The 288,358-nt window shown below is 44.7% G+C and overlaps 5 protein-coding genes, 1 long non-coding RNA gene, 5 other non-coding genes and 1 pseudogene across 26 annotated transcripts; 6 read left to right on the forward strand and 6 right to left on the reverse strand.

Moving 5' to 3' along the window:
* The first annotated feature begins 18,600 nt into the window (after positions 1-18,600).
* Positions 18,601-60,892, forward strand: NDRG4 (NDRG family member 4). Of its 6 annotated transcripts, none has more exons than XM_060288371.1 (17): positions 18,601-18,711; positions 37,760-37,854; positions 43,693-43,737; positions 51,304-51,409; positions 51,662-51,782; positions 51,870-51,932; positions 52,095-52,155; positions 53,271-53,357; positions 53,458-53,514; positions 53,948-54,051; positions 54,922-54,978; positions 55,069-55,120; positions 56,110-56,157; positions 56,341-56,376; positions 56,491-56,542; positions 57,901-57,939; positions 58,735-60,892. In XM_060288371.1, the coding sequence occupies exons 2-17, from the start codon at positions 37,783-37,785 to the stop codon at positions 58,887-58,889; spliced, it is 1,155 nt and encodes a 384-aa protein (XP_060144354.1). In that variant the 5' UTR covers positions 18,601-18,711; positions 37,760-37,782; the 3' UTR covers positions 58,890-60,892. The 6 variants fall into 6 exon arrangements, with proteins under 6 accessions (XP_060144354.1, XP_030703926.1, XP_060144353.1 ...); XM_030848066.2 differs by lacking the exon at positions 18,601-18,711 and adding an exon at positions 18,951-19,066; XM_060288370.1 differs by lacking the exon at positions 18,601-18,711 and adding an exon at positions 19,540-19,685.
* TRNAV-CAC (transfer RNA valine (anticodon CAC)) lies at positions 39,685-39,757 on the reverse strand. Its single transcript has one exon. It is a non-coding gene; the product is annotated as a tRNA-Val (tRNA).
* Positions 60,893-61,745: 853 nt separating the features above from the next.
* SETD6 (SET domain containing 6, protein lysine methyltransferase) lies at positions 61,746-66,513 on the forward strand. Of its 4 annotated transcripts, none has more exons than XM_030848062.2 (9): positions 61,746-61,885; positions 62,111-62,200; positions 62,282-62,426; positions 62,506-62,647; positions 62,774-62,968; positions 63,099-63,219; positions 64,875-65,055; positions 65,201-65,343; positions 65,490-66,512. In XM_030848062.2, the coding sequence occupies exons 1-9, from the start codon at positions 61,859-61,861 to the stop codon at positions 65,793-65,795; spliced, it is 1,350 nt and encodes a 449-aa protein (XP_030703922.1). In that variant the 5' UTR covers positions 61,746-61,858; the 3' UTR covers positions 65,796-66,512. The 4 variants fall into 4 exon arrangements, with proteins under 4 accessions (XP_030703922.1, XP_060144351.1, XP_060144352.1 ...); XM_060288368.2 differs by having other exon boundaries at positions 61,751-62,200; positions 65,490-65,741; positions 65,817-66,513; XM_060288367.2 differs by having other exon boundaries at positions 61,753-62,200.
* Positions 65,501-167,940, reverse strand: CNOT1 (CCR4-NOT transcription complex subunit 1). Of its 6 annotated transcripts, none has more exons than XM_030848050.2 (49): positions 167,829-167,940; positions 140,697-140,969; positions 126,037-126,144; positions 125,365-125,463; positions 124,940-125,008; positions 124,797-124,851; positions 124,090-124,293; positions 122,986-123,154; positions 121,033-121,159; positions 120,774-120,884; positions 116,786-116,956; positions 116,234-116,361; positions 114,148-114,388; positions 111,252-111,371; positions 110,368-110,490; positions 110,048-110,199; positions 102,984-103,134; positions 101,553-101,754; positions 100,456-100,599; positions 99,054-99,178; positions 98,532-98,818; positions 97,534-97,612; positions 94,457-94,687; positions 93,991-94,131; positions 92,400-92,579; positions 90,538-90,654; positions 90,109-90,219; positions 89,690-89,767; positions 89,339-89,516; positions 88,382-88,512; positions 85,581-85,877; positions 84,698-84,838; positions 84,500-84,604; positions 83,785-83,904; positions 81,607-81,798; positions 80,902-81,044; positions 80,343-80,451; positions 80,074-80,243; positions 79,187-79,418; positions 76,955-77,203; positions 75,811-75,974; positions 75,477-75,594; positions 74,225-74,326; positions 72,913-73,086; positions 71,818-71,967; positions 70,967-71,147; positions 69,303-69,435; positions 68,028-68,162; positions 65,501-67,849 (listed from the first exon to the last, which is right to left on the reverse strand). In XM_030848050.2, exons 2-49 carry the CDS (start codon positions 140,796-140,798, stop codon positions 67,771-67,773), a joined length of 7,128 nt encoding a protein of 2,375 aa, XP_030703910.1. In that variant the 5' UTR covers positions 140,799-140,969; positions 167,829-167,940; the 3' UTR covers positions 65,501-67,770. The 6 variants fall into 6 exon arrangements, with proteins under 6 accessions (XP_030703910.1, XP_030703907.1, XP_030703911.1 ...); XM_030848047.2 differs by having other exon boundaries at positions 79,166-79,418; XM_030848051.2 differs by having other exon boundaries at positions 100,471-100,602.
* LOC115847878 (small nucleolar RNA SNORA46) lies at positions 91,447-91,585 on the reverse strand. The gene has a single exon (XR_004037510.1). It is a non-coding gene; the product is annotated as a small nucleolar RNA SNORA46 (small nucleolar RNA).
* LOC115847879 (small nucleolar RNA SNORA50) lies at positions 102,560-102,695 on the reverse strand. The gene has a single exon (XR_004037511.1). It is a non-coding gene; the product is annotated as a small nucleolar RNA SNORA50 (small nucleolar RNA).
* On the forward strand, positions 105,316-105,543 carry LOC138842456 (cytochrome c oxidase subunit 6C-like; annotated as a pseudogene).
* TRNAG-UCC (transfer RNA glycine (anticodon UCC)) lies at positions 143,834-143,906 on the forward strand. Its single transcript has one exon. It is a non-coding gene; the product is annotated as a tRNA-Gly (tRNA).
* A 737-nt stretch (positions 167,941-168,677) lies between the features above and the next one.
* Positions 168,678-223,597, forward strand: LOC115847861 (uncharacterized). The gene is made up of 4 exons (XR_004037503.2): positions 168,678-168,801; positions 177,718-177,755; positions 206,229-206,433; positions 223,044-223,597. It is a non-coding gene; the product is annotated as an uncharacterized lncRNA (long non-coding RNA).
* On the forward strand, positions 178,933-179,039 carry LOC115847876 (U6 spliceosomal RNA). The gene has a single exon (XR_004037508.1). It is a non-coding gene; the product is annotated as a U6 spliceosomal RNA (small nuclear RNA).
* On the reverse strand, positions 203,018-214,114 carry SLC38A7 (solute carrier family 38 member 7). Of its 3 annotated transcripts, XR_011377013.1 has the most exons (13): positions 214,051-214,114; positions 213,298-213,423; positions 211,770-212,191; positions 210,924-211,122; positions 210,558-210,702; positions 209,568-209,666; positions 208,865-208,922; positions 208,569-208,683; positions 207,087-207,234; positions 206,345-206,544; positions 205,448-205,502; positions 204,772-205,238; positions 203,122-203,255 (listed from the first exon to the last, which is right to left on the reverse strand). XR_011377013.1 is itself a non-coding variant. In XM_060289867.2 (12 exons), exons 3-12 carry the CDS (start codon positions 212,037-212,039, stop codon positions 203,153-203,155), a joined length of 1,392 nt encoding a protein of 463 aa, XP_060145850.1. In that variant the 5' UTR covers positions 212,040-212,191; positions 213,298-213,423; positions 214,051-214,114; the 3' UTR covers positions 203,018-203,152. The 3 variants fall into 3 exon arrangements, 2 of the variants coding, with proteins under 2 accessions (XP_060145850.1, XP_030703914.1); XM_060289867.2 differs by lacking the exon at positions 204,772-205,238 and having other exon boundaries at positions 203,018-203,255; XM_030848054.3 differs by lacking the exons at positions 204,772-205,238; positions 214,051-214,114 and having other exon boundaries at positions 203,018-203,255; positions 213,298-214,038.
* GOT2 (glutamic-oxaloacetic transaminase 2) lies at positions 218,572-236,874 on the reverse strand. Its single transcript, XM_030848079.3, has 10 exons — positions 236,660-236,874; positions 230,756-230,912; positions 228,499-228,627; positions 226,311-226,370; positions 225,611-225,772; positions 225,138-225,242; positions 223,869-224,019; positions 223,223-223,388; positions 220,397-220,547; positions 218,572-219,813 (listed from the first exon to the last, which is right to left on the reverse strand). The coding sequence occupies exons 1-10, from the start codon at positions 236,746-236,748 to the stop codon at positions 219,691-219,693; spliced, it is 1,293 nt and encodes a 430-aa protein (XP_030703939.2). The 5' UTR covers positions 236,749-236,874; the 3' UTR covers positions 218,572-219,690.
* Positions 236,875-288,358: the final 51,484 nt, after the last annotated feature.

A 288,358-nucleotide genomic window follows, 5' to 3' on the forward strand; every position in this document is an offset into this window, starting at 1 on the left:
AAAGACAGCCAGCACCGAGCAGAGACTTCCTCTTTGCGTACTCAGCACTGAAAGGAAAGACTTAACTTGATATTTACTGCTATTTAATTATATGTTAGGTTATTCACTCAAAATCATCATGTATATCTTCTATATCCCAGGAAATACCGGCGTAGCTCGAGGATGTTATGAATTCAGTTCCAAACCACTGCAATGAAGTGAATATCGCAATAAAGCGAGTCACAAGACTTCTTTTGTTTCCTAGTGCATGTAAAAGTTATGTTTACCCTATACAGTGGTGTGTTATTTATCGTAATGTTTAATTTAAATGTTTAAATTATTTAATGTTACAATATTGCAAGAATTACTGAAACATGACAGAAGCATGAGGCGAGCAAATGCTGTTAGAAAAATGGAACCTATAGACTTGCTCAATGCAGGGTTGCCACAAACCTTCAATCTGTATAAAATGCGATGTCTGCAAAGTGCAGTAAAACAACACACAATAAAACCAGGTATACCTGTATGTCCTGAGCTGCCGGGACACTCAGTACAAAACTGCAGGACACTGCCAATCAGTGGCCTGTGGTCTCAGGGCTGTGCCCTTGGCTGGTCTAGTGAACCATCCTGCCACCCCTCTGGATTACCTGTGGGGCTGCTCACTTTCTTTAGGTTGAGGTCCTGGGTTTTTCTCCTTGATTCACAGGAGGCCAGCTGGTGCTTGGATCCTAGACTGGGTTGTTCAGGACCCTCCTGTTGAGCTCCCCATCCTGCTACAGGCTTATTAACTATCATAATTTCAAAGTAGTGACGAACAAAAACAATGTTTCAAGTTATCTGTAACACTTACGGTGATATGAAAATATCTGTGAGGGACTTCTTGGTGGCGCAGTGGTTAAGAATCCGCCTGCCAAGGCAGAGGACACAGGTCCGAGCCTTGGTCCGAGAAGATCCTACTTGCTGCGGAGCAACTAAGCCCGTGCGCCACAATTACAGAGCCTGCACTCCAGAGCCCGCTAGCCACAACTACTGAAGCCTGTGAGCCACAACTACTGAGCCCGCGAGCCAGAACTACTGAAGCCGGCGTGCCTAGAGTCTGTGCTCCGCAACAAGAGAAGCCACCGCAATGAGAAGCCCGCGCACAGCAATGAAGAGTAGGCCCCGCTCACCGCAACTAGAGAAAGCCCGTGTGCAGCCAAAAATTTAAAAAATAAATAAATTTATAAAAAAATCTGTGATTTCTCGTGCAGCAAAGACACTAATACTGCTGAGATGACTATGGTTTGTTGCCTACAGCTATAATTAAGGGAAATGCTGAGTTGAGTTAGAGGTTAGTGAAAAGAAAGATAGAATCTTTTTTGCTCATTGTTTTAAAATGTAGATTTTATTATCATTCAGATATGGTAAGGCCAACAGATCAAGAGATGATTGCCATTGAAAAGATAATTTGTGACTCCCAGATCCCAAGAGGAGGGGTCACACTGTGCCATGCCACACGGGGCCACACGGGGAAGCACCAGGGAGGGAGAAGGAGCGGGAGGAAAGCGTGGGGAAGAGCCTTTACCGTGGTCTATGGGAAAGAGGCAGTGATGCAAGGTAAGCAGGCTTAGGATTGGCTAGTTTGAATCATTTCAACGGGCTCTGGGGTGTAGAGGCTATTCTGGTTGGTACCTGCCCCGGGGAGATTGATGTACAATGGTTCAAACCCACTTAGGAAGAGGGAAGAGTGTTATCTGATAGATCTAATTATACACCTACCCAATGACCCAGAAAGTCCTCTTAGCTCTTTAGCTAGGAGAAATGAAAGCATAATGCTCACCAAAAAAAAAAAAAAAATTGCAAAAAAATGTTCATAGCAGCTTTTTTTCATAATAACCAAAAACTAGAAATGGCCCCAATGTCCATCAACAGGAGAATGGATAAACAAACTGTGGTTTATAATGGAATACTACTTGCCAATAAAAAAGGAACAACTACTTGGCAATAAAAGGAACAAACAACGATACACAAGCTAACATGGATGAAAAAAAGAGTGGATATATGTATATGTATAACTGATTCACTTTGCTGTACACCTGAAGCTAACACAACATTGTAAATCAACTATACTCCAATAAAAATAAAAAAATAAAGATCATTGTAAGCCTCAAAAAAAAAAACACGATAATATGGATGAATCTCATAAACATGTTAAGTAGGAAAAGCCAAACGAAAAAGAGTATATTCCATTTATACGAAATTCTAGGACAGGCTAAGTCATGCACAGGACAGCCCCCAAGAACAAAGAATTATTTGGACCAAAATGTCAATGATGCTGAAAATGGTGGGGAAAAAATCAGAACAGTGGTTGTCTCTTGGAGGATGGAGGCAAGGATTGCCTGAGGAGGGCCATGAAGGAATTTTCTAGGGTAATGGTAAGGTCTCATATTTTGATTGTAGTTTGGGTTACACAGGTGTATTCATTTGTCAAAATTCAGCAAATGTGTACTTAGGATTTTCGCCTTTCATTGGATATAAATTTGATTAAAAACAAAAAAATTGAACATTAATGAATGACAAGTGTGCTGAAGTATTTAGGGGAGTGCAGTGATGCCTGTAATTTGCTTTGAAATACATTAAAAAATAAGGTGGATTGATGGATGGATAGAGGGATGGATAGATGGATAAATATATCTAGGTAATTATTTTTTCTTTTTTAAAATTTTATTCATTAAACTGTAGTTGAATTACAGTATTGTATTAGTTTTCAGGTGTATGGCTTTAGATTCTTTTCCATTATAGGTTATTACAAGATATTGACTATAGTTCCATGTGCTATGCAGTTGTCCTTGTTGTTTATTTTATATATAGTGGTGTGTATCTATTACTCCTAATTTATCCCTTCCCCTTTGGTAACCATAAATATGTTTTCTATGTCTGTGACTCTGTTTCTGTTTTGTAAGTGAGTTGATTTGTATTTTTTTAGATCCACATCTAAATGATATCATATTTGTCTTTCTCTGTCTGACTTACTTCACTTTGTATGATATTCTCTAGGCCCATCCATGTTGCTGCAAATGGCAATATTTCATTCTTTTTAATGGCTGAGTAGTATTCCATTGTGTGTATATATATATATACATATATATATATATATACCCCACATCTTCTTTATCCATTCATCTGTCAGTGGACATTTAGGTTGTTTCTATGTCTTGGAGATTGTGAATAGTGCTGCTTTGAACATTGGTGTACATGAATCTTTTTGAATTAGAGTTTTCATCTTTTCCAGATGTATGCCCAGGAGTGGGATTGCTGGATCATATGGTAACTCTATTTTTAGTTTTTTTGAGGAACCTCCATACTGTTCTCCATAGTGGTGGCACCGATGTACATTCCTACCCGCAGTGTAGGAGGGTCCCCTTTTCTCCACACCCTCTCCAGCATTTATTGTGTGTGGACTCTTTGATGATGGCCATTCTGACCTAGGTAATTATTTACATTAAATTTTCTCCATTCATATGGTTAACGTGGCTTCTGTTGCCCACGTGGACCTTCCTGGATACGTCCATTGAGCAGCCATTCTAAAAGGCAAATGTGATCATGCCACTTCCCTGTTCAAGACTTTTTAATAGCTCCCCATCGCCAACCAGATAAACTGCTTAGCCCATCATTCAAGGCTCTTCAACATACAACAAACACACACATTATATACTCTAAGTTGTAGTCACAGCCAGCAACTTGCTATTTCATGAACACAATTCTAGCCTTTCTACAACCACTACCCCCAGGAGAGTTTGTACCTCCTCTTCTCTTTGCCTGGAATGTCTTCCTTCTCCTCCTGGAATGTCACCTGCTCCTCCTGGTAACTTCAATGTGTCAGTTACCTCCTCTGAGAAGCCTTCCTTGATTTTTCTCAGGGAGAGAAAAGAATTGCCTCTTGCTGGGCTTCCCTTGTGTCCTCCCAGAGCACGTATCCAGCTGTGTGAGTGCTGGCACCACTGCCTTCTCCCAGAGCAGTGGCTGCTCAAGGCTGGGGATCCATCCCTGCCCCTTACTGAAGCCTGTGAACCTAGAACTGCCTGGCACTGGGCAAAACTCAATTCGTGTCTGTTAAGTGAAAACCTATAGAAACAGATCTACCCTTCAGTCGATTTGCAAATTTAAGTCAAATCATGCCCAAGGGTAAAGAAGAACAGTATCTAAGATTTAACAAACAATAAAGTTAACGTTTTAAAAACTCAGGTTCCATCCCATTTTTAAAATATTTATTTATTTATTTACTTATTTTGGGCTGCGTTGGGTCTCCATTGCTGCACGTGGGCTTTCTTTAGTTGCGGCGAACGGGGGCTTCCCTTCGTTACGGTGCACAGGCCTCTCATTGTGGTGGCTTCTCTTGTTGTGGAGCACGGGCTCTAGGTGCATGGGCTTCAGCAGTTGTGGCACGTGGGCTCAGTAGTTGTGGCTGGCAGGGGCTTCCCTTCGTTGCAGTGCACAGGCCTCTCATTGTGGTGGCTTCTTTTGTTGTGGAGCACGGGCTCTAGGTGTGTGGGCTTCAGCAGTTGTGGCACGTGGGCTCAGTAGTTGTGGCTCATGGGCTCCAGAGCACAGGCTCAGTAGTTGTGGCGCACAGGCCCCGTCGCTCAGTGGCATGTGGGATCCTCCCAGACCAGGGGTTGAACCCGTGTCCCCTGCATTGGCAGGCAGAAACACAAAAATTATTTTACAAACATAATTGTTAGCCTGGGTCTCGTTTTCCCTCTTTGCACAGAGTTCTACTCATTTTCAGAGAGAGGTCTGCTTCTCGGAGTGGCTTTAATAAATTCATAAAAGGTCATTTGACAAGTTTATAAAAGTTCATTTAACAAATTCATAAAAGCCAGACTTGCCTTGACACTTTGCCAGAAGGGTCAGTTTCCTCTTATTGCATGCATATTATTTTTAATTATATTTTATTATTAAAATTATACATGCTTTTGTAAATTAAAAACAATGAAAAGTAAAACAGATAAGAGATGGGTAAAGAAGAAACTAGAAACTTCCTTAAAATCCACTACCCAGAAATAACCATTTTAGCATTTGGTGGACAGAATGCGCCAGTAAGAACCCAAGCTGACTCTTTTAAAAATGATCCAGTACTTTAGATTTTTCATGATTTCAGACTGTCTTTCTGCCTGATTGCTGAGCCTGGGCACACAGACAGTCAGGGCCTTACCTGTGGGAAGGAGACACCCCAGTCACAAAACACAGGTCTCGGCTCTGAGATCCACAGGGCTGGTGTGAGCATGGGTTCAAAGAAAAAAACAACAATGGGAAGATATCTCTGGAGGGTAATGAAATGACAGTCCAGTGAACATGTTTCAAAAGCACACTCATTTTTGAAAGATAGAACTATTAAATTAGCAAAAAGGAACACATTAGACCCCACAGAGCTGAGTTTCCAAATGTCTTTTTGAAATAATTAACTCCAGGCATCAGGGATCAAGTATATTCACTGCAAGTGGGAAGTGGCTGCGGGACCTGAAGCTGGAAGGTGGCCCTGGAGAAGGGTGTGTGGAAGAGGGCTTGGGGAGGGGGCTGTGTCAGGAAAATAGGCATTTCCACCAACATGAGGAAGCTCTTGGGAAGAGGCGTGAAGAGCACAGGCTTGGAGATCTGGGCTAGAGTCTTTGTCCACCACTTACCAGCAGTAAGATTGCTAGTGAATTTCCCCAAGCTTTGATCTTCTCATCTATAAAATGGGGATAATCTCAGTTACTAGTTCATAGGATTATGGTGACAAATATATAGAACATTTCAGATGGATTAGCAGTCTGTGGTCAGCAGTTAATGCTTGCAGGTGATTCCTGTGGTTGCTCCTAGGATGAATGAGATGGAAGAGGTTCATAGCCAGTTCTGGAGTAGGAGGGGACAAAGCACCACCAGCGTCACCAAAATGACTTGGAACCTTAGAACCAGACTTGCTGATTCACTATAGGCAAGGAATCATACAGCAAGATTAAAGCAGGCAAAGTTAGCCTCAAGAGCCTCTGAGAAAAATAGATTGATCCTGGTGAACTAGTCAGCTATGGCTGCAATAATGCTGTGTAACAAGCCACCCACAAATTCAGGGGCTTACCACCACAAGTGTTTGCTTTTCTTGCTCAGGGGTCTGCATGCTGGCTGGGGCAGTTCTGCTCTAGTCCACAGGGCATTGTCAGGCCTGCTCCCTGCACCTCATTCTGTGGCCCAAGGTCTGTACGTGGCAGCTACCCAGTGTGTGTCCTTTTCAATTCAATAGGCAGGAGTTCAAGGGCAGGCTCTTCAAGTTGGGCTCCCAAGTCTGGGGAAGACTTTGCTGGGATCCAGCTTTGCTCACTCCCCTGTGCTTCCAGGGAGGGGCATCCACAGAACAAACGTCAGTTGTCCTGGGTCCAAGAATAGTTACGGTGATTAATTAAGCTACAGAATTAATTAATTAATTAATCAAGCTACAGATACCAGCAATGCTAAACTGGAGGAAGTGGGAGGTGGTGAGGTTTGGGGAAGCCCACTCGTTCCATTCTCAGGGTCCTAGGATGGAGGACAAGGAAACAGGACTCTGAAAGGACTCCTTCCATGGGCATCTGGAAAAATCCCCAGCCGGTGGATTGGTCTCTAATTTCTCACAGTGGGCCACCTGCTTTGGAATCATTGAGGAAGATTATTAAAGTCACAGATTCGTTGGTGCCTCTGGTCCCTCCTAACCAGGGTCCCGGAGTCAAGGCTTAGGGGCTGTGTGGGTCACAGAGTCTCCAGATGATTCTGAGAAACTTCAGCTAATCACTCAGGACCTGGGAGTTTTGAGTTTAAAATCGAGGAGGAGAAACAAATGCCTGCCCTCTGGTTTTATGTGCTAACATGTACCAAAAGCCTTAAATTCTGAGGAAAAGGGAAAATGTACAAGAAGTAATTTCCTGGAGTTTTCATTCTCATCTTCCAGAATTCCATGGTGCCAGCCATGATGTTAAGCAACTATTAACTTCAGCTATTGACCATTTTACGGACATGGAAACTGAGCTGAAGGTGACCCAGCTGCTGCCTAGACACCAACCAGTCGGGTCTGCAAGACTTTAGCTTCTGCTTCTCCTTCCCCGTCCCCAGGTGCCCTTCCTCCCAAGAGTTTGTGATCCAAATTAGTCCTTCCTTGCCTAGAGGAAGGCAGGATAGGGTGCCTGGTCAAAAGGTGTGTATCAGCGTTCGCTGTCCCTCAGGCCCTGCGCTAGTTGCTTCACAGGAATTCTCCTCTAATCCTCCACTCAGGGAAGTAAACAAGGAGGCAAATAAGGACAGAGAGATTAAGCAACTTGCTCAATGTCTCACAGCTCTAAGGCTGTGGGCTCCAGGGGCCTTGGGGATCCTGCTCCCAGCCTTAGCTCTTTTTTTAAATTTATTAAAAATTAAAAAAATTTTTTTTGGCTGCGTTGGGTGTTCGTTGCTGCACGTGGGCTTTCTCTAGTTACGGCGAGCAGGGGCTACTCTTCATTGCGCGTGGCTTCTCTTCTTGCAGAGCACAGGCTCTAGGCTTGGGGGCTTCAGTAGTTGTGGCACGCAGGCTCAGTAGTTGTGGCTCGCAGTCTGTAGAGTGCAGGCTCAGTAGTTGTGGCACACAGGCTTAGTTGCTCCGCGGCATGTGGGATCTTCCCGGACCAGGGCTTGAACCCGTGTCCCCTGCATTGGCAGGCGGATTCTTAACCACTTCACCACCAGGGAATCCCCCCAGCCTTAGCTCTTGACCTAAGCACCACTTCCCAGTTGCCACGGTGACTTAGCTTTTGGCTACAAGACCCAGAAGAGGCAACTCAAACGTGTTCAACTGTGAGCTCTTAAATCCATGCCCCTCTCCTGCTCCATATATAACATAAACACATGCCCTCCTCTCATGACACACATGCACACACATGCACATACACACACCATCCTCCCGTGCGCACACACACTGGTGATTCGAGCCAGGGCTGTGATAAGGGGATGGTGAGTTTGGACTGTGCAGCTGCCGCTGCTTTTCTCAGGAAGCCGGGAGCTCACTGGATGTGTTGACTGGCTTGGCAAAGAGGAAAGTGCTCACAAGTCAGCAGAGGGGACTGGCTGTGCCACACCCCAGGGGCCTGCCAAGACCCAGAGAGGCTTCGAGGGGGAGGGGAGAGAGGAGAGCGAGGTCCTTGGTCCTCGCCATGGGATGCAGCAAGGTCACAGCTCTAGCAGGCAGCATCTGGGTGCCTACAGGAGGTAAGTAATGGGCCATAAATAATGCATCAGGGTGAGGCAGGAGCTGGTGGAAGAGAGAGACTCTGGATTTGGAGCCAGGAGACCCAGGAAGGAATCCCACCCTTGCTTTGAATTGAGGAAGGCTGGGACCTCCGTCTCATGAGCTGTTTCCCAAAATGTAAGCCAGGGGTACTAATCATAATGACTGGCCACTGTGAGGATAACAAGAGAAAAGAGGATGCAAATGAGTGTGAACAGAAAGGTCTTATCCAAATGTGAGGTGGTCTTATTGCTCTTACAATCGTTATTCCATCTAGAGGCAGTAGAGCGCAGTGGGTAAGAACAGAGACCCTGGAGCCCCCCTGCCTTTGTTTAGGCCCAATTACTGGCAGTAACTTTACCTTTCTAGACCTCAGTTTCCTAATCTGTAAAATGGGAATAACGATGGCACCCATCACATGGAATCATTATGAGGGCCGAACCAGTTAAGGATGCTTGGTACAGTGCCCAGCACAGTGGAGAAAGACACAAGAGCTGGCTATTCTCTCCTCTGGTGGATTGGTATCATCATGGTACTTACACAGTAGGGCTTGTTATGGACGGAATGTTTGTGTCCCCCAAATTCATATATTGAAATCCTAATGCCCCCCTGCCAATGTGATGGTATTTGGAGTTGGGGGCCTTTGAGAGGTGATTAGGTTATGAGGGTGGGGTGTTCAGAAGTGGGATTAGTGCCCTTATAAAAGGATCCCAGAGGGCTCGCTCTGTTCCACCTCCTCCTGCCCCATGTGAGGACACAGTGAGAAAACAGCTGTCTGCAACCTGGGAGAGGGTCCTCCCCAGGACCTGACCATGCTGGCACCCTGATCGCAGACTTCCAGCCTCTAGAACTGTTTATAAGCCACCCAGTTATGGTATTTTGTTATAGCAGCCTGAGCCGACTAACAGCTGTTAGGACCTGCCAGCAGAGGTACAGACTCAGTGCATGGTGTCCCTTCTGCTTATGGAAGCAGCAGGCGTTCACCCAAAGATGGCATCCTCAGGCCTGAGGCCATGGGCAGTCCAGGATGCTGACTCAACCTGCCCAGCAGCACTGCTCACTCACACCCTGGGGCTCCCTTTCCCTAGAAGGCCCCTCATGTCATTCTCTGTGACCCCACTCAGCCCAGCCTGCCAAGCCAATGGCTAGGATCAAACTCTAACCCATCCTGAGACTTGAGACCTCCCGATTACGCCGCTGATGTAGTAAATCCAGAATATACAAAAATACTTTTTTCTCGTATGTCTTTCCTGATAGTAAGTGGGGTACATACAGTAATAATCTAATTCAGCTCAACAATCATTTAATAAGTGACCTAGGTGTGCTCCTCAGCGTCAGGCATTGGGCACCGTACTAGTTTTTATTGCTGATGTGAAAAATTACCACATTAGTGGCTTAAAACATACAAATAAATTTTCTTATAGATCTGGAGGCCCAGAGTCTGGAATGGGTCTCCCTGGGCTAAAATCAGGATGTTGGCAGGGCTGCATTCCTTTTGGAGGTTCTAGAGGAGAATCCATTTCCTTGCTTTTTCCAGCCTCTAGAGACCATCTGCTTTCCCTGGCATACGGCCCTTTCCTCCATCTTCAAAGCTAGCAGTGCCACCAAGCCAAGTCCTCATGCTGCCGTCTCTCTGGTTCTCTCCTGCCTCCCTCTCCCACTTTGAAGGCTCCATGTGATGACATCGGGCCCACCCAGATAATCCGGGATCATCTCCTTCCTTTCAAGTCAGCTGAGAAGCAACTTCATTTCATCTGCAGCCTTCATTCCCCTGTGCCCAGTAATGTAACATATTCACGGGTTCCAGGGATGAGGACACTGACGTATGTGACCACAGATCATTCACGGTGAGCCAAGTGCTGCATTGGTACTTTGCAGTCATTCACTCACTCACTCATTTATTCAACAGATATTGGTGGAGGGCTCCCACCTACTGAGCTCATCGTAAGTACCAGGCCCAGTGCTGGATGCTGAGGCTTAACAGCCAACAAGACACAGTCCCTGCTCTCAGGAAGCTCATAGTCCAGGGCGGAGATGGACCGGCACACAGACAACCACTGTACAGCTGAGCCAGTTACTTCACTTCTCTGAACCTGTTTCTTCATCTGTAAAATCAGAAAAATATAACTATAGCTCTCTCTCCAAATGTTGGGAGATTCAAATGAGATAACGTATGTAGGTAATGCTCTTAGCACTATGCCTGGCATATAGTAAGGGTTTCTTAAATGGCAGACTATTATTATTGGTATTATTATTGAGAATGTGGTATGATGGAAGCACAGAGGAAGGCAGTCAGGGAATCAGGGAGTCAGGTGAAGTCTAAATTGACACCCCCAGGGATGAGCAGGATTAGCCCAGGGAAGTGTAGGAAGTGGAAGGAAGGGGTCCCTGGGCAGAAAGAATGCACGTGCAAAGGCCCTGTGGTGAACAGGCCTCTCGATCCTCATGATACCCCAATAGCCCACCAGGTCTCTTCCTGCTGTGTACATGAGTTGTGCTCCCACTCCCAAAGTCCAGAGGCCAGAAAGACCTCCTGGCTTCTAAACACCCAGCTCCAAGGCAGTACTGCACCCACTGTACTCATCTCGAGGATCCCACCTGCCCCCACACTTTGTACCTGGAACCACAAAATTCATTGTCCTAACAGCCACTCAACAATGGCCCCCTACTAGGTGCTGGGCCCTGAGCTGAGGGCTCTTCAGTTAGCAACTCACTAACTCCTCACAGCTATATAATTAGACCTGTTGGAGAGAGGAGGAAATTCTGCAAGTGTGTGAAACTTATCCGAGGTCACCCAGGTAGTAGATGGTGAAACCCAAGGCTGTTCTGACTCCCCATCTCAAGGCCCGCTCAGGCCAACAGCCCAGGCCTTTGATGGCTCAGCTCCATGCATGGAGGCTGGACCATGAGGAAACGAGATGAAGTGGGACCTTAGAAGAACATCTGGTCTACCCTAGAGTTTGAACTAGGGGTGCCTGGAGCCTGAGGTAAGGGCCAGGGCAGGGGCCAGGGCATTTGTTAAAAAGAACAGGCTCGTCTCTTTCCCAGGATAAGCTGCAACAGCAGCAAGGCGCAAGAAAACAAAGGACAAACTGGCTTGGACACTTAAGGAGGGTCCCAGACTGAGCCCTCCCACCCTCAGCAAAGCCTGGTCCTACCCAAGAGCGGGGACACCCGACCCAGAGCTAACGCAGGAGCCAGAGGGAGCTTCTCAGCCTATCTGTTCCTTGACTGGGGACAAAGCTGTGTGGACAAACAAGAAAAGCATATATGTCAGAGTCTTGGTATACACTGGTGGCTCCTGGCCCCTTCCCTCATCTTCAAAGCCAACAATGTAGGGCCACCTGTTTTCTCTTGGGGAGCGCTAACCCCTATCGCATCATGATGTCCGGACTACCTTCTTGGAGCTAAACTTCTTTTCTTGTATGAAATCATGGTGATAATAGACGACAGTGTGCGTGTGCTTGTGGCAAAATAAATGATTGGTATCTGTGCAGCAAGGGGTTAGCTCAGCAGGCTTGGATTGCTCGAATCCTGGACTTTCCAAAGAAAGGACTAGTCCTTGGTGCTCCTGCTGCCTGGCGGGAGTGTTTGTGTGTGTTTCAGGCCTTGGGCCACACTGTATGGGTCTGACCAGATAGTTAACACTCACAGTGTGACCTCTGGGGAAAGCCTGTGTTGGAGGCCCGAGGCCCTGGGCCACACTGTGTCAGTTTGACTTCTGGGGGCCTGGAGACTGAGTAGCTTAGGTCAGTTGCGCAGGTGCTGCATGCCTATGTGACCGACTCTCAGTAAAAACCCTGCACTCCAAGGCTCAGGTGAGCGTTCCGCGGTTGGTACTCTGCTTGTGTTATCACACATCAGTGCTGGAAGCATTGACTGTGCCCCTGTGCGACTCCACTGGGAGGGGCACTGGAAGCTTGCGCCTGGTGTCTCCTGGACTCCACTCGTGCACCCTTCCTCTTTACTGATTTGATCCGTGTCCTTTCGCTGCAGTAAATGGTAACCATGAAGGAAATGGCTTTTCTGAGTTTTATGAGCCCTTCTAGCAAATCATCAAGCTTGAGGGTGGTCTTGGGGACCCTCAACACAGCATCCTCTGTCGGTTCCTCAGTTTCTATTGTCTGGAAACTTGGTTGGAACCTCTGATTCAACCCAATCCTGTCATTGTGGTGCTGAGGAACTGCAGCCCCCAGAGAGGGAGGTGTGCCCGGGGCAGCCTACCATAGGGTCCGCCCTAGGTCTGGGGCATGGCACCCCAACTCTGGGCATGGCTTTAGCTCAGGCCTGGGGTGGGACTGGGACAATCACCCTGTAGAAAGGGGGCCATTCTCTCCAGAACTGCAGGACAAAGGCTTCTCCAGACACGTGTGTCCGCTTTGGAAGGAGAATGGCTTAGCTCTCCTCCAAAGAGCAAATCTTAGCTTTTCGTCTGCTTTCTGCAAATTCACGTCTACGTAAGAGCTCCCTGGGGCCCAGGGAAAGCTGTGCCTCCTCCCTGACCTCTTGGTCCTCCCTTCCCGCTGCAAGTGGGGTTGATCAGGTCCCTCAGGCTCACGACTGGGGCCAGCAGCAGAGTTAGGATCAAGGAAAGCCTGGAGGGCCACCCAGCACCCGCCAGGAGAGCTGTCTTTCCCTGGAACACTTCCTGTCCTTCAGGGGAAACTGAGACAGGGAACTCTTAGCTCTGGACCTTGTGACAAAGTGTGGACTTAAAAACATTCCTGGGCTTCCCTGGTGGCGCAGTGGTTGAGAGTCCACCTGCCAATGCAGGGGACACAGGTTCGTGCCCCGGTCCAGGAAGATTCCACATGCTGTGGAGCGGCTGGGCCCGTGAGCCATGGCCGCTGAGCCTGTGCATCTGGAGCCTGTGCTCCGCAACAGGAGAGGCCACAGCAGTGAGAGGCCCGGTACTGCAAAAGAAAAAAAAAAAAAAACATTTCTGAATCTGGGGCCAAATAGTTCCCTTCAGGACTGCCTTGGGTGTGTTTGTTTTTTTAGCTTTTTATTTGAAATAATTATAGATTTACAGGAAGTTGCAAAATAATAGAGAGAGGTCCTGTGTACCCTTAACTAAGTTTCCTCCAGTGGTAACACCTTACACATACAAGATCAAAAAAACTCAGGCTTTAAAGTGAAATTAGCACAATTGGGAAGGTGGGGCTGGCAACCACTCCACTCCTTCTCCAAGATTCCCCCAAGAACCTGCATAGGTGCGAAGCCAATCGGGACACCACGCACAGGTCTCCTTTCAAGGATGGATGGGCTGGCATTGGCGGAGATCAGAGACCAAGCACCCAGGCAAAGGGAGGCTGCAGAGTGGCCTTAGGAGGTCATCCAAGAGATGTGGGCAAAGCAGCATCTTGGAGTAAATTGCTAGCAACACTGTTTCCAACAATGCAAAATTGGAAACATCCTAAATGCCCAACATGGGATCGGCTAAGAAAATAATGAAGCATCCACACAGTACAGTGCAGCTATTATTATTACATTGCGGAAGAATAGTTTTTATCAGGGTAAATGTTCACGATATACTGGCAAGTGAAAAAAGATTGAGTGGCAAAAGTATGTGCAGTATGATTCCTTGGGGGGAAACACACACACACACACACACACACACACACACACACACACACACACACACACACACACACACACACACACACAAGTGCTGAAGGACATACCCCTCCCCTCTGTCCCAATGTTAACATGTTAACACTGGTTATCTTTAGGCAATGGAATTATGAGTGATTTTAATTTTTCCTCTGCATTGAGTTTTCTGCATTGAGCATATATGACTATTGGAATTTTAAAAATATATTATCAGACCTACCCCTTGCCTGGACTCAGCACATACTGGGGCTCCATGTGTCGTAGAGCTTCCAGGGGAGGTGGAAGGGCATTCTCAAAGGGACGGGGAGGAGGTTCTGCTGTCCTCTTGCATCGGGGAGGACAGATTGGGGTGTCTGGAGTCTCCTGGAGAGCAAAGGGCAGGCACTGAAGGGGGAGGGTCTTAACAAGTTATGGGAGAAAGGGGGTGGCAGCATAGCCACTGTGTGGTCCAGGGTGGCCCAGGAGCGGGGAGCAGATAATCTGGTGGCTGGTGAAATTCCAGAGGCAGCCTGAGACCAGACACTCACCGCTGCCTACTTGCTCATTCCAGCTTCCTCAGCATCTGCTCACGCACACCCAGCCTTCTCCACCTAAACGCACGAGCTCCTGTCAGAGGGCAGGGCTGCAACGTGCTCAGCTCTGTGCCTCCCTGAGCTTAGCGTGGGGCCTAGCTGACCCACGGTAGGATGGAGGGATGCTCTCCCCCGAACACCCTCTCTTCTATCTCCATCTGCTGACCTTCTACCTCTCTGCAGGCTCAGATGCCCCTACCTCCATGAAGCCCTTGCTGACCGCTCCAGGCCCCCCGTGTACTGCACGGTAACCTCAATTGCACATGTTAGCAGAGTGCGCCCAGTACCCAGATTATGGCACTCTGAGGTGGTTTCCTCCATTGGGGCACAAACCTGAAAGGCAAGGTCAGTGCCTGGTCTGCTCTGGTTCTCCAGTGCACTCAGCACAGGGCTTGGCACCAAAGAGGCACTCAACCAAGCCTATAAAAGAAGAGAAAGGATCCTCTCTTCTCTCCCTGAGGCCATCTTACTCATCATTAGTGAGGGGAGTGTTTGTGGGGACAGGGGGACAGTTCCTGCTCAACCTCCCCCTGCTAACAGAGGGAGATTCAATGGCCCCAGGCTCCCCTGCACCCCTGACCCCACCTGCTGCTGCTTTTCACTTGCTCCCAGTCACGGTCACAAGGGGACTGGAGAGGAACGGTGACTCAGCCCAATTCATCACCACAGTGGAAAAACCCAGTCACCTGTCCTCCTGGCAAAGGGACCGGAGCTGCCTCTGCATCTGGAAGGGCAGCAAGCCATACTTTTCTCAAGGTCCTTTTGTCTTTCACCTGCTGAAAAATCAAAGAGTAAAGGATGTAGGAATATTATCACTTGACACTGTAGACTTGCAGTGTGATATGACTCTCAGTGACCCGGGATGGTGTGTTTCCTCCATGCCAGGCTCCGAGTTAAGTGCCCATGTGTGTCATCTCACAGCAGTTTCACAACAAGTCCATTATTATCTGAAGTGGGCACTGGCCACTCTTTTGGCCATCAGCATCTGACATGCCCTTCCTATGAGGCAGAGTCCACCTCCTACTAGAGGAACTGAAAACACATTTTTCCCAGCCTCCCTTGAAGCTTCGACAGAGTGCCTTTTACAGGCATCTCCAATCAGACATCACATTCCTGACTGTGAATTAGAAACTGGTGACACGAACAAGCCGAGACCATACCAAGTCCATTCTGGTGACAGTGTGGCAGTGGCAGCAGCAGCCCCTCTGGCTTCAGAGGCAGCCATGGTCCTGATGCCAGCACCCCGTGTCCCTGCCCAGGGGCGGTGCTGGCTGCAGCATCTGTTCCCGAGGATGGCAGCAGTGGTTTTGACCCCAGACCAATGCTACAGGGTTGGGCCTGGCTCCTGAGGTCCTGAGGGCTGCCCGTCATCCTTTTAACAAACCCTGTTTTGCTTAAATCAGACAGTAGGTTTCTGTTTCCTGCAGTCACCCAGACTGATTCGGTAGCCTGAGTTTCCGGATGGGGAAATGAAGGCCCAAAGAGATGTTCAGACAGGCTGGATCTCGTCTCTAGCTGAGGTACAGGCCAGTCTCCTCCCTGGTTTACAAATGGGAAAAGGGAAGTCCAGAGAGGGCCACAACTTTAGCAGCATCTTTCAGGTAGTGAGGAGCAAGGCTTGAGGGATGTGACTTGGAGCCCCCCCCCCGTCCCAGCCAACAGCTTGGCCATCTGCCACGCTTGGCTTTCCTCTGTTAAAAACCCTGCCACCCAGCCTGCCCCCAAACACCCTGCCTCCCTCAAAGGGATGAAGAAGAGCCCCGGAGGAGAAGGAACTGAGAGCGTGTGCTTCTGCTCACTCAGCTGGGACTCTTCTGCCCAGCATGACTGACTCCTCCAGAAGGGGTCAGGGCCTCCCTCCCTGCCTATCCCATGAGCACCTTTTCTTTCTTTTTTTTTTTAAATAAATTTATTTATTTTTGGCTGTGTTGGGTCTTCGTTGCTGCATGCAGGCTTTCTCTAGTTGTGGCAAGCAGGGGCTACTCTTCGTTGCGGTGCGTGGGCTTGTCATTGCGGTGGCTTCTCTTGTTGTGGAGCATGGGCTCTAGGCGTGCGGGCTTCAGTAGTTGTGGCACGCGGGCTCTAGAGTGCAGGCTGAGTAGTTGTGGCGCACAGGCTTAGTTGCTCCACAGCATGTGGGATCTTCCCGGGCCAGGGATCAAACCGTGTCCCCTGCATTGGCAGGCGGATTCTTAACCACTGCATCACCAGGGAAGTCCTAAGCACCTTTTTTTAAAAAATAAATTTATTTATTTATGGCCATGTCGGGTCTTGTTACTGCACGCGGGCTTTCTCTAGTTGCAGTGAGCGGGGCCTACTCTTTGTTGCGGTGCGAGGGCTTCTCATTGTGGTGGCTTCTCTTGTTGTGGAGCACGGGCTGTAGGCACAAGGGCTTCAGTAGTTGTGGCACATGGGCTTAGTTGCTCCGCGGCATGTGGGATATTCCCAGACCAGGGCTGGAACCCATGTCCCCTGCATTGGCAGGCGGATTCTTAACCACTGCGCCACCAGGGAAGTCCCCTAAGCACCTTTTCTTGATGCAATAGCTCCCTGGTAGGAGTGCTCCCTGGTAGTGTTCTCAGAATCACATTGCTTCATCATCTATTAAAGCTTTATTTTTTAGGGGTTTAAATCTTCAACCTAACCCCCCACACACAAATGCCCACTTGGGGTTCATGAATTATCTAAACCAGATGGATTTGTCTGCATTAGTTCAAGTCTATGGCAGACACCATTCCACACACAGATCTGTCTGTGTGCAGATGTGTCACAGTGTCAAAGCTCTCATTAGGCAGCCTTTTACATCCTCCTGGGGCCTGTATTCCAATTCAGAACAGGCTAGGCCTCATGAATTACGTTACTAGAACATCAACAGTTAGTTTTATTCAATAACCAGGCCTGAAATTATTGGAAAGGATAGAATTCAGAAAAGCCTGAAAGAATCTATAATGCAATAATAACAGTTTTATCCTCAGTAACCACAAGGACTGTTTATTGAGCACTTCATCCATGTGTCTGGCACTATGCTAAGCATTTTATGCCATCATTTAATTCTTAGGAGCCCTCTGAGGTCAGCATTATCCCAGTTTTACAGAGTATAACATGAAGCCTCAGAGAGAGTAAGTCATACGGCCGGGAAATTATAGAACCAGCCTGTACTCTTAAGGACCGGTTCCAGGCTTGCATATGTAGAACCAGTTTCCTGGACGTTTTGGATGTAGAGGTTTACTCTGTCACCACCTCCCCTCATCATCCCTTTACAAAGGAGGAAACTGAGAGGCAAGAATTTCCCCAAGGTGAGCCCCAGAGTTGTAAGGAGGACCCAAGCTTGCTGCCTTCTGTGCAGTTTATATACTGCACCCCAAGCAGGAATGTGCACCCCATCTGGGGCCACCAAATCTTACCAGCTTCCTAAACGTTGCAGAGTCGGTTAATTCAAAGTCATAGTAGCTTTCACGGAAGCCTGGAGCCGAGGGAAAGCTGGGACCTCATTACAAACCAGCCCACTTAAAGGTTCAGTGAAGGGGGAGACGCACTGAAGGATCCTTTGACGTCTCAGCTCGCACCATCCCGGACCTCCCAGATGACCTGGTCCAACACAGTCACTCTGCACCGGAAAGGCTGGAATCGGGAGGGGCAGAGCCCCGCCCAAGGTCAGTGGCAGAGCCTGAATAGAACCCCTGTCTCCAGGAGCCCTCCTCTTGAGCTGTCTTGCCCAAGTAAATTTTTTCAGGTCATCACATTTCCATTCACCCTACAGTAGGACTCCATCCAGGGACTTTGGTGTTCCCTCTTTTGGGGTAACAGGTGTGAGAGCAACGTCACTGGGCCTGACCAGAGTGAGCCTGAGCACAAAAGGGGTCCCCAGTTCCCTTTCCTGCTCGCTCAGATAATGGAGGGTGAATGGGGGAGAGCAGGGACCTCGCCACATTCGGGGGGAGGGGGCGGGGCAAGGGCCCAGAACACCTCTGGCTGGAATCACTCCCGCATGAGTTCCCCAAGGAAACCCTAGGGCTCTGAAAACGGGGGACGACGACCCAAATCCCCCTCAGCGCCTGGCTCTTCCCAACCCCCAAGGGCTTTTCCCCAGCAGCTCCCAGCCGGCGACAGGGACGGGGGAGGGGGTGCTGTCTCCTCCAGGCTCCTGGGGAATCTAAACAAAGACTGGGGCAGAGACCGCTCCCTCCCGCGGGAGCCCGACGCCACGCGGCTACCAGGGGACTGGCGGCGCGGGCGGGGCCTCCCACCGCCCCCGGCGCACTCCGAGCAGCGGGGGACCCTTCCTCCGGGCGCCTGTAGGAGGTGATTAGCAGGCCGATCGACCCGGGGTCTCCGCTAGGTTCGGGTGTCCGGGGGTCTAGCTCGCCAGCCCACTGGGCACTCCAGCCGCAGCGGGAGGCGGAAGCCGAGCGCGCAGAACCGCCTCCCGGGTTCAGACCCCAGGCCCGGCCCAGCACCCGGGCCGAGCGCCCACGCTCCCCGCGCCCTCTTGGGCACGCCCCCCGCGGCGCACCACCCCCGGCCCGGCCCCCGCCCCCAGCAGCGGCGGCTCTGCAGAGGGGCCGGGCGCTGCCTGCACCTGCACCCGCGCGTTGGCTGCAGCAGCGCAGAGGCCCGGCTCCCCGCCTGCGCGTCTGTCTTGCTCGCCTCACCCTAGGTGAGTCGGCGGCGCCCCGAGACCCATCTCCCCCCATTCCCCAGCCACTGCGGCCGCGGCCGGCCCCCCGCCCCGGCGCAGCCCCCGCGAGCGGGCCGCCTTGTCGCCGGGCCACACTTCGCCTACGAGGGCGGCCCCCCCCCCTCAGCCCACTCCGCCCCGCTCGGGCTCTTCCTCCTCGCCTTCCCGGCCAGAGGCGCGGACTCCCAGGGCCACGGCCCCGCGGCCGCCCGCGCCTCCCTGATCGCGACATCGGGGGCGGCCGGGCCTCTCTGTTCGGGCGGCGGCACAGGGGCCCACTCCCGCCGCCTCCCAGAGTGTCATCCGCACCCACCCCGCGCGCTCTCTCAGCCTCCCGGAGTTCACCCGGACCAGGTGGCGGCGGGCGCCTTTGAGGGGTGCGCGGCCGTGCAATTGGTGGATTTTTTTAAACCTGTTTGGAGGGGGGAGCGCGACGTGGGGGGCGGCGAGAGCTCTCCCGGCTCCCGGCTGCTCTTCCTGCTTCACTTCTCGCTCTCCTGCTGTTTCCCTCCTCGCCTCCCGCGCTCCTCTCCCCTGCTCGGCTGAGCGCGGGGCGCAGACATGAAGGTGCTGGGACACAAGATAGAGCTGCTGACAGGTACCGCCGGCCTCTCCCCGCCGCTGCCCCTCTGCGCGGCCCTCGCTGCCCGCTACTTGCCGAGTTGGAGCGGGACTTGGTGGCTGTGGCCACGGGTTTGGGGTGGCTCGGGTTCGAGCAGGAGGAGGGGGTGCAGATACCAGCGAAGTCCTAGCTTGTGCGCTGCGGGTTCCTGTGCGGAGCCTGGCCCCGGGAGAGGACTTGGGGCGGTGCCCTGCTCGGCTTTGCTCTCTGAGGGGCCCGGCGTTTGGGTGGGTAGAGCGCTTGCCGCAGGGGCGCGCGTTCGAGGACTGGCCCCCTGGAGTCTCCGACTAGTCAAGCTCTAGGTCCCCAAAAAGGGAAAGAGAGCTTAGAGCCCCTGCCCTTCAATCAGTGTCACTCAGTCCCCCCAAGAAAGGAGCTTCCTGGGCTCCCAACAGGACCTCTGCCGTGGGCCTCTGAGTTCCTGCTCCCCGTGAGAATCTGAGCACCTCTCCCTGGGAGGAGAAGTTACTTGCTTGGAGTAGAGGCCAAGTGGCCAGGAAAGTGGGAAGCCAGATTGGGCCCTGGTGACTGGGGAACTTCAGCCTTGGGGCCTCTGTGAAGAAATGGCCAGACACCCCACTGGAAGCCATATCCTGGGTGCTGTGGCTGGAGATAACAGAGGACACTGGGTCTGCCCAGAAGAGTAGGCGGGGCCAGGGGTCTGAAGGGTGGAGACGCTCTCCCAGGCATGAAGGGCAAACAGTACAGGTGGCTTCTGTGGTCTCCCCAAGGGAGAGGTGGGGAGAGACCTAGACAGGAGGATGGGGGCTAAGAAAGGGAAACAGTTGGGAAGTCCAGATCCCACCAGGTCCTGGGCTGTCGAAGTGCTCGATCAATGTGTACTGGATGGACATGTGGATTCCAGAAGTCGTCCCCTGGCGCCTGGGAGATTTGATCCCTGACTTGGAGGACCTTACCATCTAGTGCAAGGGGACAGCACAGGAGCCCTGTTACAAGAAAGGGAAGGGGGCAACAGTGTGAGGACACACTCAGGAAACAGGTTGGAGTCTGAGGGGGGGGCAGGAGGAGAGCAGATAGATTTGAGCACGTGGCAGCGTTTGAACTGGACCCTAAACGACAGAACTTCTATTAACCGAGTGGGAGGTGGCATTACAGGCTGAAGGATGGACGGACCAGCATACGCAGAGGCCCTGGGATGTGAGAGAGGCTTGAACTGGGAGTGATGTGACGTGAAGCAGAGGCCGGAGGGCCTGAAGTGTGTGGGATGGGGTGGGCTGGGGGTTGGGTGAAGTTTCGGGCTGTGAGTACGTGTTCAAGTAACAGTGGCCACTCCTTAGCTCATGCCAAGCTCAGAGGGAAGAGAAGGTGGGCGCTGTTCCTGGAGCGCTAGAAACACTGGCCAGGTGCTCAGAAGCGCGAGATCTGAGCCCAGTTAGCCGTGCGGCTGGCACCCCCCCCCCAATCCCTTGCCAGCTTGCCTTGTAGAGCTCACCTGAGGCAGGCCAGTCCTCCTGACTCCAAAGGGAACCACAGCAGCGGCTGAACTTGTTAATCCCGCCCCCCCCGCCCCGCCCCGCGAGGGAAAGTTTGCACCACCCCGTGGGTTTTTAGAGCCCTGCATGCAGGACAGAATTCCTAGATCCTTCCCCTTCTCCTCTTCCAGCCCCAGAAGGGCCTGGAGGAGGAGTGTTCGTGGGAGACATGCGTGAGGGCTGCAACGGGGGTCCAGGCTTTGGGGTCCCAATACAGTGTACCCTCGTCTTTTGGGTTCATGGGTCAGGGCCCCTCCTCCCTCATCAGACAGACGTGCCCGGTTCTCACAGGCTCTCTAGACCCCTGGCCAATCTGGAACAGGACTCCGTCGGTGACTATCATCAGTCTTGGACTCCCATTGCACCTCTCACCAGGCCCTGGGAGACAGGCATCCCTGCCAGCCGCGCCACAGTGGTTTTTCTAGCCTTCCCTCTTTCTCCAGCTGCCTCCCATCTTCTTCCTCGTCCCACTGATCTGGGTTCAAATCCCAGACCCGGTTCTGGCCAGCCGTGTGATTTCAGATAAGCTGCTTAACCTCCCTGACTTCAGTTTTCTCATCTTAGAGATGGAAATGTTGACCCCTCCCTCTGAGAGCTGGCGTGAGGCTCACTGAGATAGTAGAGGTGGCACACCCGGCTGGGGCCTGGCCCTGGTGGGCACCTCGTGGGCTTCATCTCCCCTCAGGTTCCTGGTCTTGGCTGTCCCTGTGATGGAGGGGTCCAGCTGCGCTGGCCGGTTGGCCACGAGGAAGTTTGGATGTATCTCCACCCACTTTATCCGTGTCACGTGCATCTGTGAGATTTTGACCCGTCTCCTCTGTTGGATGATGGGCAGGTCACAAGGTGGTGGCCGGTTTATTGTGGTGGCATACAGCAAGTGCTCAGTAGTTGTTGACTGAGTCCAGGCTCAGCAGCGTCTCCAGGATGATTTCTTAGAGGTCTCCAACTCCTTGCCCCACACCAGCATTAGGAAATTATTTCACTGAACCTTTTGTTAAACTCGTGTTTATTTAGCTGTTTATAGTTTTCACATTCTCCCATTTTATCATCATGATCATTTACCAATGAGGTCAGTCTCTGCCTCACGTCCTGTGGCTGAGAAGAGGTGGAGCTGGGTTTCAAACCTGAGTCCTGAGCCCTGAGCCATCCCATGCATTTCTTTTTTATTTTTTTTTAATCTTTCGTGTTCGCCTTCCCGCCTGCCTTCCTTCCTTCTCCACACAGCATGTGGGATTTTAGTTCCCTGACCCACACCCTGTGCACTGGAAGCACGGAATCTTAACCACTGGACCACCAGAAAAGTCCCCCCATGCGTTTCTAATTGCCTGGCTCCGGGCCAGTCTCATAGCTGCTCTACATTTCACTTTCCTCATCTGTGAAATAGGTTCATTGTGGTACCTCCCATACAGGTGTGAGACTGTATGTGTGTAAAACGTTGAGAGCAACATCTGGCAGGCAGGCAGCAAATGGCAGGTGTAGGGCTGTTGTCCCCGAGCTACCTTCTCTGGGTCCTGGAGTCTCCTCCCCTTCCCCCTGTGCTCCAGTCATCAGATTCCCTTCCTCAGGGAAGTTCCAGTTCCTCCTCTGGGTTCTCCACACAATCCAGGCCTCCCTGAGATGTGCCTCTGGGGGACCCTGCTTTGGCCTCAGGTTCCCGTCACCTGGGACAAGGTGAGGCACGACATCTGGGGTTGGGCCCTGCTGGCCGGACATCCACAGCTCTGACACCAGGTGGGCAAAGCCAGGTACCCCTCACTTGGCTGGAAGGATGCCCATGAGTTGTCACACGCAGCCCGAACATGTCTTTTTGTTCCAGAGGGAAGAAGGGGCTGTTCCTTCACAGGTGAGCGATGCTTAGGCGGCCGGCACTTAGAATTACAGACACCTTTACAGAGTTTTCCGGTGTAGGGAGGGCAGGGATTTGGGAATCAGGATGTGAATTTCAGGGTTTCCTCTCCACTTGTCAGCTCCCGAGCAAATTCTTAATTTCTCTCAGCCTCAGTCTCCTTATCAATAAATGGGAATAAAGGCCCTTCCTCGTTAGTGTGGTGAGAAGGAGCCCGGAACTCTGTCCTGCCCACACACAAGCTCCCTGTAGAGTCCCCAGAGGGCAGACTCTCGGTGTCTTTTTTTATTTCTTCGTGAGATGGGGAAAAGTGGGACATTCGTCTGTTTGCAGTAGAAAGGTGATGGTTTCTGTGCATTTATATTCCAATGGTCGGTCTCCAAGATGGTTCAGAGTCAGAGATCTAAAATGGCAGATTGAGGGCTCTGAAATAGTCCCTTGGGAGCCTCAGTATTAGACGTTGGAAACTTTAAAAAATATACTTGATGTGTGATTAGAAAGCAAGCCTTTTGCCAGTTCAGTCTGGAATTTTGGTATCATTTTAATGCATGGAATGTGTATTTAAATAGCGTTTGATTGTTGGCAGGTGTGTTGACCCATATATTTATATGTGGGGGAAACGGAGGCATTGATTTAACCCAGGAGGCTGAAAATAGGACCCTGAATCCTCATGTCCAGTTCATCCATTTTAGTAAACTTCACTGCTTCGCTGGGGTACTGCGAGAGGTAGGTGTGAGGGGACACGTGGCCTGCAGGAAGAGGGGAGAAGGGAGCAGTTCATTGAGCGGGGCGTGGGGAGATGGGCAAGCTGTTCCGCTGATGCAACTTCTGTGAAGGGCAAGTTGGCAATGATGTATCAAAAGCTTAAAAACATGTATCATCTGTGACTCAGCAGTTGAATTTTTAGGAAAAAATAAAGATGTGTTCAGAGGTGTTTGCTCAAGGATGTTATCCCATAGTTGTTTATAGAAGAGAAGAAAAAAACGGGAAACAACCTAAATGCCCAACAGTAGGGGAGGTTAAATAAATAGGAATGCATTCAAACCAGGGAACCCCAGGCAGCTGTGAATTATGCTACCAAAAGTTATTTACCCACCTGAACAGATGTCTCCTTATATACATGTAATAACGTGATGACAGCTCACAGCATGGCATTTGTCATGTGCCAGGCACAGCCCTAAGCACTTTCTGTATGTTAACTCATCATCATAACAACCCTATGAGGTATGTGCCGTTATTTCCTCCTTTTAACAGATGAGGAAACTGAAGCACAGGTTAAGTAACTTGCTTAAGGTCACACAGATGGCAAGTAACTGGCTGAAATTTGCACCAGGTTATCTGGCTCCAGAGTCCAAAATACGTTTCAGTTTAAAAAAACAAAAACCTTTTTTTCAGTGTATAGATTATTAGCACTGAAAATGAAAGGAGATAAGCAAAAATGTTAACAGTGTTTTCCTCTGGTTACTAGGATTGTATGTGATTTTTTATTTCTTTTTGCTCTTTTGCTTCTCTGACTTTTCTCAGTGAATGTGTATTGCGTGAAATTCAAGTTCTATTTTTAAAAATGAAAAATGAACAAATGTACAGGGGAGAGTGCTAAGTGCTAAGTGCTGGGGTTCGGGTGAAACCAGAATTCCTACAGGAATTCTGAAGGAGAGCTGAATTCCGGGGTTGTTGGGAGGGTGTGTTCTTGGAAAACTCGAGATAGGAAGAGTCATTCACCATGGGTATTGAAGTTGGCTTTCCATGTTTATAGGGAAGAGGATACAGACAAAGTGAGTAACGCAGATGGGGCTGCAAGGTCGTGGGGTGTGCGTGTGCGTGTGTCCAGGCGTGCTAGGCTGAATTATGGCCCCCAAACATACTCAGATCCTAATTCCTAGAACCTGTGAACGTTACTTTATATGACAACAGAGACTTTGCAGTTGTCCTTAAGTTAAGGATCTGGAGATGCGGAGATTATCCAGGTGAGCCCTAAATGCAACCACATGTGTTCCTGTAATGGGAGCCAGAGGGAGATGCAGCCGCAGACCACAGAAGAAGAAGGTAATGTGACGTCTGCAGCAAGGCGCTTCACTTGCTCCCACTGCTGGCCTTGTAGATGGAGGAAGGGGGCACAAGTCAAGGAATGCAAGGAACACAGCTCTAGAAGCTGGAAAAGGTGGGAGAACACATTCTCCCCCAGCACCTCCAGAGGGAGAGTGGTCCTGCCAATGCCTTGATTTCAGCTCAGGGCCACTGATTTGGGCTCCTGACCTCCGGAAGTGTAAGACAATAGACACGTCTTGTTTGAAGCCACCAAGGCTGTGGTGATTGGTTAGAGCAGCGCCAGGAAGCCAGTGCTGGGGTGCCTGCAGATCTGACCCGGTGCCTCAGCCACCGTAGAGGCTGGCCCTGTGGCCATGGGCTTGGGGTCTGGAAACCTGCTTCTGATCAGGCCCTGGCTGTTTGACCTTGGGCTGAGCCCACAGAGTAGTTCCGAGGATCAGCCGGGGAGATCATCATGACACTGTTTTGTAAGCACGAGAGCATCACCCACCCAAGCATCGGTAGGATGTGAGCTTCTGCTCGCCTGCCACAAACCTAGTCTCTGTGTCATAACAGAAAAGCTTTCATGGCACGCCCTTCCCCTTTCCTTAATCCTCAGGTACTGTAAACTCCAAACCACAGATGAAAGGTGTACTCCAACCAGAATGGCCATACGTCTTAAGCCCCGTAACCAATACCTTTGAGGACTGAGATGTTTTTTCAGTTCACGTGTTGGGGGCAGTGCATGGCAGGCACTGTGTGCCTGGAGATGCTCCAGTCCCGGGCAAGTGAGAATCCTGGCCTGTCCCACCTGAGCATACCCCTGTTCCTCGTCCATCAAGTGAGTGTTCTAAGCCCATTGCGCCCAAAGCCCTTGCCAGCTCCAGAGTTGTTTGCTTTGGAGACAGACATCATATGTGAACCCAGCATCCTGGGACAGGGCAGAGAGGGACAGTGGTCAGCGGTGGCCTGGAGGTCCCCTGCAATCTGAAGTGGTCATCCAGGAGGACCACAGGCCGCAGAATGTTCTGGGGCTCCTTTTTACCATTGCATCTTCGGATTCACCTGATGGAAGTGCCTGGGTTGGAAAAGGCCTGAACTGCCAGGGTGGACCGTGGTGTTGCCATTCAAGTGTGGTAGGGAAGCCCTGCCTCCAAGCCCATGAGCCCTCTGACCCCACGCCCAGGCCTGGCTACCCTGTGTGATTGCCAGACAGGTGGGTGCTGGGCTTCGCTTGGCCCCTCTGGACCATGCAGGTGAAAAGACCTTGCAAGTGACAGAAACTGAACTTAGCCTGACACAAAGAAGGGAGACTAGGGTGTCTGTGCAGCACAGTGGACCTATGGCCGCTGAAGGCCATCAGGCTCTGTTTCTCTCTCTCCCCCACTCCTATCAGTTCCATTCTTTGGGTTGGTTCGGCCCCAAGTCAGTCCCTTCCTCGTGGTGGCAAAATGGCTGCTGACTCACATACCATCCTCCTGATAACCCCAGCAAAGAGCTTCTCAAATATTCCAGCAAAGGCCTTGCCCTGATTGGAACCCACACCTCTCCCTGAACTGTCTCTGAAGCCAAATGTAGTGTGTCCACTTGGTTGCCGCACCCCGCTCCTACCTCTCCAGCTGTTCCTGCACACTCTCTACTGCTTTCTCCTCATCTCCTTTCTCTAGGGCTCATCCTGGGGCCGCTTCTCTGTCCTCACTCACTCCCTAACTGACCTCATCTAGTCTCATGCGTTCAGACATCGTCTGTGTGGTGACGTCTCCAGTCCCAGACTCTCCCCTGAAGTGCAGACTCTTATAACCACCTGCCATTTGCAGCCCCACCTGACTCAGGTCTAAGCCAGCCGCCTGGGCTTTCCCCCCACCTCTTTTTACCAAGGTCTTCCGGGCTCATAAATGGCAGCTCTCCCCCTCCAGTGGCCCAGGACAAAACCAAATCACCCTTGACTCTTCTCTCTCTCATACCCCACAGCTGATCCATCCGCAGCTCCCCCCTGGAGCTACCCTCAGAACATACCCAGAACCTGAGGACTTCTCACCACCTCCACAACGGCCGTCAGCATCTCTCTCCCGGATTAATACAGTGACTGGTCTCCCTGTTTCCACCCTCACCCCCTAGGTCTGTTCTACACATAGAACATGGAAGGAAACCCTGTCACATCATTCCACTGCTCCAAACCCTCCAAGGCATCTCACTCAGGAAAAGCCGGAGTTTTTCTAACAACCTTTTAGACGAAACGTGATCTGATGCCTCTGCTCTTCCCTCTTGGGCCGCATTCCTCCTTGTCTCCCCCAACTCACTCTGCTCCAGCCACGCTGGCTTCCTCACATCCACCTGAACACGCCAGGCAAACCCCTGCCTCACAGCCTTGGCGCTTGCTATTCCCTCTGCCCTGAGCGCTCTTCCAGGCATCCACAAGGGCCCCTCCCTCACCTCCTCCACGTCCTTGCTCTGGTCACCTTCTCAGTGAGGCCTGCTCTCACACCGTTTCAGATCGCAGCCCCCAGCCCCATGCTCTTTCCCCTTCTGTGACATTGCTTCCTTGTGCACCTGGCATGTCTGACACTGTATTTACTTAGATTTGTTGATTGTTTGCCTACCCCCTCCCCTGCAAGTTCCACAAAGGTAGGACTTTTTGTCTGTAATGATCAATCTTTTATCTCTGGTGCCTAGAATAGTGCTTGACACATAGTAGCTGCTCAATCAATATCTGGTGAGTGAATGAATGAATGAAAGAAGGAAGGAAGGAAGGACTTAGGCCTGGGGCACTTGGCCGCCCCTGGCCGCCCCTGGGGGTGTGGTCATCCCTGTACCGCATGGACTGAGGATGGGGCAAGGGTGCCATTTCCACAACCAGGTGCTGTTATGAGAAGAAATGGCCTGGGGTTGAGCAGGGCCCCCCTTCTGCAGACATCATATGTGAGGCAGGAAGACCCTGGGAGTTGCTTGGAGCGGGCGCTCCTCTGCCAGGTGGGTGTGCCGTTCTTCAGAACACGAGTGCGTGAGGCAATTCAGAGGGAAAGGGGGCTTTCCAGGAGAGAAATAGCCAGTGAGAAAGCTGCCCCTTTGGCCTCGCTCTCTCCTGCCGACCACGTTGCAGACCTCCGAGCTGGAGGAGGCTTGTTGCCTCGGCTTACCCCTTTGAATCTGGCGCAAAGATCCAGGACAAGCGTATCTTTGTTTCTGGAACATTTGCCAAATTAGGCAAAGATACAGGACTGAACTGAGGCACCTGTGTTAACGAAACTTGATAATTTGTGGCCGAAAGTGCCAAACTGAGCTTTTTAACTTTTGGATGTGGGTCCTAGTGACTCGTGTTGATGCAGTTACTGTGTGCTGGAAGGGGCTGGCGCACTCCCTGAAGCGAGGATGCTGTTCGATGCAGAGAGGAGGCTGTAGGCTCTGGATCAGCCCTAGAATTTCCCTGTGTCCCCTTGGGCAAGCCCCGTCCTGTTCCTTTTCTTTGAGTTCCTTTAGCATGTTATAGGCTGGGTCTCCAAGAAAATTGTCCCGAGTTTAGATTAGCTTCAATGACATGTGACAGAAAACCCACGACAATAATAGATTCAACAACAAAACAGAAACAGACTCACAGACATAGAAAACAAACTTATGGTTACCAAAGGGGGAAGTGGGGGGAGGGATAAAATAGGAGTTTGGGATACACAAAGTATAGATATGTGCTACTATATATAAAATAGATAAACAAGGACCTACTGTATAGCACAGGGTATTCTACTCAATACTCTGTAATGACCTATATGGGAAAAGAATCTGAAATATATATATATATATATATATATATATATATAAAAAACTGAATCACTTTGCTCAACACCTAAAACTAACACGACATTATAAATCAACTATACCTCAATTAAAAAATAGATTAAACAAGATAAAAGTGTGTTTCCCTCTTTCATAAGCAGAGTCTAGAGATAGGCCATCCAGAATTATGACTTCATGATTCTCAGGAACCTAGACTTCTATATTGCCACTCTGCCACCTTTAGTATCCAGCCTCAGGGTCCAAAATGGCTGTCAAGCTCCCACCATCACATCTATATTCCAGCCAGCAGGAGGAAGGAAAGGTTGAAGAATGACATGTCTCCTCCCTTTAAGAGCACTACCCCAAAGTCACATGCTTGCACTTACATCTAACTGGCTGATTGCTGTCACATGGTCATAAATAGGCTTTATTCCCATTGTCTACCTGCTTGTCTAAAATTTGGGAATCTATTAAGAAGAAGAAGAGAACAGGTATTGGGGGACAATTAACAGTCTCTGCCCCAGTAGGACTTTTTACTGGCTCCGTAGAGAAGCTGCTCACATGGAGTGTGTTGTTGGGATTCCAGTTCTGTCTGCCCTTGCCCTTGGTCTGGGGATTGGAGGCTTATTATGTCTGCATTTATAGCAATTTTTTTTTTCTCAACCACTGTGCCACCAGGGAAGCCCCTATGTCTGCATTTAATACCTGGAACCACGTGTGTACAGAAACAGAGTTCACACATTGCTGCTGTACCTCAACAGAAGAAAGTTTTATAAAAGAGCTATGTTGGGCTTCCCTGGTGGCGCAGTGGTTGAGAGTCCACCTGCCGATGCAGGGGACACGGGTTCGTGCCCCGGTCTGGGAAGATCCCACATGCCGCGGAGCGGCTGGGCCCGTGGGCCATGGCCGCTGAACCTGCGCGTCCGGAGCCTGTGCTCCGCAACGGGAGGGGCCACAAGAGTGAGAGGCCTGCATACGGCAAAAAAAAAAAAGAAAAAAAAAAGAGCTATGCTATGGCAACTCGAAGATGCACCTTTTTTTCATAACATCTCTAAAATACAGTCTCTGTTGGTAAGTTGGGCACCAGGACTACTGTCCTTGCCATCACATGTACACCAAAATTTGCTGCTTGGAGAGAAATCCTGGAATCAGTAGTAGAGCACTCTTGGGAAATGCTGCACCACAGATGATCTTAATGTCAGAGGAGCTGGGACTTCATGGAAAAGCATAGCCAGCAACAACTTCAAGATGGAGTGATTCAGAGGCACTGGACCCTGAATGTGAAGAAGTTTTAGGAAGACCCGACACAGTTTATTTCACTTGCATTTTCCTTTTTAAGAATTTACAAGTGTTGTAAGCAACTATACTTCAATTTAAAAAAAAAGAGAATTTACAAGAGTGCTAGATGCTTTTAAAAATTTGGGTCTGGGACTTCCCTGGTGATCCAGTGGCTAAGACTCCGCACTCCCGATGCAGGGGGCCCAGGTTCGATCCCTGGTCAGCAAACTAGATCCCACATGCCGCAACTAAAGACCCCACATGCTGCAACTAAAGACCCCGCATGCCGCAGCTAAAAGATGCCACATGCTGCAACTAAAAGATCCTGCACAGAGAGACGAGGATCCCGCGTCCCGCAACAAAGACCCAGCACAGCTAAATAAATAAATAAATATTTTTTTAAAATTTTGGGCCTAAGTCTAAAAGAATAAAATATTAAAAAAATAAAGTATGTCCCCAAAGTTCTGAATAGTAAGAACTCATTATGTGAGTAGCAGTTCTGAAATTACTTTGTGTGTATACTAGGAGTGAACAAATAAAAATATTGGGGATAATGAGAACCAGGTTTCTCATTGTGGAAGAAAAACAATTACAAATAAAGAAAGGGGGGAAGTTAGAATAAACTGAGAGGTGTTGAATTGGAATTAGAGGTATCAGTATAAATTCCAGACTTTTAATAGATATACAGATACATAGATATAGAATGTGTGTGTGTGTGTGTGAGTGATTGAGGCAGAAAAAATGCAAGGTGAGTTTGGAACATCATATAGGGCTAGAAAATTAGAAACGACTCAAAAAAATGATGGGCGCATGGTGAAAGGGCCCAAGAGCCAGCTTGAAGGAACTCCCAATGGCCAAATCTGGCACAATGAGAGCAATAAAGTAATAATAGAGATTGATTATAACCCATAGAATAAAATAAGTAATTGAATAAATAAGTAGATGGAGAAGAAAAGACAGCTCTTTTTCTTTGAGGAGAATTCCAGTTAATGTAGAAGAGATGATGGAAATAGAAAATTATCGTTAAGCAAATACCACAGTAATAACTGTAGGCAAGCATCATCCATGGTTGCTAAAATTAGTGCACGAAAGTATGATGAGAAACAGGATGTCTGCATAGTCTCAGAGTATCTTCCCACAAGATACGTACTAATTACAAAGGAAAAAATAGTAACTTTATACTGGAGAAGCGTGGCAGACACCACCTGAATCGGGTGATCAAGCTTAACATCCCCAATAATAAAACAGATTGACATCTTGTAACCCATAAAATGGTACAATGACAAGGGCACATCTCTTCTGCTGTATTCTTACTAAAAATGCATCACCTTGGTCTAATCATCAGAAAACAACAGACAAACCCAAACTGAGGGACATTCTACAGATTTAACTAATCAGTATTTTTCAAGTGTCAACATCATAAAAGACAGACTGAGGCACTGTCCCTGATTGGAAGAGACTGCATGACAACTCTGTGCAATGTGGCATCCTGGACTGGGAGACTATTGGGAAAACTGGTGAAATTCATCTCACGTCTGCAGATTACTTCACCATATTGTATCAGTATTTTCTTTCCTGGTTCCTCTTAATTGTATTAAGGTTCTGTAGCATGGTGACATTAGGGGAAGCTGAGTGAAAGGTATATGGGAAGTTTCTGTGCTTTGTTTTTTCTTTGATTTTTCTAAATTTGTAATTATTTCAAAATAAAAAGTTAAAAGGTAGAGGACAGTATTATGCCTTAATTTAATTGGCAGTGTTTTTTCTCTTCTTTTGGTACATAAAATGTTAGTGTCAGCTATGAGCGATGGTATCTTAGATTTGATAATATCTGCCGTGTAGAATAAAGTCTCCTTTTAGACCCTTCCAAACCCATATCCTTCTCCAGAGGTGAGCATTACTGTTACCCTGATTCATTTGAGGATTTAATTTGCAAATATATGTACCTGTTTGATGCATGTATTTTTTACATAAATGGGGCTTATTTATTTATACTTATTATTCTGCGGCATTCCTTTTTCTCTTAACTGCATATTTTAGAATGCTTTCCCTATCTGTTTGAGTGGAGCTGCCTTAATTTTTAAATAGCTGCATGGTGCTCTGGGGTGTAGATGTGCCATGGTTTATTTAACCATCCTCCTGACATTTGTTTGGGTTGTTTTCAGCTTTTTCCTGTTCCAAAGAGTGCTGCAGTGAGCATCCCTGTGCACAGCCTCTTAGTGTTTTTCTTTAGGATAAATATCTAGAGATATAATTGCAAAGTTGATAGATGTTTGCATTTTTGCAAACTACCAGCCCGCCCTCCAGATGAAGGTGAACCCACTGCAGTTGAGCCAACAGTGTATGAGAGTATGTGCTATTTCCCCACAAGCTCACCAACGCTGAATGTTACCAGTCGTTTAATACTTTGCAGTCTGGGTGAAGAAGCATTCCTTCACTCCATCTCATTCAACAAAAACATATCAAGTGTCAGAAAATATTAACAATCGTTTTCGTCATTATTGTTGTTGTTGTAGGGATGTGATAGGGAAAGGTATTTCAGGCAGAAGGAACGGCATGAACAAAGGCACGTGCTTCCTGTGGGTAGAATGGACCTACTGTGCTGTCCCAACCCTCTGAGGTAAGGGTCGGGACAGAGAGAATGATATGAGGGGCCAGCTACCCGGAGGCTCGAAACCCTCTACATAGCACAGTTGGAAGTTGAGTTTCTTGATTTCTGGGGTCCCTGAGTTCTGGGGCTTCTTTTCAAACCACAGGGCTGGCGTGGTGTGGGTGGAAGGACCTCAGGTGCTCAGGCTTGAACGTGAGTCGTCTGCCTGCCCTTAGCGACATCGTTCTTAATATGTGGCGCAGACCCCTCCCCCAGGGCAGAGCTGGCCAAGCCAGGTTGGCTCTGCTCCCTGTTCCATTTGCTTGCGGCTTTTCTTGTAATAACGGGACCTTATAATCAGGACTTTCAGGAGTGCACCATCCACAGGGCATCTTGGACCAAGACCTTGACCATGACCTGCCAAGAGGCCCCCTCACTCCTGTGGTTAAAAAAAAAAAAAGCCATTCCACAGCCCTTCCGCTTTTACAGTTTGGTTTCTCCCTGTCCCACAAGGTCTGGTTCGCCTGCATGTGCTAACTTTACCCTGTTGATGTCTGGCCTTCTTTCACCTTCAGCTCTTGCATTTCTTGGTGGGACAGGTCTGGGTGTTTTGGGGTGGGGAGCAATGCTTGGCTGGGCAGCACTGTCCTCACGCAACCTTCCACGCCTCTGGCTCCCGGGTACTAAATGCTGTAGGAGCCCCCAGTGGCTGAGACAACCCAAAATCCCCACGTGTGTTTCCAAACGCCCCCTACTACTGCTGCGCCGCGCTCCCACTCAGCAGTTGCTTTATTCCATAGGTTGTGTAACTGCCGCTGATCAATTGAATTGAAGCACTTATGGACAAGGCTCAGGAATGATCATAGTAATTGTTTATAGTTTTAACCCTAATAAGTGTGAGGGTTCACGTGGCCCAGGATAGAATCACATTTAAAGAAGCACGAATCAGCAACCAAAAGTAATTGAAAAGAAATGCAGTTCCCCATAAAGAATCCACCCACATTCACGCTGCTCGGGAGCTCCTTTCTGTCCCCCAGCCAAAGAGCCCGGGCTTTCTCTCCCTCATCCCTTTCCCGTCCATTTATTGAAATATCAGCGGAGCCTTCCTGCCAGCAGGTATGAACCCTTCCTTAAATAGGAGACAAGAGAAAAAGAAACTGCAGAGTTGTCTTAAGTAGGCAAAGGAAGGTTAGGAGGACCCCAGTCACTTACATTATTTTTGTCCCATCCAAATGGGTCCAGAAATCTTCCATTTAAAAAGCATGTTTCTATCTGTTGTCTCTGTTGTACCTCAAAGCTCTCTGAGGTGGGCAGAGGAAGGCTACTGCTCCCATTTTGCAGGTAAGCAATCCTCTTAGTGATCTGCCCAAAATAAAGCTAGGCAGTGAGTGATACAGAAGAGATTCCAGGGACTCTAGGCCGGACCACCGAGAAGCTGAGGGCTGGAATTCACCCCAGGCCCATTTGGTTCTAACACTCTGTGTTGCCCTTAGAGAATCTGGGATCAAGAGGGAAAAAAAGGCAAAGTGAAAAGGTCCCTTGCTATTGCTTCACAGACCCCTGGGATCTCGCACCCCATTTGCCTTTTGCTCCCTGATTCCTGACACACCTGACTCAGGCTTCCTTGTGGGCGGTTGATAGGAATCTCACGCTCTCTTTTATTTATTATTTTTGATTTTTCTGAACTTTATTTTATAGCAATTGTCATGATTAGAGAAGTAAATAACACATTTAAAAACCTTCTCAGGGGGCTTCCCTGGTGGCGCAGTGGTTGAGAGTCCGCCTGCCGATGTAGGGGACACAGTGTCGTGCCCTGGTCCAGGAAGATCCCACATGCCGCGGAGCGGCTGGGCCCGTGAGCCATGGCCGCTGAGCCTGTGCGTCCGGAGCCTGCGCTCCGCAACGGGAGAGGCCACAACAGTGAGAGGCCCGTGTACCGCAAAAAAAAAAACAAACAAAACAAAAAACACCTTCTCAGGGCCAAGGGATGCCAGAATATTTACAAACACATTCACGCTCTTTTTCTGAAAAATTTTTTCCGGCTTTATTGAGATACAGTTGACATATAACATTGTATAAGTTTCAGGCATACAATATACTGATCTGATGGGAATCTCATTTTCTTGTAACATCATCTAGCTGCTTTTTTTAAAATCATAACTTTCTTAGGAAGAAACTCGTCTGCCACCACCCTGTGGGAATGTCCCCTCTGGCCTCTGTTCCCGAGCCCCACATCACCTGCTGGGCCCTGGGCTGTCCCTGTTTTCCACAGGCTGACACATCCCCAGTTCTCTGGATTATGAGGTTTCTCTCTGCAGCCCCCTTCCCCGCCACCCCCTCATCACAGCCCATCTGTCCCTGCGCTGCCCACTCTCAGCCCTTTTAATAGAACCGTCCTTGGGGAGGATGGTCTCCACTGTGGTTTCATAACAGGCCTGGGAGAGGGCGGGGACACCCCAGTGCTGCCAAAGCTTTTAGTTGAATTCAGTATTCAGGGGGGTTGGCGGCTAAAAAGGCCCTAATGGGAGAAGAGTTTTCCAGGGTGGCCCTTCTTGCAGCTCCCCACCCGGATGGATGATGAGTGTGCACATGTCAGAAAGGGTGGAAGAGAAAATGGGGGAGAGGGGAGAGGACGCCTTTCTAAAAATACAGCCTGTCTGCGTTGTGTTAGCTGGTTTCCCCAGAAGCCGCTGGGAACTGAGAGCTCCAGCATGGCACTAAGGTGCAGGGACCTGGGTATCTGGGTGGGCAGGGGCCTCCCTGCCTGGCCTTTTCATGCTGGGGACAAGGCTTTCCCAGGGGGGCTGCACAGCTCTGGATTAATCTTCCAGGAGGCCTGAGTGGCTAGCGGCTCCCAGCCCAGCCCCAGCACATCTCAACCCAGACTAGACTCAGGAGGGGAACCCCATGCGATTACAAGGCGCCGTCTATGTTAGCATTCTGGAGGACTGGTGCTCCCTGCTTCTGACAGGATGGAAGGAAGCCCAGGCAGGGTCTGGAGCTACGACCTGGTCTCAGGACCTCCCTGCCACAGCAATGGGTTCCATCCAAGGCCATGTGCCCTTGGGTCCCAGGAAGCCACTGCGCTGACTCCCCAGTCACTAGGGCTTCCACGGGGAGAAGCCAAAGGAGCAGGGGTGGGCAGGGCGGGGGGGCATCTTCTGACCAACCAGCTAGTGGGACTGGCAGCCTTTCAGGGCAGAAGGGAAAGTCTGAGGGCTTCACTCTTGAGAAAGACTAAAAATAGAATTGGGAAGGAAGGGAAGAGGGGTGGGAGGGAGGATGGGAGGAAGGATAGGAAGTCATCCTTCCATCCTTCCAGGTCAGGCCGCACTTCCCATCAGGGTGAAATCTAATAGTACAGGAAAGTGTACCTTGGGAGATGTGAAGTGCTTTGCAAGAATAAAGAGTTGTTAGTGATCTACAAACGGTCTTTCCTAAATATTGTTTTTTCCTGATTTCAGACTGTAGACCCTAATTTTCAGTCCTTCACCCAGGGATAATGCCTGTTAACTTTGTGAAAAGCCTCCCAGGCTTTTTTATGGAACTATTCATATTTCTCATAATTTGGATAATACTGTATGTTTTATAACTGCTTTTTAAAAAAATCTATTACAACACAGGCATTTTACCGTGTTATTAAATAATCTTTTACAAGTTATTTACCCATAGTTTGTCTAGTGCCCTACGTATGGACATTTCGCTTTTTTAGCTTGTTTGGGATTTTTTTTTTTTTGGATTATAAATGGCACTGTGGTGAACATTCTTACAGATAAATCATTAGGTGCCGTCTCTGGTTTCCTTAGGAAATTTCTCCCAGGGAGAAGATTGCTGAGTCCAAGAGTAAGAACCTTTTAAATGATCTTAATTCATTCTGTAAAACTGCCCTCCAGAAAGACGTACCGATTTATACGCTCACAAGCAGCGTGCGAAAAGTGCCAGTTGGGGTGCATCTTTGCCAGCACTGCAAATGTTGCCAATTCCATTGGCAAAAAAAAAAAAGAAAGGATATCTTTGACTTCTGGTGAGCTTGAACATTGTCCCGTGTATTTACTGGCCAGTTGTAATTCTTCTGTGAATTTCCAGCTCATCTCCTTGCCTAGTGTTTCTCTTGGTGCACTATGATTTGTGCCATCCTGAAATCCAAGTGAGGAATGGCAGTGCCAAGCTAGACAGACAGATTGTGGGGTCCTGGCACCCTCTGTCTGCCTTCCCCCACCACTGGATCCTCCAAGCACACACGTGCACATATGACCCCTTCCTCTCCTGAGGTTCAGAGGCCTGGGGTCTCCCACGAACACGCAGCCATTAGGGTCTGGGCCCCTCTGCCTGGAGGCTGTGGGTTGAGTGGTCACTGTGTCATCCCTCCCTGCTGGTGGTACATCATGACCAGCACCTTCAATGTCACTCTGCCTGCCACACTGCCAGGCCCGCCCTTCTGCCCTCTCAGAGCCATCCTCACCCAGGCCTGTCCTTCTAGGCACTCAGGACAGCCCTCAGCTCTCTTCCTCTGTGTCCTCCCGGAGCCCACTGTCCACTTCTGACCACAGGGCGCTTCCGACCCTGTGTTTGGCTTCCCCACACTTGTCCCTCTGTTTCTTAATAAATGCAGTTTACTTGAACTTATTCAAGGGTCATCCTGTATTGTGTCGCCTTGCTTTTCTTTTCCTCTTTTTCTTTCTTCCTTCCCTCCATCCTTCCTCCCTCCCTCCCTTCCTTTCTTCCTCCCCCCGCCCTTGCTTCTTTCTTCCTTTTCTTTTGGGGGAGGCAGGGAACATGTTTTAACTTTTAAGACCAAATAATACAATGACCTTCCCTGAGCCAAGCAGGCGAGTCTTGCAGACGGAGCCTTGCTGCCCGGGTGAAGCGCCGCGCTGGGCCTGCGCTTGGGAACCGGGGGTCCGGGGATGGAGGGATCGGTGTGGTCCCCGGTGCCCCTGCCCCAGCCCGGGCTTGCGCTGTCCCCTCCGCCCGCCGAGAGAGTCCGAGCAGGGCCCAGGCGTGCCTGTCGCAGCAGGGCCCAACCCTCGTCCTCGCCTTCCCTCGCTAGGGCTCCTGCTCCACGACGGGACCATGGCCGGCCTGCAGGAGCTGCGATTCCCCGAGGAGAAGCCACTGCTCCGGGGCCAGGACGCCACTGAGCTGGTGAGTCGCCCCTTCGCGGTCCTGAGGGCGGAGGGCGCCACCTCGTGACCGAGAAGGAAACCGCGCGCCTTCCCTTTAGTCTATTTTCTTTTAATTTATTTTTTTTAACATCTTTATTGGAGTATAATTGTTTTACAATGGTGTGTTAGTTTCTGCTTTATAACAAAGTGAATCAGTTATACATATACATATGTTCCCATATCTCTTCCCTCTTGCGTCTCCCTCCCTCACACCCTCCCTATCCCAACCCTCTAGGTGGTCACAAAGCACGGAGCTGATCTCCCTGTGCTATGCGGCTGCTTCCCACTAGCTCTCTGTTTTATGTTTGGTAGTGTATATATGTCCATGCCACTCTCTCACTTTGTCCCAGCTTACCCTTCCCCCTCCCCGTGTCCTCAAGTCCATTCTCTAGTAGGTCTGTGTCTTTATTCCCGTCTTACCCCTAGGTTCTTCATGATCTTTTTTTTTTTTCTTAGACTCCATATATATGTGTTAGCATACGGTGTTTTTCTCTTTCTGACTTACTTGACTCTGTATGACAGACTCTAGGTCCATCCACCTCACTACAAATAGTCTTGCTGATGGCTAGGAGATGGCCCTCCATCCCGTGAGCCACCCTGAGAAGCCTTGTCCCCGCCTTGGGAGAGTTCCCGGTGGGCTGAACGCCCACGCAGCTAAAACCCAGCCAACCTCGCTGTGGCTTTGGCTGTCTTTGAGGCTGGGAGGCTCTGTAGAAGAGTTATTCCCATTTTAGTGATGAGAAAACCGAGGCACAGAAAGGTTAACTCACTTGGCCAGGGTCACACAGCTCTCGGGGAATGAGGCCCGTATTCAACCCCTGGTTGTGGGCGGCTGTTGAGCCCCAAGAGGGTCCCCGCTGGGCAGTGCTGCCTCCAGTAGGGTCACGATGCTTCCCCAACTACCTGGGCCTTTCATGTCTGCAGCCTCTCTTTTTTCCTCATAAGCCCCTGAGGTATGAGGGAAAGTATTACCAGCAGTGTTTCCAGGAGCAGTGGCATCAAGGCATCTGAGGTTGTTATTTTATCCCAAAGGGCCCTCGTCTGAACACCAGGCGTTAGATTTCAGAATTAGCTCTACCCACGTTTTCTTTTTTTTTTAATAGCATTTTTAAAAAATGTTCTTAATTTTATTTATTTGGCTCCGTTGGGTTTTCGTTAATGTGAGCAGGCTTTCTCTAGTTGCGGTGAGCAGGGGCTGCTCTTCATTGCGGTGCTCGGGCTTCTCATTGCGGTGGCCTCTCTTGTTGCGGAGCACGGGCTCTAGGCGCGAGAGCTTCAGTAGTTGTGGCTCGCGGGCTCTAGAGCGCAGGCTCAGTAGTTGCGGCGCACAGGCTTGGTTGCTCCGCAGCATGTGGGATCTTCCCGGACCAGGGCTCGAACCTGTGTCCCCTGCGTTGGCAGGCGGATTCTTACGTTTTCTTGTGGTAATACCCAGCACAGCTTCCCTTTCCCTCCTGCAGGGAAAAGCTATGGGTCCATTGCTCATAGAATTCTGGGGCATCACGGCTGTAGGTCCCTGCTGGTTATGCCGCCCAGCCCCCCTCGCTTTACAGGTGGGGAAGCCAGGAGCCCAGTCCCTGGATCCTCGGCACACCCTTCTTTGCTCTGCCCCAGCCTCCCAGATTCTCCCTCCAGAAGGAGATAAGCCCAAGAGCTGCTGAGTTCCACATGTTGGGACAGAGTGGCTGTCCAGGTGCCAGGGGCCCAACCACATGAGGCCAGCAGTCTTGTCCCCAAGAAGGGTACAGTCTTCTTTTTTTTCTTTTGCCCCGCCACTTGCGGGATCGTAGTTTCGCCCACCACCCCCCCCGCCCCTGACCAGGGATTGAACCTGGGCCCTCAGCAGTGTGAGCGCGGGGTCCTAACCACTGGACCACCAGGGAATTCCTAGGGTGCAGTTTTACTTTTAAAACAGAACCTCAAGTTAACTTATGAGACCTGATTACCTGAGGGCAACCCCCAGGAATGGTCGGGGAACAGCTGTTGAGCTGGTCACTTGGTAGACTTTTGATTCTAATTCTACTTCCTCCCTGTTCCAAGCCCCCATCATCTCTTGCTCAGGTGCTCCCCGCTGGTACGGGTGTGCATCTGTGGGCGGCACAGAAAGCTGAGGGCACCTTGGCCTCGCATGTTCTCTTCCACTCTTCGCCTCGGCACGGCAGCCCCACCCGCCTTCCTTCTGCTTCAAGGAGCCTCCCCACTGGTCTCCTTGCTCTGTACAACCTTGTAAACTACATCGTGTCATTCCTGGCTTTCTGACGTGTTCCGTTCACTTGTTCCAGCCCTTCCTGAGTCCTGCCCTTGGCTTGGTAAGGCACCCTTGTATCCTAATTATAGATTTCCCTTTTTTGCTTAGACTGACCAGATTTGATTTCTATTACTGGCCACCGTCCCTCCTGAGGCCTGTTTTTAACTATTGTTCTTGGCTTTGGTAAGGTACCCCCGTAATTTTATCCTTTTTGCGTAAACTAAAAATTCCACACATCATGTCACTTTTCTGCTTCCAGCTGGCCAGTGGCTGCCGTAGCACTCGGAGTTGCAGCCACAGTCCTTCCCGGGGCCCAGGGTGTGCTCTGCACCCCCTCCCCCTGCTGGCTCCTATCCTGTCTCCCAGGCTCACTGCTCTTCCTCGAACAGGCTGGTCATATTCCCGGCTGTTTCCTCTGCCTGGGACACGCGAGCCGCAGGACTCCTCAGGGCTGGCCCTTCGTTTTGTTCAGGCTCTGCTCAGATGCCCCCTCGTCAGGAAGGCCTTCTCCGACCACCGGCTCTAATATTGACACCCGCACACCCTCCGGGCCTGGCACTTAGGGCTCTCGGGCTCTGCCCCACAGGCTCCTGGAACAGAGACCCTGTCCGTTTGGTTCCCCGATCTCCCCAGTTCCTAGCACAGTGCCTGGTACACAGTAGGCTCTCAGTAAAGACTTGGGTCGGGTGGAAGCTATAGATTGTGATGCAGCTCAGAAGAAAGAAGTTTTTCAGAACTCTCTGAAAAGTCCCTCCTCCCCACAAACAGCCCATCTTTCGAGGCATGCGAGCAGACACCAGCCTTCTTGTGAGGGCGTGGTGGGCCGGATGGTGGCTCTCAGGGACCCCTGCACTCATCACCAGGGCTCAGGGGTAGGGGGCTGCCTGCTGGTATGGGGTGTGCAGCTGTGGGTGGCACAGAGCGCGCAGGGCACCTTGGCCTCACACGTTCCATGCCTGTCTCTTCCACCCCCCACCTTGGCAGGGCCCCTCGCACCCCTTCTCTGCCCAGCCTGGCCCAGCACCTTGCTGCCCCTCCCTCCCTGAGCCCCTTTGACCAGCCCCCGGGCTCTGCCTTCTTCCTGCTGCATTTGGTGTCTCTCACCTCATCCCACCTGGACCAGAGTTGGCTCCCCTGCACGATGGTCTGCGTCTCAGTCCTCCACGGAGGCTGCGAATCCCCAGCTGAGTTTCTCTCCTTTCTCGGGTCAGCACAAGCCCTGTAGACCTGGTCACTGGTCACATCTGCTTTTCCCAAGGCGTACTAATGGCCCCATCCTCAACCCCCCAAAATCCTCCTAGGTGCTCCCAGTGTGGCCTTTGCAGATTTCAGTGACAACTGGTGCAGTCCTGTCTTGAAGCTCTGCCTCGCTCTCTGCCTCTCTCTCCCAGGCGGTTACACCCACGGACAGATTCCCCTGTCCAGCTGCACGGGACAGAAGTGCCAGTCCTTTTCACTTTTTAAATCTTCCTCAACCTTCCAGGTGCAAATTCCCTGAATGCATTGAGGAGCAAATACTTCCACACGGTTACCCACCGTCCCTCCGCCATTGCAGACTCGCTTGCTTCTGAAGTCTTTGCCTGGTGTGTCCAGGGCTACGTGGAAGAATTGTTGATTCTCCCCATGCCTGCATCCCCACCTGGGTCTCCTTAGGCCGCTCCTGGGCCTGCTCCCCTCCTCTCAGCTGGGCCCTCTCTCCCACCGGTTTTCCTTGGAATGTTCATGTGGTTCCTCCCAGGCCTCCAGTGTCTCTGGATTGGCTTGTATTATGCCTGCTGTTTCTTGGTTTGGGGTCCTGCCCATCTGAAGCTTCCCATCCCCTTGAAAATCTCCTGCATCTCTTTACCTGGCCCCCCCTCGGGCAAGGTCTTCCAAGGTAAGAGGATTCATTGATAACCAGCCTCGACCTTTTCCCCCAGACCCCTGCCCCCTTCCTTGGAGGGTCCAGGAGTGGCCACCATGCTCTCCTCCCCTCCCCAGGCAGAGCCCCCAGGCCCTGGAGGAACCAGGAGGGGAGGAGAGCCATTGTTGATTTCATCTGAGAGCTGGCTTTCCTTTTTTGTGTGAGAGCCTCTAGTGCTGTCTGATTTTTTCCATCACCCCTCCCACTCCAACTGCCAGAATGCAGGTGGGTGAAAACATCAGGTTCGCTGCTTTTCAGTGTTTTCCTCCCTGCTCCTGTGACTTGGGTTCATTTTCTTCCTTGTTGCACCTAGTAGCCCTGCCCTTCGCTCGCTGTCCTCCCATAATATCCTGGTTCTCGTCTGTCTCATTTATCCACATATGTATCCAGTAGCATCTGTAGCACACAGAGTCCAGTGCAGCAGTGCCAAGGAGAGAGTGACTGCTCTCTGTGCCCCTTGTTTAATCCTCACAGACACTGAGGCTTGGAAGCTAAGTGATCTGCCCGCAGTGAGCAGAGGAGAGCAGAGAGGATTCTAGACAGACCCAGTAGAAGGCAGGACAGAGGCCCCAGATCTCTGCTCTTCCTGGATATGTGGGATCCCCCCATGAGGTTCCTTCCCCAGACAGAGACCCAGGGCGGGTGTAGGGTGTCTGAGGGCCGCCGGGCTGCATCGGGGAGAGCCTGGCGACGCAGACACATGGGGTTCAGGCCCCCATTCCTCCACTCTCCATTTTTGCCACCTTATAAACAGTGGGTATATGTAAGCCGTGCTCCCCTCACTCATGAAGTTAGACTTGTTCATCCAAATCTGTTTGTGTTTGAGGAGCCCGGTCCATGCCGGGCTTCATGCTGAGAGCTGAGCCAAACGTGGTCCATACCCTCCCGGTGCCTGCAGTCCAGTGGGAGGGATGGGCACCAATCAGAGACTCACACCAGTCACCATAAATGAGCCTAAAAGCAGGGGATTTTGGTGCTTTGAGAGCATGAAGCAGGCAGGTGTGGAAAGGTGAGAGCAGCTACTGCAGAGGCCCAGACAGCGCCTTTGTGCAGGTCAGAAAAGCCCCCTTCTCCCTCAGCTTCTCCATCCCTAAAGTGGGTGTGATAGGCCTGCCTCTGCGCTTGTGCCCTGATGGGCACCTCAAAAGTCATCTGTGGGGACAGCGGGCAAAGTGCTGAACAGCAAGAATTTGGGGTCAGAGATTATTCCATCACTTTCTAGCCATGTGCTTCCATCTCTCTGAGCCTCACCCTTCTCACCTGCAAAGTGGAAATCTTCACGTTTTCAATTAATAGGTAAAAAAAAATTAACAGGTAAAATCAATGTGTGTAGCTGCTCGTAGCCTCATCTGTCAGGTACTAAATGGCCTGATGCCCGGCGCTTGGGAAGCCCTCTGTCACTTTTGTTAACATTAAGATAGACTGGGGAGGGAATTCCCGGCGGTCCAGTGGTTAAGACTCCGTGCTTCCACTGCAGGGAGCCGGCTTTGATCCCTCTTCTGGGAACTAAGATCCCACATGTCGCATGGTGTGGCCAAAAAAAAAAAAGATAGCCTGGGGAACAGCAAGCGAGTCTGCTCAAGGCAGAGCCCCTGTGGCCGCCTGCCTTCCCTGCCTGGCCCAGCCTGGGGCCTAACGAGCCACCCCCTCTGTTTGCCTTGCTTTAGGAGAATTCCGACACCTTCCTCTTGGCTGTGGACACAGACTGGAAGGTAGGTCTCTGCTCAGCCTCCCCAGATGGGGACCAGCTGCTGGCTGGCCCCTCCCCCACCCAGCCTGTTTCAGAGGAGGCTCACAGCCCTTCCACGTGCCCCCAGCCTGAAGCCACAGGGACTGGGCAGTTGGAAGCCTCCAGGACCACCCCCACTGCTCACAGTGGCTTTGCCTCCCCTCTGTCCCGTGGAGAAATGCCCCCTCTCTCCTTGAACAGGACAGGGAAAGGAGGAGAGGTCTGGGGGAGTGAGGATGCTGTCATCTGAATCAGCACTTTCCTCCTATGAAAGCCAGGTTGATGCTCTGAAATAGCTCCCGTTTCCATGGCAACAGTTGCCCAGGACAACCATGTCCTCTTTAGTTTGATGCCAGATTCCCTGTGAAACTGAAATCATTCTTTGTTTTTATTTCTCTGCATGATGATTTCTGATTTTGCTCACTTGGCCAACCATTCCTCCCCTGTGAGTCCCATAGTGGCCGTTTATTTCCGGGTCTCAGAAAAGGCATGACAGCAGACACAATGGGAGCCTCACAGGGCTCCAGGGCCCCGCTGGCCATCATAACCTACCGAACAAAGTCAGGCTTTTCTGGGACCTTCCTCCTGGCTGGCAGGAGCTAGCCCCCAGGCCACCATCCAATTTGGGTCAGTCTCCCAGCCCCGTGACAGCCTCAGCCCTGTGGTCTGGACGCAGGGGTGACGTGGAAGGAGGGGTGGCCCGCCGGCTCCTCTCCCAGGCGCACGGAGCTGCAGCCAGGATCTGAGGATCTGGATACGAACTGTGCTTTTGACCCTGGGTCACCCGTCCTTCAAGGACGCAAGCAGAGGCATCAGAGTGGCCCTTGGGCACATGCTCTGGTCTCCTGGGAGCACCAGCTCCAAACACAAAGGCCTCTGGAGCTCGAGAAGACAGGATGAGGCCGGGGAGGTGTCCACAAGGTGGCCCAGGCCCAGCCAGAGTTCCCTTTGTCCTCCCTGCTCCAAATGAGGGCTGGAATGTGTGAACAAACAGACCCTCCTCCACAGGACGGGGCTGCTGAAATAAAGTCCAGAGCAATCAGCCCCTGCCCGACATTGAGTGGGACTCACTGGACGCCAACGGTGCTGACTGCCAGCCCCCAAAACACACGCACCCTGGGAGGCAGATTGGAGGGTGAAATAGGTGATGAGAATCCTGGGGTCCTCTGCACCCATCTGCCGGGCCCAGACTAGGGTGGTCACCCCATGTGTGTGGGACCTTGGTTCTCAAGATCCTTTGCTTGGTAAAGTGCAGCGTGTGTTGAAAGGTGCCTTACTGTGTACTCTGGGTACACCACACAGCGGCTGCTTTTTCTTTTAATTGTTTTTTCAGTAAAGCAGCTGCCAGGAGGGCCCTTGTCTGGGCCAAGGCCTGGCAGGGATTTTATCCTGCTCAGTCCCTTGCCTCAGTGGGCCCAGCCAGTGGGGGAGGCAGAAGGACAAACTAGAACTAGGAAGACCTGGGTCCAGGTCCTGGCCCTGCCACCTGACCTCCAGTACAGGTCACTACCTCATTTGTAGAGTGAGGCAGGCAGCTCAGCCCTCCCCGGGTGTTTGCAGGGTCAGGGTTGGTGCCCTTGGGCTGGGCACTCAGACCCTGGGCTGTGACTAGTGGCCACTAGAGCCAGACTGCCTGCGTGTGGTTCCTGGCTCTGTACCCACTGGCTGTGTGATGTTGGGCAGGTTGCAGAACATCTCTGTGCTTCATTTTCCTTGTTTGTAAAGTGGGTGTTCAGAGGATAAAATAAAGTAACATGTGCAAAGCATTTGGATGGAGTATGGCATGTGGGAGATACGGTACTAAGCATTTACTACTCTTAATGTGACCTCAGGCCCGGGGTGCTGAGCTCCACTGCTTACTAGCTGAGTGCTTCAGCACTTCATCCTTTCTCATAGGTTTGTGAAGATTATGTGTTACCCTTGCTCCCTAAGGCTACCTGTGCAAGCAGCTACACTGCTTTTCTACCATTTACAGATGTGGAGGCTCAGAGTTGTTGACTGACTTGCCTGAGGTCACACAGCAAAGACTAGCAGGGTTTGGCTAGCAGGACCTGAGCCTGCCTTATTCAGCCACAACTGTACAACCTCCAGGGAGGAGGCCAACAGGTTGGAGAGACACACAGATTATCCCATCTCTCCCCTGGGCAGGCCTGGGAGAGGCCTACATATAGGCCTGCATATAGGCCGCTACGTGTAGTGATGTATGAGGATTTTCTTCATCCTAGCAGCTCTGTGAGGAAGGCACAATTCCTATTTGACAGTTGAGACCAAGGCACAGAGGAGTTTAAAAATCTTGTCCAAGGTCACCCAGCTAGTGGGTGGGGAAGCTGGAATTTAAACTCAGGTCTGTGGATTTGAAACCACTGAGCTGAGCAGAATTGGGAGGCCGTGGCTTGGGGTGGGCAGTGTCTGAGATCTCCCAGGTCCAAGGGTGGGAAAGGCTACTCAGAGGTTCAGGTGGGCATAAGGTTGGATGGGGACCATGAAGGGGCAGGGTTTTAGTGGCAGAAAGGGTGGGAGGCCACCCCACCCTGCCCCTCTTCCAGAAGCATATGGGAGGATTTTGTGGGCCTGTCTGCAGACAGGGCTGTGCTTTTGCCCACCACCTGAATTGCCAGAGCCTCTGCCTGTGCCGAAGTGGCTGCAGGGAACAGGGAACATGGACAGAACAGGAGGGGCTGGGGGATAGCCCATTCCACACCCCAGCTGCCCTGGGAGACCACAGGCCCCCAGCACTCTGCACTAGGCCCGCAGTGCGAGAGGTCAGAGAGGGGCAAGGAAAGTTATTGATGCCCCCCAGGCAGAGTTCATGGCCAGGAATAGCATACGTGGCAGGTGCTGGCCAGGTCACTAGGCACCCAGAAATGGGGAGGTGACCACCTTCCCCCAGGGCAGCCAGCCAGCGTGCAGGGCTGTCGGCATAGGCTGGGACGAGTGGCGTGTTCCCTCACCAAAGAGACAGAATGGGGCCACAGGGGCCCACACCCCTCCCTCTCTCTGTTGCTCTTGCTTCTCTCAGCCCTTGGGCTCCCTCCTCTGCTCCCCTCCCTGGCCTATTTCCTCTCCTTCTCTGCTCTCCTTTCCCTGCCCCTTCTAATCTCTCTACTCTGCCTGCATGTCTCTGGCCAGCTCCACCTCCAAATCTTGAGCCACGTGACCTCCAGCACCTGTCCTGCTGCTCAGGACAGCGGGAGGCGGGAGGCGGCTCGAGCATCCTGCTCCCCAGAGACTCGAGAGCCAAGCCCCAGGCTGGGTGGCCCCAGGAAAGAGGGCTGGGTGTGTCTGCGGCAGGTGGGCATGCCCACATGGACAAGCTGCCTCCCGTCCCTCCTCCTGTCTCTAGTGGCCTCCAGCCCCTTTTGCAGGGTGGGGGTGGGGGAGGGCAGAGCTGGTGTGTGCCCACCATCTCCCTGGTCCTGCAATCTGCCCAGGCCCCCTGGCCCCATTTCCCCAGCATGAGCAGGCGCTGCGTATACATGTGGGCAAAGTGGGGGCTGCCCAAGGGGAGACCCTGGGGGTGGAGAAGGAGCAGTCCCCTGGAGTAGGGTCATGACCCAGGTTGCCCCAGGCAGCAGTGACTCCCCGTATCCCCTCAAGGTTAAGGGATCTAGGCCTTTCTGACGTGGAGGCTGGGCTTGGGGCGCTCTCGGGCCCTCCCTGCTCCCAGGGTATGGGTCAAGGGCTCTGCTGTCTAGGGCATGCCTGTGTGGTCCACCCTGCCCTGCTTCGGTGTGCTCGTCTTTGAGAGGCTCCTGTGTGCCTGTCACAGGGCACACCTGTACACGTGGCCTCTTGTCTTCCTAGGACCCGTGTGCAGCTGCTGCTGTGAGCCTCTGTGCTGGGGGTGGGCCGGCTGCAGGGGCTGGGGACCATCAAGACTGATGTCTTGCTGGGGGTGGGAGGAGCAGGAGATGGGGTGAGTGAGAACCTTGGAAGCCAATCAGAGCCAAGTTTGTCTCCTGAAAGCCAATCTGGGAGCAGGGGCTCCGGGTGAGCGAGTGGCTGCTCAGAAACCCCGCAGGGAGGAGGGGCCAGCCCAGGGCCCCCCCCCCCCCCCCCGCCACCCCCTGGCTCTACATATAAATGGCCCGGGAGCTGTGCCCCGTCATAGAGCCGCTGGTCTCCTACTTGCGTTGCCCCCTCTCTCTGGACTCTGGTGACTCAGGCCTTTGTTTGCCCTTCCTAGTCGAGGCGGGTCGCCTCCCTCAGCAAGATGCCGGAGTGCTGGGATGGGGTGAGTGCGGAGTCTGGCGGTGGCGAGGCGGGCGGGGAGGGAGGGGATCCCTCTACCTCTGTCTGGTGGTGGTTCTGCCTTCAGTCGCCTCACCTTGGGGGTCACTGGGCAAGGCCAGCAGGTTCCAGGCACCCTGGTCTGCTGCAGCGATTGTGGGTAGCTGCTGGTCAGGGTCCGCAGGGAAGGGCGGGGAAGGCTGAAATCTCTGCACAAACTGGAACGGGCTGTGACTTGTTTGTAAGCCTGTACGGATCGGTGTGTAGGCATGTGTATATTCCACTGACGGTGTGCCCTCCGCCTGGCATGTGCCCACCTGGCTCTGCCTGGCGCCTGTGACCACCTCAGCCCTGTGGAAGCTGTTCCCTGCGTGTCTGTGCCAGCAGACACCTCCTGACCCTGCGCGGGTTGTCTTGGTTGTTTGGGGGACTGCAGGGTGCTAGTCAGGCAGAAGTAGGGAAGTCTGGGTTATGGTGTTAACTGGTCCGTCAGGCTGGGGTCCCTGAAGGGAGAAGGGGGTCGCTGCGCCTTATTTTCTGGGCGTAGGAAGGCAATGCTGGAGGGATGAACCTGCAGGGCTAGGGGCCCCGGGGGTACCAGGGTGCCTCCTTCTTCTGCCTGGGGGCAGCAGGTGCCCAGGCTCGGTGCTGTTCTAACTCCAGGAGGGAGAGGCAGGGGCACACATACCCCTCTACCCCGTAGCCTGCCCTGCCGGGTCCGGAGGCCATGGGGCCGACCTCTACCCAGGCAACGACGTCAGCGCCTACCCGCCGCTGCAGACCCGGTCCTTGAATTATTGATGCGGTTGATGGGAGGAATCCAAGCAGCCCTGCGCGCACTCAGAAGGCCCCCCCCGCTCCCCCCCCCCCCCCGCAGCGCTCAAGGTCACAGATGAGGGGAGCCGGACAGGCAGAGAGAGAGGACATTAGAGCCCCCTCCCTTGCTGCCGCAGTGCCTCGAGCTGGCGCCCACCTGGAGGCGGGGACGGGCTCTGACGTCACCAAGAGCCAATGAGAGCCCTCGGCCCTGGGGATCGGGGGACTCAAAGCGCGTCTGGCTGCGGCCTTTGGGGCCCCCCTCTTGGGGACCTTTGGCCTCTATCAGGATTACCTGGATCTGCACTCCTGGGTCGAGAGGGTGCAGGGAGGTCGGTGGAGGGTTGAGCCAAGGTCAGTGGGCCACCGGGCTGGTGCTCCCGATGGCCTGTCCAGGCCCAGCCCAGCCCAGCCCATCCCCAGGGGCCTGAGCCTTAGTGGTGCAAGCGCTGCGACTTAGTCCCGTTGCCCCTGGTGGGGCATGGGGACCTGGGCGGCCACACCGGGACTGGGAGGGGCAGACACTGCCCTCACACACACACCCACGGGGCAGTGGAGATCTGGGAGGACCACGCCCTGGGCCCTGACTTGCGCTCTGCTGGCTAGAGCTGACCCCGCTCCGAGAACTATGCCGCAGGAAGCGCACTGCAGCTCTTGTGCTGTGGACGCCCTCTCCTGCCCCCAGCCCACCCTACATAACACCGTGTGCCCCTCCTGCCCCATCCCACCTTCCTTAGCACTGTGCACTCTTCCTGCCCTCCAGCGCCAACAGAGCCTGGGGGGTGGGGATGAGGCAGGGGCCCCAGCAGGGACACGCACCCTGTGGAGGGGCTGCTTGCTCAAAAGTCTCTTGCATGGAGCCTGAGGTCTTCCTCAGAAAAAAGCAGCCTGAGGCTGGCCCCTGGCAAGGTTCCCCTCTGCCTTCTCGGAACTTGGCCTTGGGCAAGTCAGTTCTTTCCTAGCCTCAGTTTCCTCCTCTGTGAGGATAAATAAGAAGATACATGAAAAGCATCTGATCAGTGGTCAGTGAGCAGGAATTGTTCCTTGTTTTGATAGCCCTGAGGGAGGACAGGCCTGGGCCGTGGGGAGGCTGTGGCGGGCTCCGGCCTGCCTGGAGGACTCCCAGAAGTGTGGCTCCCGGGGTGCAGCCTCGAGCCACAGGGTTGGCACTGCCTTGTCTCTCCCCACTGGAGACAGGCCTCGACAGTGGTCCTCTGAGCCCAGACCCAAGAAGGCCAGTCTCCAAGAAGATGTTCCCTGCCTGAGTCTCCACTTTCCTGTCGGAGGCAAGAACTTAGGTTGTCTCTGAATATGAGCATCCTAGTGTCCTCCACTTGAAAGATGGGGAAACGAGCTCCTTCTCTCTTGCATAACACCTGGCACACAGTAGGTGCTCAGTCACATCTGACTGTCCTTGACCCTAGCCCCACCTCCAACTCCTTGGGGCCACCCCCCTGTAGTTCCCAGGACTCCCCCTGGTGCCATCAGGGCTGTTTATTCAGCTTTGACAGACCCTCTTGGAGCCTCCCCATGAGTGGCCAAGAGGGAATAGTTTGCAGAAGGACCAGCCAGCAGGGCGCCTCCCCAGGGCTTAGAGATGCCCACCCACGGCAGCCCCCTTTCTGGGCCCCTTTCCAAGTGCTAAACACTCGGCAGATACCAGCTTGTTTAGTTCTCACAGAGTCCTGATGAGGTGGCTTAGGCAGCGGTGGCTGGGGCACAGAGAAGTGCATGCCCTGCTCAGAGTTACACAGTAGGGGCCGGAGCGGGTCTTGAACCTGCAGCATCCAGCTCCTGCTTCCTGGAGAACTGACGACCCTGAGCAGCGAAAGCAAAGGCGTGAACACGAGAGGACCTCAGAGTGGCCGCTGCAGAAGGCCTTTGGGGAGGGGGTGGGAGTCTAGCCTGAGGGAGGCCTTGGGGATCACGGAGGGGCAGGAGCAAGAGCCTGGAGGTGGAACCAGGGGCAGGTGTCGGGGTGGGAGGCTGGGCTGGCTAGCAAGGGGTCTTTGCCGTGGATTCTAGGTGAGCTGCTGAGGCCAGTCCCCTTCAGGAGCTGCGGCCCTTTTGAAGGCTTCTGAGTCGAGGGGGAACATGGTGGGGGCGGGACTCAGTGGGGATGGCAGAGCTGTCCTGGAGGGGCTGCAATGAGATGGGGAAAATGGGCTTCACTGGACCCTGCAGGCCTGAGTGCAGCAGGGCCTGAGCCTGGGCCTGGGCAGTGGCAGCTCGTCCCACTGGCTGGTTTGCAGAGGAGACCAGAACTTTCACATGCAGACCAGTTCACGTTGCCCCTGTGCTGAACAGCCTTGGGAAGGGGTGCTCCCTCTGGTCTGTCCTCTTTGGGGGTGGCTGGGGGTGGTGAGAAGGGGACGCCCCACCCTATGGGGGTGAAAGTCCCGCCAGAGGCCCAGCAGCCCCCAGGCTGCCCCACAGCATCATTTCCCGGAAGAGCCAGGACTGGGGGCTGCCCGGAGTGTCCAGCGCTGTCTCTCCCCTCCAGGAGCACGACATCGAGACGCCTTACGGCCTTCTGCACGTGGTGATCCGGGGCTCCCCCAAGGGGAACCGCCCAGCCATCCTCACCTACCATGACGTGGGTCTCAACCGTAAGTGCGCCTCAGCGTCCTTTGGCCCTCCACTGCCTCGAATCTCCTGGAACAGAGAGGCCCCCCTCCCTCTTCACAGAGCCCTGTAGATCCCCACTCACACTTAGCTCTGTGCCCCTAGCCATTTGGGTCTCGGTTTCCCCGCTGAACCATGAGGCTGATCACCTCTGCCTCGACCTCCCTTGCAGCATCCATGGGCCTCCCTGCCCGCCTCTCCCGGCTCAGCCACAGCTGAGAGCTTTGTCTTTGCAGACAAGCTGTGCTTCAATACCTTCTTCAACTTCGAGGACATGCAGGAGATCACCAAGCACTTTGTGGTGTGTCACGTGGATGCCCCCGGTCAGCAGGTGGGGGCCTCGCAGTTTCCTCAGGGGTAGGTACCTGGAGCGACCCACTCCCCAGCTTTCCCCAGCCCTGTACCCCCGGCTGCCCTGGGCCTGAACTGGTGCTCTGCCTGCAGGTACCAGTTCCCCTCCATGGAGCAGCTAGCCGCCATGCTCCCCAGTGTGGTGCAGCACTTTGGGTGAGTCCTCGCCCTGCCCTGCCCCTGTGCTGGGGGCCAGGGGGCGCCCACCATCTCCGCAGAGCCAGCAGGCTCCAGCTGAGCGCTGAGGGCTATGGGTGGGTCTGCTGTGGATGGCAATCATGGGAAACCCCTAGAGTGACCAGCCATGCTCTCTATCAGGTTCAAGTACGTGATTGGCATTGGCGTGGGAGCCGGAGCCTACGTGCTGGCCAAGTTTGCAGTGAGTCTCTCCACCCGCCCCTGTAACTAATCCCAGGACTGGTCTCTCCCAGGGGCCAGCCCCACAGGAACTTTCCTTCCTGTCTTCCTTTCCTCCTCCCCCTACTTCCTCTTCACTTAGGAAAAGTCCTTTTTTCTTTTTTTCCTCCAAGGAAATTAACTTTAAAAAAAAACAAGGTTACTTTTTCTATACAATTCCTTAAAACACTATGAGCCATAAGTTGCTTCAACCATTATCCAAAAGCAAACTTTCTCTTAGCAACAAACTATACAGCTAATTACTCCAGCCACTAAACAAGGATTATCCTAATCACTCATTCACTAATTAGGGTAATACTTAAACATGAATCATTTTTTAATCTAAAATTACACTTATGATAAGTTTGCGAGGTTTAAAGAAATTGAGGTTTCAGAAACATCATGTCGGGTAGGAGCTCACAAGCTTTCCATCTCTAAAAGCAAAAACTTAATTTTTAGGATTCAAAGTATTTCTTTCTTCAAAAAAAAAAAGAATAAAACAAAAAAACTGACCAAGAATTTTCAACTCCAATTTCCACTGCAGTACTTAACCACTTTGTTAACTGTCAACTATTCCCAGCCACCCCCAGACAACCTTGACATGACCTCAGTATTGTATATATATCACCATTTTCCCCTAACACAGGCAGACAGTCGAACAGAAAACTCGAATCTCTTTTACAGTGTCTAACACAAAACAGGCTTTGGGGAGGTCAGTTTCTTAATATCACTAGGGTTTTTTCTATGAAAGCAAAGAAAGAAAATATTGCATTGAAGATGTTTAATCCTTAGTGTTGCAATAGTAACCTCTTCAAAGGTATATTAAAGGGGCTGAAAAACAGCGAAATAGGCATAGATAGATTCCAAATAAAAGGGTTTTGAAAGGTTCCAGTTGGGGAGGAGGATGGGCAGGGGCTCCCAGCTGAAGGCACTTGGTTATCAGTGGTACCTTGAAGCCCTTGCCGAGCGCGGCCTTCTCTTCAGATCCTAGCAACCGCCTGTGAGACGGGCAGGGCCAGAATTTTACAGTCCGTTTTCCAGGTGGGAAGACTGGGCTCCCTGCCCCGCCCCCCAAGCCCTGTCTCCCTGTCCCGGCAGCTCATCTTCCCCGACCTGGTGGAGGGGCTGGTGCTGATAAACATCGACCCCAACGGCAAAGGCTGGATCGACTGGGCGGCCACCAAGGTGAGCGCGGTCCGCCTGGAATGGGTGGGGGGGCGGGTGGGGCGGGGAGGGGCGGGGCGTGGCGTCCCGTCCCTCACACTGGCTCCGCCTCGGCCCGCAGCTCTCCAGCCTGACCAGCACTTTACCCGACACGGTGCTCTCCCACCTCTTCAGGCAGGTAAGGGGGCGGAGCCGTCCTCACGCGGGAGCCGGAGCGGCGGGTTGGGACTCTCCCGAGGGCCTGGTTCTGCCCCCCGCTCCCGGCCGGGCAGGAGGAAGAGGGTGGCGGGGTGATGGGGCATCAGACATGCCTCACCCCTACCCCGGGATCAGCCGCGAGACTGCAGCACCCGTGACGGACTGGGGAGACGGATGGGGCGGGGTCCCCTCCCCTCCCAAGGCCGTGGGCTCCCGCCACACACCCTTCCCCCTCCCCCCACACACCCTTCCCCCTCCCCCCACACACCCTTCCCCCTCCCCCCCTCCCTCCACACCTCTGGGGCTGGGGCAGGGGCCGCTCCGGCCAGAGATGCCCCCTCTGAGCCAGTCCCGGTCTGTGGCTCCACACTGCCCTGCCGCCCGTGCGCTCATCCCCCGTCCCCGGGGCCCAGGAGGAGCTGGTGAGCAACACAGAGTTGGTGCAGAGCTACCGGCAGCAGATCGGGAATGTGGTGAACCAGGCCAACCTGCAGCTCTTCTGGAACATGTACAACAGGTGTGGGCGGCTCGGGTCCCAGCTGGCGGCACCAGGACGGGAGCGCTCACGCAGTTGGGGGACCCCCCTCCCCGGTACAGCTGCCCACGGCTGGCAACACACTCTCCCAGTTCGTAGATGAGTGGACCGATGAGCCTCCGAGAGGGGTGATCTCTTGCCCAGGGTCACACCCCGCGAGGGGCAGAGGGGGAGCAGAGCTCTTCCACTCCTCCCCCTCCCTTGGGTGTTGCCAGTGGGAGCAGCGGGGGATGTGGGCGCCACCTGCTGTCCCCACTGCCCTGAGCCTCAGTGCTGACATCCCTAAGTTGAGAGGAGGTTGGATTAAGTGCTCCTTGGAGCCCCTTAGGGGTTGCCCTGCAGGGGAGTGGCCGGCCCCCCCCCGCCCCGCTGGCCTGCCCCTCCTTCTCTTTCTCCTACAAATATTTATTGAACGCCTGCTGTGTGCATGGTGCTGGAGAAACACTGGAGAAGGAGGGAAGCCCTGGCCTGCCTGCCTCTAAGGCACGGGACTCCCAGCACAGGTGGTGGTGCACAGCCCGTAATGAGAGCCAAATGTGAGGGCCCACCTGGCATGGCTTGGGGGGTCCCGGAAGAAGTCACGTGAGGGGAGCCCTCAGGCCCCTACTTGTGCAGAACAGGTCTGTGTCTCCCCAGTTTACCAATGGCATGTGTGAGGCTTTGTCTCACCGTTGAGACGCTAGAGCGTAAGCCCCCAATCTGGGGCCAGCCCAGCACCTCCAGGGCTGTTGGGCCATAATTGCCATGTGGAGGGACGGGGTTGAAATACGGCAGCGTCAGGCTTGGGGACATTCCCCAAAGCCCCGCCCCGGGATGCAGTCCTGGGATACCCACCTCCGCCTCTCCCTGCAGCCGCAGAGACCTGGACATTAACCGGCCTGGAACAGTGCCCAACGCCAAGACGCTCCGGTGAGTGCCCTGCCCCCTCCAGCCTGCCAGGCCTATGTAACCCCCTCTCCGGTGCCCAGGCCAGACAGCCCTTCTCCTCTGTGTCTGCAGCTGCCCTGTGATGCTGGTGGTCGGGGATAACGCACCTGCCGAGGAGGGGGTGGTGAGTGAGGGATTGTGCCCTGGTGCCAGTGGGTGGCAGGGGCAAAGGGGTCACTGGCTCCTGGCCAATGGGGCCAATTCCTGACCCTGCCCCGGGAAGCCTCGGGGGGACGCCGGATGGTGGGCTTCTCATCCCACTTTCCCACCATCTTGCCAGGTACCAGTGCCTGAGACAGCCCCCATCCTTCAGGTGACGGAGGCCTGGAGACAGGAGGGGCCTGGGTCCAGGACCGGCCCACCTGATTGCCCCGCCCTACCCCTCCCTGCAGCACGGCAGCCTCTCCACACTCTCCACCCATTTTAGGCCCAGAGACTAAGATTTCTCTTTTCTCTAAAACTGGATTCACTTGTTATGAAATAAGCAATTCATGAGCACAGCAATGGTCCATCTTTGACCATCACATGCATCCATTATGTTTGGGGATCATTTGTCACCTCTCCTGTTGGAACTCTGAGGGCAGGCAGCCCGGGGTGTTCATGTCCCCCCAGAGGGTCAGGGGTCCAGGAGTGCCCAGAGAAGACCCCAGTGTGCACCCAAACTGCGACACCCTCCGTGTGCCTGAGGGCTTCGGGGAGCAGGGCTGTGGGCTGCGCCTGCCGTCTCGACCCCGGCAGGGTCAGGGCTTCAGAGTCTCCTGCTGACCCTCGGCCCTCCTTCACCTCTGACGCCCGACTTCTGGGGTGCCTTGCGCTTTCCCAGCCTCCCCCGCCAAGGTGGCCCTGGCTCGCTGTGAGGCCGCTGCCCAGCCCCTGCCCCCAGCCCAGCAGCAGTTGTGAGTGCAGTAGAGGGTCTCAGGCCTTCAGGGGGCTGCTTCCTGATCCCCAGGGCCTTGGCCTTGCCAAGGTGCCTGTGTCTGCCCCCTGCACTCCCTCCCTCACCTGTAGAGCCTCGCAACTCTGGGGATAGACCCTCCCTTAGCATCTGGGGCAGGGAGACGCCTGATAGCCCTCGGGCGCCTCACTCTGTTGAAGCCTGTTCCTTGTCCCCAGGTTGAGTGCAACTCCAAACTGGATCCAACCACCACGACCTTCCTGAAGGTGAGGCCCTCCTCCCCACCCTGCGCCCAGCCACAGGGAGGGGCCTGCCTGGGGGCCCAGCCAAGGCGGGAGCAGAGCAGGACGGTGTGTCTGGTCAGGGGAGCCTGTCCGGGTGTGCCAGGGACAGGCAGGGTGTGGTGTGAGGGGGCCCCTGCTCAGCTCACCCCCCTCTCTCCCCTGCAGATGGCAGATTCCGGGGGGCTCCCCCAGGTCACACAGGTGAGACTCTTGGCCCTCTCTCCGTCCCTTACCTGGCCAGGGGTTGGGGAAGCCTCCCCTCCCCCTGAATCCCAGGCAGGCAAACAAAGCACGTACCTGTCCCTCGCCCTGCAGCCCGGGAAGCTGACAGAAGCCTTCAAGTACTTCCTGCAAGGCATGGGCTACAGTAAGTATACCTCCACCCCACCCTGCCCTAGAGACTGGGGGGCAGGCAGCAAGTCGGGGCTGACGCTGTGCCTGGGGGCCTCTAGGGCATCTCCACCTAGGTTGTAATTTGATTGTCCCAGGCCAGCTTTGGGGCACTGTTCTCCTGACAGGGCTGGGCCTTTTGGGGTCGGGGACTCTTCTCCCAGCTCTGGGGCGGAGGGCCCGGGGCTGAGTCCTGCCGGGGAAGCCTGCCTAGGGGTGAGTCACTCACCCCACCCAGCGCCTGCTGGGCCTACAGCACCTGAGAAGGGCTGAGAAGATGCCGGATGGTACCAGGGGCATCAGAGGAGTGGACTTGGAGTCTGGGGACTGGGGAAGGCATGTGAGGCCATCTGGGTGTTAGGAGAGCTGAAGGCAGCCAAACTGGGGGTGGCATATCTGAAGACCCCGAGGAAAGAGGGGTGGAACTGGCTCCCTGCCCGCCCCCGACTTCCCCTCGTGCGGGGGTGAGACACTGCTCATGAGCACCACCAGCGCACATGCCCCCTTGTTGACACACGTGCATCTCCTCAGTTCCTTCCGTCTCCCCCTTGCGCCTGGCTCTCCTCCTGGAAGCAAACTTCCTCTGCCCGAATTTTTCTTCGCCCCAGACCTCAGCCTCTGGAGCTTGGGCCTTCTGGGGAGGACAGGCCTGTGGGGGAAGGCTGGGGGGCCAGCCAGGAACAGACCCCCACCCCCCCGCCCCCAGGGGACCGGGGCCCCCTGCCAGCTTGTCTGTGGAGAAGTAGGGCAGCAAGAGGCCAAGACCCACAGTGAGACCCAGCAGGGGCTCTGAGGCTGGGCGCTGAGCCCAGGAAGTGCCTGGCGGACGCTGCTGGGATGGGTGGGTGAGCGGTACTTGTCACGGGGCTGGGACCCATTCTCAGGGCCCCAGGACAAATACCACCAGGCAGCCCAAGAGCTGGGAAGGATTTGGGAGGTCATACGGGCCTCCCGCGTTCTGTCCACGGGGAGAGTGAGCCCCAGCAGAATGGAGAGGGTGCTGGCACTAGGTTATAGGCCTTAAAGGCGTTGTGGGCGTGAGCCCCCAGTGCTGCAGCCCAGGCTGGAGAATCGGGGGGTGAGACGAGCACCCCACCCTGCTCTCCCAACTCCTAGGGCCAGACTGACATCAGTCAGTGCTGTGGTTCCTTCTGTGGCCGCTGCTTCGGTGGGTGGGCAGGAGGGGGCTTCCTGAGGCTCTGGCCCTGCCCCCAGCCTGCTCTGTGCCTTCCTCTCCTCTCTGACCCATCTCGACGCCCTCATCTCACCGGACCTCCTCTTCACCCGTGTTCTGTCTCCCCAACCCTGCCCCTCTGGCTCTGTCTTCTCTCTTAGTTGCATACTTGAAGGACCGAAGGCTGAGTGGAGGAGCAGGTAGCCCCGCATCCCCTCCCCTAATGCATGGACCGCCCCCCAGCTCCCCCCCCGCCGCCACCCCAGGAGCCCCAGCTCCTTCCTCTGTGCAGTGCTGCAGCCAGGCCGCATCTTGCCATGGGAACTTCTTGTGTCCTGCTCTTCCGTGGGCTCTGTCCCATTTAGGGCTCCAGATTGGCTGGGTTTTAGATCAGCCTGCCTTCTAGGTTGCCATGGGCCCCGTGGCTTCCAACACTCTGGCAGTTGGAACCAGAACTTCTCAGAGGTGTCGGCCCTGGGGTCAGGGGCAAGCCATGCCTGAGCTGGACAGGTGGCTAGTTGAGGTCAGGAAGGTAGAATTTGCTTCCTGCAAGTCTCGCTTGTAAAACTCTGAATAAGGGCAGAAACAGGATTTAGGGCAGTCTGGGGCCATCACACCTCTTGCCCTTCTTTATAGAACTGGTCTCATTCCCCCTACCCCATCATCCTCTTGAGGGAGGCAGAGTTGAAAATAATGTCCCATCCTTGCTCCAGCTTAAGGACACCCCATTTTGGCCACAGCTCTGGCCAGCTCTTGTGAGGAGGGTCCTGCCGGCCTCCGTGGCCCCCCGCCCCTTTGGCTCACTCCCTGTCGCTGGCGTTGCATGCCTGGGGCTTGACAGAGCAAGTGTAGAGCCCTGGCTTGGGATGAGCCTCCATGCCTTCGTCGGAAGAACCGGTCTCGCTGGCCGCTTTGCTTGCGTAAATCCTTCTCCCGCCTGCCTGCGCCCGGCCCCGCCTGCTGGTCCTCACCCCCGGTGCCCTCTCTGTCTGCAGTGCCCTCGGCCAGCATGACCCGTCTCGCCCGCTCTCGAACCTCGTCCCTCACCAGTGCCAGCTCGGTGGACGGCAGCCGCCCGCAGGCCTGCACCCACTCAGAGAGCAGTGAGGGGCTGGGCCAGGTCAACCACACCATGGAGGTGTCCTGTTGAAGCCCTTGGTCCCACGAAGATGCTCACCTGCCCCCCAACCTGCATCGACGTCCCACTGCCATCCTTGTGCAGCTCATTTCCCCTTTAGTTTATTTTTGCGAGGGCGAAGGGGAGGAAATGGGGTTACTTTTCTTTTGTTTAAAAAGGTGAGGGGATCCGTCCTAGATGCTGCAGTGGAACAGTCTCCAGATGGTTTGAGGGGCTCACTCCTCCCCTCCCCCCCTCCCCCCTCACCTCATTAACTTGGCTGACTTAGACCCTCTCTTCCAGTTTTCCAAGGCCCAGGCACAGTCAGGGCAGGGCTCCAGGGAAGAAGGAGATTAGCTAAGGGAAGACTTTGAGTCCTTCTCTGGCCAGGATCCAGGATAATATGCTGGATTAAAGAAAGCATGGGTTGACCCCCTCAAGCAGGCAGGTTTGAAGGTGGGATGGGGTTTTGAGACGGTAGGTGCTGGGACAGCAGGAACAGGGTCCAGCTCAGGCACTGGCATGAGAACCAGGAGACAGCAGCAGGGAGCACTCAGAGGCAGGAGCCCTGGAGCTCTGCAGGCCCCTTTCCCACCCCCGAGCCCCACCATCAAGCACATCTGTTTCTGATTTTAGCACCCGTGACAATCATCTGAACAGTAGCCACAAGGGGGCGCTTCAACCAGACAGCAGTTTTCCTGGTGCTCTGTGGGTGGGCCTGGTGCTGTAGGGCCAGGCAGGTAGGGGCTGAAAGGGGTTTCTCTGCCCAAGGAAGACAGAACACAGAGGACCTTGAGGGCAGGGACCCCACAGACTGTCCCAGCCCACAGTCTGCCGCCTCCTGGCCCTGTCCCGTTTCTGAGCCAAGGCCCTGAGGCAGAAAGTCACCTGGTCCTCTGCCTCTAGGGAGCTGACTAGGGCTGAGGTTAAAGGCTGGGGTAGCCTTTGAGTGTTGGGTACGCCTCTGAGAACTTCGTGGTGACTGCCTTTGGAAGCCAGCAGGCAGTGGTGGCTCAGAGTTCCTATAGAGTTCCCCCAGAGACCCCCTTTTCACCCCTAGGTTCCATGGAGGACAACTTAATCAGCAGCAGCATGGCCAAGGCCACTGGAAGCATTTCTAGGGAGAGTTCTAGTCAAGCTATGCCAATGTTTCACGTAGGCATCACTGAGAGAGTTCATTTGGAGAAAACTGGCCCAAGATAGCAGGACTTGGCAGTCCCAAATCACCATCCTAGCCATTTGGAGTAGGCTCAGGCTGGGGCTTGCTGGGTCCTGGGGTGGGAGGTAACGTTTCCTGAAATGAACAAGGGCCAGGCAGAGGAGGAAGGCTCCCCACACACCCCAGCCCCTTCCAGCCAGCTGAAGCCCAGGGCTGTGCCATATACTTCCTGTTCATCCACCTTACTGGGTAGAATCTCCTGACCTAGGAACCAGAAGCCATTTGTCTCTGAGCCTAAATCAGTTGCCACAAGCCCTCAAATGAGTAAAACAGAGAAGAGGGGAGAGCAATGAAAAATGCAGGGCTGTGGAGGGTGGGTGGGTGTGTGTGGGGCTGAGGGGACACCTGCATCCACATTTCCTTGGCACACATCACCCCCTTCTGTCATCTTAAGCCATTATAGAGCCCAGTGGAGTGTCTGTTAGTTCTATTCACTCACGTGCTTCCTTTGAATATAGAATGTGACTGTTTGAAAAGCCGGTAGAATTAATCCCTTTTACTGTAGATAGCGCTGTGAATCTTGGATTTTTTTTCCCGTGTTCTTTCAGATGAGATCTATAAATATCTATACATTATATATATATGTATATTGGGTACTCCGGCGTGTGGCTTTCCATCGGAGGTTGTCTTCTTTGGTCAAAGTGAACTATTAATGGAATTTGTTATTTTCTTCTCTGTACAAAGTGAAGAGCCTACTTTTGTGTATTCTGGTGCCTGATGTCATGAGACTTTGAGATGACAAAATGTAAAACAAAAACCCTTGTCAACGTAGAAAGAGTTAACTGTGCTGAAAAACTAATAAAGAAACTAAGAAGAATTTGAGTATGGTGATGCCATGCCCATCATGAGAAGCTTTGGAAGAGACAATGTTTAAACTGGTGAGGCTGGTGCTTCTTGGGTTTAGGTGGGTTTGACCGTTCAGAGTGAAGACAGGCATTTCCATCTATCTCTGTATTTCCATATCTTGTCACATCATCTTACCAATCCTTACATTAATTCCATAGGGTAGATACTAATTATCTTAGTTTCACAGTTGAGGAAACTGAATTTGCCTTAATAAGAGGCCAAGCTGGGAGGTGGCCTTGACAGTATTTGACTTCAAAACCCAGACCTGTAACTTTTATATTCGTTGCCTCATTTTCTTAAATTTAACGGCATGCTATTTCCCCATGTTTAACCACCATTTCTGATTCATTTACTCAGCCATTTATCCAATAAATAGATACTGAGTTCTTGCTGTGTGTCAGCAACTAAAGCAGCAAGTAAATAAAAATAAGCCCCTCCATGTGCTACCAGACGATGAAAAACTGAGCGGGTGTATTGTATCAATAGTTCTGGGAGTCCTGACCACACAACTCCGAAACACCTGCACAAACTGCTCTAATTGCGCACCCAGCCGGCCTCCAGCGAGGCCTTCCCTTCTCATCCAGAAATGGGATTTTGCACTTCAACCGGACTTCTACCCCCAGGGGTTTCAGCTGTCACAGACCAAGACTGGGAAGGGTTGTGCCTGGCTCAGACCAGGCTCAAGGCGGCAAGGGGACACATCTTCCTGCACCCGGCGGTTTCTTAACCCAAGTGGGGACACCCGGCCTCAAGGATGTTTTCAGCAGGGGTTGTACGACCAGGTGCAAACCCTCACTCTTCTTCCGCGTGGAAGTCGAAACGAACATCACGTGGTTCCGGGGCGGGAACATAGGCCCCGCCCCTGAGAGTCCTGCCCCCAGACGCCGGAAGCGCCTGCGCGGGGCTGCGGAGTCGCGGGGCTCCGCGCCCTTGGACCATGGCGACCCAGGCGAAGCGCCGGCGGGTGAGTTGTGGCGGCAGACGCAGGAGTACCCCTCTCCGCCGCGCCTCGCCGCTTCCCCGTCCGCAGCGCCGTCCCGCACGCGGCTGCGCGGCCTGCCGCGGGTCATTTGCCGCACTCCACATCCCCTCCCCCAACCCCGGCCCTTCCTCCGCGCGCGCCGCCGTCTTCTCCGCCCCCAGCGAGCTCTTCCGGGCGGGGCAACGCCACTGCGCTTGCTTATCTCAGGTGGCAGGGCTTGCGGGCAGCGAGGACCCGGCCCCGGTGGCCAGCTTCCTGAGCTGGTGCCGGCGGGTAGGACTGGAGCTGAGTCCCAAGGTGAGTGGGGGGCGGGGTGGAGGCGGGCGCGGCGGGGAAGCGGGCGCGGTGTAGCTCTGACCGGCCGCTCTCCCTGCTCAGGTGGCGGTGAGCCGGCAGGGCACGGTGGCCGGCTACGGCATGGTGGCCCGGGAGAGCGTGCAGCCCGGGGAGCTGCTGTTCGCGGTGCCGCGGGCCGCACTTCTGTCGCAGCACACCTGCTCAATCAGCGGCCTGCTGGAGCGAGGTGGTTACGCCGGCGGGGGTGGGACGCCGAGGCGGGCCTGCGGGGCCGGCCGGGGCCCTAACCTCTTCGTCTCCCTCAGAGCGAGGCGCGCTGCAGAGCCAGTCGGGATGGGTGCCGCTGCTGCTGGCGCTGCTGCACGAGCTGCAGGCCCCGGCCTCGCCCTGGAGCCCCTACTTTGCGCTGTGGCCCGAGCTGGGCCGCTTGGAGCACCCCATGTTCTGGTGAGAGCCGTAGGAGGGGCAGCACCGTAGGTAGCCTGGCTCGAACCGCCCTGCCCTTGGGACACGGGTTCCAAGCGCTAGTCTCGGTAGGTGGTGTGAAGAACCTGGGTGGGGGTGTCACTGCAGGCCAGAGGAGGAGCGCCGGCGATTGCTGCAGGGCACCGGCGTACCCGAGGCTGTGGAGAAGGATTTGGCCAACATCCGCAGCGAGTATTATTCCATCGTGCTGCCCTTCATGGAAGCCCACCCCGATCTTTTCAGCCCCAGGGTTCGCTCTCTGGAACTCTACCGCCAGCTCGTGGCTCTTGTGATGGCCTACAGGTCAGTGAGCGGAGCCTTAAAAAGGACCCTTTTTTTTAGAACTCTATTGAGGGACTAGAAGGGAAAGAACAGTGAACCCCACTCGTCTCTCACCCTGCACTGGGCTTTAGCAAAGTTCTCTCTGTGGCAGCTTTCAGGAACCACTGGAGGAAGAGGATGATGAAAAGGAGCCAAACTCCCCTTTGATGGTGCCTGCTGCAGACGTACTAAACCACTTAGCCAATCACAATGCCAATCTAGAATACTCTCCAGTGAGTGGATCTGTCCCAGTTCTTGTTCTTATGTGCTTGGATGATTGGGCATGTGATTCAAACCGGTGTGTTATTTATGCTGGCCTGGCAGTTGAGCTAAACACTCCATTCTCCTCATACTAAAAATGTGTAGGTGGAATTATCTTCTCCTGTGTGTACTTCGCGTATTCCACTGAAATCGCCTGAACTGAAAACATCTCAAAACCTTACAAGAAGGCTGGGGTTAATCCTCTGATAAACCTTGCACCCTCACTGATTTGGTTCTATAGGTTGGTTGTTCTGTGCAGTGCTAGTGAGCCAAGATTGTTTCCGGGCCCTGTGGACAGCAATCTGGAACAGCCATAGTGTCAATACTTTTCACAAGAGGGGATGTTCATAAGACCGGTTTAAGATGATACCAAGGCTGTGTTTGTATCAATTCTATTTGCTAAGTGGAAAGTTGCAAAAAAAGATCTAAGTTTATGGGATTAAAAATTAGGAAATGGCTGTTTAAAATAAATTTATTTTTGGCTGTGTTGGGTCTGTTGCTGCATGCAGGCTTTCTCTAGTTGCAGCATGCGGGAGGCTACTGTTCGTTGTGGTGTGTGGGCGTCTCATTGCGGAAGATGGGCTCTAGGCACACGGGCTCAGTAGTTGTGGTGCACGGGCTTAGTTGCTCCGTGGCATGTAGGATCTTCCTGGACCAGGGATCGAACCCGTGTCCCCTGCATTGGCAGGCAGATTCTTAACCACTGTGCCACCAGGGAAGTCCCTGGCTATTACTTTTAAAAGCTTGTGTCCATTTGCTGTTCCTACTTTGATCTTGGTTTTTTGCGTTTTGTTTCTGATTTTTTGCCACACTGCACAGAGCCTAGTTCCCCCCGCCCAGGGATTGAACCTGGGCCCCAGCAGTCTTAACCACTGGACTGCAAGGGAAGTGCCTAATTCTTCATTTTTGTAAAGCTAGCAACTTTTTGGGGGGGCTGTGTCGGGTCTTAGTTGTGTCACGCACGCTCTTTGTTGCTATGCACAGGCTTCTCTCTAGTTGTGGTGTGCGGGCTTTGTTGCCCCGTGGCATGTGGGATCTTAGTTCCCTCACCAGGGATTGAACCTGCGTCCCCTGCATTGGAAGGCGGATTCTTAACCACTGGACCACCAGAGAAGTCTCCAAAGCTAGCAACTTTTTTTTCTTTTTTGCGGTACGCGGGCCTCTCACTGTTGTGGCCTCTCACTGCTGTGGCCTCTCCCGCCGCGGAGCACAGGCTCCGGATGCGCAGGCTCAGCGGCCATGGCTCACGAGCCCAGCCGCTCCGCGGCACACGGGATCCTCCCGGACCAGGGCACGAAACCCGTGTCCCCTGCATTGGTAGGCAGACTCTCAACCACTGTGCCACCAGGGAAGCCAGCTAGCAACTTTTTAAGTGTTTGTGAGATGACTGAGCAAAGATTACCTACTAAACCATGGGGATGACCTTTGACCTTTAAGTCTCACCACTTTTATTCTACAGTACAGGATCTTAACAAGAACTAAAGGTAGAATGTTGGTAGGTATAGTGTCAGTCCCACCATCACTGAACTATACCTGCTGGAGGGAACTGTACCCTCCTAGGAGGGAAGTAATCTTCATGAGGCTGGCCTGGGAAGGGCCTGGCCCCAGCTTCTCCCTTCCACCCCAGAATTGTCTTCGGATGGTGGCCACTCAGCCCATTCCTAAAGGCCATGAGATTTTCAACACTTATGGGCAAATGGCTAACTGGCAGTTGATTCACATGTATGGCTTTACTGAACCGTATCCTGACAACACGGATGACACGGCTGACATTCAGATGGTGACGGTTCGTGAAGCAGCGTTACAGGGTGAGTGATTAAACCTTGGACACTGGTGTATGTCTCCATCCCTGCCCCAGGTGCTCTGCCAATAGTAGTTGTTCCCTTTTTGTAGACTAAGGAGAAATGAGCTCTTGGGTATACTGACTTTCACACCAGTACTTTCTGTCTACAGGAACAAAAGTTGAAGCTGAAAGGCTCCTACTGTATGAACGCTGGGATTTCTTATGCAAACTGGAGATGGTAGGGGAAGAGGGAGCCTTTGTGATTGGGCGGGAAGAAGTGCTGACAGAAGAGGAACTGGCCATGACACTCAAGGTAAATGCTCAAAATAAGTATTTTAGATCTAGGTGCGAGGAAAGGTGGCATGGATGGAGAGGACACTTAAATGCTGTCACGGCAGGTTGGCTTCTCTAAATCAATTTCGGAAATACCCAAGTAAAGGGCCCCATGGTTGCTTCTAGGTACTGTGCATGCCTGCTGAGGAGTTCAGAGAATTTAAAGACCAGGATGGATGGGGAGATGATAAAAGGGAAGAGGACAGCCTGACAATCACAAATATCCCCAAACTCAAAGCATCATGGAGACAGCTTCTTCGGGACAGTGTTTTATTGACCCTGCAAACTTATGCCACAGACTTAAAAACTGAGCAAGATTTACTCAGTAGTAAGGAGGTCTACGCCACACTCAGCTGGAGGGAACAGCAAGCCTTACAGGTTCGTTATGGTCAGAAGATGATCTTACACCAATTGTTGGAACTGACTAACTAGCAGGTTCCCTTTTTCCTGAAGGAATGTCCAGGAGAAGAACTTTCTGCTAAGCTGGTACACATTGATGCTTGAAAAGAAGGATAATTTGGACCTTTTGTTTTGCATTTCATACTAAATACCAAAAGGAAAAGTAACAAAACTGTTGTCTAGGATGAATTCCAAGGTAAGAGTGACATGCTGAAGGATTTGGGAACAGTAGATGTGGGAACTGCTGCTTATTGTTATGAACACTAATAAATTTTGTAGCTGTTTGGTTCTCAGCTTGATCCAAAGTTAGCAGAAATGTGATAGTGATTAACATTTTGTTGTAGTCTGGCATTTAATAACATGGACTTTGAAAGTAGACCTGGTTCAAATCCAGGTCTATTTTGAACAAGTCACTTTCCCTTAGTTAACAACTGTTTCCTGTTGGAAGATTTAATAAGCTGTGTCACTGGGACTCTGAGCAATTGTTTAAATTCCTTAAGCAGCCTAGATGGCACAACTCACCCTTAAGAGACACCAATGACATTCAAGTCCCCATGTAAGATTTCTATTTAATCTTGAACCTTTTTGTCCTCTCTGGGCATAAAACTTGACAGTCATGAAAGGTAAGGTATATATTAGGTAAGTTTTAAATACATACCTACTCCTTTTCTTTTAGAAATTATATCTAACGTTGTAAAGCAATTATACTCCAATAAAGATGTTAATACTGAAACACCATGAGGGTAAAGGACGTTTTTAAATGGGCATTTTGAAACTGTTTAATCATAGAAACCTGCTCCAATAATTTTTCACTGTTGGAAAGGAAAAGGCAAACAACACTACACAAAAATCACTTCCTTGTTTAAAGATGCCAGATTGGTAGTGGGAAAACCTACCATTCAGCAAAAGTTGGTGTTCCCCAGTGGCCCCAATGGGAAGGCTGCGTGGTCCACTTTCCTCCTCACCACCAGCACTGGCCGCTACTGAGAAAGGCACAGTGGACTCGTGTGTGTGTCATGACTTTAATGTTCGACTACAGTATGCATACACATACAAGAAGTAGGGAAGCTAAAGCCCAGGAACTAGGAAGGCTACAAAATACAACACATGGACCAATACATTTACAAAACATTCAAAATCCTTACAAAAGGGGCTGTATTGGTCCTTTTGACTTTGTTGTTCAGCTTAGTCTGTATGGCCATTCATTGGGATAATGGGGAAGGGCAATTCATAATATTTGGTTCCTTTCCGCACAGTTTACAAGTTACCAGGAGAGAGATGGGGGAACTTTAGGCCTGGTTTGGCTTCCCTTTATAAAAAGAAGTGTCTCACAGGGCCCAAGGGGATGTGTTCTCCAGCAGAAAAGAGAAAATGGTGCTCTGCCAACAGCCAGCTTTAGATTTGGGGAAGAGGCAAAATAAAAATCCACGGGATCTCGATTGTGAACTCTTCCCATGTTTCCTGGCATACCAAATTCTACACATCCACATTTTTTAACAACTTTGTGATTTTCAAGGTCCCCATCCGTATTTTAAAAAAATAAGTCACATAGTATTTAAACTGGCTTTCCTGCTATTCTTTGGGACACCAGGAATGTCAGATGACATGGAGCTATGCCCAACCCCCGCCCCAACAAGTGCACGGCATCAGCAGCCTCTTCAATTTATAAGCTGGGAAGTAGGTACCACCAGTTTATCTACTTGCCTTGGACACATTTTGCACAAACCCAAGAAGTTCCAGACAAAGGTTTTCTCTTTCATATATTTACACAAGTTCAAAATGATATTCACAGCATCTTCTAAATGTTGGCCAGGAGTCCAAAAAATGCATTTAAATTTGGAACGTGTCCAAGTAGACAGGAAGCTGACCCAAACAGTAATTGGGGCAGATACCCGAGACCAAAGGGCCGGAAAAGTCAGGAAAAGCTGAAAGGATCTTCAGCCAGTTTATGAACTTGGTACAGTGGGACCTCCAGGCTGACAAATTTACAACAGAGATGTGGTTCCATCTAACTGGCACCTGTCCCTTCCATTACTTGCTGAGCCTGCTTTTGTCCCATGCAGCACTGTGCGACAGACTGGAATAACCTGAAGAATGGAGACAGTTAACAAGTTTGTGAGAAAACTTCAGGCCTGACTAAAACCTTGTGTCTTATTAATTTTGGTTACTATGACCTTCTTAATCACCCACCCAAGCTGGAGCCATCAAATGATTCTCATTCTTCTGTCTTAAGAATGTAACAATTTAAAAATTACTTTAACTCACTTTTCAATTTCTGGGGCACAGTGTACAAACTCGTGGTTCCAGAACTTAAACGCTGGATTTTTAATCAGCTCAATGAAGGTAATAAGAAGACCCCAAGGATGTGGCCTATTTACAATCAACCGTTCCAAAAGAACCCTGGAGAAGGGAAGAAAAAGTTAGTCAATGCACAGAAACATACAAATTCACGACCACTTCTCCATTTGTCTTTTTTCCTAACACTTTTTCCCTGATTATTACACTACATGCAAAAATGGTTAGCTTTACAAAAGGCAGGTGGATTAAGTCTTTTCTATAGAATGGTTAAATGGATTCTAGAATTACATAACAAACGTGGGTCTGAATCCCTCCTCTTCCCATTACTGAGCCTACAAGACTAAGTTAAGGTAAAGGATAGATAATAGATTACATGACACAGAGAAGATAATCGCTTAAAGAATACATACTCAATGAAAGTAAATAGGAAATAAGAATTTTACTATTAGTAGTACATATGTAAATTGGGTGGGATAATTCTTCACATCCCCTGATCTAACCAATTTTACTTCTAAATTTACCCTAAGGATGTAATAAAGCACAAGAACAAAGATTTAAGTCCGAGGAAGTTCACTAAAGCTTTATATAGTCCACAAAATAGGACTTTTACCGTCTAAACGTCTAATAATAAAACGCTAGTTAATTTTTAGTATATAAACCTAAGGAATACTAATGCTCAGAAACTACTATTAGGTGAAGGGGCAAGTTTAACAAGTCTGGTCCAGTTTTTTAAGTTTGTGTATATCTCTCTCACTAGGATGTACCCATTTCCTGATCTCCAATGCTGTACATAGTCCAAGCAATCTGCAACAGATTCCTAACTATTGTTAGTAGAACACACATATGATCCTGTTATTTCTCCTGCTTAAAACCTTCCAACCCAGAGGTAATGACAAGTCTAAGTTCTTTAACATGGCCTTTAAAAGGCCTGGGTGTTTCAGGACTGGTTAAATATGCTAACCCCACCACCTGAGAAAAACTCCTGATCTATCAAAATGCTGTGCCTTTTGTCGAAAACTTTTTGTTTCAGCAGTGATTAATAATTCTCTACTTGTGATTTTTTTTGCATCCATCAGACTAATTATCAGGAGGGCAGAACCATGCCCATTTCGTTCACAACTATTTAACACATTTAAGATGCTCAGTGAACATGGAATGCATAGGGAAAAAAACACTCAGAATTCGTAATAAAGGGGAAGAGGCTCCATTCAGAACCCTCTGAAAAACAGACCTCTCTCTTACCTTGTGATCTGTTCTTGGATAGCTTCAGTGTTGGCCTCTGCAAAAAGGTAGAGCATGGTGCAGCTGAAGTAGTGAGTGTGGCTATTTGGGTACCGCAGCTGATTTGCAATTGCATTCAAGAAGAGATACCGACCTAGATATTAAGAAAACCCAGCTTAGCGAGAATTTGCTCTGAAAGGCCAATGTGAGAAGACAAATCACATTCTGACTGGATGGATTTGCATTTCTGATATAGGTTCTCAAATTATCCTTTGGTTTCAGCCAGCGGTGCTCAGGGCCCTAGAGTTCATTTCTGTGGGTTTTATTTCACTATTTTTCACATTAAAAAAATTGTAGTTAAATTAGTCTATTTAAAAATAAGAGACTTACTGCATATTAATATAACCTGTTAATAAAAAATTTAAGTATTTCCTCCCAAGAAACTTAAGAGAAGAATGTCACTGTTTCACATTCTGCTGGATTCTCATTTCTGCCCTTATGTTCAATCTGTTCCAGTATGGTTATTTCATGTGGCCTCTGGAAACAGTCACTGTACACTTGTGACAACATGAGTGTGAAAAAAAGCAAATGTCTTTTTATTATTAAAATAGTTTTAACCACACAGCCCTTTTTCTTTTTTAAAAAATATTTATTATATATTTATTTTGGCTGCACTGGGCCTTAGTTGCGGCATGCATGCGGGATCTAGTTCCCCAACCCAGGATCAAACCAGGGCCCCCTGCATTGGAAGCGTGGAGTCTTACCCACTGGACCACCAAGGAAGTCCCTCACGACCCTTCTGTAAGGGTCTTGGGGATAATCCACTAAGGGTTCCCAGACTATACTTGGAGAAATGCTAGTTTAAACTTTATTGGAATAAGTATTAATTGGATTTGGTTGTCTCCCTCTGCTTGATATTACTGAGGTTTGTAAGGCCATCACAGTGAGCTTTAACACTAAAAGGCTATCCACTTTTTTTGTTGGGCTCTGGACATAATGGAATTCATTTGTGTTAAATCTTGATTTTAAGCTGCCTCAAACCCCCTCCTACAAATAGGCAAGTAGTATATACTCAAAATTAGCCTCTCAAAAATCCATAGTGAAGTTAAAAAAAGTAGGCATCCTCCTAAAGTGTATGCGTGTTAGGCTGAGCAGCACTATATCGTTGGTCACCATCTACTATACAGAACACCAAAATTGGTAGTTCAACCGAGCAAGATGCAAACCTACAACAGGATTATACTGTGAACTTTTTTGCAGAGCAGGTAGGGGAAGTTCTATTCATTAATCTTTACACATTTAATATTTAACATATTGCCTGGCAAAGAGCATCAGTAAATGTTGGGATAAAAGGCAGGCTAACAAAAAAAGTAACATAAGCCTATTTTTAAAGAGAGGCTAGTAAAAAGAACATGTTTATTTTCACACTAAAAAAGAAAAATGCTACAATCATACATACTGAAATATTAACTGATGTGGTAAGGATTCTGGATGATTTTTTTCCTTTATGCTTTGCTGTGTCTTCTGCATTGAGCAAATACTATCGAATTCAAGATAAAATAACCAGCCAGACCCATAACCATATTGACAGAACATTCTCTATTGTGGCTTAAAGTATTTTTGGGACCAGACTGTGACAAAAAGTGCACAAATCTTGACTCTGAGAACTAGCTGGCTTCACTCACCTTCAGTGTCCAAGTCCACAGCCAGGTTCTGGAAGATGTCCATGTGAGCAGAGTGGGTGATCGTGCTCATTGAAGGTGTGCTGCCCTTGTTGTGGATGTGTGCAATTGCCTGAGTCCCTACATAGAGCACCAGTGCATTAATGAGCTGGAGGTTGTAGCGATTACCAGGCTCATTGGATACCTAAATGAACAAAACAGAAAGCTCCTGACTTACTGTCACAGAGGACTTAGGCATCGGATTTAGGCACCAATATTTCTAAGAACCCTTTTTATGCCTTTCATAGAAAAGCTGAACTGTTCCCAATATCCTCTGTGACTTAAATTTTAGAAATCTGCTTGAATTTGTGAGGTTATTTAACAAATACACACTTGCACAAGGGTAGTTGTGTCAACAGAAATGGGATTTCCCTTGGGAAACCAAAGCTTTGACAGTTACCAGCACAAAAATAAAGTTTATAAAGTCAAAATTTGCACTATCTCACTTATAAAAAAGATTTGGAGAGGGGAAAAACGTGGTTTCTTGGTATGGAAAAATAATACAGCCTCAATCAATTTGTATACAGCAAATTGAACCAGAATCCATTTACTTAGAAGAGTCTTGGAGCAGGGGATGGTTATCAGCAATCTTTTCTTACAGAAAACCAGTCCATTCCCTGGCTGCCTCTTCCAAGGCTATATAGCTTGTCACTGGTAAAATGTATAATCCAGTTAATCTCATCCAACCATTAAAAATGACAATGTGCTTTAAAACCTTTAAAGCAGGTTGAAAAGACTAACTTACAAGAGACCATGCATAGGACTGTGTGTACAAAGTGAAAGACACAACCAAGAGTTTAAGTCAAACCACTAACCTGTAGGTTGCTCCGCAGATCAGACAGAAAAGTGACAGGTGATCGAGTTTTAAGATAGGAATCCAAATCCTTTTTGAACTGGGGTGGCATCACCCCAGTAAAATTGGTGAGAATCCGGGGTGCAATGTTAATTTCACTCAACATATCCACCTGCCACAAACAAATACAAGAATCATAATCAGAAGCATCTGTAGGCCTTAACAGCAAACTGTATCTATGCTAGAAAGTAGCTGGATTGTTTTTCTAAAGTTATACACTTTACATCTTGAAGAGTAATCAATATTTTAAGAAATTTTTATTGAAGTACAGCACAATGTTGTGTTAATTTCTGCTGTACAGCAAAGTGTTATTACTCATCTTTAATTAGAAGAAATAGATTCTTCTAATTAAAGGTACCCATATACAAAATGATAGTAATCTCTCATTCTATACTATTTTCTCATTCTTAAAATAAGGCATGATAGGTACCTTTTGTAGAGAAGTCTAGTTGATACCACTAATTGTGTTTTTCCTGGAATTCGATTTCAAAACAAGAGTACAGAATGAGATTCCTTGCTCACCAAGAGCCCTAGTCTTTGAAAAGATGCCCCAAGCTGAACAAGACATTGTACTTGCTACTTTAAAAAAAAATGCATGTGAAAAGATTAAAAAAACATACATAAAAATTACAATAGCCATGTCAGGGTGGTATGATTTTTAAAACAGTCCCTTCTCTCCTGATAATTTAAACAAAACACAAGTACACAAATCCAAAACACCTGTGAAATATGACATTACAAGTGTCTATTCTGCAGTTCGGTGCCACTGGGGCCACCCAGCAAATGACTGGCCCAATACCTAGGTTGAGGTTCTGTAAATATAGCTAAATTTAATATCAAAACTGAAAACAGCAACTAGACAAATACTGTGAATCAATATTCAGCAGCAGTATCATACTTTATCAGGCTTAATAACATGACAGCTTCCCCCAAAGAGCATCCTTACCCAACAACTTGTAGGTGTGTGTGCTGGGGACAGCAAATACCCCACTTACTAGAGAAAGGACTAAAATACTAAGATGTAACTTGCTTTTCCTTGAACTGTTTAGAACTTTACCTTCAGATTAGGAGTGAATGGGTCTGGGAGCCTCATGTTTCTTGGAAAGGCACTCAGAATCAGATTTCTTAGCTGGATACAATTAGGTGGGATCACGTCACAGAATCCATAATGGTAATCACAAAGGAACTCAGGGAAATCATGCAAAAGAACCAGCAGCACTCTTAAAGTGCCCTATATTTTAAAAACAAGAAAAACATTGGCTGTTTCTACATTAAGTAAGAAAATGGGAGTAGCATTTTTACTATTATGAATTTGAAGTAAAAAAAAAAAAGTTTTCTTTTTAAGTGTAAATGTAAAAGCCAGAATTAATGGCTTCTTGGGCAGGAGGCAGGCACGTGCAAAACAGAATGCAATTTGAGATGGGCAAAGATTTCTTACCCAAGACACAAAAAGCAACATATAATAAAAGAAGAAAACTGGTAATTTTGACTACATTAAATTTAAAGCTTCTATCCCTCAAAAGACACATTACTTTTAAAGGAGTGAAAAGGCAAGCCACAAGAGTAGATGTTTGAATATACATCAACAAAGGGCTTACATCCAGAATACATAAAGAATCCCTGTTAAAATAAATAAGAAAAACCCAGATAATCCAATAGGAATATGAGCTGGAAGAACATCACAAAAGGAGGATACCCAAATGGCCACAAAAATCTCATTAAGAACTGAAGGAAGTGCAAATTAAATCCACAATGAGATCCTACTGCACAACTGACAAAATGACTAAAACGGAAAACAATTTCAAGTATGGTAAGGATGGGAAGAAATAGTAATTCTAATGTGCTTCTGGAAGAGTTAACTGGTATACACATATATGAACGTATGAATGCCTTATGATCAAGTACTGGTTATGCAAATATGTTTGATTTTTGTACTTTTCTGAATATATGTTATACTTTAAAAGCTTAATGATAGAGACATCCCTGGTGGTGCAGTGGTTAAGAATCCGCCTGCCAATGCAGGGGACCCGGGTTTGAACCCTGGTCTGGGAAGATCCCACATGCCGCAGATCAACTAAGCCCATGTGCCATAACCATGGAGCCTGCGCTCTACAGCCCACAAGCCACAACTACTGAAGCCCGTGCACCGCAACGAAGAGTAGCCCCTGCTTGACACAACTAGGGAAAGCCCATGCAGCAATGGAGATCCAACACAGCCAAAAATAAATATATATATATATATATATATATATATAGCTTAATGATAAAAACAAACGTTAGACCTCATATTCCCAGCTGAAGTGTTTGTTTTTAACTGCTTTAAGTGTTAAGTTTTAATTATTTTAATTTTAGAACTCCAAATTAATTACCTTGTAAAGGATTTGCATAGGTTTGGTGAGTTCCACATTTCTAAGGAAAGGCGCTAAATATTTGAATAAATCAATCAGTAGCTGTGCATACATAGGCCATCCCTGAAAGAAAGAAATGTATGAGTCATAATTATCCTCAGTCAGCTGTCGTCCTGCCACCAAAACCGTTGCCCAAGCAGCTACACTGTGACTTTATTATCTTTTCATATAGCTAGAGAATATGGACATTAGCACCTCTCTTAAAGACTGACTGGCCCGAGAAAGGAATAAGCAAAATTATGGAGATAATGGGAAATGATATTTGAAACAAACTGGCTCCAGAAACTCCAGGATATATAGGTCCTTGCGCCTGTAGCAACATTTTAAATAGGGGGAGGAACTTTCAGACAGAACACAAAACACGTAGCCAACTGAGAAACTTGGGTCTGTTTTCTTAATTTCTTTTAAGTCCTGGATCTCAATCATTTATTTTCCCACTCCCAATTCCTCAACTCCTGGCAAATAACCTCATCCAATTTACAACATGAATCCTCTATTTTCACCCAAACTTGGCCTCCTCACCATATCCCAATTATAACAATTATGTTCATTTTGAAGTAGTTTTTATTCAATATATTTTCCCTCCTCCTGGAATGCACTTATTTGTCAAACAAAATGAAATCCGTTCAAGGATTATTTCACTTTCTTTTTTACTAAACACACAGTATAGTTACAGTCTCCTGATCTGAAGGGTCAATCAAGGGTACTTCCTGGAGTACTCATTTGCCATTTAATTGCAAGATGGGAGAGAAACTTCTCATCACAGTTAAGACTAAAAACTCTTTACTCAAATTTGATCTGAATTTTTCAGATACAGTAGAGACGAGTGGTCCTCAACCCTGAATGTGAGAGCCTTTAGTATTTAGAGAACCTGTAAAACTGGCAGGTTTCTGAGTTCCATTACTCGGAGTTTTACATAGCTGTCTACAGAGGTGCTCTAAGGTTTCAACTTTTTTTGAAAATCCCTTAAGAGATTGACATAAGGAGACTCACAACAACTTGGAGAAGCAGTACCCTAATCATTGAGGAATGGCTTTCAGGCAGAGGCAGTCAAGTACTTGTTAGAGCCTTTCTCCACGACTTGACTCCACATTAAATATAAGAACTCCCAACTAAGCCTGAAAGAAGTACAATGACTACTGAATGACTAAGAGTGCTAATAAGTCCCAGGTAGTTACAGTCGTCATCTGTAGGAGATAAACTGCAGCCACACCTTCTGCTGTGGCGTATGTGCCAGCATTCTTGCAATAAATATCCGATGAGAGATCAGTTCAAGCCAAGCATACACAAAGCCAGGAGCTTTGGTAGGCCTCAAGATGTGGAATGTGTTGCTGAAAGAAGAAAACCTTAGTCAGAAGCACAAGCTTAGATATGGTTAAAACAAAACAAAACAAAACACATGAATATAATTAAGTGGACAACATGTAAGCTGCATTATGAATCAACATGCCTCAAATCCACGAAGTTCTACTTCTCAAATTTTACTACACTACAACAGCAATCCTTAACAGGAAATCCTTAACAGTATTATATTCAACAATACTCACCAGAAAGCTGTAAGTGTCTGGAAATTAATGGTTTCCAATACATGCTCAGGTGCATTGAGTTCCAAGAGCAGCATGATAAAAATTCGATGGTAGGGAAGCTGCTGAAATTCACTCTGCCGAACATCATGATCCTGCAGGAGAACTCCCACTACTATACCAAGGACCTATAGAGCACACAGATTATAGAGCTTGTAAATCACGAAGATAATTCATTTACCACTGTCTAGCCATGCTTTTTTACCTTGCATCGTTATGCCCCACATGAAAGGAAATATAAAATTACATACTGGTAGCCAAAGGGACCATGCATTGGGGTTTGATTTGCCCTACAGAATTTTGCATGGTTTCTTTGAATCTCCATACCCCTGTATATGGAAGTATGCTAGACATATATACTTTCCACAAGTTTTTCTAAAGCTCTAGAAATCAGCATGGTACATCATATTTTATCATGTTAACACAATCAACCTAATTTTTCTGGTCTGACATAAAGGTGACAAGAGGCAAATGATTTATCCTTCTCTTGGCATTTAGTAGATGGAAGGTCAGGTATGCTATTAGGTTGCAGAAATATTTAAGAACTATCCTGCATTCCACTTGATTTTATCACTGAAGAGTGGGGGATGTATGTGAACCCATTTGTAATTATCCGAGACCAAGCTCTAAGTTCATTTTTGCACTATCTTAACATTCAAATTTCCAGCAATTCCACTGCATAAATCAAACAGAAATTCTGCTTTGTTCCTTTTCAGAAAAATCAAGAAAACTGCAATGTCACTCATGGTATTTGAGTTACCAATTTTTGTTTAGCAATGGACATGTCTAGCCATCTCACTCACAGTGATTCTGTACATGGGGGCAAATCTCATACTACCTAAATACTTTCTAGTGTACTCATTACTAAACATTAACATACTGAAAATACGTTATATGTTTTTGTTTTGTTTTAGGGGAGGGGTGTCTTTCAGTTAAGGCACCATACTCTTCCTCTAAAATTCGGTGATTATATTTACATATTATCTATGAATTTAATATCTGGACAGAAAAGGGGATATTACAAAATGTTTTGAGGGCCCTGTAGGGTTAAGAGCCATTGATACAGACTTCAAGTGTGCAAAGACTAAGGCAAGAAAGGATTTCAGACCTTATTCAGCAGATTAATCTTTGTGACAGTGTTGGTGGCCTCCCCTGAGTGCTTTACTAGCAGTGCAATGAGTCGGACAAAGGCATCCAGGTTGTGATAGCACTTGGCTCGGATCATGGTGGGATTAGCAGCAGGATTGTGCTGCTGCTCTGCCTGAGCACGGTAACTGATTTCAACACACATTTCAGTACACAGACGAAAGAACCTTGTTATGAGGTCATCAGTCTTCAGGATTCCTTGCTGGTGCATCTACCAAGGGAACAAAAACATTACAAGGCACAATGAGATAATACACACGAATAAAATTTTAATTTTCATGTCAGAAGTATTCTTTCATTCAATCCTATTGTCACATTTCTGATTCTTACTTTGTAAAAAAAAAAAGGGGGGGGGGTCATGAAAATGACTTTAACATTAAGGATCCATGACACATTTCCTTCAGTTTTAAGTTTGATGGGAGTTGAGAGATAATAACATGGCAATTTTTAACAGCAGTCCATAGCCAATAATTTCAAAAGTTAATTATGCAAATTAAACCAACTTTTAATAAACCATTAAGTCATATTAAGACTTTCTGGTCAATGTGTATTTCTCCCAAGTAAGAGATTAAGTTACATATATTTTAGTTTCTCACATAATTTCTTCTAATAACAACAAAGTTCTTGAAACTCCAACTAGCTGCACTAGGAAAATCAAATAATTTATACAGTAAGTAAGTACCAAAGCAAAATGCTCACAGATCATACCTGGCTATTTTAATGTAAATTAAGATAAAGTAGAAAGGGCAAGTTTACTTAAAAGAAAGGATAAAATACAAATTTTATGACATATGATTTGGAAGTGGAGCAGAGAAGTTATTTCGCTAGTATGAAAGAAGAAAAAGAAAGAGTAACAAGCGTTAAGGCTGCAGAGGGAGGAGGTCAGTGCTGAAACCAAGCCCAGAATGAAAACTTGACCATTATCTTGGAAACTTTAAAACAATTTAAATGTCCCTTGATAAGCAATAAATAACACAGCTGAATTGACAATAATATACCCTAGGAAAAACAGAAGGCCAGCAAAGGGACGTTTGTACAATGAAATCTGAAAAACTAAGCAGGGGGAGAAGAAATGAGGATGGACTGCTATGATCAAGAAGGAGCAGAAAAGGAAAAAAGGAATTCTCAAAAGGATTCAAAAGAGAATAGAAAAGTATAATACATTATCTTTTTCAAATGGAGAGAACAAGAGCAAATAAGCCAACAAGAGAGCTGAGACAGGTGCCACATCCATACCCATGAAATATCAATGACCACAAAAACCAATTGATTTGAAATTCCTCTATCCAAATCAGAAATCAAACTGTAAGTATACAGTAACAGCTTTTCAATAGGGTATGTTTTTATAATTCCCTCGATTCTTTTAAGGGAGAAACTTACTTAGTATGATTTACTAAGAAATTAGTCATCTTGAAAAGTAAATCCAATTCCTGACAACTTCTAAAATTCAAATCAGCTCTTCCACATTCAATTGTCATTTATCTGATAATAGATCTAATTTGCATCTTTCTTTGGTGGCACACCTAAGCTTTGGTCTCAGTTTGAAGAAATACAATGGTCGAACTGCAGAAATAAGCTATTTTAGGTAGATAAGGTACTTAATTTAGAAAATAAAATAAAAATCTCCACCATTTAAATACTTAAGGTTTTTTGGTTGTGTTTTATTTTACTTCTAAATTAAAAAAAAAATTTTTTTTTTTTTGGCTGTATCTCAGGGCTTGCAGGATTCTTAGTTCCCTCAACCAGGGACTGAACCCAGGCCACTGCAGTGAAAGCACCAAATCCTAACCACTAGACCACCAGGGTACTCATTATTTTACTTTTTAAACATGGGCTATTATAAGAACTGTACAGATTAGCCCGTATCCCATCACTGCTGATTATCAAACTGGTAAAATTACTATATACATTTGGCAGTTTCATTATTCATTACCTGACCCATTGTACTTTGTAGCTGTGACAACTGAAATCGGACAAAAAGAACTAAAGGGGATGGGAAATGTTGACTTTACTGCTTAGTGACCAATGATGGGAAAATAAATAGTATCAATTTAACAGTAATGATGGTGACATTTTTGGTTTACATGAGTATGGAGGTAACTGACCACAGGTACATAATACTGAGCTTTAATATTGGAGGCATCACACCCTACTTATGTTGAATAAAAAGCACCTTTCTTTCCAAAAGCTCTACCTGTCCAACAAACGCAGAGAAAGCTTTGGTACTGTCACGACCAGCTGCTGCTGAATGGTAGAGATTCACCCATTCCCTCAGAAGATACTCTGCCTTCTCCCTCAGGCCTGGAGGATCATCATACTCTGAGGCTTGAGAGATCCCAGAATGCATCATAAAGTTAGGGCCTCCATGAGCACGATCAATCATTGCTTCATAGTTGGATCGCACTACTTCCATCAGCTGGGGCAATCTAGTACAATAAATCCAGAATGAAAATCAGTCTATTCATGGCTGTGATTTCACAGACATACAAGTTGGACAATTTGTTTATTTAAGAGAGACCACAAGAGTGATGATAATTTTACCATTCCCATATTTAAACAAAACTATCCTCGGTTTCTTCATATCTGTTTACTCATGAGGACATAATGTGCAAATGACTGACTTAAGTCACTTCTTGACAACAAAACGATGCCCAATGAAATGGAGCTGATGTTCGTGGTCAAAAAATTATTCACTGCATGCCCACTATGTGCCATGCTTTGTGTTATTCATCTTAATTCTCAACAGTTCTTCAAGATATTATTTCCATTTTATATAAGAAACAGGCTTAGGGAGGGTAAGTCGACTTGCCTAAAATCAGATTTTAAGCAGCAGAGCCAGGCCTTAAACAGAGGACTCTTGACACCAAATCTAGTGCTGTATGTACTGCTCTACAGCAAGAAGGCTTGGCAGCTAGTCAAGCTTTCATATCTCAAGGGACAATATTAGGCCTCACCAAAGCTTACCATATGTGGTAGGTAAAGCAGTTATATAACAGGTAACGTTACTAAGTCTATACAGTCATTTCTTAAGCTCTTAAAGACTGCTGAATACACAAGAATCCCAAAGCATTTCCTTCTCACCCTTCAGGAGCATTGCCTCTGGAGTGAGCATTAATCCTCATGAGGGTTTCAATGGTGTGGAACAGATCTGCCTCAGTAACATGGGCAACACTCCTTTCATCCACCAGCAGGATTTTTACCAATTGCATAGCAAATGCCACAGCCATGTAGTTTAAACCATTCTCCATTGACTGGAAACACAGAAAGCACAACGTAAGAAAGACAGCACTTACAGCAAACACACTTCTGAACTACCAGAGGTCACTTTTCCTGTTTAATTCCTTCCATACCTGAGCTAGGTGAAGATCATACTGTTGCATATTGACCAAATGATTGCGAATTAGCAACTCCACTGCCTCCACATTATATTTATATTCATCCCGACACTCAATTAGGCACCTAGAAAAGTCAGTATTTCTTTATTCATAAAGTCTTAACCATACTATATATCAGGTAAAATAAAGAGCCCATTTTATTAAATGGTAACTTGTTCCAAATTAAGGATGCCTTGAGAACCAACTAAAAATCAGTTTTCAAGATTCAAAATAACCAGTAAAGAAGCAGAACAGACGACCCAGTGTTAAAACACAAGTTTTGTTCTCGAAGTCTAGAAAACAAAGCATTCCATTTAAAACATTATTTATTTATGAACATCACTTCTATGAAATCACTGAAACCTTTTAAAATCCACGATCTATCATTTATTCCCCAAAACAAGGTACTGGTTTTCTGTATCCATCATGGGCACCAGACAGAAAAAGAACAAACATTCAACAATTCTCAGTATTTAGGGTCATGTATGTGAGAAAGCAGTTCACTAAATATTACTCTTCTAAGATGGCTACTGACCTTGTGATCTGTTTGTTACACCATGGAGACCCATACGCCCGGCCATCTTGAAGAGCTTTTAAGACCAAGAGGTGGCACTCTCTGTAGCGAAGCAGGAGGTCAGCATCAGCACCACTGGTGGCATCTAGTAAGCCCTCTACAGCCTATGGAAGAAAAAAAGTGTTCAGATCCATGGAAAATACAGTATTCAGCCCAATTATCAAAGTCAATAACCAAACCTTAATGCAAAGTACAACATACCTTCTAAAGCCACAAGTTAACAATCTCTCCATTCACTAAAATCCCTTTCACTTGCCTAACACACACACTCTCTGAGTTCTTTGTAGTCCATGCTTAGTGCTCTTCCCTGTCAAGAAAGGTGACACTGTCCCTACACAGTAATAACCTAATGCTGCCCCATACCCTACCCCTTACCCAAGTACTTGGATCAACTGTCCCTCAAAATCTAAAGGGCTATCTTTCAAAGTTTCTTAAATAATAATTCCAGAAAATCTTACCTTTATGGAAAAAAGAGAAGATTTCACACTTTACTGTTGTAACTATTTACAACACTCTACTCTGGAGAAAATCATCTGCTTATTACAGAACACAACTTGCTTTATATTAATTTTTAAAATTTTAAGCATAACTTAAGTAGATAATGGTGCAGGTCACTAGATATTTACAAACCTAGTTTCTTCTAAAATTAACAGTTTAAGAACTAACCTTCTGGAGCAATCCAAGAGCAGCTATGGCATCCCGAGAGTTTCGAGATAATACTACAACCTCCAAAAGACTTCTAAGAGCCTGAGCTTGGGGGTTCATGGCCAAAGTTGGTGGGATGGCGTGAAGGTGCTGCTCCAGTTCTGTAATGCACTTATCATAAATCTGAGCTACGTCATCCGTTGCCCAAGCTTGCTGTTTTGGAGGAAATAACCAAAAAAGGAGAGGGGAGAAAGAAAAAAAAAAAAGAGAGAGGAAAAAAATTAAAGATTTTCCACTGGCACAGGTAGCAATTTAAATGTCTATTGGGGGGCTTCCCTGGTGGTGCAGTGGTTAAGAATCCGTCTGCCAACGCAGGGGATACGCGTTCCAGCCCTGGCCCAGGAAGATCCCACATGCCGCGGAGCAACTAAGCCCATGCGCCACAACTACTGAAGCCCGTGCGCCTAGAGCCCATGCTCTGCAACGAGAAGCCACTGCAATGAGAAGCCCGCACACCGCAACGAAGAGCAGCCCCCGCTCGCCGCAACCAGAGAAAAGCCCACGTGCAGCAACGAAGACCCAACGCAGCCAAAAATAAAATAAATAAAAATTAAAAAAAAAAAAAGTCTACTGGGGGACTTCCCTGGTGGTCCAGTGATAAAGAATCCGCCTTCCAATGCAGGGGGAAAGGGTTCGATCCCTGGTCAGGGAAATAAGATCCCTCATGCCATGGAGCAACTAAGCCTGCATGCCACAACTACTGAGCCCACGAGCCTTAACGAGAGAGCCCGTGTGCTGCAACTACAGAGCCCACGTGCCCCGGAGCATGTGCACCACAACTAGAGAGAGTATCCACACGCCACAACGAAGAGCCCGTGCCGCAATTAAAGATCCCGCGTGCCGCAACTAAGACCTGACGCAGCCAAAAAAAATAAATATATTTTTTAAAAAGTCTATTGGTATATTAACTACCCTTATTTTTTTTTCTCTCTCTCCTTTTTCATCAAAACATGGAGGGGCTCTTCCATTCCCCTTCCTGAACTGTTTGGTCTTGATGCCACTAAGTGGTGCAGTGCAAAGCAAGCACTGGTGGGGGTGTGTTTTGTTTACTTGATAGTGGAAAGCCTTGCAGACACCAATACAATCAAGTGATGAAAGAGCATGATAAATAATGGGAAAGGCTGAGAGCAGCACCACTTGTAGCATCTAATCTGCAGCCTATGAAAGTATATAATCCAAACCATGGAAAATATAGTATTCGGGCCAACTGTCAAAACCTAATAGGACAGAATAAGAACACAGAATCATTTCTGTGGTATTACTATCAAAGATGTACTACCTGAATCTATTCCTGAGAACATATTGTACAAACCCAAATCAGGTTATTCTATAAAATCACTGGCCTGTAATCAAAGTGGAAGGCCATGGGAAGATGAGAAAAGGAGCTGGAGTAGACTGACCTGTGGGAAAAATTTTAAATATAACAACTAAATGAAATGTGTGGTTCTTTTTTTTGGGGGGGGGGGGGGTGCGCCACACAGCTTTCGGGATCTTAGTTCCCTGACCAGGGATTGAACCCAGGCCCCCGCAGTACAAGTACAGAGTCCTATCCACTGGACCGCCAGGGAATTCCCTGAAATGCGTGATTCTGATTTAGGTCCTTTTACTACAAAAAAAGAATACTGGGACACTTGGTAAAACGTGAATTAGGTCTAAGGATTAGATGATACTAAGGTATCAGTGTTAACTTCCTGATTTCAATGGTTATACAATGGTCACACAGAAAAACGTCTTTGTAGGAAACACAGACCAAAGAATTCAAGAGACTGGGCCATCAAGATCAGCACCTATGTTCAAATGGTTCAAAAGGAAAATGTTTCCCCTTACATTTTCAACTTTTGTTTAAATACCATTTCAAATTTTTAGGAAACGTTTTTACAAAGAACAGGGGAAGCCATGAGGTCACCACGTAAATTCCTTTAGTTAGGCCAAACATGAAAGTTAAATCAACTTCATGGAGTTAAAAAAATTCCCGAATGCCATGCTGATGTGATACAAAGAATATCTATACAACTCAACAACCGTGGGTAATCTTCTTCCCTATAACTTAAGCTCCCGGGAACCAGTGATAGATTAACTGACAAAAAACATTCAAATTAAACTGTAAATTACTCAATTTAATCCAAGACGAGTATTTACCTTCATGGGCTGAGCTAAAAATCCTGTGGGCTGACTTAAATCATTTGTAGGCAAGAAGCCAGGCACGTTGCGCGCAAACTCTTCATAAACAGCCAGCTGCTTTGGGTCCACACCACCAACCTTGGAAGAAGAAAACTTACTTTAACAAGATCCTCTTCACAATCAAGGGAAACCTTTTTATCAAAGTGGAAATTTTGCATGGGAGTAAGCACAGGGGTTCTGAGAAGGGACACAGGAGTCATTACAACATTTAATAGCATGACTGAATATGCATGCATGTGCGTGCACACAGTTCAGTGTTTCCTATTTCCCTGAGACCTGTTAGAGTCACCCTTATTTATAGATTAAGAGCTTTTCCACTGGGAAATGACTCAAGTAGGACCATGCTGCCAGTGCAATTCTCCAGTGCAGCTGGTAAAAATGATAAAATTTCTCAACATCGTCTTCTCACCAACAACCAACTAGCAATAAAAACTCAAGTATCAGAAGGGAAGACCAAGTTGGGAAACAAAAACTAAAAGGCACTTCAATAATGGGGGGGGGCCACATCTAAGCTATTTCTATGTCTTCTCCACAGGTAACCTTTAAGTGAAATGAAATGCTTTCTCAGAAACAGCATTTAAACCCCCTATCCTAGTCCTGGTGAGGAGTTAAGCAACAAGAACAGAAAGAAAACAAAGATGGGGCAGGGAGAGACAGAGCCCCCAATTCTCACTTTCAGCCTGATTTGCTCTGGCATCCGCTCAGCTTGGTATGTTAACACAACAGGATCACAGTACCTGCGTCCTTCTTGCCTAGCATGTTTTCTCAGCTCAAATTCCTGCAAACAAAAATAGTCACTGAGGTTCTTGTTATGAGGCACTTTCTTAAATGGAAAAACAAAATACTTAAAAGGCAAATGCTAAACACTTACAGTTGCTAATCTCTTGTCCATCTCAGGGCCTGCTTTTTCTACTGCAGTCTTCTGAATAAAACAGCAAGCTAATTCACAATTGTCCTGAGCTAACTGAGCAGCTGCCTGATCCATCATTTCCCTTTGTTGTGGGGATGCAGTCTATTGGGAGGGGGAGAGACAGAAAAAAATTTAAAGTTTTCTGTGAATAGATGAAACAGATAGATGGGATAATAGAAAATGCAGTGCTTAGACAAATTAATTTTAGAAGTTTCAACTCTACGTATGACTCATTAGCTGTGACCATGAAATAGTCTAACAATCTTCATCTACAAGATGAAAATACTACTCAACTGGAACATCTTACCAGGTTTCTGTGAAGATGGTGAACACTATGAAAGCAGTAAAGCAGTAAACAAAGGCATTATTAACCATGACATATGAGACCCCAAATTAATAACTGAGTTACCTGAAGAGAGTGTGTGTGTGTGTGTGTGTGTGTGTGTGTGTGTGTGTCTGTGTGGTGTGTGTGCTCACACAGACATACAGAGTCACTTTAAAGTGTTTTGTACTGTTCTACTCCAAAGTACTTTAAATTCTTCATGGTAAACAGAATCAAGACTGTTAACTTAGGCAGTTTTAAAAAAAAATCCTTAGTTTCTTTAAACCAGTAAATATCTGGAGTATCTACTATCTGCCAAACACTATTAAGGATATAATAGTGAGCAAAAACAGACACAATGCTTCATCTCACAGAACTTACAGTCTAAAGGGGAGGACATCAAACACATATGGTAACTATTATAATAAGTGGAAATGCTCACTGTTACTAGCAAAGGAAAAGAAACATTTTCAGATAAGCAATAATGAGTTTTATAAAACAACAAGAAAATAATCAACTTACACGAAGGGCTGAGGCAAAACTGTTTTTCAGGTTGGTGGATATGCTCATGAGTAAAGGTTCCCTGCAAGTAATCATAGCCATTCCAGCTGTCAAGTTCCTCATCATGTGATGAGCTGCTATTCGCATTCGAGATTCCTCAGAATCCAGGGCAAAATCTTTCCTGACTATTTGCTCACAAGTAGTCATGGCAATCTTAATTGATCGATCCACTACAGGATGGACCAGCTCCTGGACGGCCCGTTCAATTGCTTGGCGCACACACTGCTTCAACTGTGGATGGGCCTGAAACAAGGGAATCTAGGGAGGAAAAAACAAGTCAACAGCTTGTTTAACTAAGACAATCCAATTTCTATCAGTAATCACACCCATGTTTTTGTCATTATTTCAAGGTTAACCATGAACTACCAATTTCTACTTTAAATTAACCAATGAAAAGCTAAGGAAACAACCTGGGCTCCAAAGAAGGCGTAGTAGTCAGTATATCTTGTGATAGATACATGATTATAGATAAAATTTAATGGGCAAACTGTTCATTACAAGATGCTTAAAGACACTACCTGCTTAGTCAAAATTTGTGGCCCAAGTACTCCTAAAGAAAGTAACTTCTTGGGACTTCCCTGGTGGTCCAGTGGTTAAAAATCCACCTTCCAATGCAGAGGACGCAGGTTCGATCCCTGTTTGGGGGACTAAGATACCACATGCCATGCCAAGGGGCAGCTAAGCCCGTGTGATGCCAACTACTGATCCCACGTGCTCTGGAGCCCGCATGCCACAACTAGAAAGAAGCCTGTGTGTGACAACTAAGACCCGACGCAGCCATAAATAAATGTTTAAGAAAGAAAAGAAACTTCTTTAGTAGCATGCGGAAATGCAAGAAGAATCAAGTTTACAGAGAAAAGGCTTTAAAAAAAAAATCACATATTCAGTTTTAATAGGTTATGCCATATTTTTTTCCCCAAAATGATTATATTATACCCCCCACCAGCAATGCATAACCGTTTCTATTGTACCAACAGCTGGTATGATCATACTTTCAATTTTTGCCTAGTTGGGGGATTTTAAATTTTATATTGTGGTTTTAATTTGCACTTTCCTGACAGCTAATGAGGTTTAGCATTTTCCATATGCTGGATGACTTTTAATATTTCTTCTACAAAATATATCTTTAGTTTTTCTGTTGGGTTCTTTTCTTGGTTTGCAGGTTTATTTATATGCATTAAATACTAATCCTTTGTGGTTATATCTATTGGGACTATCATTTCTCTGTGGCTTGTCTGCTCACTTTCTGCATGGTACTTTTGTCTTTTAAATTAAAAAAACTTTATTGAAGTATAGTTGACTTAAAATATTACATTAGTTTCAGGTGTACAGCGTAGTAATCAGTATTTTTATAGATTACATTCCATTAAGTTATTACAAGATAATGGCTATAAGAGAAAAGGCTTTCTACAAAAACTATTATTTTCAAGATAGCAAGCGTTTTATAAAAATTTACCATACACTGAAACCTGCTTCATTGAAAGACTGCTTCCAGGTATTCACTGAATTTTTAAGAAACTTAAAAAAATATTCATGATGAACTTATAAAAATATTCAATTATTGGGAGTATTGTAAAAGAGAATCATAATTTCTAGACCTAGTTTTCCCCCAAAAAACCAAGTGCCACATCTACAGAAGCAAAAACAAACAAAAAACAGGTTAAAAATGATCTCTTTAAAACCCTTTCAAAGTCCTTTAAATACAAAACTTCAATGTATTTACGTTACGACTGTTTCAATTTCTAAAAAGCAAAGACCATGAAATCTGATTTTGAACTAAACAACTGTGTTAAGCAGAATAAGAGAATGAGGATAAACAAGTAATCATCACCCTCAATATACAGAGTAGAATACTACCTTTAAGTATAGGAAAAAGGGACTGATGGGAAGTTAAGAACAGACAATCTCACAGAATCAGGCCACAGAAACATAACTGAGCGTACTAAGTCCACTTCCAGACCTTGGCCTGGAGACTTTACACACATACACATGCACACACCAGCTCAGTTCCAGCTATCTTCCAAAAGATATGGCTTAATGCAAGACTAAGGTGACACGATAATAAAGAAGAAAAACCTGGAGATTTCCCTGGTGGCACAGTGGTTAAGAATCCGCCTGCCAATGCAGGGGACATGGGTTCAAGCCCTGGTCCGGGAAGATCCCACATGCCGCGGGGCAACTAAGCCCGTGTGCCACGACTACTGAGCCTGCCCTCTAGAGTCCGCAAGCCGTAACTCCTGAGCCCACGTGCTGCAACTACTGAAGCTTACGCACCTAGAGCCTGTGCTGCAAAACAAGAGAAGCCACCGCAATGAGAAGCCCGTGCACAGCAGCGAAGAGTAGCCCCCGCTCGCCACAACTAGAGAAAGCCTGTGCACAGCAATGAAGACCCAACACAGCCAAAAATAAATAAATAATAATGATAAAATACAATAATAATAAAAAGAAAGAACAAAAACCTATGGTATACACTAAGCATCTTCTGACTATATAAGGAATACTTGGAGACTGATTATATTGGCAGCTTACTTAATTATCATGGGTTTGGACATGAGGGGCCAATATAAGTGATGTCTGATCACGACTTACTTTCAGAGTAGAAAAAAGATCTCAGCTATACTACACAGCAACTCATGATCCCTACTCTCTGCCACAAAAGCCTACAACCTAGGAATCCAGAAGGAAGGGGAAGAGGGATGGGAAAGTAACCAGTTTACCTTGTCACAAAGTAGGAATTTAGGAATAGGGTGGTGTTTACTTACTGTTGGGTTTAGAGTAATGTGTGGTGCCAGGCCCGCAAGGGAATAGACATTGATGTCATGGTAACTGTACTGTGGCTGTGGTGGAACCGTGGCTGTACAGGTGGTACTGGTAGCTGGTGTTGTAGAAGTTGCTAAATGTAGAGAGATAAAATAAGAGCTAATAAAAGGAGCACACTTCTTGACTTTACTATAAAATTAGCAGGGCATCATGTGGTCTTTATCTAATTAAACTAACTGAATGGCGGGGAGGGGTGGCACAGGTCACATTCTTCCACCTTTAATTATTATAAGGGAAATTGTTATTTTAATAGAGATTTGAACAAAGCATGTAAAACTGTACCGGTGCATGGTGGGCACAGAAAGCAATCGAGGGGTCATGCCACATTAGCAGGCCCAAGCCTTGTTCGATTATTCTATATTATAGATGTCAGTTTTCAACCTAGGCTGTTCCCTTGATTTACCTGCGGATTCTTAAACTGAGAGCTGAGAAAAAGAAGAAAAGCTGGTTCATTCTAACCACAACTCCCAATCATTCTACACTCCTACAGCCCCCGCACTTCCAGTCCTCCTGGACCCAGGTCAAATAATCCAGTCCCCTAACAGGTCGAGCTGGTCTGGCCACCCCCAGATTTGAGGAATAACACAGGTCATCATGCCAATGCAATTCTTTCTCGGAGACCTCAAACAATGTAAAAGATAACCTGGCTTAGTTGGGATATGAGAAATAACTGATTAATAATATTAGTTATGAATACCACATGAACTACCCAGATAGATTCTAATATAGTAAGACAATGCCTAAACATAACTAACTTTTCCTTAATAATTTAGAAGGCTCACCAGAAAGTACACAGTTTCAGCACCCCATTACACAGAATAATTATAATTTGTTATACGCATGGGAATGTACCATTAAAGAGAACATCTGATAAACAGAGGGCTAATTATCACACTTACTTGTGGTTGTGATTGGAGGGAGCTCTTCTGGCTGCTTGACATCTTTCTTTGGAGCAGAGAGTTGCTCATCTAAGTTCTTTAGGCGATCTTTATCCTTTAGGAGGTTTCCAGGTTTCAGCTCATTTATGTCTAATGCAAGGTTCTTGCAGAGGACCTCAATCTCAAACTTCAAGTTTAACTGCATAATTCCAGTATTCAATTAGAATATTAAAAATGAAAATTTAGCTTCATAATATACAGTATTCTCACCCATTTGTCATAGTGCTTCCCCCCAAATACCCTCTTTTTCCTGTAAATCTTAATAATGTAAAGCCAGAGAGTGTTCTTAGGGATAAGGAGCAACAAATTTACCTTTAAGTCATGTTCCTGATGTAGCTCAGCTAATACATTCATAATTGCCATTGTCCAGGGGTTGGGTGGCCTAAAAACCTAAAGAAAACCGTTATGTTAAATAAGCTTGCCCCAAAATTACTCTTTAATTTGTATTATCTAAAAGTTAAGCACTTACACCTATGTGGCCATAATAAAACTCCTAGCCTTCCCATTTACAATACTGTATTTCAGAAAAACACCAGAACCCAAAACCACCCATTAAAATCAGTCCTATAATACTACTTGGCCTCTCAATTTGGAAACCCGAGTTTCCCTGAGGAAAATTAACTGAACTAGCTCTATGTCCATAAGAACTAAGGTTATAGCCTCTAAACCTTGTGCTAAAACAAACTAACTCTTACAAATTAGCCATCAATAAAATATTAAAATTTACTCACCACACTACGAATGCTAGATTCTAAGACTTTGGCAACAAAGGGGACTACATAAAGCAACTCTTGCTGTCCTTTAACATAAGCCTCTAGCAGCAAAGATTTTACATCCAAGTCCTAGAATAAAAAACGTATTTTTAAAAGCTAGTAATATACTAGAAAATCCCTCACAAACACCCCCAATTATACCTTGCCAAACTCACCCCTGAAATTGGAATCAATAACCTGACCCTCGCCTTATGAAAAGGAAGGGGTAGCAATCACACCTTATTGGTTTTTGTTTATCCTGCTAAACAATGTAAGGCCATGAGCATGCAATTAGGGATTCAAAACATGGGCCAAACTTTTACAGCCCCAAATAAAGTCAAGACTTTTAAACAGAATATGCTGTATGAACATTCTCAAGTTTTACATGAGCTTTTAGTTGAAACTCACAGTGTGTAAGATGGGTTTATTTTTAGCTAGTGTGATCATTCCTAGCCAATGTCCCAAATTCTTCAGCAAAGAACGATCAGAGAAATTGGCTGCAGCTTTATCAGAGGTCAGGAGCACCTGAAATAGTGCAGGATTAAGGAAGGTATGACAATGAGCTTATAAAAAAAATATTCTCAACTAAATGTTTAAGAATTCCATTATTCTACATTAAAAACAAGCTGTCAATAGAGAACATGCCCCCAAAGTAGATCTCGTCCATGTATCATTGTGATATTTTGTGTGTTCAGTGACATTTTAACCTTCAAATGCCTTTCCATTTAAAACAAACAAAAAAAAGGTAATACAAGTATATTGTATAAAGTAACACAAGGTTAAAAGTATCATGTATGGTCCCACAACTAAAAATTTTAGCTAGGTTTGAAGCAGAGACCCAACTGCAAATCTATCTGGAAGAGCTAAATTCAATTCAAATGAAGACTATAGCTATACTTTTTAAGTCCTTCCCAGACAGCAGGCATACTGAGGAACATAACAAGATTGCAGTAAATGTTGTGATCTTTAGCATTATCTCTGGAGACCACTAAGATAACTTTCTAGAATACAGTGTAATATTGCTTACACACTTATCACATTTCTAGGATACCTAATCCATTTCTTCAATTCTTTACTTCTTTCTTAAGGGGGACAGAACCAACACATGAGAGTGCCTCGGGTACACATGAAGAGTGTCTTGGGTACACACATATATCCACTTACTATATGATACCTTTTAATTTATGACTTTAAGTTTAAATCTGTAATTTAAACTTTTGTTTAAAAGAAAGGATCTTGAAATTCTGCTCCAGATTATGGGGAAATTTTTATATATCCCAATCATCCTTGCTATCAAATAACAAAGGCTGAATATAGTTATGTTCCTTAACTCCATACAGCAACAGCAGAATGGCACAAAGTCAGCTGTGCAACAGAAAGGAGACAGGAATTCTTTTGCACTACAGCGTAACCAAGAATAGGGAAAATTCCTATCCACAGGTTTAAATATAGTGCTGGTTCCTAAGCCAATATTCCAAGTTATTCAGCAAAGAATGTTTTCAGCTACATGCTGGTTCACACTGTTTTCTTGAAAAGTTATTCCTCCTAAGAAAAATACTTGGATTTTATAGAACAAGTATTAGCTCATTAGGAAGAGTTTGAACTTAAACTTCTGAGAATGCTAAACAACACCTATTCCACAATAGGTCTAGAGTCTTGAGATATCTGGCACTTAAGACATAAGGGAAAATACTCACTGCAGCACTGTTTCTGTAATAGTGAAAGATATTATCAACCAATATAATGGATTTCTATAAGACTATTAAAAAGAGAGGGATTAAAGCTAAGAGTATATAATCAAATAATATGCGGAGGGAGAAAAAAGAACTGAAACATCTACTGTCACTTTAAACTTTAAAATTACAAAATATGTAGTCCCTCAACCCCATCTTACTTACTCTCCACTTGACCAAAAGAGGATAAATTACTAATCTACAACCTGCTATTAACAGACCTGACACCAGAACTATTGTTTTCCTAAAAACATGCACAAAGGGTAAAGATTTCAAAACCATGCATAGAATGATGAAAACAAATTCACGAGTGGTTACTTTCAAAGTAAATAGTGCATAGAATATGTCTGTGAGACTAAATTCTTCAGGAAAATTTAGTTCTATATTTGAAACAAACCCTAGAGCAACTTTCATAAATACTTTAACATATACACATACAGGGGAAAACAGCAATACCCCTCCCCCTCCAATTACACCTGTACAATCAAGTATTCCCAAACTCAAAACATTAATAAAAAGAAATACAAGAACACTTACTTTGATGTTTCTATAGGTCTCATTCAGAACCATCTTATTAAATTCAGGATTCTTCAGTGTGTCAAGGAAGTTTGAATATAGGCTGTGAAAGTTTGGCTCAATACTGACTCTCTTCATAACCAGGTATTGTGAAACCCAAGGCATAAATTCTTCCTTCACAGTTTCCTTTAGTTCTTCAACCTAGAAAACCATTATGACATGGGAAGTATACAATTAAAAGATGATAAAGTAACAGTTTTGTGTTTTCTTTCTGTGAACAATACTACAGCACGTGCTCCTTGCAAAATTAGAAGCTAAAGTACATGCTAGGGCTTCCCTGGTGGCTCAGTGGTTAAGAATCCGCTTGCCAATGCAGGGGACATGGGTTCTGAGCCCTGGTCGGGAAAGATCCCACATGCCACGGAGCAACTAAGCCCATGCGCCACAACTACTGAGGCCACGTGCCACAACTACTGAAGCCCATGCGCCTAGAGCCCATGCTCCATAACGACAGGCCACTGCATTGAGAAGCTCGCGCACCACACAAGGAAGAATAGCCCCTGCTCGCCACAACTAGAGAAAGCCTGCGCACAGCAACGAAGATCCAACACAGACAAAAATAAATTAATTAATAAAAATAAATAAAGTACCATGCTACATCTCTCCCAATTTCAGACAGATGCTATCCAAGTACAGTATGTTCAATTCCATCTAAGTATAGAGTCAATCATCTCTAACTGGGTGATTAGAACTGAAACATCTACTGTCACTTTAAACTTTAAAATTACAAAATATGTAGTCCCTCAACCCCATCTTACTTACTCTCCATTTGACCAAAAGAGGATATATTACTAATCTACAAACCTGCTATTAACAGACCTGACACCAGAACTATTGTTTTCCTAAATTTATATCTCCAGAAATTATCGGTAAAGTTTGAAACTTCTCTTCCAAAAGGGATGCTGAGTGCTTCAAAATTCTCCCCCAATCAATTATGGTGGGATTTTCAAAGGCAGCACTTGCATTATAAATTACATCTCAAAACCCACTTGTTAAGGCTAATCTTGTTGACTAAAACGGACATTTCCAAGTATTGTCTTAGCACATAATCTTGTGCATCATTACCTTTCAGAAGCTCTACCTCACTTACTAGGTGCCTAATGGTTTCTGGGAGGGCATGAATTGTGATTAGAAAGACAAATGAAATTTCCATCATCATGAAATCATTTTCAAGTTTACTTCAAAAAGGCTATAACTCACTGCAAAACAATGTTATTTGGGACTTCCCTGGAGGTCCAGTGGTTAAGACACCGCACTTCCACTGCAGGGGGTGTGGGTTCAATACCTGGTAGGGGAACTAAGATCCCACACGCCACAAGGTGCAGCCAAAATAGAAAAAAATAAAAAATAAAAAATAATACCAGTGCTATTTAATGTCTACAAAATCCACAACCAGTAGATGTATATCCACGTTCCCTTCATTTTCATTCTATTATCTCTACCTTTAAAAGTATTAAAAGGGTGCAGAATGTCATATATAAATCCCCCAACCCATCAAGGAAAAGAATAGAGAGCATTTGTAGTGATATATAAACTATTATTTCAGACTCACCTTTTGTGTCATATTTGACTGGGAGAGGTTGTTGAAGATAAAAGCAATTTTCTCTTGGATATTTTCTGGGGGCTCTACGATTCTCTCTGTTTGATCTGTGGCCACAAGTAATGTATCTATATTTGTAGTATTAATAGAAGGCTAAAGAAATAAAATACATAAAATAAACAAACTGAAATCCTTCCTAGACAAATCCCGGGGCGGGAATGTATACAGATTTCTTTAGTATACAAAATATACATGGTGTGTATGACTGTGTACTGGAAGTGCTGGAAAGACTATGTATTGAACTATTATTAATAGTGGCTGTGTGTGGGAAATCGGGGTGGGAAGGCAGAGAGACAAAGGGAGAAATGCTTTTTTTTAGTCGGCATGTGTTGTTTATAATAAAATTAAAATACATGTTCACTACTGGATATATTACAACATATCAAATCCAACAAAGAAAAAAGACAGACCTACTTACTGGCACATCTTTCTTAAAGCTGACTCCAGTTGGCCTGGTGACTGTAACTGTTTTAGCAACAGTGGTGGTTGTTGAGGTGGTTACCATAGTGCTAACCTGACCAGCAAGGGGAGCTTTCGCTGGAACCTGGGCCTGGGCCTGGGCTTGAGCCAGTGCAATACTTCCAGGGGTTGTGATAGAGCCCTGCATTTTCACAGGAGGATCTCTAGATTGCTGTCCATACTCGATATACTATGGGGGTAGTGAGAGAGAAACACATTAAAAGAGTTCTTAACAGAAACTGAAATTTTTGAATTACACCTCGCTCACTACTGAGAGAATAGAAATTATTTCAGAGCATTCTTTTGGTTCATCTATCTCCCTTACGTCTCACCCCATTCTGGTCCATATTCCTATATCTATAATATATAATTAGATATAATATATATATAATATATATATATTATATATATATAATATATAGTGGATACCATGAACTCCTTAAGGAGTAAAGGTAAAATATTAATATGTTTCTAAAGTATTTATCAGAGAACTAGTCTAACAAAACAAGTTCCAAAAGAGTAGCCACAAATGCCTGCATATAAATTTCCTTAAATCCCTTAATACGTGTAAAGTTTTAAAAATTATATAGTAAACTGATTTCTTTTTCTTAAATTTTATTTATTTATTTTTGGCTGTGTTGGGTCTTTGTTGCTGCATGCGGGCTTTCTCTAGTTGCTGCAAGTAGGGGCTACTCTTCCTTGTGGTGTGTGGGCTTCTCGTTGTGGTGGCTTCTCTTGTTGCAGAGCACAGGATCTAGGCGCACGGGCTTCAGTAGTTGTGGCACGCAGGCTCAGTAGTTGTGGCTTAGTTGCTCTGCGGCATGTGGGATCTTCCTGGACCAGGGCTCGAACCCGTGCCCCCTGCATTGGCAGGCGGATTCTTAACCACTGCGCCACCAGGGAAGCCCAAACTAATTTCTTTTCTATTGGATGCTGATGAGAAAACCGTGGCCTAAAAAACACACTGCAATATGAGTCCGCTCTCAATAAAGCTATTACCACAAAACAGTGTATACCACACCACCTAGCCAACTGGAGGTAAGCATTATACTGGATGTTCTAGGACAAGGTTTTCTTTCCATTTCACAGACCAATAAAAGTCCTTCTCACACACAAATCAGAAGACTGACACACCCTTTGTGATACTATTTCACACAGCTTGTACCTATAACAAAACAAACTATTATCTATATATACAATAACTTTATTCAAAAAAGGGGACGGGGCTTCCCTGCTGGCACAGTGGTTGAGAGTCTGCCGGCCGGTGCAGGGGACACGGGTTCGTGCCCCGGTCCGGGAAGATCCCACATGCCGCGGAGCGGCTGGGCCCGTGAGCCATGGCCGCTGAGCCTGCGCATCCGGAGCCTGTGCTCCGCAACGGGAGAGGCCACAACAGTGAGAGGCCCGCGTACAGGAAAAAAAAAGGGGGAGGGGGGGACATTTTCAAGGAAGGACAATCTCTGAAGAAAGTACAGCCCTTTAAATTGACTATAGAAATATAAACAATGACCTCCCTTCTCTTCTCTGGGTATCTTGTTACAGTGGGAACTAGGATCACTGCTTTGTGTGATCACTTTCATACCACCTCCCTTGTTCTCTCTAGTCTTCCAAGGCCCATATTTCCAGCTCTCAATTCCAAAAACACTTGATTGTAGTAAGCCTCTGACCTCCCATCCTAGCTTTTCAAACTCTGCTTTCCTGTCTAGTTTTCAGTGCTATAGTTTTGGCACAGTCCTCCACCCCCTCAAGAGGCATGAATACACTCCTGCCCCCCATGCTATGGTTTCCTACGCTAAACCATCATAATGACCCTACCCTCCTACAAACAAACCCAGTGGGATGAGGTAGAAAGCGCTGGACTAAACTATAATAGAATTAAAAGTAAGTTCAAATTCTGATCTTTCTGATTTCTTAAAAATATGATCTTATAAAGCAGTTCATCTTTTATTTTAATAAAGTAAAATAAAGTCAATAGAGATTAATCAACTTTCTTTGTTCTCTATAAGCTGACTTTGACCAAAGGTAAGGCAAAAGTGTGAATGTTTAGTAATCACCTAAAAATCAATCATTAAAGTAATAGTTTACAAATTTCAAGAATAATCACAAAATGTGGCTTAAAATATATATTCTCTAGGTCCATTTCCTCAGGGACTGTCTCCTTTTTAACCTCAAAGGAATCTAAGCAGGTAGTTTAAGAAGGCTATATTTTGGGCTTCCCTGGTGGCGCAGTGGTTGGGAGTCCCCCTGCCGATGCAGGGGACACGGGTTCGTGCCCCGGTCCAGGAAGATCCCACATGCCGCGGAGTGGCTAGGCCGGTGAGCCATGGCCACTGAGCCTGCGCACCCGGAGACTGTGCTCCGCAATGGGAGAGGCCACAACAGTGAGAGGCCCGCGTACCGCACAAAAAAAAAAAAAAAAAAAAAAAAAAGGAAGGCTGTATTTTTAAGAAACAGCTGGTCTGAAAGTTTTATATGAAACAGCTCTGGGAATTCCCTGGTGGTCCAGTGGTTAGGACTCGGCGCTTTCACTGCCGTGGCCCTGGTTCAATCCATGGTTGGGGAACTAAGATTCTACAAGCCGCGTGGAGCAGCACACCCCCCGCCCAAAACCACAGAAACAAAAAAACAAACCAAACCACCACCACCACCGAAACAACAAAAAGAAACAGCTCTGATTCATGTTAACATTTAAATCAGAGGGACAACTTTACTTATTTTAATCAAAGAGTCCCACTCCAAATCCTTTTTAGACTCAGGCAAGGGATTCTTGGTAACAGCGAAAGATGTCTACCTCAATAGCATTATTAGGCTAAAAGAACTAGCAAAAGCCTTTTATTAAATCAAGCAAAACCACTGCTTACAAAAGGTAACCCAAAATCTGTATTTTTTCATGATTAACCTGCAAAACAAGCAACAAATAATATGTATACTTGTATCATGCCAATCATTAAGAAATCTTAATGCCATTGCCAGTAAATCCAAATTCAAATTAAAATAGATAAACCATCCAACTACGTAGGTACTGAAGACACTTACCTCCTGTAAATGATGTGGAAATTGCATAAAGTGACTAATAGAAGCCAAGTGCTGACAATACTGGGGATAGTCCTTCAATCTGCCAACAAAAACATTCATTCTTTACCATTTCATGTAAGAACAGAGGCAGCACAATTTAAAATTTTTCAAAAGCTAGTCTAGGCCATTTCCCCCCTTTCTCCCTCTGAAATACCTTATTTGAAGAGAATGCCAAAAGGAAGAACAAAGAAGTAAGGGGGTGGATATTTATGAACTTCACCCCTTTTACATCAAAAAAGTTATTACTGATTGTTTTTTAAAGGTCTTATTCCACTTAATATTAGATTACAATGAGCCACTAAAACTACTGTCTGGAAACGACTCCAAATGTTCATCAACAGGTGAATAGAAAAACAATTTGCTAATGAACCCACAGAATGGAATACTACTCAGCAGTAAAAAGAAACAGACTACTGAAACATGCAGTAACATGGATAAATCTCAAAAGCATCATGCTATGTGCAAGTCAGACTCATACACATTGTGTATGATTCCATTTAAATAATACTCTGGAAAAACTAGACAAATCAGATCAGTGATTGCCAGGGGTTACATGTCAGGGAAAGTTAACTACAAAGGGGGAATAAGAAAACTTCTTGGGGGTGACGAAAATATTCTGTATCTTGATTGTGGTGTTGGTGGCAGTGGTTATACAACTGTTAGAATTTGTCAAACTTCAAAGAGCTGTTCACCTGAAATACTGACTTTTACGTATATAAAGTATACCTCAATAAACAAACCAAAAAAATTGCTATTTCATTTTATACTTTTCCTACCACATATTTGTCAACTGTAACGAATTTAATTGTTTTCACTTCTTCCTCTTTTACTTCATACAGTCATGAAGATTAGTTAATATACATATCATGATAAGGCATGGCAAGAATTAGTTGAAAAGTAAGCTACTGTTTCTCCTTATATTAAAAAAGAGAAGCTTCACAGGAAACCTATCCACTCACCTATTTTTAAATCTATCTAGTGCAGCAATCCCAAAATAATACATTTTGGATCCAAAAGGCTTGCGTAAGGCTTCAAGAACATATCGTAGGGCCAAACCTAATGCCATGTAAGTGACCAGTCCTTTTTCGATTATACCACCGAACAGGCAGGCTGTTATATGTAACTCTTTATCAGGGTACTGGGGGAAGAACCGATATTCTTCGAACAAGTTCCTTAGCATACAGTTAAATACTTCTCGTTCTCTCTTTATGGTAGAATCTTTAAACCTCTGTAGCATTTCTAATACCTGGAGAAAGCAAGAAAAAATAATATACACATAAAGGAAACCATTATTAAGAGCATTCCTCAAATATTCTTTATTGTTAAGCAGAATATTTAAGAATAAACTGAGCTTGAGACAAATATTAAGGTTTCCAAAGATGCACAAACATATCAAAACACTTTGTGTTGGGATTTCACTTTGAAAAGGGCATTTAAGATTTACCTAAACCATAAAGAATTCGATCGTCCTAGACACTCACCTCATCAACAGACATGGTTGGATGTGGTGGGTGATTATATATTCTCTGGAAATAGCTGTTTGCTTCATCATCTATCTCTTTACTAAAGTGCTGATTTGCCTCTGGCCACACCTGAGACAAGTCCGCTGTTAGAAACAGAAAAGCAACCAGTGGGCATTTAGGCTCTTCCTTCACTCCCCCACATAAAGCATCACTCCCCCACATAAAGCAGAGCCAGAGAGACCAATACAGTTTGAATTTTAAGGAAAAAATAAAGTGTTTTAAGTGGTCAAGTTTCAATATTCAAGTGCTCTAGGGACACAAAAGATTCTCACAAAACTGCCTTACAACCATAGTCCTACCCTAGTACTTTCTTCATAAGGATTTATCACACCATGGAAGTTCACTAGGTTCAAATTCATAATGCACTTACCCTCAATACAACCTCACTTGAGGTTAACAAATCTTTACTACTTTATTAAAAAAAAAAAATCACCTTTTACATGTAAGAATTCTCAATGCATGTGCATGACACTTGATATAAACACAACGCATGCTACAAAACATAACATTCAGACAAGTCTTTCACACTAACATTTTAAAGTCACTGTCACTTGGTATACTTTCAAACCTTGTATGATGAATGTTTAGACCCAATGACAAGGATGTTTATAAGCCAATGATACCTATGTATTTACAAAGAGGACGTCTCTGATTTTGAAATAACCTACTAAAGGAGATTAAAACTTAAAAAATTGGTTTTTGTAGCATCATATATATGGCAATATTTATGTGTACTATAAGGCTATATATATCATAAAGCTATTATATTAAAATAAACATTAAAGTAAATATAGTTATTTACTTTATAAACTGCCAAGCTGAAACAGAAATCTGAAATTCTCCTGGCTGCTCCTGATTTGTTAAAAAAAAAAAAAAAGGAAAGAAAAGAAAAAAAACACTAAAAAATCTTTAGGATAAGTATAAGACTTACATACATAGACTTAAACTGATGAAAGTCTTTTCTCTTTACTTCTTACTTTTAGGATAACACCTCAAAGGATGCTACCTCTTATTAACAGTCACCTTGTTCTGGCAATCCAGGATCAAAGGTGGAATGATACCTCAAATTTTTGTTTTAATAATTTAAATGTATGAATTTACTCCCACTGACCTAGGAGGCGTATCAACGGCCCTGGCAATCCAGGATCAAAGGTGGAATGATACCTCAAATTTTTGTTTTAATAATTTAAATGTATGAATTTACTCCCACTGACCTAGGAGGCGTATCAACGGCCCTACTAACAATATATTAAGATAAGTCAATGTCTTTGTCCATGTATCTCTAGGGACAACAAATTGGACATGCAAGTTTTATATGCATCAGTCACACTTCACAATCACAGACAACACTACCACTTACAAGGTTTCATCTTACTCTGCTGGAATGTAGGCTGGTTCAGTCCAGAGGTGCCCAGTTTCCTCTGCACAAAAGGATCGTTATTCACTGCAGGGAGTCCAAGAGCCCCAGTTCCTATACCAGTCAGGCTGCCTGTGCCAAGACCACCTACTAGAAAGAACGAAGGCAGCCAGAAGTTTTATCGTTACTCATATTTTTGACTTTATTCACATCAAAAAATAAGTTTTTAATTAAAAAATTATATTAATTAAAAAATTAGGGTCTTTTGTTAACTCAGTGGTAACTAGGTTACAGAGTTATTACAACATTTCACTCCTTAGGTTTTAGTACTCTAAACTTATACTCTGGCAATAAAAGGTTCAGATAGCTTAGGAGAAACATGTGGTTACTAGAGGGGAAAAAAATGTAACCTTTACTTCAACATTAAGTTAAAAGCCAAAATATGTGGGGCTTCCCTGGTGGCGCAGTGGTTGAGAGTCCGCCTGCTGATGCAGGGGACACAGGTTCGTGTCCCGGTCCGGGAGGATCCCACATGGCGCGGAGCGGCTGGGCCCGTGAACCATGGCCGCTGAGCCTGTGTGTCCGGAGCCTGTGCTCCGCAACGGGAGAGGCCAAAACAGTGAGAGGCCCGTGTACCGCAAAAAAAAAAAAAAAAAAAAGCCAAATTATGTGGAAAAGTTTTAGGGATTTACTATCATTTCCAAGGTAGGTGCAAAAAGGCAGAACATATACCTGAATCTGGTGTGTGAAATATTCTACCTTTATTATACCAACCTTGAGTAATTCATAAAGCTATGAGTTTTGATCTAAGCCTAAGTTCTTCAGAATGTGGTTAACACACTTTTAATATTTGTACTATCATCTGATAATACAATCCTTACTGAATAATTCAACTAACTTTACAAGTACAAATATCCTCACTGCAATTTGACTAAATTAATGTAATGTTTTTCTCTTCCCAACTTTGGATATGAGCGCAATTTTTCACGATTTAGTTCAAGCAGCTTTCCTTTATCATAGTGACTCCAAAACACCTTATATACACTAAGGCACGATGAGGCTTACAAATAATCTGCACCCCTACCCACCAACCCCCTTACCTGGAAGCTGTGATGAAAGTCCTCCAATACCACTGAATGCAGTTGTCTGATTTGGGGTTGAAAGGGGTGGAAATGCTTTTGCTGGTGACTGTGGGGTACTGAATGCAGAACCCAAATTTGGAGGAAAGCCCTGCATACTCTGGGTGTGAGGGGCAGCTGAACCACCTATACTAAGAGATGCCATTCCAGCAAGAGGGTCAATCTAAAGAAAAACATTATAAAAACGTATTAAACATACTTCAAGCAAAGGCAGACAAACGACACAGGTAAAGCAATCTTTAGCAACAGCTCTTCAAATGCTTTATATAAACTGCAAAACCACACACAATCTTGATGATGCTTAAATCCCCAAATCAAGAGTACCAGTCATTTTTCTTATTATATCATAGATGGACTAGGTTTAAAGAGTTAGCCCCTGCCAAAGAACCAGAGCCACAATATGAGAGCTATAAAACTTCAAGAATAACATTTCATACGAATTTCTCTGAAGCTGTACTACTAAACATTTAGTAGTGACATGGGGCAGTCCGTAAAATTTCCCGTAAGCCCCTTTAAAAGAATTCTCTCAATGCAAGTTATTTAACTTTCAACACAATAAAAGCATTAGAAATTAGAAATCTAGTCAAAACAAATATATCTAGTCAAAATTTGAGAATCTTGGGGTTGGAGGAGATCAGCTCTGATTAAAAAAAAAAAAAAATCAAAACCAAAAAAAACCCCAAAACAAAAACAGAAACAAAAAACAAGGTATACTATTCACCAAAAGATTTTATAAAATATCTAATAACTGCACTTCTAAGCTTCTTAGTTTGTGGCATTATTTCAGACCTTTGTGACTATAGAAAATAATACACAAAATGCCTTTTATAAAGTGGTCACTGAAGAATCACTAAATGCTCTTTCTTTTCTTAAAATAAACCCCAATCTGCCATTCAATGCAGCTGAAAATAGAAGCGGAATATGTTGCTCCCAGAGAGAAGGGGGTGGTTGGTGTCAGGGAGTAACTTAAATGTACCTTGTTTTTAAAAGAGCAGTTCAGTTGAGAGCTGAAGAGCCCCAGTTATAACAAGTCCTTATGCTCTAGCACTGTTGCTTGGCCCGTGAAGCTACAAACAAGACACATCAGGTTCAAAGGCAGTGCTTATTTCTCAAGTCTAAGTTATTCTTATCTTAAAAAGAAGCCCTAAATAAGTTGTTTTGTATCTTTCCTCTCATAGTCATGTTCTTTCTACTTAATGATTAAAATCTATTCTCAACCACAATGCCTATTTACGGATCTCCTTTAAGTGGATACTAGACATGCAGTTATCTAAAATATAATAAATTCAGACAAAAATTTCCTTTGAGTAGATTATTAATGATGATGTACAAGTTTATTCTATTCCAAGTCTATGAACAAATGGAGATGTACCAAGTGTAGTGTTCATTTACCTGAACAGGAGAAATGGCATCTAAGCTGCTAGCACTAGGAGGGCGTCCTTTTGGCATAACTCCAGGTGGTGGCTGTCTGGCCTTGTTCATAACATTACTGCAGTTGGCTACCATGGTGAGGATGGTTTCTGATAACTCCTGAGAAACACTCCTTAAGAGAAATGAAAAGTGAAAAACGTCACTTATTATTTCCTAGAACACCTAAATAAACAAATTTAGGTTTCTAATAAAGAAAACTTGCTAGAACCTATGGCCAAATTTCCACCATATCCCATGTTTTTGCACCTGTCATTAATCACCAGGATTTTCTGAGCACTGGCTTTCTCTTGAAAATATTTTTTACACCTCTGAAATTAAGCCTTGTGTATAGTGTTGCCTATGTATTTTGAAATACTATGCTGTAAGAAACATTCCATATCCTCAACTACTTCATCAAAAATTATGCCCAAATCTGGACATATCAAAGTAAACAGGTAAGCATTTTTTAGACTAGGTTCTCATAGTCAAAAATAAGACTTTTATTTAAGTATAGATAAAAATGCCATACCCATAGTCACTAACTATATTTGGCAAGCACATACAGAATTGACTGACTTCTAAAATGTCAAATAGGATGCGCGGGTTTGATCCTTGGTTGGAGAACTAAGATCCTGCATGCTGTGCAGCGTGGCCAACAAAAACAGCACTACATCAAAATCTACAATTTTTTTATTTTTGCCAACATGAAAAAAATGAGTGGTTCAAATACGGACTAGAGGGAGGGGGCAATGTAGGGGCAGGGGATTAAGAGGTACAAACTATTATGTATAAAATAAGCTACAAGGTTATATTGTACAATACAAGAAATACAGCCAGTATTTTATAATAACCATAAATGAAGTATAACCTTTAAAAATTATGAATTAGTACACCTGTGACATATAATATTGTAAATCAAGGATATTCAATAAAAATAAAAAATATGGGCTACAAATGAAAATGAACAATGAGTTATTTTTACATCCACTGAAGCAAGGGAGAAAAACATTACAGACCATGGAAAAGAAAAGAGAGATGTCAACTCCTAACGGTGTGGACCTACTTATTTAAGTTAGTAGTAAGTAGTAAAACCATTAATTTCCAAAAGATATTTCAAATAGAAGAACATGAGTAGCTGTCTCTAGCCTCTATGTACCTGGGTTAAAAATACCCACCTCCCCTGCAATTAAAACTTCATGTTAAAAAAACTTCATGGAGATAGCCATATTTCAACTTTCAGATTAGCTACAAGACAACGGGGAAATAGACCAACTGCCTCTGGTTATACTAAAAGGAGAACTTGCTATAGAGAAAACTTTTGCACCTAACAAAATTACACATGCATTTCCCTTTAACGTAACAATTACTTCTGGTGGGCCCAAATATACACTGGCAAAAATGATGTATGCAAAATGCTATTCGTTGCAACATTATTTGTGACACAGAGTGGAATAAACAGAATATCTACCAATGGGTAGATTTATTAAGGCACAAAACATCTATTCAGTGGAGTACAACAGATTAATTACAAGGAATAAGGAAACTATAATTTCATGGCATGGACTCTGGGATATATGATCAAATGAAAGAAGCATAGTGCAATAAGTATATAATATACTACCTTTTCTACCGGAAAGAGGAAAATATATACTTTTCTAACACAGAGATAACCAACAAAAAAACAAAAATGGTTAACTACAGGCGAATAAAAGAACAAGGTGTTAAAGTTCAGTGGGTTTAACAGTATTAAAGTTAGTGTTAAAGATGTGCCTAAAAATGCATACAGAATCACAGGGTAAAGAATAGCTTATTGATTCTTATTGATAAGAAAATCTCCAATCTTAGCTGAACACAAGGCTTACCCAAACAGAGATTTCAGGGACCAAAGATGACAAAGAATACAGACATTACTGAATTCGTTCAGAAAAGAGCAATAACAAAACAAAAAACGCTTGTGTGGGGGTAAAATCTGATTTCAAGAATTGCCACATTATTTAAACTTTCCAGTTTTCGACCACAAATTATAAGACATGCAACACATGCACACACACACACACACACACACACACACACACACACACACACACACACACACACACACACACAAAGAAGGCATGGCCCATACGTAGGGAAAAAATGCTATCAAGAGAAACTGTCCCTCAGGAAGAACGGATGTTGGACTTAACCAGACAAAGACTTTAAATCAGCCATTTTAACTATGTTCAAAGAAAAAAAAAGTCAAAAGAACTACAGGGCCATTTCTCCACCTGTCTGGAAGGACATCGTTGTTGAGCTGTCAAGGAGAAAAACTACCATGGCTTCCAGTTCTTTAACAAAACCTCAGATGCGTGGCCTTCTGGCCAAGCGTCTGTGATTTCATATTGCTGGAGCATTCATTATCTCCTTGGGAATTGCAGCTTTCTGTAAGTTTGCTGTGGCTGAACCAAGAAAGAAGGCCTATGCAGACTTCTACAGAAATTATGATTCCATACAAGATTTTGAGGAGATGAGGAAGGCTGGTATCTTTCAGAGTGTGAAGTGATTTTGGAATATAAAGAATTTCTTTGCATTTAGTTCCATGCAAGTTTGTCACTTACCTGTGTTCCTGAACTATGAAACTATGAACTACTAATATCTGGGCTAAGGAACAGCTTCTCTTGATAAATAAACGATTAACAAAAACAACAAAAAAAGAACTACAGGAAGTTTGAAAAAGATGTCTCAAAAAACAGAGTGTATCAATACAAATTTAAAAAGAAGAAAGTAAAATAACTGAAATGAGAACTTCACTACGGGTTCCCAACAGCAGATTCAAGCACGTAAAAAGCATCCAAGAACTTGAATATAGTCCAATAAAGATTGAAAAACTGAAAGGGAAAAAAATAAACACAGACTGAGACATGTGCAACACTACCAAAGGTACCAACAAAACATAATGAGAGGAGATAGAAAGGGGTAGAAAGAGTATTTGTTGATAAAATGGCTGAAAACTTTCCGAATTTGATGAAAATTAATTTACACATCCAAGAAGCTCAACGAATTCCAAGTAATATAAGCTCAAAGAAATCCATGCCTAGAAACAACATAATCAAGCTGTTGAAAGAAATAAATCTTAGCAGCAGCAAGAGGGGCAACTTATATACAAGGGACCCTTTAAAAAAATTAATAGCTATGGAAGCCAGAAAGTAGTGGGACGGCATATTCAAAGTGTTGAAGAAAAAGTAATGTCAATCAGAAATCCTTTATTTGACAAAACTATCCTTCAAATATAAAGGAAAAATTAAGATATTCTCAGATAAACAAAAGCTGAGGTAATTCATCGTTAACAGACCTGCCCTAATAGGAAATAATAGAGTGACTTTCCTGGTGGCACAGTGGTTAAGACTCTGCCGCGCTACCAATGCAGGGGACCTGGGTTTGATCCCTGGTCAGGGAACTAGATCCCACATGCATGCTGCAACTAAGAGTTTGCATGCCACAACTAAGGAGACCACGAGCCGCAACTAATACCCAGCACAACCAAATAAACAAATACATAAATACTTTTAAAAAAAGGGGAAAGAAATAATAGAAACCCTTTGGGCTGAAATGAAGACACTATACAGTAACTCGAATCTGTATGAAAAAACAGAGCACCCGTAAAGGGACATAAGGAAATATAAAACACATTATGACTGTATTTCTCACTTATATATAATCCTTTTATCTCCTACTTGGCTTAAAGGACAATGATTACATTAAACAATAACATCAAATCTTTTGATGGGCACACAACGTATAAAGATACTATTTGACAATAGAAGCACTTTGTTTTTGTTTTTTTATTCTTTGTGGTACGCGGGCCCCTCATCGCTGCGGCCGTGGAGCACAGGCTCCGGATGGGCAGGCTCAGCAGCCACGGCTCACGGGCCCAGCCGCTCCGCGGCACGTGGCACCCTCCTGGACTGGGGCACGAACCCGCGTCCCCTGCATCGGCAGGCGGACTCCCAACCACTGCGCCACCAGGGAAGCCCAAGAGCACCACTTTGAAGGAGGAAAGGAACAGAACCGTTTAGAGGAAATTTTTGCATCTTACTGAAATTCAGTTGGTGTTAATTGGAACTACATTGTTTTGAGTTAAAAATGTTAATTTTAATACCCAAAGGAAAAAAGAAACTCAAAAACATGTCAAAGTTAACAGCAAGGAAATTAAGGTGATACGCTAGAAAGATCTATTTAATATTAAAGGAAGAGACTTCCCTGGTGGTCCAGTGGTTAAGAATCCACTTGCCAATGCAGGGGACATGGGTTCGAGCCCTGGTCCGGGAAGATCGCACATGCTGCAGAGCAACTAAGCCCGTGCGCCACAACTACTGAGCCTGCACTCTAGAGCCCGCGAGCCACAACTACTAAGCCCACACGCCACAACTACCAAAGCCTGCGTGCCTAGAGCCCATGCCCCGCAACAAGAGAAGCCACCGCAATGAGAAGCCCACGCACCACAACGAAGAGCAGCCCCCTGCTTGCCGCAACTAGAGAAAGCCTGCACACAGCAACAAAGATCCAATGCAGCCAAAACTAAATAAATAAATAAATAAATTAAAGACAAAACGAAACAAAAAAAAACACTAAAGGAGGCAGTAATGGAGGAATGGAGATGCAAAACAGACATACGACATATAGAAAAACTAAGCAAAAGAGCATGGGTAAATCCTACCTTAGCAGTAATTATGTCAAATGTAAATAAATTAAATACTCCAATTAAAAGGCAGAAATGGTCAAAATGGATTTTTAAAAAATAATCCAATTATATGCTGTCTAAAGGAGACACTTTAGATTTTTAAAAAACACATATAACTTGAAAGTAAAAAATGAAAAAAGGTATGCCTTGCAAACCTTAACCAAAAGAGAACTACAATGACTATACTAATTTCAGACAAGATCGCCTTTAAGGAAAAATTAATAGACAAAGATACTTTATAATAATAAAAAGGCCAATCCAACAGAAAGACATACATACTTACAGAGTCCCAAAACATATGAAGGGAGAATTAAAGGGAGAAATAGATAATTCAAAAATATAGCTGGAGGCTTCTATACCTCACTTTCAGTAATGTGTAGAGTCAACACTACTTTATTATAAACTTCAAAGTTGCTGAGAGCCTAGATCTTAATTGTTCTCACCACAAAACATAAATGATAATTATATAACATGACAGAGATGTTAGCATAAAAAAGCCTAACCTTCCAATTAATAAATTTTTTAAAAGCTCAAACTAAACCCAAAATAAGCAGAAGGAAGGAAATAATAAAGTTTAGAGCTGCAATAAACTAAATGGAAGACCTGAATTACTAAAACCAGAAATTCAAAGAGAGGACATTACTACCAACATTACAGAACCAAGAAAGATTATGGGGTATCGTATAAAACAATTGTATGCTAACAAATTAAATAAGCTAGATGAAATAGACAAATTCCTAGAAAGACACAAACTACTGAATCTAACTCCAGAAGAAACAGAAAATCTCAACACAGCAATAACAAGTAGAGATACTGAATTAGTAAACAACATCCACCCACAAGAAAAAGCCCAAGACCAGAGGGATTCACTGAATTCTATGGAACATTTAAAGAATTAACACCAAACCTTCTCACAACAATTAGAAGACTGGACACTTATCAACTCATTTTATGAGGCCAATATTATCCTGATACCAAAACCAAAGACAACACAAGAAAACTACAGAACAATATCCCTTAGGAATACAGACACAAAAATGCTCACCAAATACTAGCAAACTGAATTCAGCAGCATATAAAAAGGAAGTGTATACAAAGACCAAGTGAGATTTATCCCAGGAAGGCAAGGTTTTCTAACATCCAAAAAATCAATTAACATAACATACCACACCAACAGAATAAAAAACAAAAACCACATGATCATCTCAATAGATGCAGACAGAAACATTTGACAAAATGCTTTAATGAAAAAACACCAAACAGGGACTTCCCTGGCAGTCCAGTGGTTAAGACTCTGAACTTCCACTGCAGGGGGCATAGGTTCCATCCCTGGGTCAGGGATCTAGGATCCCGTGTGCCTTGAGGCGCAACCAAAGCCAAACCAAACCAAACTCATCTCTCTCTCTCTCTCTCACACACACACACACACAAACTAGGAAACCCCCCTCAATGTGAAATATAACTATAAAAAACCCACAGCTAACATCAAAGTTAATTCTGAAACACTGGATACTTTTCTCCTAAATCAGGAACAAGATAAGGCTGTCTGCTCTCACCACTTCTATCCAACTTTAGACTGGAGGTTCATGACTTGTACAAAATACCTATCAATAAGCATAACAAAAGAAGTGCAAACATACTGAAAGAAATCAGAGCCCTAAAGAAATGGGTAAATATCTCAGATTCATGAATTGGAAGGCTTAATACTGTTAAAATGGCACTATCCCCCCAAATGATCTAAAGATTCTACATAATCCTTATCAAAATCTCACTGGGCTATGTAATTTATTTGCAGAAATTGACAAGATGACCCTAAAATTCTTATGAAAATTCAAGGGACGCAGAATGACCAAAACAATCTTGAAAAAGTAGAGCAAAGTTGGAGAACTCACACTTCCCAATTTTAAAAGTTACTAAAAAGCGATAGTAATCAAGACAGTGTGGTACTGGCATAAGGATAGACAAGATCAATGGAATAGAACTAAGAGCCCCAAAATAAACTCATGTATTATGTGTAACTGATCTTTTAGAAGACAATTCCACAGGGACAGACCAGTCTCTTCAACAAATGGTGTTAGGACAAATGAATATTCACATGCAAAACTATGCATCTGGGACCCTGTCTCACACCACATACAAAAAAATTAACTCAAACAGATCTCATACATATTTTATGTAGTATATATAGTACTTTGGACTTAAAAACCACTGGATTACCTTAGATGTTGTCACTTTTAATCATTCAACCCCTTTTCCTCAAATCAACAGTTATCCATTCAATCCAATTCCAATATTAAACAGTCATTTTCAAGCATGCTATTCTTACCCTGCACAAGCTTGTAAACAGGCCAACATTGTCGCCAGAGTTTCTGGAGGAAGTTGAGCACTTTTGGGCTGATCTTTCTCTGGTGCAAGTCCACCCAAAATAGAAGGACACCGTCTCTTTAAAAAAGTCATACAAGCCTGGATAAAAGGTTCCTGGAAAAGAGAAAGTCTCTCTGTATTTGAAATTCATCATTAATTGCTTTCAGATAAGACTAAGCACTATGACTAAAATCCAGAATACAATAACATCTTCATTGCCACTTTCTTAAGCTATCTTGACCATCAAAAATTAAAAGCAGTAATAAACAGACAAATCCTTACTCCATGCTCTCGAATTTTATCTGTGAGCCACTTGTCAAGTTTGAGGTATTCACGACGTGAAGCAAGTGCAGCAAGGTCAATAACAAAGGCAAATGGAGTACCATTTAGCAGCATTGACAAGGCCTAAAGAAAAAGGATATTAGAAACTACGAGTCAAGCAACTGAGTGACTTTTCTGTCCTATTTTCTGTTTCCAGTTTTTATTTTCACAAACAAGTCTAAATAAAACATACTGCTAATATTTTCTTAGTCATAATTTTTTAAACAGCTTAGTAGAAATCAATGGTAACACTTGTCCCTACTTAAAATAAGATCACATTTCAAAGACAAACACATGACTTTACCTTCAAAATAAACTTTACCCTGTGTTTTTTCAAATAATTTAACCTAAAGCAAAGCAAAACACAAAAGCGTGAAAAATTATCCTTACCCATTTAAAAAAATCTAAACTCAGGCTTACTCTAACCTAAGTACAACTACAACACCATTACCAGTGATCAAAGACATCAAGAATCACACTATTTATCAAAAGACCCTGTTAATGCTAATGAAATCTGCAAAAGGGTTGAAAGCCAACCAGTTTCTCCAAAAATTGTATCTCACAGATTACATCTGAGGTCAATTATCACTTGCTTTAAAACAGCCTTACAAATATCACAGAAGACCAAACAAAATTCAGTGAAATGTAAATGAAAACATTTTTACATTTCTAAAACCACTCTTCTTCCAATCTCTTTCTACAATACAAGGAAAAATTCTAAATCTCAACCATTCTAGCTAAGAGCTAGTTACATGTGAATTATTCCTAAAGCACCTATGTTACATAAAAATGTTATTTTTTATCATTAATAAAGAAAAACCGTTAATCTGTCCCTCCAAGCTCACCTTCAAGTCCTGGGCCACATCAAGTATTCGAGACAATTTGGCCTGGTCATACTGTTCCCCTCGCATGTACCATTCTGCCATCGCATGCATGATAAGTTGGCGGATTGAGGGAGACTGTCCCTAAGAAAAGAAAAAGGAGGGTTAAATAGCAATACTACTGACCATTTTGATAGGCTGTTGCAAATGCTGATTTTACTTGTATTTATGTAAAACTGAGGTGTATCAGTGCAGACAACAAAGCTCAAGCCTCAAGCATTGATTACAGTGACGTTTATTTTGTGGGAAAGCAGTTTTGTCCATATTTCCCAAATGAGGCCTACCCCAAAACCCTGGGGTCATGTAGTCACATACAACAAATTTATTTGTCCTATAAAAGTCTGCCTATACATTTTCAAAGCCGAAGTATGATGAGAATATGACGATGCATCAAGTTTATATGATCCCTTAAATTAAATCACAAATCACTGGCCTATAAAAACAAAACAGTTTACGGTAATCATCTCTCATGCTGCACAGGGTAGTGTTTTATCAGTATTTCTGGGACTAGAGTTTGTACATTCTAAATCTAGCTATTTTCACAAATGATCATGCTCATTTTTTGTAATTATTCAATTTCTTTTTTTTGCGGAAAACAGCCTGTCTTTGAAGACTGATCTAAAGGTGTACAGTTGAATGGTAATTTAGAAAATGTTTCTCACAGAAGCAACAGCAAGGCAATTACTATCACTGTCTAAATCACTTTCCAGTAACTGTCTTAGACTGACAGAAAGTCCTAGCAAAACAAGTATCTAACCAGGAGTGGAGATACAAGTCCTTCCACTCTGCCCTTTCCACCTCACAGATGTGGTGAGAAAAGCCTAAGAATGTCTGGGCTACAAACTTCTGGTTAAATGTCTGATAAACATTACTGTCATGTGATTTGAGTCTCTAGAAATGGAGTTGGTCTGACTGAAAGGCATGCAACCAAGGCTAATGTTTTTCATTTATAAAGTCTTATCTGAATTTTTAAAAGCACTTGTTTACAACAAACTACAGCAAGAATATCTTAAAAAGGGAAGGGGCACATTGATATAAAGGGGAAGATGACTGCTTTTTCTTAAAGCTTCTACATATATCTTTATTTAAAATGTAGGCTATGCGGGGGGGAAATCAATGGACAAGAGAGTATTTGTCAAATATATTCTACAAAATTGGCAAGGGGTGGGGGGTGCAGGAGCACAAGGGCTTGAAATCTCAGCAGGAACCAAAATAAAATTTAAATGCTGGATCTGGATAAAACAAAATTATGTCAATTAAACTGTTTTTGTTTTTGTTTTCTGCGGTACACGGGCCTCTCCCGCTGCGGAGCACAGGCTCCAGACGCGCAGGCTCAGCGGCCATGGCTCACGGGCCCAGCCGCTCCGCAGCATGTGGGATCTTCCCGGACTGGGGCACGAACCCATGTCCCCTGCATCGGCAGGCGGACTCTCAACCACTGAGCCACCAGGGAAGCCCTCAATTAAACTGTTTTATGATCTTCTTCCATTTACTGTTAAAAAGTGAAATGAGAACCTTCTAGTTCTATGATAAATGATTAAGCTCTTTACTGCTATCGAAAGGATACTGGTACACTAGCAATACAGACCTTTCATAATACTGATTTTTTTAAAATTGTCTTGCCTCCTTGATCTTTCAAGTTTTATACTTTAATGCCCACATGATGCTAAAAGATAAAATAAGTTTTATAGAAGTGTGACTTTTTCAGTGTCAAAATTCCATGATTAACAATTTCTCTAGGTAAACATCATCAAAAGAATGTCAATTATGCAGAAACAGAATCACAGATGTAGAAAACAAACTTGCAGTTACCAAGGGGGGAAGGGGAGGGTGGGCTGGAATGAACTGGGAGATTGGGATTCACATATACACACTACTAGTATAAAACAGATAACTAATGAGAACCTACTGTACAAAAACTCTACTCAATGCTCTGTGGTGACCTAAATGGGAAGGAAATCTAAAAAAGAGTGGATAGGGCTTCCCTTGTGGCGCAGTGGTTGAGAATCCGCCTGCCAATGCAGGGGACACGGGTTCGAGCCTTGGTCCAGGAAGATCCCACATGCCGCGGAGCAACTAAGCCTGTGTGCCACAACTACTGAGCCTGTGCTCTGGAGCCCGTGAGCCACAACTACTGAGCCCGCGTGCTGCAACTAATGAAGCCCGCGCACCTAGAGCCCGTGCTCCGCAGGAAGAGAAGCCACAGCAATGAGAAGCCAACGCACCGCAACGAAGAGTAGCCGCCCACGCGCAGCAACGAAGACCCAATGCAGCCAAAAATTAAAATAAATTTTAAAAAATAAAAAAGTGGATATATGTATACATATAACTGAATGACTTTGCTGCACAACAGAAACTAACACACCATTGTAAAGCAGCTATACTCCAATAAAAATTAATAAAAAAAGAAATGTCAGGACTTCCCTGGTGGTCCAGTGGTTAGGACTCCATGCTCCCAATGTAGGGAGCCTGGGTTTGATCCCTGGTCAGGGAACTAGATCCCCCAATGCCACAACCAAGACCCTGCATGTCACAACTAAAGATCCCACATGCCGCACAGCCAAATTAAAAAAAAGAAAGAATGTCCATTATGGGGTGGGGGGAGATAAACTGGAAGATTGGGATTCACATATACACACTACTATATATAAAACAGATAACTAATAAGGACCTAATGTATAGCACAGGAAACTCTACTCAATACTCTGAAAAAGAGTGGATACATGTATATGTAATAACAGATTCACTTTGCTATACACCTGAAACTAACACAACATTGTAAATTAACTATATTCCAATAAAAATTAAAAAAAAAAAAAGAATGTCCGTTTATTAAGACAAAGAAATGGTCATATCTTACCTGCCCATGCCATGCATAGTGCAAAATTATAGCTGAGTTAGGGTGGTTTCCAAGGAAAATTGGCATCAGAGTGGAGATGAGTTCATGGCGCAAGGTGTGCCAGGAGGTGTTGATTTGTAGTAAGGCCAATACCAGCATGTCTGGACAGTGTTTGATAGGGAAGCTGAAGAGTTGTTTGACTTGCTCATATTGCCCTACCTCTGCGAGCCTCAGCAGAGATTCAATCAAATCCAAGCTCTTCCTAACAAGAATGGAAGTAAGATACTCTATCAATGAAAACCTAAGTACACAAAATTCATTTTCCAAGTAAGTGATACCAGCTATCAAGACAAAACCAAGTTGTCATCTTTTAATATTTGAAAAATATTTAAATTGGTGTTCATCTCAAATATATAATGCTGGTATGCTTTCAAACTAATTTCAAAGGCAGTCCAAATTAAGAGAATACATGATGAAGGACAGCAGACATGACTGACCATGTGCATAACCATGGACCGCCTTACCAAAGAGTTACCATCAAAAACTTTTGTGATTAGAGTGCAAAATAAAAACAAATAGTAGTTTAGAAACAGTCAAAAATCCAACACAAATATAGATATAATTATACACAAGAAAAATTCTACATAAAAATACAGCCTGACACAACACTGTAAATCAACTATACTTCCATTAAAAAAAAAAAAAAAAGCCCAAACACTTAGTTCGGTAACACCAAGTTTTTACTTAGGTGCACAATGCCCCCTATGAATTATTCTTGCCCCAAGAAGCTAAATGTGGTTGACTTCAATCTAGCCTCAAGGTTTTGCTACCCTTAGTCCATGAAAACTATGGGGATAGGGATCAAATTAAACACCATGAGGAAACAGATACCCCATACCACAGGGTAGACTATAGGATAACTGATCCTACTTCTCCATTAAATCGATGGCCAAGAATTATATTTAAGAAAAAAAAAAAGGGAGAAGAAAGACTTACAGCATAAAAGAAACTATGTGGACCTTGTTTGGACTCTCAATCATACAAACTGTTAAAAAGCATTCTTGAGACAGTTAGGGAAATCTGAATATATAGCTACATTAAGGAATTATTAAATGTATATGACATTTCAATTTTATAAAATGGAAAGAGGCCTTTATCTGTTAAAATAAAATGAAGACATACTGCCGTACACATTAGACTTAAAAGGAGAAAAAAAAAAAAACTATCCTGTACATCCAATGTTGGCTAGCACCTGGGGAAAAGGACACACTTCAGAAAAAACCACTGCTTTGGTCAATCTTTCAGAACAGGGATCAGCAAACTACATCCACAAGCCAAATCTCACCCACTGCCTATTTTTGTAAATACTGTTTTGTTGGAACAGAGCCACACCCATATTTACATTGTGCTACAATTAAAGAGTTAAGTAGTTGCTACAGAGACCATCTGGCTTGTAAAGCCCTTTACAGGAAGTTTACCATCCTTTGTTTATAAGATGTGTCCCAGGGGAGTATGGTTGGGAAAAATGGAAGAAACATTATAAAGTAGATGTCTTTGGGGACCAATCCAGTCCATGCCCACTCTGCACAGCTGTGGGTTTATTATAACAGTGATGGAAGTACTTTTACCATCTTTATCTCACATCCCCAGAGAGGAGTTAGTTCCAGAAGAAACCAACTGAGCCAGTCAGATTCTCCAGCAGAGATTTTGAATTGAAACTCAGAGAAATAGATAATTCAGCTTAAAGTTTTAGATTTCATCCACTGGCCATTTTGAGCCACTTAAAAAGAAAGCAAGCAAGCAAATCTACAGAGAGAAGAAAGGGATTTAACATTAAGGGAGAAGTAAAAACCTTCTAACATTTGATTGTTACAGAAAATATACAATGGCAGACATTACAAGAGGAAAGATGTATCTAGTGATAAGGAGACTAAATATAGATTTTCATCCACCAACACCCTACTTTATAAAAATTTAGGGTAAGTAGGCTTACTAAAAATACTGTTTCGTTTAAATCTTTTAACTACGTAGTTGGCTCACTATTAATCTTGTAATTCAAAAAAGTATAAGTGACCCTTTCAAGAAAAGCTAGATGAAGAGTGTTTACCATGTGGCAATTTCTCGATTGTCATCCTCTGGTGGTGCTTTCAGAATATCAGTGGCAACAGTATGACATGGGTAGTCGGCAAAACAGAAGATCTCTGGATTTATAAGGGAATGCTGAATGAAGGAGAGCTGGAACAAGAGAAAAAAGTCCTTACTACCATAAATGAGTGTGAATGTTATAAAAATGTGAAACATTTTCACTAGGCTAATCTCAATCTTAATTCTCATTCATCAGAATGAAATTTCCCTTTAAAATCTTAATTATGCGATCTTTCAAAACCACAGACAAGTCAGACAAATGAAAGGTGCATGGTGAGGTGACCCTGGAGACAAACATCATTAAACTATTGGGAAAACAGTTTGATTGCTACACTTCAGCTGAGTCTGACTGGTACTAAACTATAATAATGTTCCTTCAAAATTTATCAGTCTCTGCTTTTCTGAGCAATGCCAAACAAATTCTACATTAAAAGAATATTTTAATCAATGGATAGACGGCACTATCTAAGCCATGATTCTTTGCCTCTTCTATAGCTAAACATCATTCACTTACCTGGCCTTCTGCATGTTTCCAAGGTCTGTATATGAGGTCTACAGGGAACACTTCCATACCCAGACCCCTCTGAATGCCATACACTACATTATGAAGTCCTTTACTGTCACGAATTTGAAATCCAGGATGGTCCAGTTCGTAAGTTACTTCCTTGAAATTCAAACTTGGGTTCTAAAAAAGAAAAGCATTTCAAAGTTTAATGAAAAGGGACTTCCCTGGTGATGCAGTGGTTAAGAACCCGCCTGCCAATGCAGGTGACACAGGTTCGATCTCTGGTCCAGGAAGATCCCACATGCTGTGGAGCAACTAAGCCCATACACCACAATTACTGAGCCCACGTGCAGCAACTACTGAAGCCTGCGCGGCTAGAGCCTGTGCTCCGCAACAAGAGAAGCCACCGTGAACGAGAAGCCCGCGCACCACAACAAAGAGTAGCCCCCACTCTCTGAAACTAGAGAAAGCCCACGCACAGCAACGAAGAACCAACGTAGCCAAAAAAAAGTTTAATGAACAAAAGTGTTTGATTGCTTTATCCAAAGAGCCATATTAAATCTGAAGTTCAATCAAGATGGTCTAATTATAGACTCAAAGTCATCTAAATCTTTCTGGCATTTCCAAAGAGACTTGGAAAGGTAAATTCTTAATATTCAAAATAAACTGGCTCTACCAGCAAGCTACTCCAAGTTACCTTTCAGTTCACAACATACTCGTGAATACGTGAGTACATAAAGGGGAAATCTCTTCCCCTACTTTAGTCCAACGAACACTCCCATCCCAATATGGCAAACAGATAACACTTCACTTAGTGCCTCATCTTTATAGTAAGATTCCACTACCTTGGAACAAAGCTGCAAAGATAAATCAATTATCCCAAATATCAATCTTAATTAACAAGGACTTCCCAGGTGGTGCAGTGGTTAAGAATCCTCCGGCCAATGCAGGGGACATGGGGGTTTGATCCCTGGTCCGGGGATCCCACATGCCGCGGAGCAACTAAGCCCGTGCGCCACAACTACTGAGCCTGTGCTCTAGAGCCCACGAGCCACAACTACTGAGCCCACGTGCCACAACTACTGAAGCTCGCGCCTAGAGCCTGTGCTCCACAACAAGAGAAGACACCGCAATGAGAAGCCCGTGCACCGCAATGAAGAGTAGCCCCTGCTTGCCGCAACTAGAGAAAGCCCGTGCGCAGCAATGAAGACCCAATGCAGCCAAAAATAAATAAATAAATTTATTTTTTTAAAAAAATCTTAATTAACTAAAGATCTCCCCTAAAAGCATCCCAATGTATGCATCAGGAAAAGTGGTCTAGATTCTTTATGTCAAAATGACTAAAAATTCCATTCAAAAATGTTTTATGAAAAGGTATTCATAAAAGCAGTATGAGATTCCTTAAAGAAACACAAAGCAAAGGAAACACATTTAGAGAAGATAATTTACCAAACACTCTGCACCAAGCAATAAGAATATTTTGTGCTTGGGACTTCCCGGGCGGTCCAGTGGTTAAGACCCTGTGCTCCCGATGCCGGGGGCACAAGTTCGATCCCTGGTCGGGGAACTAAAACCCCGCATGCTGCACAGCGTGGCCAAAAAGAAAAGGGGGAAAGAAAAAACAGAAGAATATTTTGTGCTTGAAAGAAGAAAAGGCTGCGCACACTTCATAATTAAATCTCCAACCAAAGCGTTATGTCCAGTTTAGTTTTGCTCTAAGGTGACACCTTTCAATCCATAAAGACTTTAATGCTTGCTTTGTATATGGTACAAAGAATAAACGTCAGTTGGGGTATTCACTCTAAGACAACAATGGCATTCAGAGGTAACATTTTTTTCTTTCTAAAATTTGTTTCAAGGATTGGCTGTGACAGAATAAAACCATAAATATACTATTAAACAGCATTATCCTAGAGAGAGTTAAGTTTGGTAAATCCACAGGCGTGCCCCTATGGTTTCCTCCTCCCATCCTTGGAAGTAAATCAGAAAAATTATTAACCCAATGTGTATCTGAAATTGTCCTCTGTTCCCTTTCTACAAAAAATTGTACAGAAACTCAAATATACGAGAAAAAGGAAGAAGAAAAGAGATTACTAATTCAACTATTCAAATCCACAGTGAAGGCGTTCAATTTATAGCCTTTGCACTCTCTGAAATCAAAACATAGGTTCAGATAACATGGAAAACTGTCCTTGTCTGCAATTTTTTTAAAAAAGAGTTTTTCAATAGTGCAATAAAGTACAAAGATGAAACTGAGGGAAAAGCATGTTTTCGTATTTGCAAGACAACCACACGTTAAAAACAAATCAGTAGGGCTTCCCTGGTGGCGCAGTGGTTGACAGTCCACCTGCCGATGCAGGGGACACAGGTTCGCGCCCCGGTCCGGGAAGATCCCACGTGCCGCGGAGTGGCTGGGCCCGTGAGCCATGGCCACTGAGCCTGCGCGTCCAGAGCCTGTGTTCTGCAACGGGAGAGGCCACAACAGTGAGAGGCCCACGTACCGCAAAAAAAGAAAAAAGAGTCCGCCTGCCAATGCAGGGGACACGGGTTTGAGCCCTGGTCCGGGAAGATCCCACATGCCACAGAGCAACTAAGCCCATGCGCCACAACTACTGAAGCCCGCACGCCTAGAGTTCGTGCTCTGCAACAAGAGAAGCCACAGCAGTGCGAAGCCTGTGCACCGCAACGAAGAGTAGCCCCTGCTTGCTGCAACTAGAGAAAGCCCGTGCGAAGCAACGAAGACAAAAATAAATTACTTTTTTAAAAATTAAAAAAGAAAAAAACCAAACCAATTAGTAACTGGTTATCCTTAAGTGCTAAAACTGTGGTTTTATTTTGCTTTTCTTCCTTTTCACTCTCTAAGTTTTCTGCCATGATCACGTGTTATTTTTTCCCCTCCTCTATTACTAAAGAGTAGGTCTGAACACCATAAACCCATCTACTATTAAGAAAAATAAAAAGAAAACCCACTGATGCTGTTAGTAATAAGGTCACACAGAGAACAGTATGATTCCCTGTTACTCAATTTTACTTACAAGTTACAAATGTAGGCAACTAAAAATGAGAAATAGGATAGACAAATGACCTGACACCTTATCAAGAATGTTAGGGAAGTATTTATTTGTAGTCTTTAGTGTTACATTTTGTTCCTTGACATTTTATGAACAAGACTGAAAACATTACATCTTGATCTTGACTCCACTGTTCTCTCACTGACTAAATTTCATCACTCCCTTTTAATAACTAGAAGTTTCACTTTTTTATATTTTATTTTAACAGTTCAATATTTTAGGAGAGGTACGTTGTTTATTTGGGTACCAATTATTTAGTCTATGGATATTTCAGAAGTGGAAGTAGTAAGGTAAGTATGGCTTTTTTTATCCCTATAATAATATCCCATAAAGAAGGTTGGCAGGGTTTTTGTTGCACCTTCCAGAAAAATTTCAGAAGACTTTCTTTCTCCTCAGTAATTCCTCATACAATCATTACTTTGTAACATATTCATCCTCCCCAAAAAACCACACACTAACAACCTACCAAACCACCTCAGCAGTGCTACTCAGAATTGCATAGCAACAATTCATTATGAACAAAGCTAGAGTTTGATTGCATACTATTTCCAGTACATAATTATCTCGGACCCTTCATTACTTTTTTTTTTTTTTTTTCCGGTACGCAGGCCTGTCACTGTTGTGGCCTCTCCCGCTGCGGAGCACAGGCTCCGGACGCGCAGGCTCAGTGGCCATGGCTCACAGGCCCAGCCGCTCCGCGGCATGTGGGATCTTCCCGGACCGGGGCACGAACCCGTGTCCCCTGCATCGGCAGGCGGACTCTCAACCACTGCGCCACCAGGGAAGCCTGCTTCATTACTTTTGAAGTCAGAAATTATAAAACACTGCAGTTCTCATTCAGCTAGGCATTTTATTCATTAAAATTTTCTTTCTTTGGGCTATATCATACTAACATCATAAATATATAACATTACATGTGTACTCACCAGTTCTTTGAGAACATCAATCAAGACTTCTACATTCCACGTGTGTGCCTGTGCTCCATCACTTTTATCTTTTCCATCACTCCAGATCCCACTGCCAGGAGCAGAGATACTCTGTAGAATTAAAATCTGAATTAAACAAAGCCAACTACTCAATGTGTTCAGCTCTGGTTGGTAGAACAATCATACTGTAATTTAATAAATAAAATAAAGAGGGCAGGACATTAATTCACTTTGTAAAATAGTTTATTTCCACACCTACCTGTAATGGAATTCCATCTGTTAATCCTGAATGAGTTCGAGCCATCATTCCCAAAACCCTTGCAACCTGGGCAGCTGTGACCTCCCGAACACCAAACTGCATGATTATATTGCGACATTCTTCAATACTGAAACAGAAATTTAACTTCAAAAAATGGTACCCTCACTCTTGCACTGCTGGTGGGAATGTGAATTGGTTCAGCCACTATGGAGAACAGTATGGAGGTTCCCTAAAAAACTACAAATAGAACTACCATATGACCCAGCAATCCCACTACTGGGCATATACCCTGAGAAAACCGAAATTCAAAAAGAGTCATGTACCAAAATGTTCATTGCAGCTCTATTTACAATAGCCCGGAGATGGAAACAACCTAAGTGCCCATCATCGGATGAATGGATAAAGAAGATGTGGCACATATATACAATGGAATATTACTCAGCCATAAAAAGAAACGAAATTGAGCTATTTGTAATGAGGTGGATAGACCTAGAGTCTGTCATACAGAGTGAACTAAGTCAGAAAGAAAAAGACAAATACCGTATGCTAACACATATATACGGAATTTAAGAAAAAAAAAATGTCATGAAGAACCTAGGGGTAAGGCAGGAATAAAGACGCAGACCTCCTAGAGAACGGACTTGAGGTTATGGGGGGGGGGAGGGTGAGCTTTGACAGGGCGAGAGAGAGTCATGGACATATACACACTAACAAACGTAGTAAGGTAGATAGCTAGTGGGAAGCAGCCACATGGCACAGGGATATTGGCTCGGTGCTTTGTGACAGCCTGGAGGGGTGGGATAGGGAGGGTGGGAGGGAGGGAGACGCAAGAGGGAAGACATATGGGAACATAAGTTTATGTATGACTGATTCACTTTGTTATAAAGCAGAAACTAACACACCATTGTAAAGCAATTATACCCCAATAAAGATGTTAAAAAAAAAATGGTACCCTCAATACCAAGGTTAAGAAACACTCATATAAAACACTCATATAAAACGAGTGAAGTCGCTAGAGTTTTACTAACATAGAGAGTAATAAGCTTCATTTCTTGTTACTTTCACATAGCTAGGAGTGTAAAATCCACCTACTTAAGGAAACAGAAAACGTTTAAAATACCGATGGAAGAAGGAAATATGAGTTAACAGTAGTATCTACAAAGAGACATAAAATTATGTCAATATTCGGTATAAATCAAGTTATTCTTTAAAATACTGGTAACTCAAGAGTTATTCTGATATGTACAAAGTCCTGAAAATGTATTTTAACTTTTTCACTTTGCATCAACAAAAGTTTTATGCCAGGCACATTTATACACACACGAGAAATACACTTTCAAACATAAGCGGAAATGTGGTTTGTATGAGTTTTAAAAACATTAAATGTTACACTTAAAGTCAAAGCAAAGCACATTAATGCCCTTAATAACATATTCTCAGAAAAATATTAACAATCCACTATATCACAGTCCTATGTGCTACCATTAGGGTGGAACAATTTCCTTTTATGCCCCTGGCAGGTGAGGAAAATAAGTGAGAGGCAGGGTATGAAAAAGGCAGAAAAGGAAGACTGTAGAAATCAAGGTACAGCAAGGAAATTGAGGGTGCGGGCAGGGAAGAGCATATTAGACATGATGGATGGGAAATGATGCAAGTTCCATGAACACTTGCCTCAATGCCCTCCCTCTCAAAAGCTAAAACTGCCTACCATGGCGACTAGGCTAGGAACCTCTGATCCTTAAATTTGAGAAACTAGGGAGGATGGAGAGATGGAAATTTAGCCATGAGAACATTTATAGCTGCCACCAAAACTAATATGTGGAAGATTAAATTTAGAAGCAAAATTCTTGAGGCAAAGATAATACATTAAGGAATCTTTAGGAACTTGCTTTAAAGAATTACATTGTGCTTTTCACAAGAGTAATCAGAAGTTTAAAATGTCTGACTACCAACCTTGCACAAAAGCCATAGCCCACTTCTTGCATGAAGTCAGCCAAAGAGCTCTCCATCATGGTTTTAGCTACCCCTCCAGAATCAGGCAGGATTCTGTCCATTAGGATGTCCCGTTTTTCAGGGTATAAAAGTGGTGCAAGCACCACGGGACAGCGTTCCTGGGGAAAATCTGAAGAAGGAAAAAGATAATTATAACTGCTATATTGATTAATAACAAACTATCCTCTTTTACTCTTTAAAAGCCTCTCAAACCTGAGTTTTCACAAGTCCATATTCAAACCAAAGTTATTCAGTTTTTCCAATCCAGCTAGCCTAGCCCAAGTTATGACTTCAACCCCAATTCTAAAATTTGAATGTTCTTATGTCACAAAAAATGGTCATAAGTATATTTTTAGTTTTTTTATTAGGATCCCATTATCTATTGCACCCTAAATATTACTTTAAAATTTCATAAAAGGGCTATCAATTCCCATGCAAGGAAGACATCAGAAATAATTGGTACATCAGTCTCTCTCTATTTCACTGACAAGTGGAAAACGTCCTATTACTGAGAAAGTTAATGAAGTTTAAATTAAACTATATCAATGTTAAGAAGTAAACAATAATAAGAGTGAAACTGGATAGTGGTTAGTCCACTATAAAAGATTTGTTTTAAACACTATCTCTAAAAAAAGGATCAGAGGAAGGAGGATGGCAACAACAGAACCAGGAGTTATCTTAGCATAACAATGCCAACAGCCAAGAGGTAAAGTGGATATATGATTGACAGTGATTGACATTTTAAACTAAAGAGAGCATGTCACAAATACTGTAGTCTCTGTCTCCCTAAAAGGGAAAAATCTGACCACGTGGAAATATACCAAGTCTGAAATGAGATTGTACTTAGATAACAATATTGCTGGTAAGTGCTCTTCATTTTATACCTTGTCTATAATGAGGCTTTTATCATTTTCATATTTTAAATTATAAAATACTCTCTTCCTTGAAAGATTACGAAGTTAACAGAAAAGTAAATCACTGCCTTCATTTGTATTCTACAATCCTTTGTAATGTGTGTTCATCCAAAGAAATCATCTTTTGTAGGCTACAGACACTCCTTTTTACCTCTGCGCAGCGTCTTAAGAAAAGCGTCTATCTGTTCCTGTCCAACTCCAAAGGCTCCCTTCTGCCCAAAGAGGAGATGGGAGAGGAGGAGGTGTAGGACTTCTATTGCTATATCCTGGAAGCCACCTTCTTGATTTCCACTGACGTCTGCGTCAATGTAAGAACGCAGAAGATCTGGAAGCTTCTGTTTGATAAACTGGGCAGCTAGAAATGAGATAAATAAAAAACCACAAGTTATTTTTGCACCACGATGGGTAAGAAGTCACATATCATCAAAATACAGGTGATCATCATTCTCACTCACCAACTCACCCTTCACCCTCTAATGTTTTTACAGCTCTAGCTGGTAGGCATAAAAATAAAAGACCAGTTACCAGGGACTTGGCGGTGGGGGGCAGGGGCAGGAGGAGGAGAGGGAATGGAGAATTTTTGGATGGGTACAGAGTTTCAGTTTTGCAAGACAAAGAAGTTCCAGACATCCATTATACAACAATGTGAATATAGTTAACACTACTGAATTATACACTTGAAAATGGTTACGAAGGTAAATTTTATGTTTTTACCATACGTACATATACATACATACATAAAAGAGACCAAAAGAAAATAATCTTACTCTCTAAACTATGGAGGCTCAAGACTCAGAAGCCCACGGGTTTTAAAGACTCTAACTTCACTATAGGATCTTTAGGGAAAAGGAAACTTACCAAAACCTCTGAGATCTGAGCTGGAAGAATTCAAGAGGGCAAGGCCAAAAATTACCTGAAACAAGAAGGGTTAGATTGACCAAAGAGTCAAATAGTTGTTTTATTTCTAATTTTGCCTACATCTCTTTTCTTAAATCACTTACCTCTTGTACTTTGCTTAACTTGAGAACTTTACTCAGCTGGGCAAATAAGTGGGGTGCAGGCTTTAAACTCTGAAACAAACCAAACTTTATTTTAAAATAAGAACATACAATTTTCAAAAAGTTTATAAAAGCATCTGTTTACCCAATTATGGTGCTACATAGGAGTGACAATTCTGTAGTGCTGCTACCAACAGCTGTGAAACTGTGTTCTGACAAGCTTAAGCCTTCACATGATCTGGTTTTATTAAGATTCTAATTATTATCAAACCACCTTGACTTTGTTAGAAAGCTACAAAAACTCCAAAGAAAGTATCTGAAATTTTTATTTACAATATGATATTATGAGGCCAAGGATTAAGGCCTTTTTAGAAAACCTAATAAAAGATCACATTCTTAGGACCACTAAAGATAAAAGGAATACCAACCTTCTGATAGTGCAATGGATTATCAATGGCATAGGACAGCGTGGAGATAAAATTTGGCTTCGTAATCAGTGACGCACACTCCTGAATCAGAAACTGAGTCTTTAAAAATAACAAATGAATTTTCATTAGCACTAACAGTCATCTTCTTGCACAAATAGAAGCAGCATTGCTCAGAACATTAAAGGGTAATCTGATACTGTACACTGTTTCTACATCAGCTCTTTAAAAATCCTATTGAAACTACCAAAGTCTATTAGCAACAGGTGTTAAACCAAAACCTCTACAGAAGAAAGTCCACTGACAAGATAACTATAAGGAGTAATATCATGACAAACTGTTCCCAGATTGAGAATCAAACCATAGAAACTCAAACTAGGTGAAGAGATCCTCTCTCTGCCTTACTTACTTGTCAAGCTGGACTTCCCCACAGTCCTGCTTCCTTCAGGCAGGTCTGATTCCCAGCTCTCTAAACCTGAACTAAGTAGCTGTAATGGTCTGCAGTCAGGCAGGAGAAGAGAAGGACAAGAAAAGGAAAAGTCCCACTGCCTTTTAGCCATTCAGCTAAGATTATTTTTGGATCCTTTATGTGTCTGCTACACAGCTATGCCCAAAATGCAATTCATGGAACAATTAGATCTAAGTGAATATATATACTATGTAAGCCCCAAATACCTGATGAAAATCTTTGCCACTGCTTTTACCATCGCCACTGAAATCCACATGCGAAAATAGGCAGCGTAATAAATGCCTGTCTGCCTCAGGACCGTGCCGATTCACAATCTAAAAAGACCAAAAATATGAGTTTGCTGAGAGTGACTTTTCTTTTTTAAAAAAAATTCATCTCTAGGACAACATCTCAAATTACATTAATTGTTCATTTTGGAACAAGAGTTCTAGGAATTATTGAGATGGAGGTGCCAACATTTTATAATTAAATATTTTTTAAAGTGTTTCCTACAGGCACTAGCAGGAAAGAGAGAAGAAGAAAAACTACCAGTAATTAGCCCCATGTAACAGTGTGCTCTGACCAACCTCTACACCAAAAACACCAAACAACAGCACAAATGACATGTTTAAGTTGTAAGGCGACAATTTTATAACTGGACTCATGAGAGCATCACTTTTCTATCCATTGTTGTTTTTAACCCCTAAAAAGTATAACCTGAAATCTAACATAACTGTGACTCTCTGTAATAGCCTATAGGGCAAGGCCCTAAAGGAACTGGTCTGATATCAGTACTGGCCCTGAGCTTCTTGCTGTTCCTCAAATTTACCAATGTTTGTACTTGCTATTCCCTCTAACTAGAAAACTCTAGATATCTACATGCGGTTTGTTCTCTCACTTCCTTTAGGTTTCTGCTCTAAAGCCACCTCATCAGTCAGAGGTTTCCTAACTACCATCCCTAAAATAGCAACATGAACTGCCCCACCATCACCGCTCATCCTGCTTTACTTTTCTCCACAGTACTTAGCACCACCCGATAATTTCTGTTTATTGTCTATGTCTCACTCGACTGTAAGTTGCATGAGAAAAGGGAATTTATGTAGTTGTGTTCACTTCACATTTAGGTCAGGAAAAGAGCTTATTTAGCACAATGTATGTGCAGAGTAATCATTTGCTTATTAAATGCCACATTAAAATTTTATAATAGTAAATATTTAACTACCTACTTTGGCCTAAAAATGTGACTGGGCTTCCTTGGTTTAATCTTTAACAACTCTGCCAAAAATTACTCCCGTTTTATAGATGAGAAAGTGGACACTTCAAACAAACTCCATGAGCCTAAAATCCAATAGTCTATGAGTTAGGAGTCTGGTATTCATAGTCCAACTCCAAAGTCTATACTCTTTCTACTGTATCATAATTATGTCACAGCCAGCTAAGTTAACTTATTTCAGTTTCAGTTTTCCCCATCCAGAACATGTGAGAGTTAAGTAAGACCAAGCTTTACACTGCCTCAGACATCTTAAAGTTAAAATCTATATAATCATAGGTTATTTTTTCCTATCCCCTGGAACCCTGAAGACATTATCTTAAAGAGCCAATTCAAATTAATTAAGAAGAATTACCTATGCTCCAACCAACCAGACCTCTCCCTTGAAAGAACAAGAATAACTGGCTTAACAAACATTTGTTGAGTACATGCTAGATACCATTCAAGGTATAGCAAATATAACAGCAGAGGAGACCAATGTGTTCCACAGCTCTCATGAAGTAGAAAAGTACAGGCAAACAATTTCTGATAATATTAACTCATGAAGAAAACAGGGTTATATGATATTGACAGGACGGTGGGGGGGGTATACCTCAGAGAGGCCATCCCTAAAGATGTAACATGTAAACTGAGACTTAAAATATTTAGGCGACAACCAAAGATACAATGAAGGAAGAGCATTTGAGACAGAAGGTAAACAATACATAAAGGATTTTAGTAACAGAAAAAAGGCCAGCAGGAGTCAGGGAACCAGATCATGGTTAATTAGCGTACTGACTTAATTGGTACTTTTTTTTTTTAAAGAAGATGTTGGGGGTAGGAGTTTATTAATTTATTTATTTATTTTTGCTGTGTTGAGTCTTCGTTTCTGTGCGAGGGCTTTCTCTAGTTGTGGCAAGCGGGGGCCACTCGTCATCACGGTGCACGGGCCTCTCACTATCGCAGCCTCTCTTTTTGCGGAGCACAGGCTCCAGACGTGCAAGCTCAGTAGTTGTGGCTCACGGGCCTAGTTGCTCTGCAGCATGTGGGATCCTCCCAGACCAGGGCTCGAACCCGTGTCCCCTGCATTAGCAGGCAGATTCTCAACCACTGCGCCACCAGGGAAGCCCTTAACTGGTACTCTTACACCAACCTAAAAGATGGAAAGACAGGGCTTTCCTGGTGGCGCAGTGTTTGAGAGTCCGCCTGCCAATGCAGGGGACACGAGTTCATGCCCCGGTCCGGGAAGATCCCACATGCCACAGAGCGGCTGGGCCCGAGCCATGGCCGCTGAGACTGCGCTCCGCAACGGGAGAGGCCACAGCAGTGAGAGGCCCACGTACCACAAAAAAAAAAAAAAAAAAAAAAAAAAGGAAAGACATTCCAAGAGACTGTCAATGGCCACTGAAACCCCAGAAATTTTTGTTTTAATTAGGATCACCGAATTTAATGAATATCCCTTATCCTTAGCATTTATTTCTGTAACATTTTATAATTTTAAAATTGCTTTTACAACAACTCAATCTTCACAACAACCCTAAGAAGTATATACATATAATACATACAATACACCATGTTATTACAGACAAGGTTTGTTTTGTTTTCTTTTTTTAATCAAGATTGCAAAGACTAAAGACAAATGTCATATAATTTTCTGGATAAGTGGTAGAATCAGAAAGTGTGTTTTATGGCTGCTAAGTGAATGAAATAGTCCTCCTGTGATACCATGCTACCCTTCTCTAGGAGCAACTGTTTTCTTTTAAAACTAAAGTGGTATTTTAAAAACATGATCTTGGGTTGCAAAGATGCTGAAATAAGATTTCATTGATCCCATAAGATTAAGCCTTATACATTTTCCCTTAGGTTCAAACCATTACACCCACTGGGCAGGGGAGACTAGCAAAATCAACAACCTTTTAGTGAAGTTAACTACACCTTACAATTTGATAGCAAAATCTTTGGCTATTAAAAATAAAGTAACTTTATCAAAGGCATTCATTCTACAATACTTTTGTAATAATCTGATTTGTGGCTAGAGTAACATATTCTCATCTAAGAGTCACATATTAAGAGGAACACTAAAAAATAGTGCATCCACGATGGATGGTAGAGATTCAGAAAATCATGCAGAATGGTTGGGGAAATGGGGCACTATTTGGCCTAGAGAGCACACATAAGGGAAGAATAAAGACTTAATTATGTGAAGGGTACTTGAATATTAAATCCTCACAAAAAGAGTCCCAAACAGTTTATTTTAGCTTGTTATAAAGATACTCCTAATAAGGTTGTCCACAAATGGTAATGAGTAAATGAAGTAGTCAACTAACTTCCACAGTCAGAAACATCAAAAATCCCTACCTCTATTAATACTTTAAAAGTCATTCTTTGGGTAGAATACTGATAAAGCAGCAATTATCTGAGGAATTGTAATATCAACCCCAGCTCCTAAAACAGCTTAGAAAAAAACCCACATTGGGACTTCCCTGGTGGTGCAGTAGTTAAGACTTGGCTTCCAGTTCAGGCGGCACGGGTTCAATCCCTGGTTGGGGAACTAAGATCCTGGTGCAGCCAAAAAACCCCCGAACAAACAGGAGAAAACAAACCACATCTATAGAGATTTTCACATAAAAACAAGATTTATATAAAGAAAACTACTAAATCTAGCCTAACAGATGACCTCAGAGGCCCAAGATTCTATATAATTACAAAGTACCAGATTTTTAAAACTTAAATTGAAGACAGTAACTCACTACATTACAATGATTATAGGAATTGGAATAATTGGATTGTACGTAAACATACATATACTCCACCACACAAATAATGTAGGATCTTCATATTTCTTAAACTTGTTATACATATTCTAACCATTAAAAATAGTCATTCCAGGGCTTCCCTGTTGGCGCAGTGGTTGAGAGTCCGCCTGCCGATGCAGGGGACACGGGTTCGTGCCCTGGTCCGGGAAGATCCCACATGCCGCGGAGCGGCTGGGCCCATGAGCCATGGCTGCTGAGCCTGTGCGTCCGGAGCTCCGCAACGGGAGAGGCCACAACAGTGAGAGGCCCGCGTACAGCAAAAAAAAAAGGCATTCCAGGTTTTTACTGTATTATCTGTATGAATGCTTTGGGTTACTTTATAAAAAATAGTGTACCTATTCAAAACAGTTTAACATACTGAAAAGACCATGAAAAATTTTTGCAGTAAACATAAAGGGTTACTTTTAACACAAAAGGCACAGAACTGTCAAACTCCTAAGTAAAAGATGGTGGAACTAAGAGCCCTTTTTTCCTATTCTAGCCTCTCATATATTATTTTTCTTCTAGCCTCTCATATGAAAAAACAAAAATCCATTTTCAACAAAACATTCACATAAGAAGTGGTCCAGAGAGATATGTCAGATAGCTTATTCTCAGTACCTCAAATGACGGGCTAAATGCAGCTTTCTATTTGGGACTGATAAATCCAGAAATAAAAATGTTTAGGACTGATGAATGTCCCAAAACACACATAGTTATCCTTTGTTCAAGTGATGAATCTGGAGCACAGATGAGCCATGAAAGAAGACTGTCCATTTAGAGACCCAGATCTATATATGGAAATTAGAAAATGGCAAAGGAGACAGAGCTGAGGGAACCAAGCTCAAGATGCTACTTTTAATGTCTGTAAGCAAACCATCGAGTTAAAGGAGAATCCTGGAGAAGCAGAATAACAAAGAAGAAGAGGTAACAATTACCAAACCTGGATACAGAACATGGCAGACTACCCCAACACACTTCCCCACCCTCAAGCATCCCCAAGATGGTTTATATGTGAGTAAATAATGTGTTGATTCAAAGACAAGCAAAAATTCAAAGACTCAGCCTGGAACCTATTTGAAGAAACTGTAAAACAGAGCAAAGCAACAAACAAGACAGGTGAAGAACATACTTTCAAAAGACTTACCCCCCACCCAGAAAAAAAAAATTTTTTAATTTAAAAGAAACAAAAGACTTACACAAACAAACAGAAGAGTTCAGACAAATAGTATTCCATATCCTTGAAGAGATTATAGGAGCTGTTTTTGTTTTTTAAAAGAAAAGTCCTCAAAAAGGTAAAACAAAACATTAGGTTCAAGTACAACATAACAGAAGGAAATGAAAGCAAACTTTTGGCACTTAAGAAAGCAAAACTCTTACAGAAAAGATAACTTAATAATCAATATATAATATCTCAATCCACAAGAAATGAAAAGAAAAACATTCAAAGAAAACAACAAAAATATCCCTGAAATAAACATTTGAGTTGGAAGAATGAAAGGTATACCATAGCACAAGAAAGGCTGATGCAGAATAATCAATACTACAGCATACACTCGAAGTTAATAAACTCTAATGAAAAGGAAATTCAGGGACTTCCCTGGTGGCGCAGTGGTTAAGAATCCGCCTGCCAATGCAGGGGACACAGGTTCGAGCCCTGGTCCAGGAAGATCGCACATGCCACGGAGCAACTAAGCCCATGCGCCACAACTACTGAAGCTCGCGCGCCTAGAGCCTGTGCTCCACAACAAGAGAAGCCATCGCAATGAAAACCCTGTGCACCGTAATGAAGAGTAGCCTCCACTCTCCACAACTAGAGAAAGCCCGTGCGCAGCAACAAAGACCCAACACAGCCAAATAAATAATTCTCTTTTTTTAAAAAAAGGAAATTCATAGGGATATTGAGGTTAGGAATAGATGCTGGCAGGAAAAGTTAGTCACCTAAAATGCATGAGGGAGGAGAGAGACAAAGGAAGATAGGCAGCTTTTGGTAACTGATGCTGTTGAAAGAATAATGGGGAACAATATTTGCAAAACTAGGGGGAATATATATATCTACTGATAACTGGACTTCCAATAAAAACAAGAAAGATATTCTCAAGCATGAAAGAACTCAGGTAACGGCACCTGAGTTCCAAATGAAACAAATCTTCTGACAATGATCTATGGTCAAAAAAATGTATGAAAATAAAAGATATTTTCAGGAATATAAAAACTGCAGTAAAAGAACAGGCTGCAAGTACTCAATCCATTTCAATATATAATACATTTTTAACAAGACTAAGCAACTCTTTAAAAAAATTTTTTTAAACTGAAGTATAGTTAATTTACAATGTTGTGTTAGTTTCAAGTGTACAGCAAAGTGATTCAGTTACATATGTTTATCTTTTTCAGATTCTTTTTTATTATAGGTTATCATAAGATATTGAGTATAGTTCCCTGTGCTATACAGGTCCTTGTTATTTACCTATTTTATATAATAGTAGGGTGTATTTATTAATCCCGAACTCCTAATTTATCTCCCCCTTCCCTCCACTATCCCCTTTGGTAACCGTGAGTTTGTTTTCGATCTCTGTGAATCTCTTTCTGTTTCGTAAATTAGTTCATTTGTATCATTTTTGTAGATTCCACAAATAAGTGATTTCATATATTTGTCTTTCTCTTATTAATATATCTCTAAGTCCATCCATGTTCCTGCAAATGTCATTTTTTCATTCTTTCATTCTTTTTTATGGCTAATATTCCACTGTGTGTACACACACACACACACACACACACACACACACACACACACACACACATCTTCTTTATCCATTCATCTCTCAATGGACATTTAGGTTGCTTCCATGTATTGGGTATTGTAATAGTGCTGCTATGAACACTGGGCGTGCATGTATCTTTTCTAATTAAGAGTTTTCTGCCAATATATGCCCTGGAGTGGGATTGCAGGATCATATGGTAACTCTATTTTTAGCTTTTCAAGTAACCTCCATAGTGTTCTCCATAGTGGCTGCACCAATTTACATTCCCACCAGCAGTGTAGGAGGGTTCCTTTTTCTCCACACCCTCTCCAGCATTTAGTATTTGTAGACTTATTTTTAATAATGGCCATTCTGACTGGTGTGAGGTGATACCTCATTGCATAAACTACTCTTTTAATAAAAGTCATTTTATAGATTTGACTTGGGAAATAAACGTTTTACATGGTATCAAGCAAAATTAGATTACTATTAAAAGTACTTTGTAAATATTGAAAATAATATGAAAACAATGAACCCAAACTCCATATCCAGTTGGTGGTGTGGCATAACTATTCCAAGAAGAACCATTTTAAATGACTTTAAAACAGTAACTTGATTTTACATCTCTAGTGAGATATACCTTAAAAGCTCCCCCACCAACCCCACCAAAAAATGGTAAACTACTTTCCATAATCACAGTGCTGTTAAGTAGAGTCACAGATAATCTGAGACTCTTGACTGTGGAGTGTGGAATAAAACAAATGACTTTTCATTACTGAAAACAGGAATTTTCTGCACTGGAAGTAAGGAGAGACAGATTTTAGGTAATGAATTGAAATAAAAATCCCTTGGTCCTGAAATTAAACTGGAAGTATTAGTATGAAATCATGGTGTATTTTCTCCTTAGCTTTGTCCACTGAAAGGCCTAATAATGGCCAACTGAGTATCAGTAAACAATATAAGTGTTGAAATAACTTTCTAGGCCCAAAATGGAGTGTTCCTGCCCTTGGTGTAACATCAGCAAACCAAAACTTAGATAACTCTGGAGCCCCCGTAAATGTTTCGCTTGACCAGAAACACAGTATATTCAGTCAGCCAATTCCCAAACACCAAGCCGATTCTGGGTGCTCTAACCGCTATCTAACCCCTAACAAGGTTGACTATGTGGTCCCAGCCAATCATATATTTTCTATTTGTCTTTTCTTTATTCTTTTTTTTTTGGCCGTGCCAGGCAGCATGTGGAATCTTAGTTTCCTGACCAGGGCTCAAACCCGTGCCCCTTGCGTTGGGAGCATGGAGTTTTAACTACTGGACCACCAGCAAAGTCTCTGTTCTTTATTCTTTACCCTATAAAAGGTTCTTGTCTTCTGCCCATTTTGCAGTTCTCTGAAGTAAGACTGTCCATTTCATGAAATGTTAAATAAAGTTTGTTTGTATAACCTAAATGGTCTTAATCATTTATTTACACAAGAGTCGGTAATCTCTAAATACCATTTCCCAGTAAAATAAAACCAAGACCTCTTAGAGAAATTGCTAATTTTCCAGGTCTGAAGCAAGAAACATACGAGTCTGGAATATTTCAGTTTCCAAGTTTCTGGAATCACAACAAAGACAACAAATAAGAATACAGTCAAAAGGACTCAGAAGCCAACATGAATAAGTTTACACTGGCCAAAGAGGATAATGCATGAATATCAATAATACTTTCAGTGAATTCAAACACATCAAATATGTTAAAAATACATGAGTTCCTAATATTAAAAAACTCATTTATTGGTCATATTTGGAGGATGCTAGGAAACAAGTCATTTTGAAAACCGGCAAATAGAGAGAGAGAATCAAGCCCTTCCTATATAAACTGTACTTCGGGCAACCAGATAGTTACAGTTGGTAAGGGCAAGTTTCCCTTTACAGAACTATTTCAACTAATAAAAAACGTCTAACAACTAGAATGTCACCACTTTCCAATCCCTAACAAATCAATGAATCCAGGCAATGAACAAAGCCTGCTAAAAATAACAAAAATAGAGATGACTAGACATTATGAACCTCCTAATAAAAGTATACACCACCACCTGTAAAACTGTCCTAAGGGAGAAAAAACCTTAATCTGATTAAGCTCCCAAATTTAATTACCAATTTACAGGAAATACAACAGTCAGAAGAACATGTAAAATACCATGCTGGGAATGTAATCAGCAATATTCAGACTGTGGGTAACTACAGGACAACCTGATTTCTTTAACAAAATAACTGCAAGAAAAATAGAGGGAGAGAAAACCCAGATTTTAAAAGAGATTTAGTAAGGGCCAATGCAACAAACAGACTGGGGAAAGGGCTGGGGGGGTGGTTCTAACTCAAGTTAACTTTAAAATTTTTTTTATGAAGCAAACTGAGGAAATGTGAATGTTAACTAGATATTTGATGTTTAAGAATTATTTTGCTGGGGGATGGGGTGTGGGGGAGGATTGGGAGTTTGGGATTAGCAGGTGCAAACTATTATACAGAATGGATAAACAGCAACATCCTCCTGTATAGTACAGGGAACTATATTCAGTGTCCTGTAATAAACCATAATGGAAAAGAATATGAAAAATATACATATGTATAACTGAATCACTCTGCTGTACACCAGAAACACATTGTAAATCAAATATACTTCAATACAATTTTTTTTAAAAGAATTACTGTGCTTTTTTTACAAAAAGATGTGACAGGGCTTCCCTGGCGGCGCAGTGGTTGAGAGTCTGCCTGCTAATGCAGGGGACACGGGTTCGAGCCCTGGTCTGGGAGGATCCCACATGCCGCAGAGCGGCTGGGCCTGTGAGCCACGACTGCTGAGCCTGCGCGTCTGGAGCCTGTGCTCCGCGGCAGGAGAGGCCCGCGCACCGCGATGAAGAGTGGCCCCCCGCTTGCCACAACTAGGGAAAGCCCTCGCACAGAAATGAAGACCCAACACAGCCAAAAGTAAATAAATAAATTTAAAAAAAAAAGATGTAATAACAGTATTGAGGTTAGGTTTATATAAATAGATGAAATTATAACTGGGATCTGCTTTAAAACAACCGAGAACAATGGGTTAGATGAAACAAGATTGGTCATGACTTCAAATGAAGGTAGATGATAGATTCATGGGGGCTATATTATACTACTCGTGTGAGTAGCATAAATAAATTTTACTTACTTAATTTTAATATAAATTTTACTTATTTAATAAATTTTAATTTTTAACTTTTACATATGAAATAAATTTGAAATTTTAATAAAATGTTTTAACATTATATTTACAGAGACTATCATTTAAAGAACAGTATAAAATATTTTTATAAGCTCCTTTTTTTTTTTTTTTTTCCGGTACACGGGCCTCTCACTGTTGTGGCCTCTCCCATTGCGGAGCACAGGCTCCGGACGACGCGCAGGCTCAGCGGCCATGGCTCATGGGCCCACCCGCTCCGCGGCATGTGGGATCTTCCCAGACCGGGGCACGAACCTGTGTCCCCTGCATCGGCAGGCGGACTCTCAACCACTGCGCCACCAGGGAAGCCCTATAAGCTACTTTTAATGCAAAGACAAAAAATACTCAGAAGTGTTAAAAAGCTGAGTAGAAAAACCAGAGTTGATTTTATTTTTTTCTATATTTTACTTACATAATTTCTGTAATAATGACAACAAATATTTTTAAAGAAAAGAACAACTATAGGAGTTACTCTCTAAAGCAGGGGTCCCCAAGCCCTAGGCCTCAAACAAGCAGCCGCACAGCGGGAGGTGAGCGGTGGTGAGCAGTGGGCAAGGAGCAAAGCTTCATCTGCACTCCCCATCGCTCGCATTACAAGCCTGAACCATCACCATCTCCCTCCCGCATCCCCGCCCATTTTTTCCAGGAAACTGATCACTGGTGCTAAAAAGGTTGGGGACGCTGCTCTAAAGAACATCATAAAATCCTGACTGAGGGGGCAAATTAAATTTTAAACTTGTTTTTTCACCTATAAAATGGTAATATTAACTAGCTCATTGTTCATGTTTAGGGAACTCATACATCTAATAAATAAACATTCCTTCTTCCTACTAGTCAGTAGGAGAAATAACAAAGGGAACACAATCCTAGCCAACCTATTAGTCTAAGCCCCAAAAAGTATGGCACTAAAATATATCAGGCATCTAAGAAGTGCAATAAGCCTTTACATATCACCAAAGGAAATCAAGACAGTCAAGAACTAGAACCCTGCTCCCATCCCAGTTCTAAATTCCTAATCATTCTAAAAGTAAAAGAGAGGCGACTATCTGCAAGGGTAGCACTGAGGACACACTTGTCTAAAGAATATCTGTAACACTGAAAACCTCAGCCATAGGCTGAAACCAAGCATTGTAACATTTACCTTCAAAATTAATTACTTACTCATTTATTCCTTCTTTCATTCCAATTGCATTTGAACACTTACTAAATGTTAGGTTTAAGAGACATAAACTAAAGGATAGTCCCACACCATGAGGTCTTGGGAGTAGTCTTGGGATCAAACCAATTAAAATATAGTATTAAATTGACCAGATCACGCAGAGCCTTGCTGGGGTAAATTCAGACAGTGCCACCATATTTCCCACTTCAAGTTAAAGTTCCAGGTGCCCCAGCAATCAGCTCCTTCAGTGTCTGTCTAAGCTGCAATCATACTACCCAAGGGAACAAGCCCTCCTGAGGGAGCCCTCACACAATAACAACAGGGATATGAAGGCCTAGCCATTTGGGCCCCCTATGGGACAACTCTGATACCCATCCCAGAATTCCCCATGGAGTTGATGAAGATTTCCACTGTAGTTCTCCTCCTGTCCAATTCTGTTTCCAACCAGTCCTCCTTCTCCTACAGGTGTTGAAACCTTATAAATAACCTGCATTCCAAAATGTTTCATATCTGCTTCCAAAAGAACAGCAATAGAGGCCCAGCTTAGGAGTATGAGCTTTAAATTGAGTGGGACAGAGACACACAAAAGATTTTAAAGTGGCAAAGAGACTATTAGATATACATTTTAGAAAGGCCACTCTGACAAAAAGTGGAAGATGTTTTAGAGTAGGGGCTGTCAGGGCATCAAACTTGGGACTAGATGACCTTCCAATCCAGAGTCTCTAATTTCCTTCTACTTCTGTCTTCCGTGAACAATTACAAAGAGATTCAACATAGGAATGTTGTGGGTTCCAATCTCACATCTGCCACTTTCAGGCAGAGTACCAGTGGGCAAAAATATTTAATGTCTTTGAACCTTAGTGTAAAATGGAACAATACTACCCACCACCCATCCTGCATGACTGCGACAACAATGTGAGAACTGACATAAAATCACATTAACAATACTGGAACACTGTAAATGCTTGAATGGTTGCTATGACGAGAGAACTGACCGTACACAGAATTACTGAACTGACAGAATGTTTAGCATTTTTCATTCAACACTGTAAGATCAATCCATGTTGTTCCACAAAATAGTCTCACTGCTTCTTAGTATACCTTGTTAATGGACACTCAGTTGTTTCCAACTTTGGGCTATCACAATACATGTTTTTTTGATCAATGTATATATGCATTTCTGTTCGTTACACACAGAGAAACAGAACTGCTGGGTCATAAGTGATATGTTCAACAACTAAAACAGCTTCTGAGATGCTAGTATCAATTTTCTTAATCTGCATGGTTATTAATAGCTATGTTCACTTTAGGAAAATTCATCTGCACACTTACGATTTATGAATTGTTTGGTATATACATTTTAATTCAATAAAAAGTTGATTAGGAGTTACTCAGTTTTCCTCAGTCTCTCCCATGTATACGTTATTAAATCTTTGAAAAAAAAGCTCACACACACACAAAAAGAGTATGTGACACACAGCAGATGTTTAAATAGTAGCTGCATGAAACTGTTAGGTCACATTCAGACCAACACAGCTTTCAGAATGAGCCTAAGGAATTAATCCAAATAAAGGAAAAGGAGGGTAAGTCTTCACTGGCAAGGTGGTATTGGATTTGGTTCTTGAAAGAACAGAATTCCAAGAAAAGCATTTAAAACTGGACTTACAGTAGGGCCCTGAAACTTTTTACTGAGGAGCTTTGACTTTGTTCGGTAGTAAGAGGACCACTGAAGGTATTAGAACAATGAACTTAAGCACTATAATTTGTTAAAGCAGCATCAAATGTAATAAACTCCATAAGCATACACACCTGCTTTTTCAATGTACCAGAGAAACAGTGCTACATGTAAAGAAAAAAATCAAACAGAAATATATAATTCTAAGAATTGAGCTTTTCCATTAGAGAGAAGAGTTGCCCAAGCTTGAGTTTCTAGGAATCTATCCCACAAACATACTGACAGATATATGCATGCAAGAAATAACCTTGTAACAACACTGTCAATAGCAAAAAAAAAAAAAAAATTTTACATAACCTAAATGTGCATCAATAGTGAAGTAAATTCTATATGATTCACCCATACCATGGTTTACTATGCACCCTTAAAAGAATGAAGCTTTTTGTGTACGGATAAGGAATCATTTCCAGGATAAACTAGTTAACTAAACAAATTAAATAAATCAAGATGCAGAACAGTTTATACTGTATGTCACCATATGAAAAGGGATGGGAAATATTTCCCTATTTTCCATATGCAAATATCTTTGTAAGGACAGTTAAGAAATAGCTAGTATCAGTTGCCTATGGGTAGGAGAAATGGGTAGCTAGAGTAATCAGGTTAATATACTATCTAGTTTTTTAAATTTATTTATTTTTGGCTGCACTGGGTCTTTGTTGCTGCACGCAGGCTTTCTCTAGTTGCGGCGAGCGGGGGCTACTCTTCATTGTAGTGTGCGGGCTTCTCATTGTGGTGGCTTCTCTTGTTGTGGACCACGGGCTCTAGGCTCACAGGCTTCAGCAGTTGTGGCATGAGGGCTCAGTAGTTGTGGCTCGCGGGCTTAGTTGTTCTGCGGCATGTGGGATCTTCCTGGACCAGGGCTCAAACCCATGTCCCCTGCACTGGTCAGGGAAGTCCCACTATATTATCTATTTTAAAAATAAAATTAGGGCTTCTCTGGTGGCAGGGTGGTACTTCCCTGGTGGTCCAGTAGGTAAGAATCCACCTTCCAATGCAGGGGATGCGGGTTCAATCCCTGGTCGGGGAACTAAGATCCCACATGCCCTGGGGCAATTAAGCCCATGTGCCACAACTAGAGAGCCCAAGTGCCGCAACAACTGAGCCCATGTGCTCTGGAGCCGCAACTAAGACCTGACGCAGCCAAATAAACAATAGAAAATTTAAAAAAGATTGTGGGGGTACAAACTGAAATTTCTCCAAAGATATACAAATAAGCACATGAAAAGGTGCTCAGCATCATTAACTCTAAATCAAAACTACAATGGGATACCAGTTCACACCCACTAGAATGGCTAAAAGCAAAGACACACAGTAACAAGTATTAGTGAGGATCAAGAAAAACTAGAGCCTTCATACACTGCTCCTAGAAGTGAAAAGTGATACAGTGTTCTGGAAAACAGTCTAGCAGTTCTTTAGAAAGTCAGAGTTACCATGTGACCCAGCAATTCCATTTTTTGGTAAATATCCTCAAACTTTAAAATAAACATCCACCCAAAACTTGTAAATGAATGTTGACAGCCACAATATTCACAACAGCCAAAAGGTGGAACCAAACCTAAATATCTAAATGCATGCTCCAACATGGATCAACCTTGAAAACTTATGCTAGTGAAAGAAGGCAGAAACAAAAGGCCTCATATGGTATGATTCCATTTATATGAAATGTCCAGAAAGGCAAATCCATGGAAGCACAAAGTAGGTTAGTGGTTACCAGGGGCTGGAGGGAAGAAGAAATGGAAAGCAACTGCTAATGGATTCAGGTGTTTCTTTTAGGGGTGATGAAAACATTCTGGAGTTAGATGGTGACAGCTGAACAACCTTGTGAAAGCTCTCTTTTATATATTAAACTGAAATCACTTGAAATAAGGAGCAAAGGTTACTTTTCATGCAACATACCCACAAAAATTTCCAATTTTCTTTTCACTGCATACTCATTCCTTTAATGGTGCTTGTTTTCTCACTAGTTTACTTACATGCTGTATTTCCTGCTGGCTGGCTCGGTAGTTTTTCTTGGTTAAATTGTCCACCAGGTAGCTGATTTGAGACAAGGCCAGCGAGAGCGAGTCAAGATTCATTGCTGGTTGGGGCGGAAGCAGGCGGCCGAGCCCGGCGCAAAATCACCATTATTCCCCTTTAGTCACCTCAGAGGCAGGTTAATGCTTTCTTTGTAATTAGCCTATATCTGATGTCTGTACAGTGTCTTCAGTTCTTTACCAGGGGTCTTACTCTGTTCTGAAACATGGCACCTGGTAAAAAAAAAAAAAAAGATATTTTAATTAGTTAATGTTTTATTAGGGTTAAAAAGGGTTAAATAACCATCTTTCCATCTTAATACCTGAAATATCACTAAGCATTTTTTTTAAAAAAGTAAGATGTCTCAACCACTATTGATAAAAGATGCCAAGTTTTAAAAATTAGGTAGGGCTGGTATAAAAAAGAAAAATCACACCCACCCACCCACAAAAAAGTTGTCGTTTTAGCAAGATGTCCTATAATATTTGAGGCTTCTACTCTATCAATTTCAATGATAATTTATACTATCCCCTTTAGAAGCCACAGAAAACTGATTAAGTAAAATTAGGGTCTGTGGAAAGAAACACTCATCTGACATTTTCAATCCCTCTTCTCACACTATCTACAACTTATTTATAAGATCCCATTTATTCACCTTACAACTTATGTATTGCTTCAGAATCAGACAATAGTTTGGTCTTTAAGCTTTATCTTAGGATATATGTTTTCGGTATTTGAACGGCTAGCTTAAAAGTAAGTTAAGGGCCTCAGAACCCAAATTCCTTCCTGCACTAGGAAAATTTAGAAAGGGAAGCTCGAAGCAGCAATATAGCTAAAATGACAGGATGCTTATCATTTTAATTCCAACAACCTGGTGAGTCAGAGGAACATTCTGTATCACAACACAAAAAAACAAACAAAGAACACAAGTGTTTTTAAGAATTCACCAAGTACCACTGCTGAAACAAAAATCTTTGAATCCAAGGAGCTAAGCTTGTCCACAGCTTCATAATCTGAAATCTGCTCATACTTTCATTACCATCAGAACTTACTATGTAAGGTAAAGAAAATTCATGAAGATTAAAAGCCCCTTGGTAAGGGCATTTAAGCCTTAATCTTTAATAACTTATTAACAATGTAGAAAGACTACACTGTCCCTACATTTTTGTTCTGTTTTGTTCATACAAAGCAAAGATTCTACCTATGCTATCCTTTTCCACATCCTCCCTAAAAAAAAAAGAGAGAGAATCTTGGGAATGTGGCAAGTTATTTTTGTTTATTCTAAAGTAATAACATATGAGAAGTTAAAGATAAACTGTGTTTATAGCTATCCATTATATGTAACTAAACTTGCTTGCTATAAATTCTTAGAGCAAGCTGTTCCTTCATATTACGATGACAGCATATTTTCTGTATCAGACAATCAAAAATCCAAGTCTGAGAACACACCATAAAACAGAGGACTTATCAGATTGTTAACAACATTATTAACTGGTACCATCTTTTCTGAAACTCAAAGTGGCAATATTGTAAATAAAGAGTTTCTTACACTACCCCTGAACCTAAATTCCACAATTAAGACTGTATCCCTCCATGTATATTGCCTCAACAACTCAAGGAAACAGAGGTTTTGACTGAAATACTGTGTATCATAGCAAAAAGAAAGTGCAGCAAAAAGTAACTGCTTAAATAAATTATGGTATATCCAAACAAGGCAGTTGTTAAAAAGAATGAAGCAAAACTGTGCAGGAAAGATACTCATTAAGACAAAAAAAAAAAGGACACAGATAAGAATTCCCTGGTGGTCCAGTGGTTAGGACTTGGCATTCTCACTGAGTGGCCCCAGGTTCAATCCCTGGCCAGGAAACTAAAGATCCTGCAAGCTGCACGGTGCGACCAAAACACTAAACTAAAACTAAAACAATAAAATAAAACGTTCATTCTTAGTACCAAATATAATTCAAAGTATTTTTAATTTTTACAAGTTGCGTTCAGCTAAAACTGTATTATTCAAAGTATATTATTCACAGGAACAGTAGTTACTTTACACTATATTACACACATCTAATAATTATTATTCACAATTACATACAAAAAGGCAATAGATGATAAGAGTTTGCAAGACATAAAGTTTCTCCTTGCTCAGAATTTGTATCACAAATGCTGACACAGAGGGACAACAGAATCACTTTATCATGAAATAGATGTGATCATAGCCGATTTTAATTATTTTTTTACCTATGGTACAGCACAAATCCAGCAAAACAAGTGTTGAACGACCTTCCAAGAAAATGAATTCCTGATACTTTGGCACTTCAACTTTATCTTCTGATACGAGCCCCATGACAAGGGTTACAACTTCTCCATGTTAACATCTAAAGGCTGTGAAGGAGGGAATTCCCTGGTGGTCCAGTGGTTAGGACGTGGCGCTTTCGCTGCCAGGACCTGGGTTCAATCCCTGGTTGGGCAGCTAAGATCCCACAAGCCTCGAGGCATGGACAAAACAAACAAACAAACAAACAAAAAAGACTGCGAAGGATAAAAATACTAGTGTAACACAAATTTCAACAAGCCAATCGTCATTACATGAGCAAGTTAATGCATTAAACTAATGACCAATTTTGAACCATCACCTTATGAGATCTATTAGTAGGATGACAACATAATTTATTAACCAAACTACGACGCTTCTGAAAATAAAGAGGGTACCATTAACAATTTACACCAAGACAACAGGTATAAACTAGGACACGTGATCACCTTAACCATCCAGAAGCCTTAGACAAGCTGATCCCTCCCTCCAAGATACACCTTTGTTACTTTGTTTCTAAAATGCCATTTCACTGGTCTCTTGTTCTCAGTCTCCTTTACTGGCCCTTCCTTTTTTTGACCTCGCAGTATTGGAGTCCTTGGACTTGTCTATATTCACTTTCTTGATATACTTCAGTCTTATGGCTTTCAAAACCACCTATAGCAATAACTCCTATAAGTTCTATCTCCAACCCAAATTTCTCACGATGTCTAGAAATATATTATTTAATTTCCTAATGACATCTCAAATATTGTACAACATGTTCAAAACTGAACTCCTGGGACTTCCCTGGTGGTCCAGTGGTTAAGACTCTGCACTTCCAATGCAGGGGGCTCGGGTTCGATCCCTGGTCAGGGAACCAAGATCCCACATGCCGCGTGGCACAGCCCAAAAGAAAAAGAGCTCCTGATCTTCACACCCTGCCCCCATAATGTTCCACCCCATATCAGTTGATACCAACTCTGTCCTTAAAGTTACTGAGGCCAAATTCTTAGACTTCCCACTCCCCATAATCAATCTGTCAAAAAATTCTTTTGGCTCTACCTATAAAATATACACAGAATCCAGTCATTTCTCACCATAGCTATGATAACAAAGCACCATCATTTCTCACTTGGATTACTATGTTAACTTCCTAACTAGTCTTCCTGCTTCCACCCTTGCTCCCTACAAGTCTATTCTCAACACAACAGCCAAAGAAAAAGACTTTTCAAATATTAAAAACTCAGGGCTTCCCTGGTGATGAAGTGGTTGAGAAACCGCCTGTCAGTGCAGGGGACACAGGTTCGATCCCTGGTCCGGGAAGATCCCGTATGCCGCAGAGCAACTAAGCCTCTGTGCGACAACTACTGAGCCTGCGCTCTAGAGCCCGCGAGCCACAACTACTGAGCCCACATGCCACAACTACTGAAGCCCGAGCGCCTAGAGCCCGTGCTCCGCAACAAGAGAAGCCACCAGAATGAGAAGCCCGCGAACCGCAACGAAGAGTAGGCCCTGCTCGCTGCAACCAGAGAAAAACCCGCGCGCAGCAATGAAGACCCAACGCAGCCAGAAACAATAAATAAAATAAATAAATTTATATATATAAAAAAAACCTCAGATAGGTCATCCTGTGCTCAAAACCCTCCACTGACTCAGAATGGAAGCCTGAGCCCTTATAATGGCCTATGAACGAACGCAACTTGATGGAACCTAGCCACCGGTACTCTTCTGGCCTTCCTCTTCTTCACTCCCCCTTGCTCAATCCCCTTTAGCTACAATGGCCTCCTTGCTGCTTCTCCAGCACACTCTCACCTTAGATGCCTCTGCCTGGAATCCTCTTCTTCCAGATACCCAGATGGCTAACTACCTCACTTCTTCAAGTCTACACAAATGTCACCTTCTCAGTGAGGATCACCCTGACCACAAAATTGCAACCCCCACCCTTTTTTCCACATTACATCACCAAACATGGGTAACATTTATATTTGCCCATCTCCTCATATGTAAATTCCATGAAGGCAGTGATCATAATTGTCTATTGTTCACCAACTTATTACAAGCACTACATAGTAGGAGCTCACTACATATTTGAAGAGCTGTAAACTGAAGCTTAGGATTTTGCAACCTATATTTTGACTCTACCAAAAGGCATGGAAACCCACTGAAATTTTCCTAGTCAGAAATAACAATCACACGAGAGGAAATAACAATCACATGAGAGTAAATAACAGATGATTTTTAATTTCACTGCCTCAGTAGCATACACTACCAAGTTGTTAAGACCCTTCTAAGTAACCTTTAGCATCATAATGTGTATATATAAATTGAGTCACAATGTTTTATAGAACATGTTTCTTGAAATATGTTAAATGCAAAGCTATAAAGTGACTATTCAACAGCTTTCCACTAAAATGTTTAGATGTTAAATTCTTTCAAGATCACTAAATTTGAGATTCCAAGATATTCCTTAACTGTAAGGAATTTGTGGCCCAGGAGCATTCTATTTGTATATGCAGTGCCTAGTATTGGTCTCCATAATACACCAGGGACTCAGAGACTTTAAATAATTATTAATTTCCTATCAAGGCAAAGTCTTAAAGAACAGTTCAAAAACAGCTACCACTTCAATAGGCCTCCTTATCTTCATTATTAAAAATGTACACAGGCATAGTCTTCCAAAACCCCAAAGGACTTGTTATCACAGAGCAGGGATTTCAACAGTGGAAACAATAATAGCAACAATCTTGCAACAAAAACACTAAATCCTTCCAAGCAGTAATTCTACTACTGTTATTCCCCCCAGCATTTCTCAATTTAACACTATGAATGAAAGGGCACTGACATTTGACAGCAATATACTATAAGACAGCTGTTACCTGAACAGTGATAACAAAAAATCTCCCAAAGATATGGTTGTATAAAAAGTAAAACAGCAATTCTGGAAGACTGTTTAAATGTGTTCTCAGTATTTTTCCTAATATTTAAAATTTTAGAAACAATCTATATATCCGTCAGTGAAGGATTATCTACCTACATGGAATGGAATCCCACCCAACATGTGAAAGACATTTAAAACGCAGTTTTGCTGTAAACATTCACTACACACTGGAAAATGAAAGAAAGCTTATAAAATGGTATGTAGACGTCCAACTTATGTAAAATTACTTCACATTTTAACTGGAGAACACTACACAGTATTACAAATTGTTTCCTAAACACCCAATCTAAGGAATACAGAAGCAGTTGTGGTTTATAGCTAAACCTCTAAGTGTTATGTAAAAGAATACCCATGACACTGACTGAAAAGCTGCAGTACTATGAACAGCATGATCCCATCCCATAAACACATCCATGTTAACATGTGCAAAAAAATAAGCTCTAGATTAACAGAGATTACAGAGAGGATTTCACTTAAAATTCCATTTTTACAGAAGTCCAAGAAATCTATACACTTCATACATGTAACATATGCACAATGTTATTCACTGCAGCAATATTTATCACAGCAAAGGAATGGCCGTGAGTTAGTGACTGGTGAATAAACATCTTGGACTATGTACAAAGTAGTCTACCCTTTGTTTAAGCTTTAATTTCTATATATATGCTACTTTTTGTTTTGTATGTATGCATACATATATGTAGTTGCTTTTTTGCAAAAAATACACAGGAAAGATCAGACATAAACTAATAAAAAGTTACCTATACTGGAGTGGGTGAGAACTGGGTAGATGACATAGAAATCAGAACAAAAATTCACAGATTGTATCTTTTATATGGTTTTGACTTTTGAACCATATTTACGTTTGAAATTTAATTAAATAAGATAAAAACTAATATCAAGCACAAAGAATGAACTGGAATATCAAGCTGATAACAAAGAACACAGTGAAAACAAATATTTCAAGTAACTACTGAACACAGTATCTGAACAACCCTTGATGTACAGTGGGATATATTTTTAAGGACAGAGAAAATTCAAAGAAATTTGACTCAATAAGCTTACTGTTAGCAATAATATTTCATTGCAATTTTAAGCTACTTTTATATATTACTGGATACAGCAAATAAATTAATAGGAATCCAGATTCAGTGCAGATCAATGTAGTAAAGATGAAACTTTTAAAAACCTGAAATATTTTATTCAAAATAGAAGTATCAACAGGAACTCATTTTTAAAATTTCCTAATTGAGTCTAATAAAACATACTAGATTGTACAATAAAAACTACAAAACTGTTTAAAGAAATCAATAGAAAGATGACAGGAACAGGGGACATTCCCTGGTGGTGCAGTGGTTAAGAATCCGCCTGCCAGTGCAGGGGCCACAGGTTCAAGCCCTGGTCCAGGAAGATCCCACATGCCGTGGAGCAACTAAGCCCTTGTGCCACAACTACTGAGCCCATGTGCCACAATTACTGAAGCCCGCACACCTAGAGCCTGTGCTCTACAACGGGAGAAGCCACCGCAATGAGAAGCCTGCGCACCACAACGAAGAGTAGCCCCCACTCGCTACAACTAGAGAAAGCCCGTGCGCAGCAACCAAGATCCAATGCAGCCAAAAATAAATAAATAAGTAAACTTTAAAAAAAGACAGGAACAAATGGAAGGACATTCCATGTTCATGCATTGAAAGAGTTAATATTGTTAAAATGTCCCGGCTACCCAAAGCCATCTACAGATTCAACACAATCCTTATCAAAATTCCAATGCATTTTCCATAGGGGGGAAAAAAAAATCCTAATTTTTTTTTTTTTTTTTTTTGGCGGTACGCGGGCCTCTCACTGTTGTGGCCTCTCCCGTTGCGGAGCACGCTCAGCGGCCATGGCTCATGGGCCTAGACGCTCCGTGGCATGTGGGATCTTCCCGAACCGGGGCACGAACCCGTATCCCCTGCATCAGCAGGCAGACTCTCAACCACTGCGCCACCAGGGAAGCCCAAAAAATCCTAAAATTTTTATGAAACCACAAAAGATCCTGAATAGCCAAAGCAATCATAAAAAAGAAAAAAACCAGGGACTTCCCTGGTGGCACAGTGGTTAAGAATCTGCCTGCCAATGCAGGGGACACGGGTTCAAGCCCTGGTCTGGGAAGATTCCACATGCCGTGGAGCAACTAAGTCCATGCGCCACAACTACTGAGCCTGAGCCTGCGCTCTAGAGCCCGCAAGCCACAACTACTGAGCCCACGTGCCTAGGGCCTGTGCTCTGCAACAAGAGAAGCCACAATGAGAAGCCCACGCAAACCACAACGAAGAGTAGCCCCTGCTCGGTGCAATTAGAGAAAGCACTCACGCAGCAATGAAGACCCAACGTGGACAAAAATAAATAAATTTATTTATTAAAAAAAAGAGAACCTACAGAAAGGGAGAGAATATTTGCAAACCATGTATCAGATAAGGGGTTAATATTCAAAGTTCATAAAGAACTCATTCAACTCAATAACACAAAAACAAAACACATGTGATTTAAAAATGGGCAGAGGAACTAAGTAGACAAAGATGACATCACAATAGCCAACAGGTACATTAAAACTCTAATCCTCAGGGAAATGCAAATCAAAACCACGGTATCACCTCACACCTGTAAGAATGGCTATCAATAGGAAGACAAGAGGTTAAGTGTTGGCAAGGATGTGTAGGAAAGGGAACCCCTATGCACTGTTCGTGGGATTATAAACTGGTTCAGTCACTATGGAGAACAATGTGGAGGTTCCTCAAAAAATTAAAAACTACCATACAATCCAACAATCCCACTTCTGCATACACATCCAAAGATGAAAATAGGTTATCAAGGAGATATCTGTACTCCCATGTTTATTGCAGTATTATTCACAATAGCCAACATATGGAAACAACCTAAGTGTCCATCAATGGATGAACGTATAAAGATGCAGGATATACAGCGGACCCTTGAATGACACAGGTTTGAACTACGTGGGTCCACCTATACGCAGGTTTTGTCAGTAAATATGTACTATGGCACTACACAATCTGTGGTTAGATGTGGAACTGCACATAATGACACCAACTGTAAAGTTATATGTGGGAACTGATGCCCCTAATTCCACATTGTTCAAGAGTCAACTCTGTATACAATGGAATTCGATTCAGCCATGAGGGGGAAAAAACATCCTGCCATATGCTGTAACATGGTTGGGTCCTGAGGACATTATGCTAAGTGAGATGAGTCAGACAAAGACCATGACTTCCCTTCTATTCCACAAAGAACCTCCCCCCCACCTAACTTATAGATACAGAGAGGTGATAACTGATTGATGGTTTCCAGAGGTATGCATGTATTAAATTTTTATGTGAAGGTGGTCAAAAGGTACAAGATTCCAGTTATAAAGTAAATAAGTCCTGGGGATGTAATGTACAACATCTAGAATGTACAACTTTTAGAATAAATCTTGAAAGTCAGGAAAAAAGGAAAAAACAGATTTTTTCATAACTCTGTGTGGTGATGTTTAGATTTATTGTGATCATTTTGAAATATATGCAAATTTCAAATCATTATGTTGTACACCTGAAACTAATATAGTATGTTGAGCATCTTAATAAAAAATAAATTAAGGGACTTCCTTGGTGGCGCAGTGGTTAAGAATCCACCTGCCAGCCAATGCAGGGGACACGGGTTCGAGTCCTGGTCCGGGAAGATCCCACATGCCGTGGAGCAACTAAGCCCACGTGCCAAAACTACTGAGCCTGTGCTCTAGAGCCTACAAGCCACAACTACTGAGCCCATGCGCCGCAACTACTGAAGCCTGTGTGCCTAGAGCCCGTGCTCCACAACAAGAGAAGCCAACGCAAAGAAAAGCCTGTGCGCTGCAATGAAGACCCAGAGCAGCCAAAAATAAATAAATAAAATAAATTTATTTAAAAATTAATTAATTAAAATGTAAAAAAAATTGAACTTGAAAAAACCAAGTGGAATGGTGGTTACCAGGCGTGGGGGACTGGGTGTTTAAAGGTACACATTTGCAACTAGTAGATAAATAAGTCCTGGAGATCTAATACATAGTACAGTGATTACACACAACAAAACTGTATTATAAACATTAAATCTGCTAAGATCTTAACTGTCCCCACCACTAGAAGAAAGGATGATAATTATACATTGATAGAGGTGTTAGCTAACAGTACAATGGCAATCATATTGCAATATAAATGTATCAAATCAATGTGTTATACACCTTAAATGATACCCCAAAAGCAATGAGCCCATCTAACTTCTGGATCATGGTTTCTAAATACTAAAAAGAACCAAGGTTCCTTGGAGATATGACTAACAAGGAAGATGCAAGGTGAGTTTGGCTCATCCTATGACAAAAATAGGAAACACTTAAAAATTTCGTCAGAGAGAAATGAGCCAATTAAAAGGATTCTTCTAATTTTGGGTCTATCTGAGCACCAAAAGGAACTTATAAGCAATGTTTCTATAATCTTCCCTAAATGCAGCATCATTTAGAAATGCTTGAGGGAACAAAACATAGAAATAATCTGGTGATTTTACTATTGCCAATCTGTATACTCTAAATTGTTAATTTATCTCAAACATATATATTTTTGAATCCACACACACTGGTGATCAAGTTTACTTTTTGCAGCCACAAATTTCTTTCTACGAATTCTAAGTTGTTCATATGTGTGCAGATGAAGAAAATTCCAAACAGTTAAGCATCCTGACATAAAAAGAAGATTAAATGAAAATGTGTTACCTAAATCTGAAATTTCAGTAAGCCACTATGGATAAAAGTTCCTTCCAATAAATCATAGGGTAAAAAAATTGACTACAACTATAATACAGTGAATAAGAATCCCTAAATCCATGATTATACTTAAAGAGGAAGGACAAGATGCACCAGAAAGGTGCTGGCTAACAAATTTAGAAAGTATAAAAGAAAAATAAAGTTACCATTGTGTAATACCCCTGACCAGTATAAAAACTGATTCAGGCAAGAATCACCAATGCCTAAAAATCCTCAGGTGGGACATTTGTACAGTATTACCCACTAATTACAAAGGGAAAGAAATGTTCCTCTACCATAGAGATATGACTGTCACTACCTTAAGTAAATGATCAAGTTACTAATGGTGAGACTACCCAACAAATGTGCCTACTGATGTGTTGCAATGTGAAGTGTCACTTTGGAGTATTCTTGCCAAAGATGGCTAACATAAACCTAACCACACCTCTACACCTATCAATTCACAGGAAATAAAGGGTTTAAGGAACAAGTTTAACTATACATGAGAACCTAATCAGACAAATCCAAGTGTTGGATTATTCTACCAGACCACTGGCCTACACTCGCGAGCCAGAAAGTCAGGAAGAGAGAGGAGAAAGTGGGGTCTGTTCTAGATTACAAAACCAAAATGAAAAGGTTTAACGTGAACAGTAATCTGAGCTTGATTCAAAAAAGCTATAAAAGGGTGGTCCAGTGATTAAGACTCCACGCTCCCAATGCAAGGGGCCCAGCCAGGTTCGAGCCCTGGTCAGGGAACTAGATCCCACATGCCGCAACTAAGAGACCACGTGCCCTCAACTAAGACCTGCCGCAGCCAAATAAATAAATAAATATTTTTTTAAAAAGCTACAAAAGATATTCTTGAGGCATCTGGGGAAGTTTTTAAACTGACTGGATATTATAAAAGTATTTAATATTCTGGGAGGGATAAATTGGGAGACCGGGATTGACATATACACACTACTATATACAAAAAAGGTCACTAATAAGGACTTACTGTATAGCACAGGGAACTCTACTCAACATTCTGTAATGGCCTATATGGGAAAGGAATAAGTGGATATATGTATGTGTATAACTGATTCACTTTGATGTATACCTGAAACTAACACAACATTGTAAATCAACTATACTCTAATATAAGGTTTTTTAAGTATTTAATATTCTTAGATGTAGTATGACTATGCCAGAAAGTCTTAACTTGTAGGAGATACATGCCGAAACATCTGGGATCAAATACTTCAGTAAAAATATAAAAATATAGAGAAAATAAACATGGCAAAACGTTAACTGTTTAATCTAGGAAGAAGTTATGGGATTGTTCACTGTATTATTCTTTGCATTTTTCTGTACGTGTGAAATTTTTCTTAACAAAACTGAGGATGGGGGCATGTATTACCTTTATAATTTAAAGCAGGAATTACAAGCACGTGATAGGATTTCCAAAAATTCACTTTGTACTCAAGTGTATTTTAATTTTTACAAGTATATGGTAATTTTTACAAAATGAAAATTTAAGCTAAGTTTAAGCAATTTTTAAAATAATTCAAAATTTAAAGCCATAATACCAGTAACTACACATAACACAAGGGTAAATGACCTTGAATAAGTGATGAACCTCTATGCTTCCCCCTCCCCATTGGTAAAATTAGGCCTCAACTATATCACAGCTTTCCCAAAGGGTTTATCTTTAAGAGGCAGGAGGTGTAGCAGGGATAAGGATCTCCTAAGCCCTCAAGGCAACAACAGGAGGTATCCATTACAAGCACAGTGGATGATGCTCTATCACCTCAACATCAGCTTTAACAGCTAGCTAAAAAGTAAGCAACTATCAAATCTTTTCAGTGGAGCTGATGGAGAAGTTTACAAACCACATGCTAAAGGAGTACAGCCAGGCAGACCAAATTGGTACTGACTGGTCCAGAGTGATGATATGGTAAAGCTGAGTGGTTGGCTTCTGACAGGAGCAATTAATACCCTTAAATCTCTTGTCTTCTCTGTTAAAGTGGCATCCAAGACAGCTGCAATGCTGCTATGCACACAAACTCTCAAATTAAAGCTTCATCTTTACTTTCACATCATTTTTAATGTTGGGCTCAAAATACATTCACATTTTTCTAAAGGTATTACATTTTGTCAATAAAAAAGGATGAGCCTTGGGCTTCCCTGGTGGCGCAGTAGTTGACAGTCTGCCTCCCGATGCAGGGGACACGGGTTCATGCCCCGGTCCGTGAAGATCCCACGTGCCGCAGAGCGGCTGGGCCTGTGAGCCATGACCGCTGAGCCTGCGCTGAGCCTGCGCGTGCTCCGCAACGGGAGAGGCCCAACAGTGAGAGGCCCGCGTACTGCAAAAAGGCTCGGGAAAAAAAAAGCTCGAAAAAATGTTTTAAATGTATCACATATTTATTTATGCAAATGAGGCTTCTCTTTGATGATGACTGTCAACAATTTGGAGACTGTTAAAATGTATGTAGCCTTTTCAAGCATAAAACCGACATAAACCTGATTACAGAAACAAGCTCAAATTCATTAAACTTTGAAAATATTTTTAATTGAAAAAGTTTACTATTATCATCCCTTATTTTATCAGGATTATGCAAAATGTCAAATGCTCCTTTTCCATTTCACTCCAGTGTACCATAAAAATCATCTGCTAGAGGTGGCCCTCCTATTAATTCAAACATTTGAGCCTAACCATATACCATGTACATAACTTTAGATGCTATAGAAAACACAAAAGTAAACACTGATCTCAAGGGGCTTAACAGAATACATAATTTACTGTAACGCTTGCAACTAAGGCAACTGTATATAAGAACTGGGAGAAGAAAGAGAGGTATTTAAAATGCTGATTCCTGGGAATTCCCTGGCTATCCAGTGTTTAGGACTCTGAGCTTTCACTGCCGTGGGCAGGGGTTCAATCCTTGGTCAGGGAACTAAGATCCTGCAAGCTACGCAGCATGGCCAAAAAAAAATAATTAAAAAATTAAAAGTAAATAAAATGCTGATTCCTAAGCATTACCCTACACCAAAAGAGTCAAAATCTTTAGGGAAAGACAACAGGACACTGCATTTTAAACTCTGGAGGTGGGCTTCCCTGGTGGCGCAGTGGTTGAGAGTCCGCCTGCCGATGCAGATGACACGGGTTCGTGCCTGGGTCCGGGAAGATCCCACATGCCGCGGAGTGGCTGGGCCCGGGAGCCATGGCCGCTGACCCTACGCAGGCTGAGCCTCTGCAACTGAGCCTCCGCAACGCGAGAGGCCACAACAGTGAGAGGCCTGCAGAACCGCAAACAAAACAAAACAAAAAACTCTGGAGGTGATTCTTATGCATTTTAAAGTTAGAAAACCACTGACTTTACAAATAGCTCTGGGATTAGTTTAAGAAAAGTATAGCTTGAGGCAACCTCTTGCTACTAAGATAAGGAAAGCCCCTCCCACTGATTCCTTTTTCTCCCCTTTATTTCTTTCAGCTGGACCAAAGACATGTCTAAAGACACTTTGGTTTCCCATAGCAACCTTAATAGTTACCACCTAACTTGCTCTAGGTTTAAGTACCAATCGGTACTTTAAGAAGCCAAACAGACCAGACCAAAGGCTATCAGTTTATTGAACCCCCAACTTCCAGTATTAAAAATACATAGAATTCTGAGGTCTACTAATACCAAAGTCTGACTTTGAAAATTCCCAAGTCTTAAAAGTAGCATCCTGATTAGAAGAAGCTGAGTTGAGCCTTCTTCTCTCATTCATTTTCTCCAATTATGGAAATGTTCCACAACAGCACTGTTCAATGTGGCAGCTACTAACCACATGTGGCTACTTGAAATGTGGCTAGGGTGACTGAATTTTTAATATTTTACTTAATTTTAACTAATCTTAGTATAAAATTAGGGACTTCCCTGGCGGTCCAGTGGTTAAGACTCCACGCTTCCAATGCAGGGGGCTCAGGTTCGATCCTGGTTGGGGAATTAAAATACCACATGCGTTGTGGTGTGGCCAAAAAAAAAAAAGGCCACATGTGGGTACTGTTACCATAATTGACAAAGTTGCAAAGTACTAATGGCCCATATAAATCAGGGAAAAGTATGTACTCTAGCATCCAGAAGCAACCATTACTAATTTTCCCAGATGTCCCACTTCTTCCTTTGGTTTTAAGAGAGCTCACTACTTTCTACAGAACTTCATGACCAACTAAGCACTAACTTAAAACAAAGTACATACCCTGATATTTAATATTGCTCCAGGAGGCAGGGACTCTAGATTTACACTGCACAGTTCCAAGCCATTCATCCAAAATGTTGGCTCACTTATTAAAATTTCAGTTATAATTACTGTGTACATAATAGGATAACTTATAGGAGCATAATCACAACGAACACTTAAATACTAGAATTGTTCTAAGCATTTTACATACAGTTGACCCTTAAACAGGGGTTTGAAATGAGAGGATCCACTTATTCGTGGATTTTTTCAATACAGTACTATATCCAAAGTTGTTTGAATCTATGGATAAAAAGAGCCAACTGTAAAGTTACCCGTGAAATTTTGACTTCAAAGCTGTTGGTGCTCCACCTCTCATGCTATTCAAGGGTCAACTATATTAGTTTATTTAAACCTGATAACTCGTTGAGGAAGATATTATCTCAACTTTAAAGTTTAACTTGCAGCTACTAATACAGTTGTGAAGACATGATAATAATAGAGCAATAGATGTATGATTTTTAAAACTTGTATTATAACTTCAAAATCAATATTTTAAAGAGTGTAATTGTTTTGGGGTTCTTTTTTGTGTTTTTTTTTGGCTGTGTTAAGTCTTCGTTGCTGCGCGCGGGCTTTCTCTAGTTGCTTCATTGCGGTGCGCAGGCTTCTCACTGCAGTGGCTTCTGTTGCGGAGCATGGGCTCTAGGCACGTGGGCTTAGCAGTTGTGGCACACTGGCTTAGGCCGGCTTAGCTGCTCCACAGCATGTGGGATCTTCCCAGACCAGAGATCGAACCTGTGTCCTCCTGCATTGGCAGGCAAATTCTTAACCACTGTGCCACCAGGGAAGTCCCTAACTTTTAATGCCATTTCCTGATATAAATATCTCCAACCTTACAGAAAGTGATGAATAGTAAGAGCTTTAGGTCCCTAAACCCCCATCTCTGCACTTTGTCTTTTAACTCATTTCTTTTTCATCCAGGAAATGACCAACTCTTTATTTTTTTAAGATTTACTTTATTATTTATTTAATTTATTTTTTGGCTGCTTAGAGTCTTAGTTGCGGCACGTGGGATCTTCCGCTGAGGCATGCAGGATCTTTTGTTGCGGCGCGCGGGCTTCTCTTCCGTGGCGTGTGGGTTTTCTCTCTAGTTGTGGCGGGCAGGATCCAAGGTGCATGGGCTCTGTAGTTGTGGTGCGCAGGTTCCAGAGCATGTGGTCCCTGTAGTTTGCGGCACACAGACTCCCTAGTTGAGGCCTGCGAGCTCAGTGGCCCCGAGGCATGTGGGATCTTAGTTCCCTGACCAGGGATCCAACCCACGTCCCCTGCTTTGCAAGGTGGGTTCTTTACCACTGGACCACCAGGGAAGTCCCAGACCAACTGTTTAAAATGTATCAACTGAGAACTGCCTAGGTATCCATCAAAAGGGCACTGGTTAAGTAAATCATAAAATGGAATATCATTTAACGCTAATAAAAAGAAGCTAGAAAGGTTGGAAATATCTATTAGGGTTTTTAAAAGCAAGTGACATGTTGTATGTATGTCCTTATATGCAGAGTATCTAGAAGGATACAAACAGTAACCATAAATGAAAAGTTAGATGAAAGAAGCTGAAAAGGAAATTGAACTTTTTTCCCCCACTGATAGAAAAGTAATTTTAGGGCTTCCCTGGTGGTGCAGTGGTTACGAATCTGCCTGCCAATGCAGGGAACATGGGTTCGAGCCCTGGTCCGGGAAGATCTCACATGCCACGGAGCACCTAAGCTTGTGTGCCACAACTACTGAACCTGCGCTCTAGAGCCCGCAAGCCACAACTACTGAGCCCACTCACAACTACTGAAGCCCATGCACCTAGAGCCCGTGCTCCACAACAAGAGAAGCCACCGCAATGAGAAGCCCGCACACTGCAACAAAGAGTAGCCCCAGCTCGCCGCAACTAGAGAAAGCCCGCGCGCAGCAACCAAGACCCAACGCAGCCAAAAAAAAAGAGAGAGAAAAGAAAACTTAGGTCAATAAAGTTTGTTTGTTTGCATATTCTAAGGTTCTCTATACAGAATCCCAATCTATAGAGGTCTGAACCTCAGTCACTGTGCAGAAGAGTTAATTTAACATAGAAGGCCTGAGGCTGCTATACTTAGGAAGGCTTGCCAGGTTGGCTCTTAGCCAGTGTCAGAATTTGGATTTTGAGAGAACGAATTCCCACTCCCAGAACTAATAAGAGTGGCTCACTGTGCCTAAACTGTACCCAAAAACGTGGTTTATGTTGAACACCTGCTTTCCCTCTGGGAACCTGGAATTTTGCTATGTGGTAGGCAGAAGGTGCCTACATGACCAACCTAGGCACTGAGTTTCTAATAAGCTTCCCTGCCAGGAGGCATTTCATACACATATGCTGTCACAATTGCTGGAGGAATTAAGTAGGTCCTGTGTGACTCCACTGGGAGAGGCACTAGAAGAGGCTCATGCTTGGGAGAATGAGCCTAGTTTTCTCTGGACTCCACCCCACATGCATTTTCCCTTTCCTGATTTTGCTTTGTATCCTTTTGCTGTAATAAATCATAACCCTGAGTACAACCATATGCCAAGTCCTGTGAGTCCTTCTAGTGACTGAACCTGAACCTGGGGATGGTAGTCCTGGGGGACCCCCACACACACTCATCCTGTTACTAGCCAAGAGGAAAAGCCTTCTGAAGGTAACTGGGACTCATTTTGTGGGTTTCTTCTCTAGTATGTGCAGAATCCATTTCAGAATTTTGCATTTTATCATAAAGACAATCCTGGAAGCTATTTGGATTGCCTTAGATATGTTTTAGGGAATAGGGAAGTGGCAGAGTCTGATTAGATAATCATCAAATCTGTTTCCTCTTCCTGGATAAACAGCGAGACTATATTTCTCAGCCTCTTGCACAGGTGTGGCCAACAAACTAAGTTATACCCAATGAAATGTAGGCCAAATATGATACCAGCCACTGGTCCATAAAACCTCCTACTCACGACCCTCTGGTTCTTTCACCAAGCACCAGCTATGAACAGAACTCCTAACACCTAGAGGAGGGTGGCACCAAAAGATGGAAGGAGTCTCGGTTCTTGAATTACTGCATAGAAGGTAACCTAAATGAACACTCTCAATGAAAGTTATCTGAGGAAAGTTATCTGAGTATAAACGTCTACTTTGCTAAGCCACTGATACCTTGGGGTTGTTTGTTACAACCCTAGCCTGCTTTTGCCTACCAAAAGAAGACATGATTGGGTGAAAACTTTTAGAAGTTACTCTTGACAATGTGAAACACTGAGAAAGAAGAGTAGGTCACAGAGAAATTAAGACTATCAGTGGGAAAAAGAAGTGAATGCACTCAAGAGGGAACTGCAAGGATTCTAAAACTGTGAAGAATAAGGAAAGAAGTGAATAAAGAGAAGGAATCAAACACACCTTTCCAGACTAAGCAGCTGGGTTCCACTCACTCCTGACATGAAACAACTGAGGAAGACAAAGTGTGAAGGGCAAGAAAGATAATGAGGCATGCCTTGAGTAAAGCGTACAGATGAAATCCACTGGGCAGTTAGATTTACAGTCTGGAGCATGGAAAGTGTGGGCTGCTAATAACACATCTCAGTGTCATCAACATATAGATGATAGCATGGGAGAACTATAGAAATGAGAATAAGAGAGGGCCTATAGAGTAGCAGTTCCCCAACCTTTTTTGGCACCAGGGACCAGTTTTATGGAAGACAATTTTTCTACTGGGGGGTGGGGGGGATGGTTCGGGCAGTAATTTTGAGCAAAGGTTCAGGTGGTAATGCGAGCTATGATGGGGAGAAGCAGATGAAGCTTCTCTCACTTGCCCACCACTCAACTCCTGCTGTGTGGTGGGGAGGGGTTGGGGACCCCTGCTATAGAGAGTCCTAAGGAAGCTTAGCACCTAAGGGAAGGTGAAAAAAAACAACCCAAAACAGAGGAACTCAAAAACTAAAAACAGGGACTTCCCTGGTGTGCAGTGGTTAAGACTCTGAGCTCCCAAATGCCGGGGACCCGGTTCGACCCCTGGTCAGGGAACTAGATTCCACATGCATGCTGCAACTAAGGAGCCCACATGCCTGCCTGCGTGCCACAACTAAGGAGCCCAGGAGCTGCAACTAAGACCTGGCACAACCAAATAAATAAATATTACCAAAAAAAAAAAAAAAACCCTAAATACAGAACTACTATATGATCCAGCAATTCCACTCCCAGGTATATGTCAGAAGAAAATTAAAACACTAGTTCGAAAAGATACATGCACCTCAATGCACATAGCAGCATTATTTATAACAGCCAAGATATGGAAGCAATGTAAGTGTCCATCAACGGAGGAATATATAAAGTAGATGTGCCCATTTATATACACACATATATAAAATGGACTATTACTCAGGCATAAAAAAAATGAGGGACTTCCCTGGTGGTCCAGTGGTTAAGACTCCATGCTCCCACTGCTGGGGGTGTGGGTTCAATCCCTGGTCGGGGAGCTAAGATCCCACATGCCATGTGGCTCAACCAAAAAAAAAAAAAAAGAAATTCTGCCATTTGCAACAACGTGGATGGACCTACAGGGTATTATGCTTAGTGGAGTCAAAGACAAATACTGTATGCTATCTTATATGTGAAATCTTAAAAAAAACACAAATGAATATAACAAAACAGAAACAGATTCACAGACAGAACAAACTAGTGGTTAAAGGTTGGAGACGGATGGGAGAAGGGGCAAGACAGGGGCAAGAGATTAAAAGGTACAAGCTACTATGTATAAAATAAATAAGCTCTAAGGATATATTGTACAGCACAGGGAATACAGCCAATATTTTACAGTAATTTTAAATAGAGTATAACCTCTAAAAACATTGAATCACTACGTTGTACACCTGAAACTCATATAACATTGTAAATCAACTATACTTCAATAAGAAAAAAACAAAGGAAGTCAAAAAGGGAAATAAAGAGTGGACAGAGAGGTGGAAGAAACAATGATTAATATCAGAAACCAAGGAGAGTCCTCTTCTTAATGGTAATAAGTAAAACCTAGAAACAGATAGCATCCCTAAGAGAGCTCCAAGGAAGAATCTTTGTCCACTGTGGTAGGCAGCCTCTAAAATAACCCCAATGATCCCTGCCTAATATTTACTTACACCTTTAAGTAATCTGCTCCCCTTAAGTGTGGGCTGGACCTTAAACGTGGCTTCAAAATAAGAGAACAGAAAGCCATTTCCAAGATTAAGTTACAAGAAGACTGACTTCTGTCTGGTTTACCTCTCTCCGAGCCTGTGCTCTGACAGAAAGAAGCAAGCAGTCATGTTGTGAGTAACCCTGTGGAGAGGGCAATGTGGCACAGAACTGATATGTCCCAAACAATAGCCGGCAAGGATCTGAGACCTGCCAACTGCTACATGAGTAAGCTTGTACCCTTCAGACCCTTCTCACTACCCTTCAGACATGAGATGAGTATGGCCTGTGAATACTTGCACTGCAACTTTGTGAGAGACACTGAGTCAGAAGCATCTAGCCAGGTTGTGCCTGTGAAATAATGAAAAGCAAAGAAGCTTTAAACAGCTAAATTTGGAGGTCATTTGTTGTACAGCAACTGATAACTAATACATCCGTAATAGTCTATGAAAACCATGGGGGAGAGATCTTATGACATACATTTGGCAGTATAAAAAAAAAAAAACTATTATAAATTATCAGAATTACCAACTAGGAGATCCCTAATACCTTCAAGACCGGAACGTTAGTGGTCAGGAGGACAAAACCATAAGGTAATAAGACCAGGGCCTAGCTCAAGCCCCAGCCCCTCTGAAACCTTCCAAACACATCAGATTGTCTACAGGTTGATGTGCTGATCTACCTTCCCTTCCCTTCAGTATGCATGACACATACTGTTAAAATTTAATCACACTGTTCTCTATTGTTTCATGTGTATTATCCTTTTCATCAGTGCCTGGGGACATACTTTGGGTTTATTCCCTATCTCTTCTTTGCCACCACTCCCAACCAAACAACCAGCTTTGAGGGCATCAAAAATTTTCCATAACCCTGCTAAATAAGTCCAATACCATATTCAGTTTCTAGGTCCCTAAAATACAATTTGACTAGACTTAACAGAAAACAAAATGTAGTCGAAGTTTGGTAAATTTCTTCTACCTTCATCACCCATCAAAGGTGGAGATAATTTTCCATAATCTCATTTCAGGTTGGTTTGTCTTTAATTGTGATAGCATCACTATCTTATGTATCACTTACAAACTTTATTTGGCAGTTTTTTTTCTGACATGATACATCCCAATTTCAGAGGTGTTAAAATGTTAAAAATTTCTTTTAGAATCAGTGAAATACGGTATTCCTTTTCCATATGTAGTGTTTTCACATATGCTGTTGTAAAATTAAAATAATTTTAAGTAAACTTGTGACTTACCCCAACAATAGTTGGATAAAAGTTAAGTAAAATAACCCTGACAACAAATATGAACCCCAAAAGGGTATTTATACTGGTATTTATAAACTAGAGGGCAATATCATCTCCAAAAGCATTTTGAAAGGGAGAGCCACCGGTATTCAATGAGAATTAGAGATGCAATAAACATCTTGCAAGGAAGGAGGACAGCACCACCAATAAACTATTCTGCCCAAACATCAATAGTGTCCTTATTGAGAAAACAGCTTTTGCATCCACTTTCTGCAGGTGGGCCCTACATGCAAACACCTCAAGTTTGGCTTCCCACAAAGTTAATACAAAGCCAAGCACAACTTAAATCCACCAAATGGTAGGAAATAGTATATGGCTAATGTGAAGTGGCTACCAAAACTTATCAGAGAAACAGTTTACACACTACTATTATGTATATTAACCTAGTCAAATACTTGTTGAGTACTTACTATGTGTCAGGTATTTGAGATACATCAGTGAACAGCCATGCATACATCCCTGCATTCCCAATGGGGGAAAGAAACAGTAATCATAAAAAATTATCAAGCATTTCAAGAGACACTAAGTACTATGGAAAAATAGCAAGAGTAAAGGTGAACCACACTGGGGGTGAGGAGGGCGGGAGGAGATTGCAAAGTAGGGTGGTCAGAGTAAGCCTTATGGAGAAAGTAGTATTTGAAATTTTAAGGAGCTGAGGGGTTTAGCCATGCACATATCTGAGAGAAGAATGTTCCAGACAGAGGGACTGTCAGTTAATGCAAAGGCTTCCTCAGAGAGTACATGGCATATGTGAGAAAAAGCATGGAGGCCAAGTGTAGGTGAAGTACTTAGTGAGGGGGAGAGTAAAGAGAGTAAGTTGGGGAGAAGGGGGAACATATGAAGAGGTATAGGGCAGGGCTAAATCCTGTAGGTGATAAAAGGACTTTCTTTGGCTTTTAATAAAGACAAATGGAGAATCAATGGGTGGTTTTGAGCAGAAGACACAATATAATTTTTAAAAATATAAGAATCACTCCAGATGATGAACTGAGAATAAACTACAGGGGAGCAAGGGTAGAAAGCAAGGTAGATAATAGCACATTAAGAGGAAATTAGTGACTAAAACCCAAACACAGAAGAACCCTACAAAGCTATACACAAATATCCCAAAACAAGGTTACTATATTAAAGTAAGTTACCATACCAACGTTTTGCAGTTGCCAGAATCCTTTGAGGGCTTACTGATTGAAGAAGACAAAAATCAAAATGAAATACTTTCAAGTAATTTTTACATTTTACCTTTGGACAGACAACCTCAACTTCTGTAATCTTTGGTGTAACTGTCTGTTTGAAAAGGGAACAGGAATATTCCTAAAATATCCATGCCATAACAGTGGATATATATACATGGTACACTTACCTCTTCATTACCTAAAGAACAAAAAGCACTAATATGAGTAATCCAAATCAAGGACATCCCCAAATTATGTATTACTGGGCTTAGAAAGGTCTAGTGTAAAACTTTTTTTTAGAACCCAGCTGGCAAGGGATAAGGAAATATTCAAGAACATTATGGTCAACAGGTAATAAATCGGTTTGAAATGAAAGCTTTGCCAAGGATAAAAACAAATGGATCAAGAGTTGACTGGGACTTCCCTGGTGGCCCAGTGGTTAAGACTCTGCACTTCCAGTGCAGGGGGCACGGGTTCGATCCCTGGGGTCAGGGAACTAAGACCCACATACTGGGCGGTGTGGCCAAAAAAAAGGCAACAGAACCTTAATAGTAACTTTTAAAGCACATTTAATAGCCTTGTGTGGATAGCTTCACAATTTTATTTCACCTTATTTTACTTATTTACTTATTTTTTGGCCACTCAGCATGTGGGATCTTAGTTCCCCAACCAGGGATTGAACCCGCAACCCCTGAAGTGGAAGCACAGAGTCTTAACCACTGGATCGCCAGGGAAGGCACTTCACAATTCTAGAAGAATTACTACAATCTGTACATCAGCATAGTTTAAACAACTGTTAGTATTAGCAAATAACCATCCATTTTTAAAAACTGAAAAAGTGAAAAGAGCCCAAAAAGCATGTTTACTCCAAAATCAGAAAAGAACCAAGTTCTTGATCTGAAATCAACTGACTATTCAGAAGCATCTTCCCAGTAGCATGTGTAAAATTATAAAGCTATACACTATGTATTTAAGATAACTAAAAAATAATAACAGAGAGTACCCTTCTTAGAACTACTTTATCTTAAAACTGTAACTACACCAGAAGAAAACTTACTCAAATTATCTGTCACAATTCAATTTACAGTGCTGAAGAACATTTTAAAACTTAAGTCGCTCCATCCTTTGAAGGCCTCAATGGAAATGCAAGTTTATTACACTGAGGTTAAGTAACGACCATTCCCAATAATTGCAAAAGACTATCTTTTTGTCAGACTAGAGTTTTATATTTTCACACTGAAGAGATGAAAAACTCAAATCTTGTGTCTTGTCCTCCAAAAATAAGTGGTTGATCATAGATTATTCTCACCTTTATGATGAATGATCAGATTCACAGAACTTTTCCTTGTACTGAATAGCAGTACGGAAAGACAGAATCACCATTAGGCTAGAGTAGGAAAACCTGGTCTAACATTAAACTTAAGGAAGTCACCTCACTTTCCTGGGCTTCAATTTCCTACAGATGACACCATAATTCTGTATGACTAGATTTCAAAGTTTAACCTTCTAAAAGATGTCAACAGAATTATAAGTATATAGCTCCAAGAAAAACAGTCTGTGTCCTCAAAAGAAAACCAGAGTGTACTGTTTTCCAAGAACACCATGTTCTATAAATCTACCCAACTGTAACAAATGAAGTATTATTCAATTACCATTCAGGGCAACTGTATGTATATGTTTGGAGGATGGGAGACTTCTTACCTACTATAAAATGAGACAACTTATAAGGCAATACATGGTAAAGATAAGTGAAACTAGCCAAGAGGAATGTAAGAAATCAATTTTGCTTAGGGAAGTCAGGGAAAAGATTATAGACAGTACATCTGAGTATGAACTGGAATGATGGATAATGTTTTTGTAGATACAGACGATGATATTCCAGATAAAAGGGGCAAAAATGTATTTGGGAACCACTGTGCAACAGTCTTAAATTTAACTAAAGTGTAAGTTGTAATATACTGCTATAAGTAGGGAGGGATCAATACTTACACAATAAGCTCCAGGCCAAAGTACTTGAAAAACTTTGGCGTATAGGATGCCTAGTTTCAAACCAATGATTTAGTAGACAATTTGGCATTAATGTAAAGAATTAACTGTATTCCCAGAATCATTTACAATTAGAACATATTCACATATTACTTATGTAATAAAGAAATCCAATAAACAAATGATGGGGAAAAGATACTGGAGATTAGTTAGAAAGCTACTGCAGAAAAGACAGGGTCTGAAACAAAGGAGTAACTATTCTTATGAGTCTACCAAAAAATTTAAAAGTAACACTGCATTTCAAAACTAAGAGCTCTAAATCCAAGGTGACAAAATTTCAAACTAATTATCTGAAAGGGAAAATGCTGAGCTCTTAATATGAAGTTTAAGAGCAATAAAATGGTGTCTTTCACAATATGCTTTCATTCCATGTTACATTTCATATAATTAGTCCAAAAAACAAAAAAAAACCAAAAAGCACAACAATAAAACCAACACCTCTCCTGCAGACAGTTTAACATCTCATTCAACATTTTAATTTAGCCTAGAGGTATATCCTGAGCCTTCCAGCATTAAAGACAGAAATGCATTTTTCCCCCAGAAATGCATTTCTTAAACCTATGCTCCACACTCCCAAAGGCTGCATTTCCTTCAAATCTCAACACAGGATTTCAGATTAAGTCTACACCTCTAATTAGTGACTTCTCAAACAATGCTTTCCAACGAATAATTTGTTTTATTTGCTTTGCTACATTCTTGCAAATGTATGAATGAAAAGTACGGTAAAATTAACTACTGTGTACATATAGGGTGCAAAAGGTTTTGAGCCCATTTTAGCTTTGAAACATGCTTCTGAAAAATTGTGAGCAAACAGAAGAGGAACTGCTGGATCTTTCTTTATATAAGGTCTTAAAATAAGACTCAGTAGGATGCCATTTTGAAACTTCCCAGCAGGAAGTTCAGTTTGATCAGAGGGCTGGTTAAGAAATGCTTCAACTAATAATATGAACTGACTTGAAAGTCAGCTTTGTTCTTTTACAAAAGAATATACCAAATTCATAGCAGGTACTACTTTTGTTAATTCAAGAATCATAAACTTCTCATGAAAAATAAGTGTCTTGAAATATCTGAGCATTCAATTAAAATTATTGTGATAAATTCTCTTCCAAGGTATTGAGTACCAGAGATCTGTTACGTGGTAGAATGAAATAAAGACTCAAGTTCATAAATTTAAATTGGCTAAAAAGAAAGCTTTTCATAACTAGATCAGAATCTAACCAAAAACATACTTGGAAAAAGCAAGGATAATTTGAGATTAGTCTTAAAACATGCTGTCAAGAAATAGGAAGCATTTCCTCTTCTGTCCTCACAATTGTTTTTGCTTTTTTTTTTTTAATGACTTAACCCAAAGTTAGGAGAACATCACAGTACTTAGCCTGAAAAGATCCATATTAAAGAGACTGGGATTTAAAACCCCAGTAGAAATTTAAGAGACCATAAAGAAAGAAGCTAAGCCAGAGATCCATTCGAGTGAGTTAGGAACCAAAAGCGTTTCAGTTCTGTTCCACCATAATGCCACAAAAGGCTGCCTTAAAACTTCTACGATTACAATCTTAGGCAAGAAAGGGTAATACTTTCAGTTATTGATGGTCAAATCTTGGTGCCTTGATTCTAGACTTAAGTTTCCACGGAAGGACTTGGGCCCCCACTTGTTGAAAAGAGACCAACTCTCTAAACAAGTTTTATCATCATGGGACCTTTTCAGTCAAAGCACAACTATATGTCTAAAACTTTATGTATCATCAGCTCATTTTCTCCTCAGACAAGGTAACAATCTGCAGTGTCCTACAACAGGATTATTTAAACTGATACCATATATCTTATTAATAGCTAAAATACTACACTGCCAATCTTTGGATGGGTAGGAATGTCAACCTGAGCATATTAAACCCAAATACTTCTACACAAACAAGTTTGTTCTTATTCTGTTTGACCTATTTCCTGATTTTGTACGTGTCCAACCATTTTTTCATCCGTGTATCCCTAACTCCTATCAAACGGATTGTCATGAGGCAAATGTTCATAATTTTTTTCGCAAACGGTAATAAACTACACTCACTCAATTATTAACTGGTCAAATAAACTCCCCAAGGCAATCGAATTTTAGAGAAAGAGGGAGACTAAGTGCTATTACTCACTTTCAGGTAAAAAATACTTTTTATTAGAGCCCTAAAAACTGTGATATTTGAATGACTTCAAGGGGCAAAGTTTCTGTTCGAAGTTTACTTTAAACACAACATTTCCAAACCACAGACATCCTAGTGAGGGTACTCCTCTGTGGGAGCCCGGTGGTGTGAAATCTACAGAGGGGGTGGTACTGAAAAAGAACACCTGTGCGTTTGGCCTCACGGAACCCTCTAGTAAGACCTGTAGTAAGTCTCTCTGCCACCAGCGCTGAGGCCTACAAGTGCTCGGCTAGGAAGCGAGCACTGCCTACGGATGAGCGGAACCGCCACTACAGCACAGACACTGGGCCCGGTGGATGGGGGCCGACTTTGGAGACAGAGTGAGCGCCCGGGCGCGCGAGTGGAACAAAACCTGTGGCAAGAAGTAATGAGGAAGTGCTCTCTCCCGCCCGCCCCTCCCACCTGCGGACACCCGAAACACCCGGGATTTGACAACGTGCTGGGGGCGGGGGAGGGGACTGGCAGTTCCAGGTCCGCCCAGAGAAACTGGGAGCCTGTACTCCAAACACGGGCCCCTCGCCCCCGGAGCTAGGCCTCCGGGGCCGATGCCCGCTGCACCCATCCGGCAGTTGAGGAGCTCGTGGGGGTCTGAGAAGGGTGCAGTCCGCGCGAACCGAGGCCCAGCCGCCCCAGCTGCCGCCACCGCTGCCCTCAGAGCCTCCAGGCCCGGGCCGGGGGCCATCCCGGGTCTCATCCCGCGCTCTGCCCTCCGCTTTATGGAGCCTTCGCCTCGGCCTCTTCTCTTCAGAGCCCAAAAACTCTACAGCCGAGGGGAGAGAGTCTGCCCTCTCTCGCCTCTCCACTTCCCCGTCCCGACTGCCCCTCACACAGCGGAGCGCCGGGAAACGCTCCCAGTGGCCCCGGGACCACCCCCGGTCCTTCCCGCATCGGCACCCGCTTTCCGTAGCTGACACCGCCCGCCGGCCCCAGCACCCGACCCCAGCCCACCTCACCTCAGGCGGCTCCGGCGGCGCTGGACACAGGAAACTCCTGGGTCCCCGACTCCGGCTCTCCTCGACCCCTCTTCGGTTAACTCCGCTTGTTTCTCTACAAAATGGCGCCGGAGGTCGCGCGCTCACGTCGCGGCCTTTCCCCTCCCCGTTCCCATTTCATCATTCGCTGGCCGCCCGAGGAGGGAGGGCCCCAGCACCAGCCAATGATCGTACCCCGCCCGTGGCTCCTGCCCAATCACCGACGGGTGCCCGCGGATTTAAACCAATCACACACTATCACTTGCAGAAGTCAAGGAAGAAACCAGGCTCTTGCTAGCAACTACCAATCCAGACTCCTACTTCGCGGGCTTTGGCCAATTGCCGCTCACCAGTCCCCAGGGACGGGAGTAGGAGCCCTTGCGCCTGCGCTCGAGGCGAGGGCCAATGGAGAGACGCAGAAAACTTCGATTTGGGGTTTTACGGACTTCCCACCTGCCCTCGAGGTCGTCGACCAATGGGGGCCTGGCATTGCCTCTGAGAAACAATAAATAAAGGAGAGGGCCCTTAAATCCTCGCCACCTTGCGCGGGCACTACTCTGAGAGGGAAAAACAGTCTTCCGGTACTCTCCTTCCTCTTTCGAAGTGTCAAGTCTGGTAGACCACCGGGCTTCCCAATCTTAAACATTTCCCCACCCCCACCCCCATCCCCACCCTTCTTGTCCATTTGGCGGGGAACGCCAGCTCCCAGAAAGCAAGCCAGCCTGTAACTAGAGTGGTGGCGCTTTTGCATCCTGGGATATGTAGTTCCCCCCTCCCCGTTCCTGTCACAAACGTAGTGCGAGTTCTTCCGTCACTGACTGCGCCCTAGGAGGAGTAATGCGTGCTGGAGAACGTAGTCCCCCAGGTTCCCGTTTGGTCCTAGCCTGCCTCACTTTCGTCAAGAGAACTTTCCCATCTAGTTCTGCCTGTTGAAGAAGGGACTCTTTACAGAGAGGTAGGAAGCTCAGTCTCTCTTTGGCTTAGTCCCTGCAATTGGTATCAGAAAGAATACTTACGCCCTTTGCTCTCGGGAGAAAGAATAGAGAAACATTTTTTTAAAGATTTTGTGGTCACGTGTTCCTAGCTGAGTGTGGGAGGAGTGGAAGGAAGTGTTGGCTGGTGGCTCTTTTAAGTTTTGAAAAAAATGTATCCTCATCACCCCGTCCTGAGGCTATGCTAGGTTGCTTGTCTCCTAGCCATCTCTCTCATACCACCTTTTGTGCCTAAAAATGCTTTAAAAAAATTATGGTAAAAACACATAGCATAAAAATTACCATCTTAGCTGTTTTTAAGTGTACCGCATAGTAGTGTTAAAACTATATGCATATTATTGTGCACCTGATCTCTAGAACTTTTTCATCTTGCAAAACTGAAACTGTATGCCCATCAAACAACTCCCCATCTCCTCCTCCCAATCCTTGACAACCACCCTTCTATTTTCTAAGAGTTTGACTACTTTACATACCTCATATAGGTGGAATCATGAAGAATTTGTCTTTTTGTGACTGGCTTATTTCACTAACGTCCTAGAAATACTTACTGACACCTGCCCATTCCTTGGTTGGAGGCAAACTCTTTCAGCAGACATTTACTGAGTGGTGATTTCAAACAACTGTAGGATACCTAGGGACCCCACATACAGCAAGGGCAAGGGTTGCTTCAGTCCTGTTCATGGCTGTATCCCAGCACCTAGCACAGTGCCTGGCACATGGTAGACATGTGAGCAAATAAATGTTGAAAAATCAGGAAATGGAGAAATGGACTTAAAACATTATGATATTAGTGATAGAAGGCCCCCTAAACAGACCAAGGATGAGGAATAAGTCCCTTCTATACCTTGTTGCTGTATAAAATTGCTAAAACCTCTATGGATAGCAGAATTTTGGCCAAATTTATCAAAACTGAAAATGCACAGACCCATTGACCCAGTGTCTAGGAATTTATTCCACAGGTGAATATTGCAGATTTGTACAGAGATGAATATATAAAGATATTCACTGATGCATTGTTAATGGAGTCCCAAAAGATTGGACACAATAGGGAAGAGGATAAATAAGTGTATGGTACTGTTATACAATGGAATACTACAGAGTTTTTAAAACCCGTGAGGTAGTCTATGGGTACTGATATGGAATAATTCAAAGATTTATTGTTAAATTTGAAAGTTAAGTGCAGAAAAAGAAAAAACGAAACAAAAAAACTGATGGTATAATGAGTATGTTACCATTTGTGTAGGAGAAAATAACTATATTTGTATTTACATATAAATAAATGCATAAAAAGATTTGAAAAGATACACCCTTTCCCCAAACTGACACCAGTTGTTATCCCTAGGGAGGGGAGTGGAATGAGGAAGGGTAAAGGGAGCTTTTGCTTTTTGTTTTGTGTATTACTATATTATTTGAACTTTTTGCAAAGAGGATGTATTCATGTTCTATTTGTATAATTTAAAATAAAATTTTTTTAAAAGGAGACAGCTAATGACATCCATAGAGGTCAACTATCTAAGATCAATTCTGTAATTCTACAACTAAATCAGGTCTCAGACATAAATCTCCTAAAGTCAGTTGAATGAAATAAAGCTGAGTTGCCTTTCCCCACTTCCGCCTGTCTTTATACTGAGGCTGCTCTGGGAGACCCTTCTGCCCACTGCCAGTGCCGCCCTCCCACGCCCCATCCTCACCCCCAGCTACACCAACACCACTGCTAGGATTTGACGTGCCTTGGGGACTTAGCCTAGTACTTGCAGGATTTGCACAATAAATAGCCTGGAGATCAAAGTCCTTCAACTGTGTGTTGTCAAGAATTCTGGGTGGCTTCTATCCCTGCTAGAAAAGAGAGAGACTCATAGAATGTTTACAAATTGGAAGGGTTAATGGAGATAACTTAGTGTACTTTTTTCACTTTACTGAAAGACATAGTTGGAAATCATGCCCAGACAAACTAGTTTACTAGAGACTATCACAAAGGCATCACCTTGTAACTTAGCAATTATGTGTTCTGGGGTTCAAACATAATTAGAAATAGGATATTTTTACCAGCTGTTAATTACTCACCTGGCCTCTTTCCTCAGCCTTCTTCCAATCCTTCACCCCCAATTAACTGTGCTTCCCATGCTCTAGAAGAACTATACAAACTCTTTTGTTTCCCAAAATAGCCTGGAGAGGGAAATCTAAGTGTTAGGAAACAAAAGCCTTATTGAATTGGCTTGGGGTGGAGGCAAAAATACCTAGAACACAAAGGACTTTGAGAGGTTGAGATCTGTGCAAACTGTGTTATAAAATGTTTGGTGCTTGAATGAAGAAGAGATACAAGGCCTTTTTATTCAGTGTTCTTGTTTTTCAGTCCCATTTATCAGAGAGTCAGTAACTTCAATTTACAGTAGTTTTGTTTTGTTTTGTTGTGTTTTGGCTGCATTGGACAGCATGCGGGATCTTAGTTCCCTGACAAGGGATCGAACCCATTCCCCCTGCAGTGGAAGCATGGAGTCCTAACCACTGGACCACCAGGGAGTTCCCAGTTTATAGTAGTTTTGACTGTCTTATCCAAAGCAACTGACTGACAGCCTAAAGCTAAATTCTGATCTCCTTCCAGACCATCAGCAATGCCTAAGCAAACCTTATGGCTCCCTGGGCACCCAGGCTTTGGTATGACTTTGGTGGCTCTACCCTGATGGGAAGATGACCAGGGAGGCACATTGCAGAAAGCCCATTGAGGAATTCAGAAACCCAGGCCCCGAACCAGGCTGTGCCCCTAACTTTCTGTGTAACCTTGGGAAAGTCATTTCCCCTCCCTGCACTTCTTTTTCCCTCTTTACTATTCTGAGGATATTGGGTTTGGCTCCCAAAGTGTGTTCTGTGGACTCCTAGGAAGCCAAAGACTTACTGTGTGGTCCTGGAATTCTTATGTGCACATAGGTTTATTAATCAACTAATATACTCTAAAAGTAAAACTTTACATGCTTTATCTCATCCACATCTCAAGACCCTGTAGCGTAGGGACCCCATTTTACAGATCATAAAACTGAAGCTTAGAGAGGTGAGTCACTTGCCCAAGGTCACATACCTAGTCAATGGCAAAGCAAGCCTTGAAACCCAAGCTCTCTGACTTCAGGGCTTACATTCCCAGCCACTGTCCTCTAAGCCTTTGTTTGGAAACCCCCGTGCCTAGGTGATCTCCCAACTGCCATGTTCAGTGGTCCGTAGTGATCAGATACTTTCCAAGCCAAAAAATGTGATGCATCGTCTGATAGGGTGTTATAAATGAGTGAGACAGATTCTGAAAATACTGCTGTGAGTTTGGTGTTTTCCAGTTGAGTTTACATTTGAATTTTTAGATTCTCTCTTTTTTTAAAAATTTTATTTATTTTTGGATGCGTTGGGTCTTCGTTGCTGCGTGCGGGCTCGCTCTAGTTGCGGCGAGGGGGGCTACTCTTCGTAGTCGTGCGCAGGCTTCTCATTGCGGTGGCTTCTCTTGTTGCTGAACACAGGCTCTAGGCGCGTGGGCTTCAGTAGTTGTGGCACGTAGGCTCAGTAATTGTGGCTCACGGGCTCTAGAGCGCAGGCTTAGTAGTTGTGGTGCACGGGCTTAGTTGCTCCACGGCATGTGGTATCTTCCTGGACTGGGGATCGAACCTGTGTCCCCTGCATTGGCAGGTGGATTCTTACCTACTGTGCCACCAGGGAAGTCCCTAGATTCTCTCTTTAATACGGGATTTTGTCCCAAGACTGTGTAGGAAACTCCTGACTTTTTTTTAAGGTTATTTATCCCTCTCTCTCTTTTCATGAGAGAACAGAGAAGAAGCTAGGAGGAAAAAGGAAAAGCCACAAAGCATCTCCTCTGGTTCATGGTTAGTTTAGCACTGAGTGGATGCTTGCAAACAAGTTAGAGCAGGTCTGAGAATCCTACCTGGGCTTTAGACAGATTCGCGGACTTTAGGATTATTGATGGAATTCTTCTGAGCTGGACAGAGTCTGTATGACTCTGCCGTAACTTTCTGTGTCCTCCCTGATTACTCTTCATTCTCTGCCCATCTGGGCCCCTGCCTTGGCAGATAGCTCTCGTTTAGTACTACAGACTTCTCTGGGCACTGTCTCAGCTCCTCAGCCCCCAACTTACACTTAACATGGTTTACCTAAAACCCGTCTCTACTGTCATCTTAGAGGGGTAAACTTACAAGGTATCCTCAGCTGAAGGTGGGAGGGGGCAATGAGTTGAGCATTGTCTTCCAAATTCCTTTTTTTAGGGTGGAGGGCCACACCTCCCGGCTTGCAGGATCTTAGTTCCCCAACCAGGGATTGAACCAGGGCCTCAGCAGTGAAAACCCAGAATTCTAACCACTGGACCAACCAGGGAACTCCCCTTCCAAATTCCTCTTGACCATTCCATACTTCCTTCTCTAGGTTATTAAGTCCATCAGACATTTAATCTCTTCCAAATACAGTACAGAGTCTTGGAAGTCTGAGAAAAAGAGGCCTCTGTCTTTAATATGTTTACAGTCACTCTTTGGAGGAGCAAAAGACAGACCAGGAAATCATTAGTGAACAATTCAAGCCTGTATGTTACCTATAGAATGAATAGGTCAATAATCTAAATGCTGGAAGCTGATCCAGGAGAAATACTTTTGCTGGAATTCTTTCAGGATATGTAGCTTAAAACAGTACCCCCTCCCTGAACCCCAAAAGGTAAGCTTACTAGCCACCCACACTGGCCTGAAAAGGACTTTTCATGACCAAGAATCCCTGAATTCAAATATATTGGGGGCCTCTTGGGCTTCCCTGGTGGCACAGTGGTTGAGAGTCCGCCTGCCGATGCAGGGGGACACGGGTTCGTGCCCTGGTCCGGGAAGATCCCACATGCCGCGGAGCGGCTGGGCCCGTGAGCCATGGCCGCTGAGCCTGCGTGTCCGGAGCCTGTGCTCCGCAATGGGAGAGGCCACAACAGTGAGAGGCCCGCGTACCGAGAAAAAAAAAGAAAATCAAATATTTGTCCTTCCCCACACTACCCCCCCCAGAAGCTACAGCAGCTATCATTAATTAGCTCATCATATTTGGTAGGCAAAAATCTTCCAAAATTCAGAACCCGTAGGGAAAATAATAAGCAAACATCTTTGGAATAAAATATTGGGGAATCTCTACGGAGGCCCATTTCAACCCCCAAAATCTGAGGCTAATTAGCCTCATTCACTGACCTGAGGATGAGGCTAGGCCCATATTTGTCATTGTAGCCCTGTGGTTTTAGAGTAGTCACAGATGGTGAAAGAAAGGACAGACTCCAGGTTCAAGTAAAAAAGAAAGCGTTTGGAATAATGTCATTCAAGCTGCTATAACAAAATACTGTAGACCCAGTAGCTTATAAAAACAGAAATTTATTCCTCACAGTTCTGGAGGCTGGGAAGCCCAAGATAAAGGCACCAGCAGATTCAGTGTCTGGGGAGAGCCCAGAGCCCACTTCCTCGTTCATAGATGTACATCTTGCTGTAACCTCACATGGTAGAAGAAGCAAGGGAGTTCTCTGGCATCCCTTTTATAAAAGCATTAATCTCATTCATGAGGGTTCCACCCTTATGACCTAATCACCGCCCAAAGGCCTTACCTCCCAATACATCACACACACCCCTCCACCACCAGGGCAGAACCCTCATTTCTTCAACAGATAATCATTGATTAAACAACAGCTGTGTCCTGGAACATAGCTCAGAGCAGAATAGGCACTTCAGGTGTCTGTGCAGGTTGACGTTGCTCATGATCATCTGCTCAGACTAGCAGAGCAGCCAACTGTCAAAGAACCACAGATGTGATAAATGTTAACAAAGGGGGAACATAGGGAGTTTTGGGGAGCCTGCAACCCAGTCCGGGGATTCAAGGACTCTCTAAGGATGTGAAAGGGAGTAGGAGTTCTCTAAACAGAGTGGCAGAAAGGGAGTACATTCCAGCAAAGAGCTAAGCCTCACCGAGATGATACTGGCATCTTTGAAGAATTAAAAGACCAGGAAGGTTGGAGCCTAGAGAGGCAGCCAGAGGACCATTTAAGCCTCTGTGCTCAGCCCTTTATCCTAAGGGCTCTGGGAGCCTTTGAAGGGTTGGATGGAACAGCTGTTGTGCTCGTATTTGCACTGTTTGAAGGTCACACTGGCTGTTGCGTGAAGCAAGTACTGGTGTCCAGCCAGAGAAGTTGCTGGGAGACTAGCCAGGAGGCTTCCGCAGGAGTCCAGGGGAGGTGCTGGCCATGGGAATGGAGCAAAGTGGGCTTTGGCAACCGACGGAGTGTGAAAGGTGAGGGAGAAAAAGTGAAGGATTGTCTGCCCTTGGGCACCTCCTTCCTCCCACCTCAACTCCGCCTCTTGATGCAGGGAGACTGGAGGAGCAGGTGTGGAGGCAGAGACAGTGAGTTCAATTTGAAGGTGAATGTGTTTCACACATTCAGGCCGTGGGCTAAAGCTCTGGGCGGCTGAGAGCCAGAACTGCTGATGGAGGCACTGACAAGCCGGTTGCCCTGGGGGAGCCTTCAGAGAGCAGAGGCCTCGGGGCCCTGAGAAGAGCTGTGCTCTGGCTCCTGGTTGAGGAGGGAAGAGTCTCCAGCATGCTGGGAAACAGCCCAACCCAGGAGGCCTGAGGACTGCTGGAGGCTGAGTGAAGTCACACAAGCCAGAGGACTGAGGGACCCAATGTGTTTGAGCAGTCAAGCAGGGAGGAGGTTGACAAGGCCTTGGGCTGTGGGACCTTTTCTGTGGCTGAGAGGGAGTTTGAGCCAGATGGGATCAGGCTGCAGAGGAGAGCTGTAGCTGGAGGGCAAAGGAGGGTTTGTACTTTTTAAGATAGAGGGATTGGGGCACATTTAAATGCTAATAAATTTCTTTTGGAAAGAAGTTATCTCTCCTCCCTGTGATGTCTCCTCCCAGGAGTTCAGGTTTAGACAGCTGGAGGGCCAAGGTCTTCTTTGTTTTTGAAATACTTGGGCTTTGATCTTCTTCAGTCCTCCTTCTCCTGAGGGTTCTTCTCCCAGGCAGAAGGTATCCAGCAACAGCACCCACTTAGAGCTGCCTGGGAAGTGACTCTTCCTCTGACTGTTGACTTCTGGGAGAAGAAAGGGCTGCAGCCATCCCGCCCCCACCCTGGCCACCCGGAGTCCACCCTTCCCCTGGGGCATCACGTCCTCACTGGCTGCTTCAGGGCCTCCACAGACCTCTCCCCACCCACGAAGTTGTAAGCCAGGTCACTACCCCCTTTATAGACAAGGGCTCAGAGGTCATTCTGCAGCAGCTCCCAGGGGAAAGGGACCATGTCCATATACTGCATCTGGTACTGAGGGCAAACCTGGGCGCTGCAGGCAGAAGCAGCTGAGGATGTCCAGACATCCGGCGTCTACTCCAGGAAACTGGGAACTGGGATTCCTGGAGCCCCTTTTCAGCCTTGCCTCTTAATCAGCAAAAAGTTGCCTGTAGATATGGGCCTGTCCCCTCTCCCAGGATAACGATGGTTTCCCTAGTGCCTAGGCTCTAGGACCCGCACCTCCATCCCATCTTCTTCCAATTGCAACAGGTGCCTCGCCCTCATCCATTTCCTCTTTCAACAAATATTTGAGTGTTTACTGTATTCTGTCGTGGTCCGAACGCGGGTTGGAAAAGAATTTCCAGACACAAAGCAGAATGTAAAGAGGTTAGAATTTATTAGAGGGAATGGTCGCTGCCAGGACAGCAGGCCGACTTCCTAGTAGTCTGGGAGAGCCAACCCCGAACACGTGCTATTAGTCAGTTTTTATAGCCCTAGAACAAGGAAACGGTCCGAGGTGAAATTTTTGTTTTCTGATTGGTCGAGGCACATATACCTTCCTTCTTTAGAGTGGGAGTGGGATGGGGCAGATGCCTTTCCTTATTTGGGACGAGAGAGGAACAGGTCTCGTAGCCCAGGTGGGCTCAGGAATTTCGTACCCATCGCAACATGGTGATTAGAGTCCAGTAGGATGTGTAACGCTGAAACTTTTTCAGGCAGGGTTGTCCTTTGTCCTTGAAACACCATTGTCCTTGGAGCACCACACGTTCCAGGCACTGTTACAAGTGCTGGAATCATAGTAGTGAACCAACAGCCTGCCCTACCCTACATCTTAGTGTCAGCTATCTCTGCCCTACCTCTCCCCAAGAAGGCCCCCCAATCTTGGGAGGTCATATCCACGCTCTCGTGCCTCTGCCAGTGGCTGCTAGATCTCCTCGGGCTTACCTGCACAGTTCCTAGGCAGGGAGGGAGTTGAGGGTGTGGCTCAGCTACAGGTATGTGGTACGGCCTGGCCTGGATACATTCAGGCACCCCAGAAATGGGGCCGTCAGGAGGCTGGAAGCAGAGAGTATGGAAGGGGTTATGGGGTTGAAAGCCTCAGATATTCCCTCCCACCATCCCATTTTCCATGCCAGTCCCCCAATACTTGGTGAACCTCATAGAGATGCTATTTTGGGATCCCACAAGCTCGTCCCATGCTCTACAGCCCTGAGCCCCTTCTGTAATTCTGCTCATCCCCTTCCCATGCAGACTAAGTCCTTCTCTCTCTCTAGAATCCTTCTCTGTAAAACAGAAGAGTTGGCCTAGATGATCTCAAAGTCCTTTCTGTCTGGAAATGTTCTGACTTCCACAGCAGCCCCTGGTCCACCCTGTACTCCAAATGGGAGTTGTCAGGGAGAGTTACCTGGAGAAGGCAGGACAGAGAGAGGAGGGGCAGCCAGGCAACTTTGCACGTCTTCCTCTCTTACCATCACTACGTGATAGTCCCAAGAAGTAAGGATCCCAAGGACACACCTGTCCTGGTCAGGGGACCCTGGGGAAGTGCTGCCTGTTCCCCCATTCCCACCATCCTGAGCACCTCACATTCTGATCTCTTTCAGGCTCAGACCATGCTGTCCACAGTCCAAGGCTGCCCTAGGTAAGCTTTTTTTTTTTAATATTTATTTATTTGGTTGCACCAGGTCTTACTTGCAGCAGGCAGCCTCCTTAGTTGTGGCTCCAGGGCTCCTTAGTTGTGGCATGTGAACTCTTAGTTGCAGCATGCATGTGGGATCTAGTTCCCTGACCAGGGATCGAACCCAAGCCCCCTGCATTGAGAGCGTGGAGTTTTATCCACTGCGCCACCAGGGAAGTCCCCAACAAATTGTTTTGTTTTGTTTTTTAAAGAATCAATTTTATTTATTTATTATTTTTGGTTGCGTTCATCTTTGTTTGTACACACGGGCTTTCTGTAGTTGTGGTGAGCGGGGGCTACTCTTTGTTGCGGTGCACAGGCTTATTGTGGTGGCTTCTCTTGTTGCAGAGCACGGGCTCTAGGCGCGCAGGCTTCAGTAGTTGTGGCTCATGGGCTCTAGAGTGCAGGCTCAGTAGTTGTGGCACACGGGCTTAGTTGCAGGGATTGAACTCGTGTCCCCTGAATTGGCAGGCAGATTCTTAACCACTGTGCCACCAGGGAAGTCCCCCCAACAAATAGTTTTTAAGTGCCTCCTATGTGCCAGGTGTTGGGAATATAGCAGCAAAAAAGCAAAGTTCCTGCAGTCATTGATTTTGCATTTAAACAGGGGGTTGTGATAAACAATACTACTAAGGAAATAATGTTGAGCAGTCTAAGTGCTATGAAAAGAAATGGAGCAGAATAAGGTGCTGGAGTGACAGAGGTGGGAAGGTTGGGGAGGTGGTAGCAGCTCTTTTTGTTTGGGGAGACCTCTCTGATAAAGGGTCTGAGCAGAGACCTGAAAGAAGTGAGGGAGGAAACCACACAGACATCTGGTGGCTGAGGGTTCCAGGCAGGAGACCAGAAAGTACAAAGTCCCTGAGTCTGTAGCTGAGGCTGAGCAGTGGGAGAGGAGGAGTAACAGAAAAAGAGGTCAGAGAGGAGCCAGAATTATGGGGCCCTGTCAGCCATGGTAGATGAGGACTTTGGCTTTCATCCTAGTAAGAAGAGAAGCCATAGAAGATTTTGAGCTGAGGATGTGAGCTGACCTTAGTTTTAAAAGGTTACTGCAAGAAGAAGACTACAGGAGAGCAAAGGGGTGGAGGGCAGCAGGAATCTTCAAAGTAGAAGGATGTAATAGTCCAGGCAAGAGATGATGGTGGCGCTCGCTTCAGCAGCACGTATACTAAAATTGGAACGATACAGAGAAGATTAGCATGGTCCCTGCGCAAGGATGACACGCAAATTCGTGAAGCGTTCCATAACTTTATGTGTATAACTGATTCACCTTGTTATGAAACAGAAAGCAACACACCATTGTAAAGCAATTATCTCCAATAAAGATGTTAAAAAATAATAATAATCAGCCCAAGTTCTTCATTCTGTTCTTGGATTTTGTTAAAAAAGATCCAAAGGGGAAAAACATTCTTCTGGAGCAAGATTCTTTTCAAAACTCTGTCAGAAAGAATAAAATAAGAAAGAACATGAAAAAAAAAAAAAAAGAGATGATGGTGTATTGGACTAGTTGCAAAGGTGGAGAAAAGTATTACCTCTAATAATTATCTCCAGACTACAGGGCACAGCACTCACTGTCTCCCATCCCACCTCACCAACCAGTTCCTGGGGTGGCCACGTTGGCCTGGTACCTTCAGAAGAGGTTGCTCATGCCAGCAGCGTTAAGGCCCCTGGTAGCCATGTGCCCCTCAGCAGAGTGAGTAGAGGTTGCAGATGTTGAGGGCAATGCCCTGAATCATACCATAAGCTTCCAGGACCTGCAGAGAGGAATCAGTCCAAGGACTTTCCAGGGTTGAGGGTAAAAACACAATTTACTACTCTTTCAGGCACAGGGTCTGTTGACTGGGACACCTAACATGGTGAAAACGGCCAGCAAAGCATGAGGGACTGAGCCTGTGCCCTCTGGCCTCTTGGGTCAGGAGGCAGTCTTGGAGCTGACCCCCAGGGACACATCCATGCCATACCACAGGGAGCTGAGGGCACTGCTGCTACCCTCCTCGTGGGAGAGAGCTACCAATTATAAGCCAGCTCCACAAAGTCAGGGGGCTGGATTATGCTCTAGAGGCCAGGATTCACAATTTTTTTTTTTTTTTTAAGTTTTGACCCCATTTAGATAGGCCCAAAGGCTCTGTGGTCCTCTTATCTCACCCCTTCCTACTCCTAGTGGTATTCTACTATCTCCACGTGGCCATGCACAGCAGGAACTTTGCAAGGCTCCATGGCAGGCAAACCCCTGGTAGAAATCTGGAGTGAGATTGCACATTAATCTAATGTGAAAATCAGAATTTGGTGAGCCGTGATTGCTCCCTGTGCACAATAACCCAAGGGTCAAAGGAAAATGCGAGGCATTTGTCATTTTGGGCTCTGGCAATGGCTAATCAGAGCCTTAAGGGCCCAGCACCAGCCCCGGGAGCAGAGGCAGAAAACACTGCTCTGGGAAGGTCATCCCCTCAGAGTTGTCATCATTCCCTGTGAGACCTCCTGCTGTTTATTTGGTTTAAAAAAATCATAGAGTGCTGAAGTTTGCGTTCAGATTTGCATCACTTGCATTCAGATATGCACACCCTCTTGGGAGGAAGAGACAGGAGTGGTGTGACAGCAAATACTGTGGGAGGAATTGGGGACAGTCCTATCTCCTGTGTCAGAGAAAATGTTATCTCTGATGTGGATCAGGGCCTATCTGCTAAGTGTTTTGCCAAGGCCTTTGTAGGTTTCTTCTGGATTAGGGCAGGGTAGGGGGCAGAGTTGGAGGCCCTGTGGGGAGACCACACAGCCCAGGGGAGAAACCCTGTCCTTGGACACAAAAAAACCTGAATTCTAGTCCACAGTCTGCCCCTTACTGCCTGGAAGGCTTTGGGATAGTTTGTTTTCCTGTAAAATAGGGAGGAAATATTACCTGAATTTTTAAATGAGGACAGTATATTGTATTTGCAATTTAAAAGCAATGAGAAACAAGAAAAAAAATGTTTTAAATTTTATTTTTATGTATTTACATTTTTTTCTAGTTTTATTGAGATATAATCGACACATAACATTGTATTAGTTTAAGGTATACACCATAATGATTTGACATATGTATATGTTACAAAATGATTACCACAATAAGTTTAGTTAATATCCATCACCTCACATAGTTACAGTTTTTCTTCTTGTGATGAGAACTTTTTTTTTAAAATTATTTATTTATTTATTTTTAGCTGCATTGGGTCTTCGCTGCTGCTTGCGGTCTTTCTGTAGTTGCAGAGAGAGCGGGGGCTACTCTTCGTTGTGGTACGCAGGCTTCTCATTGCAGTGGCTTCTCTTGTTGCGGAGCGTGACCTCTAGTTGCGTGGGCTCTAGTAGTTGTGGCCCACGGGCTTAGTTGCTCCACGGCATGTCGGATCTTCCCGGACCAGGGCTCGAACCCTTGTCCCCTGCATTGGCAGGCAGATTCTTAACCACTGCGCCACCAGGGAAGCCTGTGATGAGAACTTTTTTTTTTTTTGCGGTACGCGGGCCTCTCACTGCTGTGGCCTCTTGTTGCGGAGCACAGGCTCCAGATGCGCAGGCTCAGCGGCCATGGCTCACGGGCCCAGCCGCTCCGTGGCATGTGGGATCTTCCCGGACCGGGGCACGAACCTGTATCCCCTGCATCGGCAGGTGGACTCTCAACTACTGCGCCACCAGGGAAGCCCGTGATGAGAACTTTTAAGATTACTCTCCTAGCAACTTTCAAATATACAGAACACTATTATTAATTATAGTCACCATGCTGTACATTACATCCCCAGGACTTATTTATCTTTTTTTTTTAATATATATAAATTTATTTATTTTATTCTTGGCTGCCTTGGATCTTCGTTGCTGCGCACAGGCTTTCTCTAGTTGCTGTGAGCGGGGGCTACTCTTCCTTGTGGTGCATGTGCTCCTCATTGCATTAGCTTCTCTTGTTGCGGAGCACAGGCTCTAGGCGTGCAGGCTTCAGTAGTTGTGGCACGAGGGCTCAGTAGTTGTGGCTCGCGGGCTCTAGAGTGCAGGCTCAGTAGTTGTGTTGTACGAGCTTAGTTGCTCCATGGCATGTGGGATCTTCCCGGACCAGGGCTCAAACCCATGTCCCCTGCATTGGCATGCGGATTCTTAACCACTGCGCCACCAGGGACATGCCCTTATTTATCTTATAACTGGAAGTTTGTACCTTTTGACCATCTTCAGAAATTTCCCCAGCCTCTAGAAATAAGAATTTTTAAATCCCCATGTGAGTTCCACCAATCTGCCTTCCTCACAGGGTTGCTGTAAACTGATTGGGGGGTGTGCTCTGTGTGTGTATGTGTGTGTAAGAACAGCTCTGTGCACTGGGGTTCTGAGCTCTTTTCCTTTGCTCTCCCACCAGCTGAGGAGGAGAGAGGTGCCCTCTTTCCAACCCTCACCGAGGAGAGGGGTGACTCACCCCATTGAAGCAGTTGTCCTCTGTGGTATAAAAGCAGAGCAGTAGTAGGTGTTGAGGGAAGTCCAGAGGCTGTGGACTGAGACCTGGAATCAGGCAGTGAGGGTGTGGCCACCTGGGCTCACCTCCACTCCCAGGGCAGTTACTCCATTTCCTGCCATATTGATTACCTCTGATCAGTCTAAACTGGCCTGCCTGGTGGCATCATCTGCCTCTGGCCTAAGGATGACAGAAAGCCAGCTGCCTCAAAAGTAGACATGCCGGGCTTCCCTGGTGGCGCAGTGGTTGAGAGTCTGCCTGCCGATGCAGGGGACGTGGGTTTGTGCCCTGGTTCGGGAAGATCCCACATGCCGCGGAGCGGCTGGGCCCATGAGCCATGGCCACTGAGCCTGCGTGTCCGGAGCCTGTGCTCCGCAGCGGGAGAGGCCACAACAGTGAGAGGCCTGTGTACCGCAAAAAAAAAAAAAAAAGTTGACATGCCAAGGACTAGAAGGATACAGGACTTACTCATTGCCAATGAGGCCATGGTAGTAACCATAGTCTATCAGAGGATCATCACCCAGCTGGTAGTTGCTCATTTCCTTCTCATTCCAAAGCCCTGATACCAGAAGATACAAATAAGTGCTGAGAAGCCCCTCCTTTTGGTAACAGTGATAATGGCTAAGCTTGAGTGCTAGGCCCTGCTCTGAGCCCTGCATATTCATTGTCTCCTTTATTCACCCTAATCCTGTGAAGCAGGTACTATTGTGTGCATCCCTTTTTTGGGGGGAGGGGGAGGTCACACCGAGTGGCTTGCGAGGATTTTAGTTGCCCGACCAGGGATTGAAGCCACGCCCTTGGCAGTGAAAGTGCAGAGTCCTAACCACTGGACCACCAGGGAATTCATTTCCTTTTCTTTCTTTCTTGTTCTTTGTGCATTCCCATTTTCCAGATGAGCAAACTGAGACACAGAGAGGCTAAAGAGCTTGCTCAAGGCCACACAGCCAATCAGTGGCAGAGCCAGGTTTCAAACCCAGGTTAGTGCCATTTCCAGGTCTACACTTAGTGTCTTGGCTATACTGCCTCGTGCAGCATTAACAGAGAACCATACTCAGCATCTCAGAGCAGCTGATGTCTCAGATTAGCCTTATGTACAGATGGGGAAACAGGCCAGAGGGGATAGAGATCAAGGTCAGAGGTTGATCCCTGGTTCCAGATGTATCCTGAATCTTTCCATTGATCTCCACCTCCAGTGCTCTCATTCTAGTCCATGTGTCACCATCATCTCTGCCTGGACCACTAGAACAGGCCCTACTGGTTTCCTTCCTTCTACCCTTCCCCGACCCCCGCAATCCATCCTCCTGTTAAAACCCCTCCAATGGCTTCCTGGAGAATCCTTACCATGGCTTACAAGGCCCCCAGGATCCCGTTCATCTGTCCAGTGGCACTCCACCACGTGCCCCTGCTCACTCTGCTCCAGCCACAGAGGCCTTCTTTCCACCTGGGTTATTCTGCCTCAGGTTTGCACTTATTTTTCTCTCTTCCTGGACCGCTTTTCTTGAGGCTCTTCTCGTGCCTTCTTCTTGTCATTCAGCCCACTTGTCTCCTACTCAGGAAGGTTTCCCAACTATGATGTCTAAAGCAGTCCGTCATAGCTCATAGCATTCTCTGAAACGACCTTGTTTATATGTGTGTGTACACTTATTGCCTATTTTTCCCCCACCTAGAAGGCAGAGACTGCCTTGGTCACTACCGTATTCCAGTCTGAGCCAGGCTGGGTGCTCAAAGAATATTTGAAGAGTGAAGGACAGGATAAAGATTACTGGGCAGTGCTGGCCTTTTACACCTGTTCAGCAGTCAAGGACCTGAGACTTACTTGAAGTTGATAGAAAATGGACCCTTGACAATTTGTGCACTCGGGGTGGCGGGGCACATATATACTCTCATAACTTTCTCCAAAGACGCAGAAGTCATGGCTGGCAAAAGTGGGGAGCTTTTCAAAGAAATTCAGCAGTGCTTGGCAGTTGTCAGAAGCCCCCTGAACGGAGAGGAAGTGGGGCCCAAGGTGGGGGTCAAAGTGGGAAAGAATCACAGACAGGCTCCCCTGCCCCAGCCAAAGGGTGAGAAGAGATCATATACTCATTTGCACATTTTGCTGAGCTCCCCTCTTACCCGCTCTGGTCCATCCTCCCTTTCACTTTAACATGGCAGAGCTGGTCTGACCCAGGCAGTCCAGGGCTTCACACTCTTCAGAGCTTCCTATCACCCTTAACCCTAATGGGGCTTATGAGACTTTTGGTAGTCAGGCCCTGTACAGCTCACCAGCCCGATTCTCCCGCTTTTTTTATTTTTTTTATTTTTTATTTTGGCCACACCATGCAACATGCTTAGTTCCCTGACCAGGGATCGAACCTGCGCCCCCTGCATTGGAAGCATGGAGTCTTACCCACTGGACCACCAGGGAAGTTCCTGTCACCCTCCCTCTTAAACGTAATGCTCCAGCCTCTCAGGCATCAGCTTTCCCTATCTCCAAGCCTTTGTCCCTGCTTACACTCTGTGAGTAGACTCTTTTCCTCCACAATCACTGGGCTTTGTTCCCTGAGGCCAAGGGTGATGTACATCTCCCTGCTCTGTGCTTCCCAATCCCCTCTAGCTCCTCTTTTGCCATATTCCTCACACTTGTAATGACTAGTTTGATGTCTGCTTCTGCCCTAGACTGTAAGCTCCATGAGGAGGGACTGGACCACTTCCTTCACTGCTGTTTCCCCCATGTGTAGCACTGTACCTGGCACACAGTAAATTACTAAGAAGAAGATTGTTGCATTCAATTTCAGATTAGAAAATGAAGGTCCAGGGAATTCCCTGGAGATCCAGTGGTTAGGACTCCGCACTTTCACTGCCAGAGCCCAGGTTCAATCCCCGGTCGGGGAACTAAGATCCCACAAGCTGTGTGTACGGCCGAAAAAAAAAAAAAGAAAGAAAGAAAGAAAAAAAAAGAAAATGAGCGTCCAGGGACTTCCCTGTTGGCTCACTGCTTAAGAATCCACCTGTCAATGCAGGGGACACGGGTTCAAGCCCTGGTACGGGAAGATCCCACATGCCGCGGAGCAACTAAGCCCATGCGCCACAACTACTCAGCCTGCACTCTAGAGCCCGCAAGCCACAACTACTGAGCCCACGTGCCACAACTACTGAAGCCCGTACGCTTAGAGCCTGTGCTCTGCAACAAGAGAAGCCACCAAAATGAGAAGCCTGCGCACCACAATGAAGAGTAGCCCCCGCTCGCCGCAACCAGAGAAAGCCCGCGCGCAGCGACAAAGACCCAACACAGCCAAAAATAAATTAATTAATTAAAAAAAATAGAAAGTGAGGGTCCAGAGATCATTTTGTCTGGCTCCTTAAACTCATAGGTGGGGAAACTCAGGTTCAGGAAAGGTGAGTGACTTGCCTACGGTCACACAAAGAGTAGCTTGCAGAGTCAGCTGCCTGGTCACCACCTGCTTCAAAGCTGGCTCAGGCTTCCTCTGGCCCAGCTGATAAATCCCTCATCTTCTCACAAAGTATCTCTTCGTATACAGTCTGATCTCTGCGACAGCCTTGGGGATGATGATAATGATAGCTGACACTGAGTGTTTTCAATATTCTAGTCATTTGTGTGTATTCACTTCCTTAATCTTTTGCATGACCCTGTGGGATAGGTACTGTTATTAGCATCCCATGTCACAGATGAGGAAACTGAGGCACAGGATATTTAAAGGAACTTGCCCAAGGTCAGATAGCTGGGAAATGGCAGAACTGGGATTTGAACCTGGCAGTCTGACTCTTAACCATGACACTGTCCAGGTGGCCTTGTATATAGGAGGGAGGCATTATTATCCTTTCTCTATCAGCCCCCAGGGTGAGGTTTGGCTTTCTTTGATTCAAAAGCAGGGGCCGCAAACCTACTGCCTGCAGGAACTAGGCAGAAAACATGAATGGGTGAAGCAGACAGGTGTCAGGCAACAGGGCCTGGTGGGGACAGTGGTAAACTGGAGAGCACAGGGTCTTCTACAGCCACTCACCCTTGCTGCACCTCCGCTCCAGAAGGGTGTTACTAAGAGCAAATGCAGGCTCAGAGTTGACTTTTTAACAGAAGTCACAAGTCTGAATTTTTAAGTGAAATCTCTCAATTGCGTAAACGGTGGCAACCAAAATTCAAGTTTTCTTCGCTCTAATAGGCAGGGCAAGGAAAACATATCCACGGGCTGAATGGCTGCAGCTCACAGGCCACAGTTTGCAGCCTCTTGTCTGAGACAGAAGGCATTTCCTTTCTTCCTCCAGCTCCCGTCCTCTCGTCCTCCCTCTACCTCCATCTAGCCTTCTTGCCCTTCTTCCTTTCCTTCCCCTTCCTTCCGTCTTCCCTGTCCCCACCTTGAGTGGTGCAGCCACCCACCTGTTGGTCATTGGTCTGGTAGTTCTGGCTGAGAGAGTAGGAGGAACCCACACCAGCGGGGACTCCAGGTCCAGAACACTGGCCACCAGGTTCCAGCTGTGTGGGTTCGTGTCGGCGTTCCCTCTGTAGGGAGGAGGGAGATGTGTGGGTGTCCTTTGGGCTGCAGGGGCCAAGGGCACCCGTAGGGCTGAACGCAGTGGTCGTGGGGCTCTTGCCCATGCCTCCTAACAAGATGGCAGCCAGAGAGGGGCATAGGTGGATGCTCCAGTCCAGGAGTAGGTGGCTCCAGGGCATCCCCTAGGTTGGCATTCCACAGGGGAGGCTAGGGAAGCCCTCTTTCTTCTAGCCTCTCCAAACCCTCCCTAGAGAGAATCCTTTCACCACCTGAGTAACAGAGGGTGTTCCCACTTAAGGCCAAACTTTGCCATGGAGCTTCTTCCTGAGCCCCAAATCTGCTCCTTGCTGGCCCTGTTCTCTGTTCCCTTTTGTCGAGAGACAACTTGTCTGCCAGCTACTGTGCTAAGTACTCTATGGGAATTGCTCCTATTCCTCACAGCAACCTTTGAAGTAGGTTCTTTTTTTTTTTTTTTTTAGGCCACACTGCGCAGCTTGCAGGATTCTAGTTCCCTGACCAGGGACTGATCCCAGGCCTTCGGCAGTGAAAGCATGGAGTCCTAACCACAGGACCGCCAGGGAATTCCCATGAAGTAGGTTCTATTATTATTCCCATTTCTCAGATGAGAAAACTGAGGCCCAACCAGGTTTATTTACCTTAAGCCATATAGCTAGTATATGGCAGAGCCCACATTTGAACGAGTCAGTCAGTTTCCAAGGCACATATTATGCTAAACTTCTCCTAAATCTTCACAATACTAATACTGTTGTCATCCCCTTCACTGAGGCCTGCAGAGAGAGGTTAAGTAACTCGTCCAAGTTCACACAGCTGGGAGGTGTTGGAGATGGGGCTTGAACCACCTCTGTCTTATCGCAGCATGTGAACTGACCCTGCACCTGAGTCATGCTCAGGACGGTTTGCTTTCCGTGGAATTTTACTCACCTGATGCTAAAAAGTCCGTAAGGCAATTGATCGGTGAAAATACTGGGACTCAGAGAGGGGGAGTGACCGGCCCAAGGTGACACCAACTACAGTTCATGCCTCCTGAATCTAAGTCCAGCGTTCTTTCCACCACATTGAGCTGCTGGCTGTTCTGTTGCTCTCCCAGAGTTTCTGGCTCTGAAGGCCTGAGTCTAATTCTCCAACCCTCACCACCTGGCACTAGATCGAGCAGGGCTCCTTAGGGAACTTCACGATAGCTCCATATGTGATGGCTTGGGGTTTGGGAGGGGTTTGCAGGACAGTTAGTGGCAAACTCCAGCTGGAACCACAGGGTTCCCGAGTCAGAAGGACCTCAGCAGTCATGTGCTGCAACCCTCCCACTATAAAGGAAGGAAACCTGAGGCCCTGAGAGGGAAAGAAACCTGCGTGGGGATGCACAGCAAGTCGTTGTTTGGACCAACAGTGACTTTCCTTACAGCCTGTGCCCTGTTGAGGGCAGGCAAGCAGTGAAGAGATGGAGCAGTCATTTAGCACTGGGTTCGGCCTTGGAAGATTTCTTTTTTTTCTTTTTGATTTAATTTAATTTTATTATTATTATTTTTTGGCCACGCCGAGTGGTCTGTGGGATCTTATTTACCAGACCAGGGATGGAACCTGTGCCCTCTGCAGTGGAAACGTGGAGCCCTAACCCCTGGACCACCAGGGAATTTCCAGTCTTCTCTCATCTTAATTAAACTGTGTGAAGTTAGGTTTTAGCTCCTGGCAGGCAAGATCCTCGTAGGCTGGGAGCAGCTGTGTCTGGGATTCAATAAAAGCAGTGAAACCCAGCCAAACCGGAGCGTAAAGTCCCTTTAAAATGACAAAAAAAAAAAAAAAAGAAGAAGAAGAAGAAGGGGGACAAGATTTTAATAAAGAAAGAAAGAATCAAAATCCAAACCTGACTACCCAGCAGAGCACCTTGGCAGGATGCATTCGGAGTGGCCTGTCCTGGCTGCCACACCTGCTGTGCACACACCCTGGCCCAGGCCCAGTGCTGAGGACTTTCCAACACTGAGCTCACTTAATCCACCCAACAAACCTGTCAGATGCTATTTTTGTTTCCATTTTGCAGATGTAGAAATTCAGGCTCAGGGGGGTAAAGTGCCTCTCCTGTGATTTCTTAGGCAGTGACTTTAGAGTTCACTTATCAAGTAAGATAATGCATGGGATGTGTTGAACACAGTGCCAAGTGCATAGTAAATGCTCAATAAAGTTTAGGACTATAAGATCCTACCAACTGAATATGGTAAAACCAGGACTCAAATTCAGACCTCTCCAATTCCAGCCCTGTGCTCTATTTTGATTATCTGGGGTCTCCCCATGCCCCAGCCCTGCTCAGTTAAACCTTGATTGATTTGAACTTGGCTACCCAGAGCTCACAATTAGGTTGATTTTTTTTTTTTCCTGAGCTTTCTACTCAGAATAGTAAAAAAAAAAAAAAAAAAAAAAAAATCCACAGGAAACAGACTAGGATTCAGAATTTAGTCTATGAAGACAATTTCTCAGGAATATTCTTTTTTTTTAATATTTATTTATTTGGTTGCACCAGGTCTTAGTTGTGGCACGCGGGACCTTCTTTGCAGCGTGCAGGATCTTTAGTTGCCGCATGCGGGATCTAGTTCCCTGACCAGGGATTGAACCCGAGCCCCGTTTATTGGGAGCATGGAGTCTTAACCACTGGGCCACCAGTGGTGGCCTTTCAGGAATATTCTTTAGTTAATACCCACTCCAGCCGGCTATCTGCACCTCTCTGTCCTCAAGCCTAAACAGGGAGTGACACATCATAGATGCTTAAAAACAACTTGTGGAGGAAAGAAAGGAAGAAGAGAAGGAAGTAAGGAAGCTCTCTGGCAGGACCTTAAGTCCCCAAAGAAAGATTCAGATACATTGTATTTATGAGATGTTCTTTGCTAAAGAAGAAAGGATTCCTAACACATTTTGGAATTTTTAATTTTAAACATCAAGGATATACAGGTTAGGGATATACATGTTAATCAGGAATTCAGTTAAGCAGGATGGTTGGTTGCTGGTTCTGGTTACTTGAGGTCCAGCATAATAGCATAGCACCCAGAAGTGCATGGTGCCCCAGGGGCTTGGCTCAGAAGAAGGCAGAGTCAGCGTCTCCCTGGCCTTCTGTTAACCATAAGCAGCCAGACAAGCAGGGAGGATGTTGGGGTCCGAGAACAGCCAACGTTTATGGTATAGCTGAGAGGCTACATCTTTCTCACTTCATTCCCTACACAGCCCTGGCTATTGTTCCTGGCCAGTCCCATTCCCTTTGTCAGCCTGAGCTTCTGGGCAGAGGCTGGTAGGACAGCTGGTTCTGGTGCTGACAGGACAGCTGGCTCTGAGGCTGGCACCTGCTCAGTCGCTGGCATTTCAGAACCTCAGGGCAGATGCTGGCTTGCAGGGTAGCACCTGGGTGGGCTGGGATTGGCTGATTTGGTTCAAGGTTAATTGCAGGGCTCCAAAACCCAGATATCCCCAGGTGCCAGGCAGGGAACATATATGAAAGAAGCTGCCAGGTTGGAACTATACTGAAATCCAGCTCTAGCTGGTGGTTTCCAAACAGGATTGAGGACAGTGTTGCTAGACATGCCAGTTTCTCAGAGAAGCGGGACATCCGGATTTCTGTCATTGTTCTTAATTTAAAAATTCTTTTTTTTTTTTCTTTTTTGCCTGTGTTGGTCTTCGTTGCTGCAAGCGCACTTTCTCTAGTTGTGGCGAGCAGGGGCTACTCTTCGTTGCGGTGCGTGGGCTTTTCATTGCAGTGGCTTCTCTCGTTGCAGAGCACTGGCTCTAGGCGCACGGGCTTCAGTAGTTGTGGCTTGCAGGCTCTAGAGCGCAGGCTCAGTGGTTGTGGTGCACGGGCTTAGTTGCTCCGCGGCATGTGGGATCTTCCTGGACCAGGGCTCGAACCCGTGTCCCCTGCATTGGCAGGCAGAGTCTTAACCACTGCGCCACCAGGGAAGTCCCTCTTCTTTTTTTTTTTTTTTTTTTTTAACTAGATGACTAGTTTATTGTAAAAGGATGTAACACAAGAACAGCCAGATGGAAGAGATGCACAGGGCAGGGTATGGGGAAGGGGCATGGAGTGTCCATGCTCTCCAACCACAGCACTCTCCCAGCACCTCCACCTTTTCACCGACCTGGAATCTCTGGACTGCATCCTCTGGGTTTTTATAGAGGCTTTTTTTCATTGGCATGGTTGAGTAAGGCATTGGCCATTAGGCTGCAGATTTAATAACCTCCAGTCCCTCTCCCCTTCCTGGAGGTCAGGGGGTGGGACTGAAAGTTCCAACCCTCTAATAACACAGTTGGTTTCCTGGCAACCAGCCCTCAACCTTAGGTCAGTGCGAACATCATCTCATTAACATAACAAAAGACTTTAAATCACTTAGGAAATTCCAAGGGTTTTAGGAGCTCCAAAGTAATTTAAAAATTCTTCTTCCTTTTTTTCTTTCCTTTTTTCTCCTCTCTCTCTCTCTCTCTCTCCTTCCTTTCTTTCCTTTCTTCCTCTTCTTTCTTCTCCTTCTCCTCCTCCTTCTTTTTAAAAGATAAGCACACAATGAGTTCTATTTACAACCCCTGGATAAGGAATTGAGGAGAAAAAGGCTGAGGACAATATAATCTGCCAGGGCTGGGAGGGACCACAGAATCTATCTCACTGAGAATAAACTAACAAGTGGCCCATGGACACACCTTCTCATTCCCCCAATCTCATTTTTGGACATTCAGAGCCAAGCCCAGGGGAGGTCATCTCGTCTTAGTTGGCCCCTGCTCCAACCACTGCCGCTCCAGGAGATGGAGCTGGTAACGTTCCCAGCAAGAGCCTCTTTTCTCCACGTTGGGCCTTCAAAAGACACCTCAGTGAGTATGAATGGTGCAATTCTAGCTAGTAGGATGTCAGTGAAATGACACATGACCCAAGTCCTCTTTTCCAGGAAAAGTTTGCTATTTAGAGAGACTTGAGGTGAACTCTTCTAAGTGAAGAATTCTATCTTTATTAATTTAAAGTAGCCTCTGGGAGTTCCCTGGTGGCCTAGTGGTTAGGATTCCAGGCTTTCACTGCCATTGCCTGGGTTCAATCCCTGGTCAGGGAACTGAGATCCTGTAAGCTATGGGGCCAAAAAGGAAAAAAAAGGCACCCTCTAATGCTAAATATGACCTTTTTAAAAGAATTACGATAATAAAACATTTATTTGTTTATTCCTCAGTACAGACAAGGCATTTTTTATAAATCCAATACAATTTTTATAACAACCCTTTGAGCTAAGTATTTATGTATATTTTCCAGATTATGTGGTAGATAAAGGTGGCCACAAATTCTTTGTCACTTCTCTCGTGGAGGGGTGGGTCTAGCTCCCCCCACTTGAATCTGGTGACCAGCTATAAATTGGGGTTCCCACGACTCCCACCTCAGAGGTGTTTGCTAGAATGACTTACAGAACTCAGGGAAACATTTACTTACGTTTACTGGTTTATCGTAAAAGATATTATAAAAGGTACAGGTGAATGGCCAGGATGAAGAGGTACATAGGATGAGGTCCAGAAGGGTCCCACATGCAGGAGCGTCTGTCCCTGTGGAGTAAGGATGTACCACCCTACTGGCATGTGGGTGTGTCCACCAACTCGGAACCCCTTCCAACCATGTAGTGCTAGGATTTCTATGGGGGCTTCATCACATAGGCATGATTGATTATTAACTCAATCTCCAGCTCCTCTCCCCTTCCCAGAGGTTGGGGGGCTGGGGCTGAAAGTTCCGAGCTTCTGATCGTGGCGTGTGGTCTTTCTGGTGACCTGCACCAATCCTGAAGTTATCCAGGAGCCCCCCAATCATTGCCTCATTAGAACAAAAGACACTCCTATTGCCCAGGAAATTCCAAGGGATTTAGGAGCTCTGTGTCAGGAAACAGGGTCCAAGACCAAATATTAGAACAGAAAATGCTCCAAGTACCCTTATCATTTAGGAAATTACAGAAGTTTTAGGAGCTCTATGCCAGAAATGGGGCAGAGACCAATATATTTATTTTTTATTATTTCACAAGTTGTATTGTTTATTGAAGAATGGAGAAGGCTGCCAAGGGTCTTCACTCCAACAAGTATTGTAATGTATGGATAAGGAAATCAAGGCCCATAAAGTTTAACTAACTGCCTAAGTCCTCACGAGAAGCAGCAAAGCTAGAATTCAAACATGGCCTATAGGAGACATTCAATTTTTACTTCTCCTATTTAAAAAAATATTAGGGACTTCCCTGGTGGCCCTGTGGTTAGGACTCCACACTCCCACTGCAGGGGGCATGGGTTCAACCCCTGGTTGGGGAACTAGGATCTTGCATGCTGCATGGTGTGGAAAAAAAAAAAATTGTTTTATGATCACTTTTTTAAACTTTTTTTTTGGACCACACCCTGCGGCATATGGGATCTTAGTTCCCAGACCAGGGATTGAACCCTCACCCACTGCAGTGGAAGTACAGAGTCTTAACCACTGGACAGCCAGGGAAGTCCCTCTAACAACTTTCATAGACGGATATGCAACAGTGTTAATCATATTTATCATATTATACATTATATCCCTGGTACTGATTTATCTTATAACTAGAAGTTTGTACCTTTTGACTACTTTCATCCAACTCCCTCTCCCCTGATCCCCTGCCTCTGGTAACGATCTCTTTTTCTATGATTTAGTTTATTTTTTGAAGTATAATTGACCTAAAACACTGTGTTACTTCCTGATGCACAATATAGTGATTTGATATTTCTACACATTTCAAAATGATCACCGTGATAAATCTAGTTACCATCTTTCACCATGTAAAGATATTACATAATTATTGACAGTATTCCTCACACTGTACATTTCATACCTCTGATTCATTTATTTTGTAACTGGAAGTTTGTACCTTTTAATCTCCCCCACCTGTTTTTCTTATCTCCCCACCCTACTCCTCTGGCAACCACCTGTTTGTTCTCTGTATCTATGATGCTGTTTCTGTTTTGTTGTGTTTGTTTGTTTGTTTTTAAGATTCCACAAATAATTGAAATCATATATTGTCTTTCTCTGTCTGACTTATTTCACTTAGCATAATATCCTCTAGGTCCATCCATGTTGTCGCAAATGGCAAGATTTCATTCTTTTTTATGGACCACATCTTCTTTATCCATTCATCTATCACTGGGCCCTTAGGTTGCCTCCATATCTTGGCTATTGTAAGTATAAACATAATTTTAAGTTAAAAAAACCCCAACTAGTCATGCATTTTGTTTTATAAATCCAGTGGTAATAAAAAGCTCATATCCGGGACTTCCCTGATGGTCCAGTGGTTAAGAATCTGCCTTCCAATGCAGGGGACATGGGTTCGATCCCTGATCGGGGAGCTAAGATCCCACAGGCCACGGAGCAACTAAGCCCATGCGCCACAACTAGAGAGAAGACCGCGTGCCACAACTAAGACCCAACACAGCCAAAAATAAATAAATAAATATATATTTTTAAAAAGCTCAAATCAAATGCCAGCAGTCCTTTGTCCCAGCTTTGCCCACCTCTAGCTCGTTGTGTTGCCTACATGCATCTCTTTTAACCTGTTTCTTTTGGCATTATCTCACTATTTTAAGATAATGTGCTTATACTGCTATTTTGTGATTTAAAAATTAAAAGCAGTAATTATTGATTAAAGATTTAGCTTTCTTACACCTGCACCCTAAAGTCCCTTCCTCTCCTTTTAAAATGAGTTTCTGTCACAATACAGCCCTTAGGGTTAAATAATCAGTATGTACATTATTATGAGTATGTAAGTATTGTTCACTGCTGTGCTGCGTATTGATAGTTTAGGTACTTCCCTGGTGGTCCATTTGGTAAGACTCTGCTCTTAATGCAGGGGGCCCGGGTTAGATCCCTGGATGGGAAACCAGATCCCTCATGCATGCTGCAACTAAGAGTTCACATGTCACAACTAAAGATCCCTCATGCCACAACTAAGACCCAGCGCAGCCTAAATAAATAAATAATAAAATAAATTTAAAAAAAAGTATTGGTAGTTTACTATGATTACCTTTCCTTCTTTGTAAAACTTGTTTGTTTTTCCTGTGGTTAATAATGGCCATATTTTCCCATTTGCTTTGTTATATACATACTTATCCAAATGCTCCAACAGATCTGTCAGTAATTATTCCAAATGCTTAGACAAGTCAGATAAGCTCTTCGTTTTATTTTTTCCCTGGAGACCTTCCTTTGATTGCTCTCCGTACTCCTGCTTCAGCTGAACTGGCCACGTTTTGGTCAGCTGCCCAGCTGCCATTTGGAAACCATCATTTGGTTCTTCTGAGGTAGATTCTTGGTTTCCTGGATGCTTTGCCTTACACTTTCTTGCTTTACAACTCTGTTTTGCTGAAGCATGTTCTCCAGTGACTTTCTGAGAAAGGCTACACAGGATGTAAATTTATGTACCCTTTACTTATCTGGAAATGTTTTTGTTTCAGTCTCACACTTGATTGAAGGTTTGGTTGTGCACTGAAATCTAGGTTGAAAAGTTTCACTCAAAAATTATGAAGGCATTGATGTGTTATCTTCTAGCTCGCAGTGATGCCAAGAAGCATGCCCTCCCTGCCCACCACTATCTCAGAAAATCTTTAAGATTTTCTCTTTATTTCCAGTGTGCAGCTCTTAAAATTCAATTTACTGGCTCAAATATGGAGACTCATATCTTTCAGTTCTGCAAAATTTTCTTGAGTTATTTTTTTGGTAATATCTGTCTTTCTCTGCTCTCCCACTTCCTGCCCCTGTCCATTTTCTTTCTTCTCTATTTCTGGAACTCCTGTTAGTCAGATGTTGGATCTGAGTTGAAACTCTAATTTTCTTATCTCTTCTTTCCCATCTCTTTGTCAGTGAAAGCACTGAGTCCTAACCACGGGACAGCCAGGGAATTCCCTCCATCTCTGTCTTTTTGTTCTGCTTTGCAGGGGATTTTCTTAACTATCTTTAACTCTTCTTTGATTTATTTTTAAATTTGGCAATCATACTTTTAATTTTTAGGTGCTAGTTTTCATTTTGTTCATTTTTCAAAGCATTCTCTTCTTGCTTTATAATTGTGATATCTGCTTCATTTAATTTCCCTTCCCTTAGGAATTCCCTGGTGGTCCAGTGGTTAGGATTCTGTGCTCCACTGCAGGGGGCCCTGGTTGGGGAACTAAGATCCCGAGAGTAGGGTGGCGTGGCCAAAAAAAAAAAAAAAATTCCCTTCTCTCTAAAGAACTCCTTTTAACACTTCTTTCAAGGCAAGTCTACTGGCAACAAATTCCCTCAATTTTTGTTTGTCTGAGAGAGTATTTCTCCTTCACTGTTGAAGGATAATTTTACAGGATATAGAATTCTAGGTTTCTGTTAACATTTAAAATATTTCACTCAACTCTCTTCATGCTTGCATAGTTTCTGAGAAGTCAGATGTCCAGTTGACCCTGGAACAACATGGGTTTGAACTGCAAGGGTCTATATATAGTGGATTTTTTTCAATAGTAAATACTGCAATACTACACGATCCGCAGTTGGTTGAATCTTTAGATGCAGAACTGCAGATATGGAGGAACCTCGGATACAGAGGGCTGACTATAAATTATATGGAGATTTTCAAGTATGTAGAGGGTTGGAGCCCCTAACCCTCATATTGTTCAAGGGTCAACAGTAATTCCTTTTTTTTTTTTTTTGGCCACACTGTGAGGCTTGTGAGATCTTAGTTCCCCGACCAGGGATTGAACCCGGCCCCTGGCAGTGAAAGTGCCGAGTCCTAACCACTGTACTGCCAAGGAATTCCCTTGTAATTCTTAACCTTTGCTTCTCTATAGGCGTTTTTTCCCTCTGGCTTCTTTCAGGACTTAATCTTTGATTTTCTGTATTTTTTGAAAATGATATGACTTGGTGTCATATATTTTGGCATTTATCCTGCTGGGTGTTCTCTGAGCTTCCTGGTCTGTCATTAATCAGGTGCCTGAAATTAATTTGGGGGAAATTCTCAGTCATTATTGTTTCAAATATTTTTCTGTTCCTTTCTCTCTTTTCCTTCTGATATTCTGTGTACATTATTCCTTTTGTGTACATTATTCCTTTTGTTTTTCCACAGACTTTTTTTTTTTTCTATTTGCTTTTCAGTTTTGGAGGTTTCTATTGAGATATCCTGAAGCTCAGAGATTCTTTCCTAAGTTGTATCCAGCCTGTACAGTATAGGCACTCTTCATCTCTCCTACAGTGTTTTTTATCTCTAGCATTTCTTTTTGGTTCTTTCTTAGAATTTCCATCTCTCTGCTTACATTGCACATCTATTGTTCTTGCAGGCTGTCTGCTTCATCCATGAGAGCCCTTAGCATCTTAACCATAGTCGTTAAAATTCCTGGTCTGATAATTCTAACACTCCTGCCATATCTGAGTCTAGCTCTGATGCTTGCTCTGTCTCTTAAAACTATGTCTTTAGGGGCTTCCCTGGTGGCATAGTGGTTGAGAGTCCGCCTGCCGATGCAGGGGACACGGGTTCGTGCCCCGGTCCGGGAAGATCCCACATGCCGCGGAGCAGCTAGGCCCGTGAGCCATGGCCGCTGGTCCTGCGTGTCCGGAGCCTGTGCTCCACAATGGGAGAGGCCACAACAGTGAGAGGCCCACGTACCGCAAAAAAAAACCAAAAAAACTCTGTTTTTTGCCTTTTAGTATATCTTGTAATTTTTTATTGATAGCCAGACATAATGTACTAGGTAAAAGGAACTGCTGTAGATTGGCCTTTAGTAATAAGGTTGCAAGGTGTAAGGGAAGGGGAAGTGTTCTGTAGTCCTATGACTGGATCACAGTCTCTTAGTGAGCCTGTGATGGACTGGCTCACTAAGAGAAGGACTATGGACTTCACTTATCTTCTCCCTCCAGTCCCCCCAGGGTGGCTAGAGTGGGATGGAGTTGTGTGTTTCCCTTCCCTTAGGTCTGTTAGGCTCTGATAAAATCCCAGTAGGTTAGGCTCTGGTTAAATTTTAAGTGTCTCCTGAGGGTATATCTTATTAACAACAACAGAATGCTCTAGCACATTTCAAAATGGTTCCTTTTACCCTCCTCTGCTGGAAACATGAGGGATTTTTTTCTGATGTTTACTATGAGAACCTGGTAGAACTTCAGGTAAAACGCACAAAGTCACAAAGTATGCTCCCTTCCCCCAGTAGGACTGGATTCCTTGGTGGTTTTTTTTTGGCTGCACTGGGTCTTCATTGCTGCACGTGGGCTTTCTCTAGTTGCGGCGAGCGGGAGCTACTCTTCATTGCGGTGCGTGGGCCTCTCACTGTGGTGGCTTCTCTTGTTGCGGAGCACCGGCTCTAGGCGCACGGGTTTCAGTAGTTGTGGCACACAGGCTCAGTAGTTGTGGCTCACGGGCTTAGTTGCTTCGTGGCATGTGGGATCTTCCCAGACCAGGGATCGAACCCATGTCCCCTGCATTGGCAGGTGGATTCTTAACCACTGTGCCACCAGGGAAGCCCTTCCTTGGTGTTTTTATTTCTCAGATTTGTCCACACTGAGCCTCCAGCAATTCATCAATTACAGTTCAGGTTTCCTTACCCTGGCACTGACTCCCACAGAGGTTTCTGCTTGTGGGTTTCTGCTCTGTATTTGTCTGTCTTTCTCTCCAATTCTGGGGGCAGTGGTGTGCCTTATAATCTGACTTATTGTACATATCTAAGAAGAGTTGACTTTCCAGTTTGTTCAACTTTTTACTTGTTGTTAGGATGGAGTGGCCACTTCCAAGCTTCTTACATATTGGACTGGAAACACATCAATTTCATTTTTAATGGAAGAATATCCAAATAGGCATCTTGTGCCTATTCCTTCCCCCCTCCCCACCCCACTGCCCCCTCAGGAAACACAAAGTATTTGGAGGACAGGGTGTCTGCCGTCTTCCTTCTTCCTGACGACAATGTCTCTGGCCTTCCTCCACACCTATGGAAAAATTTTTCATTGTATCATAGCAATGAATTACCAAATCTGGATTTGCAATACTGAATCTACATCTAGCACATGTACCTACATAATTAGTTTCTGTGATTATTTGATTGGTCTGATTCCCCCACCAGATTGGAGGCCATGATCTAGAAGTGGCCCTGCCCCAGTATAGGGACATCATTCAGAAGTGCTAGGCAGCAGTTCACCAGGAACCCTAATGACTCAGGACTGGACTGTCCTCTGAGGCCATAGGCTCCTCACTTTCATAAGCCGAAATTATTCAGAGGCGACCTCTATTGACTAAAGGAAGAAATTGCAGTTACCCTCCCACCCCACCCCTCTTCTTTCCAGTACAGGGAAATGACCAACATAATCCCTGCTATCTGCCAGGCACTTCACGTATATTATGCCATTTGTCCTTGGATTTATAATATTTGCATCTATAAGATGGGCACCATCACTCCTACTTCATAGTCGAGGAGAGTGGGGTTCAGAGAAGTGAACTAATTTCTGAGTTCCCACTGTAAAGAAGCACTGCTGAGATCCACCCCAGGTCTGTCTGAAGCCAAAGCCTCTGGTCTGTCCACCAGTCCCCTGCTATTCAAAGTGCAGTCCAAGGACCAAAGCATGGGCGAAGCTGGGAGCGTTAACAATGCAGACTGCAGGCCCCACTCCAGATCTACTGAATCAGAATTTGTATCCTAAGGAGATAAAAATTTTGTATGCACATTAAAGATTGAGAAGTACCCTGACTCCCAGGAAGTGCTAGGGGAACCTCTGCCTGTGTCCTCCTGAGGAGAAACTGAGTTTTCGTATTTCTTCTGCAAACGTGGATTTCTGGTTATAAAGCACTTCTGTCATTTTTCTCGTGTACTTTCTTGACATTGGCTCTCCTTTATCCTGGGAGGTAAGTAAGGTCAGTGATGATCAGTCCCATGTTAGAGAGTCTGGAAACAGAAGCCCAGAGAGGGGAAGAGACTTGCCCAGAGCCACCAGCCAGCAGGCATCCCACAACTTGACACGGTTTGGATGGGACAGTAAGTCAAAGGTTTTAGGGTCTGATGTTGGTGCCAGCATGAGGGCTGGAGGTTCCTGAGCTTGCCTTCCGGGGTCAGAAATCACCAGATTGAGAGAGCCCTCTGCTCACTTGTTCATTCATGCACGGCAAGAGGGCTCCAATTTTACTCCCTGGGCACACTATGTAACATCTCTCAGCTTTCACTTTTGCATAGAGTTGTCATGAAGACCAAATGTGAATGATGCAAGTTAAGTGCTGGCACAAAGTAAGAAATCAACAAGTGTTAGTTGATATTCATTCAATCATTTGTTCAACAACTACTGAACACTTGCTATGTGCCAGGCACTGACTAAAATACCTGATGGACAAGGGAGATGTGACCCTGCTCCCGTGGAACTTACAGTCTAACAGGGAGACAGACACTGATTAAATGCTTACAAGTCTTGATTGAATTTGGCTGGGCATTTGCCTGTGGCCTAGACGTAACCTTTCCTTCCCTCTGTTCACTCAGAGAAAGTGAAACCAAACCTCAAGCTCTTGGTCCACTAGGCAGGTGTGAACCATGGCCCAAAGCTGTCCCACCTGTCTAGTCTTGCAACATGTTTCCTCCTTGGAGAGGGTCCCCACCTCCACCAGGAGGGAGGGATCTTTGCAAAATACCCGAACAGGGATGGGGAGTGTGGTAGAAGGTGGGCGGGTTCGACTTTATTCTGAGGACCAGGGGGAGCCGTTGCAGACCATCTCAGAATGCTCTGCTCTCACCTCTGTTGCTCTCCCACACCCACTCCACCGACAATGGCCACTTTCTAGTTCCTCAAATGACCATGTTCCTCCCATCACAGGGCATTTGCACATGCATTTCCCACAGCCTGGAAAGGTCTCCCCACCTCTCTTCACTTCGTGCATTCTGCTCATCACTCAGGGGCCAGTTCATATGTCAATTCCTCCAGGAAACCTTCCTTGACTCCCCAGGGAAGCTTCAGACCCCCAAATGTAACATTCTGTATTTTCCCTTCTTGGCATTTATCACAACTTGCATGTTTATGTTTGTGATGATTTGCTAAGCATCAGTCTTCCCCAGTAGACTGACAGCAGAGCTGGTGTGTTTTGCTGAATTTCTTCTCCCCAGCACTGAGCACAGTGAGAGGCTCCATAACCAGGACAATAGCGCCTGCTCTCAACACCTGCCTCTGAAAGGACAAAGCGGGAGGGATGCTCAGGGGTTTGAAGCTCACCCCAAAACTTGAGGTCAGGGAGGGACATACAACACAGAAGCTAATCTGAGGCTGCAGTGGTGCAGGGAAGACACAGGAAGGACTTGAACCAAGGTAGAGGCAGCAGGACAGACCAAGGCGGAGTCCCAAGTCAGTGGGGAAAGTCTGATGGGATGTGGAAGGAGAGAGAAGTGTTAAGAACCACTTGCAGGTTTCCGGCTTGGGAAAGGGAGCGTGATGGGCCCATTCTCGAGTAAGGGGTCACAGACGGTGAGGCCAAACGGCCTTATCGCACCCCAACCCCTACTCCTACTCCAGCCCGTCTTCCTCCTGTCAGTGGCCTGGACTGTCCCTGGCACCAGACACAGGCCACGCAGCTCAGCAGCACAAGTCCCTTTTTATTAACCATCCTCCCTGGTCTGAATGTGCAGAAGTAGAAAAGAAACAGTAAAATGCCCTGGCAGAGAGGGCAGGGGAAGGTGCTCCTGAGGTTAGGCCAGATTCCAGCTCATTTTCCCCGTACATGCCCCCAGCCCTCACTGAAATCCAACATTAGGAGGCAGTGCAGCCCTGCTGCTGATGGGCCATCCTCCTGACCGTATCTGGGGTGGGCACTGGCAGGGCCTGGTGCTGTGCAGCAGGCGGACAGAAAACGGCCACGTGGGTCTGGCCCCCAGGGAACGTGAGGAAAGGCAGGTCACCCAGTCCGGGGGTCTGAGCGGAAGCCTGTTTGGCCCCAGCAAGGCTCTGCGTCTTCTGTCTCACTGTCCTGAGGGCAGGGATCCCTCTCACCCCACCACTGCATTCAGAGGTTTTAGGCAGGAGGGGCCAGGGAGAACGCTAGGTGTTCCAGGCAGAGGAAGCCTGATTCGGTGCCTAGGCTTGGCCTAAGTGAGTGGCCAAGGTGTTCAAGATATGAAAGGGGAAAATATCCTTCCTCACCCCGCCTGGGGCACAACGTAGGTGTGACCTCAGTGTGATCGACAGGCCGCCGAGGCCAGGCCTGGTAGACCTGTGGAGCTGAGGAAGTGGACGAGAGAGGATTTGGTCCACCCCCACCCCCATACTTATGTGAACAGGAGAGACTGAGCTACATAGAAAAATGGGGTGGTGGCGAAGAGGTGATGGGGGACAGGAGCAGACGAGATCCAGACTGGAAGGGAAACTTGTAGGCTGGCGTGACTACACTCAGATGTTGCCTAGTCAGTGGCCACCCAGCTGCCTTTCTTGTCTCCAGGGTACCAGGCTGGGTTGGCAGGGAAGGGGAGACGTGCAGGGCAGGGAGAAGAGAAGCAGCCATTCAAAGTGAAGACGCCAGACAGGTTCACCTTGATCCTCACCAGCCCAGCCTGCATGGGGTTCCCAGCTTGCTCCCTCACCCCACCTTGTGCCTCTGAAAAGAGGGACCCATCAGGAATCTGAGAGAGAAAAGCACACTCCGGCCTTGGGGAAAGTTAAGGGAGGAGTACTCACAGCACCGTGGCACGGGACGGCCCCTGGCCCCTGGCTCAGAGCCGGGCTGGCACCGTTTGTAAACATTAGACTTGGTGATGTCTGGGGATGGAGGAGCAGAGGGATGCCTGGACCATCAGGTCTGGGTAAGAAGACAGGGTGAGGCCCCAAAAGGCTTGGGAAATGTCAACCAGCCATGGGCAAGAGGGCTCTCAGGCTCACCACAGGCCCAGGAGCAGTGGACAAGGCATCCATCTGCCTGCCTCGGGGCACCTGTACGATTTCAGTGCTACCTTTGGAACTTGCCGGAGGAAGCCACTGCTGGCTGGGCTGCCGACAGACTGGAGCAGGCACTGAGCCCCGGGGTAATGAGCACAGCCCCTACCCAGGGCAGGCTTCTCTGTGGAGGATGGCAGCCCTTGGTCCACACTCTTTCTCCAGAGGGAAGTCAGGCTGAGTTGTTCCTTCGGAGACCTACCGACTCTCTTCACCCGTGGCTTCCAGGCATGGAGAAATTGAGAGGTGGAAGAGGGGGGAAGGTTCTTCTGTGACACGAGACCTCCTCCTACCATCCATGGCACTGCCAGGATGCGGGGGCAGGAAGGGAGCTGGGTTTGAACTGTCCAGGGTTGTGGGGCCTGATTTCACCCCAGAACTGTCCCTGGAAAAGGATGTCCAGATGTCATCCCACCAGTAGAGGGGAATGATGCCGGACTCAGGGTGGTCCTGAAGCTCTACGAGATGGGTTCCAGGGTCCAATGGCAAAGGCCAAGAATTCCCTGGGAGGCACTGGTTATGCCAAGAGATCCACAAAAATGGCGTTGGCTGTAGTCTGGCCGAAGATGAAGGCTCCCAGGGTGACCAAGAGGACTCCGTAACTGACCATCGCCCACCAGCTGTAGAGCAGAGGGTGAGAGAGGGCCTGGTCAGTTGATCCACTTGTGAATTTGCCAACCTCTCTCTCTCTATATATATATCAGTTAATTACTCTAATTACTTGTACCACTTCTCCTATGGGAAGAGCACTTCCTACTTCTCAACGACTTTCATACAACAGTTTATGGGGCTGGGTGTATGATCCCTAGACCATGGGTAAAGAGGCCAAGACCTAATGGGATTAATTGACTGGTCACAGCACACCAAGGGCAGGACCAGAATTAGAATCATGTCTCCTGGGACTTCCCTGGTGGTCCAGTGGCTAAGACTCCGAGCTCCCAATGCAGGGGGCCCGGATTCCATCCCTGATCAGGGAACTAGATCCCACATGCCGCAACTAAGAGCTCGCATGCTGCAACTAAAGACCCCCGTGTGCCACAACTAAAGATCCTGCATGCCACAACTAAAAGATCCCACATGCCATAATGGAAGATCCCACGTGCTGCAACTAAGACCTGGGACAGCCAAATAAATAAATATTTAAAAAAAAAAAAGAATGCATATCTCCTGATGGAAAGATGGTCAGGAAAAAGCAGGTCACATGGAGTGATCCATTTCATTAAAAAAATAAATAAAAAAGGAGACATCTGCAAAGATAGGTATCAAAAATAGCTACAGGGTTACAACTGGAATTTTTTCTTTCTTTTTTTTTTTCCTGTTTTTGCCCGCCTGGCTTGTGGGATCTTAATTCCCTGACCAGGGATTGAACCCATGCCCTCAGCAGTGAAAGCAGAGTCCTAACCACTGGACCGCCAAGAAATTTCCTGGTTACATCTGGATATTAAAGGTGATTATTATTTTCTTTAGACTTGTCTGTATTTTTAAAGTTTTCTATAATCAATGAGTATTACTTGCACAATATATTTTTTTAAAAGCATGCAACCTGGTCATAACTTCTCTACCATTCAGGGACATGCATGTATTAAAAGAATGCAGTGTTTTGCAAAATGTGGCCTATACATACAATGGAATATTATTCAGCCTTAAAAAGGCTGCTACAACATAGATGGACCTTGAGGACATTATGCTAAGTGAAAGAAGCCAGGTACAAAAAGATAAATACTGTATAATTCCAGTTACATGAGGTACCTAGAAGAGTCAAATTCACACAGACAAAAAGTAGAATGGTGGCGGCGAGGGGAGAGGGAATGGGGAATTATTGTTTAATGGGTACAGAATTTCAGTTTAGGATGATGAAAAAGTTCTGGAGGTAGATGGTGGGGATGGTTACACAAAAATATGAGTGAACTTAATATCACTGAACTGAACACTTTAAAATGGTAAAAATGGTTAATTTTTTAAACATGTAGTGTTTTGTATCCATTAGACTAACAGATATTGAAAAGGCTGCTATATACAGTCCTGGCAGGGGTGTGGGGAACAGGGCACTTTCATTCACTGCTTCTGGGACTCTGACTGGTGCTGCCTTTTTGGAGGGTAATTTGAACCCGTGTGCCAGAGTAAAAATGAGCGTGCCTTATGATGGAGCAATTTCCTTCTAAGAATCGATGCTACTGAGATCCTCGAACAGCTGTGCCAAGGTGTACATGCAGAAGTGTGTTCACATTCAGGACACATTCAAACAGCAAAATATTCTACGGCCATGGAAAAAGGAAGCAGTAGATCTTCTTGTGTGGACATAGAATGATCTCCAAAATACGTGGTTAAGCGAAAAAAGCAAGTAGCAGAAAAGTGTGTCTGGCATGAAACCATTTTTGAAAAAACCTAACCAGACACAAAACCCCATGTGTTTGTGTATACGCGTGCATAGCTTTGTGTACACAGACACATGTGCACACACAGAAACAGTCTACAAGGGCACAGGCTGTGCTGATCTCATGGAGCTCTCTCAGGAGAAGGGAGCGGTGGGGAGCGGGCTGTGGGGTAAGAGGGACTTCCATTTTTTTCTCTAAAATCCTCAGTAGTTGATGACTACTAAGAACCTGTTGTATAAAAAAATAAAATTAAATTAAAAAATTAAAAACAAATCCTCAGTAGTATTTGAACTGTTACAACTAACATGTTATACATTTTAAAAGAAGTATTCAAAAAAGTTTTTCAAAGTACACAAGTCTCCTGACTCCTATCCATTTAAAGGCCACCCCCCATCCAGTACCTCCCTGAGAGGACCACGGGCCGGGCCCTGCTTTACCTGGCTGGCTTGACTTCCTCCATCTCAGAGAGTTTGGCTTGAATGAGGCACAGCCCTAGAAGAGAAGAGGTGGCCCTGGGAGCTTGGGTGGGCACCCCCCCCACCACCACCCAGCAGTCCAGCCTCCCCCTTTGCCAGGAGGCAGTGATGGTGGGTGGAGAAAGGCCTGTGTTTACTCCTCCACACATTCTGCCTCTGTCTCCACTCTGCACCCAGCTGGACACCTGGCATCTGGTCTCCCAGGAGGAGCCAGCACCTGCCAGGCACCCCTTGGGCTGCATGCAAGCCCCAGAGCTAAAGGGGCAGCACAGGGAGGTGACTCAGTGGTGTCTACATTGCAGGGCCCTTCCCAGTGCACTTCTGAGCAGATGTGTCCCCCTTGCTCCAAGCAAAGTGGCAAGGGATTTCCAGGTGGCCTCCTAGAGAGAAGTAAGCTGGGTACAGGCAGAACTCATGACTGGGCAGATAGGACAGTTGCCCAGGGATCTGGTGGCAGATCGTGTCTGAAACTCAGGTCTCCCAACCCGTGTCACGGTGCCACCACCAGACCCTAATTACCCCGTCATGGGCTGACCCACCCAGATCCCTGATAGTCGGGGAGTAACAGGTACCTGAATGAAGAGTTAAGAGTATAGGCTGTGGACCTAGACAGACTTGGGTTTGAAAAGCTTCTATTAGTCTTTAGCTGAGTTTGTTAACCTCTAGGCAAGCTTGTTACCCTCTCTGATCCTCACACCTCCTCACCAGTGAAATGGAGATGACAACTACATCTTCTTTGCAGGAGATAACGTTTAAACACACCAGAGCCTGAAGTGGGTGATCAATAACCCGGGAGGTGATGCGCTCAGGCCAGGAGGCCCTGGGAGAGAGTGCTGCGGGGATGCCAGGGGTCCACACCTGGGAAGACGAAGATGAAGCAGGCGGCCAGCCCTCCAATGACCGAGATGACCTTGCCGATGTCAGGGATGAAGAGCGCCAGCAGCAGGGTAAGCAGGAACCAGACCAGCGTCTGCAGTACTCGCCGCCGCCGCTCCCGCCCCACGTCCTCCTCCACCGGCATCCCCTGGTAGCGCAGCCACAGGCCTTCGACCACCGCCCTGCCCACACAGAGAGCGGCTCAGAGGCGCCCCTGCTAACAGCTCCCCACCTCCAGCCATGGAGCCAGACCCCCGACTGGGTGGACTGTAGGCAAGCCTCTAACCCCTGGGCCTCAGTTTCCTCTTCTTTGAAATGGGCCTAGCAGCACTCTTCTCAGGGTTGCCATGGGGACCGGACGGGATGGTGAATGGGAACGGCTTAGTGCCTTGCCTGGCCCAGGACTAGCACACCCCATGGGAACATATACTACTAGTCTCCTGAAAAGGAAGGGTCTGGGGTACCCAGAAAGCAGGGTGTTCAGGAAAGGATCTGGACTAGAGGTTCTCAGAGGACTCACAGAATGTTTTGGTGACTCTGGGACAAAGGGGACCCCCAAAGACCCGGCTGGGAGTACTTGCAGGGCCATGCGAGGCACTGACTCTTTCCTCTGGGCTTCCGGTTCTCCTTCTATAAAATGGATTCTACACAAGGCCCATGTTCAAAGGGCTTTCAGAGGCCCTGGTGAAAGGGAGCACCCCGGTGGGGTGGAGAGGGGACTCACCGCCCACAGAAGTGCAGGATAGGGTAGGAGGTTAGCACGCTCAGGATGATGAAGGCACGGGCGACGGCCACAGCCATGTCCTCCGACGGGTAGGACAGGAGCACATCGGGGTCCACAGCAGCTCCGAAGGTCAGGAAGCCACAGATGCCTGAGGGTAGGGACAAGAGGGCTGGGTCCAGGCGACCCTCGGAGGGTTAGGGCCATGGACCGTTCACCGCTGGGTCCAGCAGCAGGTGGGGAGATGACGGAGCAGCTCTGGAGGCTAAGACTGAAGCTCAGAGGGGTGTCGAGGCTGGGATCAGAAGCCTCCCTCCCTGACTTCTCACATCTCCCGCCCCCACACCGTCACCTTTCTGATCTTGAACTCACCCAGCAGTTCCTGTCTCAGAGCTTCCGCATTAACGTTGTCTGCCCATCTCCTCATCATTCAGGTCTCAGCTCCGTTGTCCCCTCCTCAGAATGCTTCCCCACCCAGCCCGTCCACAATAACCCCTGCCCCCAGGCACTCCCTCACACCACCCTGTTCTGTGTTCTTCAGAGCACTCCTCTCTCTTGGAACTTTTTTTTTTTTTTTACTCGTTTATTGTCTGTCGCCCCAGGAGAACGGGACTCTGCCTATTTGCCACCCTTGTTCCTGCTGTGTCTTCAGAAACTAGAACAGTGCTGGTCCTGAGAACCATCTGTGGAAGGAATCACAGGGCCATTCTTTGTGGTCTCCCAGCACTGCTCCCTCACCCAAACCATTTTCTACACAACACCCAGAGCCGGGTGTCCCCAAGCCACGCCCCTGCTGAAGCGCTTCCTCTCTGCCTCCCAACAGTCCTCAGGGATCTGGCTGTGTTCCCTGTCTGGCCGTGCTGCCCGCCACCCACCCTCAACTCGCTCCACTCCAGCTATGCAGACCTTCTTCTGTCCCGGCCTCAGGGACTTGGCGTTTTCTGGTTCGTCTGTCTGGAATGCTTTTCCCCCAGGTCTTCAGATTCTAGCTCCTTCTCATGATTTGGCCTTCCCCAATTGCCACCTCCTCAGAGAGGAGCCACCTGTGACCTACCCACCAAAGCCAACCCCACTCAGTCCCACTCACAGCTTCCCGTTTCCCTATTACTATGGCACTCACCACTGTCTGGATTTCCTTACTGACTCCTGACTGACTTGCTCCTATAAGACTCTCTCTCCGACTAGATTGTCAATTCCATGAGGGCAGGACGGGGTCTATCTATCTCCATGCCATCCCCCATGCTGAGAAAGTGCCTGGGACTTACTAGGCACCCACTGAGAGCTGCCGAATGAACGCATGCATACAGCTTTCTCATCTGGGCAGGAGGAGGCCCAGGGTGGCCCAAGTTCAAGCCAGTGCCTACAGAAGTGTCTGACGTGTTGGGAGTGCAGGGCTGTCCCCAGGAAATCCTGGGCCAGACAACTTGGGGACAAAGAGGGAAAGTGGGAGCCCTCTAAGCCCTGCCCTCGGAGGGGAGCACTCACCTGTGCCCATGTAGACAGCGAGGGCTATGACCATGGCGGCCGTCACCACCCCACCCCAGGTCTTCACCTCAGGCCGCCGCATGCTGTTGAAGACGGGAACACTGCTCACGTGGCACTGTCAGGGTGAAGGGCAGGGTCATGGTGGGCAAGTGACCTCACCCCCAAGGATAAGGGGCAAGTCCTGGGGCCCCCACTCCGTCCTTCCTTCCAGGACTCCCCCATCCTGCCTGTAACGTGGATTCCATCCCAGGATGGGGAGTGAGCTAAGGGGACAAAAGGGACCTTGCAACTAGCACCTGAAATCCGAAGCAGATGGTGGGCATGGCATTGAACACGGCTATCCAGGAAGCTGGCCTGCGGACAAACACACAAGATGCTGCTGCCCGGGAGCCCCTCAGAGTCACCAACCGCCGCCATGCTCTTACTCTTCATTCAGCCCCCCACGGCCTCCACCAGCCAGCATGCACACATTCAACCCACAGAAGTCTGGGGACTGGGAGAGGACACATCTCCATTTACAGGTCAGTAAACTGAGGCTCTGGAAGGCCCTCCTGGGACCAAAATTCAGAACTTTTGGCTCTTGCACTTGGGCTTTTGCTTCTCTGATTTGTTCAAGAAAAAGGAAACTTTTTTTTTTTTTTAAATTAAGAAAATGGATTCATTCTCACGTGGAAGATACAGATATTACAGATAAGCACATGTTGAAACATGTGCAATTCCACCTTGGCAGCTTCCATAACCTGAGGCCTAGTCTCACATTGGCTCATCTGTTGGACATTAGTGGCAAAGTCTCCCTCATCTCCGGCTGTCACTCTTCTCTCCAGCAAAAAGAGATCAGGACCTCTTGCCTCCTTCCTAAAATGACCAATGAGTCAAGCCCCAATGAGCTAATGAGCCTTGGGAAGAGCACCTGTGTGGCTTTTTGATGCCTGACCCAGCACCTCCTGGGGCCCGAGTGGCAGCTTCTACCCCATGTGTCTCCCGGGGGCCCTCACCCACCTGTTCAGGATGTCCGCTGGGGTCATCTCTTTATCAGGCCAGATGTATTTGATGATAACGATGGCAGTGACATACCAGGTGCCCACGACGCTCAGGAAGCTGCCAGGAAGGATAGATTAAGCTTCTTCCCCCCTATCCCCAGCTGCCTTTTCTCTCATTCCACCCCCAGGGACATCCACCCTTAACTTTAGTGACCACAAGTGTCTAATGAACCAACTGGGAGACTATCCCAAACAAAGACTCAAGAAATGCATGAGACATAAGTTTCAGAGAAACAAGCCACATTTAGGAAGCCAGGAGGGGACCAGACTGACACTTGTGGCCACTGGGAAATGAGGTGGTTCAGCTCCATGGCTCAGAGACCACAGCAGGGGGCTGGGCTTCAAAGCACATCTGCTACTTCAATCAGAGCAGCCCAGACTTGGCGAGAGGTGCAAGCAGGGCCTTTGAGAAGTAGGAGATGCTGGAGGGTTGAAGGCACAAATACTGGGAAGTCAACATTAAAGGAAACCTTGGAGACACTGAGTGTGACCCCTTCGATAAAGGATCACAGGAAACAGCTTAGAATCCCACAGCTTTTCAGACTCTGAGCCAGGAAGCTAGTCCCTTCCCTTCATACCAAGCTGCATGGAAAATGCTGCCAGGCTGACAATCCCAAATGATCAAGAGTCCCATCCTCCGTGGGAAAGACAAGGCCCAGGCTAGGAGACAGCCTTCACACATGATTATCATGCATCCCTTCTTCGACAAGGACATTTGGAACTGAATCTCTCACTGATACAAAGAGCCACTGTCTCCCTTGCTGCTGACACAAAAGGAAGGTCTTATGCCGGAACCCCTGCAAGCCCCGGTCTACCCTGCCTTGCCCACTCTTGCTGCCCCAGGAGATGAGGTGGCATGGAGCAGAGGGGTTCCCCTGCAGCCCTTGGGTCTCCAGCTGCCTGTGATCAGAGCTGCTGTCCAGCGCAGGCTGGGGTGGGGCCTCCGAACCTGGCATATTTCTGGAAGCCGATCTCCCTGGGGATGGAAAGGGGCAGGATGAAGAGGAAGGCAGTGAGGCTGATGGTGAACTTGCGGTCTGTGTACCAGGGGCTGCCGCCGGCCCCCTCAGGCTCCTTTGCCATCACAGCTATAACTGCACAGGGAGGAAGGAGGGAACGTGATGCCAGGCTACTGCAGGGTGTGGTCCTCCACCTCTGCTGGGACCTCCATCTGTCTAATGGGCCCAGCAGCCAGGAGGGAGGACTCCCAGATGAATGCCGGGCCCAGGCCAGGCCTTGGGCAGGTGTTCCATGCTCTTTCCCACCCACCGCATGACCCCCAGGGCTGGTGGTGGGTACTGAGGGGGGACCTCACTCTTGTCCTGCTGGTCCCCGATGATGATGAGGAAGGCGATGCAGGTCCCGAAGGTGTAGGTGGCAATGGCCACCTCACACAGCACGCCTGTCAGCTTGCCACACACAGCCCACACCACCTCCTGGTAGGTCCTCTCATTGCTGGCCTGGGAGCAGTAGGCCAGGATGACGAGGCCACTGATGATGAAAACCAGCATGGCCTGCGGGTAGGGGCATAGCAAGAGGGTGTGGGAAAGGCCTGGCAGCAAAGAGCAGCCTGGTCTTGCTCAGCATTTACTGGCCCGGTGCCCAATGCCCATCTGGCGAATTAGCCTTATCTTGCAGGGCAATTTTAATGGATTACTGGAGTTGAGATTTTCTTTAAAAACAAGAAGTTTTGAGGAAAATTTCAAACACACACAAAGGTAGACAGAATGGTATAATGGACCCCTATGTACCCATCACTCAAATTCAAAAATCATCAATCTACAGCCAATCTTGTTTCATCTATTCCCTCTCCCACTCTGGATTATTTTGAAGAAAATACGAGCTATCATATCATTTCATCAGTAAATATTTCAGCACGGCTCTAAGGTATGGGCCTGCTTTTTAAACGCAACCATGAAATTATTAAATATGCAGTCGACGTCCAAACTTCCCTGATAGCTGGGAAGGCTTTTGAAGCCTCATCTGGGCTCAAAGGAAAGAATGCTGGAATAGATTAGTAATGTCTGCCATGTGTGATGGAGAAAGAGTGGTAGCATGTGTCTCCAACTGACCACTCCTGATCCAGAGCCTCCCTTTTGAGGTGAAGAGCCCAGACCCACCACTAGAACTGCACCTTTGCCCGCCAGGCTTGCTCACTCACCATCTGCAGCGTGATGCCAGCTGCCACTCCCCCGGCAGTGCTGAAGGCTGCTGGGAAGTTGAGCAGCCCTGCGCCCAGGCAGGCATTGACAACGATGAAGATGGCTCCAAGTGTGGAAGTGGTGCCTCTGCCCAGACCCCCAGGAGGGGCCTCCCCCTCACTCTTGGGGGCTATGTCCACAGAGGGACTCTGCAGCAGACGGGCACGCTCCCCGGAGTCTGTGCTTAAGCCCCACTCGCCAAGGTCACTGTTGATGCTGACCTGGGCCATGGCCCTGGGAGTCCTGTTCCTGCAGGGTCTGTGGGTTCTGTCTCACGACCACATGCCCTGGGGAGCTGAGAGAACACCTTCAGCTGGAGGGTGCCACCAGCCTGTTTGGGGCTGTTATCCTAGGAGGCCTGTGGGCTCTGGCTCTCCTCAACCTAGATGGGAAAGGCAGATACTACTGTTATCCCAAGAGACACAGAAAGGTGAAACAACTTTCCCAAGATCAGATGGCTGAGATCCAAACCCGGGTGTGCCGCTGTGCAGAACACTGCATTGGGTGCCACAGTGCGATGGCAGAGACAGAAATGTGTCAGATGTAATTCCTGCCTGCTTCAGGCCTACAGACCTATCAGGTAAATAAGACATAAACACAGAAGAGAGGGGTACTGATATGTCAGCACTAGAGGCCATGCATCAGGCAGGAGAGTCATGGACATATCTTATCTCATTCATTCCTTATGACAGTGATCATAAGGTTCAGAGAGATCAGATCACTCATCCAGGGTCACAAAGTAGCAAGTTGCAAAGCAGGATTTAGATCCAGATCTGTCTGGCTTCCTCATTTGTTTCTACACCACAGGGTCGCAAGAACAATCCTCACCCAGGACTGTGGGTATTTCAATGTCTTACAGCCCAGCATACCTCCCTCCAGAGTCTAAATTCTGTGGAGCTTTCAAAGCCCTTCAAAATTGAGGCCAATTCTTACTTATCTCCCCACATGCCTGACCTAACCACTGCCCATCACAGGGACATCCCCTCCAATGCCCCCAGCACACTGGGGGGTTGAGAATGGCTAGCAAGGCCTCTTGGGTAGTCAGATGCTTGCCATTGCTCCTCCTGTGATGGCTGAACAAAGTTGGGAGCCTTAAACTCATTAGAGAGAAATGGGGGAGTTTGGGTGCTCTCAGACATCTGTCACCAAGCCTGAAACCAAGGGACACAGCTCCAGGGGAAATGTCTCCCTGCTGGCTCCAAGTCCAGAAAGATCAGTCAGCTGCCACAGGGCTTCCTCTTGTGCAACCTGCCACCCACCCAGCCAGCAACTCGGCAAAAAATCAAAGCGGTGAGCAGTGGAGGCAGTTTTGGTCTCCCAAGTTTCCAGCGTAGCTCCAGAGACAGCCCTGCAAAGTTAGCGCTGCTTGAGCGGTGAGACCTTGTCCTCCACCCTGCTCACATCCCAGACACAGAGGTCTCTGCACTGGTCTGAAATCTCTCAGCCCCGCTCCCCTCAAACTACTCTGCTCCATGGTCCCCAGCTTACCTGCTCTTTCCACCTCTCCGGCTTTGGTGGAGGGACAGCTGCTCCTTACAGCTCCTTCTCCCCAAAGATCTGGGATCTGATTCTCCTCACTTCCCTCTCTGCCCTCAGTTTCTTCTTTCTCAAACTCTACGTAAAATTTGTCAGCAGAGAAAGAGTCAGCTGTTTCTGTGCGGGCCAGCAGAGTGAAGGGAACTGAGGCGCTCTAACTCACGGAGTGGAGCAGCAGCTCACTTAGGGAAACAGGCCCACGGACAGAAAGAGGCTAGACTAATGTCACAGCGGCTCGTCGGCAGAGCCAGAACTAGAACCCTGATGCCCACACGCTCAGGCCAGAGCTGTAACTACTGCAGTAGGCCCCTCAGATCCCAACGGAGCAGGTTCCCAGGCCAGCCTGGGGCTGGATCCCAGAAATACAAGGGGTGACCTGCATTGGAAGGTGGGCCAGGGCGCACCCAGGGCGGGGGGTGGGGGCGATCCTCAGGCCTGAAGCGAGGAGAGTGGGCTGCTGTGAGGTAAACTGGGGACGGGCTCCGGCGCTCGATCCGGGCCTAGGACTGATTAGGTGGAGACTAGGTGGGGACAGGCCGGGCTAAGGCGCGGCAAGGGCCGGCCGACCGAAGGCGGGTGTGGGGCGGAGGACGCCGGGCTACAGAGTCCTGCAGGGAGTGGGTAGGACTCTGCCGCGGTGGCGGCCCTGGGGACCCAGGGACCTAACGTTTCCACCTCCACTAACCTGTACCTCCTTTCACTTACCTGCGGTGCTTTGAGCCCGGGCCGGCTGCGGAGACACGTGAGCAGCGGTCACATGACCGCTGGGGCGGACCGCGGGGCACACTGGGAGCTGTAGTTTTCGGCAAGGCGTTAGTCTTGGACACCAGCTCTCTAATCCTCAACCCAACCGCATTGCCCCAAACCAGCCTCGGCCCCCAGCCCGCCCGTGTTTATCCTGTTACTTTAGTCCTGGCCTCTTGGCCAAGCCGCACCTCCTGCCTCCTAGCAAGAGCATTAGGAGGTTTGGTGTCTTTGCCAGTACGGATGCTGTGGGCCAGAGCTATTTGGCCTTATTATCCTCCTTTGTCTCCCTTCTTACGTTCACACCCACAGCCAGTGACCCTGGACTTTTTCACTAGGGACAGCGAGGGGTCATTTGTACCTCCTTGAGCTGTGGCTGGCCTGAGGGTTGTTCATGGCTATAACCCTAGGGCCTAGATTCTACAACTGGGGATCTGAGGCATTGGTGTCACTCACATAAATATTTGTTGAATGAAGGAATGGGTGTCCAGAGCCCTGGCTTCTGTTTGTGGCTGTGTGCCACTTGCAGGCTGTCACATAATCTTTGGCATTCCAATGTCTTCATCTATGTTATATCCTCTCCATGCATCAAAGGTCCTTGCTGGTGAGGTCCTGTGTACTGTTTACCCAGTTTCCCTCAATGGTGACATTTTGCAGAACTATCGTACAATATCACAACCAGGATAGTGACATTGACACAATCCACAGATCATGTTCAGATTTCCTGTTATATTTATAGTCATTTTTTAGTTTGTATTTAGTTCTGTACAACTTAATCATGTGTAGGGTTTACACCACATTCAAGATTCTGAACATTTCCATCACCACAAGGATCCCTCCTGTTACCCTTTTATAACCACACTCACCTCCCTCCAGCAAGGCCCCCCTTCTGTAACTCCTCGCAATCACTAATCTGTTCTCCATTTCTAAAAGTTTGTCATTTCAAAGCATGTTATATAAAAGGAATCATACAGTCTGCAACTTTCTAGGATTGGCTATTTTTACTCAGCAGAAGCATAATTTCCCAGAGACTCATGCCGTGTGTGTATGTTTTATTTATTACTGAGTAACAATATTCCATGGTATCTGCAGTTTGTGCAACTAATCACTTTTGAAGGACATCTGAGCTGTTGCAGGTTTTTTAAAACATAAATAACAGCTTTATTGAGATTTATGAATTTTACCAAAAAATTTATACTTTCAGTGCCCAATACAGTGGTTTTTAGTATATTCAGAGTTTTGCAATCATTGCCACTATCTAATATCAGAACAATGTTATCACTCCCCCCAAAACCGTGTAACCATTAGCAGGCACTCTCCATTCATCCCTCCCCCAGGCCCCTGGCGACCACTCATCTACTTTGTGCTCTGGATGAGCTGTTTTCAAGGTTCACCCATGTTGAAGCATATATTAGTACTTTATTCCTTTTTATTGCCGAGTAATATTACAAGTATGTACGTGTATGGCTATATCATATCTTGTTTATTCATTCATCAGTTGTTTGGACATTTGTAGTTTCCATTTTTTGGCTATTATGAATAATGCCACAATGAATGTTCAGGTACACTTTTTGTGCACACGTTTTCATTTATTTTAGGTATATATGTAGAAGTAGAATTGCTCGGTCAAATGTTAACTCTATGTTTAACCTTTTGAGAAATTGCCAGACTTTTATTTTTTTAAATAAATATATTTATTTTTGGCTGCGTTGGGTCTTATTGCTATGTGCGGGCTTTCTCCAGTTGCGGTGAACGGGGGCTAGTCTTCGTTGCGGTGCATGGACTTCTCATTGCGGTGGCTTCTCTTGCTGCGAAGCACAGGCTCTAGGTGCGGGCTTCAGTAGTTGTGGCGCATGGGCTTAGTTGCTCCGTGGCATGTGGGATCTTCGCGGACCAGGGCTGGAACCCGTGTCTCCGATTCTTAACCACTGCGCCACCAGGGAAGCCCTGCCAGACTGTTTTCTAAAGCAACTGCACCATTTTACATTCTGACAAACTGTGTAAGAGTTCTAGTTTCCCCATATCCCTGATAACCCTTGTTATTGTCTGATTATAGCCATCCTAGTGGGTATGAAGTGATTCTCATTGTCGTTTTGAGTTGCATTTCCCTGATGACTCATGTTAGCATCTTTTCATGTGCTTATTGGCCATTAGTATGTTTTCTATGAAGAAGTGTCTATTCAGACCCCCTTTTTATTATCAAGTTGTAAGAGTTCTTTATATATTCTGGATACAAATCCCTTATCAGTTATGTGATTTGCAATACTATTCTCAACATTTTTATAAGATTATCATTTAAAAAAAAAGAAAAAGTTGGTCTTTCAGTTATTAGATATAAATAAACCAATAATTTCTATTAAAATTGTTTTCCAATCAACTATACTCCAATAAAATTAATTTTAAAAATTTCCACAGGGCTTCCCTGGTGGCACAGTGGTTGAGAGTCCGCCTGCCAATGCAGGGGACGCGGGTTCGTGCCCCAGTCTGGGAGGATCCCGCGTGCCGCGGAGCGGCTGGGCCCATGAGCCATGGCTGCTGAGCCTGCGCATCTGGAGCCTGTGCTCCGCAACGGGAGAGGCCACAGTGGTGAGAGGCCCGCGTACTGCAAAAAAAAAAAAAAAAAAAAAAAAAAAAAAAAAAAAATCCACAGCCTACAAGTAAGGAAAAAAGTTTCAAACAAAATTCTCAAGTTGGTTGAGTGAGCTGGACTTCGGCTGTTTAGATGTAAGCCTAAGGCAGTTGTTCTAATAGCACCCAATGGCTGGCCCATGCATCAGCTGTATCTGCACCACCTAGAAAGTTTTGTTTTTCTCATTTAAAAAAATAGATTTGCAAGCCTTACCTGAGACATATTGAGTCAGAGTGCCTAGAGGTAAGGCCAGGGAACTAATAATAATAATAATTAAAAAAATCCAGATTTGGGAACTATCCTACCTCAACTGATGGTAAACAAGGCATGACTACTCTTTCTGGGCAGGCAAGCTACCTCCTCCATCAAGTGGAAGAACATCTTAGACCCTAGTAGGAAATGAGGAAAAGGTTGATGGCCAACAGACTGAACTGTGAGGAAAACATCAGGTTCACACCCTACATGACTTTTCAGTGAGGAATAGGACTTGGTCCAGGGTGAGCTGGAAATACATGTGTTTAAAAATAACAAGGTCAGTCGGGTGGTCAAGTTCCTTTTCCAGCTGAGGTCTTGGCATCCAACTTTGAATCATTTTGGCTCCAGACAGGGAGACTTAAAGCAGTTTCTTCTAAGCTAGGCAGTCATCTCCTTTACAGAGCAGCTGACTAATATGTTTACTGTTTCCCCACTTAAGATAGTTTCCCAAAGACATTCGGGGAATCAGTCCATTCACTTGACCTTTTACCACCTTGGTGTATCCATTAGCAACAGGAACACAGAAAGCCAAGAAGGAGTGAGCCCATCATATACTGTGTCTCTCAGAGAGCGAGGAGAAGCAAGGGGGAACGAACAAGTTGAGCCTGCTTTCCCCTCCCAACAATAATCAGAATGCTGTGGTTGGGCTCTGGGCCTGACTCCTGCTCCACTGCCTGTCTGCCCAGTAGCTGTCCTATCCTGAATGGCTCCTGGCATTAAGCAGAAGGTGATAGAATTACCTTGGGATGTCTGCTGACAGAGCATATAACTTTATAGTAGAGGCTGCACACTGGCGATCTACTGTTTGCATCTTGCTTGCAAATCATTAAAAAAAGAAAAAAAAAGAGTTGCCAGCTTTTAAGCATCAATAGACCTCCCATAAAAATCAGGATTTCGGGGCTTCCCTGGTGGCGCAGTGGTTGAGAGTCCGCCTGCCGATGCAGGGGACGCGGGTTCGGGCCCCGGTTCGGGAAGATCCCACATGCTGCGGAGCAGCTGGGCCCGTGAGCCATGGCCGCTGAGCCTGTGCGTCTGGAGTCTGTGCTCCGCAACAGGAGAGGCCACAACAGTGAGAGGCCCACATACCGCAAAAAAAAAAAAAAAATCAGGATTTCCATTTTACTTGAAAAATTTAAGACCTGCAGCCCTGGGTTTTCATTTTCACAGTGCCTGTCACTTACTTCCCTACTATGCCTCATCTCTGAGGATGTGGGCTGGTCACTGACAATCATCTCACACCCAGTTCACATCACTTTTTTACTTTACATGCACTGTTTGTTTATATTACCTACTTGACTCCTCTAGACACCCAAAGTTGCCACCTCCCCTCCCCATCTCCTCATCACTGCCTCTATCCACAGGATCCTTTGAGGCACTCCATTTACTTGTCTACCAAGGTCCAAAGGATTGTACCAACATTTTCAGCGTTGTCGGACTGGACATGAGGAATGACACGACAAAGATGTGGCTTTGGTTTACATTCGAAACAGCTATAATATCTCTTGGCTTATGGTCATCTGGACACAATTCCAGATTCCAGGGATATATACCCACTCCTAACCTTTCATCCCATTAAAGAAAAAAGATAACATGGTAAATGGCGGTTGGGTCTACAGTAACTTTATTGTAACAGAGAGACCAGGCTGCAATAAGTCTACATTTAGAGCAAATGGTGGTTATCCTTCCAAAGGGTGAAGCCTGAGCCCAGCTGGCAGCACACAAAAGTTGAAATCAAAGCCCAGAACATCCTCTTTCCCGATTCCACCCTGCATTGCCTGACTCATGATATGAAATGAGTGACTGCACAACCATACTGAACAAAGCTACGAGGTCCAACTGGGCAGAGGCAACATCCCTACAGGAGATGACGATCATTGAAGGGAATGCTGAAATAAAGTGCAGTTACCTACTCTCCGCTATTCTTTGCCAAGAAAAGCGAGGGTATGGGATGAGCAGTAAATAATGTTCTTCATTCTTCAAATAAGTAAATCCTATGGGATGGGACTGATGGTCAATCAAGGAGTAGAACAGGATGAAAATCTAGGCTAGTTACAGATCTTTGTGCCTAAGGAAAAGAACAGCAGTGAGTAAGAAGAGGAACATTAAAATGCCTGCAAGTACTAAAAAGGAGAGCCTTCTTTCTTTTTTTCTTAAATAAGACGGGAAATTGCATCTTTTCTTTGCTGCAGCGGTAGCAGACTCGCTGTAAAACATGATTTCTGTCATACGGTTTGTTGATAAGGTTGCTCAATCACGGGAGGACAAACATGAGGTTGACTGTTAATGTTAGAACTAGGTCTTTTCACAAAGCCTCTAATAGGTGCTATTTTCACGCTGGTTTTACAGAGGAACCCGCAACACCAAAAGGTGCTTCTGTTAAAGCTTCTGAAATATTGCAATGGTGTGATTGACAGGTATTTTTTGGGCTTATATCTTTCTTGTACATGTAAACTCTGTTGGAAAAACTGGAGATAAAATGATGAGTGAGAGTTTGGTTTACAGCCACAAAGTTCCCAACACCAGCCACAGGTGCCTCCGCCCTATTTCACTGCACATTCTTTTCTGAGAAACACATTCAATCGCTGAGTTTTAAAGTACTGTGGTTGAAAAAAATGATCTGCTCACCACCATCCACTCTCCCTCTTCCTCCATGTGAATCTCACAATAGCAGAGGCTGAAGACAGGAAGGTTGTCTCTGTTCCCTCTGACCAGGGGAATTACTTGGTGACCTGGTGAATGGCATGAGCAAGGTAGCCCACGTTGCCCGAGGTGACCCCTGCCACAGAGATACGGCCATCCTTTGTCATGTAGATGGAGAACTCCTTGGTCAGCCGCTCCACCTGCAGAGAGAAGAGTGTGTGGGCACTTCCTGGTCAGGGGGGTCTCCCCAGCCCTGGCATGGCACAATTAGCCAACAGTTAGGACAGGAAAATAACAGGTCTGTTTTCTCACTTAAACCCTATTCCCAGAATTTGGTATGCTAGCTTAGAATGAAAGAAGAATAAAAAGCTATTTTAAAGTGGGATGTTGAATTCTGAAGTGTGACCAGGTGAAAAAAATCTTATATATATATTCAGCCTTTGTAGAAAAATTGATCCAGAATCCAGCTATGGAACAGCTACTCTTCCTATCAATATTCAGGCTCCTGCTTGTTCTGGAATCTTTCTGAGAAACAGCAGTGTTTATAAAAATGATCAAAACAAGCTCTGTTTTTCAGAAGTTTGCAACCTCATAGAGGATACAGACAGGTAAACGACCAACAAAGAATAAAACGAAATGAAAGCTTCATATTTCTTTTACCTATGAATGAAGCTTCAAAATGACTGTTTTTAGAGTAATCCTAAATGGGTAGGTGACCTGAGGAATTTTGGTTTGCAAGGACTGACCAACTGGTCTGCTGCGGAGAAATCGGAGTCCACTCACCTGTTCAGGCTTTAGGCCTGTGAAACAAAACATGCCAATCTGGTCAACGATGTGCTGCCAGTTGTGGGAGGAGCCCTCCTTCTTGAGGTTGGAGACCAGCTGAGTCCGCATGCTAATGATGCGGTCGGCCATGCCCTTTACTTCTTGTAACCTGGAAAAAACCCCCAAGATGGAGCTCAATTCTGGCCAAGCACTAACAGATAAGCCAGTTCCCGGCGTTTTTACCTCCCTTGCGTACTGCTCTAGCTTGCCTCAATTCTCCGTTTTTGACCGAGTCCTGTGCTGTCACTGGTCTCGGAAGAAAGCTATTTTACAGCATCCTGCTTTCTATCAGAACACCATTTTGATCAGGCAACTAAAATAGCTGACATAATTGAGTTATTAAGAAAAATGCGGAGTGCCTTTCTATTTACTAGATGGATACTGCCCAATTCATGAATTATTTAATAAAGCCAATTAGATGTTCAATTTAAAAAAAAAGAAAAATGAATGACTAAATCACTCTAAAACATAGGAGGACTAAGGCTCTCCATCCCTTACTCAAGGGGCAAAAGCTGCAAATTAAACAGTAAAATATAACCTTATTCTTTAACATGGATGGAAGAAACATTGCTGCCTTCACAATTAAAGACAGTGTGCTGTGAACCTACCATGTGCCCAGCCATGTGCTAGGTGCTGAGGAGAAAGGGAGGACTGAGACCCGGCCCCTCCCTTTAAAAGCTTACCATTGTGGCTGGGAGCAAACCTGCAAACAACTGACTATGGAACAAGGTGGGATAAGAATCGACAGAACTGTGCCGTGTTAAGAGAGGCCCTGAGAAGAGAGGGTGAATTCTATCTGGGGGAGCACAGAAGGCAGTCCTCTGACTGTGCATGCTCGCTGGATTCAGGACACAGTCTTCCCCTTCCTCAGAATCTACCCATTCATTCATTCTGTTCCTATGGAGCTATGGGAAATTCTTGTTGGCTCTCACTAACTAGATGACTGTAAATAATTTATCTCATTGTTCTTACGTGTTCACTTTTCAAACCATCTCTCCACCATGATGTCATGCATAGGTAGAACAGAGGTTACATACTGCCAATGAAAGGCCAAATAAGAGTCTTCATCATGTCTTATTTGACCCAGTTAAACATTCTTAGATTTGGTACACGCACATAAAGACGTGGATTTGTAGCCTCTCTTGAAAAACAAGAAGCTGGCAACACTGCACCAGCCTTGTGATTACCGGCTGGAGCCCCCAGCCCCACTAAGGATGGCATATGATTTTATATTTCCTGTAGTCCTATCCATCCAGCTTCATTCACTTTGAGGCCTGGGCCCTAAAGGCACTGAGTACATGACCATGGCTAGATCCAGGGCCCCCTTAGCAACCACTGCCCCCGCCCTGCCCCCTCCCGCCCCCATGCTCCTTGTTGTCCACAGAATGAAGTTCTAACTTCTCACAATATCAAGGTGCTACACGACCTGCTCCCACCTTCCCAGCTTTGCTGCCTTCTCCACCCTCCTTACACTCCGTGTTTCTGCTACAAAACCCACTTGGTTTGAAGCACACCCTGCACGATGCATATCACGTGCCTGTGCTGATCCTCACGCACATCTTTCCCCTTCCTTCCTTTCTTTTCCTTTCCTCTGCCTTCTTTCTTCAAGGCAGAGCTCAAATGCTGCTGTCTGCATCACTTCCTCCTGCATTCCCCACTAATCAATAGTTCTTCCTTTACTCAGCATTTATTCCATCTGTCTTGTAGCAATGCTATACGTGTATCTCTCTCACTAGATTATAAACTCCCCAAGGGAAGAGATATCTTAGTCACCTAGCACAGTATCTCTGTCATCTCTGTACACTACAGACTTCAAATAAGTATTGAAATGAACACATTAAAAAAATAAACATCTTGATAACCATTAAGGACCATGGAAATATTTTTAAAAACCACTTAAAAATATTAAGAAAAAAAGCTTAGAATAATTCTTAGTGACAAAAACAAAACCAACCCTACACACACATATATAACATATTTACACATACATATGATACATGGACATACTATTCATGTTACAACTATGAATAATAACAGGCAAAGAAAAAAAATCTGGCTTATAGTGACTTGCCCAAACTTTCTGAAATGTACTCACATTAATTTTACAACAGATCTAATTTAACAATTAGTTGATTTTTTGGTAAGCCTTGCATAGATCTGTTGTACTGAAAAGAAATATCCTGAACCAGACTCTATTTACTTCAATGTTCAGAGGATTAATCTAAGGTAGAAAAAACAGTTGTTCCATGATGACCAGGTGAGCTGTGGAAGAAGTTTCTCACAGACTTAGCTTTTCTATCCAATGAGCTGCTTAGGGATCTACACCCTCGGTTAATCAGCTACACAGGATAAACTCTTATGTAACAAATCACACCTTCCATGACTCCGAATTATATATAGCAGGGGTTGGCAAGCTTTCTCTAAAGGGCTAAATCGTACATATGTTAGGTTTTGTGAGCTGCAGACTCTGTCACAACTGCTGAACTCTACTGTTGTGACATGAGAGCATCCCTACACAATTCATCAAGAAATGGGGGCAGCCTAGATTTGACCTGCAGAACATAGTGTGCCAACCCCTAATCTAGACCAATGTTTTCTCTTACAGGGAACAACCAACTTATTTGTTCGAAAGTGCTGACAAAATGTACACTCCTCTCTCCTTCCTCCCCTTCCACATATGGAAGCTGAGTGACACTGCATGTCCCTATAAGCCAAGTATAAAGGAGCTCTGAAGGATCAGTGGTGGGAAGGGCTGATGGCTGGGGAATGGCAAAGCGCCTTTACCATTGTTTCCGCAAATCCGGGCTGGTCAGAATGGTGGAGGCAATCCGGGCACCATTGAGAGGAGGGTTGGAATACATGGGACGGATCAGGATCTTCAACTGTGATTCTACCCTCTTGGCTTCATCAGCATCTTTGCAGACCACAGTGAAGGCTCCAACACGCTCACCTGAAAAGAAAAAATGGATCTTGTCTTCTGGTTCTCCTATCTAAAATACTAAAGACAGTTGTGATTCCATTCGCTATGTGTTATCTGTTTCCATGAGAAGCACAAAATAACGCTTTGTTATAAACAAGAAGTTTTCAACAACCAGCATGGTGAATCTCCAACAGAAAGTTGGAGTACTACAGAGTGGTCACAGGTCTCTCTTCATTGTATCTCTCTTCCTGGCTCACAGAGCAGTCGCTTTTTGTTTAGAGAAGCCGTGATAGGTTTCTTTGCTGGAGGAATTCAGGGACACTGAATAAGATGTGGCTTAGAGCAGTAAAATCCACTTTCCCTGTCTTTCCTCTCTGGGTAAGAGGGACACGGACAACACACGCACACGCACAACCCACCCCTTCCAAGACTCTACACCTTTGTGGCACCCTCTCCCACCACTTCTTCAGTCTCAACAGAACACATATCACCCTAGGTCCTTTAGCTTACCGTATAAGCCCATGTTCTTGGCATAGGACTGGCAGAGACAGACATTAATGCCCTGTTCGATGAAATAGCGCACAGCCCAAGCATCCTTGTTACCATCGCCACTGGCAAACCCTTGGTAGGCCATGTCAAAGAATGCAAAAAGATTGTTTTTCTGGAAAGGAAAGAAAAGATGACCAAAGCTTTAGGCAGTTCTTCTCAAGATGCCCCAGATGGTTACCTGTGCTTATTGGGACCATGCCTGCTTCACTCAGACAAAGTCAACAGTTTTCTCCCCAGGTGGCAGTTTGGAGATGTTTAATTTTCCTAGAGTTAATATATCAACATATATAGTTTTTTGTTCAATACTTTGGTGGATATGGGCCCTCAAGAAGACATTAAGAAAAGATAATCTTAATCCAACCTGGACAGAATGCTGTCTGGTCAGACAGGAAGCATGGCATGTGTGATCTTAGTTCCCTGGCCAGGGATCGAACCCACGCCCCCTGTATTGGAAGCATGGAGTCTTAACCAGTGGACCACCAGGGAAGTCCAAACAGGAAGCTCTTCTAAGGCCCACAGTGGTCTGGGTAGTTATTTTGGTCCAGCCAACACAGGACGAGCCTCAGCCTTTCCTGGGGCTAATGAGACTCTGGCAGGCCATCTTATTCCCAGGGTTCAGTGGACAGCCTCACTATAACCATCTCATTTTGAAAGTGCTCTCTGAATGCTGTTTCTCTGTCCCACTCTGTTTGCAGCTTAGGTTTGACAGAACGTAAAGAAAGGGAAACCGAAAGGAATGAGAATGGGGACACGAGCCAACAGGAATATCTTCCTCCTTGGGAATTTTGACTAGTGCCTTCTCTCACAGAAGAATAAGAATCACTGTGAATAATTAACGGCAATGCCAAGGAGAGTGGAAAAGACAGGAGGGGATGTGAAAAAGAGGATAAAAGGATGAACAAGGAGCCACTGACCAGGGCAAGTGTAGGCACCAACAGCAGATATGCTGGGGCCAGGGGATACCGATTGTGCAGACTAGCCAGCGACAAGTTTTATCAGAATTCTATACATCTTAGCTGAGGAGCAAAAATTATTTTCAAACTGCTCATGTATCATCAATTACAGAACTGCTAATTATGCAAACAAGGAGTTCTTTCTTGGCAACTACACAATGCGTGGAAATTTCATGCAGTCTCGAGGTTAATTCTCACTGTTAAGACTTCGCCAAGTGAAGCATCCAAGGCTAGTTACTAAACACAGAACGGTCACCGGTCAGTTCACCTGCCTCACCTTCACCACTGCAGCCATCTCCTTCCACTGTTCAGGACGAGGGTCCACTCCCGTGGGGTTGTGGGCACAGGCGTGCAGGAGAATAATACTCTCTGCTGGTATTTTCTGAAGAGAACAACAACCAAGAGATTACTTTGCAGCTTTAAAGGAGATCATTTACCTGAAATGCCATAGGGTCACCATTATTTGATAAGTAACGAAACATGAGGTCTGGGAATTAGCTCATCCTGGTATTTTTGGTTTATTTTTTGGCCGCTCTGTGCGGCATGCAGGATCATAGTTCCCCAACCAGGGATTGAACCCGTGTCCCCTGCAGTGGAAGCATGGAGTCTTAACCACTGGACCACCACCAGGGAAGTCCCTCATCCCAGTGTTTTAAGTTGGATATTGAGACCTAAGTGGGAGACATCAAATCTCCACAGGGAGGTTTATTCCTTGTTCCTTCCCTGTCCTGCCCTGAAAGCCACACTTACTGAAATGTCCTCAATAGCGCCTGTGAAGTCAAAGCCACACGTCTTGGGGTCGTAGTATCGATAACTATGTAGTTGCATGCCAGCGTCCCTGAAGATGGGCGTATGATTTCCCCAGGTTGGTTTGGGCAGAAAGACATCTCGGCTGAACTTAAAAAATCTTTGCTAAAAGATGGAATGAAAGGGAATGGAAAAATGAAGAAAGGAGAGGCAAAGACAACAACAAAAACGTTGATATATTTAACTGAGAAGACATTTTTCTCTACTGAAAGTTGGCTTCTCTCTAAGATTGAGAGACAGTGATGACTCAGCAGCGAGACTGCCTGGGTTGGAATCAGGCTGCAACAATTACACTGGCTATGTAGCCAAGGACCTGTCTGGGCCTCACTTTCTTCCTCTGTAAAATGGCATTAACTAAATCTCCCTCAGAAAGATTAAACAAGTTAAGATATAAAAGCTCCTAGTTACAGTAGGTGCTCAATAAATTGTACTTATTATTATAATTATCTCTTCCTTATAATTTCTTCTAAGTACTTCCATTCCCCCCTCTCCTCCCAACTCCATTTATTAAAGAACCGGAAATCTTCCAGCTTTGTGGAAAGAGGAAATCTACTTCTGGGTCAGAAGTCAAACACATATCCAAGAGGGAACCCCATCATCCCCAGCTTACAGACCGTCTTACAGAAGGAGTTTCCAGACTCACCAGAAAATTGGCTCCAATCCTTAAGGCCCCGGTTCCAGAAATGGTCTGCACGGTGATATACTGAAGGAGAGACACCCCTGGTCAGTGAGGTGCAGCACTCTCTCTACAGGCCCACGACTTAACAAACCTGAGCTCAAGGCCACAGGGAGGCACCGTATGGTCAATACCCTTCTTTCTTCAGAAGATGAAGACACCCTTCCAAATGAATATTTAGAAACAAGAGAACAGTACTACTGTTTCATTCCATTTTCTAAGAGAGAACAACTCTCCTTACAGGTTCTCAAAAGAGTTGGCTCTTCAGTTTCTAATACCTGTGCTGATGTGGAAGCTAATTCCTTATGGCCTGCCCTGAAAGTTGTTAGTATCATACTGTGTTATATGAGAAACTTTCAGGACACAGCCCCCCACGAGATATGAAAAAGGAGTGATTTATACAGAGAAAAAAAGACACGATGAACAGTCACTACATTAAAATATTATTCTAGACTTATATGAAATTGAATGACTCTCTGAACATCAAAAAGCAAGTCATCTTAAAAAGTCAACAAGTGGGCTTCCCTGGTGGCACAGTGGTTGGGAGTCTGCCTGCCGATGCAGGGGACATGGGTTCGTGCCCCAGTCTGGGAAGATCCCACATGCCGCGGAGCGGCTTGGCCCGTGAGCCATGGCCGCTGAGCCTGCACGTCTGGAGCCTGTGCTCCGCAACAGGAGAGGCCACAACAGTGAGAGGCCCACGTACCACAAAAAAAAAAAAAAAGTCAACAAGTATATTAGAACAACATTATTACATGAATAATATTCTATGAGTTTTCATAATCTGAAAATACTTTTTGGGTAACAGGGAGATGGCATGAGGTAAATCTTCAAATTGGTCAACTTTAGGGGATGAGTAAGAAGCTACAGTAGGGTTTTTTTGTTTTTGTTTTTGTTTTTAGGCACCATAGAAGTACAAGGCTCTACAAAACATAAATCTCCTTTCTGGACTGGGAGGCAATGGATTAAATGGCGGGAGGGGGAACTCTACTAACAAACTCTTTAGTAAACAAAGTTTGCCTGTGCAAACTTTGGCATGTTAGAAATAAAAACCTAACTGTAAATCTGATAATAAGAATCAGAAAGGCATAGCAATTTATAAAAGAGAAGCTGATGTGATTTTAAGATAGGCCAGTCTTACACTTAGGTTACTATTCGCTAGATGATACACAGACTAAGCAAAAATTACAGAAAAATACAGACGTTTTAATGAGAGGTTAACAGGTGGTTGATTATATGGATAGCAATCAAACCATATTTTGTCCATGACTTAGGATCATTACTACATTACCCTGGGGTCGAGGTTTACCCAGAAAAATAAATATTTAAACACACAAATATATTAAAAAACCACATTTGTTTCAAAAGCAAGGAAACTATAATGCACATGAGACCACATGTCAGGCTGGCTGGCTGCATCCCACCTGCATGATGTGAGTCTTCTACTACAAGTGCTGGGCCTGTGTTTACTCTGTGGGTGCATACAAGAATCTGTTTGTAAAAAGCTTATGTTCAGTGACCTTTAGGGACCTCTTTCTTCCACAGTAAGAGGGCCCCCAGGGAGCTGGAGGGAAGAGACACCTGGGAACCACTTGTGCTTCACCTCTTGGCTGCAGTGATGCTCTCTGCCCTCTGAGGAGGGAGACAGCATGGAGGGAGCATGGTCTGCTCTTTCAACATCCAAGCTGGCTGTGAAGGGGTGGCAGAGGAGTGCCAGGCTTGTCCTGGCCCTGACAGTCACCCCGTGGCTTGTTTTCTGCCTGTTTCCTCTACCTAAGCTGGCAGCTTGGGACATGAGGGTGGGACCTAATTATAGGCCTTAAAACTTGACATAGTTTGGCATTCCTCAAAGCCATTCAGTGTAAAATGAACATAAGCACACACAGAGACTAACAGCAAAAACTGTCAAATCTTAAGTCAAATCACTACATTTTTAGGATTACTACTACATTTTTGGAATTGGTATTATATGAAATCTTTTATTGAATTAGTGGCAATTTACTACCTAAAGAAGAGATATTAGTCATCGTGCGGCTACCTCAAAACAATCATCACACACAAAGTGGTGTATCTTTTCTTATTTAAATTATTTCATATTTGTTTAAACTGCTAGATTTAAAGAGACCCGTATGGTGCCAGAGTCTGTTCTCCTTACCCGGCCACTTTTCAACACTTCGTTGCTCTCACCCAGGGCTAGTTCTGCAGATGCCTTACAAAATTCAGCCAGTCCCCCAATGGGCAGGTATTCTTTGTCCAAATTTCTTGCAGCAATCTGGGCCTCTGCCTAGACAAGAGAAAATGCATCCATTTAGTTTCTTCTCCTTACCTGGAATTACCATGAATAATATCTAATGTTTTATAAGTTAAATTTTGGAAGTAAAGCCTTTTAAAAAAATTTGGAGATATTGTTCAAGAAGAAGGGTAAGTAGAATATATCTTATATTACAGAACAGGAATATTAAATTTTTATCATATTTTACTTTATTTTTAGAAGTTAGACTTTAAAAAAAATTTTATTTATTTATTTTTGGCTGCATTGGGTCTTCATTGCTGTGCACGGGCTTCCTCTAGTTGCAGAGAGCAGGGAGTGCAGGCTCAGTAGTTGTGGTGCACGGGCTTAGTCGCTCTGTGGCATGTGGGATCTTCCCGGACCAGGGCTTGAACCTGTGTCCCCTATACTGGCAGGCAGATTCTCAACCACTGCGCCACCAGGGAAGCCCATTAAGTTAGGTTTTATGTGAATGGGTAGGTATATGGTGTCTCTTGTTTTAAAAAAAATGGCATTCTTGGGATGCACAAGAACAAGGTTTAAGAGCAACACTTAAAATAGATATAAGATGATAAAACCAAAACAAATACATAAAGAAGTATTTCAAGGTATATAACAGTCTAAGAACTTCAAAAGGTTAATAGTAATAGTCACATATCTTCATGCTTTGGAGTCAGAGGCCTGGCTGTCCCTTACTAGCTGTGTGACACTGGGTGATTTATTAACCTCCCTGAACCTCAGTTTGCTCACCTGTTGAATGGGGGAACAGCTGTTTCTACACCTCATATGACTGAGGTGAAGAGTTAAGAGGTAATGTACAAAAGTGTGTGGTGGTGTTTCAGCTTCTATCAATAGCTAACACCTGCTGAATACTTTAAACTGATTTACTGAGAACAAAAGCAATCCCTGCATGACCTGAGACCCAGTAGCCAGCAGTTTTTTGTGAGTCTTCTCATCACAACCATTTCTTGAGTCCTTTTTTCTACTCAGAGAATTAGAGAGAGGACACCTAATCCACACTCCCATACACTCAGAAATTTCTTCTTTCAGTGGTTCATTCAGCCCATGCTCTGTTACTACAGTGGCTCAAGAGGGCCTGAGCCAGCCTACTGCAGCTCAGATGATCAGAGGGTTCTTTATTCCCACCCCAAAGTATGCTTCTGTAACTTCCACTCAGGATGCCTAGTTCTGCTATATGCAGGAACAACACGTCACTACCCCATGTTTGCAAGTGACAGAGCAGCACATATTTCATCAGAGGAGGTGCAGATGGAAAGGAAACACATACTTTCTTTTAAAAAATTGTTCTGGGACTTCCCTGGTGGCGCAGTGGTTAAGAATACGCCTGCCAGTGCAGGAGACATGGATTCGAGCCCTGGTCCTGGAAGATTCCACATGCTGCAGGATGTGCAACTAAGCCCGTGCACCACAACTACTGAGCCTGTGCTCTAGAGCCCACAAGCCACAGCTGCTGAGCCCATGCACCCTAGAGCCTGAGCTCCGCAACAAGAGAAGCCACTGCAATGAGAAGCTCATGCACCGCAACAAAGAGTAGCCCCCGCTTGCTGCAACTAAAGAAAAGCCCACGCGCAAAGAAATTAAGACCCAACGCAGCCAAAACAAAACAAAACACTGTTCTAAGGAAATTAGTTACATTATTTAAGTTGTGATAACCAATAGAAAGACTACTAATAAAAATACGACAAAATAAAGAAAATTATTCTATAGTTCAATAGGAAGAAAGAATGGAACACGCCTGGGTAGGAGGGTTTTATTAAGGCAATCAAAATGAGAGAAATGGAAAATAACAATGGTAACCCTCATCCACAAAGGGCTATTCCTATCACCAAGAGACAATGTTTAAATGCTTGGTCCTTTTGTGCATCCTCAGGATAAAACATGACACGGACACTCTGCCTGTTTTACAGATAATCATAGAAGTTCAATCTTGGAAAAGACCATATAGTTCCAACCTCTCACTTTTATAGCCAAGGAGACTACAGCCCAGACAACCTACGTGATTCAAGCAGTATCAGAACTAGAACCCAAGTCTCCTGACTCCCAGTCCAGGAGTCTTTCTGTCTCTCTTCAGCAGTGCCCTTCAGTTATTCATCCCCATCAAACAGACGTCTGGCAAGCTTACCTTCCGGACACTGGGGAGCACGTAAGGCTTTCCGTTATCATCCCGGTAGGCACCAACTCCCAGATTCATCTTTTTGCTGTTGGTGTCTCTCTTAAAGGCTTCTGTGACTCCCAGGATGGGATCTGGGGGCCCCATCTCCACATGAGCCCACCAGGAGCTGAAATGGGAAATATAAGACATCAGTCACAGCAACTAGATTTCCATGGCCAAAGACATCTTGGATCTGGCAAAAATCCATTTCAACAACTGTTTTCCTGTCTACCATGCACATGATATAGCAATAGACACCAATAATCCAACAATGCATGACTTCAAAGCACCTTGCAGAAGAGTGGAGGCCAATAATATTAATACAAATGCTGTGAGAAGCAAAAGGTAGGGGCACCTGAATCATCCTGGGGAGGACAGGGTGCATGTGTACACTTTCAAAGCAGTCCAAACCTGACCTGGATTCCCAGGCAAAGGATATCTCAAGTAATTTGGCAGTGAGAAGTTGTGAGTGGTAAAAGATGAGACTAGAGAAGTAAGCAAGGACCAATGTAAGGGTGTTCTGTGACATCCAACCAAAGGGATTGCGTTTTATCCTGTTCCCAAACTTGTTAAGGGCATCATTTGGAAAGCTTATTAAAATACAGGTTCCTGGGCTCTACTTTGGATGTAGTGAAAATATACAGAATCATTTAAGGTTTTTTTTGGAGGGGGAATGGTGATCAGGTAAGAACAGTGACACGAGGAGACTTGCATTTTTAGAGCTCATCTGGTCACAAGGTGGGGTACTGAATGCAGAGAAGGAGGGGAAACGCAGAAGGATCACTGAAAAATCTGGTTCAGCACCCAGCGAGAGAGAGAAAGATGAGGGCTTGAACCAGGATGGGGGGAGTAGAGGTGGAGAGGATGACAGAGAATTGCCAGGTGTTTAGAACTGGTTGTAACATCTTACTGATTTCCTCATTACTTATTGAGTTAAAATGCTTAACAATATTCGTTATTTTATATTTGTATGAGTCATGATTTTACATTAAAAAAAAATCCTTTAAACGAAATCTTGCCATTTGCAGCAATATGGATAGACTTGGAGGGCATTATGCTAAGTGAAATTAAGTCAGAGAGAAAGACAAATATTGTATGATATTACTTATATGTGGAATCTAAAATATACAACAAGCTAATGAATAAAGAAGCAGACCCACAGATACGGGGAACAAACCAGTGGTTACCAGTGGGGATGGGGGAGGGGTGATATAGGGGTGGGGAGTGGCAGGTACAAACTACTGGGTGTGAGATAGGCTCAAGCATATATCGCACAACACAGGGAATACAGCCAATATTTTGTAATAACTGTAAATGGAAAGTAACCTTTAAAAAAATGTACAAAAAATAGGGACTTCCCTGGTGGTCCAGTGGCTACGACTCCACACCCGCAACGCAGGGGGCCCGGGTCTGATCCCTGGTCAGGGAACTAGATCCCACATACTGCAACTAAGAGTTCGCATGCCACAGCTAAAGATCCCGCGTGCAGCAATGAGCACGCAGCAACAAAGATCCCGTGTGCCGCAACTAAGACCCGGCATAGACAAATTAAATAAATAAATAAATATTTTAAAAATGTATAAAAAATGAGAATTAAAAAATAACTTTAAGCTCTCCTGACAAGCTGAAAATTGTCTCAGTCTCAGTAGCTGTAATTGGTATGTACAGCTAATTCTCTCTTAACAAAGGGTGGATTATTCCATTTTCAGATGTCCCAGGCTTTTACTTCTTTTAATAGCTTGCCCTGTGCAATGTCAGTAGGGCAAACTGCATGGATTCAAATGCTCAGCCACCTACCAGCTGTGTGAGCACAGGCGAATCAATTAACTTCTCTTAAGTCTCAATTTTTCTTACCTGTAAAATGGGGGCACAACAGTACCCATCTCTCAGGGCTGTTACAAGGATGAAAGGAGCTATTAAATATAAAACAGTCAAAAACAGAGCCTGATACACAGTGCTTGATGTTAGCTGGTATCACTGTTACTAAATTATTACTAGTACACCTTTATTTATAACCACCTTGCCCCTAGTATGAAGACTGGTGAGGCCAAGTATGTAAAAAATTCAAGGAGCATAAGTCATAACTTTATGACCAAATGCAGGTCTTTCCTGCTTTTCAATTATTACTATTTAGTTTTCTCTGGAGTCTCTGAGATGTTATCATTCTTCCTTTTCACTAGCACTACTGCCAGGACTCAAAGTCCTTCTCATTCTTTTTTCAGTGTTCTAGGCTGCTTGGTTGTCCCAGTATCTAAGCAATAGTAAGAAACAGATACGACCTCGAAGCAACTTCTGAACTGGGCCTGAGAAAAGCTTTCATTATGTCCTACCCATGATTCAGATCCTGAAAACATGTAGCCACCTGCCCACCTATATCACTGTCATTAACTGATGAGTGCAAGGAACACCTTGAATGCCCAATGACATACAGAGAACTTTTAATAAACAATTTTCAATTTTAAAAATATGGTTGTTTCCAGGGCCTTCCATCAACAATGACAGAGCCACTGCTCCTAAACCACAAGGAGAAGGCACCATTCTTATTAAAGGGTGTGAAAAGCACTTATTTGTCAAGTTCTTTAAAAAGTTTATCTAGTAGAGAAATTCTCTCAGAAATCATAGCCTTAAGTCTTCTAGCAGAGAACTGATTGAGAGTGGTATCTTTTAAGAAGGATTCTAAAAAAATTTCAAAACATTAAATCTGAAACAATCTAAATAAAGGAGCAGGAATACTTAATTTGATTAGTCAGTCCTATATCAGTAATGATGTTTCAGTCCTCTATGCCCTTTATTATTCCATTCCTTCTAAGGATAAAGATCACGCCCACATTGTAAGAACTCTAATGATTTTAAGGGACAGTACTAGAGGAAACCAAGAGTGTTCCAGGGACAAAACTGATACTGATAACTTGCGGCCTACAAAGCATTCCTATCTATGTACTTTGGACAAAAGTGCAAAGCTTCAGCCATTGAGCAATATTGACCAGCCAGCCAAAAGATGTTAGGTACAAAGTATTCAGATAAGCATTTCCAACTCAAATACCTTGCAATTTTTCTGGGAGTCTACCTAGTGCTTTATAGTTTTTAGAATGTTTTCCCTCACATTCTTATTTTAAAATAAGAAGAGAAGTTAATTAACTTGCTCATGATCATAGAGCTAAAAAATGGCAAAGACAATACTACAATTACGATCTTCTTACTGGTTATTGTACCACTACTGAGCACTGCCTTTCTCAAGGGTCTCATGATACTCCTTCAGTTATTTAACTACAAATTAAATAATGAGAATTAAATAATTAAGAATAGGTATTTATAATAAAAATACATTAGCATATTTTCCTTTCTTCACTGACCTGTGACTATGTCTGATTTCATGTTACTATGCTTTTACAGCACAGGTCAGGAAGAAAAGGTTAAAGGTTAGTTCCTTCTGTATAAAAAATGCAGCTATAGGAACACTTGAACTTAGAGAGTTCCATTTAAATGACCCAAGTATGAAAATTAAGTATGTCATAGGATAAATCCTCAGTCCTTCAGAATACCAACTGCCAAGGTTTCATTGTATTAGATGAGCTGTTTTTTAAAAAATAAATAAATAAAAAAAAAACTTCAATTAGTTGTTTGAATGTTTTCCAATTTTACCATTTGGCTTTAGGTAAAGATCATATCCACCGTGGCAGGAGTGGAGATTCTTAACTTCCTTGTTGTCTGAACAGTTAACAATCATAGTTAGATATGGCATCTGGTTCTATCACTGAATCATGCATCATTGTTAAACCTGAACAGCACCTCCTCAACTGCAGGGGCTCAAATATTTTAAGACTTTTTTGGTACACATTTTGAACCACTCTGGTTCCCCTATGTTTAGACTTTGAACTAAGGTACAATGCTAAAATGTCATATGTTTCCATTGCATTAATTTAAAAATCAAGGTTTAAAATTAAAATACTCAATTTGTTCTACGTCCTGAAATACTATATTATAACAGTGAACAAAATAGATACAGTCTCTGCTCTCATGGAATTCACATTCTAATGTGGAAAAGACACAAAAGAAAAACAAGTTAGGCTGTCAAAGTGAGAGACAAAAAGGTAACACCCATAGGGATTTCACCAAGCACTTTGTAAGCAGAGCTGTAGGCCACTCAACCAAATCCATAAAATAAGAGATTATTTTAAGATTACTATTTAAGATTTTAAGATTACTACAATGGTGAAACAGACTTTCACTTGCCCATAATTTTAGGCACTATTTTCTGTTCTCCAAATCTGCTGCATAAATGACAACCCCTCCCTAATTCTAGTCCAGGTAGGCTGCCTTAAGAGCACACCTTGGGGCTTCCCTGGTGGCGCAGTGGTTGAGAGTCCGCCTGCCGATGCAGGGGACACGGGTTCGTGCCCCGGTCCGGGAGGATCCCACATGCCGCGGAACGGCTGGGCCCGTGAGCCACGGCCGCTGAGCCTGCGCGTCCGGAGCCTGTGCTCCACAACGGGAGAGGCCACAACAGTGAGGGGCCCGTGTAAGGCAAAAAAACAAAAAAAAACAAAAAAAAAACAAAAAACAAGGCCACACCTTGACAGCGGGCCAAGAAGGAACCAAATTAGGTAAAGAAGAAAGTGTGAAAGCCTGGGCAAAACTGTACTGCCAAGAGTGTGGGGCTTTGGTAAGGACAAACTGTTCTGCCGCCTTAAAGACACCGTGCATACATTCAAACGAAAGGCCAAGGCAGGTATGAGGTGTCAAGGCTTTGCTCTTTGGAGTTAAGGTCTGATTGGGGTGGTTTGGAGACTCGGTTCCTGATTAGGTAGTCATTAAGGGCACTCTCCCAAATCGGCTTCTTGTGTGAATTATATAGCCTGGCTTGGCTCTCTCCACTAGGAAGGGATTACTAACTCGTTTAATGCTCTGTAACCTTTTCTCTGCAACACATCACACAGTTTGAAATTACATATTTGGAAATTTTTGAGCGACACCGGTCCCTCCGTCAGGCTTGTTCACCGCTGCATCTAGCACGAGCATCTGGTCCAGTGCCTGGCTGCGATTAGGAAATACTAAACGAAGAGCAGAGCAAGAGGGAGGGGAAGAAAGGCAACTTCCCTACAGCCAGACCTCCTAAGGGATAAAACGGGGAAAAAAAAGTCACTACACCCCGACTCTTAACATCCAAGGGTCAAAGGGCCACGGGGAGGGGATCACCGGTGACTCAGGAGGCGACACAGGCTGGAGAATGCCGCGCGCCAAGGTCACAGGATGCGGGGAGGAACGCCAAGCCCGAAAGCCAGGGCCCTGAAAACCTTCCTCCCTTGAGCTTTCTTCCCCCGGCACACAAACGGGAGCCAGCCGCCGCCTCTCCAGCCCTGCCACGGCCCAGGGAGACCCCAACAGGTGAGCCCCGCCACCCCCCAGAGCAGCGGGTCAAGGGCTCACGCCCCCCATCCCCCATCCCCGCCCGGCGCCGCAGCCAACTAGCGCGAGGTATTCCCGGCGCCGCAGCCAATCCGCGCGAGGCCGGCTCGGCGCCACAGCCCGGGGGCTCTCCCCTTGCCCCCACCCGCACTGCGCCGAATCTGCGTGTCGTGACCTCTCCACCTTGAATGGGAGTCCGGGTGCCGTAGAGGGCCACACTTCCTAAGCCAGGGGAACGCGTTGGCAGGCTCTCCGACAGTCCTAGGGGCATGGGAGGGGTGGGAGGTAGGACCTGAAGGGTCATTGTGAGGCGCGGACGCTCAATCCTCAGCCCCCTGTGAAGCCGAGGGAGTAGCAGAGAAAGTTGGTGTGTGAGGGTGCACGCGTGTGCTTTGAAGGCGGGTTAGATGTTCTGAGGTGTCGGCAGTTCGCAGGCCCGTCGCCCTGGCTCCTTTTCCCCCCGCTTACCTGGCTCGGGCAGAAGCCGCGGCAGCGACGCCTGGGTGGAAGGCGGCGGCGATTCCGGACAGGACGCGGCCGGAGTGCAGCAGGGCCATGGTGGGCGGCGACAGGGCAGTGGGTAGCTGGAGGACGGAGCGGAGATGCCAGCGGGCACGGACACGGAGGCGCAGGGTCCTGCTGAAGGTAAGGACAGCGACTTCCCCGGGCGAGGCTAGAGCGGCCTCCCGCCAGGCCCCGAGCCGCGTCACAGCGCACTCTGGCGGCCGGAGCGGAGCGGCTTGGCTTCCGTGAGGCCTTGGGTCCCGCTGCAGGGGTGTCTGCACCGCCGGCGCCACGTGGTCCCGGAAAACGGTGACAACACAGTTTATTGCCGTTCACAGCGCTCGACACGCTTCCTTCATTTAATGACGACGGACCTGACCGAAGAGGTAGCTGTTACTACTGACATGAATGAGCTCAGTTTATAGGTATCAACACGTATAGACCTCAAAAACGTAAAAAAGCAAGTCGCAGAACTATAGGTATAATATGGCGCCGTTTAGATAAAATTTTAAAATACACAAAAGCATACGATACATTCATTCACAAATGTATGTAAAAGTTTGAAAGAATACACCAAGGAGACTTCAGTTCAGGATCAGGAGGGCACAAGAGGATATTTGCTCTTATGGAGGGAGTAAGACAACTTCGTCATATTTGCTTCATAAAAAATTACAGATAATATTAACGATTATCACCATTCTGGGTGTGGGTCTCTGTCACATATACATTTAACTTTCTCATTAGAAAGCTAATTTGAGTCGCTGGTATGAAAGGTGGATTGGAAAGGACACTCCTAAGAGGTAGGGAGACAAGGTCAAAAGAAGGCTGACACAATAATCCAGGCAAGAAATTCTTGGTTGTCTGAATTCAGGTAGAAGTAGCAATGATGGAGAAAAGGTTACAGATCCGGGACATATCATGGAGTAAGAATCAAAAGTGTTTGGTGATTAAATGCAGGGAGAAGTAGAAAAGGAATCTGAAATAATTCCCAGTTTATCAGTTAAAATTGGGGTTGTCTGCAGATAACAGAGACCCAAAATAATCGGCTTAATCAAGATAAAATGTATTTCTCTAGCATAAAAATATGGAGATGGGTAGTCAAGGGCTGGCGTGGCATTTCTGCCCCACAAAGTCCATTTCCTGGTCACCCTCTGTTAGACCCAGAGGAAGTGTTTCTGGGATGAGCTCAGAAAAGTCAGCCCCCAGGGCTCCAGGTAGATCCAGATGTTCATTGGATTCTCCTGGGTGAAAGGGGGCAGGAATGTCTAATAGTGAGGAGGTCCTGAGTCACAGAGAAGTCCGTTCTTCACCGTCCTCAACCCTCATCATCGTTTGTATTATTATTTTTAAAATTACTCTTACCACAGCTGGGAATTCTGCTGGAGTCATGAAAGCTGACTGGTCACCAGGGATCAATAAAGACAAAACTTCGCTGGCAAATCAGTAACCCCTCTCAACCCAAAGGCCCACACCCTCCATCCCAATCCTGGTGAAGTAGTGTATCATAGAACTCTAGAAACAGAAAGGGCTTTCCGAGCTTATTCAGGACGGTGCTTCTCACACTGTAATGTGCATTGGAACCACCCAGGGGTCTTGTGAAAATGCAGATTATGATTCAACAGGTCTTGAGTTGGGTTTACGATTCTGCTTTTCTAATAAGTTCCCAGATGAGGCCAGTGCTGCTGACCAGTGGACCACACTGGAGCAGCGTAGATCTAAACCATGCCTTGCAGCCCTTTATAGATGTCACAGGAAGCCTGTGTCCCAAACTCCAGACTTCCCACTATATATATGGAGAATCTGAGGCCAAAGGAGGGAAGTATTCCCTAAGGTCACATAGCCAACTATGGTTTGAGACTAGGAACAAAAGCACAGATTGAGGCTAGATTCCTTTTGCCAATTTCAGTACCAAATGCACATAGCTAGGAGGATTCCCTGATCTATTCCCAGCCTGGAGTCAGCTCTTTGGTGGCCTGTCCAGGAATCATCTTGGGGCTTTTGCCCAGGCCCAGGCTGTGGATTTGGTGCTGCAGGTCAACCTCAGGCAGCAGGTAGAAAAGATGTAGTCTCTTCCAGGCCAGGGGACTGAAGACCCTTAAGGAAAGAGAGCTCAGCACAGACTCATACTTTTTTGGGGAGCACTCTGGCCATCACCACCTGGGGGAATGACTGAAGCAGGACTGGATAGAGGGAGGAGCTGTGTTGCAGCAAGAACAAAGGCTCTGACGCTATAACGGCCCTGAAGAGTGGTCCTGAACCAGGGCGAGGGGGCCTGGCTTTTGTACCTGTGCATTGACTTTCTGTCCTGCTGCGTGACCTTGCCTGGCAAGTGAATGGGTTCAGTGGAAAGAGGGCAGGGGATCTAAGTAGCAGCCCCCAGCAGCTACTATGTAGATATTTATATAAATTATATAAGGAGAGAGTACTTATGAGGGGCCCGCGTGTACATAGTGTGTGTGTGTGTGTGTGCGCGCACATGTGTGTATGAGTAGCTGTATGCCTATCTTTGGAGTCTATGGAGAATGTTCATGTGCACTTGGGGTGACTGTTTGAATGTGACCTTGTCGTGTCTTGCATTTGTGTGCATATGTGGAAGTCAGTGAGTGGGGTGTGACTCTGTGCAAGTGTCTAGGTGTGCCCTGTTTGCATGCATCCTGAAGAGGACAGAAGAGGCCACCTGAGCCCAGGGTAGGGGATGCTGGGCTGCCTTAGTGGCCTTGGGTGGGGAGGGGATGGTGCTGGCTGAGGGCCACCTCATCTGAAGAAGCAGCCCTTTCTTTGGACTGACTGGGGCCTTTTATATCCCCTCAACCCTAGTCCTCCATGCCCAGCCTGCCCTCGGGAAATGCACAGCCTTGGAAAAAGAGCTTGGGGGAGGCCCGAGTGCAGGCACTCCTGCTAGCAGGAGACGGGGTGTGTGGGGGGGTAGTTTCTGGTGTCTCTGCCCCTCCTCATGGTCAGAGGGCATCTTCAGAGCCACCACAGAATGTACTGGTCTTTGGCTGGTGGACCCTCTGGAAACCTCTCCCACTGGCTCACAGAATGTCTCCAAACACTTATCTGTGTGTGTAAAATTACTCTGGAAAAGCCACCCACCTCCACCTGATAACTGAGGATTTTAATAAATGATTTTTTAAAATCCTTTGTTAATGTTGTCCATCTGTGGCTCCCCGTGTGCACCCCCTGGGTGTGTCTTGATTTCCCTGTGTTCCCTGTGGTGTGCTTCACATTCAGATGCCTCACCTGAAGGACGCTAATTCCCCTGTCAGCTGGGATCATGACTAGCTCTGGGTTCTGGACCAGCCCTGGGCTTATGCTGGCCACTTGCAGGGAGGATGTGTGGCGGACATGGCAGCGCGCGGCCTGTGTATGCCATTTTGTGCGGGAGCTGTGAGGTGGGTATAAGGAAGTACGTGCCCATAGTGTGGAGGTTCTAGGAGCCCAGAGTGGAGAGGGGTTGCTTCTGGCTGGGGAACCAGGAGACGTGACAAGGAGGAGGTGACACGTGAGTGGATCTTGAAGGAAGAGGAGGTGTTTCAACATCACTGTCGTCTGTACTTCATGGCTCGGTGTCTGGGAGGCCAGGGCTGGGCCCAGTTGTCTCCCTCATTCACATATGTGTGAGCTCAGGCCCCAGCCAGTAAGGTGAATTACCCAGGGCCACACAGAGCACCTTTGATAGGGTCTAGCCTTTCAGATAGTTGGCCCGTTGTTTTTTCTAATCAGTTCTGTCCCTCTGGCTGCCTATGCTGGATCCACCCTGCCCTGCCCATGGCGGTGAAGACCAGGATTCAGAGTGAGCCAGGGCTGAGATGTGAAGGCCTGAACTTATTCCACCCACAGATCCCAAATATGCCCTCCCATCATGACCTGACATGCTCAGTGTTGAGTCATGTCTGACTTGCCTACCCATTTCCAGAAATCCAAGAGTCATCCTTGATCCAGCTCTCCATCACCTCCCACATTCCCCAGTTGACCTCGAGAATATGTCTGGAATACTACTACTACTACTACTACTAAATATTTATTCCCTCATTTATTCCTCACAATGATGCCAAGAAGTTGGTGCCCAAAGTCTATAGCCAGGGAGAGGCTGAGCTGGGATTCAGGCCCAGTTCTCGTTACCACAGGAAGTAGAAGCCACCTGCCTCTCATCCACGTGGTCACATCATCACAGTCCTCTCTTGGGTCACACCAGAAACCCCTCCTCTCATTGGACTGTTGGACTCTGTCTTGCCCCTCAAGAAATTCCCCATACAGCAGCTAGCAGGATCCTTCTAAAACATATCACCACCCTAGGAGGACATTGCAAAAAAGGGCAATTATAAAAGAATATGCAGCATCTGCCATAAGACCGTGAGCATCTTGAAGGGCAGAACTGTGAATTGGGGTTCTCTACGTATAAATGTAAATGCAGATGCCACTGCCAGAGGAGTGCAAAACAGAGACACCCAACCTGGGATGTCAAGAAAAACCGCCTGGGTTTTCCAAAGAAGATATGCAGATGGCCAATAGGCACATGAGAAAATACTCAACATCACTAATCATTAGATAAATGGAAACCAAAACCACAGTGAGGTATCATCTCATACCTGTCAGAATGGCTATCATCAAAAAGTCTACAAATAACAAATGGAGAGGATGTGGAGAAAAGGGAGCCCTAGTGCACTGTTGGTAGGATTGTAAATTGGTGCAGCCATTATGGAAAACAGTATGGAGGTTCCTTAAAAAACTAAAAATAGAACTACCATATGATCCAGCAATTCCACTGCTGGAATTGAAAGAAAACGAAGAAACGAAAACAAATGTGAAAAGTTACATGCACCTCAGTGTTCATAGAAACATTATTTACAATAGCCAAAATATGGAAGCAACCTAAGCGTCCATCAAGTGATGAATGGATAAACAAGATGCAGTATTTATATACTAGAATATTATTCAGCCATAAAAAGAATGAAATTCTGCCATTTGCAACAATGTTGATGGACCTAGGGGGTATTAAGGTTAGTGAAATAAGTCAGAATGACAAATACTCTATATTATCACTTACATGTGGAATCTAAGAAAATAAAACAAATGAATGTATATAACAAAACAGAAACAGACTCACAGATATAGAGAACAAACTAATGGTTACAAGTGGGAAGAGTGAAGGGAGAGGGGAAAGATAGCAGTGGGGATTAAGAAGTATAAACTATTATGTATAAAATAAATAAGCAATAAGGATATGTTGTACAGCACAGGGAAATATATCCATTGTTTTGTAATTTAAATGGAGTATAAAAATATTGTATCACAGTGTTGTACACCTGAATCTAATATTAATATTGTAAATCAACTATACTTAAATTTAAAAAATGTATGTAAAAAAAACACCTGGAGGAGGAAACACTTGACTTGATCCTAGAAGAATGAGTACAAGTTTATTAAGCAAAAAAGGAAGGATGTTACCAGGATGAAAGAGCAGCACTTGTCAAGACCGGAAGACATCAGAGAACGAGGTGCAGATAGTCAGACATAGTCAAGGTGGTCTCAGATATTACAGCACAAATTGGGGAGGGGCAAGAGATGTCCCACCAGCAGCCTGATGTTTTCATGGCAGGGTTATCAGACCTTTTGTACAGAATAAGAAAGTATCTGAGACCCATAGAGTCACATGCCTGGCTCAAGGTCACAGATTGGTAAAGTCAGAGCCAACGAAGTCTTCAGTGTTCCTCTTCCTGCAACCGTGTGGTTCTGACCAGGTGAGGAGATTCAGACAAGCCCCAGACCTCACTCAGCTGACGACAGGAAGGGCAGGGAGAGGGGTGCAGTCAGCAACCTCAAAGCCAAGGCTAGCAGCTGCACTGGGGAGATGTTCCCTGTGCTCAATAGTTAACAGGATTTGAGCTTCTGCTAAGCACAGTTTGGAAAACTAGAAGACAGTGTGTGCATTCACAGCACTTAGTTCTCCCAGCTAAGTTATGCTTGAATCATGACAGACAGATACACACACACACACACACACACACACACACACACACACACACACACACACACACACACACACACACACAAGAACAAACTTTAACTTCACACTTGAAGCTGTTCTCCTGCCTTAATCTAAGCTATTGTGTCTGGCTCCACTTCCAGGCCCAGGTATAGCTCTCATAGATTTTGTGGGTTGAAGTAAACCCCTTAGCATAACTTAAATGAGGGTTCTTGTTGATTTTTTAATTATTAAAAAAGAAAGAAAATATGAGGATCGCAATAGTCCAAGCCACTGATTCAGTGGACACAGATTGTCCCCAAAGCTGGAGAGAGCATGTCCCAAAGAGTGAGGGTAACCTCAGTGTGGGCACTGACCATGAGGGGTGTGGTGTCGCCTCCTTGAAAAGACCCAGATGGGCTTGAGATGTTCCCATCTCCAGCTATTGCTTGTTGGAGGGTAGAGAGGTTGCTGCTACACACTCCATTGCACCAGATGGACACTACCGAAGGCTATATGGCCAAACCATGGAGTTGCTGGATCAAAACTGCCTTCAGATGCCATTTACTCAGAATGAAACAACATTCTCAAACTGGGTGAGAACACAGGGACCACCTCACTTAACTCCCTCACTTCTAGATGGAAGATGCAGGATTCGATATGGAAGATGACTTGCTTCAAATCAAAAGTGAGTTCATGGGTTGGCAGAATTAGAATCCAAATCTTCCAGGTTCTAGACCATTACTCTTATTGGGTTTAGCTGTTTAGAAGGCAGAAAAAAAAAAAAAGCCTTCTGGTTCCAAGCTTTTCTTTCCATCTGATTATTAAAGAAAAGGCTTCCTGGGAACAGTGGAAAACAAGGTGTTGGTGGCAATAAGTATGTTGGGAAGCTCGTTTACAAACTTCCAATATCGTTGTTTTTGTGCACTTGCTGATGGGTGTATATTTTACTGGTGTGGCTCTGTGTAAACACCTGTCAGTTGCTTATGCCCTGTGACTTAGAAGTGACAGATGTCAACAAGAAGACCATCTCCACTCACACCTGAGTCTGAAATTACAGAAAGAAACATTAGATGTAGGTAATGATGGCAGAGAGACAGAAGATTGTTAACATTGGAGAAACTTAGATCACCTGGTTCAGTATTTCCTACGATATGATCCATGGGATGCTAATTTGCTGTCATGAGGAAAAAGGGTCCTGTGGTCAAATGACTTTGGGAAACTGTGGCTTCATTCAAATTAAACAGGTTTCCTTTCTGAGGGCTTCTCAGAGTTTTTACTATATGCATTATAGATTTCTAGGGGAGATATATAAGATGCAAAGTTTCCCTGACTTTTGTGTCCATGGAACACTTTTTTTCCCCCAAGAATAATCTCATGAGTCTAATGTTGCTTGGAATAGATCTTTTACATGTTGACCTCTTCCAATATTCTAATTTTACAAATGAGAATACAAAGGCTCTGGTGACTGTCCTAGGTCACAAAACTGGTTAATGCATAACCAGAACTTGAACTCAGGTGTTCAGACAGAAATCTAAGAAGCAAATCCCTTTATTGCTTCCTACTGTGTCCCTAGTACTTAATTTTGTGTCTCCAGTAATTAATATAGTAAGGCACAGTGACTGACTGATGATCTCTAAGTGTTTACATGCATTATTTCATATGGTCTTGATGAAAACTCTAAAGTGTTGGTTCTGGTATTATCCATTTTACAAAATTTTAAGTCAGAAATTGAGAAAAGTCTGGGATTTTACCTTGCTTGTAAGCTTATGAGTTAGCCTGTTACAGTTTTTATGTACTTACAGCAGACATGAGACCCCTGGGTCAGAGACACAGATGATTTAGTACTCACAGCCAAACCAGCTGCCAGGGCAGCGTTTCCCCTTGCCCCACGCTCCATGGGGAAAGGTGATGAAGGCTGGAGGTTACCTGCTCATGCAGAGGGGTGCCCCATAGGAGAGGAACCCTGAAATTAGGAAACTGGTGATCTGTCCATCTTCCCCTGTGGAGAGAGAGATTACTTATGAAATGTAAGCAAGTTTCCACTGGGGGAGAGGGAAGGAAAAGTCTTATCTTTATTACCTTGTGATATCTCCAGAGAGATAATCTCCAAATGTCTCATGAGATACATGTCTCTAGCTTCCAAAGCTGTTTGCCATTCAAACATATCTTGCTTAGAAGGCCCAGACCTTGCAGAAAGTGAGAAATCTGAGGAGACTTGTCTCCTAACAAGGATAAGGAAATTGAAGCTTAATATGCAAATTATTTGACCTTGGGCTATTGAAAGCACTAGGAAAATAAATAAATGAATGGATGAATGAACGACCTAGGTGAAGGTTAAGATATAAATGACCACCTTTATATACTTTCCTGAAAATAGATAATGATAGGGAAAAAGGGAGGGATCAAGGTATATGAGTGCCTTGTGATCATGGCAGAAAACCCTCTATCAAAACTGAGTTGAAAATGATTCCTGCCATACTCAACCAGCTGCAATAGCTCTGTGACTCAGTCACGTGACCAACACAGCTTTTGCACAACTATCCTGCACAAAATAGACTGCATTGGTCTTGTAACACAGCTCTATTGTAAACCTGGTCAAAGCCTGAGAGCTCCCATTCTAGCTATAAGGAAGCCCTCCCACGCTGGCCTTATGTTTTCTTTTAAGAGTTTTATGATCTTGGCTCTTCCATTTAGGCCTTTGATCCATTTTGAGTTAATTTTTGTATATGGTATGTGGTAGGGGTCCAGCTTTATTCTTCAGCATGTGGCTATCCAGATGTTCCAGCATCGTTTGCTGAAAAGACTATTCTTTCCCCAGTGAATGGTCTTGGCATCCTTGTTGAAAGAACAGTTGACCATAGATGTATGGATTTATTTCTGGACTCTTAATTCTATTCCGTTAATCTATATGTCTATCTTTATGTCAGTACCTCACTGAAACCATGCAACTCAGATTGGGACTTGAACCCATAGTCTTTTTTTTAAAATTTTATTTATTTTTGGCTGCATTGGGTCTTTGTTGCTATGTGCAGTCTTTCTCTAGTTGCAGTGAGCTGGGGCTACTCTTCATTGCAGTGCATGGGCTTCTCATTGCGGTGGCTTCTCTTGTTGCAGAGCACAGGCTTCAGTAGTTGCAGCACATGGGCTCAGTAGTTGTGGCTCGTGGGCTCTAGAGCGCAGGCTCAGTAGTTGTGGCACACAGGCTTAGTTGCTCCGCGACATGTGGGATCTTCCTGGACCAGGGCTCGAACCCGTGTCCCCTGCATTGGCAGGCAGATTCGTTTTTAAAAAAAATTTAATTTATTTTTTTATACAGCAGGTTCTTATTAGTCATCCATTTTATACACATTTATACATGTCAATCCCAATCTCCCAATTCATCACACCACGCCCGCCACACCTCTTTCCCCCCTTGGTGTCCATACATTTTTTCTCTACTTCTGTGTCTCAGTTTCTGCCCTGCAAACCAGTTCATCTGTACCATTTTTCTAGGTTCCACATATATGCGTTAATATGCGATATTTGTTTTTCTCTTTCTGACTTACTTCACTCTGTATGACAGTCTCTAGATTCATCCACGTCTCTACAAATGACCCAATTTCATTCCTTTTTATGGCTGAGTAATATTCCATTGTATATATGTACCACATCTTCTTTATGCATTCATCTGTCGATGGGCATTTAGGTTGCTTCCATGAGCTGGCTATTGTAAATAGTGCTGCAGTGAACATTGGGGTGCATGTGTCTTTTTGAATTATGGTTTTCTCTGGTTATATGCCCAGTAGTGGGATAGCTGGGTCATATGGTAATTCTATTTTTAGTTTTTTAAGGAACCGCCATACTATTCTCCATAGTGGCTGGCAGGCAGATTCTTAACCACTGAGCCACCAGGGAAGTCCCTGAACCCACAGTCTTTTCACTGAGATCACACACCTGGTCTCAGGACTTAATGAAGCTCAGTTTCTTGATGTCTCATCACAGAAAGAATTCAGTAAGAGACAAAGTGATAGGTAAGAAGTGGATTTATTTAGAGAGAAACACGCTCCACAGACAGAGTGTGGGCCATCACATAAGGCCAGTGCGGCCCCAGGGTATGGGGTTGTCAGTTTTTTTTTTTAATTAATTAATTAATTTATTTTTGGCTGTGTTGGGTCTTCGTTGCTGCACGCGGGCTTTCTCTAGTTGCAGCGAGCAGGGGCTACTCTTCATTGTGGTGCGTGGGTTTCTCACTGCGGTGACTTCTCTTGTTGCAGAGCATGGGCTCTAGGTGCGCGGGCTCAGTAGTTGTGGCTTGTGGGCTCTAGAGTGCAGGCTCAGTAGTTGTGGCGCACCGGCTTAGTTGCTCTGCGACATGTGGGATCTTCCCGGAGCAGGGCTCGAAGCTGTGTCCCCTGCATTGAAAGGCGGATTCTTAAGCACTGCGCCACCAGGGAAGTCCGGGTTGTCAGTTTTTATAGGGGTGGGTAATTTCATAGGCTAATGAGTGGGAAGAGTATTACAGCTATTTTGGGGAAGGGGTGGAAATTTCCAGAAATTGGGCCACCACCCACTTTTTGACCTTTATGGTAGGTCTTGGAACTGTCATGACACCTGTGTATGTGTCATTTAGCTTGCTGATGTGTTACAATGAGCTAGTAACACATCAGCAAGCTAAATGAGACTCAAGGTCTAGTGGAAGTCGACTGGTCCACCATTTTGGACCTGTTCGGTCTAATCGGTTTATGTCGTGTCCTTGGGCTATGTCATTCTTTTAAAGGTTGTGCCCTGCCCCCTTCCCTCCTGTTTCATTACTGTCTCTATTACTGTGGTTTAGAAGTAAGTTTTGAAATTAAGTGTGAGTCCCTAAAAAGTCCAACTTTGTTCTCTTTCAAGATTGTTTTGGGGATTCTGGGTGCCTTAAATTTCCATATGAATTTTAGGATCAGCTTGTCAACTGCTGCAAAGAAGCCAGCTGAATTTTGGTAGGGCTTGTGTTGAACAACAGGTAGATCAGTTTGGGGAATATTGCTCTCTGAACAATATTGAGTCTCCTAATCCAGGAACATGTGATTTCTTTGTTTATTTAGATCTTAAATTTCAACAATGTTTTGCAGTTTTCAGTGTATAGGTGTTGCACTTATTCAGTTAAATTTATTTCTAAGTATTTTATTCTTTTGGATGCTATTACAAGTAGAATTTTTTTCTTAATTTTATTTTTGGATTGTTTACTGCTAGTGTATAGAAATACAACTACTTTTTATATCTTGATCTTGTTTCCTTCAACTTGCTGAACTTGTTTATTAGCTCATAGTTTTTAAGCAGATTCTTTGGGGTTTTCTATATGTAAGATCATGTCACCTGCAAACAGAGATAATTTTACTTCTTTCTTTCTGATCTGGATGTCTTTATTCCTTTTCCTTGCCTAATTGCCCTGGTACGATGTTGTACCTCCAGTACAATGTTGGATGTAAGTGGACATTCTTGTCTTGTTCTTGACCTTAGGGGGAAAGCGTTCAGTCTTTCAACATTAAGTATGATATTGGCTATGGGTTTTTCACAGATGTCCTTTATCACGTTGAAGAAGTATGTTCCCTTCTATTCCTGGTTTGTTGAATGTTTTTATCATGAAAGGGTGTTGGATTTTTCAGATGCTTTTTATGTATCTATTGAGATGTTCATGTGGTTTTTGTTTTTATTCTATATATGGTATATAATTTTGACTGGTTTTTGTATCCTAAACTGATCTTATATTCCTGGGATAAATCTCACTTGGTTATAGCATATACAATTATTTTTATATGCTGTTGGATTCACTTTGCTAGTATTTTGTTGAGGATTTTGTGTCCATATTCATAAAAGAGATTGGTCTGTAGTTTTCTTTTTCTGTCATGTCTTTATCTAGCTTTGGAATCACTGCAACAATATTGGTCTTATCCAGTGAGTTAGGAAGTGTTCCCTTCTATTCTATTTTTTAAGAAGAGTTTATTGTTTCTTGAATGTTGCTGACGTCCTTTCTGCCACCGAAGACCCTTTGGGATCTGAAAATATTTCACACCCTTTCCCTTGACTTTGTGGTCTTCTCTAGTAATGGAAAAATATCAGTATTTAAAGTCAGAAGACCTAGAATTGGAGCCCACTTTCACCTTACCTGTTATGTGACCCTGAACAAACTGTTTCAGAGTTAAGATAATCATTACTTATAATCATTATCCTCTTTGTCTCCATCATTTATTGACTATTTATTATGGACTTCATATGCTTTTTATCATCTTAAAATTTTACAACAAACTTGTGGGTCAGCTACTATTAGTGTCCCCATTTTATAGATAAGAAAATGTGGTACAGAGAAGCCAAGCTTCTTGCATTTGTTAGCTTTGGCAAATAGCAGGCCTGGCATTTTAACCCAAGTGGTTAGACTCCAGAGGTCACAGTTTAATAACCACTTGCTAAACTCTTTAGAAGCGCCAGACATTCTGTGTGTATGTATGTGTGTGCATGTGCATGTATGTGTATATGTGCATATGTGTGTATGTGCTTGTGTGAATAAATTCTCCTCTAGTTCTTACAAGCCTATGAGAGAGGCATTATCATCATCACTATAAAGATGAGGCGACTGAAACTCAGGTGTAAAAACTTTCCAAAAGTCATTGGGCTGATACGTTGTATTTAAGGCATTTGAACAAAGAGCTCTATGTCTACAACAGCTAAGCCCTGTCCACTATATGATTCTGATGTTTCTGAACATCAGTTTCCTCATATGCAGATAAATGTAATTAAAATCATTCCTGGCAATGACTGAGAAGAGTATCACATAAGACCATGGTGTGTGAAAGCCCTCCCGAGGGGTACATGTGATCACGGTTGCCGATGCTCACCTTTTGTCTGTGTAGACCACTCAAGAGGCTCCTCTGGCAGGTGCCATCCTGCTGACTCTCAGCTCAAGTCTTGGCTGGACATTAGATTCATTCGTCTAATGTCTTCGGGGTCTCGTACAACATAGGAGGTAATTTGCCTTTGTTAGAAAGATAATTTAGTGATGCATCCACCCTGCAGCACAAGTAGCCCCAGACCTGTGTGTCCCTGAGGGATCCCTTCCTATTTTAGCAAAATATAGTCAACCTGAGGCCCGGGAACGTGTCATCACTGTCTTGCAAACCTAACACAAAATGCATTGAATCAACAGGTCTTAATTCTTCCCACCTCCAAGAGATTCTACTTCTCCCCACAAAACAAAACAAGACAGTAGTTTTTGCCAGCATTGAGATTAATTGGATGATGTAAATTCCAGCTGATAGCTATCAAGTTCTTGGATTCTTGACCTGCATTTATATAGATGCTCCCTTTGGGCTAAACAAACAAAGGGCACCATTAGGAAGCAGAATATATTTATTATACTCATTTTTGCCTTGAGAATATGTCTCCCTTTGTTTTTTGCTTTTTTTTTGGCTACACCATGCAGCATGTGGGATCCTAGTTCCCCAGCCAGGGATCGAACCTGTGCCCCCTGCAGTGGAAGTGCAGAGTCTTAACCACTTTACCACCAGGGAGGTCCCATAGCTCCCCCTTGATTTTGAAAAGACTTACTGAGCATAAAGGTTAGATTAGAGGATGGTTGCCAGCCAGCCTCCAAATGACAGGATTTGCGTGAAAAGAGAGTTTATTCTTTAATTTAACTTAGTTTTTTGGAACAGCGTTATTGATATATCATTCACATACCATATATTCACCCACAAAGTGTACAGTTCGATGATTTTTAATGTATTCACAGAGTTTTATAACCATCACCACAATTGTTACCAAACCAAACTTGGGTCTGCTCAGCTGCACACAGTAAAGCCCATCTACTGACACCGAGTTGTGGTGAAGGAAAGTGCAGCATTTATTGCAGGGCCAACCAAGCAAGGGGTCCAGGCACCTAATGCTCAGAAGGCCCGAACTCCCCAAAGGCTTTCCGGGAAGGATTTTTAAAGATAGAGTGTGGGAGAGGGTTGCAGGGTATGTGATCAGTTCATGGACATTCTTCTGATTGGTTGATGGTGAGGTAACGGGGAGTCAACATCATCAACCTTCTGGTTCCAGCTGGTCTGGGGTCTACGTGCTTGTGGGCAGCACGCAGATAACTTCTCCCACCTGGTGGGGGTTTCAGTATATGCAAAACAGCTCAAAGGATTTGGCTCAGAAGATTATCTATAGCCCTTGAAGAGGAACGGAAGGGCCTTGACTTTGTTTAATGGCTAAACTATTATTATTTTGTCTTGCTTGACTGCTTTCCTTTGTTCCTGCATTTTCTCACTTCTCTGATTAAATTTATTCTTTGGAACTTGGGGAAGCCCTAGGAGGCTAAAGTTTTTCTACAAACAGGAGGCAGGCAGGGGACTTCCCTGGTGGTCCAGTGGCTAAGACTCCACGGTCCCAATGCAGGGGACCTGGGTTCGATCCCTGGTCAGGGAACTAGATCCCACATGCCGCAACTAAAGATCCTGCGTGCCGCAACTAAGACCGTGCCGCAATTAAGATCGAGGGCAGCCAAATAGATAAATATTAAAAAAAAAAAAGAGGCAGGCAGAGCACGTGCTGGGGAGTGGGGGGGAGGGTCTGTCCCAGGAAGGCCCCATAGGGTCCTGCTCCGTTACACAATCAAATTTTGAACATTTTATCATCCCCCAAAGAAACCCTGTGTTCTTTAGCAGCTACCCTCCATTTCTCCTCACTCCTCACAGTAATAGGCAACCATTAATTTACTTCCTGTTTTTATAGATTTGCCTCCTCTGGGCCTTTCATGTAAAAGGAATCATACAATAATAATACGTGGTCTTTTATGACTACACTTTCATCGTGCGTCATGTAAGGTCCTGCTCACAGAGCAACCACAGATATGAGAAAATGTTTATTCTGTGTTCTTAGTGGCTTAAATCATTTGATCCATGTGACCCTGGGCAATCTACCACTGTAGTCGCAAGTTACCACTATTAGGGCTTTGCCAGAGTTGATTAGTTCCAGAATTTCAATCTCACTTCTTTCTCTCTCCAGCCTTTTAGCAATAAAATATCTCCTTTCTACTGATAGAGGCAAAAAAAAAAAAAAAAAAATCTTGTGTGAATCCAACTGGAGGGAGATAATGTGTGTTGGATTAGATGTTAGCCCTATGCCTTCATACCTGCTCTCATCATGGTCCTCTTGTTCCAGTGTCCATTTTCATGTCAGATGGGGTCTCTGCAGCTTGCTGAGGACATTACATCTCTCCTCTACTCTGAGTGAATGGATGTGATCAAAAGAAAGATCCAGAATTCACACAGATAATCAAGTCAGGGGCCACAGAAAGTCCAGATGATGAAAGGTCTTGACCAGACCCACAGGAACAAAATAGTTTGGCTGCTAATTTATGCAGTGTCTATGAAACGACATCTCGGATATGCAAGGAAAATTCTCATTGCCTAACTCCCCTGATTAAAAATTTTCTCTTGGGGGCTTCCCTGGTGGCGCAGTGGTTGAGAGTCCGCCTGCCGATGCAGGGGACGCGGGTTCGTGCCCCGGTCCGGGAAGATCCCACGTGCCGCGGAGCGGCTGGGCCCGTGAGCCATGGCCGCTGGGCCTGCGCGTCCGGAGCCTGTGCTTCACAACGGGAGAGGCCGCAACAGTGAGAGGCCCGCGTACCGCAAAAAAAAAAAAAAATTTTCTCTTGGCAAACTCCTGTATCTACCATAGAGGCTTTCATGATCTTGTCCTTGATTGGACACAGTCAGTATTTATTAACCGTATCATGAGCAGCCACATGCACGTGGGACGGTGCTAGGTGTGATGCTGCTCTTCTCCTGATGGGTCTTTCCCCACAATTTTGTCCCCTGAGCCAATCCCTGTGTTCTTTTTCAAACAGGTCACCTGTGTTCTCTGACACCTCCACGTCATTGTAATGCTGTGCACTCCTTCTGCTCTCCTCGACAAAATCTTACTCATCCTTTAAGACCGAGCTCAAGCTCCATCTCTTCTCTGGAATCTTCCCTAGTTCCTTCCACTTTGGGTTTTCTCACCACACTTATGGTAGATTGACAAACAGAGCCACAGTATTTTGTAGCTCCTCCTGTCAAAAGGAAGAGTCTGTTTCCCTATTGCTTGAATCCAAATTGGCCTTATGACATTCTCTGACCAATAGAATGTGGCAGAAATGATGCTATGTGAGTTCCAGAGCCTGGGCCCCTAGATGCCTTAAGACGTCCTCCTTTGCCCTCTTGGAATGCAGCCCTGAGACCACCGAGTAAGGAAGTTCTTTCTAGCCTTCTAGAGGGTGAGAGGCTGTGGAGGAGAACCAAGGTGCCCCTGCCGAGGCCATCTGGCCAGTCCATCCCAGTGGAGCTATAGGAAGATTATAGCCACAGGAGTGAGCCCAGGCGAGCCAGGAGACGTTCCTGTGTGAATTCAGCCAAGATGCAGTATCATGAGCATATAAATGGTGGTTGTTTTAAGCCACAAAACATTGAGGTGGCTTGTTATGCAGCGATAGATACCATAACAACAGGCTATTTTCCGTGGTGTTTATAAAGGTCACATATGTGAAGGAGGTCACAGAGAACTGTATTTGGGAAGGAGCATTGTTCTCAGGGGAGAATCTTCTCTTTCTCCTATTTTCTTTATTCAGTTAATTCTCATTCACTATTTAAGTCTCATATTCTCATTCTCTGGGAATCCTTCTCTGTACTCAGAGACAGGGGCGGGGCCCCTTGGATGGGCTCCTTTGCACTCTTGTTCTTATTATAGTACATTTCATACTTTATAGTTAAAACTAGATACTTTTTTTTTTTTTTTTCTGGTCTGTCTTGTCTGTGAAGCCCCTGTGAGGGCAGAGACAAAGCCTACCTGAAACACCACTGTGCATCTAGAGTTTGTCACAGTACATCACGTATATGGAATGATTTTCTGCTTATGGGTATCACTGGTTCATCAGATATTGATGCCCTTCCCAAGCCACCTATTCCACTGTGGGACAGCACTTGGTGAGACAGTACTCTTCCTTATCATGAGATAAACTCTATCTGTGTGCCTTCTGTTCAGAGGCCTGCATTGATCACCAGAGCCAAAAAACAAATGCCCTGCATATTTGAGTACAGGTGCTATGTCCCCCTTATTAAATCATTTCTTCCTCAGTTCATGGCAGGAGAAACAGCTGAGGACCCCCGGGTATGTCTGGCCTGGAGCCCCTGACCTTCCTGCTCTCTCTTCTCTTATTAACAAAATCAATCCTAAAATGTCATAATAACTTTTGGCATCAAAACCCATTCTTTTTTTTTTTTTTGCGGTACAGGGGCCTCTCACTGTTGTGGCCTCTCCCATTGCGGAGCACAGGCTCCGGACGCACAGGCTCAGCGGCCATGGCTCACAGGCCCAGCCGTTCCGCGGCATGTGGGATCTTCCCGGACCGGGGCATGAACCCGTGTCCCCTGCATCGGCAGGTGGACTGTCAACCACCGCGCCACCAGGGAAGCCCTAAAACCCATTCTTTAGGTTGACAAAACCTATCATAAAATGTCATAACAAGAACTTGGCACCATTGGGAGAGGTCTGACCAAGGCAGAGGAGAGTGTGATAATTACTTTATTCTTTTATTAATATGACTTACGCTTATATCGATTTGCTGATTATAATGGCCCTGTGGCCAGCAGTAGCATAGAAAAGTCTTCTGGGTCAGAGTTACATAACATCTAACCTCAAACTAAGAATGCACAGTTTATGAACATTTTGAGAACAAGTGTGGCATTCTTCATAGAACTTAAATTTTATGTGGTGATAAGGCATTTCAGGTGCTATCGTGGTCACAGAAAACTTTTTCTGCAATACCTGTGAGAATTCTTGTTGACTAGAATTCCACATTCCATTCCATTTAACTACCATTTAACTTCCATTCAGCATTTGGCAAAATTCTTTAATTCTATTGGATTCTATTTGTAAAAAGAAAAAAAACCCAAGTGACACTAAATCTTTTCAGAGAGCCAGATATTCTTGTATTCTTTTCCCCCCACCCAGTATTGTAGGAAAAGCTCCAATAAAGTAGATAAACACTACAGTAAAGTGATAGTAGAAAAAAAGGGGGTTTGAAATCAGACAAATTTGGGTTTGAATCTCTCTTCTACCACTAGGTGGTACACGAACACAGAGACGTGACTAAACCACACTGAAAATCAGTTACCTGAAGTGAAAAAAGGGAGTGAAGTTACTTCACGGTACCAGGGAGTGCTCATCAGACGTCAGAGATTCCCTAGTTTGTGGTTTCCTGCGGGTCCTGGCTCTGCAGAGTGCAACCCACACCGAGGGTGACCTGGATGACATTGGGGGCTGGTGCATCCTGACACTGAAATTGTTATTTAATGTGCTGCATCTCCAGTGACGTCTATGTTTAAAATAGAAAGGAAGGAACAGATGCAAGAGCCCTCTGAACGTTGAGATTTGGTGGGTCACGGGCCTTTTCTGGGCTTGGACATCTTGGGTGGTGTGTGTGTGTGTGTGTGTGTTTAAAATGGCCACAACTGTATAGAATTGTGACAGGACCTTCTGAGTGAATGAGGGCAGGAGTGTGTATGTACCCGTGGAGGCGTGGAGAGGACTGCCCCCTACCAGATGTTTTCTGAGCCAGCATCCTCTGCTTCCCCCTAAACAGATGGTGAGGCCTCAGGCCCTCTAGGGTTCCTCAAACACGTGTAGTTCCTTGTTGCGGAGACGGTCTAGGCTGGTTGCAACATCTGTGGGCGGATGCTGCCATCTCGTGGTAGCTTCCTAGAATACTCCCTGCAGGATGCTGCAAAGTCTGAGCAGTCCCCATTTTACTTTTGGAAGAGAATTAAGCAATTTTACCAGGAAATAATTTAAAAAAATTATAAATTGGAATAAAAATGGCTGTATTCTGGTGTAAAATATATGTCATATTTATTTATTTAAGACCATTTTAGAGTAGTTTTAGGTTCACAGCAACATTGAGTAGCAGGTACATTTTCCCATATCACCCCTGCACCCCCACACACATAGCCTCCTCCATTATCAACATCTCCTACCAGAGTGGTACATTTGTTATAATTGATGAACCTACACTGACTCATTAGAATCATCCAGGGTCCATAGTTTACATCAGGGCTCACTCTTAGAGTTGTACATTTTACAGGTTTGGACAAAGGTATAATGACATATATCCATCATTATGGTATCATACAGAATACCTTCACTGCCCTAAAAATCCTCTGTGCTCTGCCCATTCACCCCAAAACTTTACAAAATGCCAAGCCGCTTAAGGACATCTACACAAACCCCTATTAACCCTTATTCTTGGCTTCAAACTGTGTTTACTTAAGGAAAAAATAGATTTTAATAATACAGGCATACCTCAGAGAGATTGCAGATCAGGTTCCAGACCATTGCAGTAAAGCGAATATCGGGAGGACCAGAGTGCTGATGTCTGAGGGTAGCAGAAGGTGAAGCTCAAGCAAAAAGCTAATTTGCCCTTCCTTTACATTTTTGTTCAGTTCAGGCCCTTAATGGATTGGATGATGCCCACCCCCATTGGAGAGGGCAATATTTTTTATTAATTAATTAATTAGGCTGCTTCCGGTCTTAGTTGCGGCCCGCGGGGATCTCCCTTGAGGCATGCGGGACCTTTCGTTGCAGCACACGGCCTCTTCATTGTGGTGCACAGGCTTCTCTCTAGTTGTGGCGTGCGGGTTTTCTCTTCTCTAGTTGTTGAGCGTGGCCTCTTTAGTTTGCGGCTCGCAGGCTCTCTAGTTGAGGCGGGAGAGTTCAGTAGCTGTTGCCGGCCCGGCGGGCTTAGTTGCCTCACAGCATGTGAGATCTTTAGTTCCCTGACCAGGGATGGAACCCGCATCCCCTGAATTGGAAGGCGGACTCTTTACTACTGGACCACCAGGGAAGTCCCTCCTTCTCCTAACTTTAGGTTTAGTTTGTTCTTCTTTTTCTCTTTCCTTGAGGTGTGGTTAGGTTGTTTGTGAGATCCTCCCTCCCTCCCTCCTTCCTTTTCTTCTTCCTTTCTTTTAAATAAGATGACCTTATTTTTTTTTCAAACAAAATAATTTCAAAGGAGATTTGTGCATGGGTTAGTTATCGAGTTTGATTTGCAAAATAACTTCGAGTCTCAGGCCTCCCCAGACCCTTCCTCCCCTCTGCGCTCAGCCCCACGTCTCCGCTCGATGCACCAGACGTTGAGTCGTGTTGGGTCACCCGTCCTTTCAGTTGGACAGTGGTTTATCCCTGGGGTCTCGCAGGTCTCCGGCCTGGCACCAGTCAGGTAAGTCCTGACTAAAGCGGGGTGAGCCCTCAGCCGGGGAGGCGGGTATCACGGCGCTGGGAGGGTACTGGTCCTGAGTACCTGCTTCTCCAGGATGCCATTTCCAGGGCGTTGGACACTAGCAGAACCCCTGGACCCACCGCCTGCCCTGAACGCCCACCGTGGAGCACATGGCCTGTGGCGGCCGGTCCTTCCCTGCAGCTTCCCGGGAGCCCGTGGGCCAGAAGGACGGGACACGATTGTTTCCTGCGGAGAAGGGCAGGGGACATGGAGCCACGCCTGCACTCTGGGCCTGCGGCCTCTGCAGAGGGGTGCGCACCCCCGAACCTGCTCTGGGCGTGCCTGGGGTCAGAGGACATTTCTCCACGAGGCCGGTGGCTCGCTCTGCGTGCGCGTAGGAGGCAGGCGGGGCGGGGTGGGGCGCAGCGGGGGTGGGTGGGTGGGGCGAGGCGGCCGCGTGTGCCCCGTGTGTCGGGCTCAGGCCTGCGCCCTGGTTCCGGTGGCCGATACAGGTCGAGGTCGGTCTTCCGGGCTCCCGCCGGTTGAAGCAGGTGACACGGGGACAGGAGTAGATGCAAAGCAGGACGAGGTCCGAGCCCTATGAGAAACGCAGGCGCTGGGATGGCCTCAGGAGCAGGGCGTGTATCCTGGTCTGCCACCTCCTGCCAGGCCGTCCGAGTGGGTCGTTGAGAACAGGAGAGTCAGGCACACGAGGTGACGAACGCGGTGCTGGCCACGGTCACGATCCCATAAGTGGAACCGATGAGGTTGGGCGGAGAGGAGGCAGAGGAGGGAAGTGTGTCAGGAAAGTCACAAAGACATAAGAGAAGAAAAGGCGGGTGTGGCGGGAACCGAGGTGGAAGGAGACCTTCCAGCCGCCTGATAGGAAAGAGGTTCTCTGAGACGTGTGGGGGACGGCCCACCAGACTGATGGGGACGTAAGCTGCTCCTCGGGCCTGCGGTGCCCAGGGTCCCCACCCACCTCTCAGCTCTGCCACCCAGACCACAGCCCGGGCCCCTCCGTGAGCTCTGGCGCCACCAGCCACGCGCCCCTTTACCGCCCCCCACCCCGCCCTACACAGTCAGTATCTGACGCCGCTGGTCTGCGTTGGCTTCGCGGCCCTGACCCCCGTGTGGGTCCTCGTCGCCAAGCAGAACCTGCCCGTCGTGAAGAGCCTGAAGTTCGGGTGGGAAAGTTCTGAGGATGGTCGTCAGCAGGTGCGCGCGCGGGCGCAAGGGTGTGGCGACGCCTCTGGGTCCGGGTGGGGTGAGCAGTGGACGCGGTGTCTTCGCTATGCTCGCGGCGCCTTCGCCATGCTCTTTGCTCTTCCCCCCAGAACCCCGGACCTCGTATATTCCGAGGGGCAGCGCTGTTTATGGCGGCCACAGCACCGGGGGCCTGAGGAGCAGAGCCTGGTGACAGCGGATGAGCACCGGCCGCGGCCTCAGCCCTGGCGCCCGGGGCCCTGCTCTCCTGCTGCTGACGCCCTTGCCGGCCTGGCCTCGCTTAGCTGGCCTCAAGGCGACGGCACTGTGGACTCCGTGTTTCCGCAGCACGGCCGCTGGTGGGACCTGCAATGCTGAGGGATTAGTGCCCCAGGGCCCTGGGGCCTCCAGCCGAGCCCAGGCTTTCTGCCCTCCAGACCCATCCTTGGGGCCCCTTTCTGCTCGTGAACGCTGACGGGGGCCACCCCAGTCCCTTATGATGTGCTTTCCCGACTAACTCTTGGGGAGGGGAGGCTGTGGTCGAGGTGTCTTTGCTTCTAGAAGCTCCTGGGCTCCAGGCCTTTGCTAAACCACAGGGGCTGGTGGGGCCAGGTTCTGGGGTGGCGCCTTCTGGGAACGGGGTAGAGGGGCGGGAGACGTTGTGCAGGTTCGGCGTTCTGCTGAAGAGCAGCTCGCAGGCCATCACTCGGCAGAGCCCAGCCAGCTAAGTGGCCTCAGAAAGGGTTCGTTGGGTTTTCAGTGGGCTGACATCATCAGATGGGCTTTTTGGAACAGGTTAGACTCAGAACAGAGGGGAAAATGCATGTGTGGGGTGCAGAGGGCACTGGGGAGACCAGCTGGGCCAGGGAGCCGGGAAAGCGCTCGGCTGATTGGCGGTCTGCGTGGGGAAGATTGGCAAGCGTCTACTCTAATCGTTTGCTGTCTCTCCCCAGTTTCGGAGGGCTCATCTTCAACAAGACCATATCCAAGCAGCAGTTCAAAGGCATGGACGTATTTAACCCATCGTATGTGGTAGGTACTGGCAATCCTGTCACCGGGACTTCCGGGTGGTGGGGCTGGACAGCAGCGACTTCGGAGGTCCGGCGTCGCCACCTGGAGGCAGCTGGGAAGTCGAGCTGTGGTCGGGCTTCTGCAGACAACCTGGGAGAAAGCCCTGCCCGCTGCTCCTCCAGCTCACAGCTGCCCCCACAGGCACCCAGGACCAGAGCTGATGCCACGCCTTGAAGGGTTTAACCTGGGATCTGCTGGCATCTGAGGCTGAATGTGGCTTCAGAACCAGGGTGTTGGCCTCTTGTGGCTTTTCTTGTATTTTAATTTAGATTCATTGATGACACTTAAAACTCAGACATTTACATCTAAAAATCTGGATTCCGGTCTTAAAAAGCAAGGCTGTGACAATACTGGTTCATGTCAGGGTGGGCAGGAATCAGCTGCCACCAGGATGGGCCTTTCTGTCTAGTTTGCCTCAATCCCTTCCATCCTGTGTTGTCTCCTCCCCAACTCTCCACTGGTTCACCTTCTAAGCTTAAACCCTGTGGGCATTTGTGGTAAGGACCCCTCCTTTAACCAAAGCTTGGCTTGTGTCCAGTTTCTGGTAAGGCTCTGTAAGTGGGACCGCCCGGTCGGGGAGGAACCAATGTGACAACCCACTGCCCATGCCCTGGCCTTCTGGCCCTGTGTGTCAATGGGCCACCCAGCAGGTCTGCACCCAGGCAGAGTCGAGAGGGCCTTTCCCATCACAAGGGCTGGCCACTGCAGGGAGGACGGCAGCAGCTAGGGCAGGCCCAGGGGGCCACAGGTCTGGAGAGAGTCCCCTGGGAGTCCCCTGCTCAGCTGTCTGTAGAGGCTGAGTGAGCAACGTGAATGAGTTACACAGGGGAGATGAGCTGAGTGGTGGGGAGCGGTGGGGAACCGGGCAAAGTGCATGGGTGAACAGCATGGTGCCCAGCCAGTTGCTGGGAACAGAGGTCCAGAGTTGCCAGAGAATATAGATATCTAGTTGTTACAGCACTGTTTGTTGATAAGGCTATACTATCTGCATTGTATATGTGCCTTTGTAAAAAAATCAGCTGTTCATATATGTGTAGTTTTTTTTTTCTGGACTTGCTATTTATATTTGCCTGTTTTTATGGCAATGCCATGCTGATTTGATTACTCCAGTTTTAAAAAAAGCCTTAAAATCAGGTATGTTAGTCCTTCAACTTTGTTCTTCTTTTTCTAAGTTATGTTGGTTATTCTAGGTTCTTTACATTTTCGTATGAATTCTAGAGTTACCTTCTCAATTTCTACAAAAATACCTGCTAGGATTTTGATTGAGATTGCTTTGTATCTACAGATCAGTTTGGAGGAGAATTGACATCTTAACAACATTGAGTCTTCTGACCCGTGACCAAGGTATAGCTGTCCATTTATTTAATTCTTCCTTAATTTCTCTCAGCAGTATTTCATTGTTTTCACTGAATGAGTCTTTCCCATCTTTTTTTTGATTTATCCCTAAGTATTTAATATTTTTAAATACTGTTTTAAATAATAGTTTAAAAAATTTAATTTCCAATTGTAGATAGCATATACAAATATAATTGATTTTTTAATATTGATCTTGAATCTTTACAACTTTCCTATACTCATCTATTCGTTCTATAATTTTTTGGTTGAGTTCATCTCTTTTTCCACATAGGTTATCATGTCATCTGTGAATAAATGTTCACATTTTCCTTCTTCCTTTACAATCTGGATACTGTTTATTTCTTTTCTTGCTTGAATGTACTGTCTAGAACTTCCAGTACAATGTTCAATAGAAGTAATGAAAGTGGAAATTCTTGACTTGTTCTTGATCTTAGGGGGAAAATATATATTTTTTTAAATTAATTAATTAATTTTTGGCTGCATTGGGTTTTCGTTGCTGTGCTCGGGCTTTCTCTAGTTGCGGCGAGCTGGGGCTACTCTTTGTTGCGGTGTGTGGGCTTCTCATTGCGGTGGCTTCTCTTGTTGCAGGGCACGGGCTCTAGGTGCACGGGCTTCAGTAGTTGTGGCACGTGGACTCAGTAGTTGTGGCTTGAGGGCTCTAGAGTGCAGGCTCAGTAGTTGTGGCACACGGGCTTAGTTGCTCCGCGGCATGTGGGATCTTCCCGGACCGGGGCACGAACCCGTGTCCCCTGCATCGGCAGGCGGACTCTCAACCACTGCACCACCAGGGAAGCCCTGGCAGGCGGATTCGTAACCACTGCCCTACCAGGGAAGTCCCAGAGGGAGAATATTCACGTCTTTCACCATTAAGTATGATGTTAACTGTGGGTGTTTTTTGGATGACTTTTCTCAGATTGGAGAAGTTCTTGTCTATTTCTTGTTTCCTGAGGGTTTTTATCAGGAATGGATGTTGGATTTTGGGAAATGCTTTTACTGTATCTATTAAGATTATCATGTTTTTTTGGTCTTTAGTTAGTTAACATAGTAAATTACCTTGATTGAATTTTGAATGTTAAACTAACCCTGCATTTCTTGGAAAAATCCCACTTGGTCCTGATATATTATCCATTTAATATATTGTTGGTTTTGATTTGCTAAAATTTTCTTTAGAATTTTTCCATCAATGTTCAAGAGAAATATTGGTCTATTTTTTTTCTTGTAATGTCTTTTTCTGATTTTAGTGTCAGGGTACTGCTGGCCTCAGAATAAGTTGGGAAGTATTCCCTTCTCCTTAATTTTTGGAGGAGTTTGTATTGAATTGGCATTATTTCTTCTTTAAACATTTGGTAGAATGCACTGTGAAGCCATCTGGCCCTGGTGTTTTCTTTTTTTTTTTTTTTTTTTTTTTTGCGGTACGCGGGCCTCTCACTGCTGTGGCCTCTCCCGTTGCGGAGCACAGGCTCCGGACGCGCAGGCCCAGCGGCCATGGCTCACGGGCCCAGCCGCTCCACGGCACGTGGGACCTTCCCGGACCGGGGCATGAACCCGCGTCCCCTGCATCGGCAGGCGGACTCCCAACCACTGCGCCACCAGGGAAGCCCCGGCCCTGGTGTTTTCTTAATGGGGTGTTTTAAATTATAATTTCAATTCCTTTCCTTGATAGGTATTTTCAGGTTACCTAATTTTTCTTTAATGAGCTTTGGTCATTTGTGTCTTCTAAGGAATTTGTCCATTTCATCTAAGTTTCTGTATTTATTGTTATGAAGTTGTTCATTATATTTGCTTTTTATCCTTTAATGTCTGTAGAAATTTAAATGCTGTAATTCTTGGGACTTCCCTGGTTGCGTAGTGGTTAAGAATCCGCCTGCCAATGCAGGGGACACGGGTTCGAGCCCTGGTCTGGGAAGATCCCACATGCTGTGGAGCAACTAAGCCCGTGCGCCACAACTACTGAGCCTGTGCTCTAGAGCCCGCGAGCCACAACTACGGAAGTCCGTGAGCCACAGCTACAAAAGCCTGCGTGCCTAGAGCCCGTGCTCCGCAACAAGAGAAACCACTGCAATGAGTAGACCCGGCTCACCACAACTAGAGAAAGCCTGCGCAGAGCAACGAAGACCCAATGCAGCCAAAAGTAAATTAAAAAAAAAAAATGCTGAAACTGTTTCATTCCTGATGTTGGTAATTTGTGTCTTTTCTCTTCTTCTCTTAATCATTATGGCTAGAGTTTTATTAATTTTAATGATCTCAGCAAAACAGCTTTGGCTTCGTTGTTTTTTTCTATTGCCTTTTTGTTTTCTATTTCATTTGTTTCCCCTTTGATTTTTATTATGTCATTTCTTCTGCTTAATTTGGGTTTAATTTTATCTTCTTATTCTAGTTTTTAAGGTGGAAGCTGAAGTTATTGATTTGAGACCTTTTTTCTCTTTTCTTTTCTAATATAGACATATAGTCATAAATTTCTCTGTTAATACTGCTTTGGTGACATTCCATACATTCTGATATTTTAGTTTTCATCCTGTTCAAAATGTTTGTTTTTGGTTTTCATTGCTGCACATGGGCTTTTTCTAGTTATGGCGAGTGGGGGCTACTCTTTGTTGTGGTGCGCGGGCTTCTCATTGTGGTGGCTTCTCTTGTTGCAGAGCACGGGCTCTAGATGTGCGGGCTTCAGTAGTTGTGGCATGCGGGCTCAGTAGTTGTGGCTCGTGGGCTCTAGAGCGCAGGCTCAGTAGCTGTGGCACCTGGGCTTAGTTGCTCTGTGGCATGTGGGATCTTCCCGGAGGAGGGCTCGAACCTGTGTCCCCTGCATTGGCAGGTGGATTCTTAACCATGGCGCCACCAGAGAAGCCCAACCTATGGGTTATTTAGATGTGTATTTAGTTTCCAAAATTTTGGGGATTTTTTTCAGAGACCTATCTGTTACTGATTTCTAATTTAATTTCTTTGTGGTTAGAGAAAATGTTTTGTATGAGTTGAGTCTTTTGAAATAATTGAGGTTTGATGTATGACCCAGAATAAGGTTTTTCTTAGTAATTGTTCTGTATGCATTTGAGCAGAATGTGTATTCTTACATTGTTAGGTTGAGTGTTTTATAAATGTCACTCAGGTCAAGTTGGTTGGTAGTTGTTCAAATCTGCTACCTCCTTGCTGATTTCCTATCCATTTGTCCTGTCAATTATGGAGAGAGAGATGCTGAAATCTCTAACTATGATTGGGGATTTGTCTGTTTTAATGGACCACACTTTGAGTAGCAACTGTTTAAGTATCTCCTGCTTTTTATTTCCCTGGGAAGCTTGTTCTGCTCTCCCAGCTTACACCCATAATGAGGTGCTTTAAAGAACACATTCGACTTTTCCTGTAGGAGCATTCACCACAGTGTTTAATTGTCTATTAATTTTTCGGTCTCCCCACTAGATCATTATGTCCTAGACCACTGGGTTTTGTTGCATTCACATATGAAAGACTCAAGAAGCATTTGATGATGTAAAGAAAGATATTTGAGGCTCAGTAAATGCACATGTGGCAGGATTAAAACCAGGAACAGGAATTCAGTGGATTCAGGAAATTGCAGCAAGGAGTGGCAGTGAGAATATAAAGACCCTGGGAATTAACAAAAATTATTGAGGAGGGCATGACTTTTCACTTGATGAAAAGTAAAGAGTGAAAGCTGCTGAGCACATCTGGCGCTGGGTTTCATTCGCATCTACTCAAACTAGCAAGGTCATATCCTTGATCCTTTTGTTTCCCTTCCTAACCCATTTCCAAAGGATCTATGTAAAATGTTGACCAGCAGATGGGATGTGGGCTTCATTTGAGATCTCATGTGTAATGCCCAGGAATTACAGAGATTACAAGGGTTTACACTGGATACTGGGGCCAGGTGGTATGTTTGAGGGTTTCACTTCATCCACACAACCTGAAGTTGGAGAGTTCATGGGAAAATAAACCATTATGGTTGGTGAAGAGAGCTTGGGATCAGAACCTCTGGTGCGCAGTAAGCTTGAGATCAGAACCTCTGGTGCGCAGTAAGCTTGGGGTCAGAACCTCTGGTGCGCAGTAAGCTTGGGGTCAGAACCTCTGGTGCACAGTAACCTCTGTGTCTGAGGACACAGGCAAGATTCTTAACAGAAAAGAGATGCAAAAACAAGAGGATTATGGTTCAGGACAAAACTTGAGAAAGAGAAAAAGCTGGAAGAGATAACTTCTTTTCAGGTCTTTTGATCTGGGGATGGGCCATCAGGCTTAAAGGGACAGAGCTAGACTCTGCTAGACAAGGTATAATCTTAAGAGGTGGTACATTTGATATAATTCTGCAGTAGTGACGGAAGGAGGCTCTTTCAGTGCTTAAAGACCCAACTTTCTGGGGCCAACACAGATGGTGAGCAGCAATCACTACATGAATGGGTAGAAAAATGGACAACATCACGGAACATTTTATCTCCCATCTGTTTCCCTCTGCAATTTCAACTTGGTGCAATAAATCCAAGTTTCCCACTTCCTTTCCCCAGGCTACCCAGGTTGCCACTGTCTTCGAAGTTGACAGGCAGCCAGGTTGTTTTGGAAGAGACCTATTTAACCAAGATGTTGAGCATAAAGCTTTCAAAAATGGGGTCCTCCTGCTTATGTTGTCAGATTGTATTAATGTTTTTGTGCCCTGGGCTTTGATTCTGTATGTCCAGTATCCTCATAAAGAGCTAGGACATAATTCATTCAATAGCTTTCTGTTCAAACATTCTGCCTTAGCCACTCACATACTTAGTTCACTGGTGTATTAATCTATGAATTACTTCAAATTTCTGTCTGTTTAGGAGCTGGCAATACAGATAGAAACCTGATATGGTCCTTACCCTTAAGGAGCTCATGGTCTAGTAGAAGGGAAAGTAGATAGAAGTTGTTTTAGTTAACTCTATAATCATTTATGATTTCCCGTAAATCCACGGCTGGCTGTGAGGTTTCTAAGGCTCCACTGGGCAGTTATTCTGCTTGTCTTGCTTGGGGAGTCTCTCATGCCTATGCATTCAATTGCCTGTTGGGCTTGGCTGGAAGATCCAATATGGCTTCACTCTTGTGCCTGGTATTTCAGTGCTCTTCCACATGGCCTTTCTCTTTGCTCGTGGTGTCTCATCATCCGGTAGTCTAGTCCAAGTTTCTTTACTGCAGGGTGAGTGGCTGTACCAGGGGGAAGGCAGAAGCTGCCTGGCTTTTTAAAGGAGACCAGAAGGGTTATCACTTCTGTTGCATTTTACCGATCAAGGAAAGTCATAATGCCAGCCCTGGCTCAAGAGGAGGGGTAATGGTATTAGTAGTGGGTGAAGTAGCACACACTTGTAGAGAGGGAACCCTTTTTGGAGAGTTATCTTCCACAGATACAAATAAATAAGAACCATAGCTAACAGTTAGTGAGCTCTTCTATGTCAGACAGCCAGCTAAGTAAGTACTGGACATGTATTATCTCACAACATCCTCATACTAACCCAGTGAAGTAGGAATCATTCTTACCACCATTCTGTAAGCAAGTGAATGGAGGCTGGTAGAGGTTAAATAAATAACCCCAGGTCTGATAAATGGCCAGGATTCAAACTCTGCCGAGATTGATTTGCTGCACTAGGAGGAGGCTGAGTGAAATGGTGAAGAGCTCAGTCTGTGGAGTCATCACATTGTAATAAATGCTCGAGAGAGGGCAGTGAGGTTCAGAGAAGAGAAAGATCCCTTCTGTCTGGGAGTTCAGGGAAGTCTTCAGGAAGACTTCCCAGCATCCTTGATGCTGAAGGATGATTTAGATATGAACAGATTGGTGGATGAAGGCCTTCTTGCAGGTGGGAAAGATCATGAACATGTGTTGAGGAGAGAAACCAGGAGTGTACTCTGGGGCCAGCAGTCAGCTTAGCTTGAGTGGACTCTAGAATTCAAGGAGGGAGACAGAAAGCGGTGATGGATGCAGGACATTTGGGGTCAGATTATGAAAATAATTGAACGCCAGGCTGAGATATTTGGGCCTTTATTTCTTGGGGAGACATTTAGTGTTCGGGAATAAGAACTTTATTTTAGAAAGGTTAAAGTCACAGAGGTAGATATGGTACGCTTCAATGCAGATACTTAAGACAGGATGAACAAAGGAAGCCTTTCTCTGTTGGCTAGTTGAGAGGGGATATAGGTCTGGAGCTCTTTACTGACCACCGGGATGGATTAGGGGTATAGAAGAGTAGAAATATTGAAGGACTTGGTAGTTGAAGGAGTCAAAGATGAGTGCCAAATATTCAGCCACAGTAACTAAAATAATAGGATGGGGCAGACTTGGGAAATATAGAGTTGTTTAAATTTTGGGCTACTGAATGGACTTCATCAATGCTATTGACCTGATGAGGGGCCAAGGTGGGCTTGCGGGAGTTGATCCAAAGGGAGAGTCATTGTTTGTAATGAGGAAATGTGACACGTTTTCTTTAAATTAATTTGGCAAGCTATAGTAGACTATTAACATGATTTTCTCCTTTTCTCTTTGTTACTCTCAGTCAAACCTAAGTGGAGCCCAGTTACTTTTATGGCCTGCTCCATCAGCTGTATACATCTTCTATCTGTATGCCTCCCCCGACATCCTCGCATTAACTTCATAAGAGGTATTGCTCTGTATCAGGGCATTAAGGGCTTGATGGGGCACTATGCCTTGACCAACTGCTTTACATGTAAGAAAATAAGGTAGAGAAAGTTAAATGACCAGCATAACATTGAGTTAGAATCTGTGTGCTGACCTAAGTCTAGGCAGATGGGAGGATATTTATGACCTTTATTCACAGGGCATGGGGAGGTGGAAGGCCAAGGCATAGTCAGATAAACTAAACACACCAGGAAGAGGTAGGTACTGCTTTGTGGCCTGTCAGCATCAGGAATAAGCCTGGGATAGACAGAGCTATGAGCTGATGACTCAGTTCCCTTTGCAAGGTATTTACTTATAAGAGTCCTAATAGGTTCAGGATAGAAGATTCTGTAGTTTGCTATGACTAAGGACTTTCATTCTGATTAGAATTACACACTGGCAACAAACACATGAAAGGATGCTCAACATCACTAATCATTAGAGAAATGCAAATCAAAACTACAATGAGGTATCACTTCACACCTGTCAGAATGGCCATCATCAAAAAATCTACAAACAATAAATGCTGGAGAGGGTGTGGAGAAAAGAGAACCCTCTTGCACTGTTGGTGGGAATGTAAATTGATACAGCCCCTACGGAGAACAATATGGAGGTTCCTTAAAAAACTACAAATAGAACTACCATACGACCCAGCAATCCCACTACTGGGCATATACCCTGATAAAACCATAATTCAAAAAGAGTCATGGGGCTTCCCTGGTGGCGCAGTGGTTGAGAGTCCGCCTGCCGATGCAGGGGACACGGGTTCATGCCCCGGTCTGGGAAGATCCCACATGCCGCAGAGCGGCTGGGCCCGTGAGCCATGGCTGCTGAGCGTGCACGTCCGGAGCCTGTGCTCTGCAACGGGAGAGGCCACAACAGTGAGAGGCCCGTGTACCGCAAAAAAAAAAAAAAAAAGAGTCATGTACCACAATGTTCATTGCAGCACTATTTACAATAGCCAGGCCATGGAAGCACCCTAAGTACCATTGACAAATGAATGGATAAAGAAGCTATGACACACATATACAATGGAATATTACACAGCCATAAAAAGAAACGAAATTGAGTTATTTGTAGTGAGGTGGATAGACCTAGAGACTCATATAGACAGAGTGAAGTAAGTCAGAAAGAGAAAAACAAATACTGTATGCTAACACGTATATGTGGAATCTAAAAGAAAATGGTTCTGAAGAACCTAGGGGCAGGACAGGAATAAAGACGCAGACATAGAGAATGGACTTGAGGACACGGGGAGGGGGAAGGGTAAGCTGGGGCGAAGTGAGAGAGTGGCATGGACATATATACACTACCAAATGTAAAATAGATAGCTAGTGGGAAGCAGCTGCGTAGCACAGGGAGATCAGCTCTGTGATTTGTGACCACCTAGAGGGGTGGGATAGGGAGGGTGGGAGAGAGACGCAAGAGGGAGGAGATATGGGGATATATGTATAGGTATAGCTGATTCACTTTGTTATACAGCAGAAACTAACACACTATTGTAAAGCAATTATACTCCAATAAAGATGTTTAAAAAAAAAGAAAAAGAAAAAGAAATATAGACTCACTATGTTGTTTGTGTACCAGGAACTAACATAGTGTTGTAGGTCAAATATACTTCAAAAACAAACAAAGAAAAAACTAACAAACAAATAAACTCATCAAAAACAGATCAGATTTTTGGTTACCAGAGGCGGGGGTTGTGGGGAGGAGGAGTTGGAGGAAGGTGGTCAAAAGGTACAAACCTCCAGTTATAAATAGGTACTAGGGATGTGATGTACAACATGATAAGCAATTAACACTGCTGAAAGTTACATAGGAAAGTTGTCAAGAGAGTAAGTCCTAAGAGTTCTCATCACAAGGAAAAAATATTTATTTTGTGCTTCTTTAATTTTGTGTCTATATGAGATGATGGATGATCACTAAACGTATTGTGATAATCATTTCATGATGTATGTAAGTCAAATCATTATGTCGTACACCTTAAACTTATACAGTGCTATATGTCAATTATATCTCAATAAAACTGGAAGGAAAAGAAAAAAAAAGAAAAAGAATTACACACTGGCAAATGAGTGGGAACCATCAGAACTTAAGTAGCTGCTCAACAGAACGAATGCAGTCATTTCTGAAGTGGGTTGTTAACTTATTACTTGCTTTCTTGTTTTTCATTTGCTTCAGATCTGAGTATGTGAATTCTGGGGCCTTGGGAATGGCAGCTGGGATTTAAATATTTAATGGGGAATGCTCCCTACTGCTCTGCCTCATGACTGACACTCACCCTCATCATTCATCAAAAACCTGGTAGCCCCTCAAGGAGGGGAGAGATTGCACTGTGTCTCTTCACATGTGCTTTGCCAAGCCCCTGACTATTTGTCTAAGTTGTCTGTACACGGTCCCACGTTGAAGGGAAAGGACTAATGTAGGAGCTGGTTTCCAAGAGCCCACACAATTCATTAAGGACTTCCCAGGTCCATGTATTATTATCTGTGTTCATATGCTAAAACAACACTACTACTTCTACTACTAATATTTACAATAGCAACAATTTTCAACTTATCTTACAGTGGGCTGGGCAAGTTAAACTTATTATTTTGAATCCTCCTAACAACCCCTTTTACAGATAAGAAAACTGCTTTCTCAAGTTCCACAACTTTAAATCCCAGGTCAGATATCAAAGTTTATGCTTTTTGTCTTCTGTGATGCGAACACTGTTTTCTCTCTTATGTGGTAGGGAATAGAAATGTTAGGATAGGCCGTTGAATGTAATCTCCCATTATTTCCATACCCTCTTTTGGTTATTTCAGCAAATGTGGGCAACATGTATACACAGTTGCCAATGTTATATTTCTTCCCTACTGTCCTGGGGTAGCCAGGTTAGGATGCTCACAATAATAGTTCAGTCTTGGGCATCAGGAAACTGGGTCAGACACAAAACAGACCAAAAACATGGAATATAGGGATTTTTGGATCATCTTTTCCCTTGACGCTAAGCTGGCCTCTGCCAATGGGAGGTGAACATTTTGAAGCTACACATGAATCAGTACTTACCAGGTATAGCTTAAGGTAATAGGTAGTATTGATCAGAAAAGGCATGAATCTGTTGCATGTGTAGGGGGTACAGCAGGCTAAGAGGGCAGCCCACTGTAATGAAAAGGACATAGACTCTCCAGTCTAACAGACACTGGTTTGAATTTTAGGAATTCTGTTAGGAATCTGTTCCACAGCAAATCTTGTGACTTTGAGCCATTCTCTTAATCATTCTGAGCCTCAGCTTTCTTGTCTGTAGAATGCACCTACCTATTGGCTTGTTCTGAGGAAGTTATAACTGCTGGTTGCCAAGGCTTCTTACTCCTCAGGCACTGTGATTACTGCTTTAAGTACACTCTGGGTGTGTGTTTATGCTTTTATTGTTGTTTGGATGTTCACAAATGTTTGTCCATTAATTTCTGCTATTATGTTTTCCTTTACTTTTATTTTCACCTTTTGGTGGTTATTGATGTTGTTTTTGAACATACAGCCTCTATTCAAGACAAAGAGGGCATGCTTAGTGGCCACTGTGGAATTCTAAGAAGTGAGCAGGAGGGACTTCCCTGGCGGCCCAGTGGTTAAGACTCCACGCTCCCAATGCAGGCGGCACAGGTTCGATCCCTGGTTGGGGAGCTAAGTTCCTGCATGCCACACAGTGCGGCCAAAAAAAAAAAAAAAGTGATCCGGATACTCCTGGATGCTACTGTGGAATGAAAGGAAAGAATACAAGTAGAAGGCAAAACACAGAGCACTGTTCATGCAGCCGCCCTTCTCTCTGGGAGAACCCCCTTGGAGCCCTAAGCCATTGAGGGTCCAACCTCATAGGTCTTGATGTACTGAATTTAACAAAGGATCATATCCCTTTGCTAATTCCCTTAACCTTTTATTTATATCTTGTCTTTGGACTCTATCAAATGTTACCTCATACTATAATTTTCTAAGAATTTTATCACTTTTTTTTTTTTTAGCATTTAAAAAAAGATTTATTTATTTATTTTTGGCTGCATTGGGTCTTCGTTGCTGCCCGTGGGCTTTCTTTTTAGTTGCAACGAGCAGGGGCTACTCTTTGTTGCGGTGCGCAGGCCTCTCATTAAGGTGGCTTCTCTTGTTGAGGAGCACGGGCTCTAGGAGCGTGGGCTTCAGTAGTTGTGGCAGGCGGGCTCAGTAGTGTGGCTCATGGGCTCTAGAGCGCAGGCTCAGTAGTTGTGATGTACGGGCTTAGTTGCTCCATGGCATGTGGGATCTTCCCAGACCAGGGCTTGAACCCCTGTCCCCTGCATTGGCAGGCGGATTCCTAACCACTGCGCCACCACGGAAGTCCTAATACTCCTTTTTATTATTATTATTTTTTATTTTATTTTTTGCGATACGCGGTCCTCTCACTGTTGTGGCCTCTCCCGCCGCGGAGCACAGGCTCCGGACGCACGGGCACAGTGGCCATGGCTCACGGGCCCAGCCGCTCCGCAGCATGTGGGATCCTCCTGGACCGGGGCACGAACCTGCGTCCCCTGCATCGGCAGGTGGACTCTCAACCACTGCTCCACCAGGGAAGCCCGTAATACTCCTTTTTAAATGGGAGGACTTTGGTGAATGGATCCATGTGGGTGGGTGAGGAAGAAGCGATGTATTTAGTATGACGAGATTTATGGCTCTGCGTGTGGTGACCCAACGAGGAACAGAGAACTCTGGAAGGTCGTATAGGTTCACAGAGGTTGAAACATGCTGAGTTTGAGGGACTTAGGTATCATTTAAGTACGGATGCTTTCAACTAGCTCAATGTATGAATCTGAAGATCAGGAGAAATTTATTATTGTTCCCATTTTACACTTGATGAACTTGAGACTCAGAGGTAAGTCACTTTCCCAAAGCTCAAAGACCTTGTCTGTCTGGTCAAAGCTCATATGTTCTTCACACATGATTTTTTTTTTACACACGTTACCCATTACATGGGTAAATAAATTAATGAAGAAATGCATAAAATAGTCTTTTTTGAGCATACTCAGTGTTCAGCCCACTTCTTATTCTGTTCATTCTCACCTCTCACTTCACTCCTTAAAGAAGATACAAGGGTGGTCTTACCCTAAGGAAGTTTAGAAGCTGTATTTGTTTACTGTTACTTCAAAGATCCAGTACCCTTTGGCTGTTTAAGGTCGTTTAACTGCTTTGCTGCTATTTGAACAGACAGGATGCTTTGAAATGAAGGCAAAACAAACAAGAAAACAGACAAAAGTAAAACCACTAAAAACCCAGTGAGACGGATAGGGTAATGAAATGGAAAGATTGGGACGTACCAAACAGGCTACCTAACCTTCCGAACTTGGTCTAGCTCTGTTTGGGGGTTCTGCTCCTTGGCTGTTTGTGGAGCCCAGTGGCCACTCTGTCCAGTAACCGTCACTGCTGATTTAAAGCTTTAATCCTGTGAAGCCGAGTGTAATTCATTTATTTCATGCGGAGAATGGTCGGGGATGAGTCAGTGTCTTCCACATGAAACGAGGCAAGGGAGAGAATGATCTAATAAGGTGGCCTGCACTTAAGGCGTGACCATAGTGTATACAAGTCTCCCCTGGGCCCCAGGGGAAAAGACCTCGAAGTCCATCTAGGTTATCTTTCTTCTCACATCTGTCTCTTTCTCCAACATAGCTGGCACATTATTGCCCAACGCACTGCACACACACACACACACACACACACACACACACACACACACACACGACGCTCCATTGTGGATAGTTGGACCACAAGCATTTGCCCTCTTGGACTATCTCCCATGGGACCTAGTTCTTCTTTCTAGAGCCACACAGAACATGTTCCCCACCTTGTCCCCATGATGTTGTTTTAAAGAAATTCAGGGGTTACAATAAAACTTCCACATGATTCATTAGTCTCCTTAAATCTCCTCAATTACTTCTCATCTGATAGTTTTCCACTTTGGTACCTTTTCTTTCAAGGTGTGGCATCCAGAATATTGCTGTACTTAGAGTTTTAAAAAGCTTACTGTGGAATCTTAATATGTAAGTATAGAATGGAAATTTGGTAAAAAGCATTGAAAGTTAAGAGGCCTTAGTCTGGGGTGGGATAGGGAGGGTGGGAGGGAGACACAAGAGGAAGGGGATATGGGGATATATGTATACATATAGCCGATTCACTTTGTTATACAGCAGAAACTAACACAACATTGTAAAGCAATTATACTGCAATAAAGATGTTAAAAGAAAAAAAGAAGAGGACTTAGTCCCTGAATTGGCCATACCAGTTACTGTGTGGAGACTTGGGCAGACAGCTTCTCTAGTCTGAGCATCACTTTTTCCATCTGTAAAATGAAAGTCTTGGATTAAAAGATCTCTATTCCTCCTGGTTCTGAATGGACCCAGTAACAATGGAGGATGAACATTATTAAAAATTACCTTTATTAAAAGACTGAACACAGAGGATTATAGAAATGAATACAGAAGGATCTTAAATCTAACACCAAGATACCCTCTGCTGACTTAAAAGAGTTATACGTGTCAAGAGTAGAAAATTCAAAAAAATACTGTAAGATGTAAAGTAAAAAGTAAAAGTCCCTCTTCTGGTTCCTGGTTCCTTTTCCCAAAGGATTTCAATATAGCTAGTTACTTGTTTTTCCTCCCCACTCTCCCCAAAAAGAGAATATCAACTTTTAAAACAAGAATATAGAATTTCAAAATGTCTGTTTCTTCTCTATAGTCTTGAGGAGGGGTTGCATGCCCCCTCTCTTGTGCAGTTTCTCTTGTGGCACATGCCATTAAATAAGACTGTCCTCAACTTATAATGGTTTAACTGATGAGTTTTAGACTTAACGATGATGCAAAAGTGATATGCGTTCAGTAGAAATCGTACTTATAAATTTGAATTTTACTCTTTTCCTGGGCTAGCAATACACAGTATAATGCTCACTTGTGCTGCTGGGCAGTGGCAGCGAGCCACAGCTCCCAGTCAGGCATGTGATCACCAGGGTAAACAACTGATACACTTATAACCATTCTGTTCTTCACTTTCAGTACAGTATTCAGTACCTTACAGGAGATATTCAACACTTCATTGGAAAATAGGCTTTGTGTTAGATGATTTTGTCCAAGTGTAGGCTAAGTGTTCTGAGCATGTTAAAGGTAGGCTAGGCTAAGTGATGATGTTTGGTAAGTTAGGTATATTAAATGTATTTTCTGTTTATTATATTTTCAACTTACGTTTATCAGGAGGTAATCCTTGTAAGTCGAGGAAGATCAGTAGTTGAACAGAGAGGCGCTTCAGTTGTAGAATCTTTGGTAATCATTGTGGTTTGGCTTACAAACCTGAGTGCTAAAAGGACAATCTTGAAGTGCTCAAAGATGAGTGAAATTGATTACAGGAGGTTTCACTGGCTGGCAGCTTTTAAGTAGACCCCAACACCTAGTGAAATGATTTGTGGGAGTCCTTACGATTGTGATGGACCTTCACTTGGTGATTGAAAAGAAACATTAGCATGAAGCATTATCTATTGAAATAAGTTTTTTTTTTTTCATCCCAGATTTATGAGTCAGTGTTGAAGGAGCCCTGTTTAACGGTCTCAAGAGGAGAAGAGTCCTTGTATGAATGGTTGAAATAAATCTCTTGAAATGTGGTAGATTTTCATTTTAGATTTTACTCCTATTTGTACTTACAAGACAAATAGGCAATTAACACCAGCTTGGTCTGGTCCATGAGGTATTTTAGCCATGCTGGATTTTCAGATTGATATCTTATAGGAACTGAAGATTCCACTTCCCCTAAAATATCTCCCCTTATTATAGCAACTGAAATTCCCACTAGTTCAGATATCTCTTTGGATTTATTAAGATATGTTTTTAATGCTTTATGATTATAAAATTGCAAGTGCCCATTTTTGTTGAGGCATAATTGATGAGCAATAAGTGGCACATATTATAGTTTGTAAGTTAAAAAATTTTGACTTATGTATACACCTGTGAACCTAACAATCAAGGTAGTAAACATATCATTCATGACCTGTATTTTTCTTGTTTCCCTTTAAAATTCTTCCTTCTTGTCCCTCATCATCCTGGCTGCTCCCCCTTCCCCCCAACCAATGATCTGCTTTCTATCACTATATCATTTTGCATTTCTAGAATTTATATAAATAGAATGACACAATGTTTTTTTTAATTAAAAAATTTTTTTAGTCTGGCTTCCTTAATTTAGCATGATTATTTTGAGATTCATTCATGTTGTGTATATCAATAGTTCATTCCTTTTTATTGCCAAGTAGTATTCTGTTGTATGGATATACCACAGTTGTTGTATCCATTTACCTGTTGATGTACATTTGGATTATTCCCAGTTTTGGCTATCACAAGTAAAATTGCTGTGAGCATTGTTGAGTAAGTTTTTGTAGGTATATAGCTCTTCTTTTCTCTTGAATAAATATCTAGGGGTGGAATAGCTGGATCATATGGTAGATGTCCTTTAATATTTTAAGAAGGTGCCAAACTGTTTTCCAAAGCAATTGTACCATTTTACATTACCACCGGCAGTGTATGAGAGGTCCAGTTCCTCTACAACCTCACCAAATACTTGGTATGGTCAGTCTTTTAAATTTAAACCATCAAATTAAAGTGTGTACTGCTATATCATTGTGGTTTTAATTTTGCATTTTCTTAATGAATAATGATATTGAGCATCATTTTATACTTCTTTGCCATTCATATATATATATATATTTTTTTTTGCTGAAGAGTCTTACTCTTTTGCCCACTTAAAAAATCGAGTTGTTTGTTTTCTTATTTTTTGAGGTTTCAGAGTTAAAAAAAATATTCTGGAAACAGTCCTTTATCAGATATATACTTTGCAAAATTTTTCCCCTAGTTTGTGGCTTCTCTTTTAATTCTTTTAACAGTGACTTTTGAAGAACAAAAGTTTTCAATTATCATGAAGTTCAATTTATCAATTTATTCTTTTATGGATTGTGCTTTTGGTATTGTAGCTAAGAAGTCTTTGTCTAATCCAGTGTATTTTCTCCTATGTATTATTCTAGAAGTTTCAGTTTTATATTTGTGTTCAAATGAGTTAATTTTTGTATATGGTATAAGATATGGATCAAAATTATTTTTGTTATGTTTGTATGTGGATATACAATAGTTCCATCTCCATTTGTTGAAAGATTATTTTCTTCAATGAATTGTCTTAGTATCATTGTAAAAAAATCAACTGATTTTTCCATACATGTATAGGTCTATTTCTGGACTGTATTCTATTCCATTGATCTATTTGTTTATCTTTAGTTGTGTCTTGCTTTTTATAAATCTGACAATTTCTGCCTTTAATTGGAATATTTGAATCATTTTCATTTAATGTAATTACTCATTTGGTCAGGTTTAAGCCTATCATCTTTCAAATTGTTCCCTATTTGTCTCATCTGTTCTTTGTTTTATTTTTCTGCCTTTTTTTCAGATTGTTTTTTATGATTCTATTTTTATCTCCTTTGTTGGCTTTATTAGCTGTGACTCTTTGTTTTGTTATTCTAGTTTAGTAATCACCTGCTTTTACCTCCCCCACCCCCCAGCTCTAAGCAACCACTCATCTACTTTCTGTCTGTATAACTTCGCCTATTTTGGACATTTTGTATAAATAAAATAGTATCTATAGACGTTTGTCACTGACTTCTTTCACTTAGCATAATGTTTTCAAGGTTCATCCATGTTGATTTGCTTTTATTTAGAAAGACAGTTTTGCTAGGTATAGAATTCTTTTTTAAAAAAATTTTATTTATTTATTTTTGGCTGTGTTGGGTCCTCGTTTCCGTACGTGGGCTTTCTCTAGTTGTGGCGAGCGGGGGCCACTCCTTATCGTGGTGCGCGGGCCTCTCACCGCCACGGCCTCTCCCGTTGCGGAGCACAGGCTCCAGACGCACAGGCTCAGCAGTTGTGGCCCACGAGCCCAGCCGCTCTGCGGCATGTGGGATCCTCCCAGACCAGGGCTCGAACCCGTGTCCCCTGCACTGGCAGGCAGACTCTCAACCACTGCGCCACCAGGGAAGCCCCTTAGAATTCTTCTTTTTCTTTTTTTTTGCGGTACGCAGGCCTGTCACTGTTGTGGCCTCTCCCGTTGCAGAGCACAGGCTCTGGATGCGCAGGCTCAGCGGCCATGACCCACAGGCCCAGCCGCTCCGCGGCATGTGGGATCTTCCTGGACTAGGGCACGAACCCGCGTCTCCTGCATTGGCAGGTGGACTCTCAACCACTGCGCCACCAGGGGAGCCCCTAGAATTCTTTTATGACAGTTTTTTCTTTCAGTACTTTAAAGGTGTTGCTCTACTGTTTTCTCCCTTGTGTTGTTTCTGATGAGAAACCTGCTGTCATCCTTATCTTTGTTCCTCTCTACATGTCTTTTTTCTCTAGCTGAATTTAAGATTTTCTTTTTACCAACAGTGTGAGTAATTTGATTTAAAAAAAAATAAATTTATTTTATTTATTTATTTTTGGCTGTGTTGGGTCCTCATTGCTGCACACAGGCTTTCTCCAGTTGTGGCAAGTGGGGGCTACTCTTCGTTGCAGTGCATGGACTTCTCATTGCAGTGGCTTCTCTTGTTGCGGAGCATGGGCTCTAGGCGCAGGATTCAGTAGTTGTGGCATGCAGGCTCAGTAGTTGTGGCACACGGGCTTAGTTGCTCTGTGGCATGTGGCATCTCCCTGGACCAGGGATTGAACCCATGTCCCCTGCATTGGCAGGCAGATTCTTAACCACTGCACCACCAGGGAAGTCCAGTAATTTGATTATTATGTGCCTTGGTATAGTTTTTTTTTTTTAATTTTTCTTGTGCTTGGGGTTCATTTGGGTTTGGATGTGTGGGTTTATAGTTTTTGTCATATTTGAAAGTTTTTGACAATAATTTGTTCAAATATTTTTTCTCTCTCACCCCCCTTTTGTAGGACTACAACTACCCATATATTAGGACGCTTGAAGTTGTCCCACATCTCACTGATGCAGTTTTAATTTTATTGTGTTCTTTTTCCTCTCAGTGTTACATTATTTTTTCCAATGGTACATTTTGAATAGTTTCTATTGCTGTTTTTTTCTTTTTTTGGCTGTGTTGGGTCTTAGTTACGGCACGTGGGATCTGTTGAGGCATGTGGGATCTTTTGTTGCTGCATGGGCTCTTTGTTGTGGTACATGGGCTTCTCTCTAGTTGTGGCATGCGGGTTTTCTCTCGTTGTGGCACGCAGGCTCCAGGGTGCGTGGGCTCTGTAGGTGTGGCACGCAGGGTCCAGAGCTCTTGGGTTCTGTAGTTTGCAGCACGTGGGCTCTCTCGTTGAGGCACGCGAGCTCAGTGGTTGTGGCACATGGGCTTAGTTGCCCTGCAGCATGTGGGATCTTAGTTCCCTGACCAGGGATCAAACCTGCGTCCCCTGCATTAAAAGGTGGATTCTTTACCACTGGACCACCAGGGAGGTCCCCTGTGTTTTTAAGTTCACTAATATTTTCTTTGCAGCGTCTAATCTGCCATTACTCCCATCAAGTCTATTCTTCATCTCATAATTGTATTTTTCATCTCTTGAAGTTTGATTTGGGTCTTCTTATATCTTTCACACCTGTACTTCAAATTCTGAACATATGGAATACATATATACCAATTGTTTTAATCACCCTCCTCATTATGGTTGTATCTTTTTTTTTTTTTTAATAAAGAAGGTCAGAGAACCTGGAGCACAGAATACAATGATGAAGAGTTACCAGACAGCAGACCATAGTTTTTCTTTTAGGTTGTTATCAATTTTGATCTTTATCGTAAAGGCAATGGAAAATCATTGTACTGTTTTTGTGTTGTTTTGCGGTACGCGGGCCTCTCACTGCTGTGGCCTTTCCCGTCGTGGAGCAACAGGCTCCGGATGCGCAGGCTCAGCGGCCATGGCTCACGGGCACAGCCTCTCCGCGGCATGTGGGATCTTCCCGGACCGCGGCTCGAACCCATGTCCCCTGCATCGGCAGGCAGACTCTCAACCACTGCGCCACCAGGGAAGCCCCTATGGTTGTATCTTTTTACTTCTTTGCATGTCTGTTAATTTTTGATTAGGTGCCAGACATTGTGAATTTTACCTTACTGAGTGCTGGATATTTTTGTATCCCTATAAATCTTTTTGAGGTTTGTTCTGGGACATGTTTAAGTTACTTGGAAGAAATTTGATCCTTTTGGTTATAGCTTTCAAGAAATATTAGGTGGGACTTGAACAGAGCTCTCTAGGGATGATTATTTTCCACGACTGAAGCAAGACCCTACTGTGTACTCTACTCAGTGACCTGTGAGTCATGTGGTATTCTAGTCTGACTTGTGGGGTTAGGCACTATACCTAGCTCTGTTTGAACAATGGATACTTAATCTTTTTGGATGGTTATTTTCCTGATGGGTAGTTTTCTCACACATATGCACTGATCAGTACTCGTTAAATACTTAAAGGGCACCTTCTGCAGTGTCTGGAGTTCTCTGTGCACCTCCCTCCTTGCTGGTGCTGTGAACTCTAGCCACTTTGGTCTCACTAGACTCTTAGATTTGTCTCTTCAACTCAGGGAGTCTGCTAGGTTCTGCCTGGTTTCCCCTCCCTGTGCAGAGGTCTGGACACTCTCTCTCTCTTTTTCTAAATTAATCAATTTATTTGTTTTTAAAATTTTTGGCTGCGTTGGGTCTTCGTTGTTGCACTGGGCTTTCTCCAGTTGCGGCAAACGGGCTACTCTTCGTTGCAGTGTACGGGCTTCTTATTGCAGTGTTTTCTCTTGTTGTGGAACATGGGCTCTAGGTGCGGGGCTTCAGTAGTTGTGGCACGTGGGCTCGGTAGTTGTGGCATGTGGGCTTACTTGCTCTGCGGTATGTGGGGTCTTCCCAGACCAGGGATTGAACCCATGTCCCCTTCATTGGCAGGTGGATTCTTAACCACTGCACCACCAGGGAAGTCCCTGGACACTCTCTTGCTAGACTACACTGAGGCAATCATAGGGCTCCCCTTATTTGTTTCCCATCTCTCAGGGATCACTGCCTTCGTTGCCTGATGTCCAGGGTCTTGAAAACTTTTGTTTCATATATTTCATCTGTTTTAGGTTATTTTTGATGTAAGGGTAAATCCCTTCTCTGTTACTCTATCTTGTGTACCCAATTTTGTATATTGAAAAATATAGAGAATATTTAAGAAAGAAAAAATTAGCCCTCATCTTATTTTTGGTAATACTTACTGATAATGAATTTAGAGTTTTCATCCACAAATCTTGCATGCTGTGTAGTAAAAATGATTTTTGAGGTCAGATATACTTAGGACTAAATATGCCACTTACTTTTTATGTTATCTTTTATAAGTTACGAAAACTCACTAACCTTAGCTTTCTCATCTGTAGTATAGAGGTGATGTTACTTATCTCGTGGGTTGGTGCAAGGACTAAGTAAAACTGTACTTTTAATTTTATTTTTATTATTTATTTATTTTTTTATATTAAGAGCTTTATTCAATATTTAGTTCAGCAAACCCTTGTTGAGCATATATAACTTGTAAAGGACTTGGCTTGTTCCTGTGGATACAGAGATTTGAGACAAAAAGCAGAAAATCAGAAGTATCAGGTAGTCCACAAATGCAGTTTGGGTGTCACATTGTGATTTTCTACAAGTCCACGTGATGTTAACACGGAGACTCAAGTCTCTCTAAGTAGGCAGGATTCCAGTATTATTTTGGGTGTGTATACCTCAAAATGTTTCCATCTGAGATAGCAGGATTCCAGCATCTTTATACAAAGCCAAAATTATGGGTTAGAGATGAAAGAGAGGTTTTTCATCTTTCTGTTTAAAAAGATTATTAGGTCTCTGGAATAGCACTCTTTGTTCATGTCCACTTTGCAGTTCTACAACTCTTTGCCTTTCCCAGTAGATTTTGTCAAATATATTGAGATGGGGCTTCCCTGGTGGCGCAGCGGTTGAGCGTCCGCCTGCCAATGCAGGGGACACAGGTTCGTGCCCCAGTCCGGGAATATCCCACATGCCGCGGAATGGCTGGGCCCGTGAGCCATGGCCACTGAGCCTGTGCGTCTGGAGCCTGTGCTCCTCAACGGGAGAGGCCACAACAGTGAGAGACCAGTGTACCGCAAAAAAAAAAAAAAAAAAAAAATATATATATATATATATTGAGATGAACATATGGTTTTCCCTGTTTAGTCTGTGTAAATGGTGAATTACAGTGATATATTTTATAATGTTAAAGTAGGCTTCCATTAGGATAAGCCTACTTGTTTTGGATATAGTAACCTTTTTTAAAAAAGCATATTGTTGTATTTGATCTGCTAAAATTTTAGTGAGAAGTTTTGCATATGTTAACGAGAGCTATTGGTCTCTAGAATACTTTTCTTTTACCTTCATCTGTATTTGGTATCAGAATACTGCTACCTACATAGAATGTTAGGAAGCATTCTTTCCCCGTCTATTCCCGAATAAGTTTGTGTAAAATGGGAATTATATCTTCCTTGCATATTTGGTGAAAGTTTCCAGTGAAGATACCTGTAGTATTCTCTGTGGGATAAAACTGTATTTTTAAAACACCTAGTACAGTGCCAGGTAATATAATGAGAATGAGCAGTTAATACTGATAGTTAAGAGTTAGGGAGAAAATAAGGCAGAAAGAAGCAGATTTGAGTATGATGACAGCAGTTTGTGAGTCCTGGGGAAATGCCACAGAGTGCTGTGGTGCATCCTTGCTGTGTCAGTTTTGGGCGTTAGATCCTTGATGCTTGGATTTGGTGGCAATTCTGAAAGTTTCATAGTTGGCTCGCATGGGAAATACAGTTGGGGTGAAGGAACACAGGAATTCATAATGAAGGTGTGGATGAATAGGTATCGGTGTGGCATAATAATAACCATCATAGAAAAGGGAAATGGGAGCAGTAGAACTGGGGGAGTGATGTAGGGGTTCACTCATGGAGCTCTAGGCAGATAAATAATAAATGTATTAGGACAGTCCAAGCTCCAGTGGACCAGTTCTTTGGCTATGGAATTGCTTGTTCTCTGGACAGGAGGGGAAAGTGGAATGGTTGATTTTTTGCATGAAAGAACTTAGCTGAAGGCAAATCAAGGCTCTTTTTTAAATTCAGAGAGCTCTGTGAATAATATGATCTAGTCATTTATTCTCCCTTGATGGATTTCTTTATATCATCAAATTACATCATTTGCTGTTGGTCTAGTTAAACCTTTCAACTCCCTATCTTGGTTGGGCCAGACGTGGTGTGGAAGGTGACTCAAGGTCAGTAATTTGGTCTTTGACTCCCGAGTTTTCACTCTGTTGTCTTTCTTCAGTAGATAAAAGGGGCCCAAGAGCACTATAGTCTGCTGAGTGACTTTCATTTATAACTTTAAAAGGGGTTGTCTGAAGGCTTAAAAAATTTCCCGAGGTGGGAGTTTTAATATTCAGAGATACAGCCTGCTTTTGGAAGCTGTCTTCTTTTGTTGCTGACAAAAATCAGAAAAGCTCTAGAGTTTGGGGGAAGATTTTTGTTGTTAAAATTGCTTCTGAAATCACTGTGTTATTGTTAAGAAAATGTTCACTTTGTGGATAATGGGGACATAGTTCCCATCCCTGTGCCTGCCCCCGGGGCTCAGTGCTTTATGTTGCCTGATAGAACAGTTAGGGGCTCTGTGTATTGCCTTCGTTAACTGGGGTCACACATTCCAAAATCTGTCTCTCAATTCAACACAGTCATCCCGTGGTGTATTTTTAAAAGTTGCCTCTGTAACACCCACCCCAGCTTCCTCTTTTTCCAAAGGGCAGAAATCAGACACATGGTGACCCTAGGCTTATGTCGTTAATATTGGGAAAGGCATGCCACCAGGACCAAGACTATGGACCATGGAGAGAGGCCCCACTGAAGCAAAATAGTGCCTCAACCTGAAACTTTTCTTCCATACCTGCCATGGCGTAATGCAGAGTCACTGAAGCTTGGCACTGTTGACATTTTGTGCTGGATAATTCTCTGCTGTGGGAGGCTGTCCTGCCCCCTGTGGGATGTTTGGCAGCACCTGTGGCCTCCACCCACCGGATGCCAGTAGCATCCCCTCTGCCCCTAGTTGTGACAACCAAAAATATCTTCAGACATTGCTAAATGTCACCTGGGTGCAGGGTGTGTGGGCAAAGTCACCCTCAGTTGAGAACTACCAGCATACTAGTTAAAGGCCTGGTCTTTGGAGTCAGGCAGACCTGATAAAATGTGACTATCATTTATCAGCTGTGTGGCTTTGGGATAGTTAATTGATCTTTCAGATCTCAACAGCTCCACCTGTAAAATAGGGATATGATTACCATGTAAAGTAGGTACTTTATATGCTTGTTCTAAGGTTTAAGAGAAACAGTACTGTTTTGGAACTCAAGTTCGTGTGTCCAGCGGACACTGAGGTCAAACAAACTGAAATGTCGGGTTTGGAGCAGAGAAACGTTTATTTTTATTTTTATTTTTAAAATTTTTTATTGCGGTACGCGGGCCTCTCACTGTTGTGGCCTCTCCCGTTGCGGAGCACAGGCTCCGGACGCGCAGGCTCAGCGGCCATGGCTCACGGGCCCAGCCGCTCCGCGGCATGTGGGTTCCTCCCGGACCGGGGCACAAACCCATGTCCCCTGCATCGGCAGGCGGACTCTCAACCACTGTGCCACCAGGGAAGCCCTGGATTCCCTATTCTTTTCCATTGATCTAAATATCTATTCTTTGTCTTCAATATCATATTGCATAGACTATTTATCTTTATAGTAGATCTTGAATTCAAGTAGTATGAGTCCTACTTTGTTCTTATTTTTCAAAATTATTTTGGCTATTCTGATGCCTTTATAATTGCATGTGATTTAAAAAATCAGCTTATTTGCCTCTACAAAACTTTCTGATGAAATTTTTCTTGGAATTGTGTTGAATCTATATATCAGTTTGGGGAGGATGACATCTTAACAATATTAAATCTCCTAATCTATTTACCTGGTATATGTATCTATTTATTCAGGTATTTAAAAATTTCTTTCATCAGTGTTATATATTTTTCAGCATATAACTTGTATCCTTAATAAGATTTATCTTTGAATAATGCATGTTTTTTCTGCTATTGTGAGTGACTTTTTACAAAATTAAAATTTTAATAGTTCACTACTAATATATAGAAATACAATGGATATCAATATTTGTACATTGACTTTGTATCATGCAACCTTGCTAAATTCACTTATTAGTTCTATTAGGGTTTTTTTGGTGTGTGTGTGATAAATTCTTGGGATTATCTATGTATACAACTTTATCATCAGTAAAAAAGAATTTCATTTCTTCCTTTCTAATCTGTATTCCTATTATCTACTTTTCTTATTATATCTCTTATGGTCCTCTGTACAGTGTTTAATAGGAGTGGCAAGAGTGGAATTCTTTCCTTGTTCCCTATCTGAAAGGCAGTCTGCCTTTCACCACTAGAACATTAACTATCAGCTTAGGGAAGTTCCCTTGTATTCCCAGCTTGCTGAGTTTGTATCATGAGAGGTTTTGAATTTTTTAAAGGCTTTTTCTGCATCTATTGAGTTGGTCATATAGTTCTTCTTGAGTCTGTTGATGTGGTAAATTATATTGATTTTCAAATGTTTAATCAGCTCTGCATCAAGAGATAATTCCAATTGGTCATGATGTATTTTCCTTTTGATTTATTGTTGATTTGGTTCACTAATATCTTAGTGAATGAGGATTTATTTAGTGATGAGGATTTTTTGGTCAGTGCTTAAGAGGGATATTGTTCTATAGCTTTCTTTTCTCTTAATGTCTTTTAAAAAATATGTATTTTCATTTTGGCTGTGCCCTGGTCTTAGTCACGGCACGTGGACCTTCGTTGTGGCACGCGGGATCTTCATTGTGGCATGCATGTGGGATCTAGTTCTCTGACCAGGGATTGAACCCGGGCCCCCTGCATTGGGAGTGTGGAGTCTTATCCACTGGACCACCAGAGAAGTCCCTCTTAATGTCTTTGGCAGGGTATCAAAGTAGTGTTGTACTCATAGAATGAGTTGAGAAGTGTTCCTTCCTCTTTAGTTTTCTGGAAAGCTTTATGTAGAATGATATTATTTTTCCCTTAAATGTTTGATAGAATTCGCTGTGGAAGCTGTCTAAGCCTGAGTTTTCTTTGTGGGAAAGTTTTAAGCTGCCAATTGATTTCTTTAACAGGTACAGGGCTATTCAGGATACCTCCTGGCTTGCATAGTTTCTGACAGGAAGTTTGCTGTAATTCTCATTTATTCCGCTTTGTAATATGTCTTTTCCCTCTAGCTGCTTCTTTTTTTTTTTTTTTAACTTTGCTGCTATGATATTTTTAAAAACAGAAGTATAGTTGATTTATAGTATTGTGTGTTTCAGGTGTATAGCATAGTGATTCTGGTGTTTTTGCAGATTATATTCCATTATAGGAATATTAGGTACCCCTAATACCTGTACCCAATAGGATATTGGGTATAGTTCCCTGTGCTATACAGTAAATCCTTGTTGGTTATCAATTTTGTGTATAGTAGTTTGTATCTGTTAATCACACACTCCTCATCTGTTCCCACCCCCACGTCCCCTTTGGTAACCGTAAGTTTGTTTTCCCTGTCTGAGTCTGTTGCTGTTTTGTATATAGGTTCATTTGTATTACTTTTTTAGATTCCACATGTAAGTGATATCATATAGTATTTTTTTTCTCTGACTTATTTCACTAAGCATAGTATTCTCTAGGTCTATCCACGTTGCTGCAAATGGCAATATTTCATTCCTTTTTTATGTGTGAGTAATATTCCATTGTACGTATTAGCTGCCTTTTAATATTTTCTCTGTGTCTTTCCTTTTCAGAAGTTTGGACGTGGTATACATAGGTAAGCTTTGTTTGGTATGTATCCTGCAAACCCAGGTGTCTGTCATTAGTTTGGAATATTCTTCACTATTATTTCTTTGAATATTTTCCTGCCTCATTTCTCTCTCTTCTCCTGAAAAAGAAATGGAGTCTTCTTCTGGGATTCCAATTACATGTATATTAGACCACTTGATATTGTCCCACAGCTCTTGGATGCTCTGGTCCTATTTTTCTCTTTGTGTTTCAGTTTGCCTAATTTCTTTTGACCTGCATTCAAATTCACTGACTTTTTCCTTCAGTTATGTGAAGCTTAGTGATTAGCCTGTTGAAGGCATTCTTTATCTCTGTTACAGTGATCTTCATTTCTAGAATTTTCTTTTTTTTTTCTGAAATCACTCATCTGATCTTACATGTTATCCACCTTTTCCACTATAGCCTTTAGCATGTTAATCATAATTATTTAGAATTCCCTGTTAGTTTCAACATCTGTGTCATATATGAGTCTGATTCTGTTGCTTACTTTGTCTCTTGACAGTTTTTTTTTCTGTCCTTTTTTGTATGCCTAGTAGTTTTTGATTGAAAGCCAGACTTTTTTTTTTTTTTAGGACTGTAGAAACTTAATAGTTTTTTTTTTTAATTTGGAAACTGGCATGCCTTTCCTCCTGCTGGACCTTTAGTAAGTGTTTGATTCAATCTACTCAGGAGTTAAGTTGAGTTTGGGATTTATTTTTTCTGTGGTTACCCTCTGTCTTAGTTTGCTAGGGCTGCTGTAACAAAGTACCACAAACTGAATGGCTTAAACAACAAATTTCTGTCTCATCGTTCTGGAGGCTAGACGTCCTAAATCAGAGTGTCATCAGGGTTGGTTTCTTCTGAGGGCTGTGAGGGAAGGTTCTGTTTCAGGCATCTCTCCTTGGCTTGTAGATGGCTATCTTCTTTGTGTATCTCTTCACATCATCTTCTCTCCATGCGTGTCTGTCTCTGTATCCAAATTTCCTCTTTTATAAGGAAATTAGTCATATTGAATTAGGACTCACCCTAAGGACCTCATTTTAACTTGACTACTTCTGTAAAGACCTGATCTCCAAATAAGGTCATATTCTGAGGTACTGAGGCTTAGGATTCTAAATTATCTTTTTTTTTTTCCAGGAAACAATGCAACCTATAACTTATCTTTTTTTTTTTCAGGAGACCAGTGCACCCTCATTGTACCACAGGCTTCAGATTCTTCTAGCTTTTCTTTGTATTTAAAGTGGGTACTAATTTGCCGGAGGGTTTTTCTTAATATGTGTTCCACCATCAGCGTTAGGTCTTCACTGTTGCCCCTCTCCAATAATAGACTGCTATTATTAGTTACTGGAGGCTTGTTAGCCTGGTGGTGAGAGCAGAGGAGGGGTCATATTTTCTGTTGTTCTGATTAAGCCTTGGTATTAGATAACTGCTGTGTCCTGGGTCCTGAGGGTGGAGTCTTCTAGGGATCTACTGTCTTCCTGCTCAGCTAGAGGAGATGTCTAATAGCCTATGTCTGGCATGTATTCCTGCCCCTTCCCTCAGAGATAGATGTTTTTTTTCTGTTCCCTTACTTCAGCTGCAGTGGATTTGCACCTGTGCCCTAGACATGATAAGGCCTAATTCTTCCTCTATGAAATAGAGGTATGATAATAACAACAGCAACTCTATAGGGATTTTTATGATAAAATTGTGTGATTTAAGTATAAAGCACCTTAATAGTAGTTAATAGATAGTGGCTTATTGTACTTCGCTCAATGGTTTTTTTTCTCCACATCTTCGTGTTATTTGCAAGGCTGAGTTCGTACCTTTTACATCTTCATCTAAGTCATTACAAGTGCTGATTGTTGTAAGTCCTGAACCCAAAGATACTATAAACAATTTTCAGAAAAACAATAATTATCCTATTCTTTTTGGTTTAAATTCTTTTTAGCGTTACATAATTTGAAGTGAACTTTCCAGAGAGCCCTTCAAGTTGGCAATTGGAATATGGATGAGTGCCCCAAGAGAAATGTTTTATGTGGTGGGATATTTGCACAGTGCAATGAAAATAGGGACAATCCAATTACAGTTTAGAGTAGAGGTCATAACTGGGAAGGTGAATTGCAAGGCTGGAGGCTATTACAGTTAAGGCCCCAACCATAGGCAAAGTAGATAGGTTATGCTTAGTGTTATTTAAAAAAAAAGTTGTGAACATCTTGAGGATTTCATGGCAAATTTAGGTGAAATGTATGTTCAGGGAGTGATATGGGAGCATGTGGGGAGAAGGGGACCTTCTGATGGTGAAGTAA

This window comes from Globicephala melas, chromosome 19 (assembly GCF_963455315.2).
Source record: "Globicephala melas chromosome 19, mGloMel1.2, whole genome shotgun sequence".
Taxonomy (NCBI): domain Eukaryota; kingdom Metazoa; phylum Chordata; class Mammalia; order Artiodactyla; family Delphinidae; genus Globicephala; species Globicephala melas.

Bases quoted from the DNA above. Each gene is read 5' to 3' on its own strand.
- GOT2 (XM_030848079.3), bottom strand. From the start codon at position 236,748: ATGGCCCTGCTGCACTCCGGCCGCGTCCTGTCCGGAATCGCCGCCGCC. The intron at 226,371-228,498 runs GTAAGGAGAACA...TCTCTCCTTCAG, and splicing joins AAGTGTTGAAAAGTGGCCGG to TATATCACCGTGCAGACCAT. The intron at 225,243-225,610 runs GTAAGTGTGGCT...TGTTCTCTTCAG, and splicing joins GCGCTATTGAGGACATTTCA to AAAATACCAGCAGAGAGTAT.
- SETD6 (XM_060288367.2), top strand. From the start codon at position 61,859: ATGGCGACCCAGGCGAAGCGCCGGCGGGTGAGTTGTGGCGGCAGACGC. The intron at 62,427-62,505 runs GTGGTTACGCCG...CGTCTCCCTCAG, and splicing joins CAGCGGCCTGCTGGAGCGAG to AGCGAGGCGCGCTGCAGAGC. The intron at 62,648-62,773 runs GTGAGAGCCGTA...GTGTCACTGCAG, and splicing joins TTGGAGCACCCCATGTTCTG to GCCAGAGGAGGAGCGCCGGC.
- SLC38A7 (XM_060289867.2), bottom strand. From the start codon at position 212,039: ATGGCCCAGGTCAGCATCAACAGTGACCTTGGCGAGTGGGGCTTAAGC. The intron at 211,123-211,769 runs GTGAGTGAGCAA...CCCTACCCGCAG, and splicing joins CTGGCATCACGCTGCAGATG to GCCATGCTGGTTTTCATCAT. The intron at 209,667-210,557 runs GTTCGGAGGCCC...CCTTCCTGGCAG, and splicing joins GGCTTCCAGAAATATGCCAG to CTTCCTGAGCGTCGTGGGCA.
- NDRG4 (XM_060288370.1), top strand. From the start codon at position 19,649: ATGAAGGTGCTGGGACACAAGATAGAGCTGCTGACAG. The intron at 56,377-56,490 runs GTGAGACTCTTG...CTCGCCCTGCAG, and splicing joins GGCTCCCCCAGGTCACACAG to CCCGGGAAGCTGACAGAAGC. The intron at 57,940-58,734 runs GTAGCCCCGCAT...CTCTGTCTGCAG, and splicing joins AAGGCTGAGTGGAGGAGCAG to TGCCCTCGGCCAGCATGACC.
- CNOT1 (XM_030848046.2), bottom strand. From the start codon at position 140,798: ATGAATCTTGACTCGCTCTCGCTGGCCTTGTCTCAAATCAGCTACCTG. The intron at 85,878-88,381 runs GTAAGTAAACAC...TTTCCTCCCTAG, and splicing joins ACATTACTCTAAACCCAACA to ATTCCCTTGTTTCAGGCCCA. The intron at 73,087-74,224 runs GTAATTAATTTG...TTTAAAATATAG, and splicing joins CTATGCAAATCCTTTACAAG to GGCACTTTAAGAGTGCTGCT.